Below are 284,959 nucleotides of genomic sequence, written 5' to 3' on the forward strand. Positions count from 1 at the left end.
TTCCGAGGGACTATTAGTGCGGATGAAAGCCTCTTGTCGAATCATAAATGATAGCTGCCTAAGCTCTCATTTTTATTCTTTAGTTTTTTTTTGACAGGTGGTGCTCATCAACCTAAAAAAAGGACTTGGCACGCAGTCCTTTTTATTTGACACATTTTATTGCTTTATGTCTCTCCTATTTATACTATGCCTAAAACTTATTTCCTATTCTTTTTCTGTCCTGTGCAATACGGATAAATATTTGCATATAGCAAATAACATCCAGTCCACTATTCTCAATTTTAAAGAAAAAAAAAAGAAATCTGTCTGTGTTTGATTACAGATTTGACTTGCCACATTTGCTAGACATGGTCTGGAAGCACACTGTTTACAGTTGTTGCAAAATCTCCGGGCTTTCCTGTTGTTTAAACCTTTAAATCTTTAGGATCGCGTGTTCCACTGTTGATCCCGTGAATCACCTGGCCGCGTTGAGCCTTGAAGTGCACCTGTCTCAGTGCAAAACAAGGCCTATTGCGGAGTGAAAACAGCAGGCCGTGACTTCATTAAGGGTCTCAGATCACAGTGAGCGCTTCTTTTGTCAGTAAAATGTCTATTGCTCGGTTCAGATGTTTGGCGAGCACTATTCCACAAACCGTGGTCAGAGTTGTTTCAGATTTTGCACAAATCGCTGAGTGAAAAAACAGATGTTTAATAGTTTTCTGCTGCGGAACATTAATTTGATATAACCGGAACCAAAAATATTTGGTCAGGGAAAAAGTACTCCAGTTGTACAGCTGAAAACCAGGGTATGTGATTCAAAGCAACAGGCCACAGGGTCAATGCAATTATGCAGTCCTTACTCAGAGAGAGGTCAAAACCCATCTCGAAAACACAAAAATACCTTTTCAGAAATCTTATTACAGCAATTTATGAAAAGAAACCCCAGGCTTTTAAGGAAATAATTCCTCATCTGGTGTATTGAAATGAGTAATTATAGGGTAATTTCAGAAATGGGAAATATGGGATGAAGGTGAAGGAAAAAGATGATTCTGTCTTGCAGTGTACTGCTTTTTTTTTTCCTTCTTTTTTTTTGCGGGTGATTTCTTGAGAAAAGCGCAACCGTCTTATGGAGGTATTGTTCAATCTTCGCAATTACAACTTGACCTGACATGTCTGAAACATGGGCTCTCTCTCTCCCTGAATAAAAGAGCATGCTGGCAGAGCATCTAAAATTACCCAGAATTCCTGGTAGGGACAGCTCATTTCCTTTCATGGCTGAAGATTCAGAAATTATCCTTTGCATTTGAAGTGAAACACATTTAAAAATGTCATCGATGGAGACACTCAGGGTGTGAAATTAAGGCCCGCCACCAGCCAAATGCCGGTAAAAAGTTTGGTTGTGGTTTGTAAGGTTTTCTACTCTTAGCAGTCACTTGGGCTGGTAATCAGTCAGGTTGTGTTATATTTGTAAAAGGTATTGATGGTGATATAATGTTTAAAATGGCTGCAGATTTTTAGAATCCACACAAGCCACTGTGGCCAGTGGGCGAAAAAGGTAATCTCATGGAACCGCTTGTTTACTTGAATTTTTGAATTCTACTCAATTTACTTGAATTCACTTAAAGGTCGATTTCAATACAGTTTAAATAAACTGAAGGTTTTAACTCTGCACTTTCAGAAGTGAACTGATTTGTACTTTATACTGTATGTCTTCATAAGTTTAAATAATTGGATCTTTATTAGGAGGGTTCTCAAATGGTGTTATCATTTTTAAAAAGACCCGATTTGATTTACGGTTAATGTGTTTTTCAGACATTTGTGTGTCGGTACGTACGATGGATGCAGCTGGTGCTTCTGAAGACGGTACATAAATGGCGGTGGAGTCCGTCCTCTTCCTGGTTATTTCCTGGATGACGTCCAGAGGCATGCGTTTATCTTTTAATGGAGATGGAAGGCCAGGCCGTGGCCTTGTGCTCGCTGAAACTGCATAAACCTCCCAAGAAAAAACCAGGAGTTCACTCGGTCAAATCATCCGTTTTCTCATTGGCCAAAATGTTGCGCATTACCTGCATGTCTGTGTGTGTGCCCTTGTATCATTATTGTCGTTTGTCAATTTGATTTTGCCATCATTCAGAGCAGTAAAATGATGACTAACAATGAAAATTGCTGCCATGATAAGAACAAAATTATTGTTATGAATTTATGGTGTATGTTCAATGAAACAGAATTTTTTCAGATTAAATATATAGCAACAAAGAAGGAAATTAAAGTGCCACGGCAGTTAAGATAGTTAAGTGTTTAGGTTTGAATTTACATTAAGTGGTCTGCAAGGACACAGATGCAGTATACAAAAAGCACACATTGTATTACAGAAGTCTCACATTCAGCTGCAGTCTGTCTTGCAGAAGGGAACTCGCCTTTAATTAGGCAACATTGTCAGCCATCTTGGTTCACTCGCCAGAAAAATAGACCATTACAAGGGTTGTTTTTAAATGAATGGCACATATAAGCAAACCTGTGGTATATTTTCCTCAGATGACCACTCTACTTATTAATATTTATAACTGGCATCTATTCTGAGAACCTTTGATCGGTATATCCACAATATCCATGTGTCCAAATCACCCCACAAGGAAGTTCTTGGAAAGAATTGGAAATCTGGCGCCTTGCCGTTTTTTTTTTTTCTTTCTTACCAAACTGCGGGCTTGTCAATGATTGAATGAATGATGAACTCGGAAAAACAAATATGCTTCCAGTGGGGAAAACAGATCAATTAATTCTGGTGACATGAAGTACATGAAAAAATGTACTGTCTATATTACTATGTAATTAATACAAAAAATATTGGTTTAGTGTTATCACTATCATAAAAATAAAAAATAATTTTTTTTAATTTATGGGCTTTTCTCAATGTACTTTTTAACAATTGCAGATGTTAATGATACAAAAGCATTAATAAAATAAAAAAGGAAGAAAACTATAAATAAAAGCAAACACAACATATATACAAAATAGGACCCACTGAACTGCAATAGTGAAAGGGGTCTGTATTAAAGCAGAGTCTTTAAAAAGCCTAGTTTAAACGGTTGGGGTTTTTTAAATTTAATTTCTAATTTTTTTTTTTACGGTTTAGAGTCTTACCAGAGTATTTATTTTATCTGTTTTGGTCTCTAATGTTTTTTTTGGAAGAACAGTGTACAGAAGAGATGCAGATATGCCGCTCTCCTCCGAAGGTACCCCTATAACACCACACCTCCACAAAGCAACCGCTGCTTGGGCCGAGGGGCTTGTTTATCTTCTCTGTTCAGAACAACTAGTTATTTGGAATGACTATGTCAGTACAACAAGAACTACAATAAATATGGACTAGATATAATCTGACTCTTGCTATCTCTCTCTGTCTTTTTTCTCTTTTGCTTCAGTGTGTATATAAAAAAGAAGACATCTCTGATGAAATAGAAAGTAGGAAATGGCTTGACCACTTGCCTCAGGTTCGAAGGTAAGAGAGCTCTTCAAATACAGTGTTTGGGTTTTTTTTTTTTTTTTTTGGCAGTCAGGAAATCAAATGACCTCCTCAGTTATTTGCTGTGTTACTATGACCTGAACCGAGATACAGCACTGATCCTTTCATGAGTGTGTGTGTGTGTGTGTGTGCGCGTTTTGTACCTCTCTTCATCTCTTACACCTGCTGGAACTGCGCATTGAGAGGTTTCTGATAAGGAATACAACTTCAGAGCTGCATGGGGCTTATTCCACCAGATGAAGCAGAGAACCTAAAAAAATTTTTAAAAAACCAGCGCATGATTTTAAAAAACAACTAAGCTAAATATTGAGGTAAGTTTTTTTCTTGTAAACCACCAGTTTGATTATAATTCTGGGGAAACATCTGACACTTAATTTATGTGTCCTCTCTTTGTGAATCTCGTCAGTTTACAAAGATCTGGTTATGGGGAAGGGGGATCACTCTAGGCTTCAACAAAAGTGTTGAAAAGGGTCACGTTTCAAATCCCACAGTAAGATCTTAGTATCTGGAAGGTACGACAGTAAAGCTGTATAATTTTAATATCACTGCAGTACTCAGAGCATCAGTATTGTATTATGAAAGTATTTCAGAAAAACATTTTTCGTCCCTAAATTTAGCATTAGTGAATACTGGAAAAAATCAAAGTTATATACCATAAATATTTGTTTATTTTCGGAGAAGTGGGTGAAAAGTGAACAGAACTGTCACGGACATTCGACTGACACCCAGCAAAACATGACCTATCTGGTAAACTGCTTAGAACTCAGTCTGTCTCAATGCCTTGCAAGCAATCAAAGCTCTTTTTTGACTTTTTAATTTCAAATATACCACTTTGAGGACAAAGACAGTTATGAAACACGAGAAGCCGTACAATGCAAATTCAAACTGTTTGCAAGACTGGCACCTGGACACCCTCAGAGAAAAAATGGTTCTTTGGCTTGTCTCCATATGGGAACCTTTGTAGTTCTTTGTGGAACCCTGTGAAAGCTCGAAGGTGGAACCATTTTGCCTGACTAAGAACCCTTGAACTAAATAGGGTTCCTCTCTGGAGACACAGAGGAGCCTTTTGGAACCCTGTTTTTTCTGAGCGGGATACCGCACCAACAGTTAAGGGATGCAGGGTATTTCACGTTAGTATTGTAGGCAACGAGCAACGACATCATATTGCATCATTTCGCCTGCCCGTTGCCAGCTGCTTTGAATCCAGCAGGAACAGAGGGCTAACGTCCTTTGCCTAACTGCTGCAAAATTGTTTCAAAAGGGACTATTGACTTAATTTACAACAGTCTTGAGGGCCAGCGAGAGAATGGCGTCTTTTGTTGTGCATTTCGGTTCATGTGGGGGGGGGGGGGGGGAGAAAAAAAGAGAGAAATATTCCTTCTAGTTCCTGCTGTGTTCTGGTTTCTGTCTCTCTCTCGCTCAAAAAGAAAAAAAAAAAAGAAATAAAGAGGAGGAGCTCTTTTTTTTCCTCCCTTTCCTTTTGGGCTGAGCCTCGAGGCGGAACAGAGGCGGGGAGGAGAAGAAAAACAGGCTAAATCATGCTGCTTATCCGCTGTGACCATGGCAAGGCCGTCTTCTGCCCGCGCTCCAGGAACGCTGCCGCTGGGCAAGACTGAGGCGGAGGGCGAGCTGGAGGAGTCCGCCGGGTCGCCGGGGAAACCCGCGTCCGAGAGGGCCCCGGCCGACATGTACCTGGAGGAGAACCGGCCCGGGACGGGGACCGGGACGGGGTCGGGACCGGGTGCCGTGGCGATCAGCTACCTGGACGGCAGTTACGACTACGTGGGCCCGTCCGCCGCGCTCTATGGCGGCGCCGGCGTGAGCTACTACCCTGTGCCCGCCGCCGCCGCCGCCGCGGAGGCCCAGGGACCCGCCTCCGACGCCAGCCTGCACTCCCTGGGCAGCCTGCCCGGCAGCCCGCTGCTGTTCCTGCCCGCCAGCCCGCAGCTCTCCCCCTTCGTCCACCCCGCCCACCTCCCCGCCGGCCAACAGGTGCCCTACTACCTGGAGAGCACCGCAGCTACCCCTGTCTTCAGGTGAGCTCCAGGCGCCCCCCCACCCCACCCCCAGGTCTGCTGGGTCGTCCTCTGTTTTTTTTTGTTGTTGTTTGTTTTGGTTCTCACGAGCAGGTAGAGCAAACAGGCAAGCAAGCTGCTTTGAAAAAAAAAAAAAGAAGTGATAAAAAAGACGATAAAAAAGACAAGAGAGAACCTTCTTGGTTTTTCCATCTGGTGGATTTGCAGAAGGAGCCTATAGGGACTTTTTTTTTCAAGATTGCAAGTGAAAGGGGGTGAAAAGCTTGGTTTTGTGTTCTGTGATGTGTGCTGAGTGTTTGTGCATGTGATTATAAAACAACGTCTGAAAGTGCTGGTCTATCATGCAGCATGGGGAGACATGGGTGTGTTGTGTGCATTTGTCAGAAATCTGTTTTCTCCTTTTTTTAAAAAACTGTTTGTGAGTTACAGAGGAACTCCTGAATTTCTGATCATATTTCTAAAGGCAGTTTAATACAGGGCATGTTTTTTTTAATGTGGACCACAGTATCCAGAGCCACTGCGTAATTATATTTGCACGTTTGAATCGTGCCAGATCCCCGTCAGCAGGGCTGCACTTTATAAGCTATTATGACAGACATGGCAGCTGCTAAGTGGTTGAGTATGAAAATAACACAGACAATATAAATTCAAACTCGGTGTCAATCTGTGTTGAGACAAAATCTAAGCATGTATTAGGAATTACTGCGAGATTTAATTAATAAGAGTCATAAAACAAAGATTAAGAATCGTGGTTTCCACCCCATTGATTGCCTTCGGCGATGTGGAAGTTCGAATTGGTGAAATACTTTTTTGCGCTTTAACTCACACTCCTTGCCTGGAAATGGAAGCGGAGGGCATTTCATTTCTAAATATCGTCTCAACTTCGTGGCAGAAGCACGCGACACATCTCTTAACTCTGATTTGCTATATCGGTCCCAGAAATGCCTCGCGAGTAACGGCTTTATGGTTAGCATAGAATTACAGGTGGCTGGCGATGATTGGTCGTTGATGCAAAGTCGTTGGTCACTTGGACCATCATTAGTGCAATGACCGCTGCACACTCAACTCTCGTCCGGCCATTGTTCTCGCGTTTTATTTAGAGAGGCTACTTTTAACATACTCACAAACATGGTTGGGTAAAACAACGCTTTTCCAAGTATCAGTCGGGCTACTTGGGTTCATCTCAGTAAAAAAAATAAAATGTTTAACTCTGCCAGTTAGGCTATAACTTCACACCAAATTATTATATGGCAACTTACAAGGCAAAAAGGGGAAGCACCAAATAGGCGTGAAGAACGATTATAATGTAGCATCTGACAGTGTTGTAAATAACATTGCGCAATAAATTCCGAAGTGGTTGCGTTTGAGCAGTCTGTTTACGGATTTGCGGTCGCGAGCAAGCACTCTGAATGTTATCAGCAAGTCCGCCTTGTTTGTGCGTATTTTTTGGTTGTTTTAAAAAAAAATGTATTATTCCCCTAGGTTAATTTGACGGATAACTCTTGAAACAACACCATAAAAACAGAAAGAAAGAAAAACCACATGCTTTTTTTTGCCAGCAGGCAGAACATCGGGAGCAAAGCACAGACCATGCGGGACCAGTTCAACGGCGTCTCTGACAGTCAGCCGACCGTGGGGTCATCGGAGACAACGAAGGAGACGCGCTACTGCGCGGTCTGCAGCGATTACGCCTCGGGATACCACTACGGCGTGTGGTCCTGCGAGGGCTGCAAGGCGTTCTTCAAGCGGAGCATTCAAGGTATATCACCAAAGATATAGCCTACATGTGCCGACCTCTGTGTTTTTTACCGGCTCAAGCATTAGCTTTGTTTTGTGTTAAGGTTTGCGAACGTGTTGCTGCAGAATTCTAAAGTGTCCCGAAATGTTTCACGTGCACGAGGACTCCGTTACTCTAACAGCGAAAAACAAATTTAGCGTTTTGCATTGCAATGAAGATGAAGGACACCGCTTGTACGAGTGATGTTGTGACCTGTGTTCTCGCGGTCATTCAAAACAAATTGTGATGAACGTGTGTAAAATTGGTGGTTTAGGTGCACTATTAAAAATGTAAGGCTCCTCCAGCGACAAAATATAACTGATTACATTGCACTTTCTGAGTTAGCTCAACTTAGATTTTTTGCATTACAGAGCAACCATTAATAAGCTGTATTAACTTATATTGTACTGTTCAGCTAACAAGACTAAGAGGTCCAGTAAAATATTTGTAGTTTTGTGAACTACATTATATTACTCTATTCAAACACAAAGCCAGAATTACCAGGTTTTTGTACCTGGGAATTTTACACTGGGCCAACGTAAAAACAAATTGTGTTTTGGGGGGGGAAATTAAACTAGGCATGGCCAAACAGGGATAACAAGGATATTTGTATTCAGGAAATGAAATGGGTTTAAGTTGTCAGAAGTCTGTGGCTTCCAGGTTGTTTGTGAAGCAGAAACAACAGCCAGCGTCCCCTCCTAGGCAAATGTTGGGCATGTATGTGTTGTGTGTGTGTGTGTGTGTGTGTGTGCTTGTTAACGAACACGTTTGCCCCTTCCGCAGGTCACAGTGACTACGTGTGCCCCGCGACAAACCAGTGCACCATCGACAGGAACCGCAGGAAGAGCTGCCAGGCCTGCCGACTGCGGAAGTGCTACAAGGTCGGCATGATGAAGGGGGGTGAGTGCCAGCCAACAGCGCGGTAATCACAGCAATTATACCTGCCCCCCCCAGGTGGCTCATCCACCCTTACCCACCCCACTTACCCCTTCTTACCCACCCCCCCACCCCCCCCCCGTGGTCCTCGTTTTGTCGCCAGAGTCGCGGAACACCGTCGCCGCGATAACAAAAAAAGGCAGAACGCGGGTGGCGGCTCGGGCGTCATGGTAACCAAGGCGAACCCGCGAAAAGTTTCTTATTCTGGGCTCTCTGGGGTGGGTCGTCCTTTCTAATAAATTGGGGTTCAGTGCAAGTCATGCACCCGCGGGGCTGGTGTGGAGCCCCCAACCAGGCCAGGTAACTGGCCCCTGTCATTGCCCCAGGGAAGCAGGGTTTCACTGTGGCTGACTTAACCCCTGCCTCATCCATGGACAGAAAGGAACCAATCATGGAGTGCTTTGGTGACAACCATTAGATACATATTAGAGTGGTGATTGGTGGATACACTCTCGGGGGGGGGGGGAGGAAAGGGTCCTTCGGCTTGTCTCCATTGGGGAACCCCTTTTAGTTCTTTATGGAACCTTGTATGGTATTTGTAAAAACTAGAAGCTTCCAAATGGAACCATTTTGGGGGCGACATAGCTCAGGAGGTAAGAGCGGTTGTCTGGTAGTCGGAGGGTTGCTGGTTCGATCCCCGCCCTGGGCGTGTCTAAGTGTCCCTGAGCAACACACCTAACCCCTAACTGCTCTGGTGAATGAGAGGCATCAATTGTAAAGCGCTTTGGATAAAAGCGCTATATAAATGCACTCCATTTACCATTTTGCTTGACTAAGAACCCTTGAACTAGACAGGGTTCCTCTTATGGGGACACAGAAGAACCTTTTGGAACCTGTTCTTCTGGCAGTGTACATGCTGGCTTCCTGCTTTCTAAAAAAAAAAAAAAATCAACCTGGCGCGAGAATTGCCATGTCACAAACGCGCAGAAGCTGATGTGCATAATGGATTCTGCAGCGAATACACCGCACGCTGCAGCCCAGGTCCTCCACCACTTGTGCCGCTCGAAGCGATAATATGCTGTTCATCCTGAAAGAAATGTTAATCTCCAGACCTGCACAGTTGAGTTGAGCGTGGGGGGGGGGGGGGGGGTTCATTAAGTCGTGGTGAGCTAATCAGGCTTCAGGAGCTTGCAGCGGCGTTCTGCAATTAAGACCGGGGCGAGGGAGCCTCAGGAGGAAGGTAACCGAAAAAGGAAGAGCCCTGCTTTATCGGCGGGGCGGGGCCATCGGCCCGTGAAGCCGTGGGACAGCCACGCAGCGGCAGCAGCAGCGGTACACGTTCCTCGGGGCTGACCGCAAATCAGCAGATCACACTGGCCTGAAACCCGAAAGGTCTATTATTAGACTGCATTCCCATTAGAGCAGATGACTTGAATATACAAATGAAAAATAAATTAAAAAAACAACACATTACTTCTGCAGTCATAGTACTTGTTTACTATGTTATTTGTGTGTAGCATTTAATCCTTCTTGAGTGTCTTTTGGACATTAATAGCCACAAAATACTGCGTCTTCCATGTTATGGCGTGTTATTTTAAGAAACTATCAAATGGCAGCTTGTTTCCTGGAAAGTTTGACCACAAAGTGCTGTCCAGTCCTGTACGACGTGGATATTATTCCGCGTGTCTAGTCTCGGATAGACCTTTCCATGTAGCTCTGACGCGTTAAAAATGTACCTGCGGTTCTTGCCGACATTGCGCAGGTCAGCCAAGTCCTGTTAAGGTACGTTGTGGTATAAATCACATGTCCTCGCGTCGCTAGTTTTTAAATAATCTCCATGTGCTTAAAATAGTGCTGCCATTGATTCTGAGCTTGACCTGTCACTTCAGTAAAAAAAAATAAATAAATAAAAAATTCACCCTTAAAAGATTCAGGTAAGGACCTGCAGAAGTTCTCATTCACACATTCCCCTTTCACTTTAAAAGGCTTTCGCCTTTTGTGAAGGTAATGAAGTAATAAGCACTTTCAGCGCAGAGCACCGCAGTCAAGGCTTAATAAGAAGTCAAATAGAAAAAAAAAAAAAAAAAATGCAATTACTTGATTTATTTTTTCCCCACGTGTCGCTGTGACTCACGCTTTGACTCCATGAAGCTTTTTTCAGGTGTTTTAAAAAAAAAAAATTTTCTTATTTTTTTTCTCCCTTTTTTCTTCCAGTTGACTCTGAAAGGTCCTGGCATGGCACCTTATTAGTCAGTCTCACCCCATTAGAGCACAGCGTGTGCCCGGTTGCCTCCGCGGCGTATCTTGTTAGCAGGTGAATGCCAGGGAGAGCGGGCGTGCATTTTGCTCCTTAGGTTTCAGAAGTTTAAAGTTTATGGGCTCTCGAGGGGGGTTTGGGGGGGGGGGGGCGGGTGCCCATATCAGCCATTATCTTGATGCCCTGATGAAGCCCGTAGACCGCGACAGAATCCCGATCTTTCACCAGAGCGCAGAGCAGGCCCACGTGTGGCGGCGCGTGATTGGGTGAAGCGTTTGCACAGCGGAGGGAGGGTTTCGGTCTCCAGGGCAGCCCCTGTCTCATCGTGCACTAGCCACTGCGGTTCGACTGCGTCAGCTGCGGCTGCGCAGCTCAGCTGCGTTGACTGCAGTGAAAAAGGGAGCAGCCGTGCGCCCCGGTGCATGCGCAGCAGAGAATGGAACTGCGATGGGGGGGGGGGGAGGGGGGGGGTACGGCGGGGGGATTCCAGTTCTGGTCGGGCTACTTATCTTCCAAACAGTTTCTAGGAAATTGATAATGACTGTTGTCCCACAAGTGAAAGTTTGGAGGATGGTGGGTGGGGGGGTGGGGGGGTGGGGGTATTCTTGTTGATAAGCAGTCCTCAAACATTCGTCCTTTTATTCCGAGGACATAGAGTTCTGTAGCGGCGGTAGCTGGTGCCAGATACATGATATGGCCGAGGTGTCCGATATGATTTCGTCCTTGGGCCTCGTGCGCGCAACACACGATCCCTCCCGTTCGTTCTCATCCTCGTGTTCTTGTATTTGTGCGTTTCTACGACATTTTTTTGTGCGTTTCTGTACCCGCATTATAGAAACGTGCACGGTTTCTGCGCATTCATGCAGCGACCCAAAAATAATATTAATATCTTTTTAAAAATTTGTAAGTTGTTATGCCATTCAGACCTTTGCGGTCAAGTGCAATTCACGGAAGAGAGTAAATTGAAGTCACGATACAGAGAAGTACGCTGGGAAAAGCAAAGCAGGGTATTGCTAAGAATTATTCCAATTTGTGCATCTTCGTAATTATATAGTACGTTCCATAGTAACCTAATTAGTAGGCATGGAAACAGTAATCATGCTAACGGTCAGACCAAAATGGATGTCTATAACTGTCACAGTTATTCTCTGCAGAGACGGAAATTACTTTGTGAGAAAGCACCTTGCATTTTTTCCAAGCCATTTCGACATGCAGTAATGTTTCAGGAGACTTTAAAGCACGTAGCCAATATACATTACACAAGGTAAATGTGAATTAAAAAAAAAAGAAACTTAGAAATGAGATTCTTGTCCTAAGATTCAGATTGGGGGTGGGGGAGAAACATCCCCAGCACTATCGCACAATAAGCACGCAGGTGTTCACTGCAAAGTGTGTGGCTCGGAAGTTTTGGAAAGGAAAATTCCTCCTCCTCCTCCTCCTCCTCCTCCTCCTCCTGCGTCACCGTTTCGGTACACATTCCTAATAAATCAAGTGGGGCAGGTTTAACGGGATATGGAAAAATCTTTTGGGGGGTGGGGGGCGGGGGCAATAACAGAGACTCCTAAGATAAACGGAACTGCTTGGGGAGGCACAGTGAGTCCCTGGAGGAACAGACCTCCATGCAGAGGGGGGTGGGGAGACATCACGGGCTTAGAATGAGATTCATTCCAGATAATCTCTCTTCTTGCACGGGATGGCGGGGGACAGGACTTGGCGGACGTGGCCACGGGACCCAGCGCTATTCTTGACCAAATAATGAAAACTAAATAAATGAAATAAAAATTAAAAAAAAAAAATGAATACAAACTTCTGACCGAGATCTGAGAATGCAGAAGTGCTCGGCAGATAGAATGTGCATGGTGCACGCCTGACTGAAAATATTTGCGGAGGTGGGACGGCTTTAACGATCTGTGGGCTTACGGCCAGGAGATTGCAGGTTTGATTTCCCTGGCGGGGACACAGCCGCTGTGCACTAGAATGCCTTGCCTTGCGCAAAATGCTTCCGTGAAAAATACACAAACTGCATAAGTAAGTAATCATACAAAATGTACGCAGTGTAATTTGGCCTGGATGAAGGTATCCACTGGAGAGACCGTAAATTAAAAAAAACTATTGTTTGAAAATAATATTGTCAGTGTTAAAACTCAACCATCATGGGATCCCGAAGGCCCCAAGCATGGTCTGCTGGTTCAGTTTAACCATCTGATGACACGTTGAACTCACTTTTGCTTATTTATTGGATCTGAGTTGGAAGCAGTCTACTTCTGTGGCCGACCTGGGCCAGGTTGAGGATCCCTGGTTTGTAATGGTCACATCCTTCAGCTTTCTCTATAAGGAAGGGCTGCCCAACCCTGTTCCAGGAAATCTGTGAGCCTGTAGGTTTTCACTCCAACCCTAACAAAGCATGCCTCATTCAACAGCTGGAGCAGGGCTACCCAACCCTATTCCTGGAGATCTACTGTCCTGTAGGTTTTCACTTCAACCCTAATTTGGCAACCATATTCAACCCCAACCTGATTTGACTAATTCGCAGCTCAACAGAATCTCTAGCTGTTGAGTGAGGTGTGCTTTGTTTGAGGGCTGGAGTGAACACCTACAGGACGCTAGCTCTCCAGGAACAGGGCCGGGCAGCCCTGCTCTAAGCTATAGCCTGCCCTGTGTGGCTTAGCGATGCCCTGTCTCTTGCAGGACTGCGTAAGGACCGCGGGGGGCGCCAGCTGCTACGGGAGAAACGCAAAGAGGCGGCGCAGCAGGAGAAGGGCTACGCCGACCTGGTCAGCCCGCCCCTGCAGGCCCCGGTCCCGCTGGCCGGCGGCGGGCGTGGCCTGGCCGTGCCGGTGGACCAGGTGCTGCCCCTCCTGCTCAGCGCCGAGCCGCCCAGCATCTGCTCCAAGCAGAAGCACAGCCGCCCCTACACCGAGGTCACCATGATGACCCTGCTCACCAACCTGGCCGACAAGGAGCTGGTGCACATGATCGCCTGGGCCAAGAAAGTACCCGGTGAGGGCCTGTGACTGGTCCACTTGTGACATCACTGATGTCCTTTGTGACATCACAGATGCCACAATGGGTTACTGAACCTCGCAGATGTCACAGTGGGTTAGTAACATCACAGTACCAATCAGATATGCAGGCAGTGTTCTTTCTGACCTCTACGTTCTGACAATCCGTGGGGTCCATTTCAATGATTCTCTTTGTATTGGTTCTTTCATAGATTATTTCAGATTTGGCTGTTAAATAGATAAGCATGTGAAAGTATCATTGGATTGTTCCAGATTGTAAACATCCATGCAAAATTCACCAGGGAACGACTGAAGCTGCCTTTTGAGTTCGGTTCAACTTATGACCTGACTTGTGATGTTCCTCTCCATACTAAAAATACTTAACACTGTGCGAGCCTCGTGTACTTTGCCAAGACAAAAATCTGGGCCTCATCATCTGCACAGGAAGTTGTTAGCCTGAGAACAAGGCACACCTTTGTAACCGCGGCATGCTGAGTTTTTCACTGTAATGTGCAGTAATTGCAGTAATCAAAATGGGCAAAATGCGTTGCCTCTCCTTGTCGAAGAGGAGACCCACGGCAGAAAACAGAAGGACTGATAAGTGATGTCACATCCTGTCAGTGCTCAGAGATAAAGAATGAGCTCCCAGAAAATCATATGCAGAGTCTTCCGAACGTACGGTAACAACAAAGTAAAATTTGTTATTTTTGCTCGAGTACATAGCGAAAATAACAAATTTCATAAAATAAAAGCTGTTTGTCCATACTTCTGTTTTTGCTGATTTTGTGTTGCAAAGGCAGTTCCCCACCTGGGATACCTGCAAACTCACAGTTACAAGTCCAGCTATCCATTATCTATTATTCATTGTCATATCCATTATCTGTTAACCATTATCATGGACTGCTACTGACCTATTCCTGTTTTGCACGTGGACGGCTGGTGCATATCTGACTGGGGGGTTGTGTCTGACGACACTGCGTGTCTGTTCGGGGCATGTGATAAATAACGGTGTGTCTGATCATAACTTTTAGCTGAGGGCATCTTGTCTGACCGCGGTGGTTTATCTGACCGTGTTGTGTAAGACCACACCGAGTTTCTTGCTGTGCTGTCCCCGAGTGCACCATTGTTGCCTGCCATGTGACATGCATTTCTGACCACGCTTATTTTTAAAAAGTCGGTCTCAACAAGGATTTTATTCTTATATTTAGACTTAGAATCTTATTTATATTACTGTTTTGCTTAATAAGACAAATAGATTGCCAATGAGGTGAGACAGTTTTGAGAGAGAAAAAAAAGATTGTTAGTGGTTGTGTTTCTGATTGCTGGTGTTTCTGACTGTATGGTGTTTCTGACTGTATGGCGTTTCTGACTGTATGGCGTTTCTGGCTGTATGGCGTTTCTGGCTGTATGGCGTTTCTGACTGTATGGCGTTTCTGACTGTTTGGTGTTTCTGACTATATGGTGTTTCTGACTGTTTGGTGTTTCTGACTGTTTGGTGTTTCTGACTGTATGGTGTTTCAGACTGTTTGGTGTTTCTGACTGTTTGGTGTTTCTGACTGTTTGGTGTTTCTGACTGTATGGTGTTTCTGACTGTTTGGTGTTTCTGACTGTATGGTGTTTCTGACTGCATGGTGTTCCCGACCGTGTGACCTCTCTGACCGCGTCGTTCCCGTGACCGTGTTTTTGGGGGCCCCGCAGGGTTCCAGGAGCTGACGCTCCACGACCAGGTGCAGCTGCTGGAGAGCTCCTGGCTGGAGGTGCTGATAATCGGGCTGGTGTGGCGCTCGATCCACAGCCCCGGGAAGCTCCTGTTCGCCCAGGACCTGATCCTGGACAGGTGAGAGCGCACCTGCACTGAGCGTGCTCCGGCTGGGCTGGGCGTCTGAACTCACACTCATCGCATCTGCACGCCCGGCATCTACTGCATTGTACCATAAACGCATGAACCCGTTTTGAAAGTATAACGCTAAATATATTTCACAGCTGTGTAAATATGTTGCAATGTATGTAACGGAGCAATAATCTGTGTACTGCCCAGACATTGCATGGAACATGCTGAAAATATATTGACAAAAAAATAACTTTATAACTGTATAAAATATATTGCTATGTTTATGTTGATATATTTTTTAGCACGTTCCATTTTTGCATCATGGGTCAGTTAAAAAAAAAAAATTTTCGGTTCCTCGCATGGACAAAGGTACCTGTGTTTTTGGTGTTTTCGGTCGTATTCCTCCCCCAGCTTCGGTTCATTTCGGTGTGTAAACTGCAGAGTGTGTGTCTCATCGTGGCGTCTCAGTACATTGCGTGCGTTCATGTGTTCCTCGTCCCCCCTCGACGTGAGTCACATCCTCAGAATATTTTTCTGCAGGCAGACAAGCAAATAAATCAGTGTTTTCGGCAAATTATTTTATTCTTCGGTGTCATTAAAAAAAAAAACGGACATGCGTGGGATCTCATCCACGCTTGTATGACTCATGGCCCGGAACACGTGCGCCCTTTTAAAAAATTAAAAAATTAAAAATTAAATAAGAAATGTACGAAATAATTTCCCTGCGAGTTTGAAGATGTTAAAAACTGTATTTCACAGAGCCCTGAAAAAAGAGAGAGAGAGGGGGGAAAAAAACAGCGAGAGAGAGATAGAGAGAGGGAAATGAAAATTTGGCCCTCTCATTTTCCTGAAGAACAAAGTTCTACTTGGCTGCAGCACGGTGAAAATTGAATTGAAATGGCTCTCCGGAAAATGGGCCAATCACTGCCAAGGAGTTTTCCTATCTTTCTACCCAGATGATAGTATGAGAGAATTAATCACATTGTGGCCCAGAGATGCATGTTCTGCGGGCACAGTGTGGGGTTCCCATGTCTCTCATTGTTTAGCAGGCTGTGCTGAACCCCTGCCCCATATGCCCCCCCCCCGTGCCCCCCCCTCCCGCCTTAATGCCTTTAACCTTTTTCTCCCCGTTTCGACTGCCCACTCAGCCACGCGGCGCGGCGCGGCGCCCGTCGCTAACCCCCATTGTCGATTTGGTCGGGCTCCGCGGTGCTCTGAACGACTGCTTCCAAAAGAGTGACTTTGCTCTTTTCAGAAACGGCTCACTTAGAGCTCTTAAGGAGGGACCACCTCACCGGGTGACATTTCAATTATGTAATTACGTAACGATTCTACTGGAGCTAAAAAGGCAAACTAGAATGAAAAAAAAGAGAGAGACAGAGGAAAAAAAGAATGATTAAAAAGGATTAAAATGGGTTTTTTTGAGTGTGAGCAAGGCCTGACAGGTGTATGTTTGAATCCTGGACTTACACGAGGTTTAATTAACCCTTTACGGTGCAAGATCACTAATATGTCACGAGAATGTTCTTCACTGATCATTCTAATGCTGATGTAACGATCACTGCTGGCGACTGAAAGCACTGGAGTTCTAGAACACCGACACATTCCAAAAAAAACTGACACTTCAAAGGGCTAATCAGGTTTTTGTTGTTGTTGGAATCCAGGTTTCATAAATCACCTCAAATACCTTATGTTTCTTTCAATGAACTGATGACCTTTCTATTGTTTGTCAATCATAATGCAGATATTGCAGATTTAAGATGTCTCTTTTTTTTACCTTTTGGTGGCAAGACTTATATTTTATTTTCCCGTTTTATTTTTTCTATTTAAAAAAAGAAAGGGAGTCGGCAACCTCCCTCTTCTCTCGTTAATTTTTGCATCACGTAAAGAATGCTGAGAGAGGGGTAAGAGCGCCTGTGTTTTTGCTTTGAGGTCAAGCCACTTCGCTTCATAGATAAATAGATGTTTTTTTTTCTCCCTTATTTCCTTTCCATTTACTTGGCTCTTCCGGCCACAATTTTCTCTTGAGGTACAGTACACAGGATGGAATCGACGATGCCCCAGTCATTCTCCGGTTAAACTGGGAAGGCAATAAAAGTAATTCTAATGCCAGTCGGCACGTGCTCTTGGACGGGAAGCTAAACGGGGGAGTTTTTCGGGCGGAATTGGAACGTCGCCGTTTGACTCCACCCCCCCCCCTCCCCCGGTCCCCCCTTGCTCTGTGTTCTGCAGGAACGAGGGCAGCTGCGTGGAGGGCATGGCCGAGATTTTCGACATGATCCTCGCCACCGTCGCTCGCTTCCGCGCCCTCAAGCTGCAGTCGGAGGAGTTCGTCTGCCTCAAGGCCATCATACTGCTCAACTCCGGTGAGCCGGGCCTCCCGGATCTGTGGTTCTGTATCGCCGGGCCGAACACAACCCTTCTTAAATCGAGTGACTCCGCCACAATGCGATTGCTGCTATATGTTTTTTTTTTCCGTTTTATTTTAGCTGTGCGTTCAGGGTTTGTGCATTTAAACTTTTTTACATGTGAAGCACCTCATGGACCTGGCTTGTAACTAACTAACACTAACTAACACTCACTCACTCACTCATTCACTCACGTTTAGCAGTCTGAAGATTGTCCACAAGGGGGAGCTGTTAGCACTCATGGTGCTTCGCATCAATGACACTCCGCGCCCTTTTTTTTTTCCCCGTCAATGTTCAACAATTGAACGTTCAACAAATCAACTGTTGCACATTGACGGGAAAACAAGGGCACACAGCGTAATGCACAAACCCCCACAGCTGGACTCAGAAACACAGCCACGTGTCATTGCCGTTTACGCAAGTTTACCGACCGAACTGGCGAACGTGATTCGTGAACAATGCGCAGGGGCGAATGTCTGCAATCAGCACGGAATCCACCCGATTTGAGGGGTTGCATCTCACTGGAGTATTTTACTTATCTGTGTTCATCTGGGTGGGGGATAACTGCACCAGGGCTTGCTTCATTTCCTGCGCTGTAGAGCAGTAGTTGGTTGGGGAGTGTCTTGACCTAGAAACTCAGGTTTAAATTACAGTACTCACTAAATTTGGATCACTGATGGGGACTGGGGACTGAGCACCAATGCTTTCAGATTGGTTCTCCTTCTACCAAATTATCCTGTCCAGTATCTCCTACAGTTTTGGAAATTGAATACACTGCAATATCCATTGAACATGAGGACTTTCTTGTTTGTGTGTTATTCATTTCCAGTGGTTTTCCGGATCACACCATGTAAAGAGGAGTGAATGTATTAATAAACATTCAATTAAAGATCTTTAGTTGCTAAAAGATAACAATGCCTATTAATCATAACAAGGGGTCTAATTAATCTTATGGCAAGTTTTGGCGAGTATTGTGTTATGATGAAAAGCAGTGCAGAATGATGTTCTTAATGGATTCTTTGACTCATTATTCCTCCCATTCCCTATCTCCTTCTCCCCCTCTTTCTCTCTCTCTCTCCCCCCCTCTCTCTCTCTTTCTCTCTCTCTCTCCATCAGGTGCCTTCCCCTTCTGCACCAGCTCCGTGGAGCCCCTGAATGACAGCTTTACGGTGCAGTGCATGCTGGATAAAATCACGGACACCCTCATATATTACATCAGCAAGTCGGGGCTGGCGGTCCAGCAGCAGTCTAGGAGGCAGGCGCAGCTGCTCCTGCTGCTCTCGCACATACGACACATGAGGTGAGGGAGGGACGGCGCAGCGCGCTGCCGCCTCACCATGCACCATGCGCAATGCAATGCAGCATAAAGCAATGCACCATGCGCAATGCAATGCAGCATAAAGCAATGCAACACAGTGCACCAAGCAATGCAACACAGAGCAATGAAACACAATTCAATGCAACACAGTGAAATGCAGCACAATGTAATGCAATACAGTTTTCTTTTAACACATTAAGTGACACAACTTTGAAAACTTTTTTTGAATGAATGAATGAATGAACATCTCTCTCTCTCCACAGCAACAAAGGCATGGAGCACTTGTACAGCATGAAGTGTAAGAACATGGTCCCGCTGTACGACCTGCTGCTGGAGCTCCTGGACGCCCACAGACTGCACTCCCCCACCTGGGTGGGGCGGGCCAAGTCCCCGGGGGAGAACGGCCCCGCCCCTGTGACATGCCACATCCAGAACAGCCTCAACGTGGGGTCCTAACACGTCCCCACAAACCACCCCCCCCCCCCTCCCAAATTCAGCCAATGACCGCTTCAGGTGAATTGAGGTTGTGGCTCTCTCTGGATCTCTCGTCTTGAGTCGGGAACAAAAAAAGTTCCAAAATAAAGGTCCCGTAAGGAACGGCTTTTTCACCTTTGGGCTGCTGCAAAACAAACCTCGCAAGGGCCGATTTAATTTCACGAGGCGCACCGCGAAGCGCATTTCATTTTCGGAGATGTGATCGCGTGTTTTTAAAAAAAAATAAATAAATAAAAAAAGCTAATTAGGGAGCGCAGCTGCGCCGGCGGGCCGCCATCGTATATGCAGTGGGACTCCGGGGGCAGGGGGACGGTCTGTAACTGTGTCTGCACTGTGACATCCTCCCACGCCGCTGAGTCACAGCTCCGCATCGCAGCCAACCAATGAAAAGGAGGCAATTAGCGTCCTGTAGATTTCTGCTGTATATTCCAGAAAAAAAATCTCTGGGTTTCAATCTAGACAGGAAAGTTTACCATCAATACAAAAAACATGCAGCATAAATATATAAATATATATATGTGTGTGTGTGTTTATATATACATATGCATAAAAAACACGAGTAGAAATATATACTACTGTGTTTAGACATATATTAACAAATATATATTATATATATATATATGATAAAATATTTTAAATGTACTTTGCAGTATAAAAAAAAGTTAATTTTATTTTGTATACTTGAATATTTCAAATTTAGAAAGATATCACATTACACCCCTTGAATTAGAGAATTCTTGTTGCTGCTGTGTACTGACATATTTATCTGCCATCTTAAAAGTGTAAAATATATTTAAAAAACAGTTTTAAAAAAGATTACATTTGGAAGTGCCTGCGATGGTCGACTGCCATAACAGAGGCTGAGTAGACTGTTTAGTTTTAGGTTCACCGGAGGACAAATAATTGAACAGGAGAAACTGTGTACTTGAATAAATAACCAGAACCAGAAAATTGTAAAATTAGGTTTTTTTTTGTTGCTTTCTGGATTTTATGGCTCGTGCAGCAAAAACTGAAATCAAGTCCAACATATTTGAGGAAACAAGTTTGGACAAAATGTGAAATTTTTATTCGTTTTTTTTTCTCTGGAAATTATGATTTGAAGTCCGAAAAGCTATTTATATTTACTTATTTAAGGCCTTTTCACAGCGTGACCCTTGACCTTTTCTGTTTTAAAGTGTATCCAGGTATGACGGAAGGAACACACAAATCAGCTTCTCTTTCTTCAGCTTCAGTATAGTGCTTAAAAAACCCCTATTTTTAACAAAACATAAAATTAATGCATATTTAGGTTTACATGTTTTCTAAAATGTGAAAGCTTTCTTGACTTCGTGTATGATCACAGTGTTTTCAGTGGGGGGTGGGGGGGAGATATTCTATTCATAACAAAACGGCTTTCAAAAAATTTTGTGCGAAAATATATTTACCCATCCGCGGGACAATGCATGAAAGTAATTAAGACTGTAGATCTTTCTTTGTACATTCTGAAGAGTTTTTTTCCCTACTAATGAATTGGCTTATTCCAGCCTGGTCTTGTGGATCTCTTTATGCGAGGTTGAAGTTCTCCTGCACTTTTAACTAAGTGGTTCAGTCAATCCAGAACGCTCTAGAAATTAATACTAAAATTATTAACACAAATTAGAACGATGTATCAGGAAAGCAACTCACATTGGCTACTTGTGGTCTTCGCAGAATATGTATGTTCAAGGATGGATTTTTATCCAGTGTCTTTACATGCAAGTTAAACGCATTTTTTCCCGGATTGGCCAATGTTGCACGGTGTACTATTTCAAGGAAAGCTGTACGGTTTCCTTTGTTCTGTGACTAAAATTACTCATTTCCTCCCTGAAGTGCATCATCAGTACAAACCGAGTCTGCAAAGTGAAGTGACCTTTCAAAAAAAAAAAAAAAGTGGAATTTTAAAAATAATTCTGTGTTCTTTTTTTTAAGCCGAGTGATTGGATGACAGTGTGGTTGTGAAGGTTACGGTACTCAGCCTATCAAACACAATATAACGGGCTTTACCAGAGATGCTGGCGCTAAAAAAATTTCAAATGGCATACATTGCCTTTGTTTGAATGAGTTAAAAACTCAAACTTGGCTTTGACACCCAAAACCGGTAAGGCAAGAAGTCTCCTTCTGTTTGTTAGTACTTTGCGTCTGAAAAACCAGCATCTTCTTGAATTTTTGAATTGCTTTCCTCCATTATGCATTAATTTTGATATTTCAGTGAAGGCAAACTGTCAAATGACAGCATCCACAGGCCGAACTGCCCCTTCCTGTCCTCCCCTTTTGGGTCACATGACACAGGCTTTGGCACAATGAGGTACGAAATGGTTTTAGCAGAATAGTAACCCATGTCACAATATGAAATGTGAGAACTCATTTTTTTGTGGATTTCTGTACACTGATGCAAGAGAAAAGGTTTAAAAGCTAAAGCTTATATGTGAATATACCTGTGCTTATCTGGAAATGTATGGTATCGCGTGTACATGGGCTGGCTTGTGGCTTTATATTATATATGAATATTGAGGACCTTATTATTTTTTTAAGTGCCTTACAATTGAAGTGACCAGAGGCTTAATGAGGGAACCTCTTTGTATTGCAATTCACCAGCAAGCTCACAGTTAAGTGGTTCTCCATCGATGAGCCTCACAGATAAAAAAAACTAAACAAAAAAACAAAAACGTGTATGCCTGTTTTCTTGATTAACATGAATGCTTCTTTAAAGTTGTTTAAGGAAACATTTTTTGCTTCGCACCTGTGAAAATAAAACTCTCCTTGAGACAGGCAAACGCTTACATAATGTGAGTTTTTTTTAAAACATTATGCCCTGCTATGAATAAATGCGATTAAAATGAAAATGTGTTATTCTGGACTCCTGATGGGAACCTGTCCACATTTATAAATATGTTATTGTAATGAAATGTGTGTAATTATATATATACATATTAATTCATTGTAATTTTACAACTTATGCCATATACCATGACAATAGCATCAATGTTTGTATCCATGACACAAACTGCAGTTAATATGTATTGTAGGTTTTTATTGTAGGCTACTTCCTGATAATTGCCTCAAGGATTGTCGAAGTATAGCCAGAAAGTATCCACCAATCACCGTTAAGAGTCGTGTGATATTGATTTAAAAATACATGTGTATGTGTATTGTATACCATGAGCAACATGCACTCTGTATACTATAGGCTACATGTGAATGTGCTGCATATTTGTATGGACGAAGTTTTATTAAAGAATTTCATGGTTGAATATGATCATAAACGGTATTCATTTGAGTTTATATTTAATAATTTTCTACATCACCAAAGTAAAATAAAAAAAACAATCATGAATACATTTGCATATTGTATGTATGTGTATATTAAATGCAAACAAAGTTCTTGGGTCAGCATTAGCAAACTGTACATAGTTAAATAACCTTTTTCATCATTTCCATTTTTTATACATAGCATCATCACGCAAAATCCAGTGAATCTCAATTTGCACATCCAGTTATGATCATTATTAAAAACTAGCCTTTCGAATGTACCTGCTCACAAGCTACCGGTGATTGTTCGCTTTCAAAGCAACGATTACAACTGCATGCCAAAAGGAAAAATATAAAAAATAATTGCCATATATAAGCTATTTAAAATGTTATTTTACAGATCATTAAATTCATATGAGTGAGTTCACTTTTTTAATACTTAAAACACTGATGTAAAAATACTTTTCTTCACTTAAAAGGAAGACATCATAGCCTCGGACCAGAGCAACACAAGAGCCGTATCTAAAACAGTGCTTACGTCAGTGCTATCCAATATCGTTAATGGACACTCTTCTTCTCGCGCCCCCGTTTTTTGGTATGTGAAGGAGGCTAGTAATTTCATTTCAAATATTATTTTTTTTTTCCCCATCTCGCAATTTTGACGTAGGCCACAGCAAACCCGCGAGTGCGCCGCGCTTGATCCTAACATCTACGCAGATCGATTAAAACACAAATAGCAGCTGTTTTCCGCTGTACAAAGACACAGCACAGTTCGACTTTGGCTACCGTTGTAAATAGTGCTTCTTCTTCTTTTGCCGTTTTCACGGAAACTCGAAAAAAAAATAACAGTTACGACTGTTATAAAAAAAAAAGTAAAAAATAAACCGTTGGGTCGGTCGGCGTTTTTTTTTTTTTTTTTTTTAATTTCCGCTTTCATATGGGCGGCGGGCCGTTGGTGTAGCGCAGCATGGGGTGGAAGGAGCGGGCGAAGTTGTTGGAGTGGGTGCAGCTGAAGTCCTCCTCCGTCATGGGCACGAGGCAGGCCAGGCCGATGATCAGCAGCAGCAGGAGCTGGAGGGGCAGCGCCGCGCGCAGCACGCGCAGGAAGAAAGACGGTCTCCGGGGCGCCGGCTGCGCGTCAGAACGGGAGGAAGCGGACCCAGCGCCTCTGGGAGACCTGCTCCGGACGACACGGGGAAAAAAAAAAAAAACACACAGCGGCCCCGCTGCTCGTTAAGACGCCGCTGACGGCGCAGGACGCCCCGGCCGGTGAGTCAGACTCCCGAGGCCCCCGCCCTGCGCTCCAGCAGATGCCCAGCAGTTCCACAGCACTGGCTGCGACACTCACCAGCACAGTAACTACCCACAAAGAGCTGAACTTATCTTTGGCTTTACACATCAATGCAGCCATTATTGGGTTTTTTTTCTGCAGTCATTTTCTGCATCCATTTTAGCTGTTACGAATGATCTTGCATTGGCTCAACAGTTTTCATCTCCCTTTCATTTTTTTTTTTACTTTTTTGGGGATTGTCTTAGATGCCTGTGATTTAACTCCCAAAACAATCAATCATTCTCTCTCCCTCCCTTTCTCTCTCTCAGAATAATTATTCCCTCTCAATATCAGTCCATCCATCTGTGTCTGTCTGTCTTGTTTGTATGCACACACAAGCAGCACAGCATTAACAGAAATAGTCACATAGTTGGGCCTGTATAGGACTAGGCAGGCTGAAACTACGTAGGTGGGAATTCACAACTGGGGTTTGGTGGCTCAGCCCAGATAAATGGCATTACCCTGTCGGCATGTCGTTTTCACAATTTACAGTTACAGCAATTTGGGCACTTGAGAGAAGCTTTTAGCCGAAGCGACTCACAAAAAAGGTGCATTTAACACAGCAAGCAAACCACAGGAAGGCTGAGAGCTAGACAAAGTTTCAATTATTTATAAGGAGCCTGAACTCTGTCTTCTGTATTAGTGTCCCGTGTGGGAGGCGGGGAGTTAGCCTAAGCGGCAAACTTTACTCCCGCAGACAGAGCCAAGAGGAGGCGGAGGAGGAGGAGGTGGGGGGCGGGGAGTATTATTGTCAACACTGCAAAAAAACAAAATAAAAAAGTAAATCTTAACAAGTCTAAGTTTGTGTCTTACATTTAGAGTTAGAATTTCTGTTACTTTTTTTTTTGCTCAAGACAAAAGATTGCCAATGAGGTGCGACAGTTCGACTCGTTTCAAGATTCCACCAACGTAAGGGGTGAGACCATTTCCACTCGTCAAGCAAACGGTAACATTAATAAGCTAAGATTTTCCACTTGAGGGGGGAAAAAACACAAGTCGAGACAGCGAAGGCCTCGCTGTTCTCTCCTTTCCCCACATTACTCACTGCTGTGGGCGAGTAGGTGCTCCAGCTCTGGAGCGGGTGTGTGACCGGCAGTGGAACCAGCGCCCTTAACCGCAAACACCCATTTTAAGCCGTCGGTCGAAACTTCAGTTTTATCTGCGCGTTATGCCTAAGATACGCCGAGGACGAGTGGGAAGGGGGGGGGGGGGGTTTCGAAGACCTTCTGAGGGTTCTTGGAAACTGAAGAGCGAGGCGGGGGGGTGGGGGCGGTAATTGAATTACCGCTTCATTGCACTCAAACAACATAATTTAGCCTGCCGAGAAGGGTTTTTTATTTCGGTTGCTGAAGTCTCATTTAAAATAGTTCCTCTACTCTCAACGCCATTTGTGGTGTAATGGGCGACGGGGAACCGGGCTGGCAACCGGAAGCTTGCAGGTGCCATTCCCCTCGGTGGGACGCTGCCGTCGTACCCTTGAAGTGAAATGTCAGATGTATTTTTGTTTTTTTTAAGGTTGTGTACCTAGTTCTAATAATGAACAGAGCATAAGCTTGGGGGGGTCAACTTTTTAAGGAGCCACAGTGGTTTGGAGGAACACAGATGGATACGAGGAAAAGGATGTCAGAGGTTTCTAAAAGGAACACGAGGGCGAGATCTTGATCTACCTTTTTATATTTCCTGAAAGCTTTCCTAGAGGTTTGGCGGGGGGGGGGTTTGGAGGTGGGGGCGATATTTTGGTGGCAGTCGGTCATGGGGTTGGTATAGGGGATAGGAGTAAGGAGGGGAGGGGGGCACCACGGCAGCCAATTACGTGAACGACTCTCCGTTCGGTCTCCATAGCAACCTTGTTACCTCACTGGATTTTCAATTTTCGCCCCAATAAGGGTTTAAGTACCGGCCGCTGAGACGCTGCTTAGCTCTCGCAACGGGGAGGGGAGACACCTGTGGTCATCTTCAGCTGCCAAAAGCCCACCGGAAAAAAAATTACCCCCCCCCCAAATTTCATTCCCACAAAATTACCTTTAAATATGTAATCTCATTTCAAATCAATTTACCAACCTGGCCAAAGCCTAGCCTCTTAATCTATAAAATAATCAGCAACCTACCATTATTTCTAATACCTGGCAAGCCAACTTGTGTGTAGAACCGCATGCAATTTCGAGGAACAAATTTTCTAGTCCTCTTCGAAGCAGAAGCGCGTAGAAAGCTTCCTTATTCGTTAGCGCGCGCAGCGCTACGTTGAAGACACCCTCCAGTAACTGGAACCGCTTTGTATACATTAAATGAAGCCTCAACCGTACCCAACATAGACCCCAGTTCGGTTCTCCTGTTGTTCCAATGCAAGATCAAACCAAGCGAAGCCTGTCAAAGTTAGCACAGGCTGATTTGGATTAAGGACTGTAAACAGACTCAAATCTCTGTGGCCGCTAAATATATTTTTTACATGATAATACAGTAGTGTATACACCTTTTAAAAACCCTTGTTACAGGAAAAAAATGAGCACCATTGTCTTTCGGATGAACTGGATCTGCTGTAAAGTGCATGCTTGCCAGTCCAAGGAGTGCAATGTTTTGTTTGTTGTTGTTTTTTTTGTCAATCAAAAAACAAAATAACAGGAAGCAGACAGGCTTGGACGTGCAGTGTTAGAAACCGTCAGCGACGTGCTGTAAATAGCTGACAGCTGAAATGTGAGTATTTCGCGAAGGTTTTTTTTTATAAAAATATATTTTTTATCTTTTGTGTCAGTGTTACCACTCAAGCGTAGGAATAAACAAGGAGCCCTAAGGGGAAGTTAGCACAAGTCGTAGTGTTAAAAGCTCCCGGTGATTTTCTCTCCTCTGGTCTAAAGTTTCTGAGGTTGGCAACAGGATCGCGCTCATCACCTCCCTTGCTATAATATGCTCTTCTCTCCGTCACATGCAAACTTTTTATACGCCACCTTCACAGGGACTGCCACTGTTACTAACATCCGTTCGCACGCGTGGACGTCGCGGCAATGCAACATTATGAGGTAGAATACAGTAATTCAGTTAAAAAGCTCACCGGGCCAAAGCATCGCACCGGTGGACGCGAGATGGCTTCCTAAGAGGGCGCCAGTCATAAATTATGAGACGTGTGTGTCACGCAAGCGTTCCTATGGCAACGGCGGCAGAGGGTTATTTACATGTGAGGTAAAGATTCGATAATCGCTCACAGACACCTCCGCTAACGCTTGATAATTAATCAGCTTTTTTTTTCACTCCAATAACACGTCTCCTGAACAGGTGGCGTCCTCTCTGCTTGTGCGACGCGAATGCTATTTACATTCTGATCGGTGGGTCCTGATCTGCGGGGAACGCGTGCTGGGAAAGACTTCTGCCGAAGGTTCCCAAAGATATGCCTGTTCAAAACTAACCTGTCTGGGGAATAGGAGATGTGACCCCCCCCCCCCTGTATTTTCAGAAGCTCCCCCCAAAAATTATATATTACGCTCGACCACAGTATACAAAAACAGTGTGTGGTAGTGTTCGGGAAGTGACATATTGTCTACCAAACCGACATGTTCATACATGCACATTTTACACTTATTACGCCACATCATAAATATAATACTGTATTCACTTGCTCCTTACTTAACACTCAAATTTCTTAAGGCTGAACTGCGCGGATTCCTAGCATCGATTTCACGAGGGCCAGATTCTCAGGGGGGAAATTCAAATTCAAATTCAATCGTCATAAAATCCCCAGCCATTGAGCCAGCAAATTTAATATGGAAATCGTGTTTTGGCCAAACTCAGGTTTTTTTTTTTTTTTTTTTTTGGAAGGTGGGAGGTGGGGTAGGGGGTAGGGTGAGGGGGTGGGGATGGGAGGGGGGAGGGGGCAAGGGGGAGGGGGGCGGGTGGGGGAATTGGGGAGGGCTTAGATCAAAGTGCACCCGGTCACTTCACAAAATGAGACCTGAGAGGCAATGCCCACATGGCAAATTAGGAGAGAACAGGGTGGGTCGTTAGTAATAAAGAGGAAGTGATGTCACACATGAGCGATAGAGATAGATAGAGAGAGGGAGAGGGGGAGAGAGAGAGAGAGAGAGAGAGAGAGTGCGACTGCTGTTGAAACATTGTTCATTGCAGACACTGCTGGCTTGGCAACTAGGGAGAGAATTTCAGAAGAAAAGGAGCATTAGAACTCTACCGCCACCTAGTGGGTTAGAGGAGCACTGCAGGACTTTTGTCGCTGTTGTTGCTGTTGTTGTTGTGGTTGTTTTAACAGGAAAGGAAGGACAGACAAGGGCTTCAAGCGCAGTTTGGACGGCATTATCAAGCAGCCAAGGACAATGGAAGCACAGAAAGCCTACGCTCACTACAGGGCGATGGAGATCTTTGTTTCCAGAATCAGCAGATTACTCTCTGCATGTAACACCTAGGCTTCTAATGTAGCGTCTAGAATTGTAGAAGATGATGGAATTCATAAGCATGACCCTGATTGGTCCATATATACTCAATTCTGAGATGCGATTGGTTGTTTTAACGGACCCTATCGCAATGGGGCCCGTGTTTCCTGAGGCTTGTTTTTGAAGTGGCTGGAGAGATGCAGTTGCCATGGGGGCAGAAGCATGGGCGTGGAATGTGGCATGTATCAAAGACTGACTCCCCGGTTCTGCCGGAAATAGCAAGTGGGGTCGGAGAGTCGAGGTTTTGGAGGGGACGGGACGGGGGGCGGTTCTGAATTGGGAACACCCCCAGATCATTTTTGGATCATGACTTGAGTTCCATTATCTTCCGGGAGTTCTAGAAACCAGGAGAAATGTACCTGCGGAGTGGGCGGCTGACAGAGGGTCCAGGCTGAGACACACTACATTTGCCCCGTGGCTGTGTGCAATGAACAGGGAGTAAAGAAAGAGAATGTTCAGTCCAGGCAAATAAAGACAAGCTACCGATGAAAGAAACAAACGAACGAACAAACAAACAAAAAGACAAACGAAACAAACAAAAAAAAAACAAAACAAGAAAAAAGAGCAGCAACAAAATCAAATGAGGGTGACAGGTATCCCAACAAGGGGAGCAAGGAAACTGGCTTTTCAAAGTGCACTGCTGCTTCTGATTGGATGCCAACAGGGCCTTGACCTTGTTCTGATTGGATGCCAACAGGGCCTTGACCTTGTTCTGATTGGATGGTGTGGACCTCAGTCTCCAAATCTGTTGTGGTATGTCTTATAACAGCATCACTGATAATGGCTAGTGCAGTTAGGTTCCAAAAATGTGTTACACCGTCAGTTTAAGAACTGCGTGTGCCTTTTTTTTTGGCAAAGTGATTTGACACAATATGTCAGCTATTAGAACTGTGTGTTCTTTTACACTGACATTCAACAGCAAACGATGTGCGCTACAGTGAAGTGGAGAAAAACATGCCTTTAAAAAGTGAATCTAAAATTCAAACTTGTGATTTGGAACGGCATTTTCGAAAACCATCACTGCAATGAAATGGCCTCTTGCTTGAACGTGGGGGTGGGGGGGGGGAATGTACAGAGCTAAGCCGAATGGAATGATGGTTTTACCAGGCCGGAATCAAACCAAAACTCGGGCCCCGATTGGCCAAAATCAGCACCGAAGCCAATCAGCCTTATTAAGCCAATCAGGCTCATTAATGATTGACAGGGCGGGCCGTACGTCTTGATTTAACATCGCCCTGGCAACGCTCACTGTGTGAGTAGCCGTCAGGCTGCGTTGTGCAACTGGTTCTCATTGAAAAGCCAGTATTCCTTGTGCATTTCACTACAAGGGTCTAACAAGGAGCTAGGGAATGTAGCAAAACCAGTCTTTTTTTCTTTCTTTTTTAAAGACAAAAGAGTTTACAGATGTACATATTGAACAGGATAAACTAAAACACAATATATTTAGGAAACTAAGGAAAAGGGGCGGGGTGGGGGGAGTCAAATTAATCAACGGAACTGGAAAACGAAAGGAGGGAGGGAGGGAGGGAGTCCCGCGCTAGGGGTGGAGGGTGGGGGGTGGGGGGAGGCGTGTTTCTGTGGCTCCAGGTTGGGACAGCATGCAGAAGGGGGAGGAGGGGGGGGTAAGGAGAGGCAATGGTGGGAAAGGGCGAGGAGCGGTGGGGGGGGGGGGGTGAGGAGGAGGAGGGGGGGTGTGGAGGGGAGGGGAGGGGCGACCTTGGCCTCTACTCGAACACTCGGGAGCACGGTGACGGACTACTGTGTTTTTTTTTTTAGGACACGGAACTCTCCCTCCACACGCGGGGAACAGAACGAAGCGGGCGGGGCACGTTACCGACGGGCGCCGGCTCGGCGTGCTTCGGCCCGACGCCGGGCTGGCCGACCCCGACGTGTCCAGCTCGTCGGCCGACGACCAAGACAAGAGGTCCTGCCGAAAAACAGACAGCGGCCAATCAGACGGCAAGCTTTTTTTTTTTTGCCAACGCAACCATAAAACATCACTGAATTTTACATTATCATAAAAACGAGAAAGAAAGAAAAGAGAGCAAAAGGGAATTTTAGTATATATTTCACTGGGCCATTTTGGTGTGCTATGGTGATGCAGACCGCAGACAGCAGCCAATCAGATGATGAGCTTTGCAACCATAATCATGCAACCATAAAACATAACTGAACCTAGAAAATTTAATATGAACATAAAAACGTAATTTCATCCCTGGAAGGAAAAAAAGAAAGAAAGAAGAGGCAAAGGGAATTTTCGTATATGTCACTGGGCCATTTTGGTGTGCTATGGTGATGTCATGCGGCTGAGCCTTGATTGACACCTGCATGGGGGGGTGGTGTGGGACGCAGGCCTAGGACTGGGAACGAACCGAAACGTAGGCCTGTCTCCCGTGGCTCGAATCTATATTGCTATATTATAATATACATTATTCAGCTATATTGCTGAATAATGGCTACATGAACTTTCCTCCACTGGCCACTGCTGCCCGATATCATACAAATAAAGTGACTTTACTCACAACTAACAAACAAAAATATGCATATAAATGAGAAAACAAGATAAAATAAATAATTAGTAAATCCTTATTTAGCTGACCTGCTGGCTGCTGGTGATCTCCAGGGTCTTCTCCAGCCCGCGGAGGTCCCGCGTCACCTCCTTCAGGAGCAGCTTGAGCCGGTTCCCGATCACGTGCACCTTCTCCTTGGCCTCCAGGCAGTCCCCGCCCTCCGACTGCACCAGCAGCTGCCGGGACATGTCCTGCAGGGAGGACACCTTCAGCTGGGAGTCCAGCAGCTCACGCCGAATTTGCTGCAGGCCCGGGAGGGGGGAGAGAGGGAGAGAGGGGGAGGGAGGAAGAGGGAGCAGGGGAGAGGGAGGGGGGGAGCAAGGGGGGGAGAGAGGGAGAGAGAGAGGGGGGGAGGGAGAGGGGGAGAGAGATAGGGGAGATAGAAAGGAGGGAGAGAGAGAGGAAGGGAGATGATTAATTTTAATGTCTACAACTTCACCTAAGTAACACTAGTGTTCTGCTAAGCTAGCCGTGTGCTCCAGCAGAATTTGAAACATTGTCCTTTCCAAGTTTGAAACAAGCATAAGCCTCCTTCTTATATTGAGCTAAGTAAAGCAGGTGTTCGGTAGAGAGTGTACAGGCCGGGTGTGGTGCTCAGCAGGTGTTCAGTAGAGGCTGGGTGGTGTTCAGCAGGTGTTCAGTAGAGGCTGGGTGGTGTTAAGCAGGTGTTCAGTAAGGAGTGTAGAGGCTGGGTGGTGTTAAGCAGGTGTTCAGTAAGGAGTGTAAAGGCTGGGTGGTGTTCAGCAGGTGTTCAGTAAGGAGTGTAAAGGCCGGGCGGTGTTCAGCAGGTGTTCAGTAGAGGCTGGGTGGTGTTAAGCAGGTGTTCAGTAAGGAGTGTAAAGGCTGGGTGGTGTTAAGCAGGTGTTCAGTAAGGAGTGTAAAGGCTGGGCGGTGTTCAGCAGGTGTTCAGTAGGTGTTCAGTAGAGGCTGGGTGGTGTTAAGCAGGTGTTCAGTAGAGGCTGGGTGGTGTTAAGCAGGTGTTCAGTAGAGGCCGGGCGGTGTTAAGCAGGTGTTCAGTAGAGGCCGGGCGGTGTTAAGCGTACAGTGAGCGTCCGGTGGTGCTCGTGGAGCGTGTCGCTGTCGGCGCTGTGGTCGATGGGGACGATCTCGTTCCTCCTGCGGTCGATGTTCTCCAACCACAGCAGCAGACCGTGACTCATCTCATGGAAATCCTGTTGGGTGGGGTGGAGGGGGAGGGGGGCGGATACAAAAAGGGACAGAACACTCAGTGACCCATCACATTCAACTCGTGGTCTGGATTTTATTTTGGAAGCAAAACAAAAATACACCTCTGCTACTGCAGTACGCACTGGACTGAGGAACTCGGTAACACAGGCCTTGACTCAGTCAATATCTGCCCTTAAATTTGAACTTGGGGCAGGGCTACAATTGGGTAGGCCTACGAGGGGGGCGGGGCTACAACAGGGTGGGGCTGTAATTGGGTGGTGCTCTGATGGGGGGGGGAGCTGTAATGACGTGGGGCTTCGAGCAGGCGGGGCCTACCTGGCACTGCATGAGGGCGTCCTGCAGGGTGCCCCTCCACTCCTCCAGCGCGGCGCCCAGCCGGTCCCAGCGCGCGTTCATCTCCTTCAGCCGCGCCTGGAGCCGGCGCGAGGACTCAGCCTCGCCCCGCAGGAACTCGCCGCTGCACAGGTTTATGGACAGAACGATGGCCTTGCGCGCGTCCACGGCCTTCTGCAGCTCCTGGGGGGGGGGGGGGCGTCACAGACAAAAGGCTTATTTAATAAGCTGAACATTCTGTGACGTCTCAATTGTTCACTCAGAGAGACGTTTTCTGTGGGTGGGTTTGCTGCCAATCAATTCAGTCACCAGTAGTGATTGTGACATCAGCATTAGAATGTTCCGTTTGAGAACATTCTAATCGCATGTTTGTGACCTCACACCTTAAAGGGTTAAAAAAGATTCTGCACCTTGAGCTTCTTGATGCGCTGCTCGATGGTGTGGATGTCCGTGCTGCGGTCCAGCCCGCGCTGCTGCTCCAGCTCCGCCTCCGCCTGCCCTAGCCACGCCCACACGTTGTCCAGGTCGGAGTTGAACTGCTGCCACTGCTGGAGGTTCTGCTTCTGCTGCAGCTCCTGGGCCTGGAGAAGCTCCCAGCGCTCGATCACACCTGTGACACACAAGCACGCACGCACACACATGCACATGTATACACACACACGCACACATAAGCACGCACACATAAGCACGCACACACGTATACACACACACACACATACAAAGGTCATTTTTAGTAAACTTAGCATTAGCATTCCTGTTCTGCTTCATGAATCCCACACAGCTCTCACTGATCTGGGATCTGTGTCTCCGTGCTGTTCTGTGTGATCAGTGACAGCCGTACCGTGCTCTAACTGACCTGAGGTCTGTGACTCCGTCCCGGTCAGGTTGATCAGACCCGACGGCTCGTCCTCCTCCTCCTTCAGCTCACCGCCCACCCTTTTGACCGCGTCGATGTTGCTGCGGCATTCTCCCAGCAGCCTCATCTGCAGGGGGGGGGAGGGGGGGCGTGTAATATGTGCATTATTCGCCCATCAGAGCAAGCCCCGCCCTTGAGTGACAACACACAGCTCTACACAATAGACTGAGGAGCAACAGAGTTTCAGCTTTCAGGAAGGAAGAAAACAGTCGGAAGTTCAACAGAGTGCATTGGTAATATGCAGTATCTTAGCAACAGAGGTGTTAGTCAGGAAGTATTTAGAATGTATCCACCAATCACCTTTACCCTTGTTCTATTGGTTGTTAGTAAGGTCCTCCGTGATTGGTGGATTTCCTCTCAGTAACTCTACCAGTGAGAGGACATCACAGCAGTCTTAACGCCCGTGCTATAACCCAAGGCTGAGTACAGCCCAGAGCCCCCAGCTAGCAGGCTGTACTCACGTAGCCCATGTAGCTGGCGTCCGGCTCCGAGCCGGTGGGGCTCCGTGCCACGCCCTCAGCCGGCTGCGGGAGGAACCGACCGGGCTCCAGCGTCTTGTCCAGCTGCCGGATGTGCGCCTCCAGGGTGCCGGGCTCCACTGTTGGGGGGGACAGAGACATTTCGGGTTACGCTCAAAACACCCTTCCCCTCCCCGTCAGCCACACGGGACGTGGGAGAAACGTCCGCTACGCGGAGTTAGCGCAACAGCTCCTGCCGCTCAGTCCAGCCACAAGCGGGTGAGGGGGGTGGGGATTTGTGATATTAGTGGAGGGTCGACTCGTCTCTCTCGTCTGATTGGTTACACGGCCTGTCAATCATTGTAGCCACTAGCGTTTTTTTCCCTCAGTACTGAAGAAAAAGAACCCCTTCGCTGTCCCATGGGGGCGAACCCAGAGGTCAGAGGGAATTTGGGAATCCAGCCCAGAGGTTAAAGCTGTGAGGGGGGTCAGCCATGACAGAGGTACGGGTGCCTCGAAGTGCTAGTTAGTCGACAGCAGCCGGGGAGGGGCGGGGCTTGCGTGTTCAGCAGTGATGCGTTTCCTGGATGGAGACGGAACCCGGAACATGCACGCACGGATGAGCGAGCGGATTGGCTCTTGAGCCACACGTGTGGACACACCCTCGCGAGCGTCTTTGACATGACATGGTGTGCGGCAAAAAAAACAAGAAACCAAAATATAAATGCATGAACGAAAAAAACAGCACCACCTTTCCTTGAACTATATGCCATGATGTGTCCATTACATTGTCATATGCTTGACATAACACCTGACACAATACTACATTACTGTTTGATGTTATAACACTGTCATCATAATCAATCACTTTGTCATAATTACCTCCTGTAATCTGTTCAGGACAATTTGCTGTGTTTTGACATCTATCATGAGCCGTCCGGTTATGACTGGTTATGACTGGTATTACGTCATGCTTATGGCAGCATTATGTATGCTCCATAGCACGTAGCTCAAGCAAAGTGCTACCAAAAAACCTACCTATTGAAAATAAAAGCCTCTTAGTGCGGTTATGGTTAACGATGGGGGTGGTCGGAGGTGGTTAGTGCGTTCTGTTTCACCATGAGTGGGGGGGGGGGGGCGCGAGTGCCCAGGGGGGGGGGCGAGCGGGGTGGCGTGGGGATGGCGTGAGCTCGGCCCCCCCGCGTTAATCGACAGGCGGACGAGGTGAAACGGGCGAGCGTTACTGTCCCGCAGGTCGGGGCGTGCCGTGGCCAGTAGCCTACCGGAGGAGGATCTCAGAGTGCTCTCTGTCAGTTTGACATAGGCCTCTGGGCTCTCAGGGATCACTACATCTGCAACGAGAGAGACACAGCAGCGTTTGGAGGAGCAGCCTCAGAGCTGACGACTGGACCTTCCGCCATGCCAGTTCACTTTACCGTACCGTTACGTTATACCGGGGGTCCCCAGTCTTATCCGAAAAGGGGGTCCGGGTTTGTGGCTTGCCCCAGCGCTACATCACCTGATTCAACTAATTAACTAATCACGGTCTTCAATCAAGACCTTGGTAAGTAGAAGCAGGTGTCCTAGTGCTGGGCTAACACAAAAAACCGACGCCCACACTGAATGCCTTTTCGGATTCGACCGGGGGACCCCTTGCGTCAAACATTTATTCGCCGAACAGGATCTTCCTACCCACAGCTGTCGAAGGATTAGCGTGTATTTGACAGGCTCGATCAACAGCAGTATTTATACAGAAAACATCTGTAGCGCCCTGAAAATAAACATCCCTGCATAAACAGTTATATAAACATACAGATTGTCACAAGCCACTGCTATAGAGAAGGGAGACTTTTACAGCGATGTATTTCAGTTATGTTATTGCCTACCACAGTATACTTTAAAAAAAATGCTATTAAGGACCACAGCTGAACTAAAACACTAGTTATTACAGGTATTCCCACATGAAACTCGGGGCTATTTAAAAGTAGCGCAGCTGCAACATAGCAGTTCAGCTCTTGGGAAGTTTAATTAGGAGATTTTATTCATGAACGGTGTGCTGGCCTCTCCTGTACTGTAGCAGATGTAAGTATACACCAGGGATACTCACATCTGGCCCTGGAGGCCAGCAGTACTGCAGGTTTTCATTTCATATCCAATAGTTAATTGATGGATTAATGCCCCGGATTGGCCAGAGATTTAACTCACCTGGTGTTAAATTAGTCCTGATTAGAGGGGTAGAATGAAAATCGGCAGCACTACCGAGTATTCCTGGTGTGATACGAAACACAGTGCTTCATGTGCACGTGGGACAGATGTGGTCTGGCACACGCATTTCTGATAGCATGGGATTAAGTGTGTGTGCGTCTGGGTAGTGTGTGAGTGAGGTGTGTGAGCGTGGAGTGTGTGCAAATGAGGTCTGTGAAAGTGCATGCTATTGCATGGGATTCAGCACGGCGTGTGTTTGGGTGTGGTAGGTGTGTTGAGCATGGTGTGTGCACGTGAGTATTTGTGTGTGAGATGATGGACGTGTGTGAGTACAATGTGTGTGAGTACTGTGTGTGTAACTGTATGCGATGCTGCGTGTGACCAGCAGGGAGCGCTGACCTGACAGCGTGGCGCCGGCGTGCCTGTGGAACTCCTCCCCGTCGTCCCGGGACCGCTCCCCCGTCTCGGACCCCAAACCCCGGCTCAGGTCGTAGTCGTGGTCCCACTCCAGCGGGATGGAGTCCACGCTGGCGGGCGTGTCCCTTCCGGAACGTTCTGCCCGAGCGGGCGGGGCCAGGGAGGCGGAGGCGGAGCGGCTGGAGGAGGGGAGGGGCGAGGTGGGGCTGCCGCTCGCCCCCTCTGTCCAGGGCAGGCTGGACAGGTCCCCGCCCTCGTCCAGGTCCAGCTCGCGGTCCGAAACGTCGTGCTCGTCGTCTGTCAGCTGAGGGGAGAGAGAGAGAGAGAGAGAGGAGAGACGCGTGAAATCCTGATCACACGCTGCGGCATTCGGTCCGGCAGAGAAGCAGATCGGTCTCGGTTGTGTCGGCTGGTGGAGAGACCACATGCACCTGGGCTGCGTTAGCTAATCAGCCCAGGTGCTTTAAACGTGTGTTATTCTTCACAGTTCGGGCCTGAGACTGGGAGCACACACGCATGTTCATTATTATATACCCGTGATGGATCAGAGCTATAATAATGAAGTATAACTGTGTTCGTTATTATAGCCGCCATTTTTACAGGCAGGCGCGTCTGCTTCTTGTAATAGCGCTCCCACCAGGGAATCAAACAAACAATTCCTTACCCGTTAAACTACACTGCCGCCCTATATTTACGCATGTGCATTATTGAAACCGCGATGGATCAGAGCCATAATGGCGTCCGGCGGTTTTTTTTACCGGCAGGCGCGTCAGCTTCTTGTAGTAGCGCTCCACGCGGCCGAAGACCTCCTGGCAGTAGCGCTGCAGCTCCTCCAGCTCCTCCTCGATGACGGCGGCGTCCAGCGGCTCGCTCTTCTCGATCAGCGCCTCCCCCTGGTGGAAGACGTGCTCGATCTTGCCCGCGTTCAGGGAGATCTCCTGCTGGAAGGCCTACAGGGGGAGAGGGGAGGGGAAAGAGGAGAAGGAGGAGAAGAGGAGGAGGTCAGGAGCTTGTTTTTCCGGTAAGTTCCAGTGCTTTACAGAGAGCCAGTGAAGAAACCGTCTCCTCTAATGGCCGCCAATAGGACATTTTTCTGAACTCCTCTTATATGTACTCACAGAGCCCTAAGCCACTGATAGGCAGAGCTGTTATTTTGAACAGCAGCACTCAAGTCTCTCTAGAAAGACATCTCTGCTAAGCGAGTGCCTGAATGGAAAATAAAACATAAAATATCAGCATTTCGCTTATGTAGGCTACTTTCCCATTAGTGAGAGAGAAACTCTCTGGTGTGTCCATAATAAAACACACACTCACTCACACCCGCCCGCATGCACACACACACACACAAACACTGCGCGCACACACGCACGCACACGTGCACACACACACACTCCCTGTGGTGTGAAGTGGATATCCTACCCTGAGCTGTCTGATTTTGGCCTGGATGTCGCACTCTGAGAAGTGCTCGATGTTGGTCAGCTGGAGGTCCATCTCCGTGAGCCACACCAGGATGCTGTCCCTGGCCGTCTCAAACTCCTCCCTCTGGGTGATAAAGTGCTACGGGAGACAGGAAACACATTACAGAACACAGGAAGTGCATCTCATAATCAGACGGTCTGTGTTTAAGTACTTCAAAAGCAGGAACTGCATCACAGAACACACAGAATTTGTGTGATGGCTATATGAGACAGGAAGTGCTTCTCATAATCAGACGGTACTACTACAAGAAACAGGAAGTGCATCACAGATCTATAAATACAAAATTTGCATAGTAAAAAAAGAAAAATACAAGTATTGCTGAAGACAGGAAGTGCTTTATTATGTAGTATTATATAGCAAGTTCTGCAGGGAGCAGGAAGTACATCAGATATCTATACACTGAACACGTGTGCTACAGGATCCTCCTTCACGCCCACATATCTATAAATAGACAGGAACTGTGTACACACAGGGATTAGATATAAACACTGCAACTCTTCTTTCTAACGGTAATAACGGGAGCAGAACAATCTACACGCCATTCCCCGGCAACACAACAAAACACTAAACGGACAAAGTAACCCAGCACCGCTGGATACCCAAGGCCTGTTATCAGGAGAAGTTCACACAGAGTGTAGCATCACGCCCAGGAGGGAGGCAGTAAACGGGGTCACAGAGACGGGCACGCGTACTTGGGCCTGTCAGGCAAACGGTTATTATTAGAGTAATAACTCAGGAGCAGGGAGGGCCGCCCGGCTCAAAACACACACACACCACCACTGATCCACGTACTCGTTACCAAGGTTACATCACGCCGCAAAAACAAATCTTATTTATTCCCAATTAGCAGGGTAATCACAAAATAATAAATCAGATTTATTTTCTCAAATCAGTGATCTTCAGCGATGTTAGAGCAGAGGATGGCAACGAGAAGCTGTATCCGTTTCTGGTTTCCATGGCAACTTCTGGCCTTAATTGCTTAATTAGCCCTAATATTTAATGCTGTCTGACATTTTAGGCGCATTTATTGATAAACGCATGAGTGACAGCCGAAGAATGTTTATGAGATGTTTTACTGTGGTCTAATCTGTGAGTGAACCAGTGCTGGTGTATACAGCCAATTAAGCTCATTTAGCCAGCGTTACAGTAATAATTATACAGAGTCACATAATATTATTTATTTAAGATGTAATTCAGACCCTGGGTGTGGCAGCACACCCCGGTAAGTCTCTCTCTCTCTCTCTCCCCAGAGACCCGATCGTACCTTTAACCTCCGCAAGATGGACGCCACCCTCTTCTGCAGGTAGTCCCAGCGCTGGTTCCCATCATGCACCATTTCGCGGAGCCGGCAGGACGAGTCGGTGCGGTTCTCCCGGGCCAGGCGCCGGTACTGCTTGTTGATGAGCTCCAGCTGGGTCAGGCTCTCGTGGACCTGTCTCTGGAAGGCCTGTTTAAACACACACAGAACACACCGCCGCCGCTCTCTGTCAAACGACCTTTGACCCTGTGGGACTTCCCCACCCAGCTTTACTCAATATTTTATTTGTTTGATTCTGATTCTTCTAGCTTTGAAGGTCAAAAGATGCACAGCAATAAAATATAAACACACACACACACACACACACACACACACACACACACACACAGGTGCATGGTTCTCTTTTTCATGAAGTCAGGACAGAGGTCAATCACTAAGCGTACTTGATGACCTCTGTTTGCAAGCCATAATCAGGCACAGTGCGGGCAGCCAAAGTGGGGCCTGTCTCTCTCCCCCGTCCCCTCTCTCTCTCTCTCTCTCTCTCCCTCCCATTCTCTCTCATACTCTCTTCTCTCTCCCATTCTGTGTCACTCTCGCCCTATCTCTCTCTCTCTCCACAGAGATAGCCAATCAAATGCGGCCAAGCTCAAGTGTTTGACGGGAGCTGACCGGCTGGGACCGGTTCTCGTGGTAACCTGATCCGCGCGACTGTGCGTCGGCGGGGGCAGCTGTACCTCAAACTTCTTCAGCTCCTCTTTGGCCACCGTGTACAGCACCCCCGACGAGTTGGGGAGGGCCGCCATCTTCTCCGAGCTCTTCAGCCAGTCCTCGAAGCGCGAAAAGTCGTCCAGGAACTTCTGCCACAGCCGCCACGTCTCCTCAATCCTGTGGTTACAGAGGCGGACGAGGAACGCATGGGATTGTGGGAAATTATGGGATACTGGCTACATGCAGTAAAATACTCTGTGTTAAATCAACTCTTACAGAGTACATATGGTCCCAGTTGGACTCATATGTACTCTGATAGAGTTATATCGACACTGGACATTTTACTGTGCAGCGACTGGACTCCATGTACATAAACTCAAAGCACAGAAAACAAACATACACACACACTTAATGTAGTGACAGTTCCTGTGGTGTAAGGAGAGCAGCTGTTGGCAAGCCCCCAGCCTTATGCCTATAGACAGCAGCAGGTGCTCAGATCCACCTACCCCACCCCTCCACCAACTGCCTCCACCCCCTCCGGATACACAATCCTGCCCACCAAAAAAAGAGAACCTGGAACAAGTACTCCAGCAGCTAAGATGTTAATTTAGATCCAACTCTAGTAATAGCTGCCAAATAAATTGTGTGCTATACGAAACCTGACCTTCATGGTCGGCAGTTTTTCCATTCAAATTTGTGCCACACCGCACAAATTATTCAAATGTCCACTATGCGATCAAGCATTAGTTGGACCATGTTTGAACCACACCGACTAGTGTACAATCACCTCCGGTCATCGTGCACTGGTTGGGAACCTGTTTCAACCGAACAAGGCAAGCAGATCAACCATCTCCAGCCACCGTGCGGTCGATAACCGTTTGGACCGTTCGTTTTTCAGCCACACAGGCTAGCGAATGATCACCACCAGTCAACCGAGTGGTCGAGTGCCGGTCGGAGAGCACTGGGTCGGAGCGCTGGGTGGGAGAGCGCTGGGTCGGAGCGCGCTGGGTCGGAGCGCGCTGGGTCGGAGAGCGCTGGGTCGGAGAGCGCTGGGTCGGGGCGCGGGTCGGGAGCGCGGGGTCGGGGAGCGCGGGTCAGAGCGCTGGGTCAGAGCGCTGGGTCAGAGCGCTGGGTCAGAGCGCTGGGTCAGAGCGCTGGGTCAGAGCGCTGGGTCAGAGCGCTGGGGGACTCACTTGAGCCTGCGCTCCATGCTGACGGCGCAGATGTTCCTCCAGCGGCGGTCCAGGCCGCGCGTGGCCTGCTGGATGGAGTCGCACTCCGTCTCCGTGGCGCAGGCGTCGCAGTCGTGCAGCAGCACCTCGCACAGGTTCAGCACCGACGCCACGCCCGTGCTGTGCTTCTCGATGTCCCGCTGCAGGTCCTGGGAGAAGGGGGGGGGCAATGAAGGTCAGACGGAGGGGGACCCAAAAAAATGCTTCCGGCTATAGTATGTTTTCAGGGCTGTGCTATGTGATCTGCACACTGTCAGTTAAGTACTGCAAAACAGGTCAGTATTTACCATGTAACCAATATACTCACCACTGCAATAAAACACTATAACAAGTATTTTTAAATATTTACATTTTCACAGCATTGTTTTCAAAGATAACCCTTTAATGTTCATTTTATCTTATCCTATCTACATGTCTGTCTGTCTGTCTTTCTTTAACGAGGGAAAAAAGCTTATCAGGTAAACTGGAAACGGTGTCTGGCGTTTAAGACGTCACATAGCGATGCCCTGAATCAGCTTGACAGCAGTGAAATTTCACTCTTACAGTTCACCACTGGACTGTTCACCGTACACACATCCACACACACACACATCCTGTAACTGTTTGTTTTTGTTACCTCAGAGGCCGATAGACAGACAGACAGACAGACAGACATCTTGTGTGAAGAAGCTAAATTGGTCAGGGTCGGCATCAGAATCCAGATCTAATTACAGCAGCCCAGCGAAAGGAGGTCAGTAGATGGCTGGCATACGTGTGGTATTCCTGTGGCCTGTAGTTCAGTCACATACTCTGTTCCCAAGGTTTCCAGGCCTTACAGCAATGGTTCCCAATCCTGTTCCTGGAGATCTACTGTCCTGTAGGCTTTCATTTAAACTCTAATTTGGCACAACCTGATTCTACTAATTAGCAGCTCAACGAGATCTCCAGCTCTTGGGTGGGACTTGGTGTGTGTGTGTGTTTCTAGTATGTGTGAGAGTTAGTGTGTGTGTGTATGCATGTGTGCGTGTGTGTGTATCTATGTATGTGTTTTAGCGTGTTGGGGGTGCTGAGAGAGGCCTTGTCCCACCTGCTGCTGGCTGAGCTTCCTCTGGATCTCCTGGGCGTCGCAGGTGTCGTAGACGATGGGGCGGGACAGCTCTGTCTCGATGTGGGCCAACCAGGAGCGCAGGCTGCTCATGTTCTTATCCAGCTGCTGCACGGCAACCAGCGTCTCCCGCAGCTTCTTCACCCTATCACGCGGCGGCAAGGGGGCGGAGACAGCAGGGTGAGGCCCCGCCCACAACCCACTATCCACATTTCATCAGGACAGCAAAGAATAGGAGCTACAGTGACCTAGTGTCAATCATTTCTCTGAGCCAATCGCAAAGATATTGCTCTCCACAGCAAATCGCTACATCCAGTTCCAATGAGTGAGTGACAGATCATGGCTCCGCCCATTCTTGGTTTCATTCTTCATTCATAATTGGTATGAAATGGAATTTACAACCAAAAAAGTTGCTAGTTTAATTCCGACTGCCGTTGTATCTTCAGTATCAACCGACCAATAGATACATAAAACTGCAGGCTTGAGCAATACACAGACTGAACCAAACATTGATGGACAGATTGCATGATGGGTAACTGAAGCCAGTATGTTTTGAACATGCTTTGATGGCTGTTACTCAGCAACATAACTTTGTGGTTCTTTATTTTCAGACGCATTTCCGATGTAACCTAAGTTATCAAAAAAAATAATACAGTGAAAAACCAGATAAACCCCAAAAATTCAGACCACCACTTTGACTATAACCATAAGTTAGCATAAAATGGTTTTGGTTTTTATCGTATTACGGTTTAAATTGACACATTCAGCACCTCTTAAAACACAGAGATGTTGCAATGCCAAGAAACCACTTCTTGGCATTCACAAAGAGCTTATTTTTCAAACCACACAATCATCTTACCCAGCAAACTAAATAAATCTGATAGAGTCGGGAGAGAATTCGAAACATGGAGCCATTTCATTTTTTAGATGACAGAAGATACGAGAGCTGAGGAGAGGTCATGCATTTGTTCTATATTCTAGATATTTTAAAGGAGTTTTTCCCAATTGAGTCAGTGTGAACAGTGTCAACACCACATGACTGGCGGCCATTTTGGAAAGCGCCAGAGAAGTTGCAAGATTGACTACAGCGTCAGTGACTCACACACAATGACTGGGGCTGCATGAACACCGTGAACTATAACATGATACTAATATAAATATTAAACGAAATACAACACATTTCTAGCAGGTCAGACAGACAGACGGTCTGCTCTCACATCCTACGCTCACATTAATACCGTGCACGTGCTTTACTCGAGTTTGAGGGAGAAGTGAAGCACGTTTACGTTTCTCTGAGAACGCGCGCGACTCCCTCCCCGGCTGAATTCCCGCGAGCGTGTGCGCTGAGGGACAGATTCAGCGCGCCCGTGGCAGTTTGGGAAACACCCACAGTTACAATGTAGCGCCCCGCGTGCCGCCGGTCAGGCGACACCGTTACTGTAAAAAGCACCGCCCCCTTCGCTAAAATAAGGAACTTTCCAGGGCCCCGTTTCAGGTCCCACGCCGACGCAACCCGAATTGTGTCAGCTCCTCCTGTACGCTCGGCCATACGAGCTATTTTAGGGTCTCAACACATTATGCATTACCAAGACAAAAACAACAGGCTAACAGGTACGTGCAAATTACACCTGTGTTCTGTGAGGAACGCATATAAATACACAACTAACCTCACTGATATTTTCATACACACAGTCGTATGTAGATTAAAATATTTTTAAAGAAAAATACCACTAAAAATAAATGGAACTATATAAAGCATTCCAATGGCAATAATTTATAGATTTGTAATAAATGTCACATATTTTTTTATAAATGGCAGATATTTTTCCATGTATTGGCATGTAGTTTTTACACATTCAGAACATCAAGCCCCAGATGAATCACTAAACAGGCAACCATCAGTTCTCCGCATTTGTCTGTGTGGATATCTGGGGTGACAGTACAATCCTCTCGAGATTGAAACACATGCTGCCCACGTGTGACTTTGTGACTGCAGTTTAGGACAGCAGAGAGCACGTTTCTGTGGAGTAACGTGGCTCAAAAGGGATAAATTGCAATGTCCAACACAAAACAACAGTGGCTCCAAAAAATCGCGGCAAACCCACGACTCAATGCAAGAGCAAACAGGAAATGGCAACTCACCAACAACAACAAAAACAATACCAAAGACAACAAGCAGAACCCATACCCACCCTGTCTCTCCCCCCCCCCCCTCTCCCCAAAACAAAAGAAAAAAAGTTTAGTTTAGCCTGCCTGTTGACATCACAGTCACAGTCCGGAAGATCGGAATCTTCGCTGGGGCAATCCTCCATTTTATCTCTCCCAAATTCCAGCACCATGGGGACACAGCGTCCAAAGAACTGTCCGCGGTTTTAAAGAACACAACGCGCTGCCTCCCTTCTCTCTCTCTCTCTCTGGAAGTAGAAGAAAACTTTCTCTCCCTGTAAACGCAGTGACCCCTGTCAGGAGGAGGGGGGAGGGTGGGGGGGGAAGGTAGGAGGAACCTCACAGGGGGGGTGAGTCGTCGTCAACGGCAACTGGAAAGCAAACGTTATTGGACGCTGGGCGCAGTGTGACAGGCGGAGAGCTCTGCGTTGCTAAATTAAAACTTACGGTCATTAGCATGTGCTGGTGAGAAATGCGTCCACGCGGTCGGACTGCAGTCGCGGCCGCCGCTGCTGGTGTCCCGGGACAAAGCGCTCACTGTGGGACGGGGAACGGCGAACGCCCCGTCTCTGACACAGCTGCTTCTGGGACTCAAGGGGTTTAAAATTTTTTTTTTTTAAACGGGCGTTCCAAAACCAAGAGGCTTCCCAGACTCCGCCTGTCGCAGTTTGACCGCGGGAACAGACTTTACTCAGAGGGGCAGCAGCTGTGCCTATGAGGTCATTGTACCCCCCCCCCCCCCCCCACCACCCCCTCCTCCGCAGCCCCCTCACTCCCCTGCTGCCCTATTGCACTTGTACCCCACTGACACAGCTTCAGGAGAGGCCTATGTTTATACATCCAGGACAATTCGCGCCAACTTTTTAAAAATCACCCAACAGACCCCCGCGCACCCAGAACACCGTACGCCTTCGACGCACCAGACGAGCGTCTAATTCAGCACACGCGCTCATCTAAACCGAGTTACACAGCTTACATTTCACACATTACTATCCGCTTAAAACGGATGGACATTAAGATGCACAGCAGCACATCCTGTGTGAAACTTTCCTCTGGGCGCAATGGCTGTGCCCCCCACACCCGGGACTAAAACCAGCAACCCCCCCCTCTGGTCGTAATAACACCCGCTGCAGACATATTAGCCGGCGCTAGGCTGTCCCCAGTGTTAAAAATGAGCCGCTCGGTCTGATTTTCTCAGGAGTAAGAACAAGATGACACAGAGCTTCAGAGGAAAGCCTGAGGGATTTTTGAGTGCTGCATCAGCACGCATCATAATTCCCCCCCCCCTCCCAACATACCTCACACCCCTGTGGGAATCTCTCTCTCTCTCTCTCTCTGTTTCTCTCCCTCCCTCTCTCTCCCACACATACATGCCTCTGTCACATTCTCTATCGTCCCCTCCTTTCTCTCTCGCTCTCTCTCATCTCTCTCACCCTCTTTCTCTCACACATACACATGCCTCTGTCACTTTCTCTGTTGCCAGACACCCCTCCGTTCTCTCTCTCCTTTCCTCCCCCCTCTCTCCTTCTGACAGAGGAAAATAGAGTTTTGCGACATGTTTCCAGCTGGCTATTTCATTCAGAGTTCCTGCTGGAACAGCTGCTAAATAATTTAACCGATCCTGCACTCCTGGAAAAAAAGTAATAAAAAGCTTTCAGTGAGCCCCAGTATGGCTGGTGCAGTGTGATAATCACCCCATAAACCTGCCTAAAATACAGTATGACACTGCATGACAGTAACTGCACAAATTCATGTTATGGGCCTTGCTCAGGGGCATAGCAAGAGTGCCCCCCCCCCCCCCATGGGACTCAAACCTGTCACCTTCTCGTCACAAATCCTGTTACTTCACTGCCAATCCATACGACACACTTGATACGAGGGACACCCAAATCCGTCCCTCAGGGCCTGTAGTGCTGCTGGTTTTCAGTCCTCCCCTCAAACCAAAGATCCTGATGCGCTGGATTTTAATTTCTCTGGCTCAGCCAGGGGCGCTCACCTGGCTCAGGTGATTTGGGCTCACCTGGCTGTGGTGATAAAGGCTCACCTGGCTGTGGAGATTCAGGCTCACCTGGTTGTGGTGATAAAGGCTCACCTGGCTGTGGAGATAAAGGCTCACCTGGCTCAGGTGATTTGGGCTCACCTGGCTGTGGTGATAAAGGCTCACCTGGCTGTGGAGATTCAGGCTCACCTGGTTGTGGTGATAAAGGCTCACCTGGTTGTGGTGATCTGGGCTCACCTGGCTCAGGAGATTCAGGCTCACCTGGTTGTGGTGATAAAGGCTCACCTGGCTGTGGAGATTTGGGCTCACCTGGCTCCGATGAGGTCCAGCAGGTGCTGCCAGCGCTCGCTGACCTTGCCGAGCTTGTACTGGATCTCGGAGGCTTTGCTGTCCTGGCTGGCCTTGGCCAGACGCTCTCCCATTTGCTGAAGCTGTAGCTTGTTCTCCTCCGCCATGGCTATCTCTTCCTGATAGTCCTGCACAGGGGTCAGAGGGCAAAGGTCAGGCTGTCAGAGGTCAAGCAAAGCAAAGGTCTAACTCAGAGGGAAATTAACCCAAATGACCCTGTGTTTGACCTCTTCATCCAAGTTCAAGACATAGTGATACCCCAACAGAATAAATGAACACCAGAGTACAAGAATGAATAAACATAAACATAAGTCAGAATAGCTGAATAAATAATTTTACAAATCCTGGCTCTCATATCAAACAGAAAAACAAACGAGTCTACTGCTGATTTAAATAAATTGGTTCGCTTACACGTAGGTGGTGGGTGTGTTCAATATAACCACAATGGCCCTCTGTTAGTAGCTTTGAATAGCTTGAAATAACCAATGTATTATAAGTATGCACTCTAAAAAAAATTTTAAAAAAAAGATTTTACATTGTCGTGAGTTTGGCAGTCACTGAGAACACTGGCTCACATTAAGGTGAGAGCCCACTGGCGGTTAGATTGAACACCCCCCCCGGATGGTGCTGTGCTCCCTGTACCTTGCGCAGTTTCTCGATCATCTCCTCGATGCTGATGTCGCCGTTCTGGGAGACCTTGCTCTCCATCTGCGTCAGCCACTCGCACAGCTCCTTGTTCTTCTCGTTGAACACGGCCCACTCATTCAGCTTCTCACTCACCTGCTGCTTGCGCAGAGAAAGCTGGAGAGAGGGAGGGAGAGGGGGGAGGAAAGAATTGAGGAAAGGACAGACAGGGAGGTGAGAGGAGAGGCAGGGAGAGAGAGGGGAGGAGAGAGAGAGAGAGAGAGAGATGGAGAAAGAGTGGGGAGTGAGGGAGGGAGAGAGAGAGAGAAAGCGAGGGAAATACAAACAGGATAAGGAGGACAGAGAGACACAAAGAAGGGAATGAGCCAGAATTCAGAAGAAAGAAAGAAGCAAGAGAGAGAGAGAACAAGATGATGCCACATGTTCGAACAGAAAAGCAGGAAACTCATCCTCGCTTAGCTGGGCTGTTTTCTGAATTTGATAAATCCACCCTACGGTCAGCGTGTGTGTGTGTCAATCAAAAAAAACTAAAATCCATTTATTTATTACAGACACAATAATGCACTTTCCTGCGCACCACCGTATCTGCATTAGCATCAAATGAAGAGATTCTGACCCTCAATATTCTTCCTATTAATGGTGATAGTGCGTGGCTGATTGCGGCAGTATCGCCCTTCATAAACGCTAAATGAAATCGTGAAGGACACAGGGAGGTAATTACACCTGAAACGCTACCTTTCATTTTCAGGCATGACTAATCCAGCTCCGCACCACTTGACTGGATGAGTCACCAATTCCACAGAGGTAACAGACCAACAAAGCACATTCACAAAATCCATCTGCACTATAAAACTGCCACAACCGAATGCATCATAAATATTCATGTTTTTTTTATTTTTTATCTATGAACGACTTAATTGACTAAATTGTTTGATTATATATGAAAAAAAAAAAATTATTTTTAAAAATTCTAAAACCTTCTGAACAAGCAACTACATTTACTCAAAAACCAGCAATCATAAAAAAAATCAGATATATAAGGTTCAGAGCCACTATATTTTCGTTAAAAAATGAAGCAGGGTTGCATTAGATATTTGTTTTCCTCCGTAGAAAAGGCTAGAGCATTCTCTGCTGGAGAGCCACATAGATTTTTTAGAACTTAAACCCACGACTTCACTCCCACTGCAGTCTAAACGATTTCTGCATCAACTCAAGGTCAACCCCAAAACGGGTTACGCAACACACACCCCCCCCCTATCCTGGTTCCTCTCAGGGTGGCAGAAAGCACAGCACCATGAAAAACAAACTGCTCCATTTGTCCGTTTCAACACTCAGCGTAAAACACACAGAATTTCAGCTATTATCTCCCAAATGCAAAGGGTTTTTGGGTTTGTATTTCTAAAACTGCAATTCTAACAATGCTAAACAAATATTTAACTGAATATTAAATGAGTGTTACTACGTGATCCGAGCAGATCCATATACAGCAAAGAATAAATTCATTATATAAAAAAAACACCTGTCCTCTTCTTTTCATTAAATAGAGCTTAATGTCTTTTTTTATAAGAAAGAGCAAAACATTAGAAAAAAAAAAGTGAGCTCCATAATGTTTGGGACAGACACTGTACTCCACAATTTTACATTTGTAATCAAACAATGCATAGCTGGTTAAAGTGCAGATTCCCAACTTTTATTAAAAGACATTTATACATTTTGGTTTCACCACATAGAAATTACAGCACTTTTTATACCTGATATTTAAATACATGACACAGGCAGGGGGCGGGGCTTGGGTGGGGGAGGGGCATGAGAGGAGGGGGTGTGGCTTACCTGGTGGCAGATCTCCTCCCACTGCCTCTGCAGGAGCTCGATCCTCTCCTGCAGCACAGACAGGTCGTCGGCGCTGATGTAGCTGGACAGGGACTCCTTCAGCCGGACCAGGTGGGACAGGTCCTCCGTCCAGCCGTCGAAAGTGTTCTCCAGCTCCTGCAAGCGGGACACCGGGCAGGGAGGAGAGAGACCCTGTCAGAACCAAAAAAAAAAAAACCCCGTCCCACTCCAGACTCCGTCAGACAAGGGAGCAGCCAAAATCCCGTCCGGCTCCAGACCCCTGACTCTCACAGAAACGCTCGACACTCCAGGATGAGTGACGTGTGCTAGGATCCGCCCACTTTTCTTTTCAGCCAATCAAGCGACATTGGTGGGATTCCAGAATTCCGGCTGGTGCTTGGAGGGATGGGGGTCAATACTATGGGCTCCTCAGAAATGTCTGTTGAAAGCGAGCAGCCAGCCCCCCCCCCCGGAGGAAGAGGAAGTGCAAGCGGACGGATAACGCGGTGTTTCTGAGCCGCGCATCACCGCGGGATACGGAGGCCGCGGGGGTCGTACCCGATGCACCATCCACCTCTCAAAAAAAAACGGGTTATTTTGGCAAAAAGGTTTTCATTTCAATATCACTTCCTATTAAAATAACGGATGCTAAGGGGTTTTTATCTCTCTTTGTAAAACGCTTATTTTTTCATATTAATGGTATTAAGATTAAATGTGACTTCCTAATATATTAAAGGGTGCTAATGTTGAGGAGCGCGTTGCTTTCGAAGAGGGCGGGATAAGGTGGATATAAGAGACGCACGCTCCTCTTCCTGCTGACGGAGAGATTTTTTTACGGGACAGTAGGCAGGGTGACCGGCTGGGACCAGCTCTGCAGCCTGGGGGGGGGGGGGGGGGACTGTTACGCAACCCCTCTCCCACGGGACGTCCCACAGAAAGGATGACTATGCCCCTACTGATAATAGCACCTTGCTCTAGCAAGTGCTGCACGGTAAATAAATAAGATTAAGTCAATGGGTCAATGCAGAGAACTACACACGTTTATGACTCGCGTTTGTCAAATGTTACGGGCACGAAATGCAATTCTGCAGCAGGAGAGAGGGAGAGATGCACAGCAGGAAGGAGTGTAATACAGCAGAGAGAGGGCAGAGCTAGAAGGATGGGAGGATGACAGCAGAGGAGAGGAGGAGTGCAGCAGAGTGGAAGAGGAGAGGAATATCAGAGATGGTGGGGAGTGATAGAACAGGAGCTGGAGAGAGAGAGAGAGAGAGAGAGAGAGAGAGAGAGAGAGAGAGAGTGCCAGGAAGGAGAAAGAGAGTAGAAGTAGCGGAGAGTAAGAGAGATGTATGAAGTAGCAGGAGAGAGATAAAGAGGCAGAGCAGGAGAGTGAGTTAGAGCAGGACGGGAGAGAAAGAGAGAGAGATACAGTAGAGGGGTAAAGAGGGATATATGATGTAGTAGGAGAGAGATAGAGAGAGGGAGGGAGAGCGGGAGAGGAGAGGAGAGTAAGGAGAGAGAAGAGAGAGAGAGGAGAAGAGAGAGAGAGGAGAAGAGGAGAGGAGAGGAGAGGAGAGGAGAGCAGTACAGAGTGGCGCTCACCTTGCAGCGGATCTGTTCTGCGTGCAGCTCCTCCTGGTGCTCAGGTAAGGGCAGCCACAGCTTCCGCTTGAAGGCCCGGAGTCGCTCCAGCGAGGCGGCGATGCCCTTCTCACACCTCTCCCAGTCCTGCGGCCACGTGCACACACACACACACACACACACACACGCAGGGACACACACACACACACACACACACACACACACGCACGCTCCGTCAGCAGAGATCCGCCAGAGCACAGCGCTGCCGCCTCCTCCTCTGCAGCGGCTCTCCCTGCCTCTGACGCATTCCCTCCTCCTCCTCCTCCTCCTCCTCCCCCGCCACCTGACCCATCTCACAAACGCCAGAGCGAGCTTTAAATCCCTCCTGCTCAGGGCACCGAGCGCCACCTAACAATGAAGGGGGGGGGGAGGAGCGCTGGCTGCTTTTTCAGCCCCCTCCTCTCCCCTTCTCTCCTTCTCTCTTTAAAAAAAAAAAAAAAGAAACCCTTCTCACCTCTCTCCCCACGATAAATCCCTCGCTCGCTCCCGCTCTTCCCTCGCGACTGACCGTCCTGTGCCAGGATCATTAAGCCCGCCAAGCTCAGATGCCGGGGGGGGAGGCTTCCTTTTGTACCACTGCGTCATCCCAGAGTTGTTTTTTACTTTATTAAACATTATTGTTTTGGTTTTTTTTTTTTCCAGCAGGGCTCAAAATGCACTGAGGGCACGATACATAATTCATACAGCTTAAATCTCCTGGGTTTTAGACAGACTCTGCTCGGCTGCATTATGCGCTAACTGTGTGTGTGTGTGTGTGTGTGTGCGGATGAGTGTGTGTGTGTGTGCGCGAGCGAGTGTTTGTGTGTGTGCGTGTGTGTGTGCATGTTAGTGTGTGTGTGTATGTGTGTGATTGTATGTGTATGTGTGTGAGTATGAGTGTGTGTGTTCGTAGCAGCATGCTCTATAGACCCGCTGTGTTCTCATCGCATGCTGCAGACTCTCTCTCACTGTACCGCCATGGGTCCCTGGAGATTTGTGCACCCAGCAGACATTCTGATTAAATCATTTCCCAGGAACCAAGTAACTGGCCAATCACGCGCACCACAGGCCAGGACCGCAACCACTAACGGTCAGCAGTGTGTAGGTGGCTCAGCTGAACCCAGTGTGCAAAATATTTATTATTTATTATTCACCTTTATTTATACAGGGTACATTGACTGAGCATGAATGCTCTTTTACAGTAATGCCCTGTGAATGTCCACCCCCAATTAGCCTAACCAGCTGGACTGTGGGAAGAAACCGGAATACCCGGAGGAAACCCACGCGGACACGGGGAGAACATGCACAACTCCACACAGAAAGGCCCGGGTTGGGCGACGTTACCATGAGCAGCGGTGAGCAGCGGTGTAGCTAAAATGGTGGTGTTACCATGAGCAGCGGTGTAGCTAAAACGGCGGCCCTACCTTGAGCAGGGTGAGCAGCTCCCTCTTCTGCTCGTCCAGGCGCATGTTGGCGTGCCGCCAGCGCTCCTGCATGTCGGTGAGCTCGGCGTGCAGCGCCGTCTCCGCCCTGCTGTCCGCGCTTAGCAACAGCTGCCGCCCGGCGTCCACCGTCAGGATGTAACTGCCGTGCTGCCGCTGGAGCACCTTCTCCTTCAGCTGCAATGAGACAGCCGGGTCAGCAGGGGGCGCACTCTGCGCACGGAGTACACTACTCCCGCAGGTCCAGTATGTGTGCAGGTTTTTCTTACAAGTTGATTCAGACATGCTTTATTGGCCTCACCACATATGGGCCTAATATTGCCAAAGCACTCACTCACTTAAAATCGAAATCAACAATATCACATAGAGCAACAGCAATATCACTTAAATAAGGCAGCGTAGTATAATAGTTAGGGAACTGGGTTTGTAACCTTTGCCCATTTGATTCCCAGGTACGGCACTGGTGTTGAACCCTTGAGCAAGGTGCTTCACCTGAATAGCACATGTAAATACCCAGATACTATACAAAAATGTTGTGTAAGTCTGCTTTGGATAAGAGTGTCAGCTAAATGTCTGTAACGTAACAAAGCTTGCCCAAAGATAAAATGCTTTACCATTTTTGCTAGCGGTCATACACAGATATCTACCGACACCGTTTGTGTGCAGTGCACTAGGCCCAGGTAGAGGAAGTCCACCTCATCATGCAGAATAACTCCCAGTTAGCTGTTCGGTTTGGCTACCGTGTCCCCTCCCCCTCTCCCCCTCTCCCCTTTTACAGACAGCTGTGCCGCAGACTGACCTGGACCTCGTCCAGCATGGCGCGGGCCTGCTGCAGGGGCACCGGCGCCCCCTCCTGGACGACTTCGGCCTGGTGGGACACCTCCAGCAGCCACCGGCGCAGCTTGTCGGCCATCTCGTGGTAGCGCTGCCACTGGCGGATCAGGCTGTCGATGATGCCCCGCCTCTGCTGGGCTCGGCGCACCACGCCCTGCCACTGGTTACTCAGCAGCGCCAGCTTCAGGTTAAACTCGTCCCTGCGGGGAGGGGTGGGGGCAGGGAGAGGAGATGGGCAGAGAGAGAGATATAGAGGGAAAGAGAGAGAGAAGGAAAGAGAGAGAGAAAATGAGAAAGGAGGAGAAGAGAGAGGGCGATGGAGATAGAGATAGAGGTGAGGAAGAGGAGGGGGCAGAAAGAGAAAGAGGAACAGTTAGAGGGAAAGACAGGGTGAGGAAGAGGAACAAGAGATGGGCAGAGAGAGAAAGAATGAGAGAGAGAGAAAGAGATTTTATTTTTATAACTACTGAAAGCTATCTCAATGTTCAGCTGTGTAATAAAATGCATCATGTGCTACCTGTCGTCCACCTGTCCTTGCTCCAGGAGCTTCTGTCCATCGCTGATGATCGAGTGCAGGATCTGCTGCCTGCTGAACATCTCAGCCTGGAACAGCTGTAGGGAACGCAAACAGGCTGGGTTTGATACCAGAACGTGAAGCGAATCCCTTCCAGCCAGCCAGCTGCTTCTTTTCACACCGCAGTCACAAGCCGCACATGTGCAGAGCAGGGGGAGGAGGAGACCCAATCATACGTGTGCACAGAGAGAACATCCTGTCACCTGGGGATAGGCCAGCAGGAGTCGCTTGAGCAATGAGCACTGCTGTAGCCCTACTGACTGTATCCCTCCAGTATCTCAGTGTGACTCAAAGCCAATTATGCACCAAAAGGAACCCAGTGTCCCAACAGGGATGGGACACCCAGCAGATCCGCCCTCCCCCTACCCTCGCCCCCTCACCTCGTGGGCCCTCTGCTGCTCCAGCAAGCTCTGGAAGTTTCCGGAGATCTCCGACGCCAGCTTCTCCTCCGTCTGCGTCAGGAACTCCATCCACGTCTCGCACTTCTCCAGGAAGGTCTGGTGCTGCAGCAGAAAGGCCTGTAGCTTGCTGCAGAGAAAGAGGGACAACAGACGGTAAATCCAACATCACTCAGAGAAAAACAGCCGGTAAATCCGACATAATTCTACAGGCAACAACAGGTCAACCTACTGTTCCTCTCAAGACAACGGCACTTAGTCTGGTCAATATATGTTGTGTAACACTAAGTTAGAGACTGAAGTAGCCATGTCCGAACATGAATATAAATTTTCACGGCTACCTTCTCCAGAACTACTTAGCGGGAAGGTGTCGCTCTTTCAGATCCTCAGATCCCTTGAGCACAGTCCTACCTGAATCTCTCGGTTGTCTGGGCAGAGGTGGCGGACCAGGTCCGGTTGAGGTTCTGCAAGAGCTTGATCTCCTTGTCGCTGAGCGGCAGCCTGTAGCCCAGTTCGTTCAGTCGCTCCAGGTCCGGGGACATGCTGCTGAATTTCAGCATCTGGGCCTGGGAGACAGACCACACATCCAACGTTAGAGCCACACAGAGCAGGACTGTTTGTGTCTGTAAGGTAGACCAGCACAAGGAGATCGGTCTCTCCTCATACCTCTATTTATTCTGCTGATGATCCAACTCAACAAGAACCATCAATAATATTTTAAAACACATCAGACGTTTGATTCTGATACTCAACTGTTGTACATGACAGTAACTTTACCATGCAGTCGTACATGATGGTTAAATTGCTGTGCAGCTGTAGACAAGGGTTAAATTTACCTTCAGCCATAGACAGCCGTTAAAATGACCGTAATGGCCATAGGCGATAGTTACTTCACCATGTGGCTGTAGACGGTGGTTAGATTACTACGAATGTGTAGATGGTGATAGAAGATTAGAAGAGTAGCCATAGTGTAATAGTTGCATTAACATCATAAGGAAGTGGGTTTGGAGAACTGTAGAGAATTACGGGTGTAGAGAATCACCCTGAGCTCCTCCATGCGGTCCTGTATGATTGACAGGTCAGAGGACCGCCCGGGGTCCTGCCCCTTCAGGAGCTCCTCCGCCTCCGTCGCCCAGCAGCTCAGAGACTCCAGCTGCGCGCCGAAAGTCTCAAAGTCCTGCACCCCAGCCTGGGGGAAGAGAGAGCCAGAGGGGTAGAGAGAGAGGCAGTCTCCATGGTGACCGTTTCACGACCGTCCCGTGAGTGACACGTTCCAAAAAACCTTACGGCACGTGACCCCGGCAATCAAACCTCAGGGGAGAGAGGAGCTCATTTCTTTCATCCTCTCCTCTTCTTCTGCCCGAATCTATAATCACCATTTGTGCTTTAACTGCTGTGCCCACCCACACTCTGAACAAGGATCACTGCAGCAGAAAAAGCTATTTTACACCCTACAGCAGGGCTGCCCAACTCTGCTCCTGGAGATCTACCGTCCTGTAGGCTTTCATTTCAACCCTGATTTGGCACACCTGACTCTACTAATTATCATCTCAACAATATTTCCAGCAGATGAATGAGGTGTGCTGATGAATGTGGGGGTGGGTGGGGTGGGTTGTCCTACCTGCAGTACCGCTTGCTGCCTGGTGAGGGCCTGCTCCACCACTCCCAGGCGCTGCGTGAGGGACAGGCGGTCCGACTGGATGGCGGCCACGGCGGAGGCGTCCACCTGGTGCTTGAGCTGCTCTCCCAGCTCGTACAGCACATGCAGGGAGTCCTGCACTGCCTTCTGGGTCCGCAGGAGCTCCTGTTCCAGAGAGACCACGCCCACTGTCAATGCACTGGCCCCGCCCACAATCAGCATACTGACCACACCCACTCTCAGTACACTGTACACTGGCCACACCCACCTCAGTGCACTCTAAAAAATAATTAAAATCACGCTAACTGAAATATCCCTCCGAGCTTTGGAACCCCACCCAAAACTGTGCAAAGAGCACGTCGGAGGGGCACAGAGGGGAGAGGGGTGACTGCGGGTCTGACTCGATTTGCTGGGCAACCAGCTGGCGGGAAATCAGAAACTCCTGGACTGCGCAGTGCAGCGCTCTGACCTTCCCTAAGAGCGCCAAGGCCCCTATTCAGGCCCAAACAGTGAGTGTAATTTGGCTCCTGAAAGGAGGACAGCTGCATTGTGCGCGCTCAGCGCAAGCGGAAAGATTTCGCCCGACACCCCTCGTGCGATTCCACAATCCTCCTTTTCCTCCGCTGCTTTGCCAAGTGCTCTTTCTTGCAAACCCACTGAACCTGCCAGCATGCTACGATTTCACGTTTTTCCGTGTCGCTCTTGATCTGAGAAGTTGCATTTATTTGAGTGAATGAATCATTTGTTTGATTACTGAAATGATTGCTTCTAATAGATGCTAGCCGCACATGGAAGTGCTGGAAGCACATGGCAAAGAGCCCAGGCTACTCAAGGAATCTCGCCAAAGTAAATCAGGCCCGTGGAAGAATGAGCAACTGCCACTGGAGGAGCAGGTTCAGGAGCGGTACTGTGAGGGGAATTGAGCTGGCTGCGCTCCCACTAACACACACGTTAGCACCTGCTAGCACACACACACACACACACTTAGAGAAACATACACTTAAAAACACACACATACGCCAACTACAGACAAACTCGTATTCCCGTATAACGCACGCGCACACACGCACACACATCTTGGTGAAACACACACCGTCTTGGTGCCACACACACACCACACACAGAGGTCTTGGTGCTACACATGCTCTCTCTCTCACACACACACACACACACACACACACCCACATACACACAGAGTCTCGGTGCCACACACACACACACAGAGGTCTTGGTGCTACACATGCTCTCTCGCTCACACACACACACACAGTCTCGGTGCCACACACACACACACACACCACCCCCCCCCCCCCGGGGCACTCACGCTGCAGTCCTGTATCCAGGCGCTCACTTCCTGGTCGGAGATGTCCTTGTTGGCGGCGGTCTTCAGCAGGTGGTCGGCCCGCTCCTCCTGCCGCTGCACGCCGGCGGCGCTCTGGCCGCACAGCCCCTTGTAGCGCTGCCACAGCTGCAGCAGCGCCTTGCTGCTCTTCAGCCGCTCCGCGATCTCCTCCAGCAGGCCGTTCCACCTGAAACCGCGCCGGGTTTACCCTCAGCTTCCTGTCTACTACTTCCTGCAGTCTACCCGGAACTTCCTGTATAACAGCTACTGCCACAGCCGCAGTCTGTCACTTACTATCCACTTCCTGCAGTTTACCTGGAACTTCCTGTATAACAGCTACCACCACAGCCACAGCCTGTCACTTCCTGTGGTTTACCTAAAGCTTCCTCTCTAACAAGTACTTCCAATCACATCTTGTCAAATTTCCTGAAGTTTCCAAGGACCATCTAAGAGCCACAGCCCGTCATTTCTTGTCTAGTCCCTGCAGTTTAGTTGCAACCTCCTGTCCAACAGCCATTATCTATCACTTCCTGTTCACTTCCTGGAGTTTACCTGGAACTTCCTGTCTCACAAATGATGACTGAACACTTCCTGTGGGCCGTACCTCATGTTGACGTCCTTGAGGGTGGTGTTGAGGGTGTCGGCGACGGACGGGTGGCACTCCTTCAGCAGCTGGTGCGTGACCGAGCCGAACCTCCTCAGGCTGCTCTCCTGCTTCTCTAGCTCCTCCTGCAGGTTCTGCAGAGACACTGCAGTCAGCACAGCCGCCCCCACACGCAACACACATTCACCCCAGTCCAGGCTAGTGGGCTACACAGGATGATTGCCAGACGATCTGACTTCTTGAAATACTTTACAGTCGATGGAGAATTGACGTTGTTAGGACCCGGACCGAGTTCCGTACCTGCAGGTTCTCCACCTGCACCTGGACGGCCTCCAGAGAGCCGGTGAGGAGGCGGAACCGGGACACGGAGTACCGCCCCTCCATCAGGTAGCCGTTGATCTCCTCGGATGCCCGCCTGTACACGTTCCACTGGTCCAGCACGGACTTCAGGCTGATCTTCAGCTGTCCGATCTGGACACAAATCGGACAAAAAGCAACGCGTCAGGTCACTGAATCAGCTTAAGCTGTGTTTTATATAAGTTTAAGGGTATTGGCAAAAGCTGTGTTCCTGGTTAGACTACTGAATCAGCACAAGCTGTGACTCATTATTTCACTTAGCTACTGTTACTGCATTTACTAGCTGTCGATGATTCGATAATGCTCTCAAACAGCACAAACACAATCAACTTATCTGGCTGGATATTCACCGAAAGAGATCAGCAACCCCACCAGTCGTGAGAGCCATTCCTAAGGCATTTTACCCAGGCATTTTAACACAGAGGTGACATCATAAGATGAGGAAACCCACCAGGTGGTCCAGGTTGGCCCAGCTGTGATTGAGCCCCTGGAGCGCGTCCATGACGACGGCGCACGCCTCCTCCTTCTTGTTCTGGATGAGAGCGCAGCCCCGCTCCTCCACCTTCTCCACCTCCCTCTCTTTCTCCTTCACCAACTCCTCCAGCTCCTGGAGAGTGAGAGATCGCCAAACAAGAGACTTCTCATTTCTCAAGAGCGAGCAATATGAACAGGTAACATCCACCACAGCATCACCTGTAGTCTTTGGAGGGCATGCTGTACTGTACTGCGTCCTACCTGGCAGTCTTTCAGGGCATTCTGCACCGAGGCCAGGTCCTCTATCCGGTGCTTTTTCTTCAGCTTCTCCTCCTGCGCGGTGAACCAGGTCTTCAGGGTCTGCACGTTGCTCTCGTACTCCAGCCACGCCTCCAGCAGAGACTCCAGCATCTGGATCTGAGGGAACGCACAAGCGATGTTGGAGAAGATGAGCTCAATGGTTCCTTCTAAGCAAGAACCTCCGACTGATATCTATGGTACTTTCATAGAGATTAGCAGCTGTGGCTGATTTCTATGGTACGTTCTCAGTGACGAGAACCTCTGGCTGATTTCTATGGTACCTTCTCGGTAATGAGGCCCTGCAGAATCTGCCAGCGGCGGTTCATGGCGCCCAGCCTCTCGGCGAAGTCGGTCTTGTCGCTCCGCTTGCTCTCCACATCCTGGCTGCTGATCTGCAGGACCGACTGGTTCACGAAGTCCACGGTCAGCTGCTTGCAGTTCACATCGATCTTGAAGCCCTTGGAGGAAACAAAGTGGAATCAATTCAGCATGTCCTCATACAGTAACCCTAGAGCATTAAATAAATCTGCAGTGTCTTGCAGAAACCTCCAAACAATGGAATTCTCAGAAGGCTTCTTTTTTCCATACGCCAACACAGTATTATAGTTCAGTCAAGTAGGATTTTGAACAAACTTTATTAGTTCATGAATCACTGGACTTAAGTTTCATAACTCAAGAACTAGCACAGAGATGGGCGAGCACTTCCAATGTTTTTAAAAAGAACAGACATGACGAATGAAATGAATAACGAGTGTGACCTTGCTTTCTGAAGACGGGGGCGCGGTCCTTACCTTGTACTTCTGCAGGTAGTCCCGGATGGCCTGGGACCCCACCACCCCGCGGATCTTCTCCTGGTCCTCCTCCATCACGTTCTCCATCAGCGAGATCCAGCTCATCAACTCGGTGATGGCGTGCCTAGACGCCAGCTTCTCCATCTGGAGCTGGGGGTGCACAGATGCCCACCGCAGCCTTTAGCCTTTAGCTTCAACTGCTAACTTCTGCTTCAGTCTCAGCTTCAGCTTGGGTCAAAAGCATTCAACAGAACACTGTGCTATACTGAGAACAGGACTGGCTACAATGGCAGGAAGGACCTAGCCTCGGGGGATTAATTCAGACCAGGATATGTGTTGAGCACATACGGGGCATGTTATTATGTGGTGGTGTTTATTGGTGCGTGCTACACACTGCGCACATACAAGTTTGTGGTGGATGTGGATAATGCTGGTGTTAACTGGTGTTAAGCTGATACAAGGGGTGCTTTTGGTATGCCTGCATGCAATTTAAATGTCAGTGAGTGTCAGTGTTGTGGATGTTGGTGTGTTTATATTGTCACCTTTCGGGGTAAGCTGGGGTACATTGGTTTATGCTGGTGACTGTTGATGTATGTTGGTGTATACTGATGTATGCTAGTCTTCACAGATGTGCATTGGCACACGTTGGCCAGCGTTGGCTCTTGTGAGCCTGCATGCGGTGGTGCGTGCGGCGGTGCGGATACCTGGTGCAGCTTCTCCTGCACCACGGGGATGCGCGTGAGCAGCTCGGCCCACTGCGTGTCCACCTGCGCCAAAGCCGCCCGCAGCCCCGCCGTGTCCACCTTCTTCAGCCGCATCAGCTGGTTGCCCGTGCTCAGCACCGACGACTTCAGCGATGACTTGGCGTCCACTTCCTTGGAGAAGTCCTGAGGGACGAGGGGGAGAGGACGTGAGCTGCTGCTGCCCCGCCCGCACTTTGGTTTTTCCCCCCCAGTCTCCAACGTCCCAGAGAAAACAAAATGGCTGCATTTCCAGGTCAGGTCAGTTGGATCCATCCAAATGCTAGAGCTAGAGTTCTGTCTAGAGTGTCAAGCTAAGTGCTTCATGGCAAAGACTCGGACTGCTCCATTTGCTTAACCACTCTCGAGTCTTAGAGGTGCCAAAATGACTCTAAATCCCACCCATACAAAGCCACCTTGGTATTAGTGTAATAATTCCAAAGAAAGTGGACTGCTAGCTTTGTGATAGCACTACCCTTTGACATTGGATGACCCTTTACCCTGGATGCCCTGATGAGACGGGCCAAAACTGCAGGCTTGGGGCGCTAAGAAACTGCAACTGAAGCTCTATGAAGGCCTCGAGAGGCCACGCAAAAGCCAGAAGTGGCAGGAGGACGCGGGTACTGAGTGAACAGATCAGGAGCGCGGTGTGATCGATCTCGACCCCTCCAGGAGCACTCACCAGGAAGGCCAGAAGGTGGTCCCTGACGGTCTCAAGCTCCTGGGGCACGGTCACCGACTGGGTGGTCCAAAACTCCAGGCGGTCCAGAGCGGACCGCAACCACTGGTTCAGCTCGGACGACTCGGTCTGGTATCTGTGAGGGGGGGGGGGCAGGGTGGAGACGATGGGGGAGGTCACATGACGAGCATTCAGGTCGGCATCCAACTATGATAGCTAAAGAGACACTACAATATAATGGTAATGAAACTGAGCTTGGACCTCAAATCCCAGGCAGGGTAGTGGTATGTGTACCCTTGAGCAATGTACTTAACCCAGTTAAATATTAAGCTGTGTAAATTGATTTTTTTTTTTTAAATGACTATAAAAATAAGCCATGTATGTCGATCTGGATTTCCACTAAATACCTAAATGTTACTCCTACTTGGAATCTGCGAAATCCCACTGAAGGTCTGTAAACAGCGTCAAACTCACAGATTTCACGATCAAAGCAAACAAGGGAACACGTCTATGAATCACCATGATCAAAGAAGCAGAGATCTCCCTGTAGAGTCCATTCCCCTTCCTTCAAGTAACATTATAGCAGCTCAGTCCTGATGTACTAATGTACATGACATAGTACAGGCTTGTGAGGATGTTATTTATGTGTGTGCGTGTTTGTGTGTGTATGTGTGTCTAAAAGAGGGAGTGTGTGTGTGTGTGTGTGTGTGCGCGCGTTTGTGTGTGTGTGTGTGCGCGCGTGTTTGTGTGTGTGTGTGTGTGCGCGCGTGTTTGTGTGTGTGTGTGTGTGTGTATCTGGAGGCAGCCCCTGACCGTGTCCAGTGCTTGAGGATGGAGTCCAGCCGGTGCAGCTCCTTGTTGACCTTGGTGGTGCTGTTGAGCCAGTGCTCCCCCAGCTGGGTGAGCTGGTTCTCCAGGTCCGAGCAGCACACTGACAGCAGCAGCCTCTTCCCGTCCTCCAGAACCTGGTACAGCTGGTGCTGGTGCTGCGTCAAGTTCAGCTTCAGTCGCTGTGGGCGCAGAAAGGAGTTAAGACAAACCTGATTGGCTGTGCTTCCGGGCTCTCTGCATGCAGGAAGCAGTGTCCACCAATCACCATAGCTGTTGTTCTGTTGGTTGTTACCTCTCTGGTTTTCACCATTAAGGTGATGTCACAACTGTCTGTATGTGTGTGTATTTGAGAGTGAGTGTGTTTGAGCACATGCACGTGTGTGTGTGTGAGAGAGTGTGCGTGCGTGCGTGTGTGTATACCTGATATAGGGCGATTCTCTCGGTCAGTCTCTCCTCGGTCTCCTCCACCAGACCCACGATGGGGATGCTGCCCTCTACTGTCTCCAGCTGCCGGTGCAGGGCCTGGTAGTCCTGCTCCAGACTGCTCCAGGACTGAGAGAGCACACAGCACACGTACGGCAAGCACAGAGGATCAAAAACCAGAGCACAAACAAACACAAGCCCATATGCACGCGCACACACACACACACACACACACACACACACATAGAATACAAATCTCAATTCTACAAGTAGACAACAAAACAAGCAAACAAATACACTGTAAAAAATGCAAATTTAAAATAAGGAAAGATAAGCATCATTTAAAAATAAGCAAGGTACTCTATCAAAACAAGGAAAATAATATTAAATTAACCAAATTAATCTTGCAGAGCAAGAAAATTAATCTGAAAATGGAGAAATACAACAATTTGTCTGAATTGTAAAAGATAATATCGTTACGGTTTCATTTTTCGCAGCATAACCATTACGTAATTGTGATTTTTTATTGGTTGTTAGTTGATATTTGGGGTGCTGACCTCCAGGATGTACTCCAGCTCCACACCCCTCTTGTGGGCCTGTTTGAGGACCCCCTGTGCCTGGGCCATGGTCTCCTCCAGAGTCTGGCTCTCCCGCGGGAGCAGGAAGCTGCTGATCTTCCGGAAGAACGTCTCCGTCAGGATCATGTGGGACTCCAGGCCCTGGAAGAACTCCTGAGGTGGGGGGGGGGAGGGGGGGCGGGAAGAGGAAAGAGTCACGGAGCGTGCCCGTCGAAAAAAAAAACCGCGATCGACCTCACCCTTCAAAAACCGCGCTCAAATCTGCCCGCCAAAAGTTGTGGTCGACCTCGCCTATCAAAAACCGCAGATCGACCTTATAAAAAACTGCGTTCAAGCTTGCCCGCCGAAAGTCGCGTTCAAGCTTGTCTATTCACACTAATCATGCTTTCTGAGAGCGGTGTGACCAATATTCTTGTAAATATATGGACTTACACGATAGATAGATTTCACAGCCATGTAACCATGTAATTTAAACTGCGGTGTATGAAAGTCGCAATATTGCGGTGTCTCAGTAGCGTATTTTAATCCAATATGTTTTCAACATTCATTTCCACAAGGGAGAAGAGCCCTACTTTGTGCTTGTCCAGCAGGTTCTGGACCTCTGCCACCGAGCCGGCCATCATCTTCTGGTCGGCGGCCATCTTGTCCTGAGCGGTGTCGATGAGGTCGGCCAGGTCCTGCAGGGCGCGCTCGTACTGGGCCTTCAGCGCCAGGTTCTGGTTCAGCCCGCTGCAGCGCGAGCCCACGGTCAGCACCAGCTCCTCATACATGTCCTGGGAAAACACAGGGAAACACAAGGTCCTCATAAGGGAAACACAAGGTCCTCATAAGGGAAACACAAGGTCCTCATAAGGGAAACACAAGGTCCTCATAAGGGAAACACAAGGTCCTCATAAGGGAAACACAAGGTCCTCATAAGGGAAACACAAGGTCCTCATGAGGGAAACACGAGGTCCTCATGAGGGAAACACGAGGTCCTCATAAGGGAAACACAAGGTCCTCATAAGGGAAACACAAGGTCCTCATAAGGGAAACACAAGGTCCTCATAAGGGAAACACAAGGTCCTCATAAGGGAAACACAAGGTCCTCATAAGGGAAACACGAGGTCCTCATAACGGAAACACAAGGTCCTCATAAGGGAAACAAGGTCCTCACAAGGGAAATGTGAGGTCCTCATAAGAGCAGTAATACAAGACACAGCACTAATATGATTGGATCAGTTTATGTAGGTTTATCGGTTACCCATACTAGCAATCAGTCTATGGCAGCAGTGTGTGTGTGTGTGTTTGTATTTACATGTACTGTATATGTGTGTTTGTATTTATATGCATGTGTGAGTGCATGCATGCATGTCTGTACGGACGTGTGTGCATGTGTGCGTGTGTTTATGTGTGAGTCTGTATGTGTGAGTATGTGTAAGTGTGTGTGTGTGAGAGAGAAATAATTGAGTACACCGCAGTACCTGCAGCTTGAGCAGCTCTTGCGTTGAGCCCTGGTCGGGCTGTAGCTCCTCTCCCGTGGATTTGAGCTCGCAGATCCTCTGCTCAATCTCCCTCAGACTGTCCTCTGCCTCCGAGATGCACTGGAGGGAGAGAGAGGAACCGCGCTGTCAGGGTGTACTTCCACACCAGGACAGGGGAGGACAGGAGCGCGAGGCGCAGTTCTGAGGGTACACACACACGCACACGCACACGCACACACGCCAACGCCACCGCACGCACGCACGCACACACACACACACACACACACACCTCCATCTGTTTGGAGGCCGGCCGGTCCAGAGCCTCGGTAAGAGTCTGCAGGACCTGGTATCTGGTCTCACTCAGAGCCGTGAAGAGCAGCCGCAACTCCGTCTGTGTGAAGAGAGAAACGGCATCACTCACACATGTACACATATTCATACATACATATATTGATATACACACTCAGACCTATGAACCCACATACACACTTACACTAACCTATGCAGACTCAAAACTACACAATAACCCATTCACACACACACACACACACACACACACACTCCTACATCAACCAAGGTGGCCTAGACACATAGACACACTTTCACCAACATGCTAGCACACACACACACTCACTCTCTCTCTCACACACACACACGCACATGAACACACACTCTCTCACACACACACTCTCTCTCTCTCTCACACACACACACTCTCTCTCTCTCACACACACACATACACTCTCTCTCTCTCTCTCTCTCACACACACACACACACACTCTCTCCCTCTCACACACACACACGCGCGCGCACACACAGACCTGAAAGGCAGCGAGCTCCTGCATGCGTCTCCTGGTGTCCTCACAATGCTGGCCCACCACTGAGTCCAGGGACCCGAGTCGCGCAGCCAGGTAGTCCAGCGTCTCCTCCATCACCTCCTGGTCCTCACCCCCCAGCCCCTCCTCACTCCCCAGCACCTCCCTGCTCCTCCCCACCTCCTCCGTCACCTCTGCCAGATCCTTCTTCAAAGCCTGAATAAGGACCAAATCCAAACTCAGTCACATGACCCACAGCACAGCCGACCTGGGCTGAATTATTATTCATTATTACTTTAATGTTCTTTACACTTTTGACACCCCAGAAACGTTATGGAAAAATAATATACTCTCAAGATGTCACAAAAACTTAAAAATGTACAGAAAATTGTACAGATTAATGTTGCTTTTAGTTGCCAATGCAACGTAGTTTTAGTAAGTGCTAATCTTGCCAAAGTGCTTTCATAAAGACGAAAATACATATTTTCATTCAATTGTAAGTTTTTTTTATTGAATCCAGGCCCCGGTTTACTACAGAGGGGCACAAATGTTCCTAAAGTCTGAGTTCCTCCATTTTACCGCTAGCGCCCAATGCTGCGGGTCCTCACCTCCTGGTTACAGAGGTGCGTTTCCGTGTCCTCCGCCAGCAGCACGGGTCCGGAGAACAGGCTGTTCTCCACGCCGTCCAGCCAGGAGGAGCTGGCCGACACAGCGGCGTAGAGCTGCTGCTCCAGGTGAATGCCCTGCTTCTCAGCGCCCCCTGGCTGCGAGGAGGACACATTACACGACACCGTCACTCAGTGCTCAGAGCTCGTCGAACAAACACGCAGGATGAGGAAGGAATTGGGGGGCGTACCTGCGAGCGCGCCTCTTCGTAAGCCTGGCTGAAATCCCCAAACAGAGATTTGAGGGACGATTTGTCCTGAGCCTGCGCCTCTCCTTTGAACGAAGGCCCGGAGGTGGTGACTCTGCTGGGCCTGTTGTACACCTGGGAGTCACAGGGAACGAAAGACAGGAACATGGACAAACTCTCTTCCCATGACACAAGATGGAAGTAGCAAATGAGCAATAAGACCCACCGACATGCGCTATATTTCTGGAATGGTCACAGGTGCACTACTAGTACTAATAATAACAATACTAGTAATAATTTGAAATACATATTAATAATTGTTTATTACACAATTCAGTAATTAGTGCAAATAATTTAAATTGCAATTATTAATGCTACTATTCCTGTGACTAATAATAATAATAATAGCATTATTATTATTAATAACAATAATAATAATAATAATAATAATAAGGCGTAGTACAGGCTGCTTGCTGTCCTGCTCCACCGTGCTGTGCAGGAGCTGCAGCTTGGTGCTCAGCTCTTTGCTCAGGCTCTCCCACTTCTGCCTCATCTGATCCAGAGCGGCCTGGTTCTCCTGCTCCAGACCCAGCTCCCGGGGCACGGACTCCGCAGGACTGGGGGAGAGAGGGAGGGGAGAGAGGGGGAGGGAGGGAGAGAGAGAGGGAAGAGAGATGGAGGGAGGGTGAGAGGAGGTCAGAGGGATGAAGAGCATATGGGGGGAGAGAGAAAAAAGAGAGGGAGAGAGAGTGAGAGGGGGAGAGAGGGGGGAGTAGAGAGAGAGAGAGGAGGAGATTGAGAGCAAGATAGAGGAGGGAAAGAAATAGAGGTATAGTATGAATGAAAGAGGGAGAGTGGTGCACAGACAGGGAGAGAGGAAGAGAGGGCACAGAACAGAGGGGGGTTACTGGTCTGCAGTGTGGCATAAACTCCAGGGTTTCTGTAGTACACCTGACAGACCTCCACAGGTGCGCTTACCTGGCTCCGTTGGGCGTGGCCTGCTGGGTCAGAATCTCCTCCCCCAGGCTGGCGACGGACTTCAGGAGCTTCTTCTGCTTGTCCAGCTGCTCCTCCAGCTCCTGTAAAAATCACAAACACACCAGTCCTCCATGAATGGAGTGACCCACGCCTGGTTCTACTCCCTCCTGAACCCCTCTCAGATAAGCAGCCCGTGGTGGTGCTGTGGTAATCCCATTTCGGTCAGAACCCCCTGAGTACCGCCCGGACCCCCCCGACCCCCCCCCCCCCCGGTGGCGGTAACCGCACCTTCTGCCGCTGCACGCTGTCCTGGTGCTGCAGGGACCGGGTGGAGCGGGCCTGGGCCAGCCAGTCCTGCACACTGGGGCTCTGGGACAGGGCCGAGTCCGGCTCGATGTCCTCCTGCTCCTGCAGGCAGCCCTGCGGGGTCAGGGGTCAGAGGTCAGAGGGCAGGCAGGATGCAGGCGGTGAGGGCAGGGAGCAAATGCATTGGAAGAAAGACTCGATTCGGAAAACAGATCTGAAATCTTTGAAAAAAAAAAAAAAGTAAGTTGAATGATGATGAATAAGGAGCAGCACATGTGGTATCGACTGCTCGGCCAATCACGACCAATATGCTCAGCCAATCACAGCGTGAACCTGGAATCTGTACAGGAACAACACCTCATTTCCATATCTCCATATTTCACGAGATTAATGGCCATTATGGGCTTGATTTAGTTCTCTCACTTAACGGTTTGTCCTTAACTTTGAGGGGAAAAAACACCCACATTTTGCAAGTGGTTTCTGACATGATATTCCAATTGCACATGACAAGAGGCATAATTAAGAAAGCAAAGTGAGTTCAAACTTTTTATAGCCATCTGTACTGTATATTTCAGGTTCCCCTTGAAAAAGAATGTCAATCTGAATGGGGGTTTCCTTGTAAAATCTAGGATAAAAATAAATAATTTTTTTTTTTTTAAAAGCTAAGGACAAACCGTGAATCTGTTTATTTTTAATTAAGCAACACCCAACATAGGAAACTAGTACCTTTCCGTTTTATTATCCCGACTGTCCATATTTGGAGAGAAACGATAAGACTAATTTAGCAGTATTTCCTATCTAATTACAGGAGGGTAAGATCGCACCTGAGTCTACAGAAAGCTGAGAGCAGCAGCAAGATAGGATCACACAGAATTACTGCAAGTAAAGATTTGGGGTGAACTGATTTTTGCATTTTCAAGATTCTAGCATCCAACACCAGACTGCACTCTCCACAGGAAATGGGAAAGTGGGGCTTCATGAACCTCCAAACAGAGTGTTTCTGCCGTGACTCAGGGATCTTAACAGGGCCAAAGTCACATGACTGGCTCAACAAAAGTCAGTGATTGACAGCTGGCGGTGGCTCCGCCCCATTATCGGGTTCATGACCCCTCAACTCTCCCATTGCCATCTGTCTACTGTCATGACTTAGCTGTATTTCAGCAGGACAAAATGATGACTATGCCGGGTCAAGGGCTAAAACATGTGGCTGAGAACAGTGAAAACAATGTTCACGTCTCTCCAGATAAAAATAGCAGGTAGCACCTGGACCGGATTTTGCATGACTGGTATGCACTTCCCGACCCGTCTCCACCAGAAATGGGCTGCACGGTGACCTTTAACCTCTTTATGACACCAGTCCGGTGACCCGGTGGGACAGTAGGCCTTTATGGCGAGAGCCCGTTTGCCCACAACAATGCACTGAGTGGGACTGTTCTGCCCCTTTATAGTCCAGGACAAACGGCCATTCACGGGGCAGTAGACAGATTGGGGGGCGGAAGGGGGGGGGGGTAGAGAGGCAGTGACACATAACTAGCGGAACGGGACATTACGCGCGCTCTCCGATGCCCTTCCAGCTCGTCCCACGCCAGAGAGGCCTGTGGGATAGACAGGAGTGCGCACGTGAGTCAGGACGGACCACACACCCCGCCCCCATAACCCCCCCAAAACCCCACCTCCAGTCAACTGGATTTCAGCAAAGCTTCTCATTTCAGCAGCAACCATTGCAGCACAGTCAGCACTGCTGTGAACTGTAGCTCCAGACTATAAGGAAAAGGCTGTTACTGTAAACATTTAGGTTAAAGAATAAGAAGATATGACATAAGATATGGTTGTAAGGAGTAATGTGTACGGACAGAAATTGTGCACGATCGTTTGTTTGTACCTCTGCAGTAATTGCCAATGTCAAGGGCTCTGCCTTGTCGGCCTCTCTGACAACACACTTCCGCAAAAATAGAACAGATTATCCCCTCTTAGCGATCTGGCTGCTATGACAAACTTTCTGACGAGTAAAAGTATGTTTTTTTTGGCACGTGCAAAGTGTTGTCTCTCGCAGCGATTCAAGCTGAGCGGATTCCTCGCCTACGTTTAGGAATTAAAAGTCAAAATTCCTGGAACCCCTTTCCATCGAACTTCCTATATTAGACTAAAACGGAAATACATACATAAAGAGCATTGTTTACATATTATTGCCAGGAAGTAGGGAATCTCCTAGCAACCAATGGGGTTTGAGGTTGCCCTGGAAACCCTTCAAGGGAACATTCCAGGGTTTCATTCAGAAATCAATCTGCCCCTCGAGGCTGTGTTATCTGATGCATATCATTCTGTGTACACAAAAATATATTCACTTATTTTTTCTATAATTTTGTTTCAGACAACCCTGCCTACCCAGCCGACTGTTAAATGTTAATCTGGATCGACCTTCTACAGAATCAGCCGAGCAGGTACTGGGCCATCTCAGGATTTCTAATGACGTCAGGGGATTTCCCAGACTACCGTCCAGCGTGACAGGGCCCTAACGCCAGGAAGTCACGGAACGGGCGCGCAGGTGCGCAGGTGCACAGTGTCCGTGAGACGCAGCGATCTCTGCTCTCACGCACAGAACTGCCACAGAAAAAACGCCTCACTTGGGCTCACCTGAACGTTGATCTATTTGCTTGGGTGAGACAGAGACAGAATTCACCTGTATGTTCTGATTTGATTTGATGTTGTGATGTGTGCTCAGTTGAGACAGGAGTATTCATGCTTGCACAGGTGAGACAGAGACAGAGCTCACCTGTACGTTGATCTGTTTGTGCAGGTTAGACAGGGCTCACCTGTATGTAGATATTTGTGATGTTTGCGCAGGTGACTGACCTGTATGTTGATCGGTTTGAGCAGGTGACTGACCTGTATGTTGATCTGTTTGTACGGGTGACTCACCTGTATGTTGATCTGCTTGTCCAGCAGCATCCTCTGCAGCTCCAGCAGGCTGCTCTTCAGGCTGCGCAGCCGGACGGCCAGCTGCTCGCCCTCCTCGCGCGTCTGGGCCTTCCCCTCCAGCAGCAGGCTCTCGCTGTGCACCGACAGCTCCGCCAGCACCGCCACCTTCTGCTCGATCTCCAGCAGCATGTCCTGGAGCAGCAGGAAGAGGGAGGCCAGCTCAAACATGCCGTCCGCCACCCCGGGGCCCGCTCCCTTCTCCGTCCGTCCCCCGCCCCTCCTCCTCCTCCTCCTCCCACCCCCGGTGACTTCACCGGCTCGGTGGCGTGGGGCCCCCGTCGGCCCGGGCGGCGGCGATGGCGGCCCGCCTCACCGCCGGCGCTCCACGGCGGTACATTGTCCCCGAGCGGCGGCTGGCACCGCCGACCGCGCGACTGTCTCCGGGCCTAGCGCCCCTCCCCTCAGAAAGAGACGAAACCGTGGCAGGACCGTGGCAGAACCAGAGCACGCATCGCCGAGCACGCTGCAAAAAGAGTCGCGCTCCACCCTCCCGCCCCCCCCTCGAGAGAGACGGAGAAGAGAGAGAGAGAGATAGAGAGAGAGAGAGAGAGAGCGCCGCCGCCCGTCTCCCGCCTCGGCTGTGTCGCCTCGGAGCAAGCGCCGCAACTGTCTCTTTCAGAGACCGCGAATAGTCTGCTCGCGGGCGGACCGGCTCCCTCTCCACGCCCCCCACCCCCGCCTGCTGGAGCCTCCCGCTTGGATTTCCCCTCCCAGCACCCCCCCCGGTTTCCAACCAATCGCGCTCCAGGATCCTATTTATCAGCCAAGGCCGTCGCCCCTGGCAACCCTGACTAGCGTCCAATAGAATTAGTCCCTGCGGAGGCACGTGTGTAATCTCCTTAAGGCTCTAACGGCTTAAGGACCCACCTGGGCACTGGCTCTGTCCTTGCTAACGATCCGTTTCACCTCCATCTCCTAGCCCCGCCCCCTGCCCCCCACCCCCCCAGCCATCACATTCTGAACTCCAAAAATTCAGGAAAACCATTCCTCACTCCGGCAGATGGGGGGGAGGTACTTGACCCCCCCCTCATCGTCCACACGAACCCGCCCACCCCCCGCCTGCCCCCTCCAAGTGGTTGAAATTTTGAGACAAAGAAGTTTGTTTCCCATGGCAACTGCCTCTTTGTGGCACAAAGTGGGAATGGGGGGGTGGGGGTGCGTGGAGGAATGCAGTCCCCTGGTGGAAGCAAAATTCAGATTGCCAGGATTCCAGAGAACAGCCCATTTTATAGTAAAAATAAATTAAAGTAAAATTTTTAATGGGAAATCACGGCATTACAATGAAACGGAGGGAACATGTTTCTGTTGCACAGGAGCACATTCCTTTCATATAGAAATATTATTATTATTCCTTTCATATAGAAATATTATTAATGTAATAAATAATTTTTTTAAATGCTATGAATTTTTTAAAATGTATTTATTTTCTACACAGAGTGATTTTATCCTTGCACATTTGAGAGGAGTACGTTATTACAATATTATGATATTAGTGTTCAAGGTAAGCATCACCATAAAGAATCTCACTACCAGGTTATATCTAGTATTCATAAACAGTACTCATCACCCTGTAATGTGACAGTGGTCAGCACCTGGAATCAGGTTCTGATAGTTCTGCAGGTCTGAATTAATTTTGAGAGTCTGGCAAAAGCAGGTTCTGGGTGCTGACCACTGGCTCGTCGGCCTATTCCAGGTGTAAAGGAGGTGGGCGTGGCATGGCATTTTACCTGGCAGCTGATTAGCTGCTCCTCCATGTCCATTTCCAGGTGGGTGGGGCTAGGCCGGAGGGCGGAGCTTATGGAAGTGCGGGTGGCGAGCAGCCATTGGTCCAGCTCGTCGGCCTCCGTGCGACAGCGCTGCAGGGCCTGCACCTGCCGCTGCTCCTCCAGCTGGTCGCTCAGCCGCTCCTGCAGGGGGCGCCAAACGGTCAGAAAAAAGCAAACGAGCAGAGGAAAGCACATGTACCCTTACTGACCGGCTCCCCCATAACCCTGACCCAGTGTACTGTATGTTAACCTAAGATTCCTCTATTTTTGTGGGTACAACCACCGTTTATATTGGTGACGGTGCAGGATTGGTGCACTACGATCTCTAGCCTTAACCCTTTGAAGCACAGGTTTCTTTGGAATGCTTTTTTATTTTCAAAATTCTAAGTCAGTGTTCTAGAACTCCACCGATTTCAGTTACCCAGGAGCGACTGTGACATCAGCATTGGAATGTTCCGTTCTAAGAACATTCTAATCGCACATTACTCCTTTTCACAGGGTGTAATTGGCAGGAGATAAAGGGGCCAGGTGGTGGCGGCTGCAGGCGACGGTACCTCCAGGAGCTGGCGTTTCCCGGAAGCCTTCATGCGGATGGTGGCCATCCTCTCGGCCAGCACGGTCAGGGTGGACTGCATGGCCAGCTGGTCCGCCGTGTCAGCGTCCATGCTGTCGGAGACCAGCTCCTCGGCGAAGCACGTCTGCAGCTCGTTGATCTCGTCCTGGAGCATCAGGATCTCGTCCATCAGAGCCTGGGGGGGACGGAGATGGGGGGGGGGGGTCAGTCAAACTCGATAATCGATAATCAAATATTCCCCACCGCCTTCCATCATTTTCCTAAACTCACAGCCTGTAGAATTACTTACACGTCATTAAAGAGAATGAAAAATAACCCAAAGGCACAGTGATATATCACATATTTCACAACTCTCTGAACCATTTCAGAATCTTCAGTATTCCAGAATCCTTTACTTCTGCAAAGTTCCGTGTGTGTGTGTTAGCGCCTTTAGCGCTTTCTGTCGCTTCTCCAGATCCCCAGGGAACCGAGGCGGCACAACAGAAATAAATCCACTGCTGATAATTGCTGCTTCAGAGGCGCACAGATCTCTGCCCTCACAGGGACTGCGCCAGCCCAGCGGGAGGCCGGTAATAAGCACCGTGTCCCCGTCTCACGAGGGGTTAGGAGAGGACAGCCCTGTGATTACACGCCATCAAACAGCACGCCCGAACCGAAACGCACATCTGCTCTTCCCTTCCGAAGGGAAAGACAGACGCGCACAATCTGCTCGTCCCAAACCGCTCTGTTCTGAAGCTCGCCGCAGGCCCCTGTCTCTGGGAGGGAGCTGATCATGAGAGGATGATGAAGACGGGAATGATGAAGATGAGAGAACCTCGCGACCCTCACTGGGAGGCAGCCTGGAGTCTTACAGGAAATGCTAAATCTCGCTGGCATCTTCATTACTGTCATTATTATACAATTTTGCACCAAGGCATGCCAAATTTAATCTGGTGAAGAAACAAAAAAAAAAATCTAACCGCAAACAATCTCTTTATGTTCATCCGACAAGCATGTATTGAAAAGCCCGGGGGGGGGGCATCGATTGTTGTTGGTACAGAGAGCCATAAAAGAACCTGAGGCACAGCCCATTGTCTTAGTCCGGGCTCCTCGTCCCCAATGGAACCCAGCCTCCTCCCCCATGGAACCAACGCCTTGCCCTCCTCCATGCCACGCCACCCCCTCCCCCCCCCCCCCTTATGCCCCGCCCTCACCTGGTGGCCCGCCATCTGGCTCTCGGGGCTCCGGGCCGGCTCCAAGGACTCGTTCAACTTGACCTCGACGGACTCCATCTTGGTGGAGATGGACTGCAGGGAGTCCTGGTAGTGCTGCTGCCGCTCCAGGGCCTCGTACAGCGTCTTCTGCTTCTCGCTGATCTGAGATCAGCCAGGGAGAGAAAGAGAGAGGGGTGGTGAAGACTGTGCTCTCTGTGCTGGGCTCTGTTCCTCACTGAGGGGTGGTGAAGACTGTGCTCTCTGTGCTGGGCTCTGTTCCTCACTGATCTGAGATCAGCCAGAGAGAGAGGTGGTAAAGACTGCGCTCTCATTAACACTGAGCTGGGTTCTGTTCCTCACTGATTTCAGATCAGCCAAAGAGAAAGCGGGTCTCCAGGGCTAGACGTAGCTGCGCTAACCGCAGCACTAAAGACAAATTCAACCTTCAGCGGAACGGTTAGGCTACCACTCAGTTAATAGCGGTCTGTGCTAGTTAGCGTGCAAGCTATGAGGACCCAATCTGATTGGCTGTCCTCTTGAGTCGATACACAAGGAGTTGATTCCCCCAAAGCATTGATGTGGTAAAGACTGTTCTCGTCAACACCGAACAGTCCTGTTTCTCACTCAAACCGGCGACACAGTCCGTTTCTCCAAACGCGCGCGCACAGAGTCGTTCTCTCAAACCGCGCCGAGTCCGTTTTCTCTCAAACCCGCGCGGCGCGCACAGAGTCCCGTTTCTCTCTCAAACCCGCGCGGCGCGCACAGAGTCCCGTTTCTCTCTCAAACCCGCGCGGCGCGCACAGAGTCCGTCTTCTCAAACCCGGCGCACAGAGTCCTTTTCTCCAGCGGGCGCCAGAGTCCTCTTCTCAAACCGCGGCGCGCACAGAGTCCCGTTTCTCTCTCAAACCCGTGCGGCGCGCACGTACCACGTTCTTCAGCGTCTCCCACGAGCGCTGCAGGTCGTCCAGGTTGGCCACGGCGACGGAGTCCAGCGAGGGGTCGTAGAGCTCCTGGAGAGGGGCCCTGCTGAGGGGCGCTCGTCCCACAGAGGCCTGCGGGGGGCAGCAGAGAGCTCAGCTTTCCTGTCCCCCAGAACCAGGAGTTTGGGGCCCTTTATTCCCTCCAAGGCCCCTCCCACCCCAGAGATTACAACAGTGCCCAAAATAATAGCCGGTATTCGATCAATCGCCGAGTTTGTTTTTAGTGATCACTGAACTCGCTAAAAACCATGAAGAAAACAATTTGCTCACTATACCCATAACCTTTATTGTTTGTTATATTTAAGCAAGTCAGTTAATAGAAAAGACAATTGGAAAGAAAAAAGTATCATTCATGACAACCAAAGAACACAAACGCACACACACTCGCACATAAGTATACAATACAGACAAGTTAACTGAGTACCAGATTACAACTGTGAAACACAGAGTTTGCAACTGCACAGTTTACAATGAAAATATGCATGGAATATGTATGTAATACGGAGTCTGTTAATAAAAAAACAAAGGGCTGAGGCAATTAAAAACCTGTCCTTTACTTTGACTCACAAATAAAACCAATTTTTTTTTCCTCTTACAAACACAGTTTGGTGATTTGAGCTAATCAACTCTAATCAGCTAGAATCACTAATGCTATTTCAACACACAGTGTTTGCGCTGTTGCATAAATGAAGCACCTGCATATACTTGAACTCTATGTTAAGGACAGATGTTGATTGAACTCCAGCCCTTGTTAGCACCACTTGAAAATATTGTGAACTTCATGTTAAGGACAAATGTTGATTGAATCCTGGCAAAAGAGGGCAACTCCAGAAGAGGCCCTTACCCCACAGACCGGCCCTGATTATAGGGCCTCGCTGGCCATGGTTACCATGGTAAAGACCCCAAATGAGCCCCAGCAATGCTCAACCAAACTACACAGTAAGCAAAACCACCCATCATAGATCACCATGTAAACCACATACCATAGATTGCCTTATGAACTGTATAAATGTCCCGATTGTAGCCAGTGTGATTGTCTTTACACAGACCCTGGGGAGGAGAGGTCAGTTGCATGTGCGACCTCTATGGTACCTCTATTAAAACCCTGTAACTGTCCCGCGAACTCGCTTTACTCATTTCCAAATCAGAAGTCAGGAAAACAAATCCGATTTATCGCCGCCCAGCAAGACTATGAATTTGAGGTCCAAAGACACCAGCACTGCTGGTCCTCAATCAAAAAATAACAAGCCTTCAAATAGGTTGTGCAGAGGACAAGACAGAGCACACAAAACCATTAATCATGGAGCATAACAGCACAGTGGGCTATGGGGGTTAAGTCAGGATTATGTTTTAGAATTCTGATTTGAGGGATGATTTCTGAAAATTCAGATTTGAAGCGTGATTTCTGATGGCAGCGTTGAATGGACATGGAGAGTTTTTTGATTTCATGAGGTGAGAACAATGAAAGCTGATTCAACAATGAAAGAAGAAAATGACATATCGCCACGGCAGCGGGACCATGATGCAACAGGATACTGTTGTCTTGCGGCTCGATGTTTGGCCAGCTGGTCAAATAAACCACGACAACAGCCCTGTTCCTGGAGATCTACCATCCAGTAGGTTTACACTTCAACCCCAACAAAGCCACACCTCATTAAACAGCCAGAGACCTCGCTGAGCTGAGCATTAGCAGAATCAGGTGTGCCAAATTAGGACTGAAATGAAAACCTACAGGACGTTAGATCTCCAGGAGCAGGGTCGGGAACCAGTGCATTTACAACATGGTCCGCTCTGCAGCAGGACGAGGGGATTCGGGGTTTCCAGTTTCAGCACAGACTCACAACATTCAGGCCTGGATTCCATTAACCAATGAGGAAGGGAAGACCAGAGGAATTAACCAATTAGAGTTAGGAAGCCCAGGATCAGGTCCCATTTCTGAATGCTGAACTTCAGATTTCCACCATTTTGAAAGAAATCAATGGGACGGGCACAAAAAGTTTTGTTGTCTTTTTTTTGAAGCTGGAACCCCCTTAAAATATGAAAGCAGAGCTACCTGGCCCGGATGCGCGGATTGGGCGGCGGACCTGGCGCGTCACGGCGGGAGCGGCAGGCGGGCGGGGAGGAGACCTCGCTGTTGGTGCCCTCTTCCCCGGACTCCTCGGTTACGGGGGAGAGGAGGGTGTGACAGCGTCCGGCAGTCATCTGACCCGCCCCCCCGAACCCCCACACCACACCAAGCCCGAACGCGGGTTAGAGAGAGAGGGGGGGGGGGCAGGTAAAATTACCCCAGAGAAAGATACAGAGGGAGCAAGAGCACACACAGAGTAGAAGGGGAGAGAAAGAGAAAGACATATAGATATATAGATAGACAGGGAGAGAGAAAGAAAAAAAAAGAGAGAGAGAGAGAGAGAGAGAGAGAGAGAGAGAGAGAGAGAGAGAGAGAGAGAGAATGGAGGGGTTGAGACAGGTAAAGTTACCCCGTAGAAAGACAGAGAGGGAGCAAAAGGATACACAGAGTGGAAGAGGAGAGAATGAGAAAGAACAGAGAGAGAGAGAAAGAGTCACGGAGGGGAAGAAAGAGAAAGGGAAAAGAGAGGGGAAGAGAGAGAGAGAAGAGCGTGTCAGTCAGACAGATACAGTATTTGGGAAAGATACACAGAGGCATTAGTCCAGTGAATCAGCGGGAGGCTTTAGGTATGAAGCTTAGCTGCAGAGGCAATCGGACGGGAAGAACATGAACACATCAACGGGCCGATCCCTTTCCAGAGCACACGAAGCTGGAACAACAGCGGCAGCCACAATAGCTACTATAACCGCTACCCCCTCCGGCTTAACTATAAATAGCTGATTGCAAACAAGGCGGGGGGGGTGAAGGGGTGGAAGCAAGGAAACAACAGGCGGAACACAGCCCAGAACACCATTACCTTACTTTTACAACAACACAAACGTGAAAGCGAGAGAGAGAGAGAGCAGGGCCGTATCTTATAATTCCAGGCAAAAAAAAAAAAGGCCCGGCAGAGATTAAAATCAGCAGCATGCTACTGTATTTACCACACAACACAGGCTGGAAGTAGCAGTGCACCCCCCACCCCCCCACCCTACCCCACTCCGCGTCTAAAGCAACGCACTTCTGTAGGCCAGGGCAGCACCAGAACGCAGCGCTCGCCCGCAGCAGTTAGCCGTGCACATTAGAGACGAAAGCGGCAGGCTCAGGCACATTCCTTCAGCTCTCTGTTGAACTTGGCGCGCTGTGTTAATGACCGCATTTTTACGACTCGTTTTACATTCCAGGTCACATGACGCACGACCGGTCCGGGCCAGGCAGCTACTTCAACCGCAGTGGCGGCAAAGCAAAGAAAAAAACAAAACAAAAAAAAAAGATCTATAACTTGACAGGGGTAAGAGAGAAAAGCCCCTTATATTTCCTTATTATCAGATTAGACAAAAGGCATCGACAAGTGAACATGTGCGGGAATCCATGCACAGCGTCTCCAAAACGGGAAAGACCAAAAGCACGGCGGGCTGTCTCAGACCGTACAGACAGACAAACATGCAGACAGACAGACAGAGGGGTGAGATTAGAGGGAGGGGTGCTTTCCCGGGACCCTTACCATGACCACGGAGGGGTGCGCGGGCGGGTTTTTGGGGAGCACCTCGGGGTCCAGCTCATCCAGCCCCTCGGAGAGCCCCTCCACCTCGGTGACGGTGAGGAGCATGGTGGCGTGCTTGGCCTTCATCGTCAGCATCTTGCACTTGGAGTTGAGCGAGGCGATCTGCTCCTGGTAGCCGCGGATCTTCTGGGCCAGCTCCTGCCGAAATACACGGACAACCCCACCACACCCCCCCAGCAAAACCCGTGAGGCTTAATCAAGAGGTTCCGGAGGGAAGGGAGCTCCCCCCAAAAAAACAAAATAATTGAGTTTAAAATAAACCCTGGCTCAGAGCTGAAGCGAACGGCGCGCTACGAAGAGGAGGGGGGGAGTGGCCTCGGGAAAAAAGGAGAGAGAGAGAGCGGCGGTGTGTCTCTCCGTGCGCGAGCGAACGAGTGAAGCAGCACCAGCTCCGCCGCGGTGTCACTGCCAGGGGAGCGCTTGGGCTCGCTCGCGGGAGCGGGGGGGAGGACCGGAGGAGCGAGGAGGGGGGCGGGAGGGTTTCCGTGACTCACCGCGTCCCGGCAGGCAGGCAGGCAGCCCAACGGGGCTGGCGGGCGCGGTTTAGCAGGATAGCGACGGGAGTAGCCGCGCGATCTCTCTCTCTCTCTGCGCTGCCGAACCACGCAGTGCACACACACAATAAAAACACGCCCTGGATACAGGAAGTGAGCCCCGGCGCAGAATCCACCGCCCCCTCCTCCTTCTCTCCTCCCTCCCTCCCTTCCTCCTTCCCTCCTCCCTTTCTTTTTCAGCCCTCCTCTCTGCCCTCCTCTCAGCGCTGGCCCTCCTCCAATCAACGCGCAGCTTCCTCACAACAATAGAGCTCACGACCACGCAGCAGAGGGGAGGAGACAGAGAGAGAGAGAGAGGGGAGGAGAGAGAGAGAGAGAGAGAGAGAGGGAGAGAGAGAGCTAGCAACAAAAGAGGCAGGCAGGCAGAAAGAGAGAGAGAGAGAGCACGTGAGAGCAAAAGAAAGAGAGAGAGAGACTGGGAGACAGCAGGGTCAGGCCCCACCTCCTGCCCCTCCCCTCCCCTCACAGATGGTTGGTTCCCAGGCAACTTAGGTCATGTGACACGTGAAGCGGTAAAAAAAAAAAAAAGAAAAAAACTGCAGTACTTGCTTTCCCACCAAAACAGCTCCTGTTTCTGAGGTAGATTTAACTAAAGCACCTCTGTGCTAGGCTAGGGCTTATTATTAGCATTTACCGATCATAGTTCAACTACAAAACACAAAAATGCTCAGGCTTCTGTTAGTTTGCTGAAAGATTATTTTTAACTTGATTTTTTTAAACCGTCCGCTATGTACGATTCACGCTACACTACATGAGCATATGGCCATACGTTACATAAGCAAAACATGCAAACATCTATGTAAGCTCCCATAGATGCACATACCTTTGGCGAAAACACAACTATCCTTTTCTGTGACATAAGCTAAGGAAATGCCTCAGTTTTGTCAGGCTTCACATATATATGCTGTATATAGCACTGAATAAGGTATTATCAAAAAACGATTTTAGACCATCCATCTGCCCATTAGAAATAATTCTGTTAGTTTCAAATCAACTTAACTAAAAAGAAAACAATACGACACATGAATAGAAAAAGTTAAATGTCAAATGACCATGTAAGTCTTTACTACTAGACAAATGACTTGTTATTCACAGTTTCGTAAAATTGTTATACACAAAAGATTTCCTCTCCTCCCCTCCCTCCCAGATTTGTCTGGTGGAAAAGACTTTTGAGAAATTCATGCAAAAATGCCCAGCATGCTTTCTCCTGTAAGGACTGCTTATACATTCAATACCCGAGCAGTCTCCTGTGGCATTTGAATAAACGACAAACGGGTTTTGTTAGGGTTAGTGTGATTTTAGGGTTAGGGTTAGTGTGATTTTAGGGTTAGGGTTAGTGTGATTTTAGGGTTAGGGTGTGATTTGGGTTTGAGTAGTGGTTTAGGGGTTAGGTAGGTTAGGTAGGTGATTAGGTTAGGGTTAGGTGATTAGGTTGGTGAGTTGTTAGGTGTGATTTTAGGGTTAGTGTGTGATTTAGGGTTAGGGAGTTGAGGTTAGTGGTGATTTTTAGGAGGTTAGGTTAGTGATTTTGGTGTGATTTTAGGGTTAGGGGTTAGTAGTGTGTATTTTAGGAGTTAGGAGGTTAGGTAGTGTGATTTTAGGGTTAGGGATTTAGGGTTAGGTGTGTGATTTTAGGGTTAGGGATTGTGGATTTTAGGTTGGTGTTGTATTTAGTTAGGGTTAGGTTGGTTAGGTGTGGATTTAGGGTTAGGTGATTTTGTTTTAGGTTAGTGATTTTAGGGTTAGGAGTTAGGTTAGGTATTTTAGTGTGATTTTAGGACGTGATGCTGACGCTCTCATTGTTCTGAAGCGTGACACTCTGCTGTGGTAGGCTAGGACACGGCAGAAAGAAGTAAAAGTACGTGCTTGTGCTCTGATTGCCTAACTAGCTCTTCCATGACAATGATTTACCGTTGATCACTGCATTGCATACTGTGCCCTTGCGGCTTTTTTGATTTGGGCTTAAATGTAGTCTGTCTCGATGGACCTGTAAGTCACTCTGGATAAGCCAACCTAATAAACGGTTGCCATTTCTAAAAAACATTTCCCACCCGTGCACATAACCTTGCTGTACTGCATTTTTCCATAAAAAAAACATGCTTACATACTTCAGACACTGTATTGATATTGTGAATGCCATTAGGTTTGGCGTAGCGGATGTTCTTAAAGGGAGAAGTTAATAGCCTTCATGTTGTGCTTTAAAAGCTTTATGGTAGGGATCATCAACTCTGGCCCTCGAATCCAAACCCATCCCTGGTTTTCTTTTCTCCCGGGTAATTAGTGCTTACCGATTGGCCAGGCTGTCTTCGCACCTGACTCCCAGGCAAAGGGAGGGTGGAAAACCAGCAGTTCTCGGCCCTCGAGGACAGTGCGTTGCTGACCCGTGCATTATGGGACACTGGAGGACAAAGGAGGGCGTGGCAGCGGTTACCTCGTGGTGCAGGATCTGGGCCTGCAGCTCCTGGATGTTGCTCGTGGAGACGGGCCGGTCCTGGATGACGCGGTGAGCCTCCTCGATCAGACGCTGCAGGTGCCTCACTTCCTGTTCGTACTGCTCGTACTGCACCACGGCCTCCTGGGAGATGAGAGGAAGAGGGGGCGCACAGCGTCAGGGCACTGCGCAGCGCGGAATATTCCGGGCCTCAGTCCACCACAGGCCCGAAAGACTCGCTCTCATTGGCTGTGAGCGAGGTCATGGCAGGAAATGAGCTGCTGGGTGAAACCACACTCAGCACACTTTGGAGCTCAGGTTCTAGCAGTCTTGGTCTCAGTTATCTTCACTGCTCAGTAATAAGCTCAGTTAAACAGTGTGTGTGTGAAATAGGCTTCAAAGCAGAAATTAAACCAGAAGCCAGGCTAGGATTTTTCTCCTGCTCATTTTCAGTTGCATCCCCTCATGTTTTTCACACCTTTTGTGAATGTGTGTGTGTGTATGCATGTGTATGCATGTGAGTGTATGTGTACGTAGGTGTGTGCATATGTGCGTGCGAGTGGCGCCCCCTACCTGCAGGATGTTGCACTGCTGGATGGCGGTGTGCTGCAGGTGGCTGGCCTCCTGCTGCAGGCCGATGGCGGTGCGGCAGATGGACAGGCTGGTCACCACCTCCTCCGGGATGCGCAGGCCGCTCTGGCACACCTGCACCGCCTGCACCTGCTGCTTAAAGCTCTCCATCTCCGTCAGCAGCCGCTGCGCAACAGGGGAGAGCCAATCACTCAGAGCCTTCTATAACATACCAATATGCACTCACACTGTCTGACCAATCACTGAGGTCCTTCTATAATTAACCAATATACACTCTCACTGTCTGACCAATCACTGAGGCCCTTCCATAACTAACCATTACACACTCACACTCAATCACCGAGAGATGCTTTATAGGTAATTATTACACTCAAAATGTCTAACTAATCACTGAAGCCCTTTTATAACTAATCATTACACCATAACCCAGTAATGTCAAACTCCAGGCCTGGAGCAATGCCAATAAGGCTCTAACACCTCTGATTTCCTTTCAAGGACAACCCATCTAGGTGTGTGTGACTCATCAACCAATCAATGACTACAGTTAAGCATTTACGTGCTGAACAAACACCAAAAAAACACTGTGAACACACAGTAAAATCCTTAAAGTGGCCACATAACTGTAGCCCATAATGGCCGTCCGTGTTTGTGTGAGGTAGCCGAGCTCAGGTACCTGTCTCTGGGCCAGCTGCTCCTTCAGGCTGAGCCTGGCCAGGTCTGGGGAGGTGAGCGTGACCTGGGCCTGCTCCAGCGCCGCATGCAGGGCCTTGACCTCGCACTCGAACCTCTCCATGTCCTGCAAGGTCAAAGGTCAAAGGTCAATCACTGCATCAGCCACTGGCTGTTATCGATTATCTGTTAGCGACCGGCTAATTTACACGCTGTGGCTGTTCCTTTGCTACGAGTGATACTAAATTTTATTAGTACTGGAATGTAAGGCACTACATGTCCCACGATCCTCTGTTTCTGTGCACCTGTTCGTTCTTTTTCAGCTCTTTAAGTACTAGCTGCTCATAGACCTGCAGGTTTAGGGAAGTGGGATAACTGCCACAGTAATTCAGTTTTGCTAATTCAGCATGTAAGCAGTAAGCCCTGCCTTCCCCTTTAAAACCAGGTAACGAGATGAGAGATGTGATATTTTATTATCTCAATATTTCTGAGATTAATAACATAAGTGAGCAATAAGAGCACACAGCTCTGAGCTTCAGAACCGAAATGAGCAATGGAAAAGCAGACATAGATTCCACCCGACAGGCAGACAGACTTAACCCATAAGCCATAAGCCAAACCCCCCCTTTGCAGACAGAAGATTAAGAGATTGTGCCAGAGCACAGAGCTTCTGTAATAACAGCATCTCCACAGGGGGTAAGGCTGAAATCACTGTCAATTCACTCTTCTACCCACCCCCCCATTGTCAACCCCAATTATTGCCATGCTCATTAATGGGTTAAGTGCATTAACTGTGGGGAGAAACATGTTCCCTGTAAGGGGGGTGTGGTGACCGTAAAGTAGTGCTTCCAAAACTGTGGGTCACGAAAGTGTTAGAAGTGTGTCCCGAAATAGGTCACCTGTGACCAGAATATGTTACCTGTGCAAATGACCTGTTCCTGTAAATAACACACGGTTTAGTGGAACAGGGTGGAGGAGAGCAGACAACTTTTATTTTCTCCTCCCCAGGAGCGTGTTGCGGAATTTTAGCTGCGTCCTGCGGGTTCTGTAGTTGCATGCGGAGGAGCTGCGGCACCTTGGCTGCATCCTTTAGCAGCATGCGCGGGTGCTATGGAACCTTAGCTGCGTCCTGCATGCGTGGCATGTTGCAGAACCTTAGCAGCTGCATGCGGGGGAAGCTGCGGTACCTTGGCTGCGTCCTGCAGGCTCTGCAGCCGCGTGCGGACGCTCTGCTGCAGCTCCTCCGTGCACCGGCTCAGCTCGGACACCTGCTGACTCATGGCCTCCGTCTGCAGCACCTCGGACAGAACGGCCGCCTTCTCCCCCATCACCTCCAGGTCCCCGGGGAGCTCCCGCGACTCCCGCAGGACCGACTGGGGGGGGGCAGGGAGGGAGAGTGGGGGGGGGGGGAGAGAAGGAGAGAGGGGCACAACAAATTAATTTGGAAGGACGTTCCAGTTGTGTGAGAACATTCAACAAGGATAGAACCACTGCACTCTTCCCTTGTGACAAACTAATGTGCTCAGTGTGTTTAACAAACAATTATTCACACAGTCATAGTAAGGCCTGCTTAAACAAAAATGGCATGTCCAATCACTTTCCTTGCCAGACCCACCTGGTATGTTCTGATTTGCTCCTGCAGCTGAGAGGCGGAGCTCCAGACGATGTTCCCCTTGACCAGGGCGGTGGCCTTCTCCGTCCAGTTCACGATGAAGTCCAGCATCTCGTTGAACTCGTCCAAATGCGAGTCAGCCTGGGGAAGAGGTGAGAAGAAAAAGAAAAAAGAAAAGTGGGTTAGTGCGGAATAGCTTGCCAGGTCATTTAGAAGAGGCAGAAACTCTGGGGGTTTTCAAGACCAGGCTTGATACGGTGATAGATACCATCTAGTTGTAGGTAAACCAAGAACTATGTAGACTTTAGTGGCACTGTTGGGCTGAATGGCCTGTTCTCCTCATTATGTCACGTCATGGTATGTTATGAAATTGTATGTTGCTGTTTGGACTTCACCGTGCAACACGGTAACTAAAGACCGGTGTAAACGCTCTGGAGCCCGATGTTGCGGTCTCACCTTCTTGAGCCGGGCGGTGCGGTAGTCGGCCAGCCGGCCCGTATGGTGGTGGATCTCCCTCAGCTTGCCGATGGCGTCGCTCAGCTGCTTGGACAGCAGCGGGTTCTGCTCGCCGAACTCCCGCACGGCGGCCTCCAGCTCGGACAGGGCGCGGCCGCAGGCGTCCAGATCCTCACAGAGGGCCTGTGGATAGAGCGGGGTGAGAAGGGGGGGGACCCCACGCCTGTTACCGACTTGCCAAAATGCTGTGATTGATGACATCACATTGCATTATGGGTATCTGGCAGATGCTCTTATCCAGAGTGACTTGCACAGCAGACGTCCACAGTATCCATTAATACAGCTGGATATATACAGCTGGATATATATGCAGGTTAAGCACTTTGCTCAAGGGCACAACAGCAGTTGTGCAGTAGTACATGGGAATCAAACCTGCAAGATTCAGGTTACAAGCCCAATTCTATAAACACACTCTGCCTTTATGACATATATTTTACATGGTTTAAACACACTGTATCATTGACAGAATGGGGAAAATGTCTGGCCCAAATGCACCATTTTCACAGTGAGTCAGACCCATAGAAAGAAGCTACTGAAGAGCCCTGGTCTCATTGATATAAGTGGGTCCTGCAGGAAGACGGGAAACAAAAGGAGACCCAGCACTCCCAGTGAAGGGGGCCATGACAGCTGATCTGTTTCCCAGGAAACTGGGTCACTCCTGGGCATCTTACGAAATCAAGCGTAGATCAAGCAGCGAACCGCGCTTGCATCTGAAAAAACCTTGTCATTTCTTTTCGTAATTTTATCACGCACGTAATTTTATCACCAGACTCTACGCTCCGTCCTTGTTTCGTAAGATAGCAACGAATAGCATTCATTTAAAACTGCGTGTGACTAAAATGTCATTTTAAGTTGGTCGATGGCCAAGAGATGAATTTGTTTGTGGATCCTGACAATACAAGATCTCTGTGTGACACGGACAATATGGGGCTTCAACTGATGCAGAGTGAAACCACTTAGAGCAGCAAGATGTTGCCATTTATAATCTTCACTTACAAATATCACGGCATGGAATTCAGAATGTTATCTACTACACAATGATCCTCTCCAGGTTATCGCACTTTCTGGATAGTGAACATCATGAGGGAAAAGAATTACAGTGTTAGAGAACACAAGATGCTTTCACAGATACTGAATGAATGACTTTCAGTGACCATATATTGTGGTAGAGGAAATGCCGAGAAATGCACCTATTTTCTCAGGGAAAACAACATTTAAATAAAGGTACCTTTGTTTCTTCTTTGGCTTGAGCCACGTCTGTGGCTTTCTCCTTCAGCTTTAAGGATATGATCCTCATCTTCTCTGAGACGTCGTGGATCCTGGAGCTGAAGTCCTCCTTGACGTCTCTGATCTGCTGGATCTCTCTTTCCTTTGCTTGAACCTGGAATGTTCATCAGAACCATCAGAAAAAACATGAGTGTTTTCCTGTTTTCCTCACTTTCATCTTTAAGCTGTCACAACAGCACTTCAAAAATAGATTTTATTCTTTTACAACAACACAAAGCAATGGAACAAAAAATGAACAACAGAAAACTCATAAGGAGAGAACTTGTGTTACAGTTCCCTCTAGAGGCCAACAAATAACATCACACAACAAAAAAACAACCACCACTAGAGGTCGCTCTTGCTCCAGACTAACATTTGGCTAGAGGCCCTGGCAGACAAACATGTAAGTCACATTACATTACATTGGGACATTTACATCAGTCATAAGCGGATGATCCCGCCGTAAGCAGAGGGTCAGGGGCAGTTGGTCAGTAGCAGTTGGTGTGATGGCGGTTGGTCAGTGGTGGTTGGTGTGGTGGGGGTTGGTCAGTGGCAGTTGGAGTGGTGGCGGTTGGTCAGTGGCAGTTGGTGTGATGGCGGTTGGTCAGTGGCAGTTGGTCAGTGGCGGTTGGTGTAGTGGCAGTTGGTCAGTGGCAGTGGGTGTGGTGGCGGTTGGTCAGTGGCAGTTGGGGTGTGGGTGTGGTGGCGGTTGGTCAGTGGCAGTTGGGGTGTGGGTGTGGTGGCGGTTGGTCAATGGCAGTTGGAGTGGTGGCGGTTGGTCAGTGGCAGTTGGTGTGGTGGCGGTCGGTCAGTGGCAGTTGGCGCGGTGGCGGCTGCTGTTACCTGGTCCTCGGTGGACCCCAGAGCCAGCGTGACCTCGGCCAGCTGCATGGAGATCTCGGAGGGCAGGATGGTGTACAGGTCCAGGTACTTGCTCTGCTGCTGCTCGGCTATTTTCTCCACGTTCTGCCGGTGAGCGATTACTTCCCCGTGCACCACCTGCGGACGCGTGGACGAGGTGAAGGTGACCGTTCGCCAAAGCCACATCAAAATTGCACCGCAGAACGAGAAACGCACCATCACAGAAATAATATTTCATGTCTGATATCAAAGATCTCAGATTGGAACACAGAATTATGACCAAAAAAAATCATTTCGCATTATAAAACGTTTCAACGTTCAACTCTGGACAACAGAGTTACACTAAAACATTTAACAGAATAACTCCAGAACAAGCCCAAGCAAGCAAGGGAGAACTTAACTAACACCAGGAACTGAACTGTGCAAGACCTCAAATAAATTATTCAGCCGCTGTGGCTGCTTTCCTGACACAAGTGTAAAAACTAAGGGTCAGGAAGTACCAACTCAACAGGCTGGATTCTGGGAATCTGAGTTTTTGGTAGTAAACTGCACCCGTGTTGGCGCCACAAACCAGGGTCATGTGGGGTCCAGCAGAGGCTGAATAAAGGTAAGGAGAGACTCTAAGCGGGGGGGGAGTTTTTGGTGAAGAGGGGTGTCATCACCTCCAGCTCCTGCAGGAGGGTGTCCACGTCGGCGGTGGGGCTGTGCAGGAGGCCGCAGGTGTCCTGGATCCAGGTCTTGACCACGCCCAGCTCCCGCTCCACCTCCTCCCTCTCCTTCAGCTCCTGCTGCACCTGCGCACGACTCTTACGCACCTGCTGGAGGAGGCTGCACACGTACACACACACACATTTTACACAACTGCAAACTGAAATGCCAGATTTGGTGAACACTAGCGTTTCCCAAATCAGGCAATACACAAAAATTATTTTAAGACAAAACTGAATATTTTTCCAAAGCAATTCAAGCAATGTTCCTTGGGAGTGAACAATAACATGCAAGGAACATCCAGACAAACTGGACAAATTTCCACATTTGGGAATGTTAACAGACATTCCAGGAATGTTTTCAGGAACCAAAAAAACTGCTGGGCTGCCATCCCAGAATGCACAGCGCATAATGCCCTGAAGACGCCTCCCCCTCCTCCTCTTCACCAGCCCGTTGGGAGGACGGCTTCATCTGGCCTCAGTTACCCCCCGCCAAACAGAGTGCATTGTGGGATAGCGGCTACGGTTGGGTCGCATCTGCCGCTAAACCCTCGGTCAACAGGACCGATCCTGGCAGCTGCACCGGCTCCAGCGCTGCCGTGGAAACGCCCAAATCCCACCAAACGGGGGCAGATTCTTAAAACCCCCAAACTGAAAGGGCCTGAATAGAGGCCCTTTCAAATGCAGATTCTGAGTTAATTATGCCTCTCGCACGTGGCACGGAGTTCTTTAACCGTTCATCGACATGCCAACCCCCTGACAGTGATTTCAGCATGAAGGGAAATAGTTATGGCTCATTCAGGCACGTAACGTTATTACGCATGCTAAACCTGCAGCTACTCGAGGTAATGATGATTAATAGCTCTGTGCTGCATGCAAAGGTGGCATGGCGTGGTGAGACGAGGTATTACGTGTCACGACACGTGTGCCATGTCATGACATGGTGTGACATGTCGCGACGTGGTGTCACATGTCACGACATGGTGTGCCATGTCACAACGTGATGTGATACGTCGTGACATGCCACGACATGGCGTGACGTGACGAGTGTCCCCACCGCGTACCTCTCGTAGCGCTCCTGCACGGCGCGGATTTCCTGCAGGGCGGGCAGCTCGTCTTGGCCGTGGGGGGGGGCCTCCACGTCGCGCAGCAGGCTGAGGGCGTACTGCCGCAGCAGCGCCATGGCGGAGTGCTCGCGCTCCACCTCCTGGCTGAAGGAGTCGTGGTACTCCAGCAGCGTCTGCAGCGCCGCCTTGGAGGCCTTCTCCACCGCGCCGTCCGGCATGCGGCTCTGCAGGTCCTCCGCCACCGCCGTCACCTTCGCCATCTGACCCCCGACCCCCGCAACAGAGCCGCCGTTAAAATCACAGCACTCTTCCCGCTAACCTCCGCCCATGACCCGCCATTTTAATTACAGCACCCTTTCCCGCTAACCACCTCCCAACATACAGTTTCTGACGCACCGTTTCATTTCTTTCTCTCCTAACGGAAAAGCAACAAACTGAAGATATACTGACACATTAAACACTTTAATACGATGCTGCATCACATACATGCACAATATATGAGGTGGTAAATGCAGCATCCCAGATGGAAATCAAACCCACAACCTGATCAATATTCTACACACATTTCCAGTTGCCAAACCATTCGTAGACACAGACTACTGTAAGTGTTTAATGAAGAAAATTCATCATATTCCTTACACACACATACATGAGCACAAACACACACACACATGCTTACACACACAAACACACACACTCATGCACACAAACACACTTTCAGCTGAATGAGTACCATTGTAAGCAGGTCCAGAGTTAAGCTCTCTGCTAAGGCAAAATCAATTTAATGGATTCTGTTGCATTGTGGGACATTAATTATGAACCACTGTTCCTGCCTATTAGTAAAATTAATAACCTTCACTCTCTAAGGATTAACTCAGAATTTTTTTTCATCTCTTTCAAATCCCAGAAAAAAAATATCCACCATGAATAGATGTTTTCCAAAAGCTGCCCGGGCCAGATAATTGGGACTGTGGGGTAATAAATAGTTTAGGAGTCTTTCACACAGATACTCTCACTAATGTGGGCGTTTATGCTTCCTGTCGCATGATGTCATTTCCTGCCAAGGCCGTGGGAAGATCGCATAACTCTCTGGTTACCAGTAGGCGGTGCAATCCCCAACCCGCCACTGTACTCTGGCTAACAAACGATCCGTTGACAAGACGGCCAGCATTACGTCAGTCAGGAAGTGAGGTTCTCCCGGGTAAGTCTTTGTGTGTTTTCCGGATGTTCCAGCTGGAGAAGTGAGCTAATTCCACAAAAGCGCGTAATTCAAACCGAACTCTCAAGAAAGATCTGACTGCAGAGCTTCCTTTCCCATTAATACCCTTTGCATGAATACGGAGAGAATGAAATATCAGAAACAATTATCTAAAGCACAATATCAAACTATATTTTTACTGTGCACTGCCTGCATACTGTACAGAGCTGTTGTGTGCATTTTACGGTTTGAAGTGCATTGAACAGTACAGTGTATGTTACATTACATTGTAGTGTATTAGATTAATTTGGTGTACTATAGTGCACTGCATCACATGGACCTCAGGGGATAGGGTTTCAGAGGATACTACATTATGTGTTTTAGGGTGCTTGTAATGTAGTGTACTCTCTGTACTGCAGAGTATAGGGTTTAGAGTACTATATTATATAGAGGATAGTGCACCTTCTCAGTGAAGCTCCTCCACTCCAGCGCGGTGTCTTCCAGAACCTTCTCCTGCCCGCGCGCCACGCTGCGCAGGCGGGTCCAGCGCTGCCACACGGTGGTCATGGAGCGGCTGATGGTGGCCTTGCTGGCGTCGCTGCCCATCTGCTCCAGCTGCGCAGCCTGCTCCTCCAAACCCGTCAGCTTCTCGTGGAACCCGCTCACCAGGGCCACCAGGGACTGGAGGGGGGGGGGGAGAGGGAGGGGGGAGGAGGGAGGGAGGGGGAGGGAGGGAGGGAGGGAAAGAAAGGGAGGGGAGAGGGAGGGAGGGAGGAAGCGTGTTTAAGATTAAGTGCCCTGGCCAGTTGTCACTGACAATGTGTGTGTGTGTGTGTGTGTGTGAGAGCAAATGTGCTTACGTGTGTGCCTCTATCTGTGTGCATTTGTGTGTGGTATGTGTGTATGGGTGTGTGTGTGTGTGTGTGTGTGCATGCACAGGTGTGTGTGTGTGTGTGTGTGTGTGTGTGTGTGTGTGGTATATGTGCATGTGTGTGTGCCTGTGTGTGTGTGTGTGTGTGTGTGTGGTGTAAGTGTGTTGATGTGTTTGTGTGTATGCGTGTGTGTGCCTGTATCTGTGTGTGTGTGTGTGCAGGTGTGCATGTGTGTGTGCCTGTATCTATGTGTGTGTGTGTGTGTGTGTGTGTGTGTGTGTGTGCATGCACAGGTGTGTGTGTGTGTGTGTGCATGCACACGTGTGTGTGTGAGTGTGTGTGTGATATAAACCCGTCTACCTTGTGGCTCTTGAGCTTCTCTTCGGCCTCCTGGCTGGTGGCGGCCTTGGCGGTGGAGAACTCGGTCAGCTTCCTCTCGGCCTCGTTCATCAGCTCGATCACCGTCTGCCGGCTCTCCTGGTAGGCCTTCCACTGAGCCACGCAGCTGAGGAACCGCAACACACAGAGAAGAACATCACAAGCACTGCCTAACACTGTTAAACAGCATCTGCTCTTTCAGCACTGCTTAACACTGTTACACAGTGTTCAGCTTCTGTTCTGCCAACCCTGCTTGACACTGTTACCGAGCGTTCAGCATCACAACCGCTGAATGCTCAGCAACAGTGTTATGCGACAACTGCCAAACTGTGCATCATCCTACGGAGCTACCGGCCACAGTCGGCACCGGCACAGCCCAGGTTTTATCCGAGGCTCATCCATTTCTTATCGATAATGAACAATAAAGATTTATATTCAAATGAGGTAGAAAGGTTTGGAAGCCCCCCCCCCCCAGGTGTCCCGGGGGGCCGTACCTGTTCAGGACGTCCTGGTGGCACTGCAGCTGGTCCCGGACCTCCACGCCCCTCTGCTGCGCCGACTCCACGCTCTGTCGGAGCTGCTCGTTGGCGGAGGGGTTGACCAGGCTCTCCAGCTGGGGAGGGAGAGCCTCCAGCTCCCGCAGGTGGCCCAGGAAGTCCTCCTCGGTGGACAGGATGTCCCCCTGCTGCCGCAGGTGCTCCTCGTAGTTCTCCACGTCCACGCCCAGGCTGGCCTGCTGCAGGAAGGCCACGGCGTCCTCCAGCCAATCGCAGGCCGACTGCATCCTGTCATCGCATGATCTGGCACAGGTCACGCCGCTGCAGCTATCTACTGTCACGCCTGTCGCATCACCATCATCATCGTCACCGTCATCACTGTCACCGTCACCGTGATCGGCATCAACGTCATCGTCATCATCATCACCATCACTGTCATCATCACCATGATCGGCATCAACGTCATCGTCATAATCATCATCATCACCATCACCATCACTGTCATCGTCACCATGATCGGCATCAACGTCATCATCATCATCACCATCATCACCATCACGGTCATCATCACCGTGATCGGCATCAACGTCATCGTCATCATCACCATCATCATCATAATAATCACCATACAACTACTGTTAATAATGATCATCATCATGATGAAAGCCAACCTACTGCTGCTACTACTACTACCCCCGGACTGCGTAGGGATGTGATCTACAGAGGAACCACTGTCGTCATCACCACCACAATTATCACCATACAACAACTGTTAATAATAACAACAATGGTAATCATCATCAGCATTAAAAGTCAACCTTCTAATACTACTACGACCACCTGACTGCGTAGGGATGTAATCTACAGAGGAACTGGCAGAGGAGGAAGAATAATAACCAGTATCATAACTATCATCATCGTACAACTACAGTTATACTTGTAACAATAATAATCATCGCCATCAAAAGCCTCCTACTGTTGCTATTACTAACTATTACCACCCAATCATGAAGGGAAACGAGGGCCAGGGGGATGATGGGCTTTTTCCAACCGTTTCATATAAAGGTTATGACTGCCTCTATTAATTTCTACTCAGCAGGTTCTCTACCATTCAATCACGTTTGAAATAAATTATTAACACAGACTAATAATAAACATAATTTATTTATTAAGAATAATGAGACATTTTGTGGCGCCTGGAACAATTAGCTGAACACGTAATTAAGCTGAATGGAGACAGCTGCCCTGAATTTATTATTGTGTGAAAAGCTGAGCAGAATAAGTAACTTGGAAATCATACACACACACACACACACACCACATTGCTTTAACAAAGAATGGGGCGACATGGCTCAGGAGGTGAGAGCGATTGTCTGGCAGTCGGAGGGTTGCTGGTTCAAACCCCGCTGGCCTCAAGTGTCCTGAGCAGACCCTAACCAACTGCTCTGGCGATGAGAGCTCATTGTAACGCTTTGGATAAAAGCGCTATATAAATGCAGTCCATTTACCATTTACCAATTAAAAGCAGGTTAAACGTCCATGAAACCTAGTAAACCTACTGGCTCTGCTGGGTCAAAAACCAGCACATACTGTGCGCCCACAGGGACTAAACGTCAGACAGAGGTGTAACCATGTAAGAGTCTGAGGAGGTGAACTTGCCTGTTTGGCGCTGAGCGCCTGCTGGACGTCGGCCTCCAGCTTGGCCATCTCCTCCAGGCTGGTGTCCACGTGCGCGGGGACCAGCTCGTTGGCGCTGGTGTACTTCTGCTTCTCCCTGCTGCTCAGGGCCGCCACGATCCTCAGCCGGGACTGCACCTCCTCCTGCACGATCTGCTGCTTGCGCATCTCCTCCTGCACCCGCTCCACCCGCACGTCCAGCACCACGGCCGCGCCCAGCTCGTCCCGCACCTGCTGGAGCCAGTCCAGCGTCCGCCGCACCTCCGTCTGGAAGTCCTTGCTCTGCACGAAGCGGTTCTCGCACTCCACGATCAGCTCGCCCACCGAGGCCTGCAGCGACCGCAGCTCCTCCTGCCAGAGGTCCACCTGCTGCCGCGAGGCCTGGTGGGCCGCCTGGTCCACGTGGGGCGCCAGGCTCTCCATCTGCTCCGCCAGCCGGGTCAGGCGGGAGCTGGCGCTCTGCAGGGTGCCCGCCAGCGAGTGGTAGTTCTTCAGCCGCTCCTCGGCCGACTGGGTCTCGGCGTTGACCTTGACCAGCTGCTCCTTGGTGGCCTTGAGCTCGGAGTCCAGCTGCAGGGCCATGGCCTTGTGGTCCTCGAAGGACTCCAGGGTGTCGCCCAGGTGCTCCACCTTCTGCTCGACGAGCCTCTTGAGCCCGTTGTAGAGGCTGACCAGCTGGACCATCTCCTCGGGACGCCAGGGCTGGCCGGTGCTGCGGAAGGCCTCCTTCTTCTGGTTGAGCTCGCTCACGGCCAGGCCGAGGTTGGACAGGTCCGCGAGGAGGCTCTTGTACTCCTCCTGGAGGCTCGCCACCTCCTCCGTCCTCAGCCCCACCGGCTGCCTCCCCAGGATGCTGAACTGCTCCTCGATCTCCTTCAGCGCCTTGTGCGTCACCTCGATGAAGGAGGCGTACTCCCTGCGCCCCAGGATGACCTGCTGGATCTTCTCGCTCTTCTCCTTGGCCAGGGCCAAAATGTTGTTGTACTGTTGCGGGAGGGCGTTTAGCTTCTCGTCCAGGTAGCAGTGGTCCACCTCGTTGAGCGTGGGCAGTATCTCCTGGCCGGCCCGCTGGACGATGAGCAGCAGGTTCTCGTACTCGGTGGCCTGCTCCAGTATCTGCTGGTACTTGGCCAGCTGCAGGCTGAGCTCGGCGTCCCCATTCATGAGGTTGATCTCGGGGAAGGTGACTATGTCGGCCTGCTTCAGCCACTGGCAGGTCTTGTCCAGGTCCACCTTGAAGTACTTCCTGGAGACCAGCGCCTTCTCCAGCTCCTGCAGCCTCTGGGTGCACCTCTGCAGGGCCGTCTCGAAGGTGCTCTGCAGCTCCTGGAGCTTGGCCAGGAGCTCGGCCTTCTCGTCCTCCGTGGCGTCCCTCATCAGGTCCCTGCCCTGGGACCACAGCGAGGTGAGCTCGCTCTGGTAGGCCCGCAGGCTGCTCTGGATGTTCCGGCACGTCCTCACCTGCTTGCCCAGGTCGTCGGGCAGCAGGGCCACCCGCTCCTCGGCCAGCGCCTTCCTCTCGCTCTGCTGGACCCAGGCGATGGCCTGGCCCACGGCCAGCAGGAACTGGGTCCTCTCGGTGAAGGCCTTGCTCAGGTACTTCCGGCGCTGGACCACCTTGGCGCCCAGCGACTCCACCTCGGCCTGGGTCTCGGCGATGAGCTGCTGGAGGCGCTGCCGCTCGTTGAGCCCCAGGTGGGCCAGCACCCGGTCGGCGTCGGCCACGGCCTGGGCCAGCAGGAGCTGCTTGGCCTCCAGCTCGCTGCAGATGCTCAGGTGGTCGAACAGGAAGCTCTGGGCCAGCTCCGGCGGCGGGCTCATCTTCATGGCCTCGGACAGCGCCGGCTGCTGCTCCTCGGCCCACTCCCGGGCCTCCCGCAGCCGGGCCTCCACCTGGCTCATGTCCTCCAGCGTCAGCACCGAGTCCTGGATCTTCCGCTGCACGAGGGCCTCCAGCTGGGCCCAGCGCTGCTCGAAGTGCCCCACCTGCTCCTTCACCAGCTCCTTGTCGTCCAGGTTGAGGCGGGGCAGCACCTTCTGCCGGTGGTCCCGCAGGTCGTCCAGGGTGCCCCGCTGCTCCTCCAGGACCCCCGCCAGCTTCCTCAGGGCCTCCAGGTGCTCCGACGAACTCTCTGTGTCCGTTCTGAAAAATAAAATACAATTTAGATCCTTCTTTTTTTGGGGGGAATTATGGACCAACCCACATAATAGCCACTATATATTTATGTGTGTGTACTGTATGTGTAAATATAAATTTAAGCATATAATAATAAATATAAATGAACTAAATTACAGGAAAACCTTTAAGATAGCTAAATACTGTACCAAAAGCAATGAAAAAGCTGTTAATGATAATGGATTTTTAAAAATGCAATTAAAACCAAGCCAAGCCAAGTGTTACAAACCATACCAATTAAGAAGAATTGCTGTGACAAATCTCAGTATGTGGGAGTAAACAGAAACCCAAATTTGAGATATAGACAAAAAATATAAAAGAAAATAAATGACAGGAAGAGTAAACCTGGCGCGTCGGCGGCATCCCGTCCCCCTTACCTGGCCAGGTTGTCCCACTCCTTGGACACCTGGCTGAAGAGCCCCTCCACGGCGCCGATGCAGCCGTGGTACTCGGCGGCCCGCTGCAGGTCCTCCTCCCGCTGCTTCAGCAGCCGGCGGGCCTGGTGGCACAGCTCCAGCCAGGCGTGGCTGAGCCGGGCGATCTCCGCGTCCTCGGGGGAGTCCTGGCCCCCCGTCAGCCGGCTCACCGCCTCCGTCATCTGGGTCAGCGCCCCCTGCTTGGCCTGGAGCTGCTGGCTGAACTCCTGCAGAGAGGAGGAGGGGGGAGGGAGGGCGGCGGCGGCGGCGCGGGGGGGGGGGGTAAATGTTATTGGACGCGAGGCGCAACCCCCCCACCCCCTGAGATCGTTTCTCTCGCCTCTTTCATTCTGACTGAAGCAGTGCCAAGTGTGAATGTGACACATGGTTTAATAATAAACCCCTCCCTGCTAGCTTTTGGAGAATACAGCCTGTTCTGTTTACGCTAATCAATAATTCTGGATTTGAGCGAGCTCGTTAGCTCGCCTTACCATGCGGGGGCCAGCAAGCGTCTAATTAGCCAGATGAGCTTCCCTCAGCCTGAGTTCCAGCACTGTGGATGTCTCCACGCAGGCATATTGTAACAAAGCACTGGGGCAGAGATTCCTATCCCCTGAAAAAAATTATGCGCACAAGCTGATACGCATGTTCACCCAGTGTAAGAATTTTCCCACAGTATAAATCTGGAACTTGTGTCCAGGAGGGCATCGGGTTTGGATTTGAATGCTGACTTGGCCAGGTCTCTTGGAAAACAGATTGCTATCTCAATTGGACCTCCTGGTTAAATAAATAATAAAGGTTAAAGGAGTTTGAAATCCGTGCCCTACAGAATTTAAGATCTGTGTGCTGTAGGACTGGAGTTTGAGATCCGTGTCCTACAGGACTGGAGTTTGAGATCCGTGTCCTATAGGACTGGAGTTTGAGATCCGTGTCCTATAGGACTGGAGTTTGAGATCCGTGTCCTACAGGACTGGAGTTTGAGATCATGTGTCCTACAGAACCAGAGTTTGAGATCTGAGTCCCATAGAATTGGAGTTTGAGATCCCAGCTCCTCTCAAATTCCCATTCAGTATTACCGCTAATCTCACCTTCACTTGGGCCAGCATGTTCTGGGCGATTTTGGGCTCCAGCTCCCCGGGCCTCCTGTTCAGGCTCTGCAGCTGCTGCTCCTTCTCCTGGAAGTAGGCCGCCAACTCCGACTTCTGCTCGCGCACCTCCTTCCAGCTGTCCGCCAGGTCCTGGGACCTCCGCATCCGCTCGTCTATCTGCTCGGACCCAGACCAGGAGTTACAGCCTCGGCACGGTCGATATCAACCCCAGGCCCACCCCTCGCGCATGGTGAAGGAGCCCAGCGTAGTCCCTTACACAGTGTTTGCTAAACTGAGAGTCGGGACCAACTTGTGGGTTGAGGCAGGAGTTGAGGCGGGTGACGCTAATTTAGGCGTTACATGGCTGTCGGCCAAACCCAGGTCCTGAAGAGCCATGGGGGGGGTCTGCTGGATTTTGTTGTTACTTAGCACTAATTGATCAATTAAAGCAGTCAACTACACAGTTAATTTGCCCCACCTGGTTTCTTGGGTCTAAAGTGGTTGCTGTATTTAAAGGGGAAACACAAACCAGCCATCATTGACAGACTCACCATGAGCTTGAGCTGCTGGATCTGGGCGGCGGTGCTCCGCACGCTCTCGTTGGACAGGTCGCACACGGAGCACACCAGGTCCAGGTACGTGCTCGCCTGCTCCTGCAGGGCCCGGTCGTGCTTCACCTGCGCAGGTAGCAAAGCCGTGTCACAACTCCGAAATATTCACCCCCGGCTGGATACCGTCCCATCCGGGAACGCACCTCATTCAGGTCTCAAAAACATCAAAGGCAGAGAGGCTGATACCTGTTTGAGCGCCTCCTGCTGGCTGTAGGGAGGCTGCGCGTGCAGCTGCAGTTCGTCCTGAACGCTGGAGAGCCACGTCTGGCACTGCTGCAGGGTGTCCTGGTGACTGACGTGCTTCTGTAGCTCCCGATCCAGACTCTGGTATACCTGTACACACACACACACACAGACAAACACAAACACACACACACGCATGCACACACACGTAGAGACACACAGTCATCTCATTAGCACGAAAACAAGCCAACAGGCGAATGTGATTGGCAGCTTGGTCTTTTGATGGCGCCTGATGGTAGGGGGTACACGCGGGGGCCATTTGGCGGGTAAGTTGATTGGCGGGTCCGTGGCTGGATGGCACCAGTGGGGCGGGGGTAGCGGGGGGCGGGGGCCAGTTGGCGGGCGGGTTGACTGGCGGCTCGTGGCTGGACGGCGCTGGTGGGGGCGGGGGGTATTTGGGGGGGCGGGGCTGGGGGCCAGTTGGCGGGCGGGTCGATTGGCGGTGGCGGGAGGCGGCGGCGGTGCCACTCACACGCTGAGCGGTGCTGCAGATGGCGGAGTAGCTGTCCCGCGCGCCCTGCTGATGGGACTGGACCTGCTGCCGGCTCTTGGCCTGGAGGTGCTCGCTGCAGCTGTCCACAAGGTCGTCTCCTTTCTCCTTCAGGCTCGTCAGGCGCTCCTCGAAACCCGCGATCTCCTCCATTATGGCCTGAGGGCGGAGAGAACGCTCAGGCGCTGGAGCAGCGAGCGCGAGAGAGAGAAACCACTTTCCCAAAAAAAAACCCATAAAGCACTATGCCTGAGAGCAAACCATTACATTTAAATACAGAGACCAAATCATTGCTTTCCAATACAGAGAACAAACCATTACATTTAAATACAGAGACCAAATCATTTCTTTCCAATACAGAGAACAAACCATTACATTTAAATACAGAGACCAAACCATTACTTTTCAATACAGATTTTTCAATTCTATGTGTGTGTGTGTGTGTGTGTGTGTACGTGTGTGTGTGTGTGAGCATCGGTCTATGTGGGTGTGCGTGTGTGAGTCCGTTTCACTTGTTCTTTTTTTTGGGAGGGATTAAGCAGGTTTAATTTGCCTTTGAAGACAATGGTTGCAACACATTACGGATCATTTGTATGCAGAACAACAAAGCCTCGTTTTAAACAGTCCCATTACAGGACGCGTTGCATAATGCAGACGGCAAATTGGGCATTTTTACAATCAAGGCTGCAAGTGGCGGGCCCTTCATTATTTATTTATCCGTTTCATTTAAGCTCCTGCTTTCATTTTAATATGGACATAAGTGCACAAATACACCACATTGTGCAGTTTGTGCACTTAATATCCCATTTTAGTCGTGTGTGCTGCGACCGGGTTCGAACAGCTTCACAAGGTCTCAAGCCATGCCGCACAACTCTTGGGAGTTGTTGTTGCCATAACGACCCTGTAAGCCAGGAAAAGCTAAAATGTCTGCCAAAAGAATTAATGTGAAGCAATGCGCTTAATGTGAATATGGCCTGCGGGTTGAGATTAATAAAATTAGGCGCCGTAGCTGAATCCAGTGAATAGGACACAGGTGTCAAACTCCAGTCCTGGGGGGCCACAGTGTCTGCTGATTTTCGGGGATTTCTCGGCACCGGTGGTTCATTTAAGTTATTGATGAGGCTAAGGAATTCACACACCTTGTTCACAAGGTCTTAATTGGCCAGCTGATTGAAAGGAAACCGTGAAAACCTGCAGACACTGCGGCACCCCTGGGAATTTCGTTTGACACCCGTGGTATGGGACATGTAATAGATACACCACGTTGCCGTGGCAATTGGTTGCCACGAGGCCTTTTCGTGATTTTGCGAAACAAGCATCTGCCAAACGAACGAACGAACGCAACGCAAAGCAAAGCACACGCGAATACGACCGCGATTAAGGTCGCCAGAAAAAGGGGAGCGACAGACGAATCCGCAGTAGAGGGCACGAGGCGGAGAGTCGGCGGTAACCGGGGGTAACCGGCAGGATGGCGGCGGTGGCGGCGGCGGCGTTCCGCGCGGGTCACCTTGTGCCGGGCCAGCAGCTGCATGGCCACCTCCAGGCTGCTGCTCTGCATGGAGTCGGAGGTGACCAGCCGGCTGGACATCTGCAGGAGCCACTTCTCCACCTCCTGCAGGTCGCCGTTGTAGGACTCGTGCTCCTTCACCCGGCCCGCCAGCGTCTCCACGTGGGCCTGCCACCCGCGCGCGGATTTCACGAAAAAATGATCAATTTCAAAATCTAAAATTCTCTCACATTTTCTTTGTTCAGTCACCAATTTCCAATTAATGCAATAATAGTCTCACTTCCCTGACAAGCTTGTTTTATATGTACAAAGAGCATGGTATTCACACTACTGTTTGAAGCTGGCGATTTGTAGCATACTCTTATATTAAGGCCCTTTAAAGTCACTGTTAAGGTCACTTTCTGAAATTTCCTGCACATTCAGATTTTCTTTTACGTGGAGAGCTACACCCCCACCTCTCTCACTGGATCTATCCTTCCTAATATGTTTGTACACCTCTCTATAATATATTAATTCCCATCACCCTTTCCACAAGTCATTTTTTCTTGTCTTCCTTCCGTTATTTTCCCAGGCGGTTTTTCCCGTACCCTGGCCGTGGTGCAGAGCTCCTGGTAGTCGGCGCTCAGCTTGGTCATGTTCTCGCTGACGGTGGGGTCCCGCACCGTGTCCAGCAGGGCCTCCCCCTTCTCCACCACGGACCGGACTGCTGACTCGTGAGACTGCACCGTCTGCAGGATGGTCTGAAAAAAAGCCGAAGTTTCCCTTAAACGAGTCTTAACCAGGAGGACCACACAGTTATATGACACCTGTATGTATCCACGTGTTCAATGCTAATGTAGATCAATAAATGGCTAACACTACTGAGGCTACACTGTAAAGATTTACACTGCAATTTAATTCTGCCAATATAGCACTGTATTATACATACAGCAGGGTAACACTGTCAAGGCAACGCTATTATATTTACACCCGAGTACAGGGCTGCACAACCCTGTTTCTGGAGGTCTACCATTCCATAGGTTTTCACTACAACCCTAGCAAAGCACACCTCATTCAACAGCTAAAGATCTTGTTGAGCTCCAAATGAGTAAAATCAGGTGTGCCAAATTAAAGTTAAAATGAAAACCTACAGGACGGTAGATCTCCAGGAACAGGGTTGGGCAGCCCTGCTTTAGAATAACACTCAAGGCAACGCTGCTGATTGCACCCCAGGCCCGGTACCTTATACTTGGCCAGCTGGGCCTTCTTCTGGTAGAGCTCGGCCTTGGGCTCGACGGGCGAGCTGAGCAGGGCCCGGGTCTCCACCAGCCACTGGGCCTGGGCCTTGTACTTGTCCAGGAACTCCTTGGACAGCAGGAGGCACTTCTCCAGCGCGCTGTGCTCCGCCCGCAGCGCCCCCGTCAGCTCCTCCAGCTGGGAGAGCCGGGCCTCCACCTCCCCGCGGAGCTGCTCCGCCTCCTCCTCCTCCAGGTAGGCCATGGCCCGGCCCGTCTTCTCCCGCATGGCCTTCAGGAAGCCGTGGCCCGGCTCCATGTCGCTCTGCAGGGCCTGGGGGACGGAGGACAGAGCCGGCGTTAGCATACATACATTACAGGCATTTAGCAGACGCTCTTATCCAGAGCGACTTACGCAACTTTTTACATAGCATTTTACATTGTATCCATTTATACAACTGGATACATACTGAAGCAATTTCGGTTAAGTACCTTGCTCAAGGGTACAACGGCAGTGTCCTTACCCGGGAATCGAACCTGCGACCTTTCGGTTACAAACCCAGTTCCCACTGTGCTACACTCCGCATTAGCGTTAGCGGTGGCGTCGGAAAAAAAACACGTTCACTGCTAAGTTTTCAACCGGGAACTTTTTCCGGCGAGGGAATGCGCAGAGTTGCCAGATTTAGAACGTGGCCAAAACGGACACCAGGTACCATTACATTACAGGACAGGCATTTAGCAGACGCTCTTATCCAGAGCGACTTACACAACTTTTACATAGCATTTTACATTGTATCCATTTATACAGCTGGATACATACTGAAGCAATTTCGGTTAAGTACCTTGCTCAAGGGTACAACGGCAGTGTCCTTACCCGGGAATCGAACCTGCGACTTTTCGGTTACAAACCCAGTTCCTTACACACTGTGCTACACTCTGCATTAGCGTTAGCGGTGGCGTCGGAAAAAAAACACGTTCACGGCTAAGTTTTCAACCGGGAACTTTTTCCCGGCGAGGGAACGCGCAGGGTTGCCAGATTTAGAACGTGGCCAAACGGGACACCAAGTACCAGGCGCACACACAGGCGATGGGGGACTTAGGGAAGCTGAATTGTGCCATTTCGCACTCAAATGGACAGATGTATATTCATTACGAACCAGCGGTCAAATTTCAATCGGCTATTCAGGACCGCAAACTGAACATCGGCATCTGGCAACTCTAGTAACACACGACACAATGCCAGGAAATGCAGTGTTTTCCCACAGTAACAGCCAGAGGGGAAGGAAATCTACTTTTACTGCATCATGAAGTAAAAATGGCATCAACAGATATGATGCTGTTACTACATGGACACACAAACACAAAACAGTGTGAATGCTATATAAAACCCACACAGCACACACACAAACACACACACACACAAGTATGACTAATACTGACCGCATACGCAAACACCAAGTGTTAAGCACTATGAGTCATACTATTGACACTCGCCTACACTGAAAAAGTACATAAACACATCCTTCACACACTGCAACAACTCCTAATAAAGGAAGGTGCTTTTTGGACACACATTAAAGAAACCCATAAGAGGTCTTTTTCAAAGGAAATCCATGAATGTCTAATGCAAACGGGGGGGGGGGGGGCTGGCTTCTTGTCCAGTTTTTTTTGAGAGAGTCCAGCGCATTTCTGAGCTTTAACACACCGCCTCCGTAGGGTAGCTCAGCGGCCATATTAAAAAAAATAAATTAAAAAAAACCCCCCAGCCTCCCGCCGGCACCTTTGAACCCCGCCAGGCTAGCTAGCCGACGCGCGCAGCCGGCCGGATCTCCGCGGTCCGTTCCGAGCGAGCGGCAAGGCGAAAGACAGAAGGCCCAATTACCCCTCGGCCCCCGACGAGAGCTAGAGCGGGGTTTCCACGGCAACCGCCTACCCCCCCCCCCCCCCCTCGGCTGGACGTCGTCTATATAACAGCATACGCGGTCGGCCCAACCCTTTCGTGAGTTAACACGCTGTTGCCTCAACGAAGGTGCGCGACAATTTCCCCGCTTCCCGCCGAACCGCTGGACGCTGGAGCTGCTCCCGCCCCCCGCCGCGACCGCGTATCGTTTCCATGACAACAGAAGCCAGACAACCCCCATTCCAGGCTGCTCACGGAGTAGGCTTAACTTAATATTTTGTCATAACACTTCACTTTCCGTTTCATTAAATGCATGCGCTGTTGCTCTTGTTTATGATGGCAGTAATATACACCATGTACTGTATATCCTGATTCATAACCTGTTTACATAAGCCTTTAAAGAAACATTTGGCCATTGCAATACAATTCCCAGCAAGTGTCTCACCAACATCTGATAGACACGAATGACAAAATTTAGCAATGAACCATGGGAGCTTGAGGCAACATAAAAAAAAATAAAGGCTGCATACACACGTCTTTCCAGACAGTTTTAAAGATAGCATGTCGGTATGACCTTCCTAACTTCTACAGAGATAATGACAAACCCTAGACAGCAAGAATGTGTAATTTTTTTTAAATTAAAAAGGTACTGAATACCCAGCTACATGAGTAATATCTCTAAATTTCAGGAGCCCTATCTTGTAAAACAGGGTACCGCGTGCATCTGCAGATTACTTACTTTCTCATCCGCAGATATTAAAAATGTAATATTCTTGCGGTTTTGATTTAATCTTTTTCTTTAATGTTTGACACACTGCACATGCGTTAGAGGCACATCTTCTGCAGGACAGCAAGCACAATCTTCCGTTCAGCTATTTATTCCACCGTGGGTAGAACGTGAAATAACACCACCTCCATTACGGCTGCACACTAATCATAAATGTCGCAGGCTTCTTTATTTTGTCTGTCTGTGTGCATTATTAATATCCAATTGCATCTTGATGGCCATGGTTAATACCCAAGTACCTACGAATGAGAATTACGAGCGTCAAATAAAGGAATCTTAGTCTGACATAATATGGAAAGTGAAGGATTAATGATGACAAGATGAATCCAGACGAAATTGGCCAAACGAGGGTGGAGCAGGACTCATAAAAGAGGAAGTAGCAGAAAGCAGCAGAGTAAAAGAGCACGTCCAGCAGACCCGCGTCACGCCATCAGAGCCCGTTAGCCATTAGCCACACCGCAAAGATGTTCACTCGGACTTTCGCCTGGTTAAAAAGGTAAAAAAACCATTCTCCATCCAAGCGAATTTCAAAGGGAGGAAAAAAAAAGATTAAATGGTGCTGCCACACTGTGTCTAAGGATGGGGGAGGGAGGGAGAGAAAGTGGGAGAAAGTGGGGGGGCGGTTTGCACCCTGCATCCTGTTCCTGTTTAAAATGATCGATACCTCGACATGGATTACTCCAGCGCTAAACTGGACAGGGAGCTGGGGTGCGGGCGGGGCGGGGGCAGGGGCAGGGGCAGGATCGGGGGGGGGGTGCGGGATTGAGGGATGAGGGGGGTGGGGGCGTGAGAGACACAGGGGCGCAGGGGCAATTACAGAGCGTGTGCCAGCAGGTTCCTGACACGGAGTCTTCTTTGTCTCACTGCGGGGGTGTGTGGCTGGGGGGGGGGGGGGGATCGAAATTCACTGTCTGGCAGTTTCCTTCTCAAGTTATCTATGGATTGCAAAGACCCAATCAATACCCCACATGCCCCACCTCCCTCTTCCCATACCAAGATCGCCCCCCCCCCCCCCTCCCCCGCCCCCTCACAAAATAATCACACGGACTCAGTATGTAGTTTCAGCTTTGTTGTTACAAAACCATAACCAGACAAAACGTAGCGTGCTCTGGCGCACTCTGGGGTCAGTGTGTGCTGAGTCTGTGTGCAGGTGTCTCTGGGACTGAACACGGAGTGCACAGTGTCAATTCAGTTTTCGAGCATGGTCAGGTTGTTTTACTGACAACAGAGTCAATCAATCTGGCTATTAAAGAAGACGATGACTGAACAATGTGCTCTTGCACTACAAAAGCTTGAATCGAAATGCTTGACTAACAGACCCAAATTGGTTTGAACTAATCATTAACAGGCTTGCAGGGGTTTAAAATATAAATATGGTTTTTTCACGGTACCTCGAGTTTCTTCATCTTCCTGTCCATGGCGACGCGGTCCACGGCGTCGATGCTGACGGCGACCACCCGGAAGTTCCTCTGCGCGGTGCTCAGCCAATCGGAGAAGGTGCTGAAGACGCCCTGCGCCTCCTCGATGCATCGCACCTCCTCCTGCAGCTGCTTGATGGTCTCCTGCAAGCAGGAAAAAACAGCCAAAATAAACCGTGATCACCCTCGCAGTTTTCGGCTCAAAGGTCAAGGTCAACTTTACTATGTCCCAATAAAGGGCAATTTTATTTTTCACAACCACTTCAATTTCCCTATTCTGTGGACCTTGACCTTTTCAAAGATATATATCTATTTGACCTCTGTGATGATACAAATTTTCCCCCCAACTCCCTAACTACAGTACTACCTACACTGCACACACTCACTATAATATGGGCAGAAAATGGCAGGGGATTTTCCTTCAGGGAACGAAACCTCAACCTGGAGGTGCAGGAGGGTGTGCGTACAACAGCTTCTCATTTAAAACTGTGAGACTGAAAAGCCCACCTACACCTCAATTAGCACTTCATTTAAAAGAAAATTTAAAAAGAACCCTCCCCCCACCTAATCATCTGCTCTTTTGTGATGCTCATCTCTGCGGAGGCACGGATGTGAACGTGGCCCCCCACTCACCGCGAGCGCTCCGGCGGCGGCGGCTTGCTAACCGTTTTAAAAACGCGCCTTCTGTCGGCGCGCCCCGGCTAAAAGCGTCCACGAGAAATGGCCCGAAAATTTGTAATTTGAGTCGTAAATGGAAAAAAACGAGGCCCATTGTACCCCGGGCTCTTGTCTCCACGGCGACGTCGGCGCCCTCATCCACTTTTAAAGCTCAGCCCCGCTGATTGCAAACATGTCACGACCGCGTTTCGGTTTTTAACACAGTGGCAGCGCCCTCGGCGTAGACTCGAGGGGCACTTTTGACACCCCCCCCCAAAAAAAAAAAAAAACAGCTAGTGGTGTGTCATTTTCACACACAGGCCCCAGAACACACATTCCTGCGGCTCCAATTAGTGCTTGTGCCAAACACGTGCCTAACCCCCCCTCCTCCTCCTCACCGACAGAGGGAACGGATCCGGACGGCGGATCCGTACGGGGGGGGGTTAACACTTCGCGCTGAATAATTGCGAACCTCTTCCCGGAGGGGGGGGGGGGGGCAAGAGGGGGCTGGGCGAGGGGGAGACACGCGAGGTGTTTTCAGCAGGTGTAAAAATCAATCCACACCGCTGCGTTAAAAAACCCCCCCCCGCCAGAGGGAGAGCCAGGCCCAGGCTTCTGATGCACTTCATTATCGGCAGGGCCTCGGACCACGTTGCGCATCGATTGTACCCACCCCTCCCTTCCCACGAGGCCGCAGCAGATAAAGATATTTGACGGCAGCCTGCCGATCGTTCAAAAACCCACCTCCTCCAGAGACAAATTTCTCTGGAGTTTCTTTTTCTTTTTTCAGCAAGAAAAAAATAGGATTGAGGCTATCAACAGAAAAAGAGAGGCCTTTACCACTTCAAAGGCTATCAAATATGTATTTCAGAGTTCAAAATCTCACTGAGAAGTAACAAAATTATTATGCCTTTTGTGTGGAACATCATATTTTAGTGTACTCATTTTCCAGAACATAATCTCAATGCCCACCAATACTGTAAACAGCATTTTTACAGTGAGCTGTAAATTTTTCATTTTAAAATGTGAGCGTGTTAATGTTTTGGGCCAGAACCTTACGGAAAGATAGCTTGTAGTAACTTATCGCTTGGCAACTGCAAAACAACAATGAGGGTCTCCTCAAACCCCTGAAAGGATTTCTGGGTGAATTCCACTTAAATTTGCCTAGTTCAGAGAATTAACTGAAATGTAATACATGATAATGCTGACAAAATACCCATCAGACATCACAGCCATTCATTTTCCTGTTCATCAACTGAATTTCACTTAAGTGAGTTGAAATGGAACTGACCCCAGCTCTGATTATTGGAGTGTCAGGTAGAGGGTTAAGGAGCACACCCGAAACCCCGGCCCCCCCCGCCCCCCCTCCCCGCAGGCGGAGCCTCACCATGAGGTGCAGCAGCAGGGCGTGGTAGCGGGCGGTCAGCTGGGTGGCCCGGGCGCTGACCCGGCTGCTGACGTGGATCTCCTCCAGAACCTGCTGGGCCAGAGCGCTCAGCCCGTCCACCTCCTCCTGGTACAGCAGCGCCTCCTCCTGCCAGCGCTGGGGAATTACACATTTTTTACACACTTATTCGGGAAAGCATAAAACTACTACAGGAGGGGCTTTGTGTGAACCAAAATTGAATTAACACATTCATTTAACAATAAATCAATTAAGTTACTGGAATTCAAAGCCGCAATTTAATAAATAACCACAAACAATTCTATATTACTATTATTATAATTATAATTAGAACTGGATGAAGGCACTTGCTTTTTACGAAAGTGGCTTGTGATTCACAAACCCAGCTGGTAGTAAACTGAAAGTGCTTATTGATTTTTGTGAAATGCATCAGGCCTTTAAGAGCCTGGCCCCCCCTCCCCACAGACTCCTCCCCCCCAGGCTCCACCCCCCTACCCCCAGACCCCACCCCCTCCATCAGACTCCATCCCCCTCCCCCCAGACTCCTACCCCTCCCCCAGACTCCTCCCCCTCCCAACAGAATCCCCTCCCTCAGACTCCGCCCCTGGTACTCAGACTCTGCCCCTCCCCCAGCTCTCCTCCCCCTCCCCCCAAACACCACCCCACCCCTCCCAGACTCCCCCCCTCCCCTCACACTCACCTGCAGCAGCTGCAGCTGCGCCTCCTTGGTGGCCCGGTCCGAGCGGCGGTGCCCTCGCAGCTGACCTTTGACCTCCATGGCCCTCAGCCACTCGTCCAGGCGCTGGAACTGGTGCTCCATCTGGCGCAGCTTGGCGATGACGGCGTTGAGCCGCGCCCGGCCCTCGGCCAGACGGGCCTGGTACGCCCGCCACTCCTGCTGCACCGTCTCCAGGGCGCGGTCCTCAATTTGGGGGACCCCCCAGGGGATCACCTTCTCCCGGCTCCCCAGCACCGCGGCCACCATGGCCTGGCCCTCCGAGCAGCGCACCTGCAGCTCCTGGGGGGTGGGTGGGGGTGTGTGTGTGTGTGTGTGTATATGAGAGACAGAGAGGGGGGGAGAGGGGGGAGGGAGAGAAAGAGGAAGAGAGAGGGGGAGAGAGAGAAAGGGAGGCGAGGAGAGAGAGAGAGAGGAGGGAGTGTGTGGGTGCATGTGTGTGTGTGTGTGTTTGAGAGAGAGAGAGAAGAGAGAGAACTTCACCTTTTGACCCTGTGAGTCCACAACAGCAGTCCTGTTGAGCTGCAAAGTCTGCCGGATTCTGCTTTCAGTTTAAATGAGCAAACAATTCAGACCCAATAAAGCAGATGTGAATTCAGCTTCGTAATCAACCGCTTTAATTGATCAATTAAGCGCTGATTAGCAAGGAAAAAACCAGCAGACCCAGCGGCCCTCCAGGACCACAGTTTCAGACTTTATTTTTATGCCCAAAATAACAAAACCTTATAATTAGCACTTGAAATTATAAAACACCAAATAAAACTAAAAACAAATAAGAAAGAAAGCAAGATAAAACATTACAACTGTGAAACAGCCGCTGTCTTATGGGTGTATTTAGTCGTTAAAGGAAGCGATAACGAGCCGGGAAGCACGTCTCGGCGACCAATCACAGCACAGGAACACGGCCATTTACTGGAGCAAGAAAGAGGCTCCCCCCCCCCCCATTAGGCCCCATTTTCAATAAACAGGCAATTAGCAGGAGGACATACGCAGCGCAAAGCGAGCATTCAATCAAAAAATATCAGCATCAGATATGAAGGTCTGAGCAATTTTACACAGAGAGAGAGAGAGGGGGGGGGGAGATGTGGAGAGGAGGAGGGGAGAGAAATACAGATGGACAAAGAGAAAGAGGGGGATTGAGAGAGGGAGAGAAAGGCAGAGAGATGTGGAGAGAAGGAGGGGGAAACAGATGGACAAAGCAGAAGAGGGGGATTGAGAGAGAGAGAGAGAGAGAGAGAGAGAGAGACGGAGAGAGCGACAGAAGCAATTACTGAACGACAGTACGCAAGGTGACTTTATACACCGCAGAGCTCGACTCCAGCTCCAGGGGTTAAATCGCAGCACGACCCCCCCTGCGTCCTGTCATTATACTGCTGACTAGCTCATTTCTGTCTTTGTGTGGTACGCTTTTCTGCAAGAAAGAAATGAGTTTCTGAGGGAAAGAGAGAGGGAGAGAGAGAACAAGTAAGTGAGAGGGTTAAGGAGAGAGAATGAGAGAGTGAATGAGAGTGAGTGAGGGAGAAAGGGAGAGACTGAAAGCGAGGGAGAGAAAGGAACATGATAGAGACAGGAGAAGGAAAAGGAGAGCCCAACAGGGATTAAGAGGGGGAAAGAAAAGAAGAGAAAGAGAGAGAGAGAAAGAGAGAGACAGTAACAGACAGACGGACGGACGGACAGAGGCAGCTCTGATTGGGATTTAAGAGAGAAGGAGAGAGATAGAGTAGCAGACAGACAGACGGGCGGACGGAGGGACGGAGGCAGCTCTGATTGGGATTTAAGAGAGAAGGAGAGAGATAGAGTAGCAGACGGACAGACGGACGGAGGGACGGAGGCGGCGCTCGGTAACCTGCAGCTCCTGCAGCGTGCTCTCCAGCGTCTCCACGTCTCCCTCCAGCTGGGAGTGGCAGCCCAGCCTCTCCTGCTCCTGCTCCAGCCAATCCTCAAACACGTGCAGCCCCCGCTGGTACTCCTGGTGAGCCAGGACCAGCTCCTCCGCCTTGCAGACGGCAGCCTGGGACACACACACGCACACACACACACACACACACACACACACACACACACACACACACGTGCGTCCGTTACCGCCAACGTTTCCGCCAAAGCCATAGAAACCAGGCTGACTGTGACCAGTGGTTGTTCAGGGCAACGTGGAATTGGTGATTGCTTCATCCAAAATATGGGAGGGCTCAGTAGGTTAAAGATCCGTGTTCACCCTCTTGCAAGAAATTAGTCTCATACTACATTATATTCCCCTTGAAAATGCCTGACTTTGCACCTCGGCTAGGTATGGTCTTTAAATGAACAGATAAACAGGACAGATGAAAAGAACAGGGGTTGCCGCCGGTTACCTTGGCCTTGTCCTTGACGGCGGAGTAGCGCTCCTGCAGGTCCTGGATCTCCAGCTGGGTGACGTAGTGTTCGGCCATGTTGGATCCCTTGATGCCGATGGTCTCCAAGGTGCTGCTGTGGCTCAGCACTTCCTCATGCAGCAGCTGAAACACGTCAGAAACCCATTAGAACGCACTCATAATCATGGAAATGTAGGGTCCAAAATGGCGCCTGTAGGTCCGTCCGTTAACGAGTGCATCAGGAGGCCCTTCGGTGGCACTCCACCCGGATTCCAAAATGGCACCCGTCCATTAAGCGCTTAAGTGCTTAATTAGTCACTGATTGGCTAAAGAGTCGGCAAGCCTATTTACCAAGGCCTAAATTGGCTGCCGATTGAAGAGAGAGACACCACAAATACCTTCAGACACAACTGCCCCCTCCAGGATTTGAGTCTGAGACCCCTGCTGAAGACTGAATATGTCTAAGGCACTAACTTCCCAAGCACACTGAAATGAGGACTAGGTGAAGGTCCAGCGACTGACACAGGTGACGTGGTGATGTCACAGTTGCGGACGCGGCTCGCGGAACCCCGGCGGTATGAATGGCGGGTACCTTGGCTTTGCCCAGGTTGGCGGTCTTGTCCCGCATCTCGGAGTACTGCTTATCCGCGCTGCCCAGGCTCTCCTCCACCCGCTCCATCCAGCTCACAAACTGCCGCACGTCGTCCTGGTAACTGGTCCACTGCGACAGGGCGCCTTCCAGCTGGCTGCGCTCGGAGAAACAATGCACAACGTTCACACAACGCCCACACAATGCTCAAGTAACATTCAGACAACGCTCACACAATGCTCAGAAAACGTTTACACAACGCTCGGACAATCACACAACTTTTACACAATGCTCAAACAATGCTCACACAACAATCACACAATGCTCAAACAACTTTCAGGCAACACTCACACAAAGACCACACAACACTCAGACAATGCTCAGACAACGCTCTCACAGCGCTCACAGCCCTGCACTGTAGCTGTAAACTCATTTTTCAGGATGTCCCCTTCAGCATGTTCAGATGGGACATTGTTGGAAACGGCAGAGCTCCCCACCTCTTGCACTGGATGGAGGCGGACAGCAGGGAGTCCCAGGAGTCCTTGAGGTCCTGGATCTGTTTTCGGACGACGGGGACGCCCTCGGGGGAGGTGTTCCTCTGCACGGACTCCCCCCGGGTGATCAGCATCTTCAGCTGGATCTCCTTCTCCTGCCTGGCCGTCAGCAGGGCCTGGAAACACAGCAAGAGCGCTCTGATTTACTGAAATGCAGGTTAATTTATATGCATAAAGGGCTGTTCTTTACTGAAATGCAGGCTTATTTACATGTGTTTAAGAATCTGCTTTACTGAAATGCAGGTTTATTTTTATGTGTAAAGCACTCTGCTTTACTGAAATGCTGGTTTATTTGTATGTGTAAAATGGTTTGTGTTACTGAAATGCAGGTTTATTTGTATGTGTAAAATGGTTTGTGTTACAGAAATGCTGGTTTATTTGTATGTGTAAAATGGTTTTGTGTTACTGAAATGCACACTCATTTAGGCGTTGTGAGTCCGTGAGTCGCCAGGCCCACCTCCAGCTTGATCATCCTGCTGTCCAGGACGTTCTTGTCGGCGGTGGGGGAGCAGTAGCTCTGCAGCATGTGGTTGGCGTCGGCCACCCAGTTCTGCAGCTCCCTCAGGCCCTGGGAGAAGAGCTGGTGCTCGCCGACGACCCTCTCGATGCGTGAGGCCTTCTCCTGCAGGACCGAGAGCGCGGCGGGGCCGGCCTGTCAGCGCCAGTGTGCCGGCATCGCACGGCGCAACCGCAACACAACCACCACACCACTATAATACAACAACCATGGAACCACTACACAAACACCACAAAACCATAACGCAACCACCACACAACCACCACACAACCACCACACAACCACCACACAACCACCACACAACCACCACACAACCGCAACACAACCGCCACACAGCCGCCACACAGCCGCCACGCAACCGCCACGCAACCGCCACGCAACCGCCACACCACTATTATACAACAACCATGGAACCACTACACAAACACCACACAACCACCACAAAACAATTACACAACCACCACACAACCGCCACACAACAACCATGGAACCACTACACAAACACCACAACCACCACACAACCATTATACAACCACCACACAACCGCAACACAACCACCACACAACCATGGAACCACTACACAACCACCACACAACCAGTACACAATCATTACAGAACCACCACACAACAACCACACAACAACCACACAACAACCACACAACCACCATGGAACCATCACACAACCACCATGGAACCATTACACAACTGTCACACAACCATTACACAACCACCATGGAACCATTACACAACAACCACACAACTATTATACAACAACCATGGAACGACTACACAACCATCACACAACCACTGCACAGCCATAACACGACCAAACAGCCCTCATACAACCACCACAAAGCCATCAACCATCACACAATGATAAAACCAGCACACAATCATCACACAACCATCATACAACCATAATGCAACCTTTAGACATCCCACACAATCAAGAACCAACCACTACGCAATCATCATACAAGCAAACCACAAACTAATTGCAACCATCAACTATCTCTTGATTAACACCCAAAAGAATATAAGCTATGTAATTTCTTCCTTTTATAAAAGGAACAGCACAGAACTAGTGACTAACTAACTAAATAAATAAATAAATATGATTCTCATTTATCATTCCGGAGCTCCATAATTTTCATCTGGCAAAGGAAAAGGGAAACAATGTGGATAATTGCGGCACATTGTTCCAGACGAGATCTAATTAATGAGACAGAACCGCGGCGGACCTAATGAGCAAGCCGAAAAAGGACGTCTGCATTCTGCGGCAGGTTTCGCATCGAGTAAACAGTAAGCTGTTAGTCACAAAGAAGCAGAATACATTAAAGGAAGTGAGCAAAGGAGACCCATTTACTACCCATTCAGTCTGGATGAGATGGCAGCGCAGGAAAGAATGGACTGTTTCTTTTTTTATTTGCATAAATCCGCTGACAGTCGCTTTGTAAAGAGGGCGTGATCACCTTTTGTAAATTAGCGTGAAGCTACTCGAGCTCTTTTCGCGAGCGAGCAGCTTCGTCAACGGAAGACGTTAAGAACGCGCCGTCCGTCCGACGTCCCTCGCGGAAAAGCAACGTTACGATAATATCCGTTAAAAAGTTAAATGAAAAAAAAATATACGAGGAACACGTATGATGACGTGTGCCTCACGCGAGATAAATTTGTAAACATGCAACCAGACATGACAGCACGCATTAATCATAGCGTATAATCATTTCATAAAGAGAAACGCGAGGTTCCACGTGTGAATATTCAGACTGAAACTCTCACACGGGAGAGATGGGTTCTTGGCGCACGCGTCATCACACTGATTCCTGACATTTTTCCTTTTGCGGTGTTAAACGTGCGTTTATCACACATGACTTTTCCGTGAGGGACGGCGTGTACACTGATGTACTTAAACAGGGGCGCAGAGCTCTCTCCCCAAATCTGTGCCAGCTCAGGGGGGGGAGAGGGGGGGACCACCAGGATTTTCTTCGTGGGGTGGCCAGGGGAGGGTCACACTATCGCCAACAGTTATATTAGCCAATGATCATGTCCTATTTTAGGTGGACAAATAGCCGTGGAATCCTGTGGCGGCCAATCAAATTCCAGAGGTGGCCACCCGGGCCACCCCATTGGATGCATCCCTGCTGCCAGCCCATCCTGAGAGAGGTCAAGGTCATCGCTTGTGGAGTTGGGTCGAGAGACGGGGGTGGGGGTGGGGGTGGGGGGGGGGATAAAACCCTTCACCACAGACACAGAGTGACCCTCCTCCCCTTGCCCCTGCCCCGCCCGCCTGCCCCGCGCACCCGCCCGCCAGGTTACCTTGGTGAGGTTGCTTAAAGCTAGGTACTGCGCAGACAGCTGAGCCACGCGGTGCGCAAAGCTCTTCCCCGCAGCCTGGCCCTCCCGCAGCTGCTGGGCCTTCTCCCTGAGCCGCCCCAGCTGCGCCTCCTGGGAGGAGATCTCCTCCAGGACCGACTGTGAAGCACAAGCAGGTTACAGCGGGGGGGGGGGGGGGGGGGGGGAGGGGAGGGAGGGGCGGAGGGGCATGCAACACAGCAACAAGGCCAATTAACATACAATCGTTAGAGAGAAAAGGGGGGGGGTGAGGGTGAGGGGTGATGGTTGGGTGGGGGGGTGGGGGGGGTTAAAACATGGAGCAGCAGGTTAATGCGGGCAGCTCGCGAGAGACGAGCGTTTTTTTTGGCAAGGTGAGGAGATGAGGCGGCGGGTGCGGGCAGGTTGGAGGGGGTTGGGGGTTGGGGGGGGGTGGAGGTGGGGGGGTTGAGTCAAAGCGGCCGGCTGAGATGTAATTGCTCGAACAGCGCAGACAAAAGACAGATACGGACCAAAAAAAAAAAATAACTGTCAAAGCGGAACACACAAAAACAGCAGCGATGAGGCATTGTGATGAGTGGGTTTTATTTCTTTCTTTTTTTTTGGTCATTAATTAATTTTTTTTTTCCTCCTCGATTTGTCTTCTGTGAACAACGGCGACTCTTATCTCCTCCTGAAAGCACAATTTTAACCGAACAGCGCGGTCGCTTTTACAAAAAAAAAAAACAATAAAAAATAACCAGGTAGATTGAATGTATCTGATTACACACACTTGCCGTCTATTGTACATAAGGGACCCACATGATTTGACCACACGCTCAAAAAAAATGAAATAATCAACTTAAGTCCCATTTAATCCACAGTTAATTGCTGCTGACAGTGGCGGGGATAATCTCCGACATTCAATCGCGGCATCTTTTCATCGCCTCAAGTTCAGATCTTCCCCCCTGCAAGAACAGGGGGACTGAACAACGAGGACGCGACCGCCACCAGACAGCTGTGCGGTACGAACACAAAAAGACGATACCGCAACGTTATTTATTTCTTACGATCGATTTAAACGAACACACACGCAAAAACGCACGTCGTTCTGCGTGTGAAATACTGAGGAGGAGGACACGAAGAGGAGCCGTGTTCTTCTCCTCCTCCTGTGGAGAAGGGGCTCGGGAGGTTCCAGTGAGGAGGCGCGAATGAACCACCCCCTCGGAGGCAGAGGGAGGAGGAGAGGGAGGTGCAGGAGGGTCTGATGAAAATGAGCTCCACCTTCGTGAGGTGTGAACGCATGAGGGTGATGATGAGAGGGGATGATGGTGTGGTGTGTGGGTGGGTGGGGGGGGAGGTGAGGGTGGGGGAGGGCGTACCTGGAGCTTGTGCAGCTCCTGCTTTTTGGCGGGGAGGTCGTGGAGGCGCGTGCTGCTCTCCTGCAGGAGGCTCTCCGTTCCGTTCAGCCACTCCTGCAGGGGCTCAGCGCTGGCCTCGAAATCACGCATCTGGGACTGCAGGTTCTGCAACCGCAACGGGTACAGTTATATACTACACACACAGACACACACACACACAGAGTTTATATACTACACACGCGTGCACACACTCACACAGTACTATACACACAGTTTATATACTATATACACACACAGTTTATATACTGTACAAACACAGCTTGTATACTACACACACACACACACACTCTCTCTCTCTCTCTCTCTCTCACACACACACACACACACACATACACATACACACAGCTTGTATACTACACACACACACTCTCTCTCTCTCTCACACACACACACACAGTTTATATACTACACACACGTGCACACTCACAGTACTATACACACAGTTTATATACTATATACACACACAGTTTATATACTACACACACACACACACACACACACACACTCACCTGTAAGGCGGTCTCCCGTTTGTGCAGGTTGGTCATCAGGCTCTTCCAGTCGTCTCTGGCGCTGCTCACTTTGGCCCTGATGGTCTCCACTCTGTCTTTGGCCACGATGCTGCTCAGCAGCTCCCCCTTGTGGACAACGGCGTTCAGCTTGCCCTGGCCCTCCTCCCGGTCAGTCAGGAACTCCTGGGGGAGGAGCCACAAGCGCGAAACCCGCCCACAAGCGTCAAAGAGAACCGCAACCGATGCACAGTACGGTCGGTTATTACATCAAACGAATTCCCCCTGTTTAACCCTGCCTGTGAGGTGAACACACTTCCACCATCTGCTCTGTCTCTCGTTTTTTTCAGTTAGAATACAAACAGGCTGAACACGGTCTCAACAGAAGGTGGATGACATCAGACGACTAGGCCTCAAACTGGCCTTCAGCAGGGTGGGAATGGAAAAATTAGTTCAACCGATTCAGCACCCTGTAGCTCATGAGGAACACAGGAGAACAGGACGCTAGTGCTCGGCTAGGTGTCACTGTGATACAGCCTTACACGCAACTATAATTTACAGAATTTCACTTTTGGTATTTTGACCGGGTTTAACATTAGCTAGCTTGCTAATAGTACCTGCTATCACTGACTGAGTTGGTAGAGCGAGTGTAACATTAGCTAGCGAAGGCATGTGGCGCCAAAACAAGGCACCAAAATTTCTGATGCGATTCGGTCCTGTAGGTACTGGCCATACGGGAACTGATGCCATATTGGTACCGGGTCTCGGTACCCAACCCAAAAAGTCCGAAATGCCTTAGGAGCCAGATTTTCGCCGCTGCTAAAAACCACGCTCCCCCACACCGGGCCCAGGTTTGCGGCCCGGAACGCCGAACGTGCCGACGGTGCCCCCGGAACGCTGAATGGGGGCGGGGGGGCATGGCGGCGCCCGTACCTGTATCTTCGCCAGGCCGCCAGAGGCCTCGGAGATGTTCTGCGGGACGTCGAAGCACTTGGCCGTGTTGATCTTGGCGTTCACCAGCCACTGCTGGAAGTCCCGGAACGCCGTGCGGAATCGCTGCTCCAGAAGCTTCTCTTTGTTCTGGCATTCCCGGGAAGCCTGGAGGCTGAGGCTATGGGGAGGGGGGGGCGGGGGTAACAGACAAGGAACAGATCACAGCTGTCATGGTGGGGAGACTGAAACCCTCACCCAAGAAAGGGACTCGCATTGAGCTCCAGACTTATACTGCCCTACCAACTGCTTTGTTATTAATATTATTCAATTTCATATAATTTCATATTATAAAAACTCATGACCAATATAATAAATATGTGAAAGCAGAGGTGAACAGTGAGACCTGCAGTTTAAAATAAGCTTGGGCACATGAATATTACTGCTATGAATCATTAATCACCACTTTTCTACTGGGCGGCCACTTTTTTTTTTTTCACCTTGTAAACATACAAACTACAAAACAACAGGGTGACCTTCCCTGACCCCGTGCCTGGGCTGGTATTGGGAGACCTTTGACCTCGAGGCTGACCTGTTGTACTCTTTGATGAGGGCGGAGACTCTCTCTGACTGCACGCCCAGGTCCCTGGAGAAGCGGCAGAGATCGTTCAGCTGAGTCTTCAGGCCGTCGGCCATGGGCTCCACACTCTGCAGGCCTTCCAGAATGTCCTGAAACACACGCACACACGCACACACACGCATATACACACACATACACACACGCACACACACGCATATACACACACATACACACACACACACACACACGTGCATACATACAAATGCACACACACGTGCATACATACACACACGCACACGCATGTACACACGCGCGCGCACACACACACACACACACACATACACATACATGCACGCGCATACATACACACCCACACACACACATGCATACATACACACACGCATATACACACACATACATACAAATGCACACACACACACACACAAACACATGCACACACACACACACACACACACGTTTGAGATGAGGAGGAGAGGGGGGAGCACTGTTGCTGTTGCCGCAGTAACCACGATGCACAGAGAGAACAGAGCTGAGCTCCTCCAGATTTCATAAGCGTGTGAGACTGCTCCTTTTCAGGGGAAAGCATGACTCGCCCTCATAGAATGTTGGCCGTGCTTCGGAGGGGGGAGGCCTAAGAGAGCCCTTCCACCCCTGCACAGCCCCTGCACCCCCACAAAAAAACAGCTAAAGGCCCAACATGATGGTCTTAATATTACAAAATAAAACAGCAAAATGCTCACAATGATAGTCTTAATATTACAAGATAAAACAGTAAGAAGCTGCAGTGAGCATTGCTGCTAGACGTACGCAGGGCACACAGCCAGTGGCACGTCTCCGCTTAACGGAATTGGGCTTTTACAAGCGCAAGAGAAAGCAGCCTGGATAGAGCCACCGTGTGAGGACATCAGGGCTGGCGTTTTGTATCCAGAGGAGTCGAGGAGTCATAACTTCCTAATAAAGGCCTTTTCAGCAGCGCAAGCCCCCGCTAGCTCACACCCCCCCCCCCCCAAACCCGCCCCAGTCCCCCCAGCCCCCTTCCCCTCGCTTCCCGCCGCTCCGGCCGCCCAGCACCGACAGCTGCACGCGAGATTAAGCGTCCGCAAGCGCACCCGGCGAACGTAAACAAGCCGGGGAGCCAGGAAGTGGCAGAGGGGGCGGGGGGGTGGGGGGCGGGGAGACCAGGGCCAGCGAGTGCCACAGAGAGAGAGAGAGAGAGAACGAGAACAGGAGGCGTTTTTCTTTTTTCTTTTTTTGTTTTTTAACGGAAACTGCGCCACATCCTCCGTCCGTCCTCCCGCTTGTTTACGCACAAAAACAAACAAACAAAAAAAAAACACGGAAGCGAACAAGTAAAGAGTGAAGAAAGAAAGAAAAAAAAAAAGCAAAACAGCTACAAGTGTTTCAAATTCCTGCAGCAGATGGGCTGGGGTTTGAGCCCGCGCGGCGCGGGACGGGGCGGAACGAATCCCGCCGCTACGGAACTCCGCGGTCCGCGCTCATCTCTCGCCCGCCGAGCCGCGTTCTCCAAGACGTTAAATCATAAACAGACCCGAACACGTGCGAGGGACGGGACGGGACGGGGAGGTTACGGACGGTGAGTGGAGAGTGAGGGGGGTGTGCGTGGACGGGACCCCCGGGGGGCCGTTACCTTAGCGACCTGCCAGCCCTGGACGGCCTCCTCGCAGCTGTTCCTGCCCTCGGCCTGGGCGAGCTGGCGCCCACAGTCGCGCAGCCGGCCCCCCAGCTCCTGCAGGTCGCCCTCCAGCCGCTCGGCCAGCCCGCCGAACTCCCGCTCGGACGTGGCCATCTGCGACAGCGCCCCCTCCAGGCCGTTGCGGGCGCGCAGCGCGGCGCTCTCCCACTGCTCCCAGGCGCCGCGCAGCCCCGCCTCCTCGCGGTCCATCAGCTCGCAGCCGGCGGCCGCCGTGCGCTCCCGCGCCGCCTCGGCGCTGCGCTGCAGCCGGCTCAGACGCTCCTGGCCCCGCTGCCGAGAGTCTATCAGCTCCTGCAGCCGCACCCCCACCCCAACAAAAAAAATTAAAATTTAAAAAAGTTGCTACGGTAACTGCCGCCGTCTGCAGAGGCTCCGCTAATGTTGTTCGTGTCGGCGGCGGCGGCGGCGGCAGCGGCAGCAACGGCTGCTTCTTCCCTTTTCCTTTTTTTTCTTTCCTTTTTTCCCCCTCTCTCGCTGCCTCCCCCTTTGCCCGCCTCCTCCCTCCTTCCTCCTCCCTCTCACTCCCACTCTCTCTCTTACTATCCCTCTCTCGCTTTCCCTCTCTCCCGCCCTGTTTCTCCTTGCCTCTCTCCCCCTCTCTCTCTCTCTCTGTCTCTTTCCCGCTCTCTCTCGCTCTCTCCCTCCCTCTACCTCCCTCGGTCAGCCTCTCACTCTCTCTCCTACTCTCTCTCTGCCTCTCTTGCACTCGCTCTCTCCCTCCCTCCCTCTCTCAGGGTCTGGAGGGAAATGTGTTATTGGAGGATCAGAGACTGTGAAAAACAAACACTTACAGAGGCTGACAGACAGTGAGGGGATTTAACCAGAGCATTATTTTCGGCTATTGTGCGTGTGTGTGTGTGTGTGTGTGTGTGTGTGCGCGTGTGTGTGTGTGAGAAACCTGGACACCGCCAGGCTTTATTCTGATTACAGCGAGAGCGTAGAGAAGCGCCATCACCTGACAGGCAATTAGGCCACGGCAATATAACGGGCTTATTATACATCCGCACTGAAGTACATCTCCCTGAAAATACGCTTCGGTTACAAATCTCTCACATTCAGGACCGAGGAAACACCAAACAAAAAGCACTTTGTGTCCGTGGTTTTTGTCCATTCATGAGCCAGGGATCTACGGATAAGTGCCTAAAAAAAAAGCCCAAGATGCCATTTCATCTCACGTAAGAAAAGCAAAAGCTTTCTGTAACAAAAACACTGGTTGCATTAACCAAACCCTTGGGCTTTCAAGAGTACACAATTAGTGCTATTAACATCAGGAAGAATTAACTGCATAAACATACGCAACTATTTTTTTATTTAATGTGTAAAATACGAACCTAATGTGCAGACTGCAGATTGTATAATTACAGTACATGCAAATAATATATTATATTGCCGATATCTGAAATATTTTTTAGTATACGTCTTTGCCAATCAAAAACACGTTACACAGTATAAGTCATCTCAAACTCCAGGAGGGCCGCTGTGTCTTCTGGTTGTTGACGTGTTCTTGCGCTAAAGTGCTCAGTTTAAGTCACCGATTTAAGCCAGAACTGGCTGCTGAACGAAGGGAAAAAAATCACAAAAACCAGCAGAGTCTGAGGCCCTCCAGGAGTTCGAGATGACTGGAGTTTCACACCCCAGGCGTTTACTACAAATCTTTAACATAACCACGTGACCGCCAACTGTCCAGACCCACGGCGCAACTCACTTCCGCAGACACACTTTAGCCGGCGCCACCTGCGCATGCGTCCTACTAAACGTCCATGAGTGAGTGAGTGAGTGAGTGAGCGAGTGACCACAATTTGCCACGCATAGCCCACACAGCGGCAGTTCCTGCGCGCCGTGGGAAAGATCAGTGGGGTGGGCGTTGACCCCAAGGCCGAGCCCTGTTCCCTGCGCGCTCAGAAAAGGGGGGGACTTCCTGCGCGCTCACCCGCACTTTGGAGAGCTTCCTCTGGAGGGACGCGGCGTCTCCGGTCGCGTCCGCCCAGCGCTGCAGCTCCTCCCTGGCGGACGCCAGCCAGTCCGTCAGGTCCCGCGCCGCCTCCAGGTAGCGCTCGTGCTCGTCCACCACGTCCTCCATCGCCTTCACCTTCCCCTGTGGGCGGAGCCAGAGACCGTGAACTCTGACCCCCGGGTCAGTTGGGAGAGCCTATCGTCTCTGGGCATTTCTCTGGGAAAACTTGTTAACCCCATAGTTTATGTATGTATTATATAGTAAAGTAACCCCCGTTTATGATTGGGTGGGTTGTCAAGTTTTTTTTCCTTATAAGTTCCACAACAGTAGAGGAAGCTAGATAAGGGTCCTTATTAACAAAATGGCTGACAAATTGACCAAATCTCTACAAAATGCATAAACACAAACTTCATTCATTAACACAGCAGGACCAGTGCAACAGACACACTGCAGAAATTATAGCAACGTTTTATCTTATGTGAAGCAATCAATCAATCAATCAATCAATCATTCAATTCTCCCATTTTATATCCCATTTAAAAATCACAGTATGAACCAAAGACACCCATTAAAAACAATTTGCTTAAAATAAACAGACGGATAAAATGATAAATCTGAGCGCCGTGGTAAAGCTCTCACACCACCCAAGCGTTCCCCCACGTCACCCCCCCACCGCGCCCGCGCCCCCCCGCCCCCCCGCGAGGCGTTACCTTGACGACGGCGGCGATGTCGGCGAAGTGCGTGTGCAGCTCGGCCCGGGCCTCCTCGCTGAAGGCGGGGTCGGCGGTTTTGGCGTGCAGCTCGGCGGCCCGCTCGGTCAGGCGGGCCAGGGCGGGGGCGTGGCCCTCCACGTCGGCCAGGACGGCCCGGAAGCGCTCCAGCAGGGCGGCCTTCTCCTTCAGCCCCGGCTGGGGCGGGTGGGGCGCCCCCACCTCCTGCTCCACCGACTCCATCCACTGCCGCAGCTGCCCCTCGCCCTCCTGGAAGCTGCTCCACTGCGCCACCGTCCACTCCAGCCGGCTGCAGGGGGAGACGCACGGTGCTATCAGAGAGAGAGAGAGACACACGCACGCATACACGCACACACACACCCATGCACACACACACACACTCACACACACGCGTACGCGCACACGCACAAAGACGCACACACACGCACACACCACTCCTCCAAACACACATGCGCACACGCACACACCACTCCTCCCATCACACCCACACAGGCACACACAAATAGCTTAGCAGACAATCAGACATTCCAGAACACCCATGGAAATTCACACACAATAAGACACATTCAGACACCTATGTAACTCACACACACACACACAGACACACGCTCACACACGCGCACACGCGTGCAAAGACAAAGAGGGTCAGGGAGAAGTGGGAAGAGGCCCAGCTCGCTCGTGACAGGCCCTATTCATCAACGGACCAGCTTGCTGGCAGCGCTCGCCCCCCCCCCACCGCCAGCCGCCGGCCCCCCCCCCGTGCCCTCGCCAACGGCGGCGAAATTGAAAAGTGCCTCTACTCCAGCGCCCTGCTGGAGAGCCAATTACCGCTTCGCGCCTCCGCGAATCCCGCGCTCTTTCACTCTGCTCTGTATGCAGCCCTTCTGTTCACGAGAGAGAAAAGAACTGCATTTCCCATCAGGCCTCACTCTCCATTTACCTCAACAAAAGGCACTTGATTGTGTTCTTCTGGTTCTAGGAGGGAGGTCACTTAAACACAGACCCATGTCCCCAAGACCAAAACAAGCAATTTCGACCAAGCTACTCGTTTGCTCAGTCGAAAGTAATAACGGCTCAAACTACGGTGTCAGCGGCAGAGAGAGAGAGAGAGAGCGAGAGAGAGAGAGAGAGAGAGAGAGAGAGAGAGCGCACAGCCGTACCACCTGCAGGAGATAGAGCTAATGGCCCAATCTGATCAAAGAATAGAGCAGTCAGAGAGACAAGACTTCTGGGCTGAGATCCAAAAGCCCCTCTCCCCCCCCCCCAGCACCCCTCCCCAAACCCCCCCCCCCCCACAGCCCCTCCCGAGCTCTCCAGAAACGTGCCGGTTCATTGCCTTCTTCAGTGACTGAGAGACCCAGGGCAGACGCTGGCTAACGACACACTGACGGCTCAGAGACTCAGCGGTGCTGTCTGACCCTTCTACAGGAGTCAGACAGACAGACAGATGGATGGACGGACTGACTGACTGACTGACAAACAGACCGACAGAGAAGCAGACAGGCGGACGGACAGATAGACAGACAGACAGACAGACGGGCACAGGAACAGGCGCACAAGGCCTCTGGAGGCCTTGGCCAATCAGAACGACCTTGTCAGCCACAAAACCCCGGCTGTCATTTGGCAAACAGATGCATTCCAACAAAAAAACAAATACATATTCATAAGGATGAAACACACAGATGTGAGAGACCACAGGGTCTCGTCCTGTTTGTCCTGCGACCTGATTTGCAACCTTGGACATTCATTCTTAAGCGTCTGTAACAGCACAGAGCACCTCTAAAAAAAGCCGCATTATCTGTGGCAGTGGGTGGGGGGCGTGTGCGCATGGTGCGTTTAGGGTATTGTGGGTAGGGGCCCATACCTAAGGCAGGTGCAGGGTGGGCTGTGTTGGGGGTATGATGTGGGGGGGTGTGGGGTGCGCAGTACCAGTGGCAGGTTTGGGGGTTCACAGGGGGCATAGTACCTGTGACAGGTGCAGGGTGCGGGACGTGTTGGGGAATGGGGGGTGGAGTGCTGGGGGGGAAGCAGTACCTATAGCAGTTAGGGGTGGAGGTGTGAGTGCATGGTGTGTTGGTAGGCATTGTGAGGTGGGGGGGCGCAGTACCTCTGGCAGGTTTAGGGGTTTGTGGGGGGGACGCAGTACCTGTGTTAGGTGAGGGGTAAGGGAATGAGTGCGTGGTGTGTTGGCGGGTATTATGGGATGGCGGTCACGCAGTACCTGTGGCAGGTTTAGGAGTTTTTGGGGGGGATGCAGTACCTGTGTGAGGTGAGGGGTAAGGGAATGAGTGCGTGGTGTGTTGGTGGGTATTATGGGATGGCGGTCACGCAGTACCTGTGGCAGCTGATGGAGGTCATCAGCACGTTGGCCCACATGTCCTTCAGGCTCTGCAGCTGCGAGCGGATCGCCTCGCGCCCCTCCTCCCTGCTGCTCCGCAGGGCCTGCTCACCCTTCCCCACCGCCATGTTCAGCTTCACCTCGCCCTCACCCTTCATCAGCAGGATGTCCTGCACATGGGGGGGCGGGGGAGGGGGTGTTAGGGACCAATCACCTCTCACCTTTCAACACTAGCCCCTAAGCCAATGATCCAGAAACAACCCAGCAGCACAAATACATAAATACTGAAAGTAACTGGAGTGTACTGTTATAACATGATAATAATGGTTAGTGAGGGTGCTGATGTGTTATAACACATTAATAATGGTATTGTTAGTGAGGCTGCTGGTGTGTTATAACATGCTACTTAATGTACCTTGAGTGAGATACTGATCTTACGACATGTTAGATGCTACATAGTTACTGCAAATAGAGGAGTAGAGGCACTGACCAGCACTACTACCATAGATACCACTTTGTTACTGCGAGTGGAGGCACTATTACCATAGATGCCACTTTGCTACTGCGAGTGGAGGCACTGTTACCATAGATGCGAGTGGAGGAGCGGAGGCACTGACCTGTACTTGCGCCAGCCGTTTCTCCAGCGCCTCCTTGCTGCCGGAGGTGCTCTTGAGGGAGGCCAGGCGCTCCTGCACGCCCTTCAGCCAGGCCCAGGTGCCCTGCAGCGTCTCCTCGAAGGCCTGGTGCTCCTGCAGTGTGGCGTGGCAGCCGCGCAGACGGTCCTTGGCGTCCTTCAGAAGGGCGTGGTACCTGCCCTGCAGCCGGGACGTCTCCCGAACCTCGCCCCCGTCCCCTCGCCCGCTCTCGCTCAGGCCCTGGGCCTCCTGGCACAGCCGCTCGAACGAGTCTCTGTGGAGGGGGAATGATGGCGTGAGACACAAGCAGCGCCCTCTAGTGGCTCTAAAAGGTACAGCTCAGAGTAAAGGGTTACTGTAATGCCATTTTGGATGTGGGGCACAGGTACCTCCAGCTCAGGGCTGCCCAACCCTGTTCATGGATCTAGATTATCCTCACAAAATATTTCAGGACATATTTGGACATTTTACACAAAATAGCCTCCCACAGGCAAACGGCCTTGCCAAAAGAAGGTGGCATGATAAAATTCAGGGGGTCCCTGGATGCCTGTGAGCCTAGCGGGGGGGGGGGGTCCTGGATTAAACCTGGCTGAAAACCCTGAGCCTAAATAAAGGTTAAAGTGAGCAGGTACCTCTCCTTCTGCAGCTCCTTGTGGAACTCCTCCACCCTCTCCAGCTCCTCCTTCTTCTCCGGGATGTGCTGCTTGCTCTCCGCCCTCAGCTCCGCCTTGGCGCTCGCCTCCATCTGCTCCAGCCAGGCGCTGAGCCTCTTCAGACGGCCCTCGAACCTACCGGGCGGGGACGGGAGAGGGCATCCGGTCAGTCCCACGATCCGCATCGGACGTGCGGTTAAGACACAGGACACGCGTTCTCAAAGTCACACGTTCAATGTTGTGCTGAGACACAGAGGGACACAGTAAGCACGTTATTATGAGCGATAAAAAAAAGGGTGTGGTCCCTCACCCGGTCAGCAGGGCGGCGCTCTCCTCCAGGTCCTGCTGGTTCTGCCGGCACTGCTCCACGAAGCTGTCCCAGTCCTGCTGGCTGGAGGAGAGCTGCAGCTGCACCTGTCCCGCGCTGGCCTTGGGCAGGTGCAGGAGCAGCTTCTCCCCCTCCTCGCACACCTGCGTCAGCCGCGTCTCGCCCTCCTCCACCCGCTCCAGCGCCTCCTGCAGGACGGGAGGAGGAACGGCACGCGGGCCGCAGTTAAAAACACAGGAAACGCAGAAAGAGGGAGTGGAGAGAGAGGCAGAGAAGGAGAAAAAGAAGAAAAAAGAAAGGTTGGATTCTGAGCTGCGGTCACGCGGCGTTGTACCTTGAGCTTGCAAAGCTTGTTCTCCATGACGACGGTGTCTCCGGATTGGTCCGCACACCCCTTCACCCCCTCCTTCAGCTTGGAGAGCCAGCCGTGGAACTGCTGCACCAACTCTGCAGCGAGAGAGAGAGAGAAAGAGCGAGATGGGAGGGAGAGATGAGAGAGAAAGAGAGACGGAAAGGTTCAGCGGCGGCGAAGGCTCAGTGCACCGCGATCCGCCCTCTCCGCAGAGGGGTGTGTCTCCCAGGCGAAATGTCAGTCTGGTTGGCGTGGAAACGGCTAAAGACCGAACCAGCCCCCGGGGGGACAGGTGACAGAGCGAACGGGGCGGGGGGAGCTGGGGAATTCTGCGGCGGGACACTGCCATGGCAACAGGTACTGAAGTTCCGCTGCCGCGGGGATATATCTGGCAGCACTGATGGGTAACGGAGCGACGCTAACAACGGTGAGCGAGGGGGGGGGGGGCTTTCTGAGAGGGAGGGGGGCCACCGAGCGAAAGAATAATGTAGGCCTGAACGCCACGGTGTTGCGGCAGCAGCGGGCGAATAATCGCGTGCGTCGGCAGGAAGCCCTCGCTGAGCCGACCCCGTCTCCCTGCGTCCACGCCGCGGAGCGAGGACTTACCAGGATCTCCATCAATAACACGCCCATGCACCCCCCCTCCCCCCCCCGTCCGAACACGGCTCCTCTGCCAGACCAGACATTTAAAACAGATATCTGCTGCTTCACGCACTCAACACTGACACAAGGCAAAGACCAGCGATCTGATAACAGACAAATTTGAATTTATCGAGGCCTAAAACTGAAGCTTACAGCTCCCTGTAGCCTGAGACTAGTAATTAAGGTCTTTCCAGCTAACAGTCACTGGACAGCACTCAGACTATAGAAATGGAAATCTATGAGAAGTGACTACGAAATGTAAGCTAAAAGAAGCACAAATCCCATAATGCACTAGACTGCACACAGCAGGCTATGACGTAAAAGATTCCAGCACCTTAATTGTATTATACACCTTGAGTTAAACAAGTCATCCGAGAATTTTGCTCAAGGCGTCCTCTGAAAAGAATAACTGGTTTACCTGAAAAAGTAATAAATCTATTGTCAGTTAGAAAAAAACTGGAACATGAATTTGAACAACTACTGCGGGGGGGGGGGGGGGGAAGCATCTTCATTTGAATGCAGTACAACCGAAAGCCCGGCTGGAAGTAAATGGACAGCCCTGTCGCTCATCAATGATGAATGCTGGGAACTGGGATACCGGCAACCAATCCAGACCCAGGAAACGAGGCGAGGCAGAGTTAACTGTCAGAAATCAAATGATTCAATCGATCAGACGAGTGCAGAGCAACAGTCCAGCAAGACAAGCAACAACCAGCAGGTCCTGCGGCTCTCCAGGATCAGCTTTGCAGACCCCTGCTATGGACAGACAAACAGACAGCCAGACAGGCAGACATACAGACTTATAGAGAGGCAGTCAAACACAGAGACAGACACACAGAGACAGGCAGGCAGGCAATCAGGAAGACAGATAGACATACAGAGAGTGACAGGCAGTCAGGCAGACACACAGTCAGAAACAGACACACACACACACACACACACACACAGGCAGGCACAAAGACAGACACAGTCAGACACAGACAGATAGACAGTCAGACACACACACACACACACGGGCAGGCACAAAGACAGACACACACACACACAGTCGGACACAGACAGATAGACACACAGTAAGACAGACACACAGATACACAGTCAGTCGCACACGCACACGCACACACACAGGCAGGCACAGACAGATAGACACACAGTAAGACAGACACACAGATACACAGTCAGTCAGACACACACACGCACGCACACACAGACACACAGAGGGGTGGCGGTTGTCCCGGAGACGCCCGGTTGGCGGTTACGGGTTGGCGGTTTCGGGGGCCCTCACCGTTGAAGCGCTGCTGCAGGCCGTCCTGCAGGGAGCCCAGGGTGCGGGCGCAGCGCTGGCTCACCGCCTCGTTGCGCTTGATGAGGTCGGTGAGCCGCGCGCCCAGCCGCCCCAGCTCCTCGGACGGGTACTTCCTGCACAGGGCGCTCAGGTTCTCGCGCGTGGCGTCGATGCCGCCCTCCTGGTTCTGCAGCTCCTTCTGGATGTCCTGCGGGACGGGGGGGGGGGGGCGCAGGTTTACCCGAGAGCGCAGGAGGGGTCATTCTCATTCTCCCACCCCGAAAAAAAAAGGGGAACTCCCCCCATAACACAGGAGAACCCCCCATAGCACAGGGGAACCAACCCCCATAGCACAGAAATACCAATTCTTCCGCCCCCACCCCTTAACAAGCGCATTGTTATTACTCATTCAGGTTATGGTGTTATTTCTATGGTTTTATGTCTTTCTAGGGCTTGCTATGAATGCCATTGGCTGAAACTGTAAATGTGGGCGGGGCCTACCTTCACCCTGCAGATGTGCTCCAGGTCGGAGCCCTGGGGCGGAGCCCCCAGGGAGTCTTCCACGTTGCCCAGCCACTGGGTCATCTGGGAAATGAAGTCCTCCAGCTGCTGCTTCTGGGAGCTGAAGTCCTGGAGGGTGCTCCGGGCCTGCTCGGAGATCTCCTGCGCCTGGCCGATCCTCTTCCTCAGGTCCGCCTCCATAACCTGGGAGAGAGGGAGAGAGAGGCGCGGTCGCTAAAACACCGAGGTAAGCAGCTCACGGGCTCTTGGGACAGTCTGCGGGAGACACAGTAACCATGGCGACGGCGACGAACGCAGGGAGAGCTCCGCCTACCTGCAGCTCGGTGGGCGTCTCCGGGTTTCGGGTGAGCTGCTTCAGCTCGGACACTTTCACCTGCAGGGCCTCCAGCTGAGCCTCCTTAGCCTCCACCTCCACCTGCACAGAGGGACACAAGACAGGTACATACTGTGAACACAGAGCAACACAAGAGCTGGGCCTCCTCTACAGGGACACACACAGAAAAACAAAGTTCTGTGCTTCACTCAGTATATTTCTCTTTATGGAGCCTGTAGGCCCTCTCCAAACAAATACTGTGAGAGTAGACCAGTGCTCACCAACAGTAAGGAACGCTCAGAAAATCTTTAAAATGCGCGCCTGTTAATCGATAAGATCGCCCTCGTCCATGCACATTAATGAGACAATTTTACAGGAAAGCTCAGTTTAAAGGAGAGGAGGCACGCGGAGCGGTGTGGGAGGAGCCTGGGGGAGGAGCCACGTGGAGCGGTGTGGGAGGAGCCTGGGGGAGGAGCCACGCGGAGCGGTGTGGGAGGAGCCCGGGGGAGGAGCCAGGGGAAGAGCCAGAGGCATTGTGGGTAAAAGCCCCGCACCTGGAAGTGGGCGAGGCGCGCCTCCATCCTCTGGCCGCTGCTGAAGTTGCTCAGGCTCTCGCTCAGCTCCGCCACCGAGCCACTGGCCCAGCCGTCCACCTCCTCGTCCATCTTCCGCACGTCCTCCCACAGGGCGGCGCCCTTGCGCAGGCGCTCGATGTTCTCCTCCAGACGCTCAGAGACCTGCGGGCCGCGGGAGGGGAGAGGGGGAGAGGGTGGGTCACGGAGACGCACACCTTTCCCATATCTCAACGAGGCGAACATCAGCAAGCAAACTGTTTTTCCTGTTCGTGACAAACGTTGGCGGCTAGCGGCTAACAGTCTTGAAAGGTACAGCAAAGCCAACAAAAGTAGCCGGAGGAGGAGAAGATTAAAAAAAGAGAACACAAAAGTTGACAATCATTTGGCTGTTATAATACAATTTAAAAAATAACATTTTGTTCCTAACTTTTGAAAACAATCCTGCAGCTAATTCAGAGATGAGAAAAGTCTCCCTCTCTTTGTCGCATCCATCTTCATTAAATGCAACCGTTACAAGAGAACACAGTGTGTTACGATCGCACTCTTTGTCAAATAAACGAGGTCTTCGAGGAATAAACTTGTTCTTCTGTTTCTGCAGAATGTGACGAAAATATTTAAGGGTTCACCGAGCCCTCCTTTAAAACATCCTCATTATGTTTGCTTGTTACTACCGTTTGACATGCATTACAATGCATCTATCGAACAGGATACTTTATCTTTACTTCTCTACAAGAAGCAAAGAGGTTAATCACATTTAAACCCGGATAAGGTGTTTGGGTGGACATTCTAGGCACTCAAAAATCAGATAAGAGTCCTTGCAGGATTGATTCATGAACAGCACCAACCAGTTACCAAGGAGATACACATCACTACCTGTACGTAGAAACCTTCAGTAGGTATTTGAAAATGTGAACTTGAAGCACTGATGTTTATATCGACAGACTCAGCGAACTCACGTCAAGCCACTGATCTACGATGGCGTCCATGTCCTTCCGGATCAGCTGGGTCTCACAGTCCGGAATCTTCTTCAGCTCATTCAGCAGGTGCTTCCCTTTGCTGGTGAACTGGTCCAGGTGCTCCTGGCCTCCGACCATCTCCACCTTGGCCGCCTCGTGCTGGCGACGACATCGCAAACACGCGGAACGCTTTTAGCGAAAGTGTCGGAATCGCGACGAGGCTGTAACAACAGCCCTCTGCCACCAGGGGGCAGGCTCACAAAGTGTAATCACAGGACTGATAAAACCAACAGGCCCAACAGTGTTTCCCGCAGTGGGTTATCACTACCATATGATTTGAAATTACTGCTGTGTACACAAAGGGACTGAAAATTAGACTTATTTGTTGTTATTAAGACTGAAGAGAAGAATTAAAAAAATGGAATGACAGCACAACGATCAACACGGTCAGCCAACCTGGAGGCCTGGTGAAATGAAAATAGAAGCTTTCATTTGAAGTGCAAGGCTGGCAGTGAAAGCTGTGGACAGGTACTGGGGGGTGGTTGAGGTGGTATTGGGATGACGGACGGGTACTGGGGGGTGGTTGAGGTGGTATTGGGATGACGGACGGGTACGGGGCGGGGACACCGTGGGTCTCACCCGGGACAGCAGCCTCCGGATGTCCTCCTGGTCCTTCGGGGCAGTCTTGATCTCGGCGACGGTCTCTGCGGCGTCCACCACGCCGTGCACGCTGGAGCGCAGGCTCTGGTACTCCCTCATCAGCTCCACCAGCGCGCCGCACTGCTCCTGACTGCAGGGGGGGGGGGGGGGGGGGAAACACCAGCGCGTTACCGCGGCGACTGGCTCCCGAAGCCCAAAACTGATACTTCATCATCGCAATGTCTCGCTCCCGAAACCAAAGTCTACCCACACCCAAACAGCGCCTACTCCCCCCCAGGACTGATACTCATCACCACAATGTCCCGCTCCCAAAACCAGGGAGGGAGAGAGAGAGACAGAGGGAGAGAGAGGGAGGGCAGGACTGTTGGAGAGGGAGAGAGAGAGAGAGAGAGCGTGAGGGAGGGAGAGAGACGAGGAGGGAGAGGGAGACAGAGGGAGAGAGAGAGGGAGGAAGGGGGGGGGGGGGTGAGAGGCAGACAGCAGACTCACATTCCACCAGCATTACTCCGCACGAATCCGTGGGAGTGCCAGAGATTCCCCCAAACTGAATGCAGAGCGTCGAGGCGTGAAATTCACAGAGGACAATCAAAAGCGATTCGAACCCGTGGTCCATTAGACACGGAAAGACCCCGAGACCGTAGCGAGCAGAGTACAAACTCATCAGACAGAAGAGAGAGGTCTCCAGGCGCACACACACACCTCCTGCTCCTTTTCAACACTCTGCTTTCAAACTGCGGCAGGCCAGACGTTTAAATTACACGACCCGACCGCGCCCACGTTTCAAAAGCCGTGTCGACCCTCGTCCCATTAATAAATTATCTGGAGCGCTCCAGGTTTGCTTTGTATTTAAATGGCACTTCAAAGCAGCATTTAAATTTTTTTATTCAAGAAGCCTTTCAAAAAAAATGCATTTATTCTTTATTTTGTGTCAATATATAATTGTTCAATTTATAACCTATTCATGCACGTGTTTCCAGACAAAGGCCCTGGGAATAAGCTAAAGAGGGCGACGCCAAATGAAACACGGCTTTTTAGCCATAAAACGCTCTCTTCATTCTGTTTGCCCAACTTAAAAATCCCATTTAAATCCACTTTGACCTTCAAAATCCTTAACAGGGTGAGCCACCCAGCAGCCATATTGGTTCTTTACTCTCTGAAGTCAGTTACGGCTCCCTCACCTGTCGGCGATGAGCCTCCTGGTGGCGTCCCAGGAGGACGTCACCATGGCGATCTCGCGCAGCGCCTCCTCCGCCTGCTCGCCGTCCCGCTGCGCCAGCTGCTGCCCGCGGTCCCGCAGCCACTGCTCCTCGTGCTGGAAGGAGTTCAGCTCGTCCTCCAGCTGCGCGAAGAACCGCAGCCTGGGCCAATCAGGAGACGGGAGGGCATTATTACATCACAATACATACATTATTATTATTATTAACCAATCACGCAAGGGGAGCGCGTTGTTACATTACTATTATTTTCATTAGTAGTATTATTATTATTTAAAATGAATTAAATACATGTAGAGTCTGGTAAATTGCTTACTATTATTATTCCAAGTAAATTGAACAAATGTTATAATGTTCGTTAAATTATCATTTTAAATTTTTTATTATTTGCTTGGTAGATGTATTTAGTCTATTTGAGCCAAAATACCAATGGCAACCCTGTGTATGAAACCCTGAAACAGACTCAGCCCCCCTGTAAGGTTTTGGGGGGGATATCCCAGGTACCTGTGCTGCAGGGCGGGCAGGCTGGGCTCCCTCAGGCCCTGCTGGGAGGCCTTCTCCTCCACGTCCTCCACGCCGCGGAGCAGCTGCTCCTTGCGCTGGCGGAAGGAGGCCCAGAGCTGGCCCAGCGCCTCCGCCTCGCTCTGCCGGGTGCCCAGCGCGCTCTGCACCTCCTCCAGGGCGGCGGCCAGGGCGTCGGCCAGCGCCCGGCAGGAGGCGCGCCGCTCGGCCCCGCCCTCGCACAGGTGGTAGTGCGCCTTGCTCAGCTGGCCGTCCAGCCCCGCCGCCTGCGCCTCCAGCCGCCCCACGTCCGGCACCGCCGCCCCCTCCAGCTCCCGCCGCAGCGCCTCGGCCCGGCCCCGGTCCCAGCTTCCGGAGCCTTCCACCGTCCGGCGCAGGCCCTCCAGGACCTGGCGGGCGGCGGCCCGCGTCCGCAGGAAGGCGGCCAGCCGCTCCAGGGCGTCGGCCCGCCGCTGGGCCAGCCGCCGGGCCTCCAGGAAGGGCTGCAGGCAGTCCTCGCGCCGCCCCTGCAGCAGCTGCAGGTCCGCCGGGTCGCAGGCGGCGCACAGGGCGTCGGCCCGCCGCTGCAGGCTCTCCTGCGCCCCCGCCTGCGTCTGCAGCAGCGCCGTCCTCTCCTGGGGGGGGGGGGGGCGAACCGTCAGCCACAGCGCACGCTTCATTGGCTGGACCGCAACAGCGGGGCCAGCCCTACAAACGCGAATGTCTGTGACTGAGTGGCTGAGTGAGTGATGCAGTCACACCATTGGTCGGCTGGTCCAGCCATACACTAGGTTTTGACCTGGTCTTGTGATTTTATACAAGATCACAGTAACTTCCTCACACCCAGCAGAAAAAATATTTACTTTTTTTATTTATTTATTTTTTTACCTAATGTAAGTGTCTTGGATGACAAAGACATGCTGGAGTGAAAATAATTTCAAAAAATATTATCTCTTTCATTTTTATTGAATGTCCCTTGTAGTGTAAGGTTTCAGCATAATAGAACACAGTAGTTCTTTATATAAAGACCAGACACTACAGGGGACAAAAATTAACTGAAATTGAAAATTTAAATTAATTCTCAAGAACAGGAAAACCTGTTTATATTTTCCATTTAACAACACCCCATTATGGGTTCATCACATGAGGGTTTTTATTAGATACTGGAGTTTCGTGGCATTCACAAAGCATAGTAGAACCCTCAGTGTAAAAATAGCACTAGATAAACACGCACAGATGGCCGATTTGCATAACGCAGCTGATAACGATCATGTGACCGCACCTTAATGTGGGCGTCGGCCGCCTGCAGGTCCGTGATGTCCACGAGGGAGTTGGCCTGCAGCTCGTCCAGGAAGTCCTGGCTCCACTGGGACACCTGCAGCAAGGCCTCGTCAAACTTCTCCACCTGGGATATGTGGGCCTGCAGCTTCTCAATCCTGAGTGACAGGGAAAAGGAACCAATCATACGGTCACCAGAACTGTACAACCACCAATCAAACATTACCAGAACCATACAACCACCAATCAAATGTCACAGAACATCAACCCCCAAATCAACTCAAACCACAACCACAATCAAGATTACAGAACCATGACAACCACAATCAACACATACTTTGAGGGATCAACAATGAGACAGAAACAGTGATTCTGTGAGATATAAACGTGAGACAGGGCACATCTGTGAACTGATTCTTTAACGAGGACCACGAGGCTGACCTCCTGTCCGTCACGCTCACCTGTGAGGTATGGCCTCCTTCTGGGCTCCCCACCTCCTCTCCAGCTGCTGGAGCTCGTCCGTGAGCTCCTTCACCGTCTCCTCAGACGCCGTGGGGTGCAGGGACACCCCCAGACTGGCCAGGCCCTGGTACATGGACTCATGCGATGGCACTTCAGATTGCAGGTCCTGAACAGGACAGGGGTAAAGTTACTCTATATAGCGCAAAGATACTCTATAGTGCACAGATGTTCAGCTTTGCTGTGTTCCTCTCGTTATCATTACTAGTTGCTTACAGGAGGTTCCACTGCCTAATATTGCTATAAATGGATTTTATGTCTTTGGCCACACCCTCTCATTAATATTAACAACGAGATAGCGAATCAGAGCTATGTGTAGTACCATTATGTACACAGAAAGACATCAGATCCAGATTGGGGAAAGATTGGAAATGTGCATAGTTTTTAACCCTTTAGGGGTGTAAGATGAAAAATATGTGATTAGAATGTTCTCAACTGAACATTCTAATGCTGATGTCACAATCACTACTGGTAACAGAAAGCATTGGAGTTCCAGAACACTGACTTTTAAAAAAACATTCCAAAAACCCTACTTCAAAGGGTTTTAATAAAAAAATAAGTGCAACCTTGCATTTTTTTAACATTACCTGAACAGCCTGCAGCTCGGACTGCAGCTTGGTTTTATCTGCAGAGAGGCACTGGGACTCCGAGCAGCACAGAGACTCGCACCTCTCTATCCAGGCCTGGAAGCCGGAGCGCTCCCTCTCGTATCTGAAGCACACAGGAGACGCGCTCTTTCAGGAGAACGGGTCACAATTAAACCCCCGCGTCCCGTCCCAGACACCGCGGGAGGATTACCACATGCCAATCATTCACCGTATCTATAGAAACCGCACAGAGGCCGGCCTTGAGCCCATACGGCACTGAGCACACACATGTAATTTCAAAAAAAAAAAAAAATCAAATAAAAATGTTATTAAGAACCTTCTTTTCACATGGTGGTCAATTTTACACACTCAGCAGATTTGAGGTTATCACACCCAGAACACACACACACACCCAGAACACACACACACACACACGCACACACAAGAACACGACAACACAACACACGACACACACACACAGCACCACACACACACCACACCACACAGCACGCAACAAACACACACACACGCACATGCGCACACGCACACATTCACATCATATGTAGACCTATTCAAACACACCTAACATGTAGAAAATACACACGCACGCACACACACACACTCTAACACTCACACAAAGACACATACATACACACACACTCACACAAAGACATACACACACACACACACACACACACACACACACACACACACACACACACACACACACACACACACACACACACACACACACACACACACACACACACACACACACACACACACACACACACACACACACACACACACAGCTTTCTACGTGAGGAAGATGATGGTGGAGGCGGAGTTAAGCCTGAGACCGAGCTGAGGTGGCGTGTGGCAGGATGAGCTGAAGAGTGCCCTTCGTATCCGTGCGCATCGGGCGCTAGGCGACGGGCCGCGGTGGGGGGGGGGGGGTTCGGGGTGGTGGTGGGGGGGGGGGGCCGGACACAAAGGGGGCCGGTCCTATCTCTCCACAGCACTCAGCACTGCTCTTAATCCAGCACTTCATCCCGACCGCGAGTGAGAGAGGACTGTGGCCCCCTCTCTCTCTCTCTCTCTCACTTTATCTCTCTCTCTCTCACGAGCGCGAGCATCTAAATGTGTTAAAATGAGCTTCTCTCTTTCACTCTCCCTCTCACTCGCTCTCTCCACTCTCTCCCTCTCTCATTCACTCCCTCCCTCCTTCTCTCCCTGTCTCTATCCCCCTCTGTCGTGCTCTCTTTCCCTCTCATTTTTCTCTGTCTCTCATGCACATGCATCCCTTAAAAGTGTAAAAACAGAGCAAACAGCTCAGCGCTAAATTAACTCCATTCAACACAATTCATAGGAGGCTAACAGTGTCCCAGTGCACTCCATTAAAAATACTCTGCACAGAGCTGATTTTACACTGAACTCTCTGCCATGAAAGCAAGTATTATTTGGAGGGGGTGGGGGGTCTGACCTCTGCCAGAGGGACAGCAGGTTCTCCAGCCGGGCCTGCTTCTCCTTGGCCAGGCGCAGGGCGCCCTCGTACCCCTGCTGCAGCTCGGCCACCTCTCTCTCCGGCTGGGCCCGGTCCCCCAGCCTGCGCAGCCCCGCAGACAGGGCCTGCAGCCGGGCCTTCAGCTGCTCCAGAGCCTGGGTCACATCCTGGGGGGAGATACACACACGTTACACACACAGAGCCTGCAGCCGGGCCTTCAGCTGCTCCAGGGCCTGCGTCACATCCTGGGGGGGTGGATATACACACGTTATACACACACACACCACACACCACAGCCTGGTCACATCCTGGGGGTGGGGGGGGGGGATACACACACACGTTATACACATACACGCATACACACACAGAGCCTGAGTCACTCCTGGGGCACTTACCACGCCACACAGAGCCTGGGTCACATCCTGGGGAGGGAGATACATACACGTTATACACATACACGCACACACACACAGAGCCTGGGTCACATCCTGGGGAGGGAGATACATACACGTTATACACATACACGCACACACACACAGAGCCTGGGTCACATCCTGGGGAGGGAGATACATACACGTTATACACATACACGCACACACACACAGAGCCTGGGTCACATCCTGGGGAGGGAGATACATACACGTTATACACATACACGCATACACACACAGAGCCTGGGTCACATCCTGGGGAGGGGGGGTATACGTGTGTTATACACACACACACACACACACACACACACGTGCGTTACACACACACACCATAAGTCTTTATCTAAGACCACAGTTACACAAACAACAAAGGGCCCCGTTCATGTTCAAAATTTCTGTGACTCTATTTGTAGAGAGCCCTGACACATTTCCTCACCATATGGCTCTGGAGGGCTCTGTAGGTCTCTGATGATGATGTACAAGAGGTGACAGGGCTGTCCAGCTTGTCTTTGAGCTCGTCCATTGTTGTTTTCACCTGGCCAAAAAATCAATCACAAAAAAAAAAAAAAATCAACCAACAATGAATGTGACGTGTCCTCTCAGGTGAATGTGACGTGTCCTCTCAGGTGAATGTGATGTGTCCTCTCAGGTGAATGTGATGTGTCCTCTCAGGTGAATGTGATGTGTCCTCTCAGGTGAATGCGATGTGTCCCCTCAGGTGAATGTGACGTGTCCTCAGGTGAATGTGATGTGTCCCTGAGTGATGCCCCTCAGGTGAATGTGATTGTCCCTCGGTGATGTGATGTGCCTCAGGTGAATGTGATGTGCCCTCAGGTGAATGCGAGTGTCCTCAGGGATGTGAGTGCCGGGAATGACGTTCTAAGTGGCGGTTTGCGCGCACCTGTCCCAGGCCGCTGTTGAACCTGTGCAGGTGGGAGGCGCTCTCCTGCAGCTGCCCCCCCAGCTGCTCCGCGCTCTCCCGCAGCTCCTCCCAGTACCGTCCGATCTGCGTCAGCCGCGCCTTGATCCGCGCCGCCTCCCCCGACGACACAAACTGCCCCAGCGCCTGAGACTCCGCCTCCAGGCGGGGCAGGACCGACACCCGCTCCTCGAGCTCCGCCCCCACAGCCTGCCGCAAAGGAACCAGAGACCCACGGTTCGAAAAGGACGCGCAAAACAAATCCAACGTTTCTGGATTGTGAGGAATTTTATTTTTGTTTTTTGACAACGCAGAATAAATGGACTGTACATTAAGGATTAATGAAAGGCAGGGGAGCCAAACTCCAGTCCTGGAGGGTCGTAATGACAGGTGTAGTCTTACTATAGTCTCACTGCAGTCTTACTGTATAACTACTATAGTCTTACTGTAGACGTACTGTAGTTTTACTGTAGTATTACAGTAGTTTTACTATAGCCTTACTGTAGTTTTACTGTAGTGTTACAGTAGTTTTACTATAGCCTTACTGTAGTTTTACTGTAGTGTTACAGTAGTCTTACTATAGCCTTACTCCAGTGTGTAGCAGTGAGGTCTGTACCTTCACAGTGTTGATCTGGGACTCCAGGGGGTTGGAGGAGGTGCTCAATGAATCTAGAACCTTCTCCTTCTCAGAGATCCAGGAGGAGAAGTCCTCGAAGTCGCTCCCGAACCTCTCCCACTGAGCTTTCATCGTCTCCAGCTGCTTAACGCTGGAGAGAGAGAGAGAGAGAGAGAGAGAGAGAGAGAGAGAGAGAGGAGGGGAGTTTTGTCATTAAACAAGCTCTTTAGTCATGAGAGAAGACAGATGAAAGGCCCTTGGATAAAGAAATAGAACCAGTGACAGACCCTACGGCTAGCATTTCCAATACGATGAATGCTGGGATTGAGAGAGAAGCAATCCCAGCACCCAGGTACCACTGTTAGACTGACAGGCTGCTAATCGGCACTACAGCGGTCTGCTATTGGAGGCAGTGGAGATAAGAATCAGCTGTGTGTGTGTGTGTGTGTGTGTATGAGTGTTTGTGCGTGAGCGTGTGCATGCTTGTGTGATGGTTCTACTGCTAGAGTACCACTGTAGAGCTTGTTTGTATGAAACTACCGCCGGCCCAACAGAGGTGCTCGCTGGCTGGGCTGGACCAATGAAAACACAGGAATAAGCGCCAAACGGGGGGGTTAAGCGAGCGTTTGGGGCTCATTACTCTTTCTTTAGCCCCTCCCCCACGCGCTGGGCCTGCTCGCTGAGGGACCGGGCCTGCTGCTGGAGCTCAGCCTGGTTCTTCGGGCCCAGCTGGATCTCTGCTGCCCTCTTCAGGAGGACGTCCACCTGCGCAGCCTGCAGCTCGCTCTGCCTGCTCAGCTCCTGCACGCAGACGCAGACACAGACACACACAGACACACAGATGCGCACACACACACACCCAGACACAGACACACAGACACACAGACACGAACCACAGCACAAACACACGCAGACCAGACACACACAGACACACAGATGCACACGCACACACACACACAGACACAGACACACAAAAACATACACAGACACAGACACAGACACACACAGACGCACACACACACAGACACACAAAAACATACACAGACACATGCAGACACACACACACACACACACACACAGAGACACACACACACACGAACGCAGACACATGCATAAACACACACACACACACACACACACACACCCAAATGCAGACACACAAAAACAAACAGACACAAAGGTAAGTTAGGTATTATTTCTCCTCCAGGCCTTTGCGCAGTTGCGTGCGTTTTTAGGGGCTGTTTCTCCGGGGTGCAGCTGGACTCACCCGGGCCTGCTGCAGCTCTGTAGTCAGGCTCTCCAGGCTGCTGAAGGTGAGCTCCCTCTCCAGGGCAGAGCCGGCCTTGCCCACAAACTCCTGCAGCTGCTCCCGCTCGCTCTCAAACTGCTGCCATGCATCCAGGGTCGCCTGAGGGTGTGACACACACACACACACACAGGCATACACACACACGCACGCACGCACACACACACACGCGCGCACACACACACACACACACACACACGAGAGGGGTGATTTATGTTAAAGGTGGTGTGGGTGGGCTATACCACCCCACTAACAGGAGAGGGGGGATTTGTCTTAAAAGGTGGTGCATCTGGGCTATACCACTCCTCGATAAGGAGAGGGGGGATTTGTGTTAAAGGTGGCATGGGTGGGCTGGGATGGCGCACCTGCAGACCCCGCTCCTGCGCCTCGGTGGTCTGGTCCATCTTGCCGAGCGTCTCCTCCAGCTTCTGCAGGTCCGGCTGAAGGGAGGAGCTCAGCACCCCCTCCACCTGCAGCTGCTGCCCCCGCGAAATCTGCAGCTCCGCCTCCTTCCTCTTCGCCCGCAGGTGCTTCAGCTGTTGCTGTGGGGACGCAGGGCATGGAGTCAACATCCCACAATCCCCCATTCCACGCGGGATTATCAATGGGATAGGCCCAAATGAGATGCATCCGTAACATCTGTAACGTGTCTGTAACGTGTCCTTAATATGTCTGTAATGTGTCTGTAACATGTCTGTAATGGGTTTGCAATGAGTCTGTAATGTGTCTGTAGCATGTCTATAACATATCCGTAACGTGTCCACAATGAGTCCGTAATGTGTCTGTAATATCTCAGTGACGTGTCTGTAACGTGTCCATAACCTGTGCGTAATGTGCCTGCAGCACATCCGTATGTGCCTGCGTGTGTCCGTACGCCCCCACGTTGCCATGGGTTCACACACAGAGCAGGACGGGGACCACAAGCGCAAACACCATTACAAGCCTTATCCATCTACCCAGCGGGATACCACATCTCTTCCTTACTATTTATACAGCTCAGATCCAAACGTGGGGCCTTTGTGTTCCTAATGCAGCCGAATAAAACATGAGCAGAGGCCACTGGTGAGCGGATGTAAAAACTGGGCCGTGGCCTGAAGGCAGGATCTTAATTTTTTTTTCTTTTTTTATTGCACGTCCGTGTGTATTGTACTGCCGGATTGTACTACACAACAGGCCCGTCTCTGTCCTGTGGCTACATGTAGCATGTTAGATTACGTTAGAATCAGAAATAAAGGAGGCCGTCATTTTTATATGCTGATAAAAAAGAACAATTTTTTCTTATAAGATTGTAAAAAACTGCATACAAGAGTGTAGCCATCCTCCATATCTATTTTTATGTGTTGACGTTCGTCAACGCACCATTAACTATTCAGAAGAAAAGTGAGCACGTGGCGTTTGGTTAGAATGATATTTCATCAGCTTTCTGAAAGTGCAGAGAGGATGTGTAATCGTACTCCATTTTATTAAAATGTTCTTAGCTGTACATTCTAATGCTGATGTAACAGACACTACCGGTAGTCGAAAGCAATGGAGTTCTAGAACACGGATTTAGAATGTTGAAAAAAAAAAAACCATTCTAAAAAAAACTCAAAGGGTTAAAGAAGGTGAGAGTTGAGACTCGAGGGGAAGGGAGCTCACGGGTGGCGCCCCCTACCTGGTAGATGAGGAAGAGCTGCTGGGCCTCCCTCACGCTCTCAGTGTCCAGGATCCTGCGGGCCTCCGCCTCCGCCTCCTGCTGGCCCTGGAGCAGCTCCTCCAGCGTGCTCCGCACCTCCCCCCGGAACTGCACGCAGTCCCCCACCGCCGACACCACCTTCTCCGACTGGGGGGGGGGTGGGGAAGGAGAGCAGAGCGAGGTCATGCACACCGAACGCTGGGCGGCAGCACTGCATAATGCAAGGTTTTCCCGGGCACGGAAAGGGTCCTTGGTGCACCCCATCACTGGATCATATGTGTGTATATTTTGCAATACATGGGCCTCGGTACTAGGGCCCATACTGGCTTTGGCGACCTATAAGAGCAGAGTTATACTCTTTTCTACCATTGAGGAGACACCACAGGCCCTGGATTTACCTCAGACAGGGAGGAGATGAGGGGTTTTACCTCAGACAGGGGGGAGATGAGGGGTTTACCTCAGACAGGGAGGAGATGAGGGGTTTTACCTCAGACAGGGAGGAGATGAGGGGGTTTACCTCAGACAGGGAGGAGATGAGGGGGTTTACCTCAGACAGGGAGGAGATGAGGGGTTTACCTCAGACAGGGAGGAGATGAGGGGGTTTACCTCAGACAGGGAGGAGATGAGGGGTTTACCTCAGACAGGGAGGAGATGAGGGGTTTTACCTCAGACAGGGAGGAGATGAGGGGTTTTACCTCAGACAGGGAGGAGATGAGGGGTTTACCTCAGTCAGAGAGGAGATGAGGGCTTTGAAGTCGGCGGAGAGTTTGGTGAGGGCCGCTCCCTGCTTCTTGGCCTCGCCGTCGGTGCACACCTCGATCAGGGCGGCCAAACGGGCCTTCAGCCATCCCAGGTTACCCTCCTGCTCCTCCGCGTCCCGCCGAAGCTCCTGAGAGAGAGGGGGAGAGAGAGAGAGTGTGAGTGTATGTGTGTGTGAGAGAGAGAGAGAGAAAGAGAGAGAGAGAGTGTGTGTGAGAGTGCGTGTGTGTGTGTGAGAGTGTGTGTGTGTGTAAGGTTGTACAGTATCACACGGCTCTGGCGCAGTGTCCTCTGTAACGCTGACTCAGGGGGGCGCTGCTCACCTCGATGGTGGTCCTGACCTGGCCGTACTTGCTGGGGTCGCTGGCCCGGTTCCTGAGGAGCCGGAGCTGGCTCTCCTTGGACGAGAGCCAAGCGGAGAGCTCGGAGAACCTGGGGGAATCGAGACAGTGCAGCGTTTTCACATTTTAAAGTTTGCAGACTTTAACAATAACCACACAAGCACTTTTTATGCACATGCTCACCTGTCTGCAGACTTTAACAATAAGCACTTTTTATGCACATGCTCACCTGTCTGCAGACTTTAACAATAAGCACTTTTTATGCTGTCCATGACAATATTCTTACACCAATTCCCCTAGTGATGTTACTGTAGTCGTCTTCCATCTCTACCCATGGGAAGCCAGATCTGTTCCCCTCTCAACCAATGGGAAGCCAAGCCTGGAGCACTACACTACAGGCATTTAGCGAACACTTTTATCCAGAGAGACTTAAACAGTGTATATCCATCTGTATAAGTAGACAATAACGAAATACCTTGCTCAAAGGAACAACAGCAGTGTCCCTTCATATCTCCCAGGTAATAAACTGAATTAATAGTACGACTGATTGGCCAGACTGTCTCCACACCTGATTCCCAGGTGATGGGAGGGTGGAAAACCACCAGTTCTTGGCCCTCGAGGACCATGACTTACAGTGAGTTACACGGCTTCAGGTTATGAACCCAGTTCCCTAACCACTGTACTCTGAACAGCGTCACTGGCCCTCACCTGGAGTTGAACTCCTTCCACTTGTCCGGGTGCTGCTGGAGCTTCTGGTAGGTGGAGTCGATCTGCGCCTTGACCTCGTCCAGGGCCTTCCTGCTGCTCTCCGCGGTCCGGTGGGCCGAGTCGCCTTCCGGAAGCTTCTGGCACAGCTCCTCCATGTGCTGCAGCCGCTTCTCGCACAGCGCCTGGGGGCCCTTCTCCCGGAAGAAGGCCTGGAGGGCGGGAGCAGAGAGAGGGAGAGAGGGGGTGGGGAGAGAGAGAGAGAGAGGAGGGAGGGAGAGAGGGAGAGAGAGAGAGAGAGAAAGAGAGAAAGAGAGAAAGAGAGAAAGAGAGAAAGAGAAAGAGGGGGAGAAAGAGAAAGAGGGGGAGAAAGAGAGAGAAAGCGTGAGAGAGAGAGAGGGAGAGCGAGGGGGAGAGGTGGAGAGGGGGAGAGAGAGAGAGAAAGCGTGAGAGAGAGAGAGAGAGGAGGAGTCAGGTCATCGCTCTCTCACGCCACAGGGTGTGAAGCGCACCCGTCCCGTTCCGAGTGTTTCATTAACAGGTGCTTCACCTGCTTCCTCTGGCCACTGAAGCCCATATGAGCGTGGCTGCTGTAAAACCACCCATAGCAACGATGATGGAGGATCCCCCTGAACACTATCAATTAAACGTAAAAATAATCTGGCGTCACAGCAAGCCCAGGAGAAACTAATTACAAGCCTGTGAAGTCGCTGTAATTAACACACAGGCTGTCTGTGGGGGTGGGGAAGGGGGGGGGACGGGGTCCCGTTATCAGAGCAGGTGAGTGTGGCCTGTTACCCACACACCTGCATCCCCATCAGTTCAGAGAGCAATTTGGCCTAACACAATTTCCCTAACAGGGAATGAACAAGTTAAAATGAGGAGGTGCACTGGAAAAACTATGCAACCCAAAAAAACCCCCAAGATACCCCCGCGGCCACCCGTCCTGCCCGTGGCCACCCTGTCCCCCCGACCCCTTGTTCTGCTTGCATCCCCACATATTTCTATACAGTCTATGATCCCCACTCACCCCACCCCCCCCTGACCCCCCGCCCCCCAGCCCCGCGCCCCCCGCTCCACTCACCCGGTGCTCCTTGACCAGCCTCTCGCTGCCGGAGGTGGGCAGGGCCTTGTTCTCGCGGGCCAGCTCCGCCCGGCACTCCTGCAGGGAGGCCACCAGCCTGCTTCTCTCCACCTCCACCTTCAGGTGCAGCAGGTGGTACGGCGTCTCCGCCTGCACGTCCTGGGGAGGAGGGGGGGGGGGGGGGAAGGACACACACCAGAAACCCTCAGCCAACCAGAAACTGGACCAATCATTACACTACATGCATTTAGCAGATGCTCTTATCCAGAGCAACATGCAACGTGTTTGTGTAATGTCATTTTTATGTCATTAAGTGCACAATTTTTTCCCCTCATTTCATTTGTTATTTCATTTATCTTTTTTTTTTTTTTCATGTGTATCATGTGACCCCCCCCCTCACATGATTATCAGGGGGTCTGGGGGGGTTGTCCTGGCCTCCACAGTTTAAGAAGAGCTGCTGCAGTCAGCCTAATCTCCCTGTATGTTTACTGTACTGCAGTGGGAAAAAAAAGCGCTTGTGACTGCGGGAATTTGGGGGATTCGGGAATTCTATCTTGTCCCGGAACGCCGGGGGCAGGGGGGGCTGACCTTCCATTGTTTGTGGAGCTTCCGGACGGTTTCCTGCAGGCTCTGCTGCTCCTGCTCGGGCAGAATGTCCGTCAGCTCGTCACACGCCTTCAGGAAGGCGTTCAGCACCCGCTGGTCCAGCTGACCGAAGAACTCCTGCCCGCACAAAAAAACAGGAAATGAGCGTCCCGAGACAAGAGGTGGGGGGGGGGGGGAGCACTGACTGACGGCTGGGTGACTTCTTCACCAATGACCAACCATGAAAAAAAGACTTGTACCTGTAGACTTGTAGACTGTATCTAAGTAACTAAACTGAATGTTGGTAAAATATGAAATAGATAGGTGGGTTAGTGTCCAGGGTAAGAATGAATCTAGAGCAGGGATACTTAAATATGGAGATGAGAGCTGGATGTGCTGCTGTCTGTGCACCTGGAGACTGGAGTCTCCGGCCAATCAGGGACTTAAATCAATCAATGTACCGTCAGGCTTAAAATTAAACAACAGGGGAGGAGCTGAACGGGGTGGGACTGTACAAGGCGGAGCGAAGATGGAGAGGGGCTAAACAGGGTGGGGCCAAACAGGGCGGGGCAAAAGGGAGAGGGGCCAATGGGCGAATGGGGGCGGTGTCTCACGGTGTGCTTCTTCAGGAGCTCCTCCGGGTTGCCCTTCTCCCTCAGGGCGGCGTGCGCCGCCTTCAGCACCTTCTCCAGCTCCACCCGTGACTCCTCGAACCGCTTCATCAGGCTGCTGTTGGCCTCCAGGTGCTTCCTCCACTCCGCCGCCTCCTTCACCATGGCCTGCAGGGGGCGCCAAAAACATCCACAAAAAAAACACTGAGAATCGTCCTGAAATTAATTTGACCCTACACCAACACAAATATCGCCAAATGACACTTTCTTTCTGAAAAAGGTCATTGTTATGTTATGTTATGTTAATGGCAACACAGGCCAGCATCCAGGGCTCTACAGTGCTCCCATTTTAGAAGCGTTAGCCCCTGAAAATAAATCGATGTGTGCCAAAGGGACAAAAGATTCTGAAGCACATCCACTAATTGGGATGAGTTTGTGTGCTCCTAATTTTTCAATTTAGGGACACATGTGCTCCCATGATTAAAAATTACAGCAAAGAGCCCTGGTTTCAACTATCAACAAATTTCAAAAGCATCATGGACTTCGAAATGATTATCCACACTAATGGCACTGACAGTAATTGTGAGGGGGTGGGGGGGGGGGGGGGGCATCAAGGGAATTCATCCTACTGTTCGGCAGACAAAATTTGGATAATGGAGGCAGGGTAATGGGTAAGAGGATAACTTTGACCAGTGTTTTCGGGACTGTTGCAGGACATGACTTAATAACAGCAGGTGCCGTGTTTGAAGGGAAAGCTCCAGATCACAGGACACACGGCATGAAAGAGAACAAGGCGACGCCCGGCCTCTGGCCCCGTTTGAGGTGCGAATCAAAGGGCTTATTAGCGCTGACAGGCCTCTTCCTGAGCCCGGCGCTAGGCTAACGCTCCTGACAGGCCTCGCTGATCTCAAACAGGCTCAGCTTCCCTCTGCATGCAATCAATCTATCACCAACGCGACGACACACACACGCGCACACTATGTCACACACACCACCACAACACACACACCACGACCACATGTCACGTTGGTTACAAAAACACATCCTGAGACTGACAGATTAATATGAACAATCTATTAAGAGCAATAACACTGAGACATTAATTGCAGAACACTGTGCTCACAGTTCAGTGCACAATCCATAAAAGTTGAATCAATAAAAGCAACTGAAACTGACCAAGCAACCAAGCAATGTGACTGATCCCACATACAGATGGACAGACAGACAGACTGAGACACATAGACCATGCAATCAGTCCCATTCACAGACAGACAGACAGACACAGACGAAGACACACAGACCATGCCACCAGTCCCGTTCACAGACGAGCAGACAGACAGACACAGACGAAGACACACAGACCATGCCACCAGTCCCGTTCACAGACGAGCAGACAGACAGAGGCGGGCAGAGATCACATGACCCCTCCTCAGCCTATGGGACAGCGCGGAGGCAGGGCTCACCTGTAAGGTGGCCTGCAGGTCAGTCACTCTCTTGTGCAGGAGGGATCTGTCCAGGTGGCTCAGCGTCTTGGTGCTGCTCAGCGCCCTCTGGATGGTCTGGTGGTGCCTCTCGATCACGGCCAGGCAGTTCTTACAGCTCTGCTGGTACGTCAGCAGGTCCTGGGACACCAGAAGGGGAAACTCAATACCCTCCTAAGACCCGAAAATTTATCTTTGGGAACATGAGTCCCTGGTCTTAACCTCAAGAACCATATATCAAACTATAGCCTACACTACAAGGGACACTCAATAAGAATAAATAAAGGTTTTGAAAACATTTTCAAAGTAATAATGCTTCTGGCTAAAGTCACAACAGAATATAGAGAAAGAAAGTCTTCTAACATCTTAACAGTGTGATTGGTTGAGGAAGGGAGGGGGAGGAGTCAGAAAAACAGACTCTTATCCAGAGAGATTTAAACAGCTATCTGCAGCAACCAGCTCTGCCCCCCCCCTCCCTGACACTGTCAGGTATCCATGGCAACAGGCTCCTCCCCCCTCTCTGACACTGTCAGGTATCCGTGGTGACCGGCTCCGCCCCCCTCCCTGACACTGTCAGGTATCCGTGGTGACCGGCTCCGCCCCTCTCCCTGACACTGTCAGGTATCCGTGGCGACCAGCTCCGCCCCCCTCTCTGACACTGTCAGGTATCCATGGCAACAGGCTCCACCCCCCCTCTCTGACACTGTCAGGTATCCATGGCAACAGGCTCCACCCCCCTCCCTGACACTGTCAGGTATCCATGGCGACCGGCTCTGTCCCCCCTCTCTGACACTGTCAGGTATCCATGGCGACCGGCTCTGCCCCCCTCACCTGACACTTGTGTTTGAAGTCTGAGGAGGCCTCGGAGTCGCGGGCTGCGGTGATGCGGCTGGCCTTCTCCAGCGACTGGTAGAAGCTGGTGATCTGCTTCTCCATCTCCTCCAGCGGGGACAGCAGCGCCTGGGCTTCCCGCAGCAGGGGCAGGTACCGCTCCCTTATCTGTGAGATTGGACAGGACGCAAACATCACCGGCCCAATCAGAGAGCCTCAAAATCTACTTAAACTGAGGGTAAGCAGTCTGATGTCCTCACCTGGGTCTGTCAGTGGCAGCTAATACTAACCTCAGGGAAATGATAAATACATCATATGAAATCATTACATTACAGGCATTTAGCAGACGCTCTTATCCAGAGCGACTTACACAACTTTTACATAGCATTTTACATTGTATCCATTTATACAGCTGGATATATACTGAAGCAATGCAGGTTAAGTACCTTGCTCAAGGATACAACGGCAGTGTCCTTACCCAGGAATCGAACCTACGACCTTTCGGTTACAAGCCCAGTTCCTTACCCACTGTGCTACACTGCCGCCTTAAATCATTAAGCCTTTAAGGCGTAAGATCATAAATATGTGAATTAGAACATTCTTAACTGAGCATTCTAATGCTGATGTACCAGTCACTGCTGGTAACTGAAAGCAATGGAGTTCTAGAATCTCAGAATTTAGAAATAACATTCCAGAATCCCTGCTCTTCAAAGTGTCAACAATGCGCACTTCATGAGGTCACTTAAGTTAAACAATACACATTTCAAACAGAAAACCCAGCTTAAGTGTTTGGTCAGACGTACTATAAGCACAACTCACCGAGCAGTGAGTAGCTGGTCCGAGCCAGGCAGACTGACAGCAGTGGCCATTTCAAACACTGCCTGGCTTTATTTATAAAGACTGCCCTAGTTTTACAGAGTTGCTCCCCAGCCCTCGTCCAACATGCAACCCGTCAACAGTAAATAAGCCTCTGGCTACGGCCGCTCCGTAACCAAGGGAACAAAAGCAGAGTGTGACGGGCGAGAAGAGCGCCATGCCCTCGTCTCCGCGGCGACGTGCCCTTTTCGTATCCCAGGTGACAGGCGCACAAAGAGAGGAGACGTCGGGGGGCTGAAAGGGGACCCCCCCCGCCGCGCCCCCCCCCCCCGGGGACCCGACACGCCGACTCTGACGGTGGCCCCCGGCTCACCTTGCTCAGCTGCTCCTTGATGGTTGCCATGGCAGCCAGCATCTGCGCGACCTCCTCCTGTGGCGTGTCCTTGGTCAGCAGCTGGGCGTTGCGGGCAGCCATCTTGTACTGAGACTCCATGGCTGGCACTTTGTGCTTGATATCCTGGAGGTGGGGCAAGGGGGGGGGGTGTGAGGGGAGACATGCCATAACACACACTTTAGGCATTCCAGGAATGCACCCAAAAATTGGACTACCCTCCCCCCCCCCCGCAAGTAATTACCCCAAATGACGTAGCTACACTAATCTTCAACACAATAACGTAAATGTGCACTGCCAGTCATACTATTTCTTAAGCTATATTTTGGAAGAGGTGTTTGTTCAAGGGTGAATTCTTCCTCAGCACATCAGCATGTGCAAAACCATTCAGCACACGCAAAGCTAATAACACAACCAACGACTGGTGCAGAAGAAATACCACGACCAATCACTGGTCACATTACTGGTTTTGTGTATGCTAAAAGGTTTTTGCACATGCGAGGTGTCTCAGTAAATCAGGCCCTGAGTTCCCTGACACAATGGCGCTAAGTAAGAGAGTTCTCTGGAACAGAAGGGGGTTATGGTGCCGAAACAGAGGGACAGGGGAAACTCTCGGCGCGCTCAGCCTCACGTACCTCGATGTCCTGGACGAACGTGCGCACGTTGAGGAAGGACACCTGCACGGGGGCGCTCATCTTTTCGCCGGCCGCGTCGACGAAGCTCTTGAGCGAGGAGATCCCGTCCTGGTAGTCCTTCCGCATTTTGTCCACCTCGTCCGCTCTGGCGTACTGAGAGGAGGAGCGATGGAAGGGTCAGGGGTCAAGGGTCAGGTTAGGTATTTCGCTTTAGCATCTCTGTACATTAACGTTTACGTTTTCTCACAAAAACTAATGTTTTTTTCCTCTGCGATGACTTTAAATCTTTGCATTTCCAACTGATTGGTATCTTTTCTTTCCTTTTACAGGTCTGGAGGCATGGCATTTTACTGTAACTCTACCTGATCACTGATTTGATCAGTGTCTCCAGGTCTACCTACCTTTGCTTACAGTGTTAAATGTATCCACTGCTTTGGCTAAACCTTATCTGACAAGATAACTAAATTGTAAATGGTGTATTTCTTGCATTCACATAAAATGGTACTGCCTGAACAAAATGGAGGAAAGCGGTGTTGAAGAACCCCCCCTCCGCCACCCAAAAGGGATGAGGGAGACAGGTTGGGCCCTAACCCCGCAGACCTGCCGCCTCCCCGCCCCCCCCCCCCCCCAAAGGGAGGAGGGAGACAGGTTGGGCCCTAACCCCGCAGACCTGCTTGACTTTGACGAACAGCTCCCTCCACCGCCCGTTGAGGAGCAGCAGCTGCTGCTTCAGGTCCCGGGAGACCGTCTCGTCGCACGTCTCGATCAGGAAGTTCCCCGCGTCGTTCATCGCCGTGTGCTGCTGGATCCAGTGCGGAAGGTTCCGGAAGAACTCCTGAGAGGGAGAGGGGGGGAGAGAGAGAGAGAGAGCGAGCGGAGGGTGAGAGACAAGGACGTTGTCTAGACTGGATGAAGCAACCCCAAACACATAGCCAAATAATTTAGAAATTCTGGGTTACAGATTGAATATAGTATTTCTACTTCGTGATGCAGTAGCGTAAATCAGACATATCCATTTACGCAGAACATTTGATCAACCATATTTTAGTAACTTCACGCATCATAAGGTCATAAGGGGCTGTCATAAATCTAACTCAACAATCCTTGTCCCCGACTTTGACTTAAAATCAATGTAGATGCCCGCCCCTCCCCACCCCCAGCCCCGCCCCGCCCCACCCAATCCGTACCCGCTTGGCGTTCTCCGGCTGGTTGAGCATCTTCTCGGCGTCCTCCAGCCAGGCCTGCAGGCCGGCCACGGTGCTGCTGTACTTCTCCCAGTTGGAGATGACCTCCTCCAGCATGCTGCGCACGCTGCGCACCTCCACCGACAGGTTCCGCCACTGCGCCGCTGTCTCGCTCAGGAACCTGCTCACGCCCTCCCCCTCCTCGGCTGGAAACACCAAAACAAAAAAAAGGGGGGGGGGGCGCGCACGTGACCAGAGAGACACACGAAAACACCAACCCTCACCCCGCGCCCTCCCGTTAGTGAGAGGTTTCTCTCAATCCATCCCGAAAACAGCACCCCCCCCCCCCCACAACGCCCCCCCCCCCCCCCCCCCCCCCGCCTTAGCAAGCAGCTTCTCTTAATCTACCCAAAAAAAACAGCTCCCTTTCGTTAGCGAGCAGCTTCTCTCAATCCACCCCAAATTCTTTGCGCGGTCTGATTTTCAGGCCTGGGTAATGCGTTTCTACTTGGGTTTTCTACAGGGGGTCTGTAGACCCCTGGGGGGTCTCCGAAGGTACTGTAGGGGGTCCCTGGCCAGACTTGATATGCAATGACTACATATTTGGGAAAAAATATTTCAAAATATAAAAATATAATCCTTTTTAACTTATGATGTGGATCCCCTGGATGCCTTCGACCCTGGGTGGGTGTCCCAGGATCAGAAGAGGTTGAAAACCGCAGCTATACTACACAGTCCCACTTCTGCTCAAATTCTATTGTGACTCTGGCAAACAAGGCTTCTCATTGGCTAACAGACTTCAGCATCCAGTGTTCTATCTAGTTTCTATGACGACTATCCACACATAAACACTCTGGGGAGGTTAAGGTGTCATTGGATGTTAATAACATGACCTCTCTGTTACCCACAGCTGTATAACACAGTTAATCCTGGACAGTATCTGTTTCAACACAGTACAAAATAGCGAACAGGAATTAACAGGCTTTGTAAAGAATACCTAATACTGCAGAAGTGAGGTACAGTAAAACAAAAGAACGTGAGGAAGAGTCACGTTGATTTTCGCATACGTCATCATTTCAGTAATTCAAGGGGTGACAAGGAGGAGAGATTTACACAAACAGACACTGATTCTGATTTCAATAGAGGAAATACTGGCTATATCATGCACTACTACAGATAAATCAATATTTCAGTGCGGCCCAATAGTGACAATCATGCTTATGAGTAAAATACACATAGAATCGGACAGACAGGGGTTAGCTGAATGTGAGATTAGATCTTCCTTCCCATGATGTGAGTTACAGAGTTTGAACCTTGTCTTGTGCGTGATTGGGCTCACCCCAGAGGCTGTGCAAATAATGTACTTGATTTTCAAATGCGACCCATGCATGGACCCAACCAGGCCTTACCTTTCCTTACAATCTCAAAACCTAGAACACCAAAACCGACAGTTAACGACAGTTAGCCTCTTTAACCGCCTGCGACCGCTGAGCCGGAACACCGCGGCGAACGGATTAGTTCCCTTCCCGATGGACGGAATTTCGCCCAGGAATGGGAACGGTTTGTGTGGCTGAGATGGAACATCGATGAAATAGCTGACTGCATTTCTCAAAGAGGGGTTAAAACAGACGGGGGGGGGGGGGGGGGGCCTGCTGACGGCGAGGAATTTCGATGTCGATGCCGTGACCTGCTGCGGTCATGCCTTATGCATGCCATCCCATAATTCCCTGCCTGTTGTGCGATAAAGCTTGAGGCTGCAGTCTCAGACCAAAGAGCCCACCAGCGTACAAAGACCCATTTTCACGCATGTTCTTCTTAAAGAAATTATTCTTAACAAGCCAATTAATCAAATAGTCAGTTAATCAATGAAAAGACTACAAATATGGCTGCCAAATTGCGGCCACAGCAGCGCATTTTCAGGCCAATAACCAGAAGAAAGGCGGTTCACGCTTACCTGAATTGTCGGATTTCACGTATACCTCAGCGGCTTGTTTGAGAGTCTGGTACGTCGTCTCGTATTGCTCAAAGAACTTGTGTCCCTCGATGAACGTCTGTTAGAAACAGGAAATAGCCGTGAGGTCACTTCCCAAAGTCACAATGCAACAGTATACGAACACAGCTGGTAAGGTCAATCAACTATATTCTGGCAGTAGTTCCCAACGACAGTGAAGAGAAATACAGCAATGAAGTATGGGAAGGAGGAGGCAGAGAGCCAGACTCACAATGTAGTTCTGCAGCAGGAGCTCCACCGATTCTCGGCGGCCATATTTGATTATCCAAGACTTGAGCTTGGACTCAGCCAGCATCAGAAAGGCCAGCAGACGGTACTTCATTTCCCAGAATTCCAGTTTGATCAGGTGGACGTGAGATGACGTAGAAATATAATTGAATCTGTCAAGTGGAAAAGGAGAAAGAAAAAAAAAAAACAGATCAGTAGTTTTTTGTTTTAATATTTTTTAAATTAATGTTTTGTGATGTATAGAGGTGTTCGGAAGAGGCCATTGAGCAGGGAAGTGGGCGGGACACGGGTGCAGTTTTTTTGGAACCCACCTCTCGGCCATGTCCTGGAGCTGTTCGGGGGGCACGGGAACCCCGTTCACCGAACGGTCTCTGTGAATCTGCTGAAAGGTCTGCTTGTGTCCTTCCAGGTTCTTCAGCACCTCCTGCACACACACGCAGGCAGGCAGGCACACACACACACACACACACACACACATACATAAGTGCACATATAAGCAGACGTGCATATTGTCACACACGCATGCATACATATATAACCGCAAACACACACAAACACACAGCCACACATGCATACAGAGCAGTGTTACAGTATATACTTCACACATTGTCACACTTGAGCGTAACTGATGGAGAAAAATGTCAGTTAGCGTGCAATTTAAGTCAGTAATTAGTCACATGACATGACAGTGAATTACTGTTCCTTATAGACCCACAGACTGCTTATAGCTTATTGCTGAAAATAACTTTTGCGTTTGTACACATGTATGAGTGAGTGTATGTTTTAATACATGTGAGTTTGTACATACCTGTGTGCGTGTGCGTGTGCGCGTGTGTATGCGCGTGCGTGCGTGCGTGCGTGCGTGTGTGCGCGTGTGTATGCGCGTGCGTGCGTGTGTGTACAGTATGCGTGTGTGTGTGTACCCGTACCTTGTGCTGCTCCAGGGTCCTCTGCACGGCGTTGGCTGTCTCCTCGTGCGCCTGCTGCACGGCCACGTCCTCCCGCAGCGCCAGCTCCGCCCGGTGCAGCCACGCCCCGATCACGCCCAGTGGCGCCGGCAGCGCCTTGTCCAGCTGGATGTGCCAGTCCAGGAGCTGCAAGGGGGGGGCACGCCACCTGTGATGTCACTTCCTGTTCCACACCCAACGTACCCCTAAGAAGCCCGACCGGAGGCCAGACGTCCTCAGCGCGTACGGTACAGGAACATCTGAAAACCGCACCGCAATCCTGTGAAAAACACTCAGCTCTGCCCAGCCAACCGGTGAGGCACAGACTCCCGGGAAACTGCCAGGGAACATTCCAGAGCCCCCCCCCCCCCCACTCGCCCTCCTAACAAACCTCTCTCTGTCCCCCCCCCCCCACCCCCACCTCCCCCTCGTCCAGAACCCTCGGAACGGCACAGTCGGAGACCCACTTTCCTACCCTCCACGGCAACCCAAAACAATGAGAGGCATCCGATTGGGCCCAGCCAAAACAGGTCAGCGATGACGTCACCGCTATCGGGGGGGAAGGGGGGGGGGGGGGGTTTCAGACAGCCAGGTCAGCCAGCTATTGCAGAGAGCCCCAAATAGCAGCCTAGAGAGGCCCCATTTACTCTATGGTAGTTATAGCACTATATAACTATGACTCATACGGATCAAATATACTGTACCTAGATCACAAACAAACCATCACCTGTTTTTCAGCTGTTATTCTGTAACTACACAAATGTACCGGATTAATACATGATCACAGGCTGGGATTCAATCAACACTTCTGCTTAACTTTGATTGACAGTAAAAGCAAAAATGTTCAACTCTCTTCACAAACATGGTTTGGTAAGTCCAGAAATCACTGAAACTAACTGATTAAACTTGAGTTTCACCTGCATTTCCATGGCAGAGCTCTTCTGAAACGAAACCTGTCGATTACATGCAAGCCGTCGTCGATATGACCTCATTTTTCATTGTTTAGTACTGAGATTCCCACAAAGACAAAAAATTGTGTGGTGGGGTGGGTTGTCGGGGTATCGGGGGTGGGGGGGGGGGGTCCTCGGTATAAAATCGAGTCCCTAAAATACCTTTAGTGTAATAAAGAGCCCCTTAATACCCCCTGGAGTGGTAATTACCCCAGCAATGGGGCCCGATGAATAAGAAAACGCTTTATGGGCAAAGTAATGGGCGGAAGGCTGGGCTTTTGATAATGAAGGAGAAAAGCCTGGAGAATCGGCAGAGCCAAACACAGACATTCAGGGGGGGCTGTAGACTCCAGGCAGTTGTGTGAGCTGGCATTAAACCCAGATTCTAATAAAGTGAAATCCCCAAATAGCGCAAATAGTAATTTGGGCTGATTCTTCCACGGTTGTTTTCTTCCGGATATACGACCATCGGCGTGGTTCTCTGACAAAATTATCCCCGTGAGACGGGCTTTTCGTTTCCTGGGGTCTATATGTATGTATACTGGCTGCTTAGCTTCAGCCAAACTCAGCTCAGTTAACGTTACTGAAATATGTTTATGTGCTTCTGTAAGTTTTGTCTCTAAACTACCATTAAGAGAATGCAGGTCATCCTTTCACACCAAGCAGGTAAGATTCAAGAGACAGGTGCAGTATCAGGTGATACGCATAATCTCTTTCTGAAGGACTTGCTTGCCACATTCAGTAGCACTTGGCAGCAAAAAAAGCAAGAGATGCCAGATAACTGCCCTGTAAAACCCACTGTTTTAAATAAAGCTGGGGTATTCAATCCTCACAGGATTCATGATAACCACTAGGACAGTGTTTGTGATTTCAGACAATAAGGGGAAATCAGAAGCGTGTAATTTCGAAACGATTAATAGCTTCTGACACTTGGGGGAATTGCAACTATGGTTGGAACAAAAGGCCAAATGCACAGAAAAGGAACTACGTTCAGAGTGTACCCCGTTGCAGTCAGGACCGTGTTCGGTGTAACGCGCTCACCCTGGCAGAGACGCGGTCCCACGCCTGTTTGACCAGCGCCTGGTCCACGGTTAGCTTAGCGTCCCTCTGCGTGGGCTGCAGCAGGACGTCCGCCTGCTTCCTCCGCACCTCGAACTGCACGCGGAACGTCTTGAAGGCCTGAGAGAGGGGGACGGCGCGTAAGAGTGTGTGCTGTACAAAGATACGCATGCGCACACACACACACAACACACAACACACAACCGTGAGAACACACACACACACACACACACACCCGCAAGAATATACACACGCACAAACACACACACACACACACACACAACCGTGAGAATACAGACAACTGCGAGAATACAGACATACACACACAGACACAACCGCAAGAATACACACACACACACACACACACATGCATGCACATAAACAAAACTGGGAGAATGCAACACACACACGCACACACAAACACAACCGTGAGAATATACACACGCACAACCGCAGGCACGCACACACACACACACACACACACACACACACACACACACACACACACACACACACACACACACACACGCTCACTGGCTTCTGACCTCATCCCCTCATTCCCAACTCCATTAAAAATAGAAAAGCATTCGCACGGTCACAAATCTACAAAGAAGCTTAACGCATTCACACGTTTTCTTTTTTACACGCACAGCACCCCAGACGGCGAATTAAAATAGTTGACGCTGAATATTTCGCGGTTCCGGGCGGGGTCTGGGCGTGAGCGAGGAGCGCGAGGAGAGGGAGACATTCCCGCGCGCACGTCAACACGGCAACAGCGGCACGCACTGAGCATGTGCAGAAACGCTGCAGGCTTTATCAACATGTGGGGGGGTGTGGCTAAAAATAAGACCCATTTCTCATTAACACTGAAGACTCTGAGGATCATGACAAATAAATAAATGTAAAAAAAAGAGATCATTTTGAGACCGTGCCTCGACTTCACAGTTCAGAAAACCAAACTCCCTCCCCCCCCCCACCCCCGTCACCTGGTATTTTTCGGTCAGGCTTCCCTCTGTCCCCTGGGCCCGCCCCACGTCCCGTTCCAGCTGTTCCAGCCAGGTCTTCATCTCTCGTAGGACCTTGCGCTGCTCTCTCTGTGGGAGGGGAGATGAGGGAGGGAGGAGGTGGGGGGGGTTGGGGTTGGATTGACGTGCATCGAATGGCATCAGTCAGCCATGCAACAGTCAAATTAGTCACGAGACAGCCAGGCTTGACAAGGCCCGAAATGGGGGGGAGGAGCTACCGCAAGCTGTCGATCACCTGACTCGTACGAGCCAATCAGAATCCAAGGAGTCCAGTCAAGGCAATGTACGGTAGCTCCACCCATTCCAGGGGGTCACGACCCTGTCACACTCTCACTCCAAATGGCAACTACAGTGCACTCTCACAGCAATCCACACTCAAAGGTATACCATGTGATCTCCCCTTTATTTTTATTCACGTTTTACTGTTGGAAGCAAAAGCTAAACATGCTAATTATTCACCACTTAACACCTGGAAGGGTGAAGAAGCTGTTTTTGGGCACTTTCTTGACTTCACTTCAGGTCACAACAAAGAAAGAAGGCCACATAATATACCTTTCAGGTCTATGGAATACAGAGCCACAGAAGAGGTGAGGTTTTAATACAGTAATTAATCAAATAACATCCTGTTCAAGTTGTGTTTTAATCACATTTAACTTTCAGGTAAAATGTTTAGATGAAAACTTTTTAAATTCCAATTTTAAAATTCAGATTCTTTGTTGTTGTATGAAAGCATCGTGAAAGCAGAATGATGACGTTTCAACACTTTTGGCCATGAACAGGATTACTTGTGCAAGGGTTCATAAGGACCATATAGATGGGGGGGGGGGGGGGGGTGTCCAAGGTTCACACACAGATTCTGAAATCCAGGTTTCTGAATTAACCGTTTCCTTACCAAAAGAGGCAAAGAGAAATGAGGACGAGGACAATGGGCAACAGCGATAAAAACATAATAGTTCAAAAAAAAAAAAAGATGCATTCATTTCCTGAAGGGCTGTGTGCCTCCAGCCTATCCACCTGACCACTAGAGGTGCTCTACAAAAAAAAGGACCGCTCGTTTACCTCGGGTCACACGTACCTCTAGCATTTGCTCTATGTCTCGAGGGTCAAGACCAAACTGTGCAGGATCGCAAGGCACACAGAGGATTTGCACAGACAAGGTGTATGTAAGGCGTCAGTCGATAAAGAGAAAGAAGAGAAGGAAGGAGGAAAAAGGAGAGACAGAGAGAGAGAGAGACATGCAAGAGGAAGTGGTCAACAAGTGGGCATCGTCGCACACAGACACGTCACCACCACAAAACAGGCGATGGGGGGGTCGGGGGGTGGGGGGGGGGGGGGCGTGCCCGAACCCAGGGCTCCTTACCTGGGATGTGGGGATAGAGAGAGCGAATGTCGGGATGGAACCGAGAATCAGCTACCAAACCAACGCACAACACAAACGATGGACGGATAGAAAAAAAACGAGAGAAAGAGAGAGAGCAGACATGGATGAGGCAAGCCTGAGTCTGGTGGAGAGAAAAAAAAAAAAAAAAAAAACGATCGATGACAAGAATGAGCTCGTTAGCCGACTGTGACGGGACAAGGTGAAGATCCACCTGCCAGTCTGAGAGGTAACGAGAAAAGCTAATTAAATCTGTTAAAAAAAAACTGAGGTGGTGACGGCAGGGGCTATGTTTAATGAGACCGTGTAGCGCGCTACGGCATCGCTGTGCAAACTACAGCTGCTGAAGTCGCGTCTCACGGCTGCTAATTACATCTTAGATCTGCGGCTGCTCCGATCAAAAGCTCATACGATTTACATTATCGGTCAATTGCTGGTTACGCTTAATGCATGTCGCGTGAATTATTCATAAACAAAACACTGCAGTATCACTAGAGCTTAGAATAAACCATACCAGTGGAACACTCTGATAAATCATCCAGCAACTGTGTATTTAAAGTATCTGTCGATAGGTATGAACATACACTGCACAAGTAAATGTATGTGGACACATGACATCTAACATCTCATCCAAAATTCTGGGCGCTAATATGGAGTTGATCCACCCTTTGCTGTTATAACAACCTCCACTCTTCTGGGAAGGATTTACAACAAGATGTTGGAGCATTACTGCAGGGATTTGTTTCCATTCAGCCAGAAGAGCATTAGTGAGGTCGAGCACTGATTGGGCGACAAGGCCTGGCTTGCAGTTGGGTTTCCAATTCATCCCGAAGGTGTTGGATGGGGTTGAGGTCAGGGCTCTGTGCAGGCCAGTCAAGTTCTTCTGCACTGTTCTCGACAAAACCATTTCTATATTGACCTGGCCGTGTTGTCATGCTGAAATAGGAAGGGGCCTTCCCCAAATCACAATTTTCTATTTCATTGAACAGCTTAGATGAGGCTTGATGACAGACCCCGTTTATATCCACAGGAAATAAGCCGCTAAAAATCCATTGCAAAATTATAACGTGAAGGCACGAGGAGGTAGCGGAGCTGAAAGAGGAGAGGAAGAGTGCGAGAGGAAGAGTGCGGTGCGACAGGAAGAGCGTTACCTCCTCTTCCTGTCCGTCCGTCTCCGTGCCGTGGGGGTCCGGGTAGTGCTTCAGAAACTGGGCCACGTACGTCATGATGGACTTCTCGTCGGGCTTGTCCACGTCCACGTCTGTCGGGGGGGGGGGGAAATGGAGGGAGAACATGGGTCTGACTCTGACTGCAGCTTGAGAGTTCAGCTTTTACTAACACTGTTCATCAGCCGGCCGCCTGCCCCCCTCCTCCCCCCCGCCGCCAGCAAAAAAAAAATATATATTATTAAATAATCCGCTGTGCATTTCACAAGATTTAGCTCCGGCTTTTCCCTTAAACGCATGGACTACACTTCAGTGTGCATTTACTTATATATTTATTTAGCTGCAGCTGGTTATCAAGACAATGACAGTATCTCTTATTGAGATCTTATTGCAAGATATTTCAGCAGAATACATGGGCAAATATATATATTATTGCCATTTTTGTTTTTTTTTGCAATATATAATATATTTTAATATATTTTCTAGAAAGCGCCACATACAATATGGCAGTATCTCTCACACAAGGGTTTCTCAGACACACATTTCCACGTTAAGATGTCATTTCTGAAGGTTTTAATTTTTAAAGGGGCTCTCGAGCAGAAGCAGATCATCTTTCCAGGGCTTCCCCTGTGTGGCTCCGTTCATTATTAAAAATGGCTGCAATATTCATAACTTCATCTGCATTAGACCAGCAGGGGAAACAAAGGGTATTCAAGGGCACACATACACACAGACACACACACGCACGCACACACACACACACACACACACGCGCGCGCACACACACACTCACTCATATGCTCACTCACTCACACACACACACACACGCTCACTCACACACACTCACACGCGCACACACACACACACACGATTTTAATTTAATCCAAAGCGATCAGCGTGCGACCTTTGCGCCGCCTCCATAACGCGTTATCACCGCCACATAAAGCGGCCATCAAACCGACGGCCCTGAACACTCGCGCCGACCAACGCTCGCCGCTGTGGCCTCAACCGACGGCTTCGCCCCGCGCGTCGCTGTTTCTCCGATTAAAACCGCTAGGTGCCCTTGACATCGCACTCGCTGAATTAAAAAAAAAAAAAAAAAAAGTAACTTACACAGCTGCCGTGCTCTGATTGGCCGTCCCCTAATGAATATTCATGAGGCGGTGGCATGGTCAGAAATGTTAAGCGTCTACGGCTAGCACTGCAAAGCAAGCCGCCTTCCTGCCAGAACCTCCTGCACTGCAGTGCTGCATACGCGGCCGGAACTCAGAGCGGACGCCGGCGGCGGCCATGTTTGACGGGCCTCGTTCCGGTACCTTCCGGGTCCAGCAGCCGCGGGATGCCCAGCTCGTTCTCGGCCAGGGAGAAGGCCTCCTCCAGGTTCTCCCGGTTGGACTGCCTCCGCACGTGCTCCATGTTCACCAGGTCCGGCCGGATGGCGTGGATGACCGAGTGGAAGGCCACTCCGCTCCGCCAGCTGGGCCCGAAGTCCTTCACCTCGATACCCATGCGCCTGGACACACACACACACACACATCATTTTTATTTGTTCATTAACTTTCCAGACCCCACAGACACGTTACACCTCACACAAGCATGACAACAGAAGGCACTAGAAGACAGCCCCATTACTATGCCCCATACTCAGCCCAGTCAGTCATGTGAGTCAGTCACATGGTCCGGTGACCGGGCGATCGGGCGAGCTTACTTGGCGGCCGTGAACTGCACCCATCGGAGCAGGGCCTTCTTGGCGTTGCCCTGGAACTTGGTGATGACCTTCCTCTTCACGGGGGGGCTGCCCGTCTCCGAGCTAGCCATGCTGTCCACGGAGGAGGTGCTGCTGGACAGGGCCTGCAGCGCCGGCAGGTTGCTGGTCAGCTCCTCGATCTGCGGGGGGGGGGGGGGGTTAGAACAGGTCAGAGGTCAGGGTTCAGGGGTCAGAGGTCACACGTGGGAGTACGAGAGCCGCAGGGTCGGCTCCGCTGGCTTTTGCTGATACTCGCTCAAGTAGCACAGCGACTACTGGGTTAAAACGGTTTATTACACAGCCAACACAGAATGCCAGGTTTACTGGGTTTGAGTCGGTTGCTGATCTTAAGGTCAAAACCCTAACCAGAAGATCTATAGTCCAGGCCACAGGCTCATCAGATTATTTATTGTCCTTCGCATGATTTTACACATAAGTTAGACATATTGGGCATACATGTTATTTAATGCCAAGTTAGTTTCCTCTGTGTGAGTTATGCCTGTATTAGGGTCCCACATGTAAACATTACGGAAATACGGTAATTATCATGCCCACGCCGCCCCCCCCACCCTCAGCATCTCTCCAGCAGGGTGTTGCTCAGAGAGATGGGGGTAGAGCAGACTGTACCTGGAAGTACAGGATGATGGTCCACACCAGCCCCAAGACGATGGACGGTCTTCCGTCCACAATGTCCGTGGAGTTTATGTTGACCAGCTTTATCTGTGGGGAAAAGCAGAAAGCACCCAGGACAAACCGCTGTTAAACGCTGGTGAGACATTTCCTAGCAACAGCGAATTAAATAGGGGGGAAAACTAGGCCTACTTTCAGGAGCTTAATGATGACAATGTTGGACAATGCTGCAAGTTGGCTTAATCACTGATTTATCCACAAAGTAAAGTAAATCATGAATAAAATTACTGTTGATATTCCACAATATCTTGTAAATATTTGTGCTGAACTGTCAGTATGGAGCTGGAGATATTTTTAATTATATTTAAAATATCTATTTGCTAATTGGAATTGTTTTAATTGCTGTTAACTGACATTATAAAAACTTCACTGTAATAACATCTGTTACCTTAATTGAAAAACATGAGAACCTTCAAACAGTCACGATGTCAAGAGTCTCTTTTCATTGATGGGCCAAAAACAGACACAGATATACTGTATTTATCACCATATTGTATAATGATAGATCATGAATATATATTTTTAAAAACAGGGAGGTAGGAGCCGTATAGAGGATAAATGAAACATGCACATACACAAGCACGCGCACACACACACACAGACATGCACGCAGGACGACAGACGACGAAACACGTACTAACCGGGGATCCTCGGTACACAGACTTTGACAGGCAGGCGTGACAGGGGGGAGAGAGAGAGATCACATGACAGGTTAGGACCAGACGGGGCCCCGCGATTGGACGAGAGCATCCCGTTTACCGGGATTTAGTGACAAATCCCCTCTCCCGGCAGATAACCCCCGCAGCCTGAGGGAAAAATCTATCACTTTATACCACCCAGACGAGCGAGGTGGTGGGGGGGGGATTACAGCTGGCGGGGAGGGGGTGGGGGGGGGCGAGGACCGGGGTATCCTAACCCCACAGTCCTAACTCCACATCAGACTGCTGTTCTCCCTGTTCCCGAGGGGATTTCGGGAGGTGGGGGGGCGAACAGCATCCCTTTCACCGGGCTCCAAATACACCAGGCTCTGCGCCGCGGGTTGCCCACGGCAACGCGCCGGATGGCACCCGACCGCGTGGGCAACCGGCACAAACTGCGTGAGCGAGCGAGTGAGCGAGCGAGAGAGAGCGAGCTTCTGGAAGGGCGCCTTCTCCTCCCTGCCAACTACACACACAGGCCGTAGGAGAGGCCTAATAATACCTGTCGGTAGCTCAGCGCAGGGATGCGCTAATAACGTTAGCACGCGTAAAACCGATGCATCTACCAAGGGCAAAATAACTAGTTCTGTTGGAGCTCACATGGTTGGATCGGTTAGGAAATAAAGGAGGTCTAACAGACAGGTCTAGCACCTTTTAATAACAGGTCTAGCACCTTTTGCACATGGGCTGAAGTGGGGGTTTGCATGTACACAAACGCTTGAAGGTCCTTTAGAAAATCTGGTCTTGCGCCTGAAAGAACTGATCAGAAAATGGAAGCCTTAGAAATAAATGGCGACTATTCTAATGGTTTTACCAGGAACATCCTCCACGAAGAGCGGTTAAAATGGTTAAATGTTTCTGTTTCCGTTCTTATTTATGCTCTCAAGATGAAACGGGCCCCGCCCCTTTTTTTCCTATGACAGACACATCCCTCTGCAGACAGACACAGAGGAGAAACAGGGTAGGTTGAGAGTACAAAGGGGGCGGGGTGCGGAGGCTGTCTCCGGGGCCCAGTCCAGCACGGGACCCCCTGCTCTTACCCTTCTGCCCTCCAGGAACTTCAGCGCCGTCCCGATGTTGGATACCCAGTGGATCCGCCGAAGCTGCCGGCCTTGCTCACAGGGCTGCGGGGTGGGGTGAGGGGGGGTGGAGAGAGAGAGAGAGGGAGAGATCATGGGAATGCCAAAGCGTGTTTTGGGAGGAGAGCACCGGGCACCTTACAGCAACACACAGACAGATCGATACAGCAGCACGGACGAGAGGGACTTGGAACGTCAACAGCCTGAAGGTACCAGGTCTGTCTTTAAGAGACGGGAGCACGCGTGTGTGTGTTTGGGGGGGAGGGGGGTGAGAGTGACCTTCTCTCCACACCTCTCCCCCCCTTTGTCCCGACCGTGAGACAGGGTTCCATTCTAATGGAGATTTTGGGCATGTCGGAGCCCATTCTCCTGCCACTCACTGATCCCTGTCTCATATTATCTTCACGTCGCAGACGGGACGGCGGGGACACCCACAGCTCACCTGCCCGCCCGCTCGCTTACGAGCGCGCTCAGACACCGCAGGCTCCGCCCCCCGAGGACGAAACGTGTGAGAAGTCGCACTTCCTATTTTAACCGCAGCGAACATGACGGTTTGCTTAGCGTTCACACGTTTCTGTCGTCCGCGCGTACAGTACGAGCACAGTACGTTCGTGCTGTCGTCGTTTTTTTGTTTTTCATAATACTTGCAAGCATCTCTAATGACACCACATGGCTGCACATTTTCAGCAATAACCATGGAGACAGGCTTGGGTGGCGCGGGGGGGGGGGGGGTTGTGCAGAGAGCGTCCTCTTCTTCATCGCTGCGGACCGTGTAAGTAAGCGCGTGCCTGTCGCTGATATTTCAGATTAAGGGATTCGCCATAACAGCATATCTTGGGGGGGGGGGGAAGAGCGCATGCAAACGATTCCGTTCCAGAACATTCTTCCATGGACATCTGAGCTGCATTCAAGATGCACAAGATGTGTTGCCATGGTTTGCCTTCAATGCTACAGTCCCCCTGCGAAGCGGTTTTAAATGTGCTATAGTGCAGCCGTTGGTGTAACCAGTGAGTGACGTGTTAGAAAATCAGCATCACACTGTAAACAATCACCCTGTCAGCACCTTCAACACAGCACCATTTCAGTTTCTAAAAAAAAGTTGTTTTTGTGATGTTCTTATCATTCCAATGCAGTCCGGAACCCATGCAGGAAGAATGTTCTAGAGCCTCAGTTCTTAAACAACACCAAAATCAAAATCAGAAATACTTTTTCAAATCGGGACACAAATGAGAGATTTAGCACCTTTCAGCGACCCATCAAATGCACATACTGTACTAGCATAGCCTAGTGGACTACAGACTAGTTCCAGGACCAAACCTCACACGCTCCAGTGACCCATTTTGGGTCCCGGCACATAGTGTTAAGAGACACAGTTGTAGAGCCCGGACGAGTGGGCGGATCGGCCAATCACAGAGCAGGGAGCGCCAGAAGGACAGCCGACTCACCAGTTTCTGTCCCGAGAGGATCTCCAGGAGGGCCAGGAGCTTCACCCCATCCTTAATGTCCTCGAACAGATCGTTCACCACCAGCGGGGGCTTGCGCTACGGAACACACGGAGAAAGAATAATCATTCATATGTGCAGATGGACACAGATATTACAGAGATACTGAAAAAAACTGGTCAAAATCACACAACACAAGAATCTACAGAACAACAGAGGTCCTCAAACACTATAAAAACAGAAATCGATTCTGCGTCCACAGAACAACCATGAGAGCCTAAAATCACATGCACACAAAAAACTCGAATTGCTTAAATGCATTTTCACAAGAAGACTCAAACTGCTCAAACCCACGTACCCCAAAAACAGCCAAATTTGCGAAATCCACATGCGCACACACAAAAAAAAAGAAAACCTGAAATCTCAAATCTGCACACACAATCTATCCGTACGCCACCGTAATCCCGGCAAACGTTTCGCTCCCTATTCCGCGATAAGAGGAAAAGATGCAGCTGCGAAGCTTGGAGACGCCGTTGCCACGGGCACCGGCTAAATCCGGACGAGCCGCGGGTTCGAGTGGCGGATGAGCGGAGCGGCGGATCGCGTCTGAGCGCGCGGCGAAGCTGAGCCGGGGAAAGATGGAGCTCGCTAGGGGGGTGGCGTGGAGCCCACACACACACACACACACACACACACACACACAGACACAGGGTCCGCTTTTTTATTTTTTTCACTTTTCATAAAAATAGAACGGAGATGAAGAGGAGGAACGCTGATGAAGAGGGCTCTCTCTCCGTGACCCGTCGAGCGGCGTCCTTTCAGCTCCAGACTCAAACCCGCCTCGCGTCTCATTTCCCTTCCTTTCAGACGAGGCATTTAGGATTTTCCCTTTAATGCCCAAGTCACATGACACAGTTTTGGAGGGGAGGTTAAGATGGGGGGAAAAAAAGGACTCAAGCAGATGTCATTTTAGTCTGCTTTTTTTTTTCCCCTTCCCTCCCATTTAACGGGAGATTAAAAACCTTGCTTCCACGTTCTCCTGCAGAGGATGTCATTAAGACAGACGTCTCTCAAAATTGTGTGCGTTTCCCGTCGTTTCTTCTTCAGTGTCTCCTGAGACTAAACATGGAGACAGGATGCGCAAATCGTTCAACCTGGGCAGAAAAAAAAACTAATTCTACCATGACAAAGGGACAAATAAAAAAAAAGCTATAAATTAGCAATACATAAATACATAATATTGCCATTGGGATTCGGTTTTAAGTACTTGTGAGGACACACTGTGCGTGTGCGGCTTGAGGCTGTGGTGTGAAAAGAAGCAGCTGGCCGGCACTGTGCGTTTTGGAGGAAAACCGCGAGTTGTCTTCACTCTGCCGAGCCTGTAATATCTTATTTCACCAAATGTTTTAATGTGCTTGCGGTTGATTGTTTGGCAGCCAGAACCAGCTGCACCAGCGTTCGATACGTGTTCACGGGCTCCTCCAGTTTAGTGAAGGTTTTAAATTAATTCTGCCTTCGCCACGCCTCAAACCACTGGAACAGTCTTGCCTCGCTGTCCAATGAGACAGCGGTTTCTCCAACAACTCCCCGAGCTCTTTCAATCCCACGGTTCCTGCCGCAACATCCATCTCCATTTCCAAAACCCTTCAAAAAAAAAAAAAAAAAATTGGACGCATTTCGAAACAGCGCTCTCGTGCCCAACAACCCCAGCCGGTTTTGCATAGCCCAGGTGACCAGTCACCAGTGGCACTACTTTGCCTGGAGTGGAATTATCTGTGAGAACACTTGGCACCCTATTAGAGTTGCCATTAGCTTAGGTTACCCCCCCGGTACCCCCACGGCCTGTCGAGTGCGTGGGGAATGAATTTCGGCTTTAAATTGGCCATCCCATAATTAAGCCCTAACCTCGCCTGATAGGATTTGTCAAAATGCAAAATGAGGGCTCTCCAGCGGGTAATAGCAGAGATAAAAGCCCCTCCACAGAGGACCGGGGGGTGCGGGGGGTGGGGGGGCTGTGCAGTAAGAACTCTGCCAAAAATCACACCAGACTGTACCGCCACTCATACCAGTTTATCAGTCTGCCAGTTCAGTTACATCCCTCATTAACCTACAGCCAAAAACAGGTACTGCTAAAAAGCTGTTAAACCTGTGTATAATGTCAATAATAAAGCAAAATAATAATATTTCTTCTACTTCTTACTATTATTATTATAAGGCACCATTCTCCAACTATAAGCACTTTAACAAAAAACCTTAATAAACCTGGGAAGTGAAAAAAGCGAACACAGAAACACACTATAACCAAACACACACCACAACTGGCAAAGAGGGGAAAAAAGAAAAAACAAAAAACGTAATAATCCAGACATAGAGTAACCATTCCGTGAGTCGCAATGATAAAATCAACTACTCCGAAGGAAATGTGGCTAAGATTGATATTACCATTTAAATCAGTCAGCCAGTGGACACGGCGGATGTACGAAACACTGAGAAGCCAGGTGTAAATTCATGATTAAAAAAAAAATAAAAAATAAAAAATAAAAAAATTTATACCGGTGTTCGGAAGGCAGACGGTAACTCTCTCTCCTCTGTCTTTCGGCCCCTCGGGCATCCCAGTCATTTTTTTGGACAGCCCGAGGACAAGACCCGACGGACCCATGAAGAATGATCCGGACCGCCAGAGGCAGGTGAATTCATTGGGGGGGGAGAGGGGAGTAAATGGCCCAGTGAAAAACCAGCTCTTTCCCTGGGGCCTCTCAGAAGGAATATGAGGACAGAGAACCGGTGGGCCTCGTCTCCACAGAGGGCGTTAAAAAACTGCCCTCTCATCCAAACGTGGGCTGTGGGAATGTCAAATCCACCACAGCTTGCCGTGCTGTGACTGAGTTTCGCTCCGTCCCGCTGTCGACTGTAGCCCAACTAACCCTCTCTGTGAACTGGGAAGCAGAGCGGACTGTGTACTCCTGGTTTGCATACATTTTAACCAGAAGGTTGCAGGTTTGAGACCTGTGTAACATGGGTGCCCCACTTTCCAACAGTCCATTAAAAGCTTTCACTTTTTAGGAGGGGGGAAAAAAAGAAGCTAATTTGTCCGGTTGTCCTTTAGGCATCTGTCTTGCCTTGCTTCAACACCAACACTCAGGTGGTTGAAGGCAGCAGTTGCTACAGAACATAGCCTGAGTCTTGAGGGCTACAGGTGACTCCCAGGTGAAAGGAGACTGCATTTGCATCCTTGATACCGACTGCTTGCACACACATCCCACTTCATTCATACACAATATGAAAAAGGAAAGCCATCCAAGTATATCTACCAGTCAAATATATAACACAGGGCAGGAACATAAAAGGGAGATGTCACAGATCATCTCTGCAGGACAGTAATGGCTGTGAGGACTGCAAAGGCTCATGGGTAAATGTTCATCCATGCACACTACAGGAAACACACGTGACATGCATAGTAAATTACACCATCACAGCAATATATTTTGAAAATAAGTGGCTACACACACACACACACACACACACACACACACACACACACACACACACACACACACACACACACACACACACACACACACACACACACACACACACACACACACACACACACACACCACCCACAAACCAGCAAGGGAAAGCGTGTCCAATTTTAAGCGATCCATTTCCAGATGGGTACCCCCGGAGATCGATACCGCCGTGGACAAAGATAACCGGCGGGCGGGGAGATCCCGCTTGGCGAGAGCTCCCCGGGGGATACGGCGATAAATCAGGGAAAACGGGCCGCTTAGAGAAACAGGAAGTGGGGACAATGGGAGCGGAGAAACTACTACGGTAAGCGAAAGCGCTGAACCGAAATAGCCCCGCCCCCCCTGCCCACCCCTCTGGCTTCCTCCACACCCCCCCCCCCCCCCTTTTAAAATGAATGCGTAAGCTACTGTGGAGAGGATCGCCCCCGTCCAGTACTGCCACCGTTTCAAACATTCTCCTGTTAAATATCGACTATATTCGGTTCTCCGTCGTACGTGAGGGAATTCCGCTGATCCAATCACGGAGAAAACCCACACCCAGTCGCCCCCACACCCAATCCCCCCCCCCCCCGGTGAGATGTTTTCACCGCCTGAAACCAGCGGATGATTTATGACCACGTCTGAAACCTCTCGAAAGCACAAAATAAACACATCAGGAAAATCGTCTGGTTCAGTAAAACCAGGTTGGGCTGCACATGTTAGCGGTTTCAATTAGCCTAATGCTACAATGCTGTGTACCTTATAGCTGTGAGCGTGAGTTAATATGAGTGTACACTTTGTCTTCAACTTGCTTTACAATGCAAACCATCAACAACCTATGTAATTACACATGTGAGTGTGATCCCTGCATGGGCAGACCTTACACAGGTACTTAAAGAGGCACAAGGCTGCTCACATTTACAGTCTGACTGACTGAACATGCTGCCGTTTTTAATACTGCGTCTGTCCAATTCGGTGGGCTTGTGCGGAGAACAGAAGCACAGAATTCCAACGTTCCAAAGACTTAACGTCTCACAGGTAGATCCACCTTTTTTGTTTCTCTGCTCGCGCTAGACCAGGAGTCTCGAACTCAAATCCTGGGAGGGCCGCTGTGTCTGCTGGTTTTTTGACGTGCTTCTGCAGTCAAGCGCTTAGTTTGATTCACTGATTGGCTAACGCGGCCGCACACCTTGTTTTCCAAGGTGCGTAAAGGCGTTTCTAGTTTTCTAAACTGGCTGCTAATTGAAAGGAGATTAGAAAACCCAGCCGAGACAGCAGCTCTCCAGGACAGGAGTTTGAGACCCCTGAACCAGACGACGACGGTACTTTTCAGACGAGTGCGGCCTGTTATTTATAACCCCTCTTCTCACAGGCCGCGGGCCTTCAGCACGCCACAACGCTTTCCGACATCACTCCCTCAGAGGTGGGGAAGAAAGAAATACTGCAACCGGAATAAAATAACAATGAATGGGCTTGACGGGAGAGTCAGCCATTTATAATTTAACGGGTGGCATCTCATCGGCAAGACACAGCCAGCCCTCCATAAACGCAGACAGCGACTGCACATCCGAGCCTGTAGTGAGTTACTGCATTGGAAAAAGAATAAATAAAAATCCTGCCTTATCCAATAATGTTGGCCTCCGGCATCAGATTACCTCATCCTGTATTTACAACGTTAGGACAGCCATTAATCTGCCCTGAAGGTGAAGTGACACAGAATCAGACAGACATTTTTTTTATTTAAGCCAGCGTACGCATCACTGCACTTTTCGCATATTCAGGTATTTTTAGGAATGAGTCACCCAGCAGACAGCACGATGCTGCATGGTCTCCCCTCCTTAGCCACCACGCTAACGACCTCCGGTCGTGACAGGTTACACTAACGAGCCTGATACACAACACTGTCACAACAACACAACAACGCCGAACTGACCCAGCCCCCCCCCCCCCACCGCCCTCCCGCCCCCCACCACGCCTCACATCAGCACCACAGCACTGTCATCCATCCAATTATCCAGAGGGAAAGCTTACCGCCATCACCATGGCAACATCAGGCTCACATGGTAAAAGTTAAATAGAGACAGATGTGGGGAGTATTAGTGGGGGGGGGGGTGGGGGTACTGACTTTATCAGGATGTGAGTTGGGGGAGGGGCGGGGGGGGGATTCAAACATATGGTATTACAGTCATATTACAGAGATATCGCACTGAGGCTGAGGAGCTGGAAGACAGACAAACAAACACACTGGGCAAAGATGACCACCTTCCTTACCCCCTTGAAGAGCAGTTTTTTTCTAATGCCTTTTGAAAATTCTAAGTCCGTGTTCTAGAACTCCATTGCTTTCAACGCCACCAGTAGTGATTGTTGCATCAGCATTAGAATGTTAGGTTAAGAACATTCTAATGAGACATTTCTGATCTCTCACCTTAAAGGGTTAATGATACGACAACCACGCTAAGCTTCTCACTAACTTTGTAACTCGGGCATTTTCCCTCAGTTCCAGTTCACACAAAAATAAATCTGTAATAATGGTAAAAAAAATGACTGGAGGGTGTTTAAGATGGCTTTGACTAAACTAAGTGGAGCTTGAAATTTTGTTTTTAATTTTTAAAAATTATATCCATATATATGCTATACTTTCAAGCAGGAGAAAAGCAGTGAAGGGTGAAGGAATGCTTTAAATGGTAATGCACACCGACTGAATTCACATGCCTGTAGCTCTTTCTCCCCACCACTGGGGTGTCCTGAAGTGTGAATAAGACCCCCCCACCACTGTTATTCTGATTTCTGCCCTTGCATAGAGGTTTATTTCTCCCCGGTCACGGCCTTCAAATTAATTTTCTGCCTCGCGGCGTTCGTCCGTCTGTCGAGCCGGGCTCCGACATAAATAATCAAATTGCGAACCTTTGACACGGCTGCACAGAAATACCCACAATTACGAACGCGAGGCGGCGGAGCGCGTGCACGGAGCAGCGGATGCGATTAGCGCTTGACAAGCGGTCCGGTCGCTAAACCCCCGATGCTCTCCACGTGCAGATGTTTTCAAGTGGCCCCGTTTAATGAGCTATAACGCCACAATTAAACTCGGATTACAGTCTGAAGTGCGCACTCTGTTGTTTGCGCGCGTTCGTTTTTAAAACCCCTCGGAGAAGCCTCGGTCCGAATGAGAAACCGATCAATGTTAAAAAGCTAAAACGCAGGAAATGTTCTTATATGGAAAATATAGTTCTATTTACTAAGCGATATAATTAGTATGGCGTAGATTTACACATTTGCAGTTTCTATCGCTGGGTTTTCATGCTAACAGAAAAACGGCTTGCCTTTAATGTCAGAGGTACAATCACGACACTTCACACCTGTAAGCCCAACCTGTAGCTATACTGCGCGCGACAGCACGACTGTGCCAGAGTCGGTGTCAACAGAACCCTCTCTTCCATATTTTCCACATTAGAAAAAAAAAACGTATTAAAACAGCTGAAATAAAACTGTCGAACAATGAGTGGACCCCAGGGAAGGATTACAACCATCGCCATGGCAACATCAGGTTCACATGGTAGAGGTTAAATATAAATTGAGGTGGGGGAGGCAGGGGGTCAGTGGGTACTCACTAATCAGGATTCAGAATCTAATACATGTATATACATATATACATTCATATATATTCCAGTAATTGGCCGCGTGTGCGTGTACATGCGTACGTGTAACTGCATCAAATGGAAACGCATTAAAGGCTGTGCCGTCAGCACCACGTGGCAGAAGCAAAATGCTAATAACCCCGTAGCCCACACGCTGAGAGCGTGAAACCAGGTTTTTTTTTTTTTTTTTTTTTTTTTAAACCGTAATTTTCTCGATAGGCAGATGAAGCTTATCGAGAAAATTAGCAGCGACGAAGGTGGAAGAACGCAGGTGCTGAAATCTTCATCAGTTACATTACGGGCATTTAGCAGACGCACTAATCCAGACAGAGCTTTTAGCGTTTTAAAAAAGAAACATGGTGTCCATTTATACAGCTGGCAGTGCATTGAAATGGTCGTTACCAAGCGGTTGCAAGTTTCATTCCCAGGTGCTGCAGTGCTCTTGAGCAAGGTACTTAACCTGCATTGCTTCAGCAGGCATCCACATGCATTCATGCATTTATTTTTTTAAATTTTTTTTTACAAATGGATATATACTGAAGCAGTGCAGGTTAGGTACCATGCTCAAGGCTGTGCCACGCCTGGGAATTGAAACTGCAACCTTTCGGTCAGAGGTTCCAGTTCCTTAACCATTATACTACACTGCCATCCAAATTCACACAGACATGTTTGACTGACGTATCTGAACGTGTACAGAACCCATCGCTGTGGTCAGGTCTCAGTCTCAAGTCACAAACGCAGCAGCATTGCAGAGACTCAAAGACTGCGTCCTTTAAGGCTTTTTTCGTATGCAAAAGAGAAAGGGCGACGAGAATCAATAATGAATGCCGGCCCAGACGAAAACTCTTTAAATATGAAGACGTTCTTCACGCGAGCAGAGATTCGATTCGCTCTCAGGTGGCGGCGCAGCTGGAGTGGTTATCCGCCGCATCAATAAATAAACGCGTTCTGCGGCCGTGACTCTCATGCTATTTGCCCCGGATAGCAGAGAGACGTGCCTCTCTGTCAGAGTCCTAAGACCTGCGCCTCCTTTTAAAGAAACGGGTACAAAGCAATTTAACTTTCCATTAGCAAACAGCCTGATACTCTAGGCCTTGTTACAAATAAATTCCAGAGAGCCACTGTGTATAAACCCATGGGGTGTGAGGGCACTGCTTATCAAATCACCAACACAGATATAGATTACATGCACAAAAGGGTTTTCACTGGGCAGTAGAGTAGGTCTCAAGGAAAAAACTGAAAAAAGAATCCAACAAAAAAAAGGAAAAATCCACAACAAAATGCAAAAATTCCTTAAACAAGCAATAAAAAGGAGAAAAAGAAAAGATAAGGAAAGATCTCACCAAGCTTGGATATTTCCATGGTACTTCCCTGGCCAGTACTTTTGTATTAGTATGTGTTTGGGGTCTTTTCCTTCCAACAGTGGTAACTAAACCTATCACCACACCTCTAGGCCCAGACAGGCATTGAGGATGGATGTAGATGCATTTTTACCCCAGGTTCTTCACAAACTCGACACCATACCAAACACATTCAAAAAACCATAGGCCCCTCCCCATCTGTCTGTCCTACCTTTATTACATCACTTCCAGCACCCCACTTCCTCTCAGGCAGCCATTTTGGGAGGGTAACCCCCTCCTTAAAGGGACCAACGTTTTTTTTAAAAATTTGCCTGCTGCAGCGGTAAAATGGATCCCACCGACACCCCAGTATTGGATGTAGCCATACCTTTCCATGGTTCACAAGGACAAAATCCACTATAATAAAACATAAAATATTTAGATGATAACTGTGGCAGTGTCACAGTACATCCTACGATCCTACAATCATTAGGCAGACACTCTTATCCAGAGTGATGAACAGTAGTGGAACAACATCAGTATTACTCTCAGGAGGCAAAATGTGCGTCGGCCAAAGGGAACATGCTGTAATTTCCTCATTTGGGGTGATGACATCACATTTATTTGGCAGACGCTCTTATCCAATGAGACGTACAATAAGCGCAAACAGAAGGTCATTGGAACGACTACAAAACACAGGCCCAATAAGGTACAACAACTACAAAACACAGGCCCAATAAGGTACAACAACTACAAAACACAGGCCCAATAAGGTACAACAACTACAAAACACAGGCCCAATAAGGTACAACACTCGTTATGTAACAGCTATGAACATCAAGTCCAGTTCACACAGTAAGCGTATGGTAAATCAGAAAGTTAGGGTAAGTCAAACTAGGAGGCATGACAACGAGCTACAGCATCAAGATAACGATACAAGTGCAATATAAGTGCTGGACGGAGATACAAGTGTAACATGAAAGTGCTAGCGAAAATAATTAGGATATAAGTGATAAGAGCGATCCTGGATTGGGACTAAGTGCCCTGCAGAGCAGTGATGGCTAGTTAGTCCAGGTGCAGTCTGAAGAGATGCGTCCTCAGGCCACGGCGGCAATGGAAAGGCAGCCCAACGTGTACCGTGTTCAGGAGAGAGAGGCGCGCTACCGCAGATCGTTTTAACGCGTTTGAAATCGAACCCGAGCCCTGCTCCGCGTTGTTTCCCCCCGGGGCAGCACCTGACAGGTCCCCCCGTGAAGCTGCCAGGAAGCAGGTGCGGATGTGAATGTTCTCCCTGGTGCTGAGAGATGATGAAAGTGGGCTCTGGCAGATGATTTCCAGAAGGTACAGGCAGATGTTTTACTCTACACTGCAGGGTCTGAGAGGGTCCAGAAGTCGTGTTCAAACAGGCCTACGATTTAAATCATTGGAATGGAATAAAAGTCGGTCGAAAAGGCCTTGGCCTAACCCTAAATGAGAAAATACAGTGAAATAGGATATTTTTGCCCTAAGAATACATTTTATTTCCATATTTCCTAACATAGACTCTCAGGAATGAACAATTTATTTTTGGAAATGGCACTTAATCAAAGGTTAATCCAGTTAGTCACAAATAATTCTCCTCTTAAAAACTGGTAAACAAACACCGTCGTTTCTCAAAATCTCCTGAACTCAACAGCGATATGGACCGAAAGCATTTTTATACAAAAGCTGGACAGTATCCACGCACAGACACTGAGAGAGAGAGTCACCCGGAGCTAATCCTCCCTGATGACTCGGCGCTCCGTATGCGCTGACATCGCGCCTCTCGGAGATGAAAGAGCGGGACTGAGGGGGTCTGACACCGGCCGGTCCCATGACCACGTAAGTCCGCGCGCGGAAACCGCGGCGGTGTGCAGGGGGAGTCGGCAGGACGCAATAACGACCCGGGCCTGCGGGTGGCGCCGCGTTCTCCGAACTCCTTTACCGCCATTCCATCCGCCGCCTCCCGCGTTTCTCTCTCTCACTCTCTCTCTCTCTCCCTCTCCCTCTCTCTCTCCCTTCTCTCTCTCGCCCTCTCCCTCTCTCTCTCTCTCTCTCCCTCTCCCTCTCTCTGTCTCTCTGCCCCTCTCTCTCCCTCCCTCTCCCTCTCTCTCTCTCTCTCTCTCTCGTATCGCGGATTACCACGGGACGGAGGCTGTGCGTGACGCAAGAGCGCACTTGGGAGATGGGAGAAGGTTCCAGACCTCGCCCCTCCCCCCCCCCCGACCCAAGCCGCGCGCTCGGTGGCGAGCCCTTCGCCCCTCGTGGCGAAATGTTCCGCTGCCTTATGCCGTCCATCTGCGCCCTCCCCTCCACCACCTCTCCACCCCCCCCCCCCCCCCCCCAAAACCCATCGGCCGCCGAGCGCACTCGAACCTGGAGCCACAGTGCAGCAGCAGGGCCCTGATGATGATGACTTTTTTTAAAACACACCACCGGCTCCGTCAGACTCGAGACCTCCTCCAAAGCCGCAAGACCGCTAAGACCCGCTGAGAACCGCTAAACCCGTAGAACCGCTAAGACCGCTAAGAACCCGCTAAGAGCTAAACCCGCTAGAGACCGCTAGAGAACCCGCTAAAGAACCCGCTAGAGACCGCAAAACCCGCTAGAGAACGCAAGAACCCGCTAAAGAACCCCTGACCGCTAAAGAACCGCTAGAACCCTAGAAACCCGAGAACCCGCTAAAGAACCCGCTAGAGAACCCGCTAAAGAACCCGCTAAAGAACCCGCTAAAGAACCCGCTAAAGAACCCGCTAGAGAACCCGCTAGAGAACCCGCTAAAGAACCCGCTAGAGAACCCGCTAGAGAACCCGCTAGAGAACCCGCTAAAGACGTCCGCTCGAATCGGGGGCCCTGAAACACGTCCAGCAGGACAGGAGTCCCAGGAGGCTCGGCCGCAGACACAATACCGCCGCCCCCACCCCTCCAAAAAAACCCACCCACCCACCCCGCTCTCATACCTCCGTCTCCACCGCTCCCCCGCCCCCGCACCCCCCTTTCATGTGAGCAATCTCGTGGTTTGCCTCCCGCTATTGTGAAGTGTTTGTTTTTAACAGTGTGAAAGGGATTGGGATTTGGGGGCTTTTTTTTCGTTTTGTACTCATTAGGGCTTAAGGAATAAACCGTCTCCCTCCCCAGGGTTGCTGGTGACCTGCTGGGCACAGAACTAATACGTTTTTTTTTTGGTGTTTTTTTTTTTAAAAAAAAAAAGAGAAAGTCACACGCTAAGAGGCCTCTGCTGAATTCAACTGAATTTCACAACTGGTTTAAGCAACGATCACATATTTCTGCTTCTTATGCAACATAATAATTTATTTTCAGCGCGTGCCCAACACCGACTGAGCTTTGCATGAGAAGAAATGCACAAATCCGACATTTTGTTCTCGAATCCAACCAATCAGATTTTAGGTCATCGGGGGTTATTAATCTGATGGAATTACACATCCCAAAAACTGGGCGATACTCCACGCCGAAAGCGCCCAGACAAAAAACACAGAAATGCAAAACTAAAAAAAAAAAAAAAAAAAGAATGTGAAAAACAACAACAGCAGGGCAAAAACAAAGCATATCCTTCAAGAAGTCAGCTCCCCTCTCCCACACCCTTCAAACTATGCCAGTGCCAGCCCATCTAGCACTGCAAGCCTTTTATTTTTTTCCCCCTCGATGAATGCCTGATTTTCATCGGCGATTCCCACTGTGAAGTTACAATTCCCACATGTGGTCACGGAAAATAGGAAAGTCGACAACGCTGAGGTTTGAGACAAAGACGCCGCTGTCAGGACGTCGCGAAGTTTCAGAAGAGCTGAAACTAACGGGGTTAGCGGCAGTTACGCAATAACCGTTTAAACGTTTACTGCGTTCACCGCTAGGGCAAAAACAGCAACCGCATAACCGCACCACTGAATCACCGCACCACTGAATCACCGCACCACTGAATCCCACTGCACACCCACTGCGATCACCACCCGAATCACCCACCTGAATCACCACACCACTGAATCACGCATCACTGATCACCACTGAATCACCGCACCACTGAATCACCGCACCACTGAATCACCACACCACTGAATCACCGCACCACTGAATCACCGCACCACTGAATCACCACACCACTGAATCACCACACCACTGAATCACCGCACCACTGAATCACCACACCACTGAATCACCGCTCCACTGCGCCGACTGAACTCACGTAGAGTTAAATGACGACATAACCCCTAATATTACAGTTTAAAGAGAGAGGCGTGGCGTTACTATGACAGCAGGTCAAGATGACAATCTCGCTGAGCGGACCCCGATCACGCTCCAGGGGAACATGGTGGCAAGTCAGGTTCGCGAGGCCCACACAGGCAACTTCACTGTGCCAGAGCTTTTAAAACCCAGCAAACAGCAGCATCCGGCAAGCGGCCGAATCTCATTATCTCAACGCCGTCGCCGCCCCTGAATATTTCATTGGCAAAAAGGGACACAGCGTGCCGTTTGAAGAGCATTACTGCCATGTGGTGCCCAGTCACCGCAGCATCTTTTCTGTAACTGACCATTACAAAACCTGGAGGGGCAGAGAGTGCAATGGGGAACCTTCCGGAAGCTGGGAGTGCTAGGGGAGGGGTACATCATGAAACCCCCCAAAAATGGGCGGGAGCTACCCATCCAGTAGTCAAAATGTGGCCTGGATCGTTTAGTAGACTACTCAGAGAAATTTTGCCTGCTTAACAACTTTCTCAACCAGTGCACTCAACTTGTATACTCAATAGTAGGAAAACACACTGATTCATTTCACACTTTTACTCTTCCGTAATTAAAAAACAGCCCTGGTGCAAAGTCAGAGCTTTTAGTTTATGTACTAGATAAGCTCCACAAGAGGGACCTCGATAGGAAACCTTTTTGGCCGGAAAAATAAAGAAATTGCAGGCATAATTCAACGGAATCCCCATTTTACCCTCGGCCCTGCTGTGTGTTTCAACTTCAAAGAGTGCCTCCTTTCCCCCCAGGAACAGAACGCTAGCCAGCGAGCCGAACCAAGGTCAGATAGATTACTGTTAACACGCATTCGCTTGTAGATGAAAAGCACAGCCAAACATCCTCTTACCTTGGCCAGGTGGGAGTTGATCCATTTGGTGAAAGTTCTTTTCTGTACGGCTTCCTGCTCATCTGAAATCAAAAGGAAACAAATGGACTCTCATCATATGCCACAACAAAAAGACAGAGGGATGGGGCGCAAGACAACCTTTCCGGACATTATTGAGGTTCATTATGCAGGCCCAAATCTATTTGATTAGGGCGTCAGTGTAGTATAATGGGTAAGGAGCTGTAACCACAAGGACGCAGGTTCGATTCCCCGCTAGGACACTGCCGTCGTACCCTTGAGCAAAGCACTTAACCTGCGTTGCTTCAGTACATATTCAGCTGTATAATTGGATACAATGTAAATGCTATGTGAAAAAAAAAGAGTTGTGTAAGTCGCTCTGGATAAGAGCGTCTGCTAAATGCCTGTAATGTAATGATTTAGCTCTGTTGGTTGTGGTCAGTTACAGTTCATTTCAAAACCCTTTACTTCACGTGGACCTGTGTTTTTTGACATTATGCGTGCGGCACTTTGACATTTCGACGACAAACTGTGCGGCAACGCCCTGTCGTTGAGTAAAGCTCTCGTTTTCTATTTATATCGTGTCATTTTCTGAGCGAGACACAAGGCACGCTTCCTGTTTATCTCATGTTCTGGATTCGGACCGCTCTGTTTTCTCAAAGGCAACCAGCACTCTAAGAAGCTAGCGCTGACTGATAGCGACAGAAGAGCTAAGGGATGAAAAATAAGAGATAATCAGAATTATCTCTGTTGTTCTTAGCTCTTGTATTACAGTATGTTTGCCTAAGCTCAGTTATCTGGTCCACACCGCCAATCCAAGTAGTGCCTGCTCTGCAGTTTTTCATCTTCCGAGGGTTATGACAGAGCCACTTTTTTTTTTTAAAAAGAAAAAAAGATTTGTTTGCGGTTCGTGATTTGTTCGTTGCCATGGTATCCTTGCTTTCGGCCCCTCAGGGTTCGTATTGACTTCCGCTTATGTCTGCTTTCCCGCACACCTGTCTCAGAGACACAGCCCTCTACGAAGACTTCAGAATGCTGTAATACGTGACGTTCTGAGCGATTCTACGAAACTACGCCGCAGAATTTTTGGTAAGGAGGGCCTGACTGTTCACGGAATACAGAGGAGCCGGGCTAGCGTTAGCCCCACGTAGCCGTTAGCCCCGCGTAGCCGTTAGCCACATGTAGCCGTTAGCCCCGCGTAGCCGTTAGCCCCGCGTAGCCGTTAGCTCCGTGTAGCCGTTAGCCCCACGTAGCCGTTAGCCACAGTGCTAGCTCGTGTAGCCCGGCCACGTAGCCGTTAGCCACACGTAGCCGTTAGCTCCGTGTAGCCGTTAGCCCCACGTAGCCGTTAGCCACACGTAGCCGTTAGCCCCGCGTAGCCGTTAGCCCCGCGTAGCCGTTAGCCACACGTAGCCGTTAGCCCCGCGTAGCCGTTAGCCACATGTAGCCGTTAGCCGAGATGACACTGCAGGGCAGGAGGAGAGCAGAAAGTGCTCATCGCTCCTTCGCGTTTGTTTGCTTTTTTTTTGACAAAGCTGCTTTTTCCATCACGGAGCACAGCCTGAGGGACCTCTGTGTGGTTTAGCAGCTACCATCTGAACACCAGAGAGAGAGGGGGAGGGGGAGAGAGAGAGAGAGAGAGAGACGCATGTGGGTCGTACGGCCAGAGGAACACAGGCCAAAAAACTGGGCCCTTTGGCCGTGTTCACGTTGTGAAATGCATCCCTTCCTGTCAGCGCAATCGAGGTTTCCCAAAGCACTGTCAGCGGGACTGCCTTCCACCAAATCTCACAGACACGCCTTTCTGTCTAATTTACAATGACTTTACTCAAGCTCTCACACTGCTTACATATTTTCCTCCATAAGAAGTCTAAATGAAAGACTTATTTTAACCATCTGAAGTGTAGAGTAAGTTTTTTTCTCATTTCTAAGCCAGAGTTCTAGAACCCCACTGCTTTTCAAATTACCAGCAGCGATTGTGACATCAGCAATAGAATGTTCAGTTAGAAGAACATTCTAATCACATATTTGTCATCTCACACCTTAATGGGTTTATTGTGGCAATTACATCCCAAGTCTTCTTCATTGCTGCACCTGAATAAAAGTATTCAGGGAGCCTAGATTCTCATTATTCCCTCACTATAATAAGTGCATATTCCCTGCCCTGGAAACAGTTGTCGGGCAATAATTCCCAAAGTGGCACTAATGGAAAATACATCTACAGGAAACAGACACAGAGATAGTAGGGGGGAAAAAAAGTAATGGTTTCAAAACATCAACAAAGCTTCGGGAATTGAATCATAACACCTCTCTCAATATGACATCCTCTTCCATCTCCCTGGCGTCGTTAACTTTCCCCCTAAAATAGCTTTTCTCCACAGCCCTTTTCCTGGCAACCTCTGCAAAATAATATTCCATAACGGAGTATATTTCAGATCAATATGCAATACGGGACTTCTGGTCATGTCAGCTCTTGTCAAAAATACGCTTTTTTATTATTTACCTTGATGCGAAAAAAAAAAATCATAAATATACGCTTGAAACAACAGCATGTGAAGTAACGGAGGAGTTCCTGTCTGGCACACCTCGCAGTTTAACTGACGAAGTGCACCGGCTGGCTGAGTACTCAGAAGTCAGTTTCTGTGTCATAAGCTAATTTATTCATGCAGAAAAGGCTCATGAATAATGCATGCATTCATTCACATGGTGTGTGTGTGTGTGAGAGAGAGAGAGAGAGAGAGGGAGGGAGAGGGAGAGAGGAAGAGAGAGAGTGAGAGACAGAGAGAGAGGGAGAGGAAGAGAGAGAGAGAGAGAGAGAGAGAGAGAGAGAGAGAGAGCAGGTCATGTTTTTTTCTGTGAATGCGTGTTTGAGCTTGATCAGGTCCGCTCATGGAGAGAGCGATCAAATATGAACTGAGCACTGAACGAGGCTGGCCGCTGACTCCGAAGACGAAGCACACTCTTCCTCTTCCACACACACTCTGACACGTCACACGCGCGCACGCGTGCGTGTGTGTGTGGCGCCCCGTCTCACCATCTTGGGGACGAGGTGACTTTGAGCTGGAGGAAACCTAACGCATCATGCTAACGGTGCGATCCGCATGACGCCACTGTTCCCCCCCCGTCCCCCCCCTCCCCCCCCGTCTTCACCGGCATTCCACACACAGGCCACCACGTTATCTCACACAAATTAGACCCCCCTCTACAGCCCTACAGAACATAAATCAGACTCATAAATCACACACCGGCCGGTCGTTCTGTGACGGTGCAACCAATCGCAGCATGAGAACCGCACACACGTTCCGCACACGCGTCCCGCACACGCCGTCACACACCCGTCCCGTGTGGTAAAACCAGGCAGAGGGAACGGTGCAGTTAAATCAAAGCACCCCCGGCGTACCACAAAAAGGTGGCCTTTAAGCCCCCCATCGCTGACCGGACGTGTGCCATATGCCCATCACTGCTGCAGGCAAATCCCCCCCCCTCCACGCCCGGGGAGGGGGGGGGGGGGGTCCCGAAGCCGTGGGGAGCACGGGGGGGGGGGGTGAGGGCAAGCGCCTGCCCTACTTACCGCGGAGGTACTGGAAAAATCCCGTCACCAGGTTGAGAGAGGTGGTCTTTTTGACGGACACGTCCTTATAGCGCGCCATTCTGCCCTCCGAGCTCTTCCCAGGATGCTTTGCCCTTCATATGTGTGCGCCGCTGACATCCACAGAGAGGAGGGAGGGAGGGAGGGATGATAAAATGCCAGGCTGGTTTTTCTTTTTTTTTAATCTGCAGGAAGCTTCCGTTTCAGCAGCCTCTGGATTCCCGGGGAAAAGCAGGCAGTTTCTGCGTCTCTGTCGCCTCTCACCAGCTGCAGGGAGCGAAGCCTCTTCCCCCGAACGCTTGCCGCTATTTCTGCTACGGAATTTTATTTACGAGCTGTCCGCGATTCCCGCTGTTTACATCCCGAGGATGCTCTCTCCCTCCCTCTCTCTCTCTCCCTCTCTCTGTCTCTCTCTGTGTCTCTCGCTCTCTCTCTCTCTCTCTCTCTCTCAGCCCCGTGTGGTTCAGGCTGTGGATCTGCTCTGATTACCTCTGCATCCCTCTCCGGCTGCAGGAATAATCTATTTCCCCTTCGACCCCTCCACCAATCAGGGCTGTGGGAATCCGTGATGTCACAGCAGCGGCAGCTCCGGCCCCTGTTTTGATCGAGCGGAGGAGAGGAGGGGCCGGTTTGGGGGGGGTGGGAGTGGGGAGGGAAAAGGGGGGGGGGGGGGGGTGAGGCCAGCAGAACAGCTCCAGGATTGCTGTGGCAGGACAGAATTTCCTGAGAACAGGATGGTTTTTATTCCAGAAACGAGACGGGGCGCAATAAGACAGTGGGTGTTGAAGAGAAGGCGGCTCTGTATGTGCAAGCGGATGTGCTATTTGTGCGTGTTATTTTTTTTTTTTTTGCTGCCTCTCAATATGAATTTACATATATTTTTAAAGGATTGAACCACCACTCAATAATTAATGCCTACAACATTAAGGACAATAAGACATTTTGGAACTGGGAGGAGAGGACTTGGGGGTGAGTGGGGGGGGGGGCGTTGACTGGGGTCTGACTAAGCACTTAAGTGCTTTTTGCATTTGTTTTTCCCAAAATAAACATATTTATTGTCGTGTCTGTAATTATTTTTCCACTGAACGGGTGACACGGTGCACCCTGAAGAGCCTGTTTGGAGAGCGGTGTGTTAACCCAAATGTCCCGCGTTCCCACCCTCTCCCCCCTCTCTCCCCGCCCCCCCCCCCCAACCCCCCCGCGGGTCATGTTTACACTCTCGACAGGAAAAAGGCTCATTTAATTACGCTCAAGAGCACCCCGCCAAAGCACTAACCAATGTCGATCTCTAAAGTCAATATAACCAGCCTGACACGAAGAGAAAAAAAAATTTATGTGTTAATTACACATTAGGTTTTTCCATTTTTTCCCCCCATTCTGTATAAGAGGGTTTTTAAATATTAATCTCATTAATAACAAATGGCACCTGTCACAGGCTATCTGATCCTCCGGAATCACCCCCTGTAGCCCCGCCCTCTCCCAGCGCCATATATGGTCATATCATTTCCTCCTCATTGCCCTCCAGGGATTCCCCCGTCCCCGGCCATCCTCTCCCATTACAATCACTGTGCTCAGTCAACAATGTGCCCGTCAAAATATGTTCAGCCTACAATGGGGCTTTTTGGCCTTGTTCTTGGTCATTGGTATCAGCGAATTTAATCTTTGATTTAAATTTAAATTGAATTCTGATTCCTAATTCTTTGAATATTAATTTTATCTCTTCTAAGTCAATTAGTTTTACACCTAAAACGTATGTTTACATGCATGTTAGAGGTGTAAAATGGCATAAGCAAAGGGTGTGGGATAGTAGCTTGTGAGCTGTGTTTTTAAAACCACTATCAGTGTTCAGTTGAGCAAGTTCCCGATGAAGCAACTTGGCACTTTGTCAAACTAGGGGTCCTGGTGTTCTTTTGCATGTGTGCGTCTGTGTGTGTGTGTGTGTGTATGGGTGTGTGTCTGCATGTTTGTGTGTCTGTGTTTGTGTATGCGTGTGTAATTATGTTTGTGTGTATATGTATGTGTGTGCATGTATGGGTAAGTGTGTGTGTGTGTGTTGGAATAGTAGGCTTTTTGGAATGTTTTTTTTTTCCTTCAAAATTCCAAGGTCTAGTGTTCTAGAACTCCACTGCTTTCAGTCACCAGTAGTGATTGTGACATCAGCATCATATCTGAACATGCTAATATACGCAATCTCAACCCTTAAAAGGGTTAAAATTACTGTCTGCTGCCTGGCACTTCTGCATATAAGGTTGTTTGTGGAAAGACTAATGATCACTACCAACTGAACACTGAATAATAATAATGATGATCATCATCATCATCATAATCATTAGGACAATGACAATAATAATGGCATTAGCTACATCTCCATTCACACCATGCTTCATTTCCCCGACACGTCGCCTGCAGCTAACCTTTCCGTTAGAGTGAAGTAAAAGCACTAAACTGAAACAAAGACCAGAAACGGTAGACGGAACAAAGGGTCAGAGGAACTGCACGAGTCATGCTTACAGGGCAGGTGAGCGGTTCGGTCGCCATAAACACATCGATTTTTTGACATTTGAAAAACAAAGTCAAACTAAAAAAAGAAACAAAAAATGAAATCTGACATGCAAAGTCTGCGGGACACTTCACTGGCTGAAACAGGGGCTCTATTACAGAGCAGCCTGAACTGAAAAACAGACCTGAAACCTGGTTTTAAACTGTCTGCACTTTCGATATCAGCTGCAGGAACATCATGGACCGTTACAGGTCACAGTGCAATCTGAGTTATGTGTAACACATGCGCGTAACGCATGGCTACGACACGCATGTTTGCAAGTGTGCTAAGATAGACTTTTCAAGATGGCCGCCAGTCATGCCAGTCATTAGATTGTTCATCTTCATCTTCATCATCCCAGCTGACGATTCGCGCTCACCCTCAATCCTCCTCATGGAGGTGCCGTTAACTGCACGTTAGTTTAAAAAAAAGTTTACTTCTCTGCAATCGCATCAGGCTGTAAATGGTGCCATAGCTGCTCTGAAGAATGACAGCGACCGTGTTGGAATTGGGAGGGGGGACGGAGTGGTGTTCCCTCTTCCCCTTCCCTCAAAGAGGACGCATCCCCCCCCCCCCCCAAAAAAAACCCAGGCAGGATAGTGGCAGTAACCCCCCTCCCCCCCGTGGTGTCCTATCGCCATGGTGCTACCTCACAAACAGGCCTCGGCCTGCAGTGCTGGGAGGAGCTTTTTGTTGCCAGGGAGCACGTATCACCTTCACGCTGTCATCACACACTCCTGCCACGCCCCCACTTCTCAAACCCCGCCCCTCCCATGCCATTCAAGCCTCCAGAAGACAGTGATTGACACATTGAGTAATTGGTGAAGGATGACTGACAAAAACAGTCTGCACCTGCCATTCATATCTCCGCCGTTGTGCTATTAGCAGACAATGCATTTTTTTTTGTCTCCATGTGCAGAATTAATTCATGATCACTGTCCTACCCCTTCACATTGACCGTTGTGTTTTTAATTTAAATGAGATTCATAAGTCTCAAGAGGGTGTTTACTTGGATGCACCCACAGGGACTAACAAAACAGATGTGTAAGGGCCATCCACAACCCACGTCCACTGAGCCCCCAGAGATCTGGCCTACAAAAGGTATGACTCATTCAAGATCAGAAGCGTAAGAGCTGAGCGCGCGAAAGGAAACGGCAAACGCAGCTCTATTCGAATGAATAACCGCTATCCGCTAATCGTAGGTTCTAATCATGAACAAAAAGAGAAGCACAATAAGTCTCGCGCAACCGCACGTCTTCAGGCGACCAATCTTGATCGCGCGGTGAGACAGAGCGAGAGAGAGAGAAGGGGGGGGGGGCGCACCGTTTCCCTGGCGCTTGCAGTCACGCGTCACTTTCACCTCATATCTAAATATACTCCTTCCAATTTTTTTTTGTTCTGCTTCCGTTTATTCCCGTGATCAGCGTAGGATTTCAAGCCAGTCCTATCGTGAGCAGGTTCCCGCGGAAACAAAAATAGCCAACGTCTCCAGAAGAACTAAATCTGGAGAGACGCGGATGCCCCCTGGGCGTTGGTAGCCTCAGGGTCTAGAAAGGAGGGATTTATGCCAACTGCTGCTCCTAATTAGGCTGTTTAATAAGCCCAATCGTTTACGTGATCCGACTGTTTAGCAAACGAATGACAGTTGAAAAGCGGTTTTTTTTGTATCCCCATATAAAACACGGTAGGCTACTGCTGTCTAATTCACAGCCGTAGCATACGATACCTAACTAAGCCAGGCTACTTGGTGGAAACCGGCAAAAACACAGGCAAACACACCGGCCCTTCGGAAACAGGGAGAAAGGTCGCCCTTTCCCGATTGGCTCAGCGGAGCCCAGGTGTGCAGGAGCTGTCCGTGGTCCTGAATAACAGCTCGCATCGACTTTCGGACTCGTGATGTCTATTTTAAACATAAATGTTCGCAGGGGGGAATGTTTGTCAATCACACGGAAAGTTGGTTTCGCGTTTAACGTCTCTACCATGCCTCAAAGCACATCAAATGATTTCTACAACTGGGGAGAGGCAATTAAACCACAAAGCTGTCACGTTACTGCATGACGTGAAAACATAAATCCAAGATCCCTGTCAATTCGTCAAGTACTGTTTTGAAAAAAAAAAAGGAATAAAATTGGTCATTGAGCAAACGTTTACAGGGACAGTTCGCCCAAAACAATGTTGATGTAGTACTTGACTTTGAGTATGAAGTATGGTGCATTTGAAGAATAGTTTCCTGTTTAGAGAATTTGCAGTTTACGTGAGCTACAAAACAAACCAAAAGATTGCATCATTAACATGAACATGCGGAATACCCACAGGTAACAGGCTGCAAATAAAACAAGTGAAGAAAACAAACATAGCAGAACCTAAGAAGTACGCAGGCAGTCATTTTTTGAAAACAGAAAGGTATCCTGAAGACACCACAAGACACTAAACAATCGACAATACCAACAGTCCACAAGACTTCACAGACGCAGTTTGAAGTGAACTGACATGATTATTTTCCACCTTTGGCAACGTCTGACGGCAGTCTGAAGGCAGTGAGCCTTAGAGAAATCTCCAGGGCCAACAATCAATCGACTGGAGCAGCTGTTTGAGCTGAACTATTCACTCAACTATTCAGGTTTGCCCTAAGACAGAACGGCAGCTATTTTATATGCATCCGCCTGTAGGCTTGTAGCGATCACAGGTGTCTGTTGCTAGAGAGTGTCTCTACAGGGACAGGAAAGGCTGTTTTAACAGTAAAGACAAAACAAACAACCGTACATGGGCTCCGTCTTTGCCCTATCATCCACGGGAAATCTGCATTGACGAAATCAAGTGGCGCACATTCTTTTAAGTGACGAACGGCTAAACAGTGACACCCAGTGGTGAACTTGAGTAACGTTACAGGAAGGGGGGGAGAAAAGGGTCTTGTTTACTCACAGTCAGGAATATTGCAGGGAAGTTAATGCACAGATAGGTATCCGTGATAAGGCAGGATACTAGGCACAGCTAAAATAGCTGTATCTGTAAATTCAAGGTTGATAAAAAGCTACCAACAAATTAATTTGGCATATTTGCAATTAAATAAATATAGTTCCGGGCAGACGCATAAATGGTTAAATCTCTCTCTAGACATGATTTAACACAGCAGCAACAGAATAAACGAAATATCACCAATTATCCCCCAGCAGCACCTGTGATGCGCGTTCTAATTTGGTTTAACTTGGTCTGTCATCTCCGGCTGTCGTACCAGGCCGCGGTGATACAGAACGACGACCGTTTACCTCGTGATTTCCCAGGGGACGCGAATTTCCATTTCAGCATCCCCGATCCTTATCTCCTCCCCTCCTAACGACCAGCTCCCACAAATCAGTCCCAATTAACGACCGGCAGGAACGAAAACCCGCCGTTCAAGGAAGGCGCAAAAAAATAATAAAACATATCGCACAGGCTTTTTACTGATTGCTATAGCAACTATGCTGCCTACAAGCATTTCCTTTTATATCTCACGCTAATGCTTCACTCTAACACCTCTCGTTCAGAAGCAAGCAGTGACCGATCGGGCGCGATAAAACCATCACCGCTGAGATATACGGGCTAAAACCCCCTCCAGTGCGACAAACCTGCAAATGTGAGATTAAACATAAAAAAACAGGGGGGAAAAAAACTGTACAGCCACACAATAAAATCTAAAATATGAGGGGAAAACTTACTAATATATTCTCACTTCAAAAGGACCCGAACACAAATCTCGCTACAGTCTCTCTTCATATATCTTCACCTAATAACAGGTAGGCAATGTGCACTGCAATGCCGTTAAAACATTGCACTACTCTATAGTTATTCTGTGCACCAACATAACGCTGGAAATTCTCATAGAAGCTTTTCTGTTTCCACAGGTGCATATATACATTTATTGTGCCAACAGAAAAGAAAGTAATTGAAATGTAAAAGCATTCTGCATCTGGCCCACGAGAAATCCACACACCCGTTGAATCTTTGTTTAATCTCTAGCTTTTACTTGTAACTATTTGAAAAGTATTTGAATAGAATTTTAATGTAAATTTGAATACAACTCTGCAATAAAATATAATACATGACAATACAATACAAGACAAATGACTAGACTACAACTGATTAAAAGTTTGTGGCAAACATGCCCTCTGCTGGTGAAAATGGTACAGAGGAATATCTGTGTTGAGTAACCCTGTCAAGCATGAGTGGCAGCTCACTAAATTAGTAACACATTACATTTTAACTGCAAACAGAAAGAAATTAGAGGTGATTATACTGAACACAAATAACATCTTTTGAGAGCATAAACAATGAAATGAGGTGAAAATATCGTTTTTTTTTCTGTAGCTGATGGTGATATGAAGACTTATCGATAATAAAGTTCAAGTACACTTGATAGGCTGTTAGGTGTAGTAACCACAGAAACTGAATACAGTCAAAATGAATTTTGTTATATGTAGCTAATGATATAAGAGTTGACTCCCTGTTTTAAACAAATATAGGTGCCTAGAACAAATAACATTTCTTATTCAACATATTTTCATGTATGCCAATTATAATTTATAATATGTATCAATTTGCAGGTTGTGAGGATTACAGTCAGTCATCCTGTATTCTGGATTTAACTGTCATTTAACAGTGCAACAGCAAAGAAGTGCATATCCCTACAAACCCTAAAATATTCTCTCGTGGAAGTTTGCATTTGATTTCGTTTTCAGAATGAAGAGCAATGAGGTCCCAGATTCTATTTTTTATTACGAAAACCAGAAATGACAGAACCTGGAGAGAAACATCTATTCACATTTGTGTCATATACTAGGTGAGCCTGTCTCACAGTTACACATTCACAGGTACACTCTATGCTTGACAGGGCTGCAAGTTCGTAGTTTTGTCGCGTTTCTGCCGAGCCAAGCAAATTCATCTTCTGATCAAATTACTCTAAATGGCAAAGAAGCCATTTCCTGCCACCAGATCTCCAGAGGTCTCTTTTTACAACAAGACTGCAGTATGCATTCCTAAAATACAAATGCTTCAATCCAAAATAGCACCGATTAAAATGTCATATATAGCCAATAATATGTAAATTAACAGCCCATGTGCAACCTTTAATGGCTACAAAATTCTAAGGCTAGAAACATTATTAGTCTCATTAACTTTGCTCAATTTACTGATCAAAGTTGTACCTGAATAACAGGTTGAGTGTCATGTATTACCTGGGGCATTTAATATGTTCCTTTACGTGATACTAAATGGGCTTGATGATTATCGCCGCAACTCAAGCATACATAATACGACATCAAAACCGCTTCAGCCTGCTGAATGACAGCAGTATGCAGATCCAGATCTCTCCATAATACGACACATACAGGCATATTTTTACATATTTTTTCTCAATAATCAATTTCGCTTTCAGACGAACAGTATAACGCTTCCTAATGGCTAGAGCACAGCGATGCTGCAGGGCTCTCATTAACTCCTAAATAAATTGGATCTGCAAGCAATCAAGGCTCTACTATTGGCCACAGAGAGGCAGAAATTGGTTAAATTAATACACTTGTAAGACTAGACTATCGCAGAAATAGGTCAGACGCACTAATCTTTCCACTCATATTTAAATCATAAAACAAGTATAGTGGTGAATTGGGCTTCAGGGTATCAAGCATTTGGATTTTACTAGTGTGTGTGTGTGTGTGTGTGTGTGTTTGTGTGTGTGTATACGTATATGTGTGTGTGTGTGTGTCCGTGCACGCATGATGTTGAAGACTTAATTTTAAAGGTAAACAAAGGTATGTCTGTGTGTGTGTGCATGCATGCGTGTGCAAGTGTGTGTGTGGATGTGTGTATGAGTCTGTGTGTGTGTGTATGTGTGTGTGCATGTGTGTGTGTGTGTGTGCGTGCATGTGTGTGTATTAGTCTGTGTGTGTGTATGTGCGTGTGTGTATGTGTGTGTGTGCGTGTGTGTGCATGTATTTGGGTGTGTGTGTGTGTATGTGTTGTGTGTACGTGTGTGTACGTGTGTGTATGTGCATGTGTGTGTGTGTGTGTGTGTATGTATTTGGGTGTGTGTGTGTATGTGTGTGTGTACGTGTGTGTGTGCGTGTGTGTGTGCATGTGTGTGTATTAGTCTGTGTGTGTGTATGTGCGTGTGTGTGTGTGTGTGCGTGCATGTGTGTGTATTAGTCTGTGTGTGTGTGTGTGTGTGTGTGTATGTGTGTGTGTACGTGTGTGTGTGCGCGTGCATGCGTGTCTGCAAAGTCTCTCAATTAGAAACAGATATGTGGCGCATTAATCTGTCAGCGCTTCATCCGAAGGATCAACATTAAAATAGCGGGAATTCCGTAGCCTGCAGTCTGCTGGAGCCGCACACGCGTGTGCTTGGCGGTGTTTAAGAGTACCGAACCACAGAGGTCCCCCCCAGCGCCCGCGGTGTAGTGTAAACACGCTCTCAGAATGATTAAAACACGCGGAGATCAGAGAGGAGCTCATTGGACCACTGGGGCCGCAATATTTCAGCTTTAAAGCAGAAAACAAACAGGGCCTGAAGCCTGGGTATGGGGGGGGGAGGATGAGGTGTGTGTGTGTGTGCGCATGTGTGCGTTTGTGTGTGTGTGCATGCGTGTGTGTGTGTGTGTGCGTTGAGGGGAGGAGGTGGGGGGTGTGGGTTATAAAATGCACATCTGGCTGCAAGGCTCTGTTTACTTTACCCACAGGTCAGTCCGTGACCCCTGACCCCCCCCCCCTCACAGTGTCTGAGACACAGAGCCAGAGGCGGGAGTTTTGCAGACAGACGCATACCGCCAGTACTGGGAAAGGGGGGCTCCGGTGGGGGGGTGGAAAGCAGTCTGCTCTCCCGAAAAGTGCAGCGTTCGCATCGAAGCTTCCCAGAGCTGCACGGGTCGGCCACATGCTTCAGTTTTTTATTTATTTATTATTTAAATAAAGTTTCTATTTTTGATTCCCCACCGGCGTTAGATTAGATCTTCAGACAGCTTTGAGTGTGTAAACGCCAGATAGAGATTCACTCTTTCATTCCAAACGGGCTTCGATTTTCAGTCAAGCGTACGGTTTTTTTTCCCTCTCTTCCACTGGACAGCACAGCGGGAAAGCGTCGCTGTCTGAATCCACTGATGTGACGCGTCCCGCTCGCATCAGAACCTCCAAAGGGGACTCAGTTTGGGAGATGCAGACACATCTCTCTCCAAGGTACAGTGAGCAAAGGAACGGCAAACAGAATCAACTCCTTTTTACCTTCAATCCTGACAAAGCTTATGACGAAAAACTTTATCAGGGTATTCTTGTTTTTCGACTGAAACATTCACAGCACGAAAAGCAGCAACAGCTATAGCTTGCAGGCCCTTGTAGTATTCCATATGAACTTCTTGTCGGAGACAGCAGTGCAGTGTACTTGTTGACGAATTTGGCTTTTAACTGAAAAGTTGTGGCGTTTCGCTGCATTGTACCATTCAGCGAGATACTTAACTCGATTTGCTTCAGTAAATTACCCAGCTGTACAAATGGGTCGTACATGAAAATGTAATCCCCGTAAATCGAAGCAATCTGTGTAAAATGGATGAGAGCATCTGCTAAAAGGGGAAGAGTAACGCAATTTAAATTCACTGGTTCTGTCCCCCCTGCTCGCATCTCTCCTCATCTGACACCTTCTGAGACGTGTGAAGTTTTTTTTTTTTGCTCAGGTGCGGTACAGCGGCGTGGCGTGATGCTGCAGCGTCAGGGCTGAAAAGACAACCTGAAAATGGCTGCCGCCGCTGGAACACCCCCCCACCCACCAGCCTCATCTGGAAGCTACCCAAGTCCCCGCACATTCCTACATGTCCCAGAATCCCCTGGGGGTCGTGTTGAAATAACACTTCCTGTGGCATTTTTATTTTTCTGTTTCATAAAAAAAACTACTACATCATCAAAAGAACTATTCACAATGGACTGCTGTAACCAGAGGCTGAAATCAGTACCGCAGAGGGTCTTTGTGGTGTCCCACTCTCGTTTCACAGCTCAAGAGGACTGGGGGGGAGCCTTCCGAGCTATTTGTGTTCCTTTGTTGATTTTACTGATGTGATAACGGCAGCCTTTTATAAAGCATGTAAGTGAATCAACTAAAAAAAAAACCTGTGATGTTTTACTGATTTACTTTTAATAACACTGCAGGTTATTTTTTTTAAAAAACATATCTGGAGTGTCTTTGAACCTGTTCATGAACTGAGCTCAAAAAAAAAAAAAAAAGAAATTGTGTGGTTCAGTTACTGCTCAATTTATGCATATTTTACATTTAATTTTTTTAAAAGCCCTGGGAGAAAGACCATCAAATTTAATAAAATAATGTGCTACTCTCCTCATTTCTGAGTATGACCTGCAAAGGCTAAACTCACAGTGATGGCCATTCACACCAGGACAATTAACAGCTCACAGTCAAAAGATATGAAAATGAAATCGAGGACCACTATAAAAATAATGTGCAATTCATATTCACATTGGACAATTCATATTGGACTGAAGACAATAAAAATGACTGATCTGTTTCGTTTTTTTTTTTTTTTTTTTTTCAAATCTGTTCCGTGTTGATTCCATCTAGCACGCGAGAGAAGTGTTATAGTCAACACTCATGCATATAGATTGCATTATCGAACCTTTACGACCAGAAAATATCGCTACCGGGGATCACGCGATTGCTATGGCGCTAACGCACACGGCTGATGGATGCTCAACGGCTATTCTCAGACCCGCGAGCGCCTGCTGATACTGACAGAATGAAGGAGCGTCTCCTCCAGCTGACGACAGTTCCCGCCGAACCGGCCTCTCACGCGGCCGGAAACAAACAGCGCCGGCTCCAATTTACGAGCGACGACGCAAAAACGGTGTTCGCTGGTGATTGGTGCGCTGTCAGCAGCGGAAGCGTTTTATGAAATTTCATCATTCATGTTGGGTTGACTTCCTACTTTCAACTTCCTGAACCTAACAACCTCCCATCTCTCAGTCTCTCTCTCTGGCTGGGTTTTCCTGTCCTTGAATCTCCCTCTGCCAACATAATGTTCTAGACGTTTACTATTATCAGTGTATTTGATAAGGAGAAATTACACACAATCAAATTTGTATTGGTTCATTCCAGTTTCTTCCTTCCGAGACCATGTCTGTATCTGATAACCACAGCACCTGCCTCTGAATAAAATGCATTAGTCATTTGTGTGTGTGTGCGTGTGTGTGCATACGCAGATCTGAGTGTGTATCTAGACAGCTACCAGAACTGCAAAGCATATTCAATAATTCCTTTACTTGAACACACAAACTGTTGATAAACACATTGGTTAATAGCACGCTCTGATATGCTTGCATTTCTGCGAGCAGCTGTTAGGTAAATGAAGTCCATATCAGAGATTAAATCCTTTCATAAAACACCGCAAGCATTTCAGACTGCTGTTCAGAAAATAAAAAATCCAATTTCATATAGACCTGAACAGACGGTTCAGTGTGTGGGAAAGACTTCTAAAAAGCTGCAGATAGTGTGAACAGCTCAGTATGTGATACTAGTCACATGACAACACTCAACTAATTTAAAAGTGGTTTCATGCAGAGATCGTGTGATGACGGTACAGCTAATGTAAGTAATCAAAAATCCATGATTTCTCCTTCAGTCTCTTACATGCTTGGGATATTCTACGGGGAAGCACAAATTGGCAGATTCTTCGATTTATGTACTGCTGAGAAGTTAAAACTGCACAGTAAAACGATCAGTGTAAAATCAATTCTTAAAGAGTTTATGAGTCCACCATGGCCAGAGTATATACAGACTTGTAGAAACTCTGTTAGAGTTGAATTAACAAGGAAACTTTTATGGTGTCTATTCTCTGATTCACATCATGAGACCAAGCTCACCTGCTAACACATACTAAAAAACCACCCGCTTGTCTGAGTCATCAGGTTGTCCTCAGTACTTGCTGAAAATGCAGGAAAAAAAATGTTTATTCCGACTGTTTTCATTTTACAACAGAGGCGTCCACGGAATTATTTTTCTCTGGGGATGTGTGAGAGGAAGCCACGTTGTGTCCCGTTTGCGGCAGCGAGAGGTGGACCTCGAGCCTCACGCTCACGCCTCCTAGCGTTCAGGCCAGGACAGAGAGAAAGAGTGACAGAGATCGGAGTGTACCGCGACCCCATCGCTAGCTGCACCGGCGCGTGAAACGTGCGCAGAGCCGGGGTGAGAGAGCAGCCCGAACGGGGCCTGTGCGCCCGGGCACCGCACCTCTCAGGACCTTAAATAAAACGGCCCGATTAAAAGCGTTTTAGGCATTTCTCTCTCTCTCTCTCCCTCCCTCTCTCTCGCTCTCTCTCTCCCTCTCTCTCTCTCTCTCTCTCTCTCCCTCTCTCTCTCTCTCTCTCTCTGCACAGGGGCGGTGACGTGCCCTGCAGAGGCTCGTGATGTAAAAGGGAAACAGGGAGCACTTTCGGGACCCCCTGACTCCTCTCGCTGTGAGTAATGCGCCGTCCAGCCAGCGGCCAGCCAGAACCGAGGATAACTACGCTGGATCAATGAGTAACACACCTTAGACAGTAACACAGCTCTGTATCACTGCATGTGGCACAGTAATGCACACACACACACGCACAAGCGCATGCTCCACTGTGGTAAACTCAGGCACACACACATACACACAAACACACGCACACACACACACCCACAAGTGCATGCTCCACTGTGTTAAACTCAGACACACACACTCACACACACTCCACTGTGGTAAACTCTGACACACACACACACAAGCATTCAAGCGCATGCTTCATTGTGGTAAACTCATCTCGTAAAAGACGCGCGAGCCGACTGTAGCAAAACCCGCATGGGCACCGAGCGCCAATGCCGGTGATCATGTGACCGTTGTCGCAGCAACGCGACATAAACACGGCAGCGCAATCTCTTACATCTGCTGCAGGCAGCACTCCTTGCGGTTTCTGCCGGTTTATTTCTGAAGCTCGAAATCAGCCGCAACCATTAAAATGCAAAAAAAAAAAAAAAAGAAAGAAAGAAAAGAAAAGAAAGAATCCTGAGCTCCACACCAAGCACACGAGGCCAGACCATAAAAGGGCGTGATGATTAACCACACGATGAACACTGTACGCGATGAGCCACTTCACTACCGGCAGATGTGAAAAGAATGGACAAATTATTGCCTTTTGGAACGCGATAATCAACGAATATGCTGCGTAAAATTACTAAATTCTATATTACAAAATTACCATTGTGCAATACTGCACACGGTTTGCAAGCGTAAGCATGCATAGAAGCTCACGATTCATATTAAAAAATAAATCCATACAGATTCACAAATGTGAAAAATAATGAAAAGTAGTCTTAGGCTGGTTACCCATTTCTGAATGAATCAATTTCTCTTCTCAAAGAGTACCTCAATTTTTGCAGAAGCAAGGAGATTTGCAGTGGGTCATACAAAATACTGGAGTTTATTGTTTAGCATAAGATGTCATTATTTATCACAAAGTTCCAAGATGTGCAATGTTGTGACTGGACTCGTGAGAAATCCACTGGATAAAACAGAAGTTGCATTCACCCACAGGGGTGCTGGTGTTCACAGGAACTGTCTGTATTACATTACATTACAGGCATGTATGGGTGTGAGAATGACGAGTAGAGTTTCAAAAGACAGCGGGAAGGAGTCGCTCTAACAAACCTCTTTTCTTTTCACAGGAAGTACACACCCATCAGTAGTTAAACTGAAACTGTCCGCGAACACATCTACTGGTTTGTGCAATACCCTTCGAAGAGTAGATTTTTGCTTCGGAATTTTTCTAAATTCTAAAAGTGTTCTAGAACTCCATTGCTTTCAGTTACCAGCAGTGAGTGTTACATCAGCTTTAGAATGTTCAGTGAAGAACATTCTATTCACATATTTGTGAATCTCCGACAAGAGTTATGTCCAGTCTTCTGTTGGAGAAGCTACTGCAGAGAAACAGTATCCTTGTAGATGTAAAAGGATTTTAACCAAAAGCACAGGTGTAAAGTAAAAACACTCACTGCTAACATGCAAGGTCTAGAGTCTGTGACAGTGCACCAGACATCACATTTACACGATTGCTTGGTTTAGATTCAATGCGTAAGGCTGCTCCACAGAGTTTATTGAAGGGGAATACTAATTTAAACGGCTACAGCACCAATTGACTTTTTTTTATTGGCTTTACAATCGGGTCTGAACTGGTGATCTTGATTTATCAATGGCATGGGCAAAGGCCTGCAGGGCCTACAATTAAATCCCTGCACAGACCCCTGCGATAAACACGCCAAGGTTAGGACAAAGGGAACTGTCACCAAGCCCCCAAAATAGCCAGGGTTTCGGTTGGGGCGATTTTACGGCGTCTCGTCACCGGCGACCCCTGCTGGTCGACTGGGCACACACACGACTCCGCCGGCTAAGCCGCGCATTAAGTGTCATCCTCCGCCTCGTGTCCGTGCGAGCGCGGCGGGATCGGCTTGGCTTCCACGCAGACACCAGGCGACGCAACTCGACGGAACCTTCCGGACTGACAGCGGCCTTCCGGAATGACAGCGGCAGGACCCCCCCCCCCCCCCCCCCCCGTCTCCAGGATCCCCTCTCGCCTCCCGGCGCCATTTTCAAAATAACGAGCGAGTCCGATCACTGCCAGATGCGTCCTATTCCTCACGACCCCCCCCCCCTTCTCCACACGCTAAAACAGGAGGCCCCTTATGACCCGCATTCCTGTGCTTCTCCGCCACCGCTCTGCGATTCAGCCACCTCCACTGCCCATAGGGAGAGAGAGAGAAGGGGGTGGGGGGTGGGGTGGGTACAGGAGGAGGAACCCAGCTGTGGATTGGATATGTCCTCCGCAGACCAAAAAAAACACACCCAGTCTCCACTGCCTCTCAGTTCAACAAACGAAGGCTGAAGCGTTTCTTCTGGGTTGACCGCCCTGCTACTTACTGTACACTCCAATCAAGGCTACACCTTCAAACCCATTCAGCAGTTAAAGTACTGCATCCTTAGTGCTCAGTCTCCCCCCTGCGCCTATGATGGCACTCGGGTTAATGCTGTAGGCACTGATTACTGCTATCGGCTGTGACACTTACGGCCTGTCTGCGCTTTGGCAAGTCGCTCTGGGTAAACGTTAAACGTAAATGTATACATCTGACCCAGGCAAGCCGTGGCAACAAAACCACGTCTCTTTCTCTCTCTCTCTCACACACACACTCTCACATTCTCTCTAGCTCTGTTTCTCTGTCTTTCTCACACATATACTGTACACACACTCGCTTACTCTCCCTCAGTTATTCTCTTTCCCCCCTCTCTCTCTCTCTCTCTCTCTATTGCATAAGGCTTCATCCTGTACAAAGCTGTGGTTGTAGAGGGAGGACCAAACCACCTGCAGCCAAAGCCAACCACAGCATGAACTGTAGCAAAATGCAAAAGAAAAAAAAAGGAAAAAATGGCACAGGATAGCACAGGGGGGTTTGGGGGGATGAAAGGGGAGGGGGGGGGGGTCACAGACTCAAAAGCCAAAAGCTTGACCTGCAATCCAGCTGATCCTTTGTTTGGTTGGTTTGTATGGCTACCGGCGCTCTGTTGCTATTGGACAAAGCCCACATCTTATCTGTTCTGTTGCATATAAACTAAGCTAATCAGCCCCCCGGGGCATGTCCGAACTTGCCCAATCCGGAGAGTGAGTCAGTGAGTGAGTGAGTGAGTGAGTGAGTGAGTGAGTGCAAACAAGTTCCAAACAATCCCTTCTTTCAAGCAAGGCGGCACAGAATCAAATTCACAAAAATAAATAAATAAATAAATAAACGTAAAAACAAGCGCTTTTGTTCCATGCTGAGGTCAGGGACCAAGGCCACGTTGAAAAAATTAAAGATTAAAATCTTGTTCTCCTCCCTTCTTTTTCCTCAGCAGAAGAAGTTAAAGCATGCAGGTAAGGTAGCAAGTTGTGCTAAAGTAGGGTTTTCAGACGTCCGGGTTTTCAAGTTGTTGGTCTATGTCCTGGTTTGTGGTCCCAACCGGACAATGTAATGTACGGTCCGAGTGATTGATTGGATTGAACTTATAGTGCGAGTGACTCTCTGGCCCAATGATGGTTCTGAGGAGATGCCCCCCCCCCCACCATGCCCGGTCTGGCAGTACCCAGCTTTATTCGCGATTATGCTTTCAGGTGTGCATCGCTGTCCAGTTCTGAGGATACATTTTAAATATGGAAACCCCCATGCTAAAGTAATTCTTTGAAAGATGACTCATTTTTTTGTAAACAGATCAGAGATATCCGTTTGCCATCTTGCCCTCAGCAGAGAGTACCTCCCCCCCTGCAATATGGCCCCTAATGTTGGCATTTTTACAGACCTTCAAAGGAAAAAAGCTTTTTTTCCCCCCACAGAGAACCACTTTCAAATCACTGAGCTCCCTGTTTTATTGATTTACAAAAAAAAAAAAAAAAAACATTTCATCGATGCACTTCAATTTTCTCCCTTTCCTATGTATGGACAGCTTTATTGTTGGCGGGGGGGGGAGGGGGGGGGGTAGCGGGGGGGTAGAGAGAGGTTCTGTCTTTACCGGGATTCCGTCCAAACTTTGCATTTTAATGAGTCGTCAGTCCTGTGGAATTTCATTAATACTCAGAGCAAACACTCAGCCCATTACTCAACCACCTGGGCCTTCCAGATAAAAGCTGTTTTACAACACTTCATACATTTAAAAAAAAACTAATAATTCACCAGTAATATTAATCAGTAATGGTTTTAAAAGTATATCTGAAAATTTTTTTGCATTTGAAAACAAAATGTCATTCTAATTAAACAAGTAATAAAACATCACCTAGTTCAAAGTGTATCTTTGTCCTCTTCTTCATCTAATTATTATTATTATTATTAGTAGTAGTAGTAGTAGTAACAGTGATAGTATTCATTTTATAATAAATCCTTCATAGAAATGTAGCCCAAAATACATACAGTAGAACAAAATATTGTCTTTGTTTTTGTTATTATTATTATTATTTGTTTTTTAAAGGAATTATTTATATATTGAAAACATAAGCCTTTGGTTTCAGGTTGTTGCAGACCAGGCAGCAGACCTAAACTCTGAAGTCTCGAACAAAGGAATTCTGGGATTAGCTAGATCGGTAAAAACTTTCCTTCCTTCTCGCAGCTTAGCAACCCGCCTGACAACAGAACGGAAAGGGCAACGCCGCACAGGTCTCCCTGGAGACCAGGCAAGGTAGAAGCAGGTGCGTGGGGGGGGGGGGGGGGGAGGACCTTACCCTGAGCCCCCGCAAGAGATTTCACACGGGCCCAACAGTCTGTTTCCTCCTTGCGGGGGAAGAGGGTGGGGGGAATAATAATTGACGGCCACTCAAAAAATGCGGGAGACGAATTCCGAAAACATACGGACGAGTTCAGGACAGGCGACCGCCGATGCAGCCTTGTTATCGCGGCCATATGGCGGCTCTAATTGCCGCTAGCGCCTCAACGCTGTTTACCTCTAAAAGCACCCAAATTAACTGCAAAAAAACTGAGCATCGTCCTTCTGTCCTCTGTCACTGCTGCCCACGTTCGGCGCAGCCGCTCCGGGGAACTCGAAACCACGCGCACTAATCTAAGACAGCAACTGCAGAAAGAGCATTGCCCTCGTGTTGAGACTCCGGCCGTTTTGTTGAGATAATTAAATCCATTCCGCATTTGTTTTTATTTTTTATAAACTGATTACTTAAGTCAAGTCGTGACCACGTGACCAAGATATTTTCTAGATGTCTTCAGCGTCATTATCTTCTTGCTGCTCCTCCAGGAAGCAAAGGGGGTAAGGCTTCAGCACGGAGACAACGCAAACACGATGCCCTCGATAAGAAAATAAACAATAGCGGCTGTGTCTTCCTTAAATGTTGTCAAGGCAACATCCACAACTATGAGCAACCTTGCGGTCTCCAGCCAGCTGTCTTCCCCTCTGGCTGTCATTGTCTAAAAAACAGGGAGACACGCCAAGGCACGAGAACATGCGTCTTTCCACTTTGCTGTCACAAAGCACCATCTCCAAATTTCTGCACAGTAAAGGTAGCCCTTATCACCAAGCTATCTGCAAAATTTCCCCCACATCAGCCAAAAGGCAGAGGTCCACTTCATGCCAACGTGGTTATACTGGTAGTAACACAGTATACTGCACAAAGATGTACAGCACAATCAAAAGCCTAATAATGAAACTGAAATAAGACTGAAGTTCAAGCAGATGCATATTGTCTTGAGCTTCTGAAATCCATTGACTTACAGTGCATCTCAATATTATGCAATCTCTCAGTCTATATAGCCTAGTTCAGACGGCAAGGATATCATTTTTGAGGCAAACACGAGAGATAAAAATATAGGAAATTCACCCTGTCTTTGCATATGCAATATATTCACAAGGAATTTTATTTTTTTCAAAGGACGTCATAATCATCATCAATTAAATATGCATTAATATCACGAACAGCCACAGCAAAACTCATGCATCACCAGTTCACTGTCACATAAGGGATGTCTCAGTTATCAATCAGAAAAGAGGCCTAAATAAAATACAAGCACATCAATAAAGAACTGGCTGAGCTGGCAAATTTTTACATCAGATCAAACCACTCGAGTGGAGTCCTAAAAAGCCAACGGAACACTGGGAGAAGCCGGGTTATCCTGACCAATCAGGCGACAGATGGGATAAGCACTTTGCGGTTTGGGCCCGCAGTCACATCAGGGGATTCCAGACAGAGGCCTTTGGTTTATCTCTTCCTAAAAAATCTGTTGAGGTTTCTAAACGCCTGTTTTCAGCCGGGAGATTACAGGCAGTAGCCCAGCCTCGTTTCTGCACCTCTTCGAGTGTTTGCGGTTTTCTCTTGTGCCAGTGTCTCATCTGTGACGTGAATCGATATCCAAGTCAAATTTCTGAATACAGAGACCCACCCACCGAGTTTCACTCTGCCATCTCTGCTGACATTCAATGATCGCAAAGTCTTAATGTCAAATGGAAAAAGGCACAGATAAAAGAAAAAAAAGTAAAAACCCTTGCTAAAATACTGGCATGCCAGCCGCTGCTTCAGAACAGGAAGTCTGTCATAGGTGCCACTACCACATGCAACTGCCTCTGAGCTGTCGCCGTAGCAACCGGGACCACACAAAAGCCAACCAACAGTCTGAGAGTGAGCGTGTTCAGGAAACTACGGAAGCGATTAAATATTAATGAAGGAATATCCATTTATCATAGAAACTACATCACTGCAAGACTGCCTGTAATTGCCAACAAAAATGGGGCTCTAATTTATGGTGAGATGGTAACAGCAAATTATCGTGAGCCTCTCTCTGAAGACAATCCCTTATTTGATATAGCCAAGTCTTACTAAAGTAAGATCGCTGGTACGAGAGGAAGGAGATGGTTTGCAATGACAAACATCTCTATCATTATGAATGCTTAATACTTTTCAAGAGCGCAAAAATTAAATTTAATTCCAGAACCTTCCACAAACTGCTTACTACAAAGAACACTATTCCTTTTACACAATGATGCATTAATGAGATATAAGGTCCCCCCCATCGCCTGTCTCTGCCCAACTGCTTTTGCGATGTACCTTTCCAATAAATTACAGCAGAACTTTAACTCTGTTTGCGTGGTTAGTATTGCTTATTCTTTAACCACACTGTTTGGCTATCGCGCGGTGATTGGTCTTTAAAGATGAGCTCAACGGTGGCTGGAGTGAAGAAGGCAAACAAGCTTGCACTGTGAAAGAGGAGGCCCGTAAAAAATGAGTGTTAATGAATAGCCTCGCACCTCAGCCCCAATGCATGCCCCTGCCTGACTGACTGAGTGACTGTCTGACCCACTGACCCGCTCTCCGCAAACAGAGCTGAAGCTCAAACAATGAGAGAGAAAACAAAAAGCCCAGAGCCCTCTTAGGAACCGAATGTCAATACTCAATAGAGATGGGGGGGGGGGGGGTTTAAAGGTGAGATGCACAACCCCCCTCCCCATGAAGTAGCCCCACCCCCCCCCCGGCCCCCGGCTTGGCCTTCAGCGGTTACCGAGACGACCGAAGAAGCCATTTTGATTTCAGATGGATCCCCTGGACAAAATATCCACAAACCCACACAGGGGAGCGGTCAGGGAGTTCTTTACGCTGCAGTTAGTTGCACACGTGGACATGTTCGAGTGTTCGAGGCAGAGCGTTCCCCAAACATTCCACAACAAAGACAAGCATTTGCTCTTCAACCATTGTCTCAGGCATGCTGCAAATCATACTACAGTTAAGGAGGTTTCTACTTCTTATACGGGGAGATATCCAGGCTACGGCAACAACAACTGGATTCACACCCCACCCCCTTCACCCAGTCTGAGAGCACAGCTCCTCCGTGGACAGTGTTTTGGGTGAAGCTGTCCCGCTGATAAAGAGCAGGAGGCTGAGGAGGAAGGAGAAGCGGTCTGGCCCCTCGTAAAGATGTTCACACAGGCGGCCCTCTGCAAAAACCACGAGGCTCCAGGCCTCTTCTGAGGAAAGATGCAACTTCCTGTTTGGTCACATGGCCCACCGCCTTTCACCTCATAGTACAACCACGCCCCCCCCCCCCCCACTGGCCCGTCACCAACTCAGCTGCAACAGCGGCCGACTCCTCCCACCTACCTCGCCAAAAAAAAAGAAAGAAAAAAAAAGATCCATCCGCCCTCATACAACTAAGTGCCTTGCTGCAGTGTCTGGCAGGCACTTGGATGATTGTGTTTTCAGTGAACAGAACCACCCCCCCACCCCAGGCCCGATTGTGTGAGTTCTCTCCTCCAAGTAGAGAAGGAGGAATGTAGGGCATTACCCTCTGATGGTTTGGGTTAGGGGCAGAGTTACATTGGAGTTGCATTAGCCACGCACTTACAACAAGCAATTTTAATAAAAATGAAAATAATTACAAAATCGTTCTCCACGGACACACACAAGCTGACCTATCTAACGTGCCCAGCTGTGTTTGTGAGTGGGCACTGCAGGCAAACGGTCAAAAGACGGAAAAGCAGACCAAAATTATCAGTGTTAAATCAACTGATAAGGGTGATCAGGGTGTTAGAATGAAACGTACACTGTCAGAGTTGAATGCACACTGAGCTTGCTGTGCCCTGCTCCTGTTTATCAGATGGGGCGGGGGGGGGGGGGTTTAGGGGGGGCTGATGACGTGTGACAGGGGAGCACGTTCACTGGGTCAGCTTTTCGGGGGGATTTAGATTTACTGCACCTTCACTCCAGCCATTCTCTGCAACCCTGCAAATCCACCTGCACACACCTGTGGTGAGTTACACAAGCTAACTATGTGCGAGCTGAGTTCACGCAAGGAACTCCACGAACTCCACAGTCGTTCTGGCCAGCTACCGCACGAAAAACTCGACCGCTGACGTGACCGGCGTCAACGCACCGCCCGGGACCACCATTTCAGTGAAGCCCCGCAGACCAAAGCAAAGCAGCCACACGTCAGACAGTCGGCACAAAGAACACAAAATGGCTCATTTCATATTTAGACCTCTGGCAAAAGCCACCGTTTAACAAGACGATGCTTTTTTTTTTTCCTCCCCTCTCCATGACCGCTGGTGCACAGACACACATCAGCAGTCTGTGCCATGAGGCACTTCCCTGTGATTAAGTAGGCCTATTCGGTACACGAAAACTACAGATTTAAAGATGCATTTGTGCACGGCAAAAAGGTATGGAAAAAGACTGAAGTGCCCACTGACTGTTATCCTGTACATGGGGTTCTCCAAAGCCCAAGTGAACGTGTGTGTGTGTGTGTGTGTGTGTGTGTGTGTGTGAGTGTGTGTCTGTGTTTGATGCAGTGCTCTACAGGGGGTCTGTCTGGAGTTTTTCTTACTGCCCAAGTAGTCACAGTTGCAAGTACCACACACACACATACACACTCACACACACACACACAAAGGTAGTGCAGGACTGCGTATCACACAGGAGGGGAAATATTATCAGAAGCAGCAGAGCCAGCCAAGGGCACCCAGGCCAGTGTCCATCTTTCATCTCCAACTGTAACACAAACCGGGCCGAGCTCGACCTTCAGGCCTCCCTCTCTCTCTCTCTGTCTTTCTTCTCTCTCTCTCTCTCTCTTCTCTCTCCCCTCCCCCTCTCTGTCTCTCCCCTCCTCTCTCTCTCTGTCTCCCTCGCCCCCCTCTCTCCCTCTGCCTTCTTCCCTCTCTCTATCTCTCCCCCTCCCTTCTCCTCTCTCTCTCTCTCCTCTCCCCTCTCTCTATCTCTCTCTCTCCCCTCCTCTTCTGTCTCTCTCCCTCTCTCTCTCCCTCCCCTCTCTCTCCCCCTCTCTCTCTGTCTCTCTCCCTCTCTCCCCCCCCCCCCCCCCCCTCAGTATTGATGACAATCTCTTTTCGGCTACGCGGTGGGGACACACCGTGGTAACGGCGTGCAGGAAGAGAGAGGGAGAGACGGGGAGACCCGATCCCGCCGCAGCGCCACACCGCCACCACAGCGCCTTCCAACTCTCCAGAATAAAAGTACAAAACAAGAGCGGAGACTCCTTTCAGCGCCAAGTCAGCGGACACGTCGGGCCGCCGTTCCCCGCAAATCAATGCGCAATATTTCTGCTTTATTAAAATAAACCCCCGTGGGACAGGTTGAGCTTCATTAAAAAAAAAAACAATCCTTAAAATGAGACACAGCATTGGGGTTAGCGAATGAGCGAACACCTACCTTGCAGTCTCTGCATCACATTCATGATGTCCCGGGGGGACCGGCCGTAAGACCGGGCCGAGGCCATGGTGATTCTCCGAAAATCCCGTGCACCCTGGTGCCAGGCCTGTGCTCATACCACGACTGAGTCCTCTCGCGCTGCAGAAACACCGCACTACTTCCCCGAAGAAGGCATCCCCTGCCTCTCCTCTCTCTCTCTCTGTCTCTCTCAGCCTCGCTCTCTCTCTCTCCCTCCCTCTGTCAGGCTCCCTTGCAGATGGAACTTGGCATCCAATCGGAGGGCGGCTCTCAGCGGAACTCCAGGTGGCCCCCTCGGCCAATGGCAGGCCTCCTCTCTCGCCCGACACTCTTGCTGACCTCAGCAGAAGTGAGAGCTGAATGCTGTAAGGAGAGGGGAAGAGAGAGAGAGCCCGGTTAGCTAGCGTAGCGACAATCTGTGAAGCGTCCTCTCTCTCAGGCTGATGAAAGCTCAACGTGTCCAATCAGTACGTGAGCGGGAAGCAAGGACAGCCACATAGGAACACTTCCTTAACCATAACTACTTTTAGAGCGATTTGTTTGCCAGTGAAACATTAAAAGGGTGGACTTAAACACACACACATTAATTGTTTTAGGATTAAGATGGCAAAATGAGAGTTAATTTTAACCCACTCATAAAAATCTGCGATTTTCAAAGGGACAATTTTCAGGTTTTTTTTAAATTATGCTTCACATAGATGATATGTGTGTATAATAGGTATATCCTTTCCTACAGGACGTGACCACCCTTTTCCTTTAAGGACACATTATGGAAATGCTCAGTGATTTCTGTAAATTATTTATGCCCCTGTCATATTATAACAAATGTATTTTTGCATGCATTTAGCAGACACTTTTATAAAGACAGACACAATACATTATACACCTGGATATTTATTGAAGTAATCCAGGTTAAGTATCTGTACTCAAAAGTACATCAGCAGTGCACCCCTGGGGATTTGAACCTGCAACCTCAAAGTCAGAAGTACACTTGCCATAACACTACGCCTACAACCGTGTACCCATATGTCATGTCAGATGAGAAACAGAAGGATCATATAACCCACACACACACTTTTACTTAAAGCAGATTAAACGTTTGCACAATGCGGGTTGTTAACAACCAGTGAAAACGACACCACACCTCCGTACTATTATGCGGTATTATGCAGTAGTGGTAGGCTACAACATAGTCAGTAAATCTCCTTCAATTGTACAGATCACGCAAACCTGGTGACTTGATTATTTGAAAGTTACCATCACCAAAGGCGACAGCACAGTAATCCGAACATCGACAAACATCACATTATGTATAATTGAGGTAAACAAACGGGACTGCCACTGAAGTATCGTATTACGATTTCACTCTTGGAGGACATCGAGCTATTCGGAATATAGTCCCCTGTCGTACAGACGTTGGCCACGATGTAAGCAGTTACAACGTTTCCCAGTTTGTTATTTCTCAGTTAAATCACAATATTTTGCAACGATTCAAGACTATTATTTGTTGTATTTCGATCTCCCTGGTTTGTTTCCCAAATAGAATGTGATACGAAAATGAAAAACAACTATAGCTGGAAAGGAAACTTCCAAATATTATCTGATTTCCTACCAACCAACGTAATAACATCCTCCTTTACACATTACAACAATTATCCAATGCACTCGCCAAAAGTTAACGGAAGGCGCAGGTGTATTACCGTTATGCAATAAGAGGAGTGGAACCTACGGTAACTGGTTCATTCAATTCATAAGCAGAAATGACAAGCGCGTGGTTGCTCACGGGTACTTCACGCAGCAACGTTTATGAATGAATGTCTGTAGCCTACTTATTTTGTAGCCTACTTACGTTAAAAAACCAAACAGCCTTACCAATAATGTCCTATTGATTGTTTCACTGCGCTGTTTATCTCACAGGAAGCTCCGCTGGTTTAGTGACTTTTGTTGCCAATGGAAACAAAGTCAAACAACGTTGCATCCAATTGCCCTCGTCTTTGCTGAATCGTAATATATCTGTTTTAGTTTGTGCAACGCTTCCACCTAAAATGGATAATACTAATTTTTTTCGAGTTCTAAACTGTAGCTATGTAACGAGCAGAATTGCAAATCGACGACAAACTCACGGGTCATCAGCTTCCTTCAGGGAGGAGTCTGCAAAGTCCCCCCCTCCACCGGCCCCAGCGCTTAGCCTACAACCATTAGCAGAAAAGGCGGAAAAATAAGAAGTCAGGCCGTCTCCGTCGGAGCAAACTGGCGATTGCTACCAGTCATTGTAATCCGATCGTACTACTGAAAGGAAAGCCATTGGAATGTTATGAATAGCGCGCTAAGGGTCCATTTTATTGCCCCTCTGCGTCGCCAACTCTGCAGAATGTCACGTTCTACAGTCACGGGGAATCCGACAGAACACTACTTTCCACAAATTGACTTTTATCAACGGCGTGGCCGATGTAGCCCTGAATTAAATTATCTTTTTATTTATTTAAATTCAGGCTTAAATTAATCTGCAAGCCTACAAAGTGCTCCATCTGGGAACGCCTCCACTGCCGCTAATGACAATATGCATGCCTAGTGCGAATTCAACACGAGTCTACGAGTCCAAAAAGTGTAAAATATACGTGTATTGTGTTGATATAGCACGACACACTACTCGGTCCATGTATGTTTGTTTGCCTGACTATGTAGTATATTGTAAATTATAGCCTACCGGTTTTGTTTTTGCACGTTTTTTGTGTTTGATAACCAACAGTAGCCTATGAAGTAACAACAGGCTTGTTCACGAACGGTTGTTAACTTACTGTCGACAGGATAGTGCTGATATTCACAGCACAAACAGTGCGATACCAGTTATAGCCCTGTTCGGCTTTTCTTCTACAGTCGAAATAGCCTAAAGCCACGCAGAAAAAATTAAAGACTGGATGACCGCGACAATACACTGAATCTTAAACGGAGGGGGGACTGAGTTGATTGGTCAGAAACCACGACCGCAGGTAAAATTTTTATACCCGGATGAGAGACTTTCACTAGGGAAACAGCTTGTACTCCAGCCACTGGGCCAGCATCCAACTCCTGTCTTATCTTATCGGTCCACGGACCTACGTTGCCCTGTCACCACCAGACAAATCTTTTGATTGGCCCTAGGTCTGCTGTGGTCGCTGTCACCGCTACAGAGGAATCGTAGGATACTGCAAATCTGTGATACGGTTGCTATACAATACAGCTCATCCCGAGGAAGACAACTTTTCAGTCAGCATTGGGGAGTGAATCCGCTTCAGAACTACACATACTAGCCTACACACTACCTGACGTGGATTTACTGTTGTTTTTTTGTTTGTTTTGTTTTTCTTGTTTCTTTGTTTGTTTATATTTATTTTGAGACTTCGGTTATAGGCATCTTGCAACGCAGAAACATTAGCCTGCTACTTATATATTTAGTCTTTACATTGTCTGAGTCTTTCTATTCTCAAAATATGGAATATTTAGAAAGTTTTTAAAGTTTTTGTAAATATAAGCTACATAGTCTACTTGAAAATAAATAATTTGAGCGGGTTTTCGAATGTGCTGCAGCAATAGCTAGTGAGCATTCATAAAATTACCTTATACAAGACCGCCATCTACTGTTTTGTTATTGAAAGAGATTAATACCCAACAAGCATGCTGAAAAGATGAGCTCATATGGCATTTCAACCCAAATCCACAGATATTCAGTCAGTTAATTGAAATCTAACAGAGTTTATATAAATTCAATCTGTATAAAAGTACTCGGTACTCTGTCAGTGTACAATGTGCTGTATCAAAGTTGTTTTTACGCAGATTACTTTGCTGTGTTCAGTACCTTTATAGTTTTTCATTGCTTTTTTGTTTTTTGTTTGTGACCCAAGTCTGACTCACAAACATGAAAAAAACACTTGGTTTTATTTTTGTGTGACTGGGAGGAACAGTTGGCGTCTTTCTCACGTTGTATTAACAGAACTTCAGTTCTCTTTCCAGCCTTGTCGCAATAAGTCAAAAAAAAGTCAAGCTCACTCGAGCTCTGGAAGTCATGATGAAATTCCTGTCAATTTCTGCTCAACCCAGCCTCTTAAGGGAACAGTCCCTCTCACTTCTCTAAAGGTTAGAACTGAAAAACCTAGCACATGGTTCTCTGTGGCCGGACTGTGGGCTGTGGGTCTTTGGAGTAGGGGGAGAGATTAGCATTTAACATCACAACTCTGTGTGTGTGTGTGTGTGTGTGAGTGAGAGAGAGAGAGAGAGAGAGAGAAATGTTGAGGGAGAGTAAGTGAGTGTGTGTACAGTATGTGTGTGAGAAAGACAGAAACAGAGGAAGAGTGAAGAGAGACAATGACAGGAAGTCCTGGCTAAGGCTCTTCCCTGCCGGTGGAAAGAATGTGTGTGTGTGTGTGTGTATGTGTGTGTGTGTGTTTAAGGTAGTGCGTGTGTATATGTGTGTGTTGACCCAATCTGCAGGGAAAGTGACTCTTACTACTGAGCTTCTTATCAGTGCTGTTGTTGTCACTGGCGGCGTCTCACAGAGAAAGTTGTGTGTGCTGGCAGTGTCTTCGGAAAGACCAACGTTAAGGATGGAGGAGACCAGTGAAAGAGCAGGTCTACTTTTTAAAAAAAAAAAAATTTAATTTAAAAAGCCCAATACAAAGACTTATTGTCATTTCAGAGTTAATTTTGTATAAAAAAAATTTTCAGCACACCTTCCAATAATTTGTCGCATTTGATTAATAACGGTTATTTAATATCAGTTCCAAGAAGTGTGCTGCTGTCCTTAAGCCCCATAACCCCATGCTACATTCCATGGACCAGGCTGCCTCAGACAGAATAAGGAGCCTAGTCCGTGTGCCGACACTGCCTTATTCTGAACCGTTGTTTAACGTTGAATTTTTTGCCTGGACCGCAACAGCGGGGCCAGCCCTACAAATGCAGATGTCTGTGACTGACTGAGTGAGTGACTGAGTGAGCGATGAAGTCACGCCATTGGTCGGCCGGATCACGTGCGTTAGGTCCAGCCATATACTAGGTTTTAACCTGGTCTTGGTCAGCATTGCGCTGGTTGGAAGAATCCCAGTAAAATGGCACAGGTTAGGGTGGTGGGGGGTGGGGGGGTGCCAAAATCATTCCCCCCCAAACACCAGCCTTTCTCAAATGAAATCTGAGAGGCTTGGTGACTCTGTGAGTGTGAGTGTGAAGGCGGGCCTGGGTATTGTTCTTTATTAATTAATCCAGAGGAAACAAGTGCCAAGGAAATGATAGCATTTCTCAGGATCCCTGCCCCTCGCAGATAAGCCCGCCTGGGCTAATTTAGGGGTCGAAAAGCAGGAAGCGTGACAGCAAAGTTTCCGTTTCCACAAACAAAAACAAAAAAAACAGCAGTAGAGCAGAGGAGAGGAGAGGAGAGGACAGAGGAGGGACCGTGTGTGCTTCTGGGCTCTCTCCTGGTTGTATAGACCGCCGTCGTCTAGATGTGAGCTATTCCTCCTTTTTGTCTTCTTTCTTATTTCTGTCTTCGGGAACAATGGCCGAAAATGACACGGATGCCATATTGGACGTTTTAAAGGAATTTGACACCGGTAAGATTTTTCCAGCTGTTTTTTTTTTTCTTTTTTTTTTTTGGCGTGTGGTTTTTCTGTTGACACTGGTGCCTCCCCTCTGCATATAGGTAAAGAAGAACCCCAACATCTGAAAAAATCTGAACAATTTTTGTGCAAATCTCAACATTCGCTTGATTGTTTCACAGAACAGTGTGTGTATACTGTGCTCTTTAATCCGTAAAAATGTATTTTATTCGCGACAGATGTGCTTTCCCACAGACCGTCCAAATGTCATTTCCAGATGATCAACCGCTTCTGGCTGTTCCCTTGTCTGACTTTAGAAATCTGTGCAAAAACAGCAGGGGTGGCAAGAGAAAGGAAACGTTTTCTATTTTTGTTAAACTGAAAAAAAAGGATTATTATGTTTTTTGACTTGGCAAGCATTGCTGCAATTCTTCCCAAAATTGTTCCCCTCGTTTAAAATGTACATGCTGTTTCGATAGTTTCCTTGCATGAGGGCTTGTAGGAACCAGGGCCAGTGTTTATTGATGCAATGTTCCCACTGTCTTCGAGGCTACGCTCTTGGTTTATTTAATAAACATCTAAATAAAGGCCAGAATGACCATAATACTTCATTCTGTGTCATCTCATGGCAACTGGCAGAACACAATGACATTTTAAAAATAAAACAATAAAAAATCACAACCATGCAAGCAAAATTTTTATCAAATTAAAGTCAATTTCAGAACATGACTTGAATTGTTAACCCAGTAATGGCTGCCCAAATTAAAGACAAAATATTTGCCCCGTGCTAAGATATCCTGTATGTTAGATTGCAAAGTTATGCATGCAGTGCAGTGAATCGTTTTCCATATACACAGCACTGCTGTGCATTCACATTATTAAAACATTATAGGCTCTGATTTATCTTTGATATGCGTTATCTTCACTAATAGTAGGACTAGTCTAGCAATGAAAGAGATCAGACAAGTTTTCAAAGAAAAGTTTTTGATTATTGGATAAAAATTGTATTGCTTGATAATTTCATGGCTCCTGTATAATATATTTGTCACAATTATGATGATTTTATTGAGGATTTTTTGACTATTGCATTCATGACTGTTGTATGATATATGTACAATCATTAGTGATTATTGTTCCGACTATTGTATGATGATTTTATTAATTTGCTGAGTGACAATGAATTCATTTTTTTTTCTTCAAATACAGTTTCTTAATTTAATGGGGAACATTAAGTATAAAAGGTCATATAATTATATCTCAATTAAATTAAAGCGGTGACTGGCTTTATTTTGCTGTAAAGAGGTAAGGGTGTGTGCATGAGCACACATATACAAAGTTTATGACCCTGAGCCACTGGCTAACAGACCTCTGAATCATGGCAATTGTCATGACATCATGCAATCATAAGACTGGGTGGCTATTTTTCTTTGACTTTATGATCACCATGTGATGATTTTATGGCTTGATTGATGATTGAGTAATGCGTGTCGATTTTTTACGATCTCAGCATGATGAGCAATGGCTTTATGGCTTGATTGATGATTAGTGTATGTTGACTGTATGATGACTGTGTGATGACTTCATGATGACTGTGCGATGTTTTTATGATGACCGTGTGATGACGTTATAGTTTTATTGAGAATTGAATAATGTATTTAGAATTTACAGTCACGGTATGATGATTTTATGATCACTGCGTGATGATTGATTGTTAACTGAAGCATGTCTGTTGGTTTCATGACTTATCTCTGAACGCTGTGCTGCCCCCCCCCCCCCCCAGGGCGCCTGATCCTGGCGTTCTGCCTGTCCATGGTGGTGGGGCTCCTGATCGGCAGCCTGATCTACGCGGTGATGACGTGGATGTCGCGGCGGAGGGCGACGGCCAGCATCACCCGCCGCCCGCACCGCCAGTCCCGCCAGCCGCGCTCCTCCGCCCACGGCCTCCTGCACAGCCGCTCCTCGGCCTTCAGCCGCAGCAGCGGCGGCGGCGTCGGCGGCTTCGATCGCCGTAGCAACAACAGCCTGACGGGCGCGGCCCTGAGCTTCCACCGGCAGGCCTCGCTGGACCTGGCCGACCCGCCGGGCCGGAAGAACAGCTTCCGCGCCTCCACCTTCCACCCGCTGCTCCAGTGCAGCCAGATCGCCCGGGAGGCGGAGGAGGGGGGCGGGCAGAGCACGCTGCCCCGCGGCTCCCCACCACCCCCCCACCGCCGGCGGCCCGTCCGGCAACGCCACCGCTAACGCTAACGCCGCCGTGGCGACGTCCACCCCGTCCCGCCCGGACTCCTTCTGGAGCAACAGCAGCCTGCGGGGGTTCCACGCCACGCAGACCCCACCGCCGGCCTACGAGAGCGTGATCCGGGCCTTCCAGGAGACCTGCACCTGACCCGCGCACGCCCCCACGCACGCCCCCGCGGAGCGAGAGAGAGAGACTGCCCCCCCCCCCACCACCCACCCCGCCCTGACAGCCTGGGATTATACAGCGCGCTACGCTAACATGTACACTCTGCTCGGCTCAACTGGGGCACTACTGACTCCTCTGTGACGGAAGGCGGCTCGGTGTAACATTGAGCGTGTGTGTGTATTGTATGTGTGAGTGTGTGTGTGTATGAGTGTGTATTGTGTGGTGAGTGGTGTGTATTGTGTGTGTGTGTGTGTGTGTATTGTGTGTCTGTGTGGGTTTGCCTGTGTTTGTGTATGTGTGTGTGTATTTGTATTGTGTGTGTGTGTGTGTGTGTGTGTGTGCGTATGGGGGTGGGCGAGGAAGTCCTAATGTGAAATCCACATGGAAGCCCCTCCCCTTCTCATCTAGATGAGAACAGCATTTGTTTGGCGGACTCCATAAAGGGCACCTCCTCCAACGCCCGGAGGCGTCGGTCTCTCAGATTGGGGAAATGCATTGTGGGTGCGCAAACAGCACGTGCCTTAAATAAAACTCCGTCAATTTGTGTGGGCCCACCAGGGTGCCGACTCCAAATTCCAGATGGGGTGAGACGGTTATGATTATGGAAAAGACAATTTAATGACAGCAGTCTGGTTTAATAAGCAAATATGTAATTTCCAAAATGAGTAACCCAGTAAGTCGGCGGCAATCTCAGCGGGAGGGTAATTTGACTGGAGTATATTAATCTCAGACATTAGGTTGAGAAGTTAAAAATAATAAAATCTTATCAGAAGAAATCTTGTTTGTTCTTTATAATTTGCAGGCCAGCTCACGCATCTCTCACTTTCATGGGCCCACTGAGTCATGGCATATTAATTTCTGATAATAATTCCTATGCATGCCAGAGAAAGCTGACTAGAATTCCGAAAATGACAATTAGAATAACAATTTTGCAACACATAAAAGGCATTCCTGTAACATTTATACAAGAATGAAACATTTGATCATTGGATGTTTGCCTATGCTATACAGTACAAACTTGTACAAAACTTGTGCAAAACACACTTATACATAGCACTACATACCAGTTCATTTCGGAAAGTTGTATTTTTTCAAAATGCATTTTGTTACCGTAAGTGTTGTTTGTAATAATTTTGTTTGATTTTGTTTAAGATTTTTGTTTTGTATTTAATAATATTTCAAACATTAAATTGAAATAAAACCTGAATTTTAATTGTTTTTGGGAAACTTTGAATACACTATGATGAATTACGTATATATGGAACACATAGGAACAGATTTTGCACTACATTTGATAAATTGTCTCCAGATTACTTCATATGTGACAGTGTGGTGCAGTGATTTGGTGATTTGGAAACTGGGCTTGTAAACAGAATAGATTTTTTGCAGAATATTTTAATCCCAGGAGGGGGACAGCCATTAAGCACCTGAGCAAGGTACTTTACAAGAACTGTGTCATTTAAAATGTCAGCAATACAAATGGATAGGATCTTGAGTAATCACGTTTATTCAATATTGAAAGTGTGCCCTCAAATAAAAATTACCAACACTTTTCTTAACTTGTGATCATTTCTGTATGCCATCATAGAAGCAGAAAGTAAAAGGAGGATAGTTCATATTCTGACTTGAAGCAAAATATTTTATCTGAAATTTATAACACACATTTCTTATCTTACTTCACTCCCTTCATTTAAGGTGAACCTACTCCCTCCAAAATACATGCATTAGTGTGAATAGTTTTTATAGTACTGTATTACTGTATTTATAGTAGCCGAACCTAGCATACACAAAATGATGGGCCTACGTTTTAGAAAATTCATTGGACTAAAACAGAATACCAGTTCGGAAGAAGTAAGAACAACAGCAGCCTACGAACTGTCTTATAAATATAGCGTAGCATCAGTTCCGTAAAACGCACCGAAGCATCGAGGCTCAGTGACCCAGTTCAAGCCTTCCGCAGGGCAGGGGACTTACTTCCCCAAACCAACCGACTCAAAATCAGGTGAACCTGTTCCGCATCGCAACTGGACCGTATTACCTGGTAAGAAGATACTGATCCAAAATCCGCGCATCATAAATCTCCTATGATATGCACTATTTAGTACGATGAATCAAGGTTGCCAGGTTCGTAACTTGTTTTACATTCAATACTCAGAAACAGACATATGGGACTGAAGAACATGACGATCTTTCAACGGTTGGTTTAGTTTTCAGCGGTGTGCCTCCCGCAGCCAAAAACAAAATGTCGGAGCTATAAATGCGGTCTTTTATTTTCCTAGAAATATCGCTCCACTTGACGGATGAAAATGAGACTTGGCTAGCGTGCAGACCTGGCACCCGTGATACACGACACTTATTTGTGACGTAAATTTTAGGAGACCAGACGTGTCAGTGCTTTGCTATGCAGGACTAGCTAACATTCGCAGGTGAGCTACAGTTACATGGTTCGCTTGCAGGCTAAGCCCTCGTAGGTCAAGCTTCGGACAGCATGCTAGCTTAACTGTCAAAATAATAACTGAAGAGTGTAAATGTTTCAATGGCACGTATTTCAGCTGCAGTGCTGGGAACAGGTAATCAGCTCGCCAGCTAGCTAGCTAGCTTGTATACTTGATTGGCTAACTTGCTAGCCAATAACATTGGCAGATACAATTCCGTGGGCAAGTATATTACAGTCTGTAAAATGCCTTAATCATTAAAATCTCAGCAAAAATAAAAGAGTTTTGTTGGAGAGCTTAATGTTGTTCCATTAGAATGAGCTGCCAGGTATGGTTCCTGGATTCTTTCCTCATGTCACGTCAGTGTGTACAAGTTTGGTTCAAGTCAAGGACAGTCCATAATATCACCACAGCTGTAGAACGATATTGCTATTGTCTATAAATATTAACCGTCCACCAGCTGTAAGGTTTATAGACACCGTGCAGTGCACACCTGTAACGAGCTAATTTGTTTGTATATTTCTTGTGGTAATGTGGTGGTCTGGTATGTTTTAGAGGATGTCTGCTACTGCTCTTTGCCTGATTCGCTGTAGAAGACTCAGCACAGCAAACCAAGGATTAAAGAAAACGTTGTTTTGGGGAAATATTAGTAAGTACTTATATAAAATTATTTTAGCCAAGTATATACAGTAGATTAACAGTGAACATTCAGCCAGCCTTTTGAATACTTAATCTATTTAATACTGTTTTATTTAAAAAACAGTTGTTGCATTGTGTTGCATTTTATTTCTGTAATTTGCAAGGATAAACATGTATACTAACCAATGAATATGTACACGTTCTGATTTATGTTTATACTGATCATCAGTGTCATTCTGTGAGATACTAGGATTTTATGTTGGTGTGGGGACGTAATACCTAGTGCTGAAAGGAGTGTACTGTATTCTGGTAGTTATATGTGGGTCTATCCATCAAATAATATATAGAATTAGTCCCACCTGAGACACCAGATATAGCCTAAGCACTAATGTGACTCCTCCCTTTCTCCTCTCTTACATTCAGAAACAATAGCAAAGGTGACTGGAGCAGTCGTACTGGGGTAGGTAGTGTCCCTCTCTCTTTAACCCTTTGAGGCTTTAGAATACAGATATATATGTGATTTGAATGTTCTTAACTGAACAACCACTACTGGTAATGTAATTGAAAGCAATGGAGTTCTAGAACACTGACTTGATCCAAACAATTCTGCACACAGAATGGTTCCTTCTATTTGCAGATCTTGAACAACAAAATCTTGTCAAATATCTAATGAAGGAAATCTGTGATCATCTGTTAATTTCTTAGCTCATCTTTCAAACATGTTTGTCAGAAACGTGATTGCCAAGGGTGTAGGCTATATACCACAGTGGGTTAAGTGGTGTTGTTGTAAAATGCTGTAAAGAAGCTAGAGAGTATCTGTTTTTGTCTGTCTCTTTTTAGCGGCTGTGTTTTCATCACCTATGAGGTGGTCTCCCTGAACAAGGCGGTGACCGTCAACACGCAGGCCATACTGCAGGAGAAGCGCAAATCCTACATCTATCTCAACACAAACCTGAAAGAGCAGGAGAACATCGCTTCTAGTATGCTTTTTTTTTCTTTTCTTCCAATGGACAGAGTCTTATCAAAGGCCACCTTGTATTATTCTGTGTGGCGGTCAAACTCGGGAAACGTTTTTGGTTGGACAGACTATTATTAATGTTCCCTTGTCGGGGACAGGGGGGGTCATTTGTTGAGTATGTCGTTACTTAGTGACTAACAGAAGACTTCCTCTATTTCACTGTTAAATTACTGTACTTTTCCCTCCTGGGAAAAAAAAGTATATTTCAGGCTCTATTGGCATATTCATGAGTACATGTGTAAAGTACACTGCTGGTTAGTTTTCAGAGAACCGCCTGTAGTGCCCTTTGCCTCTGGGTAATTATAGCACAGCCGTGGACATATGAGGAGTTACGGTGCTGTTTTTTTTATGTCAAGGTTACTCCCTTATTCTGCTTGTGGGGTTGAAAGGGTAGCCGGGTAAAGATAAGGTGAAAAGCTTTAAAAATGGCTAGATTTATCGGAATATTAGATCTTGTAGGAATCAGGTGACGTGTGAATCTGGCTTGTGTAAATACACAGATGGCAAACTCACAATGGGTCTCATACACAAAACTTTTCTTTTAACTTACTTTTGTTCTTAAAAATGTTCCCATGAAAAACCAATATGGGAATCGTGACGCATGTGCAGACATTTTGTTTTTTGTGCGTGTCCCGGATGTACGAGATGATGAACGCTGGCTGTTTGCATATTTTATGCACAATCCTGTTCATGTGATTAGCATAAAGGAAACAGCCATGTACAAGTACAGATAAAAAGAGAAAAAAAAATCATGAATGTGGAAATGTTCTTGGAAGCGTTCTTACGTGCAGTTTTACGATCGCACGTGATCGTACAGTACATACGCTTTGTGAGTGAGGCCCAGCGACTGCGCTGCTGCGTAGAAAGCAAAACATAACGTCTGTGTTGTAAAAGACCGTGGCGCTGATTGATGGCTTTCTTCCTATCCCTTCCCTGTGGCCTTCCTCTGGGGTCGTTACATATCGTCTGTGCCGTGCACCCGCTTCCAGTGGGCCAAGGTCGCCGTGTTTACCCCGCGGACTCCTGCACATGTGGCTGGAAAAAATCGAAATTCGGCAACAGGGGCACGTAGGACTCCGTCCCGTATCTGCTGAAGAAGGAAACAGGGGCTGTGGTTGTCCCCCGTTTAAGACCCAGATTAGTTATATTTCAATAACAGACTTAATAGATTGGATTTGAGAGGGGGCCCACAGGGACGGTTTCTGTTCTTTACCTGATTTGAGCTGTGCTGTGTTTTAATGCTGTGGCTGGAGGGGAGGAGAGAGTTTATTCAGGAAGAAAAAAACTCACTCACACATTGCAATTTTGCCCCTGCAACCCGTAAAGCCAACACAGACCTTATGCAGGGTCTTCTGAAAACCCTGAACAATACACTGAGAATTCTAGGAATTTGATGTTGTTCACAATACTTTTATTGAAAATTCAGTACGAATAGGGAAAAAGGTCAAAATAGAGTTAGGTAGAAAATAACTGGCATAAATAAATTGATTCTCGCAGGAATTTAGCCATTATGCTTCTCCACACCATAATTTCCCAAGTTCCTTATTTTTAGATCTCCATGGTGATAGGATAGGAGACAATAAATGTAATCAAATTATTATTATTTTCTCTCATAGGCCTTACGTATAAGACCAGGAAAGAACTACACAAAGCAGCGAGAAGATTTCTGGAAATCTCTTCAAAGATCCTCCTGAAGCCCGTGGACGGTAAGAGACCCCCTTCACCATTCATATGTTTTGTCTAGCTGCCACTGTACCCAAAAAAACCAGCATTACTTCAGGGTACATTAGCTACATTTATGTGTTAACCAGAAGGAGTAGGTTTTCTGGAATGTTTTTTTTTCTTCAAAATTCTAAGTCAGTGTTCTATAACTCCACTGCTTTCAGTTACCAGTCCTGATACATTAGAATGTTCCGTTACAAACATTCTAATCACATATTTGTGATGTCACACCTTAAAGGGTTAATTAAGTGCAGCTCTGTCACTTTCTGGTATTTTCTACATTCTTTTGGCATCTTTATGAATTCTGCCAGTGTTCTGTTGTGTGCCGTGAGATAATGCAGCTAAATTTTTGTCTCCTGTCGTGATTCATTTTCTTCCTTCCGTATGAATTTAATCTTCTGTTAATCATGAGGCATCGTGCTCCTTCCATATTGTTTCAAACTGTCTGTTGTTTTAAGAGCAGCAGCTAAGTGGCCGAGGATATTAGCAGGATATTTAGAAGCCTGAAAAACAGTGATTCACTGTGGAGTAGATCAAGGCTATTTTTTATGTGTTCATGCAAAGAGTACCTGCTGGGGGCCATGCACTGAGCATGGGATCAGTTGGTAAGCATTGCGGTTATTAAAAGTTTTTAACAGTGTTTTTTTTAATTAGCTACTATGTTAATGTCTTCACAATACTTTCTTTTTGGTCCAGATTCTAAAACATAAACCACGAATACGCTTTTGTCGTTAAAGAAAAAGTTTATCTCCCGCCCACCCCCACCCCGAGTCGTGATCCTTATATTATGCACTATGACATCACAAATATGTGATTAGAATGTTCTTAACTGAACACTCCGATGTTGATGTCACAGAGTGTCGCGGCTATCGCTACCCCAGCTGGTTGCTGAGTCTTGTGAGCTTTATTCAATACGTCATGCCACCACGGATGACCTCCCGACCTGGAGGAAACACTGCAGCGGGTTTATGTGCGTGCATTTCCCCCGTCCGTCCGTCCCGTCCCCCACTGCCCAACTGTACATTCTCTACACGTCAGTCGTCGTGTCAGAACAAAGGGAAAGTCTGTTTTTTCTTTGCGTGGGCAGCGGTGGTATTTCAGCTCTCACTGACGGGACGGGACGGGTCGGGCCTGGGCGGGTCTCCATGGCGCAGACCCCCTCCCTGTTTGTCTCTGAGATTGGCTCCAGGAAGCACCTGCCCCTTGGGCTCCTGTGCCAGTTTGTGTTGGCCTGGTTCTCCCGCTCTCTGTGCAGGACCTGGAGTCAAACGCCCGCTCCTTCACAATGGCTGCAGGCGGACGTCTTTGTTAACCACTGACCCTTTCCACGTCTAATCTGACTCAGCTCTAACGTCTCTCTTTTCTCATTGAACGCCAGCCCAGACAAATATATCAGTGCTTTCGGCTGTATTGCCCTCCAGCAGAAGGGCTGTGATTGGCTGTAGAACAGCGGCGATGTTTACGTTCAGTCACGCTTGGGATTTTTGTGTTAAAAAAGAAAGCGTCGTTGACACTTCCGCTTTTAAGTGAATGTTTTTTCAGGTCTGACAAAATTACATTAGTGGCGTGTTGATTTTTGGAGGTTGGATGTCACATTGGTGTTTTTGAAAGAGGATTAGTAAGATCTTATGATGTACTGTATCCTGTGGGCGTATCATAACAGAGCTCTCTGTGTGCATGTGTGTGTGTGTATGTATATTAATGTGTGTGTGTTTATATGTGATGTAGAGCACCTGAGTGGACTGGATGCAGACCCTCATGAGTATGCCCTGTGGGTGTGTGTGTATATTAATGTGTGTGTGTGTGTGTGTATATATTAATGTGTGTGTGTTTATGTGTGATGTAGAGCACCTGAGTGGACTGGATGCAGACCCTCATGAGTATGCCCTGTGGGTGCTGCTCAAGCGCACCCGGGCAGCGAGCAGAGCAGAGAGACTGCAGGCCGTACAGGAGCTGGCAGAGCACACACACTGGCACGGTAAGAGAGAGCACACATACACACACACACACACACACACACACACACTGGCATGGTAAGAGAGAGCACACACACACACACACACACACACACACACTGGCACGGTGAGAGAGCACACATACACACACACACACACACTGGCATGGTAAGAGAGAGCACACACACACACACACACACACACACACATTGGCACGGTAAGAGAGAGTACATGCACACACACATACGCACACACACTGACATGGTGTGAACATTTTCAGTTAAGAACATTCACAAACCACTGGGGTTGACTCCTCCAGCTCTGAAGCATCACACACGAAGCAGATTTCAGATGAACCCCTGCATGACATGAGACAGTGGAGTGTTGGGACGTACGTCTGTGTGAATCTCGTATTCCCTGCCCGCGACAGATTACCAGTACAGAACCGCTGCCCAGGCTGTAGATCACCGGACAGCCATAGGCCTGGCCCGCACCCCGCAGGTGGACCTGCGCTTCTTCCTCTCCCCTCCACTGCTACCCGAGGTGGCAGACGTGAGTCACAAACGCACCTTTCAGCAGCCCAGATACTGTTCAGTTCTGATCTTTTTTTTTTTTGGCCCTCTGGTGCCCCTAGTGGTTAATGCTGTTACTGCGTTAGTCACTCAGGTGAAGCACTGTGCCTATACTGCACATAACTGTGTGTTTCTGTGTGTGTTTGTTTTTGCGTGTGTGTGCGTGTGGGTGTGTGTTTCTGTGTGTGCGCGCATGTGTGTGTGTGTGTGTATGACTGTATGTGTGTTTGCCTGCGTGTGTGTGTGTGTGTGTCTCACAGGGCTTCTCAGTAGAGGACAGGCTGAGGCAGCTGCTAGCGTCCCTGCCCCAGGCAGAGGTGGACCAGTGCATTCAGTATTTCACCTCGCTCGCCCTGAGAGAGAGCAGCCAATCGCTGGCGGCGCAGAGGGTAGGTCCCTCGTCCCCCCCACGCAGGGCAGGCTGCGTGCTCCGGTCCCATAAAGTCCACATCATCCACACTCATAAAACAGAGCCGAGCGAGACCGCTGTGCAAAATGGCTTCCTGCCCGCCCCACGTCATTAAGCGTAATGAAGCACATTTACATGCAGGCGGCGCTCGCGCGTGAGCTGAAGAGGAACGCTGTATAAACGCGCTGTTCACGTTGCCCCATCTGTAATAAAACAAAGCGCTCGGATACCGGCTTTACTTACTGACACAAACCCGGTGTTAGCTTTACGCTGAGGATCGTTTGCGGAGGGTGAAGAGGTGCGTTTAATATTTCATATTACAATCTGTGGCTCTTGGCCTTTCTGTTGCTTGGGGGGCGGGGGGGGCGTTGCCTGCGGGAGGGGGGGCGTTGTCTGGAACAGATAACTATGCGCTGATTTGTGCTGACGCTGCGTTATGGGGTAGAGGCTCAGGCCTGGGCGTTAAGTATCGGTGTGAGAGACGCTGTGGTCGTTTCCCCAGCTGAGTGGGCTGCTTGATTACTGCTGTCTCCAGAGGTCACCCGGAGGCATGCGTTTGAGAGCGAACACACAGTATTAAAAAAACGCAACATCTTTCAGATAAACTATTATTCAGAGCAGCCGCAGCCAGTGCACACGCTAGTTCAACCGGCTGCCTTTGTTCCAGGGGGAATTGTTTAGCCTGCAGCCCGTATGATTGGATATCATGTCCCTCTGGCGGTTTTTGTGAACTGGGACACCTTCTCCGATGGTCATTTAACGAATCGGGCAGGGGGAAAGTGTCGCTGGCGATCGCGGCCAATCGGGCGGCTCGGTTTGCGTAACCGCGGCTGCGGAGCGGAGCGTGATAGGCCGAGCGCTCGGGGAGCGAGGGGGGCCGTGTGTGGGGCCCCCGCGGCGCTCGTTGTAGCGCTGCTCTTTAATAAAAGCCATGGGTCCCGATGACTCAGCGGGGCCCACTTAAGATGTGCACCGCATAACGAGTCACGATTATTATGTGCGCTGTGACCAACAGAAAACAGCCTGAATAACAGCCTGAATCTGCAGTTAGCGCTCTAGCGTTTGATTCATGGCTTGCCCAGCGGTCACGCACAATCTCTGCCGAAGTTCTGAAGTTGCGAATAGGGGAATTCCGGTCCTTCCTCTAGGCTTCATGTTGTTACTTCTTTTGTTTTTCTTTCTGTTAGCAAGAGAATTTAGGGCCGGAACCCTGGATGAGCTGGCCTTCTGTCCCCATTATGACCTCATACAGTCAGTCAGTACATTGAGGCTTGTGGACCTTCCGTCCCCATTATGACATCATAGAGTCAGTCAGTACATTGAGGCTTGCCCATCCTGGCTCTGCTTTAATGACTTTAATTGCACACTTTTTCTCTTTTGCTAGGCCCCTGACCTCTAGTGGAGAGACTCTGTTAGTGCACCCCTTTTAAGTAGGCAGACAGACAGACATGCACACGGGTTTAATTTACACTCCTAATGAATTACAGACTGCAAACTCACACATGCTTATGCTCCAAAAGCCCCTTATTTCTGCTTTGTGAAATGCCCCCTCCCCCCTCGGGTGACTCAAACTGCTGTTCATCAGAAGTGTTATTCCCTTCCCTGATGCACGTACACACACTTAAATGAAGTGTCCTCGGGACGAGGGTGTTTAGCGAAAGGTGTTTGGAACAGGACTGCTCTCTCTCCTCTTGCAGGGAGGGCTGTGGTGTTTCGGGGGGAACGGGTTGCCCTACGCGCAGAGCCTGACCTCGGTGCCCTCGGAGAAGGTGGAGTCCTTCTGCCTGCAGGCGCTGGTGCAGCACTCAAAGGTATCCCCCCCTGCGGTTGAGTTGAGTGGATAATGGTTCCTGATTACAGGGCCTGTCAGCTTGAGTGCCCTCCTCCCGTTTTAAAGAGCGGTTTTATCCCGGGCTTGGTGTGAAGAGGCCCCTCTTCCCCCCCGGTCACGACCCACTTTCAGTGCCTTTTTCCGGGGACTGCGGCTCCAGGTTCCCCAGGGAGAACCACAGGAATCTTTCCGCAGGATCATTCCTCCACATCTAGAGCCACGATTCCTGGGAAGCAACATTCTGAGAAAATGCTCACATTGTCAACGGTGCTGGATGCGGATTATAAAACCGTATCCAATCAGATTTATTTATGTTGCGCAAGTCACAGAACATTTGTCGTGATACGTTTCATGGTGGCCAACATTTGAAATCTGTCAGGGTTTTCAAAAATGAGTCTCTCAGCCAGAGGTGTCAAACTCCGGTCCTGGACTCAGGCCGCAGTGTCTGCAGGCATTTGTGGTTTCCTTTCAGTCAACAGCCAATTAAGGCCTTGACAACAAGGTGACTCTTGTTTACCCAATCAATGACTTCAGTTAATCACCAGTGCTGAAAACAGGAGGTAATGTGGCCCCCCAGGACTAGACAGTTTGACCCCCCCCCGGCTCTAATCAGTCTAGTGACCACCTCATTTTTAAGTGAGCTACAAAGGGGTACAGAACCGGTTGAGTCAGGGCAGTTTGAGGTGGGGGTCCAAACGTGTGGTGCCCCCTCTGGTGGAAGGAGGTAGTACAAGTATACAACGTAAATAAGCAGTGATCAGTTTTGCAAACAGCAGCATTACAGTATTATGGTAACGTAGCGTGTGAACCAACATAAAGAAATGGTGGCTGTTAGCAGGTGAGAGGACAGATAGAGTATCGGTACTCAGATTCTTCGTCCCTGGTCCCCAGGTCCCCAGTCACTGCGATCCCATAGTTGCCAGTGGGGGCCTGCAGCTGCTACAGCGGGTGTACCAGCTGCGGAAGGACTCCCAAAAGATCCAGAGGAACATCGTGCGCATCGTGGGAAACCTGGCCTTGAACGACAACCTGCACAATGCGATAGTGCAGTCAGGTGGGACAGTACGCTAATGTGGTTTTCTGCCTGTACAGCCAGGAGGGGATGAACTGTGTGGGCTCTGTAAGAAGTGTGTACGTCGCTGATAAAGGTCCTCTTTAGTGAGTGGTAATCTGAAAACATCCACAAGGCTCTGTCTGATGGATGTGTGTTATGTGTGTGTATACAGGTCCCCACAGGGTGGGTGTCTGTGTGTGTGTGTGTATTGGTCCCCACAGGGTGGGTGTCTGTGTGTGTGTGTGCATATATACGGGTCCCCACAGGGTTGGTGTCTGTGTGTAATGTGTGTGTATATTGGTCCCCACAGGGTGGGTGTCTATGTAATGTGTGTGTGTATGGGTCCCCACAGGGTGGGTGTCTGTATGTAATGTGTGTGTGTGTGTGTATTGGTCCCCACAGGGTGGGTGTCTGTGCTGGCGGAGACGATGCAGTCCCCCCATATCATGCAGGCTTCGCACGCTGCCAGAGCCCTGGCCAACCTGGACCGGGACGCCGTGCACGAGAAGTACCAAGACGGGGTGTACATCCTGCACCCGCAGTGTCGCACGAGGTACCCCTAATTACCCCCAAACACCCCAGCTCTGAGACATATCCCTTCATTGAACTGTTTGAGAACTCTCTGGTTAAATTGCTTTGGGAAACAAGCTACCCAAAAAAGCACCTGATCTTCGTAACTGTAACCCCCCCTGAACCCCCCCCCCCCCCTCCAGCCAGCCAATAAAAGCGGACGTCCTCTTCGTCCACGGCCTGCTGGGGGCCGCTTTTAAGACCTGGCGCCAGCAGGATCTGACGGAGGAGGAGAAAGCCGCGGGCACCCGGGATGACTACACGGAGTGCTGGCCCAAGGTAACACACGCGTGTCGTGAGCACACGGGAGGGCTTGTGGGCCCGGCTAGCGGCGCAATGCTAACGCTCGGCTAATCAGGAATAACTGAAGGGAGATTAAGATATTATGAAACATGCTGTACGCGTTTTAAGACTCGCCCACACACATTTCAGAGGATAACGGTCTAAAGAGATGGCGGAGGTGTGCGTCTTTGACATTTTACCGAAGTAAATAAAACGACTTGCTGTAATACGGCGAAAGAAAACTACAAGTTGAACTTTTGAGTATCAGCTGAACCAGAGAATTCTTCACCGCTGTTTTGATGAACTCTTTTTTGGGTTTAGAGGTAAAGCTGACCAGACATGGTATATGAATAGCTTGGGTTTCTTTCAAAGCATAACGGTAGGTGTGTACGTGTAATTTCCTTTGTATTACCGTTCTCTTGCTCAGTGCATGCTGGGATAGACTCCAGCTCCCTGTGACCCTGACCAGGAATAAGCGGGTTACATAATGGATGGATGGATTACAGTTATTAAACTGAGATTTAGCGGCTTGTTTTTGCAAGTTTGTTATTTTCATTTGTCCATCGATCATTGGGTATAAATCTAGGGATATGAGTCATTAGGTGTAAATCTGAAGACATGCGTCATTGGGTATAAATCCAGAGATATCAGACGAGACCCAATATTAAGTTACACTGTGATAGACAGCACATTTCAGGAAATACACCGTCTGTCTTGTAAGAAAAAATAAGGTTCCGGACGAGAAAATCTTGGTCTTCGTAGAAACTGTCTTTATTGGCAAAATATGGCAGCAACAGAAAATACACGTAGCATGTACTCTGGGAGCATCGAAGTCAAAATGCACCCCGACTGTCTGTCTTGGCCTTCTTTTAAGCTGTTAGTTGTGATTTGATTAGTGGTACCAGTGATGATTGGTGAGTGAGATGATTAGTTTCTGTCAAGAGTCACACAATGCCTTAGCAACTCTGCTTTGTTAATCACTCCCGGCAGTTTATTCACTTGTACCCATTCTCAGGAATACACCATGTCTGTAAGAAAAAATAAGGTTCCGGACGAGAAAATCTTGGTCTTCGTAGAAACTGTCTTTATTGGCAAAATATGGCAGCAACAGAAAATACACGTAGCATGTACTCTGGGAGCATCGAAGTCAAAATGCACCCCGACTGTCTGTCTTGGCCTTCTTTTAAGCTGTTAGTTGTGATTTGATTAGTGGTACCAGTGATGATTGGTGAGTGAGATGATTAGTTTCTGTCAAGAGTCACACAATGCCTTAGCAACTCTGCTTTGTTAATCACTCCCGAGTCAGTTTCATTCACCCTTCTCCCTCTCCTGGCTGATTGTATCAATATGGCACTGTCAGTCTTTACAGTGATACTGAAGTCTTGTGAGCTGTGAACTAAGGCTTTCTTTCATCAGTGGGCCCAAGTATTGCGTTTTGGCACAACCTCTGTATTGAAGATTTGTAGTTGAACTAAAAATCTTACAGTCTCCTCCGGTTAAGAAAAGATGCTCCAGTCGGGATCCACAGATCAGGATCCCAGATTGACAATCGGAGAGGCGTTGTGTGGGGAACAGGCCTCGTTCCTCTTGGGTTGCTGTCCCAGCAGCTTTGGTGGAGAGGCTCCTAAATCAGAGCTCAGCAGCTCCAGTCTGTTATGCGTCATTAGAACTTCCAAGGTTGGGGGGATGGGGGGGTGGAAGGGGGGGGGAGTCCCGAACAGAATCCAGTTAATTAACACATTGATTTCATTAGGGCTGTGTAGCCCTCCCCTCCCACACCCCCGGCCCCTGTGGACCAGTCCGCTGCTCTAAATGATCAGTTACTTATGAGCACGTGGGTGCCCAGATCGATCCAGGCTAATAACTGATCCGGATTCTCTAATTAAGTGTAGGAATGGTGCAGAGACCATGAGCATCTCTCACTGGACATGGCCTGGGATGTGTTGCTCAAACTTAGGATGAGTGGAAGCAGCACCGTGTTCAGTTTATATAGGAAAGGGTGTCCCTATGTGTGTGTGTGTGTGTGTGTGTGTGTGTGTGTGTGTTTGTGTATGTACCTACGCATGTGTGTATGTGTGTGTGTGCTTTTCTGAACTCTGAGTGTACAGGAATCTTTTAAGGCTAAAAAATGTGAATTCCCTGAAGATGTTGTGAATCAGCTCGTTGGCATCTGTAGAGGCTCAGTATAGTACAGTACATCAGCCTTCTGCAGCTAGCTCTGCAGCACAGTACCTCAGCCTTCTCCTCTTCCTCCTCCTCCTCGTCCTCACCTGGCCATTCCGGGCGTTTCGTGTCCCCCCCCCCCCCCGCACTCCAGTCGTGGCTGGCGGCCGACTGCCCCCACCTGCGCATCCTGTCTGTGGAGTACGACACCCACCTGAGTGACTGGAGGGCAAAGTGCCCCGTCGAAAACCAGAGGTGAGTAAGGGGGGGGCGGGACGGGAAGACATGGGGGTGAGAGAGTAGTATAGGGGTTAGGGAGCTGGACTGGTTGCAGGTAGGACACCGCCATTGCAGTCTTAAGCAAGGTACTTAAGCTAAATTGCTTCAGTTTATGTCCTGCTGTATAAATGGATACTGTGTAAAACTGCACCAGTCCCTCTGGACATCGGCTAAACGCCTGTTATGTAATGTACTGTTTTTAGCCCCTGATATTTTCTACAGCAATGTTCTCCTCAAGCTAAGAATAGTTTCAAAAAATCGTTTCATTTCTTTTAGAAAAATATGTGCTTTTTAATTAGGGGCTTCTCGTGAGAATATTTGCAGCACGATGCTTGTAGCTGCGGACCGAACTGCACATGTTTTTATTGGCAGTGCAGACGGAGCCGATGTCCTCGTACGCTAGGTTAGTCTCCGGGTTTTCTCTGTCCGAGAGGCCTGATCGATGGCCGGGGTGCTTGATGCCGGATTGATTAGGCCCGCTCTTAGGGACATGTAGTGCCAAATTTCATGCTTTTATGAGGTTCTTTAGGTGCCTTTTGAGTCAACTGCCAACTGTTTAGGCGGCCATTTTGAATTTCTTCAATAACTCACTTCCTGTTTAAGATTTTTTTTGGGCACCCCTTCTAGGATGTCTTAGGATCACCCAAGGGACATATGTACCAAATGTCATGCTTGCATGCATCTGCCGCATAACGACTTTTCCCATAATTCCCCCTACTGTAGTCCGTGATTAGTCTGCCGAGGCCCCCTTTCGTCGCGGCGACGGCGGACTGATGATGTCACGCCGTTAACGACTGTGTTCCGCAGGAAGTCCCTGGCCTACAGGAGCCGGGAGCTGCTGAGCAAGCTGAAGACGGCGGGCGTGGGAGATAAGCCGGTCATTTGGGTGGCGCATAGCATGGGAGGTAGGGCGTGGCCTAACCCAGGGGGACGCGCGGCTAGCGCTGCGCTACCGTGGTTCTGGAATATGTTTAATTTATTTTTTATTTTTTTGCAAGTTAGTCCTAAGCTTTCCTCTACTTCAGTGGTCTCCAACCCTGGTCCTGGAGAGCTACAGGGTCTGCTGGTTTTCATAGTGAGTCTGCACTTCATGAATCAATTAGAGCAGTTGATTACACAGTTAACTCTTCTCACCTGGTGTCTTGGGTCTCAATTGGGTGCTGATTTTAAGGTGAAAACAAAAACCAGTAGACGCTGTAGCTCTCCAGGACCAGGGTTGGAGACCACTGCTCTCCTTGATGGGAAGTTGTCTGAGATGTTATGAATGAACCATTTGCTGTTGTGGAGATGTGATGGGCTTTTTAAATGAAAAAATATAAGTGTGGCTTTTGAATGTTTTTTTTTTTTTTTTTTTTGAGGTTTGCTGGTGAAAAAGATGCTCCTGGATGCTGTGAACGACCCTGAGATGCAGCCCCTGCTGAAGAACACGAAGGGCATCATGTTCTACAGCGTTCCCCACAACGGGACCTTCATGGCGGAGTACTCAGTCAACGTCCGATACCTGCTCTTCCCCTCCATAGAGGTCAAGGAGCTCTCCAGAGGTGTGTGTGTAAGTGTTTGTGCGTGTGTGTGTGCGTGTATGTGTGTGTATGTGTCGGTGTGTGCGTGTGCGGTGCGTGCGTGGCGCATGCGTGTGTGCTGTGTTGTGTGTAGTGGTTTATTCGGAAAGAAGTTGGCCTTCAGATGGTAGAAGCATTATGTGTGGTTCCCCTGACGTCCCCTGCATTGTTTTATACAGCACTGGTTATTCATTTTTATCACTGGTTTGACAGGGACAGTGCGCATTAATCAGCATTTCTGGCAGATGTATCAATGTTAGACTTGCTAGATTTTGCTAAAAAGCTTGTTTTCATTCATAGTCCCTGAACAGGTAAAAAAAGAAAAGAATAGTGCTGACTTTGTGCTAACATGAATCTTTGAGCTAATCCCTTGTCTCATGCTCCATTTGGAATCTATAGGGGCAAAGGAAAGCAGTCAGGTGTGATTATGGTCTTTCTCCTCTCTGAGCAGGAGACATATTATTATTACACTGGATAATCACAGATTTACTTGGGGCGGGGGGGTGGGAGGGGAGTCTTTAACAAGATTGCCAATCTTACATAGTCTTATTCTGCTACTGGGCTCTTTGTTGTAAAAGTAGAGGTGAGGAACCTTGACTAAATGTAGGACAGCAGCGAAGCACCTTTGATACAATCATGTGGTCCTCTGGGCCAGTTTCTCTGCCACGTAATACCTGTTCCAGGAAGTATGCGTGACGTGTGTGCAAAGTCTGCTGCAGAATAGTTCAAGCTGGGCTGCTGATTGGTTGGGTGCGGACTCAGGCCTGGGACCTAGCCCCAAAGTGACGTGACCCACAGTGACAGTTCCCAGAAGAAACCGAGGTCTACCCTTTGTCTCTTTGTTTTTTTTTGTTTTTTCGCAGACTCGCCAGCGCTTCGCGAACTCAACGAGAACTTCCTGAACATGGCCCAAGACCGGGACATAAAAATTCTGAGCTTTACGGAAACGCGTCCCACCAACGTCGGCCCCATGATCAAAATGGTGGTGGTGCCAGAGCAGTCAGCTGGTAGGCCTCGTTCGTGCAGGCATCATACCAGAGAGGAGTGAAATGCAAACTCTTTTGTGAGAGTTCGTATTCAGTTATCTTTGAGCTCAGAGGCGACATTAAAGAAAAACGGTGTTTGTCGTTAAAATACACATTTGCATTTTGTAGAATGCTCTTATCCAGAGTAAGTTTCACAGATTACATTCTTTACATACAATCTGTTTCTACAGCTGGATATATACTGAAGCACTTCAGGTTGAGTACTAGGGATGGGTATGAGTAATGGATTCATCGATTATTCATGTATGTGCCTACTCAGTCTTTTTAAATTTTCCTCATAAAGGCTTAGCGTGTACCATTTATTCATGTAAAATAGAGGATAGTTCTTCATCTAATATTAACCGAGTTAAGCAAATGCTGAGTTACAGGCCCAGTTATGCTGAGCTTATTAATGTTAGGATGTTCTGTTCTGTAACCAAATATAGAGCTAATTCTGCTTTTAGCATACAACAGCAAAGATGCCGTTTTGGCAGTTATTGTGCCAATTTTAAAGGATGACCTAATTTTCAGTATCACTCGATTTCAGAATTGGGGATTGGTGACTTCATTCCGGTGGATGTGGACCATCTGAACATTTGCAAACCGGAGAAAAAGGATTCCTTTCTCTACAAGCGGAGTTTGCAGTTTATCCAGGACACACTGGGGTCCCAGGTCATACACTGACTTCAGGGCCTTTTGTTTTTAGGGCACAACTCTGTCTTAACCAGCTTCGTGAAATACTGCTGTTCTTACAATCCAGTGGAGGAATGCAGAACGTTCTTTGGAATTTGGAGAAGAAAATGTCTTTCAAACGATGTACTCTGCCAATCTGTGGTGTTGCTCTTGATTTGAATTCAGTTGTGTTTTAAAGGGTGTCTGCTGTCTCATGGTCATTTGCTGAGTAACAGCTGTTTTCTGTTTTTTTTTGGGGGGGGAGGGGGTGGGTTAGCAGGTTGAAAAGATTAATTTTGAGATTTTAAATATGAGCGATAATTATAAAGGAAACAGAAAAATGTACTTGCCATTTACTTTGAGAGATTGTTCTGGAATGGCGCCTACTTGTAAATACTGGAGGAAAGTTGAGTCCCATAGCATTTCAAATGTACTGCACTCAGTGAGGCACTGATACTCCAAATGTTATGTTCATTTTATCCCATTCCCCCCTGAATTACTAAGACAAAAATATACTTATTTATATATTAACATACCCAATTATTGCCTAGTTTAAAACCACATTTCCTCATTTACCCACTTCTACCTCAGGTGCCATTTAAAGCATTAAAAAGTACACATTAACATTATGTATCTGGAAGTCAATGTCTCCACTTCCATTTTAAGTGATAACCCTAGACCTGATGATCAGTGTTGTTATTTATGAGTTACATGTGAAAGGATCACTTTGACTTGAATATGGACTATTCAGATATGTGGAAACATCAAGGCGTTGTCTATAAATTGTGTGCACTTAATAAACGGCCCGTGTTTAAAAGAATGCGCAGTTGTGTGTTATCTGTCACAGTTGCATCACTTGTATGCGTCAGTACGGTACCAGGCTCTTTCCAAACATTTTTCATGAACCGACGCTGTACTTCTAGAAAATGGTTTATAAAGCCAAATTTAATAAATTGCGAGCAAGCAATTTGTGTTTAGTTCAGTAACAACATTTCCGAACCGGGTTAACGCGTTATTCTGGTATGTCCCTCTTTGTATGCCGTCATAACCCATAATACATTTCGTATCGGGCCACAACAACTCGCGTAAGCTGTGTGAAAGTTAGCCTGCGGTTGCTGACGATCTTCTTTAAAATATATCTGAGGGAACTATTTTGATTATTTATCATTTTAAAGATAGTTTGTATTCAATCGGTTTCATAATATTACTAAAGCCGGTAGCTAGCTTTTCGTTTTGGAAGTTGTGCAGGTAAACCTTAGCTAACATAACCCTGAGCGTTTGTTCCTTTAGTTACTAGGCTAGCATAGCTAAAACATTTCACAATGAACCAACAAATCGACTAGCTGTGGATTTTACTTCTTACTAAAATTATATATGATGTTATATACTACAATATGTAACGTAGCCTTAGCTTTTCGAGCCACAATTTTAAACACCATGCTACAATATATATACAGCTGCCACGTACACTAACGCAAGTAACGTAAACTAAATAGCTAACATTGCAGATAAGAAATAAGTTGGTTATAATCGTAACTGTGATTAAGTTTACCATTTATTTTTAAATGTGTTTCTTCCAGTTGCCCTCTTTCGCTTGGACGTATCGCAGCGTGCAGTCTCCAACTCGTTTGCCTCATCACGTCAGTGCAGGATGGTTAATGTTTTGAAAGGGGTCCTTGTCGAATGGTAATGTTGAATAACAGCGTTTTCTATTGTGTAGTGACAATTGTAATAATCTCTAGCTTTTATTTACGAAAATTATTAAAAAAAAAAAAAAAAAAGAAACACGTTAGAAATGTAGCTAGCTAGTACGTTATGGGTATTATGTACTGAGATTTTTAGTCCACTTGTCTTCTCTGTTCGTGTTGTACTGACGTGTTGTCCTTGTGTCCCCTATATCTATGGAACAGTGACCCTGCAATGAAGCAATTCCTCTTGTACTTGGACGAGACATCAGCACTGGGGAAGAAGTTCATCATCCAAGACCTGGACGACACGCATGTCTTCATTATAGCTGAAGTTGTTCAGATCCTTCAAGAGAGGGTGGGAGAGCTTATGGACCAGAACTCATTCCCCTTAACTCAGAAATAAATAGCTTCTCTACGTTTTGGCTGAGATCAAGAGTAGCGTTAAAATAAAGGAACATGTCGTTCTGCGTCAAAGAGACTTTACAACACTGGCGGTTTTGAGTTTTTTAAAATGCAAAAAATATGAACGACCTTCCTCAAGTAAATCAATTAATAGATCGTTGTCCCTTTGTGCATTTGTATCTGTAATCCACTTTTATTTAAGCTGAATGGTTGACTTGTTGAATTTATGTTGAAATTCATGTAAAGTTTCTGACTCATCAGACATTTCATCGCCATGTCTTAAATAAATACAAATGATTTGCAAACATGTAAGGGGTTGTTTGGTTTAATTTTAATTGTGTTTAATAAAATGTTGGCGCAATGTTGTTTGGTTAAATTTATTTTCTCAGTCAGAGTTTATTTCTAAACACTACTTCACATATAAAAACAAATTTGAACTGAAGTTTCCATAAAATCGTAACGTGGCGTGCATGAGTGGACGGATAATTGGTCTGTTAACTTGTCACCTACAGAACTATTTGGACATTGTTAATGAAAGTATTCATTCTGTGAAGTGGATTCCACAACTTGCTGATTTGGGCAGAACCAAATCTGGGCGGTTTGCAAAGGTTTTGTTAGCTGTGCATTAGTTAATTTAATGCTCTTCAGGTTATATATGGCTGATTAATATACTGATAACAAATCACCACAGATTGGTTACACCCACCCTGACCTTGCAGTGGAGTATTGGTTTTCATGCTAGGGCCAAGCTCTGATGGACTGGCCAACTAATGGCACCATCACCAGCCATTTTGTTTCACCAGGATGTTTCTTTACCAAGCTGAGTCGTCTGAAGCTGTCAGGGAGGAGAAAGATACAGTGCGATTATATTTACATAAAGAAAAATGTCAAAGCAGTTGTAAGATTTTTAGTTCAACTACAAATCTTCAATACAGAGGTTGTGCCAAAACGCAATACTTGGGCCCACTGATGAAAGAAAGCCTTAGTTCACAGCTCACAAGACTTCAGTATCACTGTAAAGACTGACAGTGCCATGTTGATACAATCAGCCAGGAGAGGGAGAAAGGTGAATGAAACTGACTCGGGAGTGATTAACAAAGCAGAGTTGCTAAGGCATTGTGTGACTCTTGACAGAAACTAATCATCTCACTCACCAATCATCACTGGTACCACTAATCAAATCACAACTAACAGCTTAAAAGAAGGCCAAGACAGACAGTCGGGGTGCATTTTGACTTCGATGCTCCCAGAGTACATGCTACGTGTATTTTCTGTTGCTGCCATATTTTGCCAATAAAGACAGTTTCTACGAAGACCAAGATTTTCTCGTCCGGAACCTTATTTTTTCTTACACAGTGTTATGGTCATAAAACAAAAGTAAATGTTAAAGTGACAAAACTATTTTCTTCTTCAAGAAAAATCTAATGCAAACAATGGGTTTCACGACTGCAAAGTTTTAACAAGCTTTAACATCAGGAGATGTGATTTTTGATGCAAAGCCCCAACTAGCTGAGGTAATGATTTGAGTGAGGTGCCGAGTGACAGATATCAATGCCGGGAATTGTAAGACCTAAATTATGGAAAATATAAGACCTAAAAATGTTTGAGCTAAGTTAATGTTATGTAGATATTTTTGCTGCTGTCTCCAACACCTTAATTATTCTGTAAATGCATCTGTGGCACCTGATGCTGTTTGAAATGTAAAAATATGAATGCAGTAGTGCTATGAAAAGTCAACTTTAAGCGGTTAATCTGCATAACAATAATAATAACGATAATAATAATAATAATAATAAAGTCAGCAAAAATAGGGTGCCTACGCACCTGCGGTGCTTGGCATCCTAAAAATATATATATATTTCAGTTTTTTCTCCTTTCAACTGCAGTGATGCAGTTGTACTGGAGGGGATGTGGTAAGTCAACCCAGGAAAAAAAAGAATCATGTGACAGTCACGTGACTCTGGAGACGGGCCCAGGCAGAGTGGCACAAGGGGTAAGCCGTGGATTGTTATTCATAGATATTTTCGGCAATACACCCCAATAAAGTGAGTTTCGCATGATGTTATTATATTAAATATGGGTTCATTGGGCCAGTATAATTGGCTGCCCAATTTCTAGAATTTTCGGACGACCTGCAAGATAGCTTTCTAGCTTGCATGTAAAACATGAATAAAACGGGCTTTTTACTTAGCAGAGCTAGCTAGCGTGGTTATTCATCAAGCTAACTCGCTAGCTAGCTACAGTTTCTTGCCTTTTGTGTTTGTAAAAATACGGGCTGTTTTGTCGCATTCTGCTTGCTAGAAACTAGTAATTGGTGGCTAGGTAGTCTATACATGCTTACTTGAAAATGTATTTGCGGCGTTTTGCTTTGTGTGCCAAGCTTGCTTGTTGGATTACTATAATACTATAATAGCTAACTTGCTATATATCTGGTTAGCTAAATTATCGCTGTTATTTTGGCGGAGGGGTTGTTCTGTTGCAAAGTAATTCCGCTAGCTCGCCAGCTTGCAAAAATACTGGCTGAGTAACTAGCTTCCGAAGCTAGCTGGGTAGATGTCGGGTGGCGTTCCGTTTTACAGGTGTCATTGGTTTCCCTGATTCACAAAATATGTATCGTTACAGTGTTAACTAAAGGGCAGGGCCTGAGGGCTATCTTAGAGAATTTTCTAAATATGTGAGATGCAAATATTGAAGGTGTCGGTGCACAAGTAACATTTGTTTTTATATCGCTATCTACATTTTTTCGCAGTCTTGTCTGCTTGTGCTAGATATAGCTAGCGTCATACTGGTTATTAAGTACTGTAGATAATACAAACTAGCGAGATGCATACATGATCATTTATTGTAATTTCGTTAAATTGTCTGTTTATAGAGACGAAATATTTTGAAGCTCATATTATTGTTCGCTTTATTCCAGTTGTTTATGTTGCCTTGCTAGCTATATTTTTGTTCAGTAATGAACTACAGAGCAACGGAGCTAGCTAGCTGACAAGATATTTCGATATAATGGTACTGTCATCGTAGGCTACAACCCCCACCAAACAGTCACGTAACTGGACTTTGTTTCCTCAGTCGGATCATGGGATAAACGTTTAGTGCTTCACAGTGTCTGATGGATTGAAATGATCTAAGAGATTATGGAAATTATATGCTTCGAATGACCACCCACGCTCTCTCTCTCTCTCTCCCTCCCCGTCCCCCTCCCTCTCTCTCTCTCTCTCCCCCTCCCTCTCCCTCCCTCCCTCTCTTACACACACACACACACACACACGCACAAACACACACACGCAGGCACACGGGTAACTAGCTGTACAGTTTTCCTAAGTGGTACGTATGCAGCGACTGGGAATATGCCTCATTACCATTGGGTTTGCCCGCGGGTAAACACAGTGGTGGCGAACAGTTTGTTTCTGTCACAGCTAGTGTATGTTTTCTTTCTGTCGTCATGAATAAAAAATGAGCTAATGTTTCCTTTCTGTATTTGTTTCGTCACTTAGAACGCCTAGACGGGATCCCCGACGTTGATTGGAGGCAAGGACGGTGACGGAATGACGTTACCGGGAGAAGGGACCCTCCTGCCGATGGACAGTTGATGCAAGGAGTTCAAAATTATTTCAGGCACATAATTCCGACTTCGACAGAGCAAGCAGTACCGTCCAGCGATGATGTACTGAATTGGATCATGCCCCGGATATTCTTCATCTGGAATCAAGATTAAGATTTTAGCAGAAGACGTCGCGTGGTCTTCTGCAAGGAGGAAGCGCAGTTGGATATCTTGGGGGACTGCTGCAATAAAAATTATACCTGATCGGAAAACGTCCAGAGGCCAAGTGAAGCTTTTTAAAAGATAACACCCTGCATTTGTTGGATATAGATACAGCTAACATCCACAGCCGCAGTTAATGGTTTGGTACAGTGAGCGTGCTTATGTAATTGCAGCTGGCGTGTTCCTAAAGCAGTCTTTAGAAAAGGGGAGTCGAATTTGCGTTTCATTTGATCCGTTGAACCCGTCTGGCGATTTAATAGCAGTTGAGGTTAGATTACGTAACGAGTTTCCATTGTTTGGAATATATAAAAATAAATGGATAGAGAGGAGACAGTCTCTCCCAAAGTATAGAAAATAAGTAAAACAAATCAGTCGTTTAAGTACTGCGGTTAGTGTACATTTGGGATGCTGTTAAGCTGGTGTGACATCAAAATGACCTGATTTGCGTGCCTTTTTATTTATGCAATTTTTTTACGTTGTCTCTGATATCTGGATAACCATAAACTATCAAATAAGTCCGTGTATCCTCTTCTCAAATCAATAAAACGGTCTCAGGCACTTCGTGTGGACGTGGGGTTTAAGTTAACCTACTGCTGTGTGGAGAGAAGTATTTGAAAACGGATATTTCTTGCATCACTTTAATTGTCTCGGAAAGACCTGTTACTCAATACCACCATTGTTACTATGCAGCGTGTCCGTTCTCTGAAACGTCTCACAGAAGAGCAAAAATAAGACCGAGACCCAGAGCGACTGTCGTTCTGGGCAAGAGACTGATCCCTAAACTCCAATCACTTTCCCTAACGGAAACCGGGTCTGTCTGGCCAGCCCGTAGTTATGTTCGCGGCGGTGGAACATGGACCAGTCCTTTGCAGCGACTCCAACATCCTCTGCCTGTCCTGGAAAGGGCGCGTGCCCAAGAGCGAGAAGGAGAAGCCCGTGTGCAGGAGGCGATATTACGAGGAAGGATGGCTCGCGACGGGGAACGGGAGGGGGGTGGTCGGAGTAACTTTCACCTCTAGCCACTGCAGACGCGACAGGAACACCCCGCAGAGAATCAACTTCAATCTAAGGGGACACAACAGCGAGGTGAGTTGTTTGTTATATCGGATTGCCAAAGCGAATTAAGCCCAGTACCACTACTTGTTTTCTTTGAGATGGGTTTTCTTAACCAACAGATGCTTACTGCCAAGATGGTTTCTTTAGATGCTTTGAAAGCCCAATGCAATTTATTACATTTTAGGAAATTTTTTGGTTACTTTTTCAGGTCTATTATTATTGTTATTATTATTAATATTAATAATAATAATAATAATAATAATAATAATAAGAATAATCTAGACGCTTGCTTTTTATCTGTGGAAACGCCCAATTAATTTATTTTCTTGGGGCGACATAGCTCAGGAGGTAAGAGCGGTTGTCTGGCAGTCAGATTGCCGGTTGGATCCCCCGCCCTGGGCGTGTCGAAGTGTCCCTGAGCAAGACACCTAACCCCTAATTGCTCCCAATGAGTTGATTGGTCCCTTGCATGGCAGCCTTTCACCGTTGGCCTGTGAGTGTGTCTGTGAATGGGTGAATGAAAGGCATCAACTGTGAAGCACTTTGGATAAAAGCGCTATATAAATGCAGTCCATTTACCATTTGCCAAAGTAGCCTGTACGTTTAAAGTTGTGTGTTCATTTGTGTGTGAGATGACAAGATGTTGAAAAACACATTCATTGAAAAGTCATGGTTTGTGTCGAGGTGCTTGGCACGCCCAAGTGTGTATTTTAAACACCAGACAGCAGTTTAATTTATTTTTGATACATACATATTTTCAGAGCTACATCAGATCCTTGAACTCTTTAAGCTGCTCGTTTGCCGTACATACAATTTAATTTCGGTTTTAGCAGATAGGCGCGAGATAGCCCGCGCCCTTTCCTCCCCCTTCAAAATGCCTCGGCAGCGGTTGGTCCACTAAAAGCTGGAGTTCTGGTGGCATCGGTTGCCTGGATAATGGCGTTATTTCCATAAACTTTCCGAACACCACGGCTCTGTTGTTACAGTGAAACGAAAGGCGTCGGATAACATCGCAAATTTTTTGTCTTTGTTGGGTCCCCAAAACGGATAGTTTGATAAACATTCAATTTGGACAGGCTTGCGCACAGCAGAGACAATGTTTACTAGATTGCTTTTTTCGGATTTATGACTTATATTTGTTCTACATTTATTTCTAAACATAAAAAGTGTTCCAAGTAATTTGCCGGCTGTCTGTTTAATTGTTGGCCCTTCCGCAGCGACAAATGTTACAGAAACAGTGTTTCGGTTAAATTAATTATTTTATGCACTCTGTCCAGTAAAAGTAGTCAGTGAAGGATGATGTCAAGTCCATTTACCATTCAGATCTTAAAATATGAATGAAGGTGTGCGTAGATCTTGTGCGATGGTGACACATGACGTTGATTATGCTTATCTGAAATAAATGCGGAGACGTTACGAAGATATTTGAATTTGGGCCTAATGGCAACAATAATTTTGCAAGTGTCCAATTCTTTTCATCCTGATGTTTACATGTCTGAAGTCAAATTGAATTAGTCATCAGAAAATAAAAACGCAGCTTCTTTCTGTTGCTTAAATTTGATACTCGAGGTTGAGTAAAAAGCACTTAGACTAATTGAGGGGTTAGATTGATAGTCCCATTTAGACTGCATTCTGTCATATTCCTGATTGTCTGTTTGAGATGAGGAAATTAACATTGTCATTCCGGATTTTAATAGACATTTATTTCAGGGATGTGCCACGCTAGCAGAAAAATATGTTAACAAAAACCTTTTATTAGGCTGCTTCATCATATAAGTGGGGACATTTTGGCATGGTTTTAGGACCAGAGATGACAAAATATCATCAGTTTTCGTACTAGTATTGAGCGGGAAAGAGCCACCTTCTGTTCTGATTCTTCTCTGAATTTTGGTTCTCCGTGTAAATGGATAGGTGTGTGTTTTTTTTTGTGTGTATGTAAATGTTTGCTTGTTCATACATTTCCATTTGCATGGCTAAAATTCTGCATTTGTTTGAATAGAATTCAATGAATAAGTACAGCCCTCATGGACTGCAGAACCCCTCCTTCTGGTTGACAGGTCATTTTGATACCCACCTGTTAAATGAATTGTGCGTCCCAATAGATTCTGTAATGAATGGCTCATTCTGTTTTACTGCTTGTGTGTGAGTGTGTGTGTGTGTGTGCTTGAGTATCTTTGTCACCTTGTTTCCCCCTTGTTCCTTGGTTCCTATTTGTTGTACAGCGGAGTGGGCGTGGCGTAGGTATTGGGGGTTGGCGTGCGTTGGCCTGGTTACGCCGAATGACCAATGCACTGAATGACAGAAAGCGCTGAGGGAAATGGAGGCATCAAACAGCAGAGCAATAAGAGGAGGACAAAGCTCACTGCCTTGAACGGAACTGATGAACTGGAATATTGTAAGGGTGTTGTTTAATTGTTTTTTTGCTGTCATGGTCTAAGCCACATATCACACAAATCCAGGCCGGCTCGCCAGACCAAATCTCCAGCTATTGGGTTCCTTTCGTTGCATTTCACGTTTCACGTTTTTTTTTGCGGAGAAGGCGCCGTGTCGTTTTCCCTTTCACCTGCGTGTCCTGGACCTGTTTTACGACCGTTCAGCAATCATTCCCTGATTTATTCGCAGCCGTGGGCAAGACTGAGGGCCTGAGTGCAGCCCTCTTTTATTTTTAAAGGATCCAAGATTACAGGGCTTTACCCATTCAGGGGTGTGCCGTATGGTTATTTTAACACGTTAAAATAGAAATATTGCAGTATTTAGTGTAACTAATACGCTTTTAAGGAGCTCTGTGTAATAGCCATCATGCAGAGGGCTAATTTCGCCGTTGACTTTGGACTTGGAATGCAAATGGCGGCTTAGAGATGACGGAACGGCAAAGTAGCTTAAGCTCGCTGGCGAATGAGCGCGAGAGCGCGTGTCTTTCGACGGCTCGTGAGGCGAGCAGTTAACCCCCCTGCGGAGGGTAGCGGGGGTCAGAGGTCACGGTGTAAACGGAGCTGAAGGCTCGATGCGCCGTCCCTTGTTTCTCTGTTTTTGCGGGACGGGGGGGCCCCGGACCCGTCCCAAGGAGGTACAGGTAGTCTCACCGCCCGTCAAACCTCAGGATCTCATGTTAAGACTGTGGCATTTACAATGCTGTTCTCCCAGGGGGACTAACTCAGAACACAGTTTTACACAAAAATCTGTTCATTCAAGTGATGTGAGGCGGACAGGAGAGAGAGAGAGAGACGTCCCGTCCTGCTGGGGTGTGTGCTGTGAGGGGGACAGAGAGAGGGGCGTCCCGTCTTGGTGGGGTGTGTGATGTGAGGTTTGACAGAGAGAGAGGCGCCTCCCGTTTGGTGGGTGGTGACAGAGAGGAAGAGAGAGGAGACATCCCTGTGCGTCCCTGTGTGGGAGACAGGAGAGAGAGATCCGTGTGCTGTGTGCTGTGCGGGGGACAGACAGAGAGAGAGACGTCCCTTAGGTCACAGTGCTGCAGATTCTCTTCCCCGGGCCCGTGCAGGCTTGCTGTCCGCCCGGCTGGCGGTGGGACGGGTGATTTGTTGATACAGCTGCGTGTGTAAATGCCATCTCTGATGCAGATGCCCCGGTGCGGTCCACACCCCTGCACACAGAAGCACACTCAATTATCCCCCCCCCCGCTCGCTCTCTCTCCAAAGAAGGTAATTAAAGTGTAGGAGGGGGAGGCTGGGGTAGCCTCCTCCCTCAGCTGTCCCAGCTCATGAAGAGCAGCCCCCCCCCATCTTTATGGGGGGGGGGTTCTGTGCTTGTCAGATTCTGTCAGGAATTTGGAATAGTGTTTTTTTTCCTGTGTGTGTGGGATTTTCTTCTCCAGTTAAGTGCAGCAGTCTCGTTTGCTGAAGCGTATTCCGTGTGAAATGTGCCGCTGAGAGGCTTATTTGGTGGTTTAAAGGGTCTTTGCTGCCCAAGTTCGGTGCTCAAGTGTTCCTTTCCTCTCGCAGCACGCACACACTTTGGGGAAAACACTTCGGTTTCTGGCCGGAGAATTTAAGACGTCTGTCGCTTGTCTTCACGCTGTCTACGGGTCTTTGGCCCTACTTAACAAATAACAAAATCACAAATAGAATTGTTTTAGTAAATATGTAATTATTAGACATTCTGAGTAACAATAGATTAGGAATCTCATGCTCAGATGATGAAGTAATGGAACAGTCAGTTGAATCTCGTGTATACCATATTTTTTTTCCTGTTCTTACACCTGTGCAGGGTGTAAATTTGCACTCATCTGGATGTCTAAGTCAACCTCCCCCCCCCCAAAAAAAAAATGAGAATGAATTTCAATTATTTTGGTGTTATAATTAATTTTTAGAGCAGTGGATTCTCAGCCTGGAACGGTCCACAGCAGTGAATCACGCTCCCCGTTACCAGAACTGCAGTCTCCTGCATGCTACCGCGGCCGCGGGCTAGTTAGCGTAGCCGCGCCGCACGTACAGTATTTCATATGGGCTTTCTAATGGGCTCCTCTGTGCCCTCTCATAAGCTAAATGAGCGTCTTCTGTTGTCTAGCGTGCGCGTGCATCAAGGCTACCGCATGCGCTAATGCCTTGTTGTATTAACGGAGAGGACACGCAGGCGTACTGTAACGCGAGCGCTTTCTTAAGGCAACGTACCCTGCTGGACACTCGATTGTTTTTTTTTTTGCCTTAAAAGCTTCTTATAAAGTTGACTACGTGTAGTTTGTCTCGCACTCGCTCTCGCCAAGATCAGGAATAAAGTTGTTGCGTAATAGCGTCAACGCTGTTTGTAAATAACGAATAGCCCTGTGGTGCTCCTGAGTGTTCTTGTGAAACAGGCTGCCGGTTGGCTCGTCCTGTTAAGATGTTCTAGAACATGGACCCATTTTTGGTGATGTCACAAACACCAAAGTATGAGTGACTCATTTATTTGAATCAACCAAATAGTTTTGTTGCACCTGTTATGGGGTTACATAGGTAACCAAGTGATGGGATATAAATGGCAAATGTTCTACTCAGTCTGTCTTGTCACAAGCCTTTTTTAACATTAACATAAATTATGCATTAATTTATATTATCATAGGCATTTTTTCCTTAAGACAAGAAGGAACGTGCATTTGAAACGGGTGTAAAATACACCATTCCGGTTTCCCCACAGCCCTCATTTCTGGTTTGCTGGCATTGGGACTGTTTGTTTTTTTTCGTGTCTAACATGAGGTAAAAGGGCGGGAGATTTTGGCGGTGGCACAGGGACAGGCGTGTGTAACTGTACCTCTCCGGACGCTGTGGACTCGGGCCTGTTTAAGTGGGCCTTGGCCCTGCGGAGTGGAGATGTCAGAGAGACGGGGACATGGTGCTACGGAGGGGCGTTTTTTTTTTTTGGGTTGTTTTTGTTCTGTACTAGGGAAGCCTTGTGGCTCTGTTCCTTCTCCATCGGGCCCCCGCAGTCCCTCCCACGCGCCCTCCAAAGCTTCGCGTGTCCTGAGGACGCTGGGTCCGTAGAGGGGAGGCGACGAGTCGCGGCGCGCTCTTAATTTATTTATTACTTTACGGCGCTGTAGAATTCACAGTTGGGGCTCGTCACGGTTGTACTACTACGCCGATTAATCATAGTGTTCTGTTATATCACACGCCCACGCGTTGGTGCTATAGTGCTTTTATGTTATGTGCTTTTTATTGCCTTATTTTGTTGTGGTGGTGGTTGTTGTTGTTGTTTCTGCTGGTGATGTCATAGCGTGAATCACCACATCGTGTTTGATAGGCTTTCACGATGCTAAGCGTAGCAGCTGTGTGCTGTAGGTGCTACCACAGCTCTGGACATGGTACAGTAAGAAATGTGTGATACGCTAGTCGCCCTGTTGAGGGACTATTCTAGTGCATGGATGTGTTCTATGGTCTGGTATCTGTTAAGGTCACTGTTCTAGTGCATGGATGGGTTCTATGGTCTGGTATCTGTTAAGGGCACTGTTCTAGTGCATGGATGGGTTCTATGGTCTGGTATCTGTTATGGCACTGTTCTAGTGCATGGATGTGTCCTATGGTCTGGTATCTGTTAAGGTCACTGTTCTAGTGCATGGATGGGTTCTATGGTCTGGTATCTGTTAAGGTCACTGTTCTAGTGCATGGATGGGTTCTATGGTCTGGTATCTGTTACTGCCCTGTTCTAGTGCATGTATGGGCTGTATGGTCTGTATCTAAGGCACTGTTCCAGTTTGTGGGTGAGCGCCATCCACAATTTTAAAAAAAGAAAAAGAAAAAAGGAATTCACCACATGTGTGAAAATGCCCTAAAGTGTACCGTAAGAGTCGTTTCGATCTAAAAAATGCATGACCTGAAAAATAAATTTAGTGCGTGTCTCAGCCCGTAGATCCCAGATTCATATTCTACTCAAAGCTGAGTTGGAAAAAGGGGGCGGGGAAAGAATTAAAAAGCAATCAAGACTCTGACATACTTATTAATCCAGAGGCAGTGGCAGTCCCACAAGAATACATATCAGAAAAGATCAACTCTCCCCAAATAGAGGAGTGTGAGCAGTCTTTTTTCTTTTCTTTTTTCTTTTTTTTATGTTTGTATTTTAGGAATGCAAAGCCAGGTCTCCAGAGAAAGGCCAAAGTGTTTTTGGTTTTTAAAACGCTCCTGTGGACTGCCATCCAAGGTAATCTGCAGCTAAGAGGGGCATCAGACAGCCCTTAAGTGGAGTCTGACTTCTACAGGGGTCTCCACTGCCTGCTGAGAGAGGGAGAGAGAGGGGGGGGAGAGGATGACAGAGAGAGAAAGTGAGAGAGAGTGAAGGGAGAGGAGAGAGAAGGAAGGAGAGAGGGAAGGAAGGGGAGAGGGAGAGGAGAGAGGAGAGAGAGGGAGAGAGAGGAGAGAAGAGAGGGAGAGGAGGGAAGAGAGAGAGAAGGGGAGAAGAGAGAGGGAGAGGAGAGGAAAGGGGGAGTGAAGGAGAGAGGCGTGAGAGGAGAGGAAGAAGCGGGTGAGGAGTCTCCACGTTCGGCTTCATGCGTTGGGCCAAACTCGGCAGATCCGTCTCATCCAAGGGGAGCCGGTGACACTTTTCTCCTGTGTGTGCGTCCCGTGACTCCAGCTGCAGCTGCCGCACTGTTTGGTTTCGTGCAGATTCTCTCTCCTCCGGCTACGACCCCCCCGTTCAGCCCCCCCCGCGTGTCACGGCGAGGTCAGAGGAAGCTTTTCTCCCACCGCGACCGCACTGCTGCCGCATGGCGGGATTCCCGCCCGGTAAACCTCATTAGCGTTTGGGCGGGACATTAAGGGGGGGATCGGCCTCGGCACGTTCCCCCCGGCACGCCCCGGCACGTTCCCCCCCCTGCTCCCCCGGCCCCCCCCCCCCGACCCACCTCGGCACGTCCCCCCCCCCGTGAACTGCGCTACGCTCGCATGTCTTCTTACCGCGCGCGGAATACACGCCCGTCTTAAGAGCGCCGCGAGGATCGCCGTCGCCGTGGGCGATGTCCGCGTGACGTCTGATCCCGCGCTGTCCTGCTGCTACATTACAGGCGTTCAGCAGACGCTCTTATCCAGAGCGACTTACGCAACTTTTCACATGCATTTACACTGCATCCATTTATACAGCTGGATATATCAGAATCAGAAACAGGTTTATGTATACTGAAGCAACGCATTGCTGTGCACCCACCTCAACACCAGGCAATGTTGAGGAACCGTATATGGCCACAAAACGACATGGATGAATTGCCCGCACAAGTAGGAAAATAATGTACGGGTGCAGACACGAGAGTGCATGTGAAACTACAGGCCTGTGGAGATTCAGATTTTTTTTAGGATTAGTCTATTTGTGGAAAAGTTTTCATTTTGACTGTTTCCTTTTTTAGAGTCAAATTTCTTTTTTGGTCTGAAAGTGCTTCTTTTTGCCAATGTATGTCATAAACCGTCTGAGTTTGAAAGAAATATTAATAACTGTTTAGTTATTGATGCAACCCAGATTCTGGGTGGGGGGTGTTCTGCAGTCTTCTAAAATAGCTGCCTATGATGTGTGCTCACTATAATGGAAGGTAGACTATATCTGCACGAACTTCTCTGAGGACCATTCGCTCTCAAAAAAGTCTAAATTAAGGCAACATTCTCTGTCTTACCTTTAAGAAAATGTTGATTGGTTTTGTTTTGGGAATGTAAAAGTAATGCAGGCTGATTTGGATGACATTAGAGTGGTGATGGTGATTATGGTTATTTTTATACTTCTGGTGCTTGTGTATTGTCTTTATTTTTGAGACCTTTACCAGGGACACATTGGGGGGTTGATTCAGTGCAGCTCAATGTATTTTTTTGGGTAGTAAATAAAATAAAACAAAAACAAAAACAAAAAAAATGTTCCTTAAAGTTGTCTGGGAAAGTTAAGTCTTTGCACTTTATTTGAATAGCCCCATTCCCTCTGATGGCTTTGCCACCCTGTCTCGATTTGGCGTGCGCTCGCGGGCGGGACTTGGGGCCGCTTGACGCCCGTTCTTTGATGGCGTCGGGGACGAGTCGTTCCTCGTTGCGCACGTCAAACTGTGCATCGACTCCGCCAGGCAACACCTTCACGAATCACTATGGTAACGCGCCGGAACGTCGATAACGTCCGCTTTTAACGCCCGGGGGAGAACGCGAGGAGAAGGCGTTTCGAGCTTCGAGTGGCGGCGGCGGCGGCGCGTTTACTCGGCGAGCTGTTTTTAAGTCCGTCTGAATGAACCGGAAACTTCCGAGGTCCGAACCGAGACTCGAGAGGAAGGAAGGACGGAAGGCGAACTGTCGCAGGACACGAGGGGGGGGGGAAGCGTTCAGATGTTGACGGACGTTTAATAGTCACTGACATGTGCTGATGTGGTACCGGTGTAGGGTTGGTTCAGCAGTTTCTCTGCCTGACCTTGCAGACACACTGTCCCTGTGCTGAGCTGTGGGGTCGGCCGACCGGCACCTGCAGACTCAGGTGGGAGGGGGAGCGTTTGGTCTTGGGTGAGCCGCTATCGAGTTTCCGCCTGAGCTCTGATCCTGTGTGCGGGGACTCAAAGTCACCTGCGGGGGGAACGTGAGAAGGAGCCGTCCCGCTGGACGGGGCCACGCGCACCGGATCAGCGCGGCGAAGGAGCCGTCTAAATTTAGCGGCAGGATTTGGCGGAGCGCGGGGGGGGGTGGGGGTGGTGGGGGGGGCGTGTGAATCCCGAGGTGTCCCGTGGGGGCGGGGTCTGTCCGCGCGCTCTCCACGTGTCCCCGCCGGGTGAGCCGGTCGTCTTGGCGATGGCGGATTACGGGGCTAGCGAGGGGGTCGCGGTCGGGCCACGTGTCCCGTGGCGGGAATCGCCGCTGTTCTCGTCTGAGCGGGGGTGCTCTGCGCTCCCGCTCCAAAAACCCGCCACGCGCGTCTGTAATCCGGCGCTAACACCGCTAACGCCTCATCGGCTCCTCTGATTGGCTCCTTCTCCCCCAGCAGCCTCGGTTATGGTTGTAGAAAGTGAACGTTGAAGAGGTTAGCTGGGGGGTGGGGGAGGGGGCGAACGGAGGCTTTGTCGAGCCGGTAGGCTGGCCGGGAAGGACTTTGACAGCTGGCACCCGCGAACGCCGACTTGGGAACAAGCACCTCCAGGCAAAAGGGTGACATTTGGAAAAGAGACGGAAAAAATAACCCCCGTTCGTTTTTTGACGTCAGAGCGGAAAAAGTCAGCGGAAGGCATTACAAAGTTTCTTTGAACGGCACCAACTCCAGGCTGGCTGTAGCTTAGCGCCTGGTTGAGGGCTGAGTGGGCTTTGACCTCTCGAAAGTTCAGCGGTTGCACGTGGGGTGGGGGGGGGGGGCAGTGGAAAGGGGACGGTGTTCGAGGGGCCGGCCGCTCACGGAAATGTGAACAGCGTCAGACCGCTCTCAGAATCGCTCATGTCTGCGCCAGTTTAATTGCCACTCCACCAGACACAAGATGCTTTGATGCTTTGAGTACAGTCTCTCTCTCTCTCTCACACACACACACACACACTCAAACAACCACCCCCTACATATAGTCCCACAAATATAAGTCCTGTACTTCACTTGTGTGAGATTTTTTTTTTTGCAAGCATTTTTAATTTCCCTAGTGAGATTTCAGTGTATTTTCTAAAGATTCTGCAATTATCCTACTTAAGCATTTGAGATGACTATATTGGACTGGATAAGAGGGAAAAAAATAGGCAACCTGCATTCACAGAGCCAAAATGGCTGCCAGAGGTAGTCTCTGCTGCACATGTGATTACACTCAGTCCTAGCACCTGCTAAAGTGTGATTGCTTTTGTGTGTGTGTGCGTGCGTGCGTGCATGTGTACACCTCCATGGTGCTGTGTTTCAGGTGTGTGTGAGTGTGTGGTACTGAGTTACAGCGTGTGTGTGTGATTTGCGTGGTGCTGGGTTACAGCTGTGTGTTGGATTCTGGCAGGTGGTCCTGGTGTGCGGTACTGATGCTGGGTGTTACAGCTGTGTGTTGGGCTCTGGCAGGTGGTCATGGTGTGCGGTACTGAGTTACAGCATGTGTGTTGGGCTCTGGCAGGTGGTCCTGGTGTGCGGTACTGAGTTGCAGCGTGTGTGTTGGGCTCTGGCAGGTGGTCCTGGTGTGCGGTACTGAGTTACAGCGTGTGTGTTGGGCTCTGGCAGGTGGTCCTGGTGTGCGGTACTGAGTTACAGCGTGTGTGTTGGGCTCTGGCAGGTGGTCCTGGTGTGCGGTACTGAGTTACAGCGTGTGTGTGGGCTCTGAGTGTCCTGGTGTGCGGTACTGAGTTACGCTGTGTGCGGTACTGAGTTACAGCGTGTGTGTTGGGCTCTGGCAGGTGGTCCTGGTGTGCGGTACTGAGTTACAGCGTGTGTGTTGGGCTCTGGCAGGTGGTCCTGGTGTGCGGTAGCTGGTTCACTTGTGTGTTGGTGTTGGTGCGGTATGAGCAGGTGTGTGCCTGGGTGTCGGTGACTCAGTTACAGCGTGTGTGTTGGGCTCTGGCAGGTGGTCCTGGTGCGCTGGAACGAGCCGTTTCAGAAGCTGGCGACCTGCGACACGGACGGAGGGATTTTCGTCTGGATCCAGTACGAGGGGCGCTGGTCTGTGGAGCTGGTGAACGATCGAGGGGCACAGGTGAGCTTCGGGGGGGGGGGAAGCTGTTTTGCACAGGGTCTCTCCACAGATAATATTTCACATATAATATTAGAAATCATCCACTGCAGAAGAATGATTCCCGCACTCTGGATAAAGATCCCAGATGGTGTAGAATCCCTTCCTGGGAGCTTTTACACCTAAGCACTTTATTTGTGGTGTTGCCTCAGCTGATACAGGGTCTATATTTGGGTTGGGAGCGTGTGCTTTTCTGAGAGCCGGGGTATTTCCTGGAATCTCTTCGCTGTTGTAATGCTCCTGGTGTCTCTTTCACCCGAGCGAAATTATAAATGTCTTTAACATCTTTACACTTACAGCGCATTCTCTCAGCACTTATCCACAGAGTGGAGGGCATCAGTGTTACTCTCAGGAATACACACGTTCTGCATCACCCAGAATGCCATATCAGTATCAGGAATGGTGTCTCGATTGTAAATGAAGGTGGAATGTGGTCTAAATGCTGTGGGTTTGTGATGTTATGCTGAGCACCTGGTGGGGGAATATCATTATCACACAGTAGCTTCAACTTTCATATGCTCCAAATGGAAGAATAAAGTAAATATGATGGTGAACAAAAAAAACGTGTGTAATCTTTTTTTGCTATGGTAGAGAGCGGATGCTTGTCTCGTTGGGGGTCTTTTGCCTGGTCAGGTGACCCTCCCTGTCCGTTTCCCCGCAGGTGAGCGACTTCACCTGGTCCCACGACGGGACCCAGGCCCTCATCTCGTACCGGGACGGCTTCGTCCTGGTGGGCTCGGTCAGCGGCCAGAGGCACTGGTCCTCCGAAATCAACCTGGAGAGCCAGATCACCTGCGGCATCTGGACGCCTGACGACCAGCAGTAGCTGCGCGCGGGCCTGGCGGGGTTCAGAGCAGGAGGAGCCTGCTGTGCCTGTTAAGGGAATTCCTCTTTCTCTAGGTCACTTCCTGTCCAGCCCTGGTGGACAGGAAGTCAGTAGGATGACATCATAATATAACCGTATGACATTATTTCAACTGCTCATTGTATACCTACCTGGAAATATCTTAAGATCAAGGCTAACGCAAAACATTCTCTGCCGCGAAGTGGCAATGTTATGAGATTGACAAAACATTCCAGCAACTTTGAGGGAACATTTTGTCTTAGTTTGGATGTCTTTGAGAACAGAGCACAACATACTTCCTGTTAGCGATTTGGCTGATGATCGAAATGTTGCGCTTTTAAAAGCATCGCTCCAAGTAAAGTCCAGAAATTGCTCTGTCCTGCCGTTGACAGAGAACACTCTTCATGTCACGCAGAAATTGCTGCCTTTGAAATGGGGAAAATTAAGAATTTTTCTGAACGTACCGAAAAACGTTTTAAGGGTAGAACCTCTTTTGCAAATTTGGAGGTCCCTGTAATGGGCTTATGATCGGTCCCTCGTTGCGATAAGGAGGGCTGTGTGCTTAGATGTGAGATGACGGGGGGGGAGTTAAAGAACAAGGAGAGATGAAACAGAAGTGGCTCTAATCTTGTTCAGACGGAAAGCCGGCGATAACGAGCCGCGAGCTAGCGAGCCGCTAGCGCGCCGCGATGGCGGGTTTAGCATTGCGATGGCAGGTTTAGCGCCGGTCTCTGACGCCGGTGTGGAATGGCTCTGTAATCCGTCCGCAGCTCATTTAACCCTGTGATGAGAAACGGGCCCTTTCTTTCTTTCTTTCTTACTTTCTTAATGAGACGGCAGTGGGTTCGGCGCCTGCAGCCGAGCGTGCGGTCAGAGCACGTTAGCACGTTAGCGCGCTCCAAGCTAAATTAAATGGAACGGCTAAATGCACATCGGAGGCTGAGGCCGCTGCGGCTGGAGACCGTAAATTCTCTGTGAAGGTGTGTGTGTGTGTGTGTGTGTGTGTGTGTGTGTGACGGTGCTGTACTCTGTGTGTCTCAGGTGCTTTTCGGCACGGCTGACGGGCAGGTGATCGTGATGGACTGTCATGGCCGCATGCTGGCCCATATCCTCCTGCACGAGTCCGACGGCATCGTCAGCATGTCCTGGAACTACCCCAACTTCCTGGTGGAGGACAGCAGCGAGAGCGACACCGACTCGGACGACTACGCCCCGCCACAAGGTAACCGGGGGGGGGGGGCAGGGGGGCAGGGTAGCGGGGGGAGGGGCGGGGGTGGTCAAACGCTGTCCCATTACACAGCTGTCCATTTACCCAAATGTCCTTTAAAATGGCTGAGGCAACACACGATGATTTCATTTGCCTGAGATACCTTAGCGCTTGTTATGTCTTAATGCCTGTGAATGGATCAAACAGTAAAAAGTTGTTTTTTTTCTTTCTGATTGTCACTGTGCAGTTATTTGGATGAGAATGATATTAATGAATTCTATTTCACTGGTTTTATCAAACTGCTGAGCTGTGGCACGTTGACCTCGCTGAGATAACTCGAGAGGGGGACGCAGCGACACCTTATTTTAAAATAAACGACCCAAGTTAACGAGTCGGTGCTTTACACGCTCAGCACGTGGAGGAGAGGGGGGGTGGGCTATCTCTAGATCGGATGGAGGGGGAAGGGAGGGAGAGAGGGATGGAGGGAGGGAAGATTGGATGGAGGGGGATGGAAGGATGGAGGGATGGAGGGAGAGAGGGATAGAGCGAGGGAGGGAGCTGCGGGAGACACCGCTCACCTTGGCTCGACTTTGTCGCCGCGCGTCCTAACGGCTGGCTGGGCGGACGGGGAGAGTAGCGCGGCGTCCACAGAGCACGAAATCGCCAGCTGTCACCGCCCCCCTCGCCCCCCCTCCGCTCGCTCTGGACGTGTCCCGCTGAGGCTCACAGACTTCATAAAGACCCCCCCCCCCCGCGTCCTCCCAGCCTTCGGTCCAGGGCTCCCCGAGCCCCCCCGTTCAGAAACAGGGGCAGCCGTTTTTAAAATCGATTCGGTTTGATTGTTTTCATTTCCGTGGGCCCCCCAGGAATGACGGTAGCTTTTATCTGCGTTGGCCAGGAGGACAGGACGCCGATGAAAACGAGATTTCGCCTCTCACTGGGGCTTCCCTGGGAAAATGGGACCCACCACCTATTTTATGCTCCCGTGTCCTTTAAATACAAGCTGAATGCATTTTTACATAGAAACCCGTTGTATAAATATCTTGGTCATTTGTATGATTTAAGGTTTTTGGATACATAAATATAAATTTTTTTAAAAGGTTGTTGAAAAATGAGCGTTTAAAACTAGCAATTTTCAGATTAGTATACAGTCAGCTTTCAGTGTGAGGAAGGCAGTTCCGTGTGCTTGTGTGTCTCCGCGTGCCAGTGTGATAAAGTCTGTAAGGTGCGGTGACATCACGGTCCTAATGGTCCCAGTGCTCTCCCAGCTCCTCCCTGCCTACCAGCACAGCCCTATTGTGCTCTTTTTTTTTTACGATATTGTGTCCGCCGCGGCGGCTCCAGCCGAGCGCGTGGCGCGTCTTCGTTTACGGCCGTTTTATGGCTTTGATCGCCGCGCTTCGGGGCGACGGCGCGCGAAATCCCCGCGCGATCTTAAAAAAACGCTCCACGTTATAAAACGCGAAAGTGCTGGCCTTGGCTGGGCGGTAATGGCGCTATAATTCACCGATTAACGCCGTTGCCCCCCACCCCCACCCCCCAGGAAAAAGAAAGAAATAATAATAAACTGCTACCTTGAGGACGATGTTCGCCTTCTCCTCCTCCCTGAGAGCGTAGCTTCATCCGTTCATCCGTGATGATGTAATGGCGGGTTGCTCGGCGATGAGAGAGCGAGCGGTGCGGTACACATCTGTTTGCATGTGGGGCACTTCTGAGAGACGCAGTGGTTACATCATCTTTTGTTCTTTGGTTTCAAAAAAGTACAATTGAATAAAAAATAATTAATACAACAGCTTGTATAACAGTGATGAAGTCATTGAGACGCATCTTCTCGAAAGTTCGCCGCGGTTCAGAAGAGGTCGCGGTTTGTTTGACAGGAGTCTCGCCGGTCTGAGCGACAGAGTATGACCGAGCAGATGGGGGCCATCTGGTACCCCCCCCCCCCCAAAAAAAAAAAAGCTTTGATTTGTGCCTCAGTAGCCAGCATCTCTGGTCTAATTTTAAACAGTGGAGTCGGTGGAAGAGGGTTCCCTTAACCGTCCGTCTGTCTGTCTGTCCATCCGTCTCCCTTCCAGTGCACAACCTGAAACCGCTGCTCACGGTCAGCTTCACGTCCGGAGACATCAGCCTGATGAACAACTACGATGACCTCTCCCCCAGCGTCATCCGCTCAGGGCTCAAGGGTATGTATATCCCAGCATGCACTGCAGCATAGCCCCCTCTCCTCTTCCCCAGCATCATCTGCTCAGGGCTCAAGGGTACGTATATATCCCAGCATGCACTGCAGCACAGCCCCCTCTCCTCCCCTGTCATCATCTGCTCAGAGCCGGAATGATAGGTGTATCCCAGCATGCACTGCAGGGTACCACGTGTATCCCAGCATGCACTGCAGGGTAGCATGTGTCTCCCAGCATCCCCTGCAGGGTAGCATGTGTGTCCCAGCATGCCCTGCAGGGTAGCGGGTGTATCCCAGCATGCACTGCAGGTAGCAGGTTTATCCCAGCATCCCCTGCAGGGTAGCCCCCTCTACAGATGAACATTTGGGCCATATCTCTTATATCCAGACTCTTACATCCACAGCAGCAATCACAGCATGTGTTTTTACACACACTCCACTCACACAGTCTGAGATTTACTGTAGAAATGTGGGTTACTCTGCCTCTCACCTGGGAATCAAACCCGCAGGCCTCTGGCTGAGTTACAAGCCAAGCTCCCTGATTATTACACTGCACTGCTGTCTGGGGGCTTTCCGACTCTGCTGCCATTACATCTGCTTGCCAAATGCTTCCCTTGATCTTATCCGGATTATCGTACAGCTGCCATGCATTGATTAACAGTACCGGGTAGCAGCTGGGACTCAGATCAGGAGCTCCTCCAGTCCGCAGGCTTGCTAGATCAGTCGGTGTAGGCCTGCCAGTGCTCCACCCGCCAGTTAATGCGCGTCCTGGATCCACCCCCGTGTCCTGTGTCTTTGTGTTGTGTCCATCCTGGTTTCAGGCGTGCGGAGTGTGTGTGATGTCATGAGTGCAGAGGCCCAGTTTGACGCTGCCCGGTGTGGTTTCCTATTCCTCCTGCCGCGATTTTCAGACCCAGCCTTCACCTGCTGGTGTGACTTTAAAAGGGCCTTTTCTCAACGCCCGGTGGGGTGTAGCCGGCTGCAGGAAGGGTGCAGGTGTGTGTATTTACTGCACACTCAGCTCAGTGAGGGTGACTCCACGGTCTTCTGGGTGCTTCTGTACTCTGTGGTCCCCTGTGAGCGGTTAGCGTTAGCGGCTGTACTCTGTGGTCCCCTGTGAGCGGTTAGCGTTAGCGGCTGTACTCTGTGGTCCCCTGTGAGCGGTTAGCTTAGCCTGATCGTGGCCCCTGTGAGAGGTTAGCGTTAGCGCTGTACTCTGTGGCCCCTGTGAGCGGTTAGCGTTAGCGCTGTACTCTGTGGTCCCCTGGTAGTAGCGGTTGCGTATAGCGGGCTGTACTCTGTGGTCCCCTGTGAGCGGTTAGCGTTAGCGGCTGTACTCTGTGGTCCCCTGTGAGCGGTTAGCGTTAGCGGCTGTACTCTGTGGCCCCCTGTGAGAGGTTAGCGTTAGCGGCTGTACTCTGTGGTCCCCTGTGAGCGGTTAGCGTTAGCGGCTGTACTCTGTGGTCCCCTGTGAGCGGTTAGCATTAGCAGCTGTACTCTGTGATCCCCTGTGAGTGGTTAGCGTTAGCGGCTGTACTCTGTTGTCCCCTGTGAGCGGTTAGCGGTAGCGGCTGTACTCTGTGATCCCCTGTGAGCGGTTAGCGTTAGCGGCTGTACTCTGTGATCCCCTGTGAGCGGTTAGCGTTAGCGGCTGTACTCTGTAGTCCCCTGTGAGAGGTTAGCGTTAGCGGATGCTGTTACCTGTATCCCGCTGTGCAGGGTTCTTGGTGTGTCGGCTGTGCTCTGTGGCTTCCCTGTGATTAGCATTGCAGCGTTCTTGTGACCCCTTACTGAGTTGCGTTGCAGTTTGTACTCTGTGTTGTGGCTGGTTTGCCATATGAGTGTATTGTGTCCTGTGAGCGTTGGTTACGGTGCTGTACTCTGTTCCCTGGTGTGCAGGTTGCTCTAGGGCACTCTGTGGTCCCTGTGGGGTTGCGTAGCGGTGCTGTACTGCGTATCTCACGGTGGTGCAGTGGTGTCTCGGGATCGTCTCGCGTGGCTGTTGTGTGTGTGGTCTTTGTGTGTGTGTGTGTAAGGTGCTGCACTCTGTCTCCAGACTGGTGGTGCAGTGTTCTCGGATTCTTGGCGTGTTGTTGTTGTCTTGTGCTCGTGTGTGTGTGTGTGTGTGTAACGGTGCTGTACTCTGTTCTCAGACGTAGTGGTGCTCTGAGGGGCATCTCATGGCGGTGTGTGTGTGTGTGTAACGGTGCTGTACTCTGTTCTCAGACGTGGTGGTGCAGTGGTGCTCTCAGGGGGATCTGATGGCGGTGGCGGGGATGGAGAGGCACAGCCTCCAGCTGGACCCGGCCTGCGTGACGCTCATGAGGAACGCCCTCGTTAAGTTCTACAACGTCCACGGAGAGCACATCTACACCCTGGAGACCCCGGCACAGGTGAGCTCACCTGGCGACTGCACGAAAACAGCAAACAGGCTTTCCTCTCCTCCTCTGAGATCGACTCCTTCATCCTCCCTCTTCAGTCTATTTCTTCAGCATCTTCTCATATTCAGAGCAGTGTTGACGAATCACAGTTGTCCTTGTTCCGCTGGCTGTTAGCAACGTTCTCCATGATTGGTGTTTTCTGTCGGCGAGGTGACATCGTGGCTGTCTTATCCCTGTTTCATTGGACGCTGGCACAGCCAGATAAACGCATCTGCTCGTCTCCACGTAGAGCTCTTCCACTGCCTGCGCATTTATGCTGCTACAGAGAAAAAGAGCCTGTCGTTTTTCTGGGACCATGGAAACCGTGCATGTTGTGTGTCATGCGGCGCCATGGCAACCTGTTCAAACGAATGGACTTAGCTGAATTTTTTTTACCGTAGCGTTCCCACGCCTGGTAATGCGTGCCTGTCCAGTCAGACTTCCGCGTTTCCACCCCCCGCGTTGCCGTCAGAATTCTGCGTGGTTTGGTCTGGCTCATCCCTTTCAGAACGTTGAAGTTACAGTGGGACTCGAAACGGCCCAAAGACGTGTGGCTCACCGGACCGCCATCTTTTTACATTTCAACTGATAACCCGAAACACCTGAACATCCGCAACGTCACACAAATCATTTAAGAGATGATAGTGAGGTTAAAAACACAAAACAAAATACAAATTTTCCATTGACTTGTTTCTCCTCTCTGTCCCTGTCCCTCTTTCCCCCCTCTCTCTCCCTCCCCCTCTCCCCCATCTCTGTCCCTCTCTCCCCTCTTTCCGTCCCTGGCCTCCTCTTCTCAGACCTTTTCTCGACCCTGCCCCCAACTGTCTCCCCCGTCCACTTTCCCCTTCCTGATACCCACACCTGACTCCCCTCACACAATCATTCCTCTCTGGTAAACCAACTACATTTTCCATTGACTCTTCTCACTCCCTTGCCTGTCCCTCTTCCCCCCTCTCTCCCCCCCTCCCCCTCTCTGTCCCTCTTTCCCCTCTTTCCCTCTGCCTGCTCCTCTCTCTCTCCCCTCTTTCTCTGTCCCTCTCCCCCTCCCCCTTTCTCTTCCCCTCTCTCTGTCCCTCTGTCCCTCTCCCCCCCCAGAGGCCCATCAGCACCATCTGCTGGGGTCACCGTGACTCGCGGCTGTTCCTGGCGTGTGGGGCGGCGCTGTACGTGGTGCGGGTGGACCACCGGGTGGCCAGCCTGCAGCTGCTCTGCCAGCAGGCCATCGCCGCCACGCTGCGCGAGGAGAAGGACATCGGCAAGCTCACCATGCCGTCCCGCCTCTGCTCCTACGTCACCACCGCCTTCGCGCCCACCATCAAGGTACCACCCCCTCCCCCTCCCCCCACGTCTCGCGGCTCTGTCCCTTTTCTCCGGCGGCTGTGTCTGTTTTTCTGAGCGTCTGGAGGAGCGCGGCTCCTGAGTTGGAGCTTCAAACTGCCCTGGTTCACCGTCCTCGCTTCACGGGAGAGACGACAAACTCCCCCCCCCTCGGCTGTGTTCAGAGCTCATGTCCCAGAATGCACCAGTCACCAGTTTCTTAAAGGCCAGCAGACAGTCCTCCTGTTCTCTCGTTTTATCCAGACAGGCGGAAGCAGAGAGGCTAACAGACTGTCTAGTGGCCATGGGTCAGGAGAAGCCAGCGGGGGGGGGGGGGGTTGTCGCCACTTGACTTTTTCGTCTGTTTTGCTTTTCCTCCTTTCTTCTGCGTTTGTGTCGATACGCACGTGGAACAGAAATCCAAACACACGAAATGCGTGTTCCTCTTATAGACGCGCCCGTTAGAAGCTTTTGTGACTCATTAACGGGGCAGCTCGTGCGTATCAGGCAGCAGGCCTGGAGACCTTGGGTCAGGAAGCTGGACGCAGTGGCAGGTCCTCTCTGAGTTACTGTCTGCAGGTGAGCTCAGGTGTGTGAAAATGGCCGCAGTTCTCCGGAACCTTCTCTGTGTTCCCGTGATGGAGGGTCGCTCTTCGCCCTCCCATAAATCCCGTGGGAGGTTATCTTGTTTGGGGAATCCACTTTTTTTGTTTGAGCTAACGCCGCGGGTCGGGCGAATCGGTACACAGTCATTTATTTGTGTTGCCCCGAGCAACGTGACCACAGATGAACCCGGCTGCTGGCCGCATGTGAGTGTGTGTGTGTGAGTGTGCACGTGTGATGAGGAAAATTGTGGGGTGTGGTGTGTGTGTGTGTGTGTGTGTGTGTGTGCACGTGTATGAGAGAGATTGTGTGTGTGTGTGTGTGTGTGTGTGTGTGTGTGTCAGTGTCACACAGACGGAAGGGAGGGCTCCACACATCCTGTTCCTCCAGCGGGGGGCGCTCTGCTCTGGTTCTGGTGTTCTTCCAGGTTGCCTCCATCTGCCACCCCCCCCCGCCCCCGGCACGCTGAAATGCACCGGGCCGCACCGGAACCGTCCCACCAAATGGCGGTTTGGCCGGGGGCCACGGTTCCGCCTGTCAGAGCGCCCCCGCCTCCCGCCAGCCAGAGTGGGGGGGTGGAGGGGTGGGGAGTCGGGGGGGGAGTCGGGGGGGGGGGGTTATTTAGTGATGTCAGAGCAGGAGCAGGCCTTTTTCAATTCCAGACTGAGCTCCAGCTCTTCCCTCTGTGTGTGTGTGTGTGTGTGTGTGTGTGTGTGTGTGTGTGTGTGTGTGTGTGTGTGTGTGTGTGTGTGTGTGTGTGTGTGTGTGTGTGTGTGTGTGTGTGTGTGAGTGTATGTATGTGTGTGTGTGTGTGTGTGTGTGTGTGTGTGTGTGTGTGTGTGTGTGCATTAAATGCACGACGATGCAAGTCTGCAGGTTTCCTCACTGTTGCCTCTGTTCTGTGGACCTGGTGTCTTTCTCTCTGGATGTGTGTGTCCCAGCGACTCCATACTAATATACAATCACCAAATCTCCCCCCCCCCCAGCCCCCCATTCCGGACCCCAACAACATGCGGGACTTCGTCAGCTACCCGACGGCGGGGAACGAGAGGCTGCACTGCACCATGAAGCGCACGGAGGACAACCCCGAGGTGGGGGGGCCCTGCTACACCCTCTACCTGGAGTACCTGGGGGGGCTGGTGCCCATCCTCAAGGGCCGACGAATCAGCAAGCTCCGCCCCGAGTTCGTCATCATGGACCCCAAGACCGACGGCAAAGCAGGTACGTGCGTTTGCCTGTGTGTGTGTGTGTGTGTTTGTGTGTGTTTGCATAAGTGGAGAGGGAGTTGGGGTTGTCACAGGGTGTTGTCGCTCGACAGACAGAATTGTTGTTTGTTGGGCCTTACTATCCAATAGCGGGGCTGGAATACTCCTCGTTGTCCAATAGGGAAGCTGGAATGATCCTTGCTGTCCAATAGGGAGGCTGGGGATGTACAGTCGCTGGAAGCTTTCATATCTGAAGGAAAACCTGAGGCAGACAAACTGAACTAGTGCTTCAGCCTGACTGGTGATGAATCCAGACAGGTTCTGACTGCTGGGCACTCTCAGCACAGACACACACACACACACACACGCACACACACAGATGCACGCACGCACACACACACACACACCAGCAGGCTGCCTGACTCCCCGCTTGCCTCTGGAGTTGTATCGCGCGGCCCGGTTTGACTCCGTGTGGAGGAGGCGGGGCGGACGCGGGTCGGGGGATGTGGGGGGGTGTGGGGGTGTGGGCGGGGGGGTTGGGTTTGGCGGTCAGATGAGGACGTTCGCGGCCGCCCTGTGGCTCCGGGGACTCTCCGCGGCGCGAAAAACAGCTAACGGAAGCCCGCTTAGATAAAAGGGCCCTGACCCTGCCCCCCGCGCGCTAACCGCTAACTAATTCAGACTGATAATGGATGTGCTTCATGCAACTTTTATCACATGTGGCCCTCTCTGTCTCGCACGCTCTCTTTCTGTCTCGCGCTCTCTCCCTCTCTTTCCCCCTTCTCTCTCCCTCCTTCTCTCTCTCTTTCCCTCCCCCCTCTCTCTTTCCCTCCACCTCTCTCTCTCTTTTTCCCTCCTTTTCCTCCCCATCTCTTTCTCTCTCTCTCTCTCTCCTCTCTCTGCCTCTCTGCACTTGAGAGGTACTGTTTTTTCCACATAACACATAAACATAGATCTAGACATACAATGTACAGGTTCTGTCTCAATCTGTCTCTCTCTCTCTCTCTCTGTCTCTCTCGCTCTCTCTTTTTCCCTGTTGTGTTTTGTCTGAAATTGTCTTTGGCCCTTTAGATGTATTTATTGAAAATCATGTCAATTGATTAGTTCCTTTTTAAATAAAAAAATCTCTCTCTCCTCTCAGATGAGGTCTATGGGAACAGCTTGATCTCCTCCATGATTGACAGCTGCAACTGCTCCGACTCCAGCGACATCGAGCTGAGCGACGACTGGGTCGGGAAGAAATCGCCAAAGATATCGAGAGGAAGCAAGTCGCCCAAACTTCCCAGGTATTCCCGCCTTTTTCACCCAACTGAGGGAAATCTTTATTCACCAAAATTGACTTTTTTTTTTGACTTGCATTTCGTTTACATAGATTATGATGTCATAATGAATTGATGATGTCATTATGTATACCTGTTGCAGGAAATGAGATTGTACTACATTGCATGCTTTTGCCTGCTGATTTATATATTTTTTTTATGAACTACCCCCTCTCTGTAGAGACTTAGTTTGTCCCTTTACCAACAGGATCAATATAGACCCCAGAAAATCCCCCAAACTGTCCCGGGCCACACAGGAAATATCCCGGTCGCCGCGGTTACCCATTCGCAAGCCTTCCATTGGCTCTCCTAGTCTGACTCGCAGAGAGTTCCCCCTTGATGACATCACTCAGGTATCGTTCCCTCCTTTGGTGTGGTGGGGTTTGACCTTGTTGCCATGCAACGGTTGTGGTTCTAGAGCGACATGGGCATTCCGGTTTCCTCCCACAGGACAGAGACACGCAGGTTGAGTTAATGGGAGACTCTAAATTGCCCACAGGTGTGACTGTGTGAGTTAATGGTGTGTGTGTGTGCCCTGCGATAGATTTACGGCCTGCCCAGGGTGTATGCCTGCTTCTCGCCCCAATGCATGCTGGGATAGGCTGCCGCAACCTCCCTCAACCCCCTACCAGGAATGAACGGGTTACGTAATGGATGGATGGATGGTATAGTCTTTGTTCTGCGGTTAGAGCATTGGCTTTCATGTGGAATGCAGGTTTTTCGTACGTTTCTGACTCCCGGTACAGTGCTGCGTTCCTGCTGACTCCCGGTACAGTTCTGTGTTCCTGCTGACTCCCGATGCCTCTTTTTTCCCTCGTGTTCTACAGCATAATTACCTCGCTCAGGTCACGTCCAACATTTGGGGAACAAAGTTTAAAATCGTGGGACTTGCTTCCTTCCTGCCTACGAACCTTGGTGCAGGTAAATCAGTCAGTTCATGATGTCAGTTCTGATGTACGGTCAGATGTCACAGGTCGCCAGAGGTGTGAAGTTCAAGGGTCAGGAAGTATAAGTCCTGCCGTGTGTTTCTTACACCCATGAACTCAGTCAGCTGATTTCCTTTATTAGTTCTACTTCCTTGTTGAACAAGTTAGCGAACTCAGGTGACTAGAACATAATGCAGGGGAGGACTTTTACTTTTTGAACCTGGACTTTCCACCTGTGTAGGTTGCCAATTGCTTTGATCTATTCTCTCTTGTTCATGGGATCATTAAGTTGAGTTATCCTTTTCCCTTCTTAAGATCGGTGCGTTCTCTTTCTCCCCTAGTCATCTACAAGACGAGCCTGCTCCACCTGCAGCCGAGGCAGATGACCATCTACCTTCCGGAGGTGCGGAAGATCTCCGTGGACTACATCAACCTGCCCGTCTTCAACCCCAACGTCTTCAGCGAGGACGAGGACGACCTGCCAGGTAGCGTACGAAGAACGGAAGCGGCTCTGTTCGGCCGGCAGCCGGAGTACCGCTCTAACACACTGTTGAGGGTTCGACAGAGATGTGTGCTCACAGGGTTAGGTTTGTACATCTATTTTTGAAAAATAATAATAATAGTTTTAAAAAATGACAAGCCGTGTTGGGCTGAATGGTCGTCTGTTTCGTATGTTTCTGTGCTTTTTTTTTTTTGGTTTTTTTTTTTTCCCCCGCCTGCATTTGTTCCGCGGTGCTTTCTTCGTTGAGGCGGATCGTGCGGAACTCGATCCCGCCCGAATCGTCGTGCCGACCGTTGGCGCGGCGATAGAAACGGGCCGTGCGCTCGACGTGGGAGTTTCTGTTTGTTCGCGCTGTCCTTCGGGAGCGATGAGATATTGTTAGAGGGTGTATTTCGAGAGCTGTTCTGTGCGAGATTGTATGTGAAACGTGAGTCCAGGTTTAGTCAGTCCTTCTTCACGTGCACGCCAATAATCCTACGTTAACTTGAACAGTTTTCAAGCGTTCTGAATATTAAATATCATGTGAGCACCTTATTCTGAAAACCATGTTCGCCACTGTCCTGCTTATCACTAGCGTTGTATGACACACGGGGTTGTTCCTCTGGTAAACAGAACAGTGAGAAATGATAACACCTTACTCAGAATGTATGGGGAAGTGCAGTTACAGTGGAAATTTCCTTCCGTCCTGCATCGGGGATACGCTTATAAGCATGCACACTGGAATACCAGTGGCAGTTGTGTTTCACAGTGAATACTGGGAATTTGAGTGTAATCTCTTCTCTTCAGTGTTTGAAACACTGCCCTCTGGTGGAACATTAGAGATCCCACTAGCCATGAAAAATCCCCATGGCAAAAAAATAATTGGTCTCTGCAGTCATAATTGTCACCGGATGTAACCAATACAGGAAGGACTCCTGTTGTTGTTTGAGGTCTTTAATATGGTGTTTTTACCTAGTGCTGTATTTCTGTTCTTCATGTATTTTGTCCTTTGCATGAAGCATTGAGCTGAAGGCTATTTTTATGGTGTGTTTAGTGAAAATTAAAGTATTGTAATCTAATGTAGAATAAGGGCTGTTATGGGGAGGCAGTGTTCCTACAGCATGGTGCTCTTGTCACTGATGCCAAATTCCTGTTTGCAGTCACGGGACCCTCTGGAGTCGCCGAGGACAACCCCCCCTGCACCGTCAACATCCCCATCGCCCCGATCCACAGCCCCGCCCAGGCCATGTCCCCCACGCAGAGCATCGGGCTGGTCCAGTCGCTGCTGGCCAATCAGAACGTGCAGCTGGACGTGCTGACCAATCCCACGGCCACGGCGGCGGCGGCGGCCGCGGCGGCCGCGTCGGACCACGGGCAGGACGCGGTGATGACGGCCCAGTACACGGTGCCCGCCCGCTACTCCAGCCCGGGACAGGTCATTTTCGGGGGCCTGGAAATGGGGCGCCTCCTGGTGGGGCCCCCGCCCTCGCACCACCAACCGCCGCCGCCTCCGCAGCAGCAGCAGCCTCCGCCACAGCATCCCCATCAGCAGCAGCAGCACCAACAGCAGCAGCAGCTTCAGCAGCAGCACGCCGTCCAACAGCTTCAGCAGCAGCAGCACGCAGTTCAGATGCAGCTGCAGCAGCACCAGCTGCAGCAGCAGCAGCAACATCAGCAGCAGCAGCAGCATCACCAGCTGCAGCAGCAGCACCAACAGTTCCAGCAGCACCAACAGCAGATGCAGCAGCAGCACCAGCAGATGCAGCAGCAGCACCAACAGATCCAGCAACAGCAGCAGCAAATTCAGCAGCAGATCCAACAGATGCAGCAGCAGCAGCAGCAGCTGCGGGAGCAGCACCAACAGCAGATGCAGCAGCACCAGCAGCAGCTGCAGCAGCACCAGCAGCAGCTGCAGCAGCACCAACAGCAGCTGCAGCAACAGCAGCAGCACCCGATCCAGCTGCCCCCTCCCCCGCTGCCCTCCGGGCCACACCCGAGCGTGGTGCACCAGCTGCAGGCCACGCTGCAGTTGCCCCACCCCCAGGGGGAGCACGGGGCGGAGCGGGGCGAGCACGAGCACCTGCTGAAGGTCAAGCCCACGCGGTCGGCGTCCCAGCTGGCCGAGGGGGACGCCGTGGTCTTCAGCGCCCCCCTGGAGATCAGCAAGATGAACCCCCCGCCCCCGTACCCGGGCACGGTGGCGGCGGCGGTGGCGGCGGCCCAGGCGGCGCAGGCGGGCGCGGCGGCGCAGGCGGCGGCCGCCGCTGCCAACGGGCCCCAGCCGGCCGTGGACCTGTGCCTGAAGAAGAGCGAGTTCTCGCTGTACCCGCCCGCCCCGCAGTACCAGACGCCGCTGGGCTACGAGCGCATCACCACCTTCGACAGCAGCGGCAACGTGGAGGAGGTGTGCCGCCCACGCACGCGGCTGGTCTGCAACCAGAGCGTCTACACCCTGCAGGGGCCTGGCAGCTCCGCCACGCTCCGCGTCACCTCCTCCGAGAGCAAGAAGGTGCAGCTGCCCTACAGCTCCGCCACGCTCAACCGCCTCACCGTGCCCCGCTACTCCATCCCCAGCGGCGACCCGCCCCCGTACCCGGACCCGGCCAATCAGAGCGGCCAGGCCAGGAGCGCCGCCCAGCAGCGGCTGGACAGCACGCTGATCCACGCCACCTTGCGCCGCAACAGCCGGGAGGCGGCCCTGAAGGTCTCCCAGATGATGGAGCCCCAGCAGAGGACCCTCCCCACCAAGTCCAAGGTCAGCAGCGCGCTGGCCGCCTCCTACCAGCAGAGGGTGTCCACCGCCCTGTACACCTGCAGCCAGTGCAGCAGCGGCACCGCGGGGGGCGGGGCCAGTGGGGGCGGGGCCAGCGGCGGGGGCGGGAGCAACGGGATCGCGGGCGGCACCATCATCCGGCAGGACTTCCCGCCGGGGAGCGGCGCCCAGCACAGCACGGTCATCGTGCACTCCAACAGCACGTCACCGCTGGCCTCGCAGTCCTCCTACAACCTGCTGAGCTCGCTGGACGGTGGCGGCCGCGACCGCACCGACTACGTCAACTCCGCCTTCACCGAGGACGAGGCGCTCAGCCAGCAGTGCCAGCTGGAGAAGTCCATCCGCCACCTGGCCCTCAGCGAGGTGGGCCTGGCCGTCAAGCGGCCCCCGCCCTACCAGTGGGACCCCGCCGCCACCGAGGAGATCTGGGTCCCCCAGGAGAGGACCGCGCTGGCGCCCCCGCCCCCGCCGCCGGGACCCCACAAGCCGCCCCCGCTCATCCTCAACCCCGCCCAGCACCTGGACGTCTCGCGGCTCCCCTTCGTCCTGTCCCCGAAATCGCCCACCAGCCCTGCCACCGCCACCTTCCAGACCGGCTACCCCATCTCCCTCCCCTTCCCACCCGGGGCGGGGTACAGCGGGCCTCAGCTGCAGGCCGTGCAGCCTCCCCCCCAGCCCTGCTCGCCCAAAGAGGTGGTGGCCCCCGTCCCGTTCACCCAGCAGGACGCCCCCATGGTCCTTCCCCCCGGGTACCCCCCGAACCTGGCCAACCTGGCCTGCTGCCCGCTGCCCCCCATGTACCCGGGAGCCAGCTCCTGCGCGGGCCTCCAGCTCCCCCCGATCGCCCTGCACCCCTGGAACACGTACAACCCCTGCCCGCCCATCCAGAACCCCTCAGGGACCCTGCAGACCAAGTCCCACCTGGTGGTGGAGAAGCCCGTCCTCTCCCCGCCGCCGCCGCCGCCGCCGTCCGCCACCGAGCACCAGGGCCACATGGGCTCGCCGGAGGCCGCCATGGCGGAGGCCGGCGAGGGCTTCCAGGAGGTGCTGTCCCTCAACGAGTCCCCCGTCCCGCAGCGGCCCGACAAGTTCGGCAAGAAGAGCCGCAAGCGGCCGGACAGCCGGGCGGAGGAGGCCAACGTGCCCGCCATCACCGAGGGCAAGGTGAAGAAGGAGGGCCGCGCCCTCAGCGACTTCAACTCGCTGATCTCCAGCCCCCGGCTGGGCCGCGAGAAGAAGAAGCCCAAGCCGCAGAAGGAGCAGCTGAAGGCCAAGAAGCTCAACAAGACCAACGAGTTCCAGGACAGCTCGGAGAGCGAGCCCGAGCTCTTCATCAGCGGCGACGAGCTGATGAACCAGAGCCAGAGCGGCAAGAAGGGCTGGAAGACCAAGCGCAACCTGCGGGCCGCCAGCGAGCTGGAGGAGTTCAAGTGCCGCAAGGCCAACGAGAAGGAGGACCGGGGCCTGGGCAGCCAGGGCTTCGTCTACGTCATGGCCAACAAGCAGCCGCTCTGGAACGAGGCCACGCAGGTCTACCAGCTCGACTTCGGCGGGCGGGTCACCCAGGAGTCCGCCAAGAACTTCCAGATCGAGCTGGAGGGACGGCAGGTAAGGACCGTGCACCCGAGGGGAACTCCGGCAGCTCAAACGCTCGCCTCTGCTCTCAGAAATGAACTTTGCCTCTTGCCTTATTTGACTTGTTTTTAGCCTACATTTCACCGCAGCACAAGGTTTAAGGTAGTGGTTGGTGTTCGTTTTCTTTCACTGTGGAAGAAACTGTTACTGAAGTTACTGAAGAGCTAGCCTGTGCAACTGAAATGGTGCTGAAAGTTTTTTTTCTTTGCACGTATTACATAGTATGTGGGAGTCACATAAGCTTTTCTGTATTGTGACTTCACATGCAAGCATAGGGATCACTACAGATGGGGTATTGCATTATAGAGCATCAGGCAAAAGCAGCATGCACACATCGAATAGTTACTTTACATTACATGCTATTTATTTGGTAAGCGCTTTTATCTAAAGCGACATACAAGTGCATCCCGAAGGTCTTTTTTTTTCCATTAGCATAGCTTACCTAGATCTTGGACTTTGCGTATCTTCCCACGTAACCTTCTCCCCCTACGCCCCGTGGCCTTGTTCCTGTCCCTGCAGGTGATGCAGTTCGGCCGGATCGATGGCAACGCCTACATCCTGGACTTTCAGTACCCCTTCTCCGCCGTCCAGGCCTTCGCCGTCGCCCTGGCCAACGTCACCCAGCGGCTCAAGTGAGCGGGGGCCTGCTCTCCACATCCCTTCCCGCCGTCCGCCAAAGCGCACGCGTGCGGGTGGGGGGACCCCCGGCAGTCCCTTTTTTCCGTTAGTTGTGCATTGTGACGAGAGAGGAGAAGAAGAAGAAGAAGAAGAGAAAAAAATATCCGACTCGAGCGGAGCTGCAATGCCCAATGCTGCCATTAGAGGGTGCTGTTTTGCGAGGTGCGGTGGAGGTCATGGAGGATGACGGACAAAAACCGGGGGGGGGTCACTCATCGGGGGACATGGGCTTAGCTTTCTGTGGTCGTTCTGCAAATATATGCTGCTCTAGCTTACAGAAGCTAGTGGAAACCAGACTGTCCACTATACAGACTGCCTTATATTACGTTATTGTTTCCTATTAATACTGTTACATTGGAGTTTTTTCAGTCCAGTTTTTAAACATAACAGTAATACTTGAAAGAAAAAGAAAAAAACTTATCTGGAAAATGAATCGCTCATTTGCAGACCTTACGGCTACTGAGCACTGAAATCGGTTAGCTGTATGAATTTAATTGAAAGTGTGATTACCTTTTTTTGGCTTTATTATAGATATTACACATTTCGAACTGAACAAAAAAAAAAAATGTTATGCGTTTCAAAGTATTTTTTGGGGGTCAGTCTTAAGTTTTGATTTCTTAAGTACTTTGATTTATAGTGCTTTTCGAAGTACCGAGGATGGCTACAGAACAAAACTTTGCGCTTTGCATTTTCAGAAACTAGACTTGAAAGTAGTCGGGAGTGTTTCGATTCTGGAGTTCACGGGAGCTGTTTTCGAAACGTGGGGAGTGTCTTGAGTGACAGTCCTCGGTCGTGTTAGCGAGAAACGGACAGACTTGAAAGAATTCATCTGGATCAGTATTTCAACGTATCAATGCTCCTGTTTTTCAGTTTTTGTGTTTATGAGATCTATTTATATGTATATATTATTTGGTCATTAATAATATTATTGTTATTGTTATTATTATTATTATTATGATTATTATAATTATTCTTGTTGTTGTTTATATTTATGTAGCATTAAGCGATCTTAGTACCTTGTTTACATGGATTTCAAGATGTTTATTTTGTTTGGGAGACAGGAGGTCAAAATAAGAGCCCATCCGTTCAAACAAATGTACAGTTCAGAGGCGGGGAATTTAGTTAAAACGGTGATTGTGGTAAATTTGGGTATTGATTGTGGGTTGTTGGTGAAGAGAAGGCGGTTTTCCCAGTATGAAGTGATCTTTACCTCCTGTCACTTCTGTGAAGTGATCAATTTGGGGTGTCCGACTTGAACCCTCCCCAAGTGACATGTAAGCAAGGTACCAGAGATATTTTTGTATTTTTCACCTATGCCATTTCATACTTTTTTAATCATGTAAATATTTGTTACATATCATTCCATCGTTGTAAAGTGATCATGTGCATGGGGAGGACAGACGACCTCTGTGTTTTTTTTATTTTTATTTTTTTACTCGATGGTATGTCCTATGGCGTGGTATGTGAGAGGTGTTGCTGGGGAATGTGGTGACATCATAATAGTCGTCGTCATGCACGGTTGTGTTCCGGAGTACGTCACTGTTAAAAACAAACAAAGCCTTTGGTTCGTCGATCGTGGAAGCACTCCTTATGAAGGACGATCCAGTTATCTTACAAGCTGCAGATCTGGGAATTGGTGCACACCAAATTTTAGGATTTTGGGATGATGGCTGGTTGGTCCAGAAATTATTAGGCCTGTTGTTTTTTTTTTCTTTTTTTTTTCTTTAACTTTTATGTTTTTTAAAGCCTTCGTGGATTGAACTTTTCTTAAGACCTTGTTCAAGTCTTACCTTGTGGTCCAATCAGCATCCTGCAGGTCACAGGAAGTGGTGGGCCGTCCGGTTCACTAACGCCGTGGCTCCCAAAAAACCTGTCCCCGGGGAGCCCCGGCCAGATCCAGGCACTCAGTGTGTTCCACCTCAAACACACCTGATGCAACTAATCGAGGGCTTGATTAATTTGTTAAATGTCAGGTGTGCTTGTGACGGGACACATCAAATATCCGGAACTGGCTGGGGTTCCCCAAGGACCAGGTTTGGAAGCCACTAAGTCATCTGCACTAAGCTCAGATGACCAGCTTCCCTCGCAGAGACTGATCCCAGATCAGTGGTCGCCACAGAGGGCTTGCGGTCACAGCCAGGGCACTGGTCTGAGGTCAGTGCAGCAGAGAAGGCTTAGGAAGCCCATCGGTGATCGTTGGAGTGTGGAATGCAACCCCATGTTGAGAGGTTACAGAATTGTCTGTTTTACCTTTTTGGGGAGTGGGGGGTGAGGGGTGGGGGGGGTGAAGAGGTCAGGGTTACAGTCTTTTACAGCCTTGAATGTCACTGAAAAATCACAAGAAATACAAGTTGTGGGGGGGGGGGGGAAGAAAAAAAAAACATTAAGCCATTTTTATTTGTAATCCCAAAGTCGTGTGCCAAAGGCTAAAGTTGTTGTCCCGGAAGTCCAAACTGTTTTTAAACTACGGATCTTAATCTTGTGTACAATACTGAGCTCACGAGTCTGTAAGTAGTCATGAAGTCATGTGTAAAAGTGGAATATTGTGTCTCCAACGTCACATTTTCTCCTACCTTTTCCATCCACGTAAACGTAGACCTGTGTGTGTGCGCGTGTCTATACGTGTGTGCGTGTGTGTGTGTATGTCTGTGTCCTGGTTTGTGGGGACGTCTTCATTCGACACAAGCAAAGTCTCGTTTGGAATTCTCTGGTTTACGCGTGCAGATAGCGAGATTCGGTTTTACGGAAGGCCGAGGCATCAGAAAGAGCTTGATGTGAATTGTGTGTGCTTCTGCTGCTCTGTGGGAGTGTGTCAGCTGCCCTTGCTGTTTGCAGTGGGCCCAGGTTGTGCGGACGGTCCCTGAATGTTGGAACATCATCCTTAAGATCAGCCCATGTGTACACACCCCCACATACAGCAGCAAAAAGATTTGATTGGCTATGGAGGCCAACAACAGATGAGGTCATCGGACAGCACAGCAGTCACCAACACTCTTATTTGAATTTCTTAGGTTTTTTTTTTTTTTGGGTTTTTTCTTCCTGTGACAGAAATGTCAGGAGACTTGAATTTTGCTTTACACAAATATTTGTGAGCAAGGATATAAAATATGGGCAGAAGAATGGGATTGATGCACCATTTGCTCTAGGAAAAGAATGTGGAACGTGCACCATTCTGGTCTGTTTTTTTCTTTCTTTTTTATTTTATTTTATTTTATTTTTTTAAAAACAAGTACTTTTCATTTCCAAGGGTTGACAGTTTAGTTGTGCAATATTTTCCCTCCCATTTTTTCTCCCATAACTTACCGCCAGATACGTTTACATGGGCAAGGTGACCAACGTTACAAAACATCTCATTCTGGTTCGACGCAGTTTTATTTTGTACATGAACATTTTTTTTTATTTTCTTTTTTTTTTTTTTTTTTTTTAAAGCTGATCACTGTATATAATTTGTGGATTCACTTAAACGATTCTTTGTGTTGAGAAGATTTGCTACCGGTGTATTGTGGGGGGGTGGGGGGTGGGGGTGGTTTGATGTCAGGGTGTTATGCAAGACCGACTTGGGGATGCAAGCGGAAACAGAAAAGGAGTTCATACTACGTGATTGAGTGTAGTAGTTAGTGTAGTAGCACAGGATGTGTCTGTCGAGTAAAGTCTGTTAGTGTAAACTGTGAGGTCAACAGATTCCCTCAGTGTTATATCTATATATACAGTATATATATTGCCTTGTCAGCACGAATGCCAACCCCTGTCAGATCTGATGTTTGTTCATTTTTAAGGTCTTCGTTTCTTTCTAGCTGTGGAAATGGCACCTTTCATTTGTTAGCTGTTAACGTTATATTTATTTTTTGAGACAACTTATTCGAGTACGCATTACTGTTTTGAATTTTGCCACTGAAAGCAACCAAAAGGATCGCCTATTTAATAATTCTGAATACTTTTTTAAATATTAATTTGATGAAGTGATCTGTATTGGACAGTGTAGTGTATGGCATTTATTTGAGTAGAAATGTGCTTTATAGATGTAGGTTAAAAGAGAAAAATACTTGAAAAACCAAAATGAGAACATGTTGTCTGATTTGGTGACTGAATGTTAATAGTTTGTGTTAATAAGGCATGCCATTTAAATTATTTTTCAGTTGTATATGTTTCACATTATTTTAGAATAAAAAATGTGATAGTTACAGATAAATAAGCATGGATTTGCTTCAGAGTTAAAAGTTAACATGCCACTGTGGCATATGCTGGAAAAGGTATATGCATTTGGTTGTAAATGCATTATTAACACTGAACATTGTAATTGAATTAGTCGGTGCGTTTGCGTTTTTTTAGTAATGCAATCATTCGGATGAATGAGTGAAGTTTTCTTCGTGTCTTTTTGATATTTTACCCATAAGGCATTGGGTTGGATGAGGCTGCTGCTGGCAAGGGGGGCGCTGTTGAGTAAAGTTGATATCGATGCTGACTTTCTGATACGCTTTATCTCAATTTATAAAATACTCTTTGAAAAAGAGGAACACTAAACTTGTCTTTTTTTATTTTTTACTTTTTTCTTTAACCTTTTAATTCCCGATATGCAGACCTTACCTAAAATGGTACAATTATAACTATTGTAACTGGTATGTGCCAGGTTTCGTATTGTACTGTAATACGGACGTTTCTGTTTAATTTTGTTTTGTTTGTTTTCCTAGAAATGGATTTGTGTCAGTTGTCCAGCTGTTGCTTAATAAAATGTGCGGATTGAAAAGTTTAATGTATTACGTTTCTGTCTGAGGTGACTGGGGAGAGCAGTGCGTTTCGTTCAGATACATTTGAAATAAACCCACGTTTGATTGCAATATCTCTGTTTTTAACCAGGATACCGAGTGTGGTTGAGTTTTAGGCGTGATGTTGAAAGCATTGTGCTGGTCCAGAATAGACGTATCCCTGCCTGTACATCTACGACTAAGAATTATCGCAACTAATCCGATCAAGGATTCTTGATTTAGTTTATGATTTTGAATGTAAATTAACCTGTCAAAACAAAGCGAACATGGAGTAACTTCTGGTATGCATCGACGCAATTTCTCTTATTTTGGCAGTTGTACGCGTGTGGAGTGGATGACATTAATGACCCCTTGGAGATTGTCTACATTGGCTCTATCCGAGGTCCTGAATTGTGCGTACGTCATCCCCTGATGCTGCGTCTCCGCCCCCTTTGGTTTTGTGTCCATATCCTTTTGGACCAGCGCAAACAGAAAAAGCTTGGCCTGCAGTTTTTATTTAACTAGACTACACAAAACACAATACCGGCGTGTTTTTCAGCTGGCTGCGGATTATTTCCAACCGCCATTTTCAGCGACCCAGACACGGACAGGATGGACACGGACTACTCGAGCTTCGAGAGCCCGCTCTACAGTGAACTGAAATATTTTTGCAAAAAGATACAAGAGGCGTACAAAGAACTGAAGGAAGATCTAACGCCATACAGAGACGATCGATTCTACAGGTAAATTATTTAACGAGGATACATTATTTATGAGACTGATGTTGTTTGTTTTATACTGTTTTTGTTTGGGCTTTTTGTTGCTGTTCTAATGGTCGCCAATATGGAAATTGGTTGGACGGGGAGCGTTAAAATAGTCGTATAATATACTGGTGAGATTCTTAAAATGAAGAAATATTGGGCTGTTGACATCTCCAACCATCCACATGCTTAATTCATAATGGTTATAATGTACAGTGTAATAGCCTACGGCGAAAGAAACTGCCAACATGGCGTAGGTAACTGGCATCCATTTGGTTAGATTGGTGCAGTCTATTCTTCTGTGAAGTCTATCTTTTACACTCACGTGTTATTTTAAGAGTAGCCTATAGCCTATGCTAAGTAAAATGCAATAATCGTATTCTTTGTTCATTAAATACATGGAATAAATTTGAGCAAAGCCAGAAAAAAAGATGCTCGATCCAACCAGTGCTTCACGCCTTTGCGTAGGATACAGCATCAGTTGGCTGCTGTATCAAGATGAAACGGCTATGTAGGCCAATCTTCATCATGTGTATATCTTACGATACGGCCAGTATTCGTCTAATCCGTGTTAAACTAGCACTGACACTGGAGTACATTAAAGTGCACTCTGTATTTAGTGAAAATTATGTCCGGTTTAAAATGAATGCATATTGGTAAAATATGCATTCAAATGAGCCTGTTCCATCATGCGCATAAACCTACACGGCACTTAAAATAGCACAGAAATAAATGCCACATTTATAGCATTTGAATGCGGTCTGCTATAACAATATTTGGGGGCGAAAAGTGCTGTGCTGTGCTGCGCACCCCACTAGTTTTTATTGGGCCTAATATATGCACCATCTTATGTGACAAATACGTTTTGACTTACCAAGAGGGGCATCATCACATTCTCTCAATTTATAATTCAATCAGCAGTGTCAGGCAGATATTTGGAATGCATTACTTTTTCGCATTATAGAAAACTTTTCAGAAACAATTCAGAAACTACATGAAATCAGACGACTGCATGTGCAATGGGTAACGATTTCTGCACGCCGTTGCTCCCAGCTGATATGCAATTTCTTTTTCAAGTGTTACACTCTAAAAAGAACAACGCTAAACTGGATTTTAATTGTCTTTCTCATTGTGGCAAAATAAAACGTTCTCTGGTGTTATTAAATATTTTATGCACTCACGTGACACATGCAGAACAGTTAATATTTGTTTTTGTCGTAATAAGATAAGCAACTAGAAGTGCTTTTGTTAATGCGAGTGGTTAGCAATATGACGTTGAACTAAACGTATTTTTATGGACTTTTACATTGTGATGGATATCGGAACTATAGCTAAACGAAAATCTTACTGAGTAACCGGAACTTATTGTAGGACTGCAATGGACGCATGGTAATTGTGCTCTCGATGTTGCGTTGCTCCTCGTAAGAAGAGTGACGTATATTTCCGGCGCGTCGTCTGAGGTATACGGATGTAAATTTGCATTAGAAAAGTATCTTCGGGTAGCCAGTCAGCTAGCTAAGCACGCTGGCTACCATATTTATAACTACGGGGTAAAACAAACTTGAAAATGGATCGGTAAGCCAATATGTAATAGACGTATTCTGAAAGAGAGCCACTAGCTGGTCGTTAAGCATAGTTAGCCAATTGCTAGCTCAGCTGCTAGCAAACTAGTACCTGGCGATCTGGACGTGTCTTGCCATCTGTGCTTAGCTTCATGAAGGTCTTCAACGTTTACATAGCAAGTGCTAACTAGTTAGCTAGGTCTTTTTCTAAAGGTGATGTTATTTTGCTGCAAGCTTAGTTAGCTAGCTAACAGCAGATGGTAGTCTAATTCGTTTTATCAAACCCCTGAGTGTTTGAGTTGACGTTAGTTAAGCTACGTGAGTTTGCCGTCCAACTGAACTAACGTTAGTTCATGCAAATGATTACAAGTTTCCATGCAGGGGAATACATCGCTAACAACTGGTGTGGCAAGGTTGGGTGCGACCGTTTTTAGGCAGTTGGGTATGACAGTTTTTTCTCGAATCTGTGTCGCTCGTCACCTTGCGAACATGATATCTAAATTACACAGAGAACCAGATAGCAATTAGGTTTGATTTGGCGTCTACTTCGGCAAACTAACTTCGGCCTACGCACTACTTGCACCATGATGTTTTATTTGAATTCTTATCTTTGAGACTGGCATCGTCTTCTGTGCTATTTAATAGCTACTGTAAGTGTTTTCAAAGGTTTGTCAGAGTGACTTTAGGTGGCAAATAGTGTGAACTGTTTCTACTGGTTGGTGCACGCCCAGTGGGTACAATACTGTGCGGGTTGATGAACTGTGCGCTCCGCGACGTGGCCAGAGAAGGGGGGCGAGGGTGGATGGACGGATTCCGTTATATTTGAAAAGAACAGGAGACCGCACACCCGGTTGGTGTCACAGATGTAGCCGTGACACCCATCCCGATTCTCCCTCGAAATTGCTGAGGGGTCCTACAGATTGCTCACGGCTATCATTCCGGGCATGCGTTACGCATAGCGGCTGCATGACACTTGGCTATAGCATCAGAAAGTCGCTTTAGATGTCAGATGAGACTGATTGCATTGACGAGCAGATGTATGTAGACCTGCCGTAATGTGATTTCCACGAGCAGACGAAGTAGAAGTTTCTGTGACAGTCATGGATTTCTACGAAAACTGTTTGGAAGTTCGTTATCCCTTGCTAACGGTGTAACTGGACCGCCAAAAAGTAAAACCCTCTTGTATTGTAAGGAATGAGCCCTTGAAATGTGTTTAATACTGTCCTCTTTTATCTCTTTGTTTGTAGGCTCGCACCCATGCGTCTCTACACGCTCTCCAAACGGCATTTCGTGTTGGTGTTTGTCGTTTTCTTAGTCTGCTTTGGCCTCACGGTTTTCATCGGCATCGCAGGTAGGTGCTGAGTTAGTTTCCCAGGGATTATTTGTGGGTGGAGTGGGTGGCCAATTTTCTATTTATCTCCAGAGAGATCTGTGAGCCATGGTTTTATTAATAGCGCATGTTAATTATCACTCTTATTGCCGTCTTGGCTACTGAGATGAGGTAATTCGCACTGCCTGTCGGATCCAATGCACTGTTTTAAACCCTGCGTCATAGGGTGCATGATAACACTGTTTCTGCCTCAATATCCAGAATGGCAACATGACCGTGAAGTGGATCACTGCATGCTAAAAGCAATACCCTGTGAAATGCTGTGACGTAGCCTGTGATCATTAGCCAAAATCAATCTGGCTTAGGCTGACCACACCGTAGAGTGTGGAATGACTTGGGGTTCTGTTCTGCGATGTCACCCTGACCGGTAACTTTCAAAGCAGGGGATGGTCAGTGCACAGAATCTTGCGAGCTGTCTCGTGCTCTGATTTTTAAGCTTTATATCTTAGCCATGAAAGAGAGTCTAAAAGGCGCCAAACAAAGCTATCGTTTGTGAGCAAGATCCCGTCCCTAACAGACCGCAACTACATCAGGCCTGAGGTCCAATCTGCCGTCCTAAAGTCCGGATCCTGAATTGTTGTTGTTGTTCTCCAGTTAAAAAAAAAATCATAAAAAGGAGAAAATAAATATGTTTCAGCCTGTGCACGCTATTGAGCACCGTAACCCCTTCAGGTGTGAGATCACAAATATGTGATTAGAACGTTCTTAACTGATCATTCTAATGCTGATGTAACAATCATTACTGGTAACTGGAAGCAGTGGAGTTCTAGAACACTGACTTGGAATTTTGGAGAAAGAAAAAAAAAACATTCCAAAAAAGCCTACTCTTCAAAGGATTAAGAAGTCAAGCGAGGCACAGAGAGAGGGAGAGAGAGCTCCTCAAAAGTTTGAGGTTGGGCAGTAACTGGATCTGCTCATAGCAGCCAGCTTAATCAAAGTCTGGTGACAGACGGGTACTTGGGTGGCACAGTCAACCCAGAAAGGGGCCAAGGCTTGTGTTGTCTCTTCCTGCTGTGAATATAACGGCTTCCTGAAAACGCACGCTGCTGAAAGTGGGTTACCTGGTGGTTGGAGACGTTGACCGCTGTGTGGTGTGATGTGTGTGTGTCTGTGTTCCTTATCGCCTCAATCACTGGCAAAGAGGCCGGTTTTTGCAATGGAAATGGTTTTTTTTTGGTGGCATTTGAAGGAACCGATAAGCAGCGTGCATGCTGGGTGCTCCGTCTGTCAGGTGGCCTTTGTTTTAGGCAGCCATGTTTGACCTGCTCAGCGCACGGCCCCCCGCCCCCCCCCCCCCACCCGCCACCCCCGCTATCTTTATCTAGGCTGCTCTTTAGACGAGACGTATTCCCTCCTGATGCGAGATTAAAAATGTTGACGCAGGCAAGAAAAAGAAAAGTTTACTGAAAGTTTCTCTTTTAAAAGAATAGTTATGAAATTATTTTTCTCTTAATTCAAAAGTAATAAAGAAGTTGCACAGGGTACCTTTCTTGAGTCTGCCATTTGTCAAAAATAAACACAATGAGAAATCAGTTTTGTAGAATCAGGCTAGTCTTCGTCTGCGTAAGTGACAGTTGGGTTTTTTTTTACTTGATGGTCTGCCGTTGCGAAGTAACAGCAGTGATCAGTTTTGTGAAGTTTGGAATTAGGGCCGCTGTTGTTAGGCGCTTTTGGCTGATTGGTTGCCAGGCTTTGTCGAACGGAACGCCCTCAGGACGTTTAGGTGTGGTGAATAAAGCGGCTTTCTTTCGCTGTTGGCGCCTTTGTTCATGTTTATATTTTCCTCCTCAGGTCCCAAAATCATTTATGAGTCGACGTACATCGGCACCAAGCTGCTGGCTGGGAATGTCACTGTGAAGGTGAGCTGAAAGAGCTTGTGTGCGTGTGTGTGTTGGCTGTAGTGTGTGTGTAGGTGCGTGAGTGTTGTGTGCGTGTTGTGTGTGTGTGTGAGTTGTGTGTGTCGTGAGGTGCGTGCGTCGTTGCCTGCTCACGCTGTCAGGCTGTGTTTTCCTTATCCCACCATTTAGTTTAAATTTTACTGAGGCAGTTGCAGTGTTGAGTAATTGTAAAATTTGTCAGTTTCTGTATGAAAATATCTGCGTTCTGAAAACCAGTTGCATGAATGATGTGTTCCTTCATGTCCATGAACTAAAACTGCAAGGATAATTGTTACTTATCAGCAGTTTATACTGGTTAAAAAAAAAAAAAAAAAAAAAGGATTATTGCATGTAAGGTAGCATAATTTCAGTTTCTATCTGTTTTTTCTTCTTCTTTAGTCTGGCCCGTTCAACTTAAAATCTCCACCATTGTCCACCTACAACCAGCAGCTGTGGCTGACCTGCGTGATCCAGCCAGATAAAACCAACGGTGAGCGCCGTTACCTCCCTCGCACACTGTGGTGCTGGCGAATGGCGGGAGAGCGCGGCTTCATCTGCCCCAAAAGAGGCGGAGCTATCACAGGTCATCACGTGTCACTCACCCGTGAACGAGTTGTGCTTTACTGTGGAGAGAAAAGCATTTTTATTGGTTCGTAACCAGGGAGTGATTGACAGTAAACGGAAGCCCCCCCCCCCCCCCCCAACCCACTACGGGGCAGGTGAAGCCTCACTCTGCAAACATAACTAGGCTTTATTGACAAAAAAAAAAAAAAAAAGCCCTTCCTTGTGAACATGTTTTTTTATGAACTTCCTGTGGCCAATCAGGGGTGGAGTTCCACCAGCCGTTTGAGATCAACGTGGAGCTGAAGGGGGTGATGCAGGACACCAGCGTGATGCAGGTCAACAACAATGTGCACCAGAAGTTCCGCACCCTGCACTGTGCTGAGGTGAGCTTGAGCCCATCTGTCCCACTCCTTGTATAAAAACGCAGTTTCTTATCAAAACGATTTCTGTTTCATGTGACCTGTTTCTGAAGGTGTTAGTAACTTCTGTGGTGTGAAACCGCTTGACGTTCGAGTGGCGTTTCCCCCACTTGACAAGCAGCCTGGTTTTAGACACAGCCATTACCCACAATCCACCTCTTCTAATCTTGTGTGTTAATCAAGGCAGGAAGTGGTAAGAGCTGCTTTTAAAAGTCTTGTGCCCAAGGTAGGGGTACCCACCAAGATTGTGGGAGGGTTCCATTTTAATTCACGCATGGCAGTACATGAATTGAAATCCAATTAATCGATTTATAAAAATGGGTATAATATTCTGTGCGGATTTGTGGACCCCAGCCCTGTAGACCACTTGTGTGCCTGACTGGGTACCATAGGCTGAATTTTTATTATATGATTTTTTGGGTGAAAATACTGTTTGTAATACGCTGCGTGTGTTTGTTGACGGTGTGTGTGTGTGTGTGTGTGTGTGTGTGTGGTGTGTGTGTGGGTTGTGTGTGTGTGTGTGTGTTGTGTGTGTGTGTGTGTGTGTGTGTGTGTGTGTGTGTGTTGTTGTGTGTGTGTGTGTGTGTGTGTGTGTGCTCTCTGTAACACACCCAGAAATGCGACGAGATCATCGTGGTGCACCTGGGCTACCTGAACTACACGCAGTATCGGATCAACGTCAGCTTCCGGGGCCTGGAGAACCTCACCTACAGCGTCAAGGAGGTGATCTTCACGGTGAGCGCAAACACGGGCGTGGCCGTTTCCTTGCCCTGGGCGTTTCCCTGCTGTGTTTGCCTTCGGGCGGTGCGTCGACTCGATTCTGACGGTGTGTCAACGCTCTTCTGTTCGCAGTGGAAGCTCTACAACCCCTCCTTCTCGCAGGTGGAAATTTGGTTTCGGTTTGTCTTCGTGGTCTTAACCTTCATGGTGACGGTAAGCCTACCACCCCCCCCCCCCACATCTGAGAATTTATCCTTTAAATTTTTCTGTTTTATTAACTGAGTCACTACCTTCAAAAGACATTGTGTGTGTGTGTGTGTGTGTGTGTGTGTGTGTGCGCGTGCATGCGTTTGTGTGTGTGTGTGTGTGTATTCCAGTGCATGTTTGCTCACTCGCTGCGTAAGTTCTCCATGAGGGACTGGGGCATCGAGCAGAAGTGGATGTCCATCCTGTTACCCCTGCTCCTGCTGTATAACGGTGAGTTCCTCTCTGCAGCATGAGTCTGTCCCCTCCCCCTTAATAAAAGAGCCTAGCCCCGCCTTCTTCATCACAGGGCCTAATTAACCCCTCCCTCTCTAATGAACCAGGATTGCAGCAAAGGATATAGGAGTTGGTGTATTATTGGGGGAAAAATACCTAAAATCTAGTGCTAACTACGGCCATTGTCCAGTGAGGAAAGCACAACTTAGCCATATAAAAAGCGAAGCCTATTAGTATTGATTTAATATTGACATAAATCACTAAAAACCAAACTCACCTCTACACAGGCATTATTTTAAATCTTCAGTATTGTATACCAGTCAGGATCTTGACTGAGTGAAGATTTTGCCGAAAAGGCTGTATGTCCGGTGTGCCCCTAATCCGGCTCTCTTCCTCTTCCTCTTCCCGCCTCAGACCCCTTCTTCCCGCTGTCCTTCCTGGTGAACAGCTGGTTCCCGGGAATGCTGGACGCGCTTTTCCAGGCGGTGTTCCTGTGTGCCCTGCTGCTCTTCTGGCTCTGCGTGTACCATGGGATCCGAGTTCAGGTGAGGCTCGGGTGGCGGGTCTGTGCTTCACTGCCTGAACGCGTGGGGTGGGCCTCATACCAAACCAAATGTGGGTAAGGGCTTTTAAAAACATAGAGGAGCAACATCAGGGTCAATCAGTTTTATTTGTATAGCGCTTTTTACAGAAAACTATCACAAAGACGCTTTTCAGAGTAGAAAAAAAATAGCAAGAAATGGGTCAAAATTGCAAAAACAAACTCACAGTGGGGAGTAGTACTAGTAGCACTCCTGCTACTACTGCCACTACTATGGGCGACAGCATAGTATAATGGGCAAGGAACTGGTCTTGTCAGCCAAAGGTCACCGGTTTGTCCTGGGCAGGATACTTGAGCAAGGGATTACTTACTCAACCTGCATTGCTTCAGTAAATATTAGCTGTATTAATGGATGCTATGTAAATTCTGTAATATGTAAAGTGCTACTACTTATATAATAATAATAGTAATAAAAATATTAACAATAATAGTATTATTGTTCCTGTTGTTTGTTATTATCATCCTTGTTGTTGGCTGCTGTTGCTGAGCAGTTGAATAAACAGAATAAGTGTACCTGACATGACGTTGTGTTTGCACTGACGCTATAGGCTATACCTTTCTGTTTCAGGGAGAGAGAAAGTGCCTCACCTTCTACCTGCCCAAGCTCGTCATCGTCGGCCTTCTGTGGCTGTCCGCTGTCACCCTGGGGATATGGCAGACGTGAGTCAGGAACACCGTCTGCTCATTATGAAGTCCTGTTCTGAAGGGGGGAGGTTTGGAAATGTGCTAACAGGGAAATCTTTAAGGGGGGGGGGGGGGTGAAGAGCATAGGAGAGGCCTTAGGCCTCTGTTGGATTGGACCCCCTGTGTTTTGCTTAAACATGTTTGACCTTGTGTAAGCAAACCTGAAGGCACGCTATGCAGGATTTTTAGCCTCGCTGTGGTCTAACGTAGCTAGCTGGATAGCTAAAGGTAACGTTACAGAAAACAGAAAACAAGCCAGCTCCACGTAGCTTTTCGTCCACTTTGGCGAACTTCAAAATAATATTTTTTAAAAAGTCATGTCCTGTGAAGATTAATTTTTATTTGAATAATTCTTTTCCACAGGGTGAACGAGCTTCATGATCCGACATACCAGTACAAAGTAGACATTCACAATTTTCAGGTACGTTTACTGCTGACAGTTAATGAATTTATCCTTTTTGATTCAAATAAGTTATTAAAATTGTATTCACAAAATATGTATGTGTTATTTATATATATAAAATATGTTCCTGTAGACACATAGCCTACACTTAACTGTAAAAGAGGCTGATTAGTGTGTTGATTGATCTTTATTTTTAGGGAATGAAGATGTTCTTCCTGGTGGTGGCTTGCTTTTACGTCTTATATCTAATATTCCTGATAGTCCGAGCCTGCTCTGAGCTGAAGAACATGCCTTACTCAGGTAAAGCTGCCCTACCTGGTCTGGCCTACCTGCTCTGCCCTACCTGGTCTGATCAGGTCACATGCATTCTCTGTGTTTATTCACTTGCGGTTGTGTGCGACTAGCACACTTTTCCAGTCACTTACTTTACATCAGTTACATTGCGTTTAGCAAACGCTCAAGGGTGCGACGGCAGTGTCCTAGCTGGAATTCGAACCCGTGACCTTTTCGGTTACAAGACGAGCTCCTTACCCATTATTCTACCCTGTCGCCCGTTTAAATGGGAACGTGTATGTAGAAGCATATTTATGGTTGTCTGTGTTTTTTCTTTTTTTTTTTTTTGTGCCAGATCTCCGACTAAAGTTCTTGACGGCCCTGACCTTTGTTGTGCTGGTTATCAGGTAAGTTGTGTAATACACACGCGGCATTCCTTGGCTTCACTTAAGCCGATCAGAGTGTAAGCTCTCTGTGAAAGAACAATCTGTGTGCGTTTCACACAGCTTTTTTGTTTGTTGAGTATGGACCCCCACCCCCACCCCCAATCCATGAACTGTAAATATATATTTATTTTGTTGAGGAAAAAAAAAAAACCTGATTAGTTTGGTTGCTGTACACTGGTACAACAGAAGAACACTGGTATCTGGTGACATCATCGTCTAGGAGGGTGGAGCCTTTTGTGAGTAATCTATTGGTTATGTGGAGGGGCCACTGTCCTGTCGGTTCGCTGGGTCTCTGAACCAGGGGTGGGCGATGAGGGCCGTATCCGTTTCTGGTTTCCATGCCAACTTCTGCCCTTAAATTACTTAATTGCCCCTAACATGTACATTATCTGGCATTTTAAGCTGCTTTTCTTGATAAGTGCATGAACGACAGCTGAAGACTGCTCCTGCGTCTGTGTGCGGGGCGTTTCCCTGTGATCTAATCTACGAGCGAACCAGTGTTGGTGCGTGCAGCCAATTAGCTCCCTTAGCCAGGGTAATTGGTGGAAACAAAAACCTACAGACACACCGGCCCTCCAGGACAGGAATAGCCCTCCCCTGCTCTAAACCATAACTGATTACCTTGAGCAAATTGTCTCCTGGATTTAAAATCTGAGTGTCTTTGACATTCCAGTTGTAGTATTGAATTTGGTCCCTGTCGCCCCATTCATAATCATTCTTTACATAAACCGTTTTATTTTGTTTTTTCCCCCAGTATGGTGATACTGTACCTGAGGTTTGGGGCCAAGGTCCTTCAAGACAACTTTGTGGCAGAGCTGTCCACTCACTACCAGAATTATATCCTTTTGGCCTGGAATATTTGGTGCTATATAAATAAAATAAACTTGAAACTTGAAACTGGAAGGGGCTACTGCTGAATCCCTGTGTGTTTCAGAGTCTAAGTGCTTCAGTTTAAGTGCTTTGTTTGTGGGAGCTACGTTGGGGAGTTAATGCATCATTGCATCATGCAAGAGGAACTGTCATTTCTTTAAGGGTTAAAAAGGCGAAATGTGTGTAATGAGATCTGTTGTTTCTGAAAACAAAATGATCTATTAATATTTGTATCATAGTCAAACTATTATTTTTTTTCCAAAAGGTTTGTAAGAAAATACATTTGTTTACAAGCCCTTGTAAGTAAATGCCCTGGTAGATTAGAGATAGGAGTGTTTTTTTAAAATGTTTTTTAGGTGTACAGCTGTTTGAAGTTTGCTAGAGAATCAAATGTAAATAAATATTATTTGAGCGTACAACTTAATGTAAAAAAATACACCAGTGTTTTTTTTTTTTTTATTCCGTTACTTCGGTACTGGGCTTTTAGTTTTGTTGTGTGCTAAGATACTATTAAGAAAAGATGAAAAGTGCTGATCTATGGGCTCGCTCACGCAAACAGTCAGACAAATCGAGCTGCGTTCCTTAATGCAGTAATACCAGCCGAATTTCTGTCCTTCTACGGCCTGCTGAACTTCTACCTCTACACTCTGGCCTTTGTGTACTCTCCTTCAAAGAACGCCCTCTATGGTGAGTCAAGCTGAACCAGCCTTATGCCACATGTGAACTTCTGCAAGGTGTGGAAGAATATAAAGCAAAGCCGCCTGAGGTTATTTAAACTTGTAGATCATTACTGGTTCTTTTCTGAACTTTTTTTTTAAAGTCTTGAAATACTGTTGTGACATGTAAAAATACAATTTTGTGGAAGTACATTGCAGTCCATTTACTGACATCTCAACTACATAAATGGCTTCATTTTATGGCTCTCAGAACAGTGCAAGTGCATACGTTGTAATTTGAAAGGTTTTTTTTTTAAGTATGAATTTCCATCCATCAGTGATTTTGAGATGACAGTAAG

General features: G+C 48.9%; 7 protein-coding genes across 24 annotated transcripts in view; 6 read left to right on the forward strand and 1 right to left on the reverse strand.

The window, feature by feature from the left end:
• The first annotated feature begins 3,587 nt into the window (after window positions 1-3,587).
• Window positions 3,588-22,783, forward strand: esr1 (estrogen receptor 1). 6 transcript variants are annotated; one of them, XM_064340520.1, is made up of 9 exons: window positions 3,588-3,813; window positions 4,943-5,538; window positions 7,098-7,297; window positions 8,099-8,215; window positions 13,137-13,448; window positions 15,149-15,287; window positions 17,514-17,647; window positions 18,806-18,989; window positions 19,271-22,783. In XM_064340520.1, exons 2-9 carry the CDS (start codon window positions 5,063-5,065, stop codon window positions 19,461-19,463), a joined length of 1,755 nt encoding a protein of 584 aa, XP_064196590.1. In that variant the 5' UTR covers window positions 3,588-3,813; window positions 4,943-5,062; the 3' UTR covers window positions 19,464-22,783. The 6 variants fall into 6 exon arrangements, with proteins under 6 accessions (XP_064196590.1, XP_064196591.1, XP_064196592.1 ...); XM_064340521.1 differs by having other exon boundaries at window positions 4,993-5,538; XM_064340522.1 differs by having other exon boundaries at window positions 3,590-3,813; window positions 7,101-7,297.
• LOC135258055 (nesprin-1-like) lies at window positions 22,163-183,600 on the reverse strand. The gene is made up of 147 exons (XM_064341253.1): window positions 183,110-183,600; window positions 179,542-179,603; window positions 165,948-166,043; window positions 164,464-164,547; window positions 163,367-163,387; window positions 162,663-162,755; window positions 161,997-162,175; window positions 161,605-161,801; window positions 160,274-160,383; window positions 157,706-157,813; window positions 156,702-156,839; window positions 154,693-154,857; window positions 154,075-154,187; window positions 153,747-153,915; window positions 153,479-153,575; window positions 152,934-152,954; window positions 151,528-151,730; window positions 151,011-151,175; window positions 150,341-150,493; window positions 149,688-149,831; window positions 148,499-148,666; window positions 147,650-147,808; window positions 146,190-146,354; window positions 145,579-145,713; window positions 144,991-145,149; window positions 143,910-144,118; window positions 143,184-143,292; window positions 142,826-142,990; window positions 142,081-142,248; window positions 140,792-140,968; window positions 140,388-140,528; window positions 139,761-139,921; window positions 139,121-139,271; window positions 138,487-138,714; window positions 138,022-138,120; window positions 137,134-137,321; window positions 135,651-135,774; window positions 135,006-135,172; window positions 134,549-134,702; window positions 133,270-133,901; window positions 132,730-132,909; window positions 131,531-131,681; window positions 130,892-131,050; window positions 129,915-130,097; window positions 129,361-129,462; window positions 129,027-129,230; window positions 128,526-128,733; window positions 126,581-126,693; window positions 126,229-126,434; window positions 125,898-126,053; window positions 125,248-125,539; window positions 124,628-124,800; window positions 122,272-122,581; window positions 121,538-121,702; window positions 119,542-119,898; window positions 117,885-118,021; window positions 117,296-117,473; window positions 116,366-116,548; window positions 115,818-115,961; window positions 114,442-114,597; window positions 112,066-112,230; window positions 111,552-111,724; window positions 111,058-111,211; window positions 110,466-110,609; window positions 109,961-110,125; window positions 108,079-108,396; window positions 107,361-107,516; window positions 105,290-105,460; window positions 101,219-101,545; window positions 100,585-100,737; window positions 99,998-100,165; window positions 98,473-98,649; window positions 97,944-98,090; window positions 97,698-97,823; window positions 97,147-97,323; window positions 96,020-96,285; window positions 93,370-95,609; window positions 92,131-92,506; window positions 91,787-92,077; window positions 91,275-91,419; window positions 90,505-90,723; window positions 88,842-89,104; window positions 87,733-87,898; window positions 87,053-87,208; window positions 86,172-86,324; window positions 84,884-85,066; window positions 84,431-84,568; window positions 84,003-84,188; window positions 82,820-82,942; window positions 82,129-82,311; window positions 81,556-81,699; window positions 78,511-78,708; window positions 76,953-77,101; window positions 75,324-75,333; window positions 74,846-74,971; window positions 73,920-74,081; window positions 72,707-72,901; window positions 72,114-72,293; window positions 70,327-70,518; window positions 67,390-67,521; window positions 67,102-67,202; window positions 66,587-66,740; window positions 66,127-66,258; window positions 65,879-66,034; window positions 65,277-65,486; window positions 64,744-64,845; window positions 64,455-64,574; window positions 63,564-63,764; window positions 62,971-63,144; window positions 62,411-62,542; window positions 61,973-62,169; window positions 61,163-61,295; window positions 60,445-60,627; window positions 59,741-59,890; window positions 59,231-59,407; window positions 58,911-59,066; window positions 58,627-58,782; window positions 58,119-58,289; window positions 57,819-57,952; window positions 57,197-57,401; window positions 55,855-56,037; window positions 55,276-55,422; window positions 54,645-54,799; window positions 54,216-54,363; window positions 53,779-53,873; window positions 53,227-53,461; window positions 52,410-52,604; window positions 50,968-51,093; window positions 49,369-49,524; window positions 47,536-47,694; window positions 46,855-47,021; window positions 42,363-42,525; window positions 41,258-41,445; window positions 40,091-40,241; window positions 39,363-39,545; window positions 38,039-38,176; window positions 37,378-37,569; window positions 36,602-36,923; window positions 34,001-34,137; window positions 33,480-33,606; window positions 33,034-33,233; window positions 32,606-32,806; window positions 32,146-32,274; window positions 31,132-31,344; window positions 30,367-30,459; window positions 28,892-28,950; window positions 22,163-23,946 (listed from the first exon to the last, which is right to left on the reverse strand). Exons 1-147 carry the CDS (start codon window positions 183,186-183,188, stop codon window positions 23,703-23,705), a joined length of 26,760 nt encoding a protein of 8,919 aa, XP_064197323.1. The 5' UTR covers window positions 183,189-183,600; the 3' UTR covers window positions 22,163-23,702.
• Window positions 183,601-211,761: 28,161 nt separating this feature from the next.
• myct1a (myc target 1a) lies at window positions 211,762-215,915 on the forward strand. Its single transcript, XM_064340534.1, is given in 3 exon segments — window positions 211,762-211,972; window positions 213,738-214,156; window positions 214,158-215,915. Coding segments are annotated over 3 exon segments (660 nt in total). The 5' UTR covers window positions 211,762-211,917; the 3' UTR covers window positions 214,344-215,915.
• Window positions 215,916-216,259: 344 nt separating this feature from the next.
• serac1 (serine active site containing 1) lies at window positions 216,260-233,366 on the forward strand. 4 transcript variants are annotated; one of them, XM_064340519.1, is made up of 17 exons: window positions 216,260-216,402; window positions 217,352-217,445; window positions 217,859-217,895; window positions 218,276-218,415; window positions 220,070-220,159; window positions 222,022-222,153; window positions 222,561-222,682; window positions 222,963-223,091; window positions 224,809-224,922; window positions 225,834-225,996; window positions 226,399-226,549; window positions 226,710-226,845; window positions 229,166-229,266; window positions 230,098-230,195; window positions 230,649-230,831; window positions 231,713-231,856; window positions 232,422-233,366. In XM_064340519.1, exons 2-17 carry the CDS (start codon window positions 217,355-217,357, stop codon window positions 232,556-232,558), a joined length of 1,968 nt encoding a protein of 655 aa, XP_064196589.1. In that variant the 5' UTR covers window positions 216,260-216,402; window positions 217,352-217,354; the 3' UTR covers window positions 232,559-233,366. The 4 variants fall into 4 exon arrangements, 3 of the variants coding, with proteins under 3 accessions (XP_064196589.1, XP_064196588.1, XP_064196587.1); XM_064340518.1 differs by lacking the exon at window positions 216,260-216,402 and adding an exon at window positions 216,646-216,787; XR_010330693.1 differs by lacking the exon at window positions 216,260-216,402 and adding an exon at window positions 216,794-216,931 and having other exon boundaries at window positions 230,649-230,839; window positions 232,422-232,560.
• A 201-nt stretch (window positions 233,367-233,567) lies between these two features.
• Window positions 233,568-234,943, forward strand: gtf2h5 (general transcription factor IIH, polypeptide 5). 2 transcript variants are annotated; one of them, XM_064340537.1, is made up of 3 exons: window positions 233,568-233,631; window positions 234,127-234,232; window positions 234,457-234,943. In XM_064340537.1, the coding sequence occupies exons 2-3, from the start codon at window positions 234,198-234,200 to the stop codon at window positions 234,635-234,637; spliced, it is 216 nt and encodes a 71-aa protein (XP_064196607.1). In that variant the 5' UTR covers window positions 233,568-233,631; window positions 234,127-234,197; the 3' UTR covers window positions 234,638-234,943. The 2 variants fall into 2 exon arrangements, with proteins under 2 accessions (XP_064196607.1, XP_064196605.1); XM_064340535.1 differs by lacking the exon at window positions 233,568-233,631 and adding an exon at window positions 233,638-233,794.
• Window positions 234,944-236,529: 1,586 nt separating this feature from the next.
• LOC135257623 (tubby-related protein 4-like) lies at window positions 236,530-272,902 on the forward strand. Of its 3 annotated transcripts, XM_064340540.1 has the most exons (16): window positions 236,530-236,629; window positions 238,134-239,488; window positions 250,404-250,532; window positions 251,230-251,390; window position 251,893; window positions 252,454-252,634; window positions 254,695-254,802; window positions 257,022-257,188; window positions 258,311-258,535; window positions 260,122-260,356; window positions 261,482-261,626; window positions 261,868-262,012; window positions 262,487-262,580; window positions 262,927-263,070; window positions 264,227-267,447; window positions 267,994-272,902. In XM_064340540.1, the coding sequence occupies exons 2-16, from the start codon at window positions 239,237-239,239 to the stop codon at window positions 268,108-268,110; spliced, it is 5,325 nt and encodes a 1,774-aa protein (XP_064196610.1). In that variant the 5' UTR covers window positions 236,530-236,629; window positions 238,134-239,236; the 3' UTR covers window positions 268,111-272,902. The 3 variants fall into 3 exon arrangements, with proteins under 3 accessions (XP_064196610.1, XP_064196608.1, XP_064196609.1); XM_064340538.1 differs by lacking the exons at window positions 236,530-236,629; window positions 238,134-239,488; window positions 250,404-250,532; window positions 251,230-251,390 and having other exon boundaries at window positions 251,405-252,634; window positions 262,927-263,172; XM_064340539.1 differs by lacking the exons at window positions 236,530-236,629; window positions 238,134-239,488; window positions 250,404-250,532; ... (2 more) ...; window positions 252,454-252,634; window positions 254,695-254,802 and adding an exon at window positions 254,814-254,877 and having other exon boundaries at window positions 262,927-263,172.
• A 462-nt stretch (window positions 272,903-273,364) lies between these two features.
• tmem181 (transmembrane protein 181) overlaps window positions 273,365-284,959 on the forward strand; it is a 13,646-nt gene continuing 2,051 nt past the window's right edge. The window contains exons 1-15 of one of the 7 annotated variants that reach the window (XM_064340543.1): window positions 273,365-273,637; window positions 276,465-276,568; window positions 278,399-278,466; window positions 278,884-278,974; window positions 279,310-279,431; window positions 280,083-280,202; window positions 280,320-280,400; window positions 280,565-280,664; window positions 281,082-281,212; window positions 281,837-281,928; window positions 282,316-282,373; window positions 282,553-282,655; window positions 282,984-283,035; window positions 283,829-283,911; window positions 284,542-284,631. In XM_064340543.1, the coding sequence (XP_064196613.1) occupies window positions 273,507-273,637; window positions 276,465-276,568; window positions 278,399-278,466; window positions 278,884-278,974; window positions 279,310-279,431; window positions 280,083-280,202; window positions 280,320-280,400; window positions 280,565-280,664; window positions 281,082-281,212; window positions 281,837-281,928; window positions 282,316-282,373; window positions 282,553-282,655; window positions 282,984-283,035; window positions 283,829-283,911; window positions 284,542-284,631 (1,426 nt within the window). In that variant the 5' untranslated portion in view covers window positions 273,365-273,506. Of the gene's footprint in view, window positions 273,638-275,072; window positions 275,231-275,352; window positions 275,376-275,405; window positions 275,536-275,577; window positions 275,631-275,700; window positions 275,868-276,464; window positions 276,569-278,398; window positions 278,467-278,883; window positions 278,975-279,309; window positions 279,432-280,082; window positions 280,203-280,319; window positions 280,401-280,564; window positions 280,665-281,081; window positions 281,213-281,836; window positions 281,929-282,315; window positions 282,374-282,552; window positions 282,656-282,983; window positions 283,036-283,828; window positions 283,912-284,541; window positions 284,632-284,959 lie in introns of those variants that run through there. The other 6 variants (XM_064340545.1, XM_064340550.1, XM_064340549.1 and 3 more) reach the window with 6 other exon arrangements.

Source organism: Anguilla rostrata, chromosome 6, assembly GCF_018555375.3.
Source record: "Anguilla rostrata isolate EN2019 chromosome 6, ASM1855537v3, whole genome shotgun sequence".
NCBI classification, from domain to species: domain Eukaryota; kingdom Metazoa; phylum Chordata; class Actinopteri; order Anguilliformes; family Anguillidae; genus Anguilla; species Anguilla rostrata.

What these genes read in the sequence shown, in the direction of transcription:
- esr1 (XM_064340520.1), top strand. Translation starts at nt 5,063, where the DNA reads ATGGCAAGGCCGTCTTCTGCCCGCGCTCCAGGAACGCTGCCGCTGGGC. An exon ending in CTTCAAGCGGAGCATTCAAG is followed by an intron (nt 7,298 to 8,098) that starts GTATATCACCAA and finishes CCCCTTCCGCAG; the next exon opens with GTCACAGTGACTACGTGTGC. An exon ending in GGTCGGCATGATGAAGGGGG is followed by an intron (nt 8,216 to 13,136) that starts GTGAGTGCCAGC and finishes TGTCTCTTGCAG; the next exon opens with GACTGCGTAAGGACCGCGGG.
- LOC135258055 (XM_064341253.1), bottom strand. Translation starts at nt 183,188, where the DNA reads ATGGCGCGCTATAAGGACGTGTCCGTCAAAAAGACCACCTCTCTCAAC. An exon ending in CTGGACCTCATCGGAGCCAG is followed by an intron (nt 42,526 to 46,854) that starts GTGAGCCCAAAT and finishes GCCGCGTGATAG; the next exon opens with GGTGAAGAAGCTGCGGGAGA. An exon ending in CGCCGAGCCGGCGCCCGTCG is followed by an intron (nt 28,951 to 30,366) that starts GTAACGTGCCCC and finishes CATTGCACACAG; the next exon opens with CCACGGGGCAAATGTAGTGT.
- serac1 (XM_064340517.1), top strand. Translation starts at nt 216,890, where the DNA reads ATGTTTCAATGGCACGTATTTCAGCTGCAGTGCTGGGAACAG. An exon ending in GCAGGAGAACATCGCTTCTA is followed by an intron (nt 218,416 to 220,069) that starts GTATGCTTTTTT and finishes TTTCTCTCATAG; the next exon opens with GCCTTACGTATAAGACCAGG. An exon ending in GGTGCCAGAGCAGTCAGCTG is followed by an intron (nt 231,857 to 232,421) that starts GTAGGCCTCGTT and finishes ACTCGATTTCAG; the next exon opens with AATTGGGGATTGGTGACTTC.
- gtf2h5 (XM_064340537.1), top strand. Translation starts at nt 234,198, where the DNA reads ATGGTTAATGTTTTGAAAGGGGTCCTTGTCGAATG. An exon ending in AAAGGGGTCCTTGTCGAATG is followed by an intron (nt 234,233 to 234,456) that starts GTAATGTTGAAT and finishes TCTATGGAACAG; the next exon opens with TGACCCTGCAATGAAGCAAT.
- LOC135257623 (XM_064340540.1), top strand. Translation starts at nt 239,237, where the DNA reads ATGTTCGCGGCGGTGGAACATGGACCAGTCCTTTGCAGCGACTCCAAC. An exon ending in TAAGGGGACACAACAGCGAG is followed by an intron (nt 239,489 to 250,403) that starts GTGAGTTGTTTG and finishes GGGCTCTGGCAG; the next exon opens with GTGGTCCTGGTGCGCTGGAA. An exon ending in TCGAGCTGGAGGGACGGCAG is followed by an intron (nt 267,448 to 267,993) that starts GTAAGGACCGTG and finishes CTGTCCCTGCAG; the next exon opens with GTGATGCAGTTCGGCCGGAT.